Source organism: Apteryx mantelli, chromosome 18, assembly GCF_036417845.1.
Source record: "Apteryx mantelli isolate bAptMan1 chromosome 18, bAptMan1.hap1, whole genome shotgun sequence".
NCBI lineage: Eukaryota > Metazoa > Chordata > Aves > Apterygiformes > Apterygidae > Apteryx > Apteryx mantelli.
In genome coordinates this window covers 7,822,854-8,101,641 of record NC_089995.1, presented here as the reverse complement: position 1 = coordinate 8,101,641, position 278,788 = coordinate 7,822,854, and the positions used below count along the sequence as shown (strand labels likewise).

The window sequence follows — 278,788 nt, the reverse complement described above, 5'->3', positions numbered from 1 at the left end:
CTCCCCGCACCCCAGCTCTTTTTTTCACAAGCGAGCAGCTGCTCTCCGTCATCTGGATTTGGCAGGGCTCCTCTGGAAGCAGAGACTGGCCACCTGGCACTGCCAGGCCCCAGAGCACTTGTCACGAGAGAGCAGGTCTCTGCAGCCTGCATTGGATAGGTGCTGATGGGAATTTTGGGTTCTACACGAATAGGGTGAATTTGAGACCATTCCCAAAGGCTAACTTATGGAATTTCTCTTTCGGCAAGCCTTATCCAGAATTACTGGCCCCCGCTCAGAAGTACCAGCTGTCCGCAGGAGCTGAACATTGCTCATTCCAGAAGCTCAGAAGCAGCACAGACATCACTGTATCACCTGTTCCCATTTACATGAAGGAAACCCAACATCTCATGGATTATTCAGTGTGACTAAACCTCAGGTGGGGAGGAGACAGAGCATGTTTTCTGACACTGACTTGATCTCCCCAGCGAGGGTGACACGCTCTGGTGGCACAGAGGAAAGTGCACTTAGTGCACTTCTGCCCACCCATCGTGATAACCTGGTGCCATCCCATTTAACACATGCAAGCACCAGACCTGTCTTTGCTATTGCAAAATGCAGATTAGAGCCTAGAGTCTCTATAAGAAAAAGTGCGGCTGAATCTGCTATAAACTGGGTGCTGCAGAATGACTGCCTGGAGTTAAAGAACATACTAAAGTGCTTGAGTCCAGCTGCAGAAAGCTAGAAGACAACCAGCCTGGCTGTCTTGGGGTCAGCTATTCCTAGCAGCTGGCTCAACCCCATTTGAACTCTATGGCTATAACAGAACTAAAGTACTCATACTTGCATCTACTGCTTTTGTTTTTATTTCCATGCACAGTAAGCAACATAATGGAAAAATTATAGCCCATAAGAATACCTTTGCTTTTCTCTAGAACAGTTAAATAAGACCATTAAGAGCCTTGCATCTATTGAAAAGTCCTACTAGAGTCACAGGGGAGGCAAGCCAGGCGCTGAGGCAGCCACAGCGCAAGCCAGGCAACATCACCGACAGGGCACGCTCCCACTATGCCAGAGGCCGGTGAGCAGAGCAGGGTGGTGATGGCAGCAAGTCCTGTCCTACCAGCAGCGCAGTGATCATCAGGCAAGGTAACACACCAAATCCCAGCTCAGGGCAGGAACACCAAGCAAGAACAAAGGAAGAAGCCCAGGAGCAGGCACATCTACAACCCAGCTCAGGTAGGGCCCAGGTCCAAGCTTAAATGGAGCCACTGGGCAGGGAGACCCAGGTGAGGCCAGTTAGGGCAGTTAAAGCCTATTAGTGCCCTGACACACAGAGTCTTTATTACTGGTGATGTGTCAAGGATAGCAGAGGTTGTTTGACTATCAGATTACGGATTGAGTTTGCAGGGCTTGCTACTAAAAAAAATACATTTTTTTTTTAAACAGAAATTTGTCTAGTGTTAATAACATTAAATAATAAACAGGGCTTATTTCCTTCATGATAGCTAGCCTGGGCAGGCAGTAAAGCAGAAGGAAGGAATGAACTCGTTACAGAAAACAATGAATCCAGGTCTGAGTTCTGAAAAGTAGGAACATCCGTGAGGAGCATATTACCATATGTTTGACAAGAGATTTCAATAGCACCAATCAAGACATTAGCAGCAGCTATAGGGACAAATCCAAATGCATTAAAGCTGTTAGACAGCTCCTGTCTATGAGTCCTGGCAGCACATTCAATGTGAGGAGCAAGAGACATCTGTGAATTGAAATTTGCTTCCAGGTTCTCAGGCACAGGAGCTACCTAGAAATGCTGAGAGCTGACTTCTGTTTGTTTAAAGCATGCAATGAAAATTTTAAATGAGGAATAGAAATTTGAACTCTATTGTATGCTTTGGTCACCTAGATGCCTCTTATTTCCCTGCGTCAGTTTTGTTCCTCTCCCCACCCCTCTGCCAGCTTCGTCCCCCGCTCCAGACACAGCTCAGGCCCTTTGTGTCTCTGCACAGCTTCTTGCTTCCTCCAAAATCCCAGTGTGAGCCCTATACTTTACTGTAGCCGGATCTTCTTAATGCTCTTTTTGGGCTCTCACACCTCCCTCTTTAACATATCTGTGGTACCAGCTGTGCTCCTGGCACAGCTCTTTGGGGCCTTTCGCTGCACAGGGGCTTGGGCTGAGTGCTCCTAGCAGCGTCCCTCAACATTAGCGTCATCTGCCTCTCATTTGCCTGTTACAACATTTTGCTCTTCAGGGCAGGGACCTGCCTAATCTGTGCGCTGCAGATCACCCTTTGATCACTGGTAGGACCAAAACTTCCTCAACCGAAAACATCTGCCTTAAAGCGAGACAAAACGCGTTGGCAGCTGCAAATCAGATGGCGAGTTAAAGAGCTAATGCCCCCGTCCAGATGCCCGGAGGAAACAGTTTGTTTTGGCTGTGTGTTAAGGGAAGTGAGGATTTGCAGTGAAGCTGGAAACCATTAGTCCCTAACTGTTCTTCTTTGCTGATCAGCATAGACAGAAAAATCCTTGGGAGAAACTTCGAAAGGTGAGGCTAAGCAGGGAGGAAGACTCCTGTGATGTTGTAAATAAGCTAAGAGTGCAACTGAGAGACAGGATAAACTTGAAGATTTGCTCCCCCCAGATTACCTTGTCTGTGGCTGCTCCAGCGAAAGCGGCTAATTGATTGTTTCCGCAGTGAAGCAGGCGCTGATGGACTGAGCTATGGAAAGCTCTGACAGCTTTTCCTGCTGGATCTTCCTCTTCACACTAGCTTATATTTTTGCCTGGAGTCTTAGGTGTCCGGATCAGCCTAGGAAGTAATTTTTACATACAAGGGTGAAAGGATATGCTGCCTTCTCCCCCTTGTGCTCCCCTGCTGCTCTGTGTATGCCTGTTTGCGGATCCAGCCAAACTCCCTCTGTGTTCGTCGCTCTCTCTGCCCTCTCTGCCCACCGCCTGCTCAAAACCAAATCCACATGTTAATTAAACCGGGAGCTCAAAGGCAGTGCAGAGACAAACCCTGCTAGTGGGGCAGTGAGAACACGTCACATGCATAAATCTGCTCCGAGTACATATAGCAACCCTAAGGCAAAGAGTGTTGCCTCCCTCACCGTCCCCTACCAGCCATCCCTTCCCCGGCGCGAAGCTGGTGCTGGACCAGGGCAGTTCCAGTAGTTAGCGGTGCACAAGGTACTCTGGCTCCCGAAAGCAAATGCAAAACTGATGTCCTTGCCCTCCTGGGCTACCTGTTGGCTCTGATTGATTGCCTTTACCAGGTTTGAGCTCATCTTGGTCTTTCTGAGCAGCGTGGAGGGCAGGAGGTGAGATCATGCTGAACATGGATGCCCACGACCGGTGAATAAGCACAGCAGATTGACCTGACACTGCAGCCTCCTGTATTGCGGCATTGCATCAGTGGGGGATGCTACTGAGAGACGCTGACTCACGTGCCCAATTGCACAAAGTACCACAGTTTCACTGGGTTGGTAGTTGTACGCTTTCACAACACTACACATTTTAAATTATTTTTTATTACTTATTATTATTTGTGTTGCGGGAATTTTGAAGGCTGTAAACCCCGAAGAGCCAGGCATGGTGTAAGCACACAGTGAAGGGCTTGCTCTTCCCCAAAGCGCTCACTGTGTTAAGCAGTCTAGACAAAGAACAGACGGCAGCATAATTCTTCTTATACAAGTTAGGGGAAGGAAGACCACATATGGAAAGTCTCTGTAGGAGCTAGGAATTGAATCTAGATTTCCTGCCTTAATCTCAAGACTACCTTCAGCTTTTCACTGATGTTTTGTAAGCATTCGGATCTTCTAGCCTCAGTGAAATTATACTGTCCATGGGAAATACTGCACATTGCAGCCAGAGAGGCTTTTACAGCATCCTTTGCAGGGCTGGAATCCAGGTGAGCCAAGAGTGCCCGGGTTTGGTGCTAGTCCAGCCGACATGCCCTGCTGCAGTTTAGCAGGCCCGTCCCTAAGGACCTAGCCAGAACGCCACGCTGTATTCACAGCATAGTTAAAAATATACTGTTGCAACATGCAGCCATGAGCAAAAGGGAGGAGGAAGCACACTTGCATGGAGAAAATGCTGGTAAGAGCAGGTATTTGCTCATCCACTTCCCTGATTTATCATACACACAGCACCTCCCTAGGGGCTGAGCTATTACGCAGCCCTGCAGGCTGGGAAGTGCTAGGCACAGTGAGGAGAGGAAAAACTTGAGGGAGCTGGGAAAAAGAGGATGGAAGAGAAAAAGCAAGAGAGGCCAAAAATGCTGAACTGGAGGATGTGCAAGGGGCGAAGGAAAGGACTGGGAAGTTAACCAGTCAGAAGGAGTTTTGCAGCCACAGAACTGGGCATGTTCAAGAGAGCTGGAGAGAAATGCAAGGAGAAAGGGACTTGGGACACATCCCGTGGCCAGGAACAAACCTGAGACACTAAGTAGGAGCTCATGTACTTGAACAACCCATCTAGCTCCTCTAAAAAGCTTCACAAGAGAAAAGCCCACCTGGAAGGCAGACCAACGATCATAATCTTCTGTGTACTAAAAGCAGCAGATTGACTGGCCGCAGCTGATGTTGAGGGCTGCCGCTCAGGCAGACGGGTGTCTGTCCTGCATGTGCGGGAAAACGAAGAGGCTGCTTTTGAAAATCTGAACCATGGTGTCTTCATTTAACAGAGCATCCTGTAGAGCAGACATTTTGTGGAAAATATCCTGAGGGCTTGGGAGATGGGGTTTAGCGGGCTGTGGCTGCGTGTCGGTGTGGAACTGTGCAGACAAACTGCTTCCCTCATTCCTTTCATTCATACGCTCATGGCGTTGGCATTGTCACAGGCGGAGGCGATGCTGGGAGTGACAGGTGGGATTTAGTGCATTTGAATTTTAATCAGCAATTATTGTAAAACACAATAACGCTTCAACTGGTGGGTAATTTAGCTCCGATTCCACAAATACAGACTCATCCACTTCAGCTGTAAATTTCCGACCTCTTTCCTCCCAGCTAACTAGCATATAGAAATGCATGAATGATAACCAAGCAAAGTAATGATGGCGGGAGAATTAAGATGGCTCAGAACTATCGAGCCAAATTACTTAGTGATAATATGGCACCTGTCCCAGGTCATGCTTCGAAAGATTCAGGCTTACTCCTCTCACCGACTTGAAAAGGACGGCGACTCCACCCGAGTGCCCTGGGCACGCACATGTGTCTGCGTGTGTGAAAGGGGAGTAAATGGTCAAACGCTGCAGTGCCAGAATCCAGTGCCAGGACTGGGAAGTTGTGTTACCTGTGAGACCGGACGATTTCCCGTGCATTGCTTTACGGACTGCAGAAGGAGTACAGAAGATGATGGGCTTCTCGGCTTTCCAGTGCTAGCTTCTGGGTTGGAAAACATAAACCCAGATTTGACCTGGGGTGCCTTTGTGAGCTGCCTCCACGCGCTGGAGGGTGGTAGCTCGCGGTGCAGAGCCGCTGCAGCCAACACAGGGACGCGTCCCCCAGCAGGGACCCCCCCATGCCCTGCGCAGCCCCGAGATACCGGCTCCAAACGGCCGGGGTAGCAGCGGACCCCTGGTCAGAAGGCCAAGAAGCCCAGCAAATAAGGCCATACGAGCTCTGGGCTGCGGCAACTGGAGTGCTCCTGGCACCTGAGCTAACTGGGAGCTTGTTTTGCTTGGATGGGTCCGCGCTACACTGCAGTCTGCAGCATAAGCCCCCCTTTATAGCAGGTACCTCTAAGCAGCACAGCAAACGGTGGATTTAACATTGGGATTTGGGCCCTTCAGTTGCTGGAATATATAATCTTGTGGACAAAATGTTCCTCACTGCAGCATGTGTCATCTCAGCGTTTCTGCTCCCTCTGCAGGGGCGGCACGTCGGGGTCGCTGATGCTGCCAAAGCCCGTGGCTTTCGGCTAGCGTTGGCTCCTGCACACGTTCTCAGCCCCGGAGGCAACAGGTTTGTGAAATGGCTTTTTTAAACAAGTCTGCTGAGTCTGTAATGAGAAGAGGAGAGAAATAATCCTGTGTGCGACTTCCTACAGATGGGCTTTGGCACTTGTAAAAGTTGCAGCAAATGGATTTGCTCTGGGTCTGGATAGACACTGGCAGTTTTATAGAGCAAGAGGTGATTCAACATAGCACCTGCAGCAAAATTTCATCTTGGAAGAAGAAATTACAGCAAACACTTGAGGACACTCAGCTCTAAATGTGTTACCATCTTGCCCCTGCGCCAGTGGTGAGGCTGATCTCCACGGGCGGCCCAGAAGGGCTTTCGTGTCCTGCAGCACTGGGCAGCTGGGCAAGACCCTAAAAGACAGTGGAGAAAGGCCCAAATGCTTCTCCTCACCTCAAAAGCCAGCTACAGTCTGGTAAAATGTGTTTGTGTTTTTATGGCACTGCCTCGAAGGCTGCTTTTCCCCTTTTTCTTGTTTCCCTTTGCCTTTTCCCCTCCTCCCTCCTCCAGACTGTGATAACCATGTTCCAAAATGGAAAAAAAGATTCACTTGTCTGTAATTACCAAAAGGGCTAAATTTGTTATACATTATGCACATTTTTCACGATGGCAGCACTTTTTGCTGAAGTTGGTGGGGATAATGTTACATAAGAGGCCCTGAACAGATTGTTTACGGAAGACTACACAAGAGAAATAATTGAAGCTGCAATTCAACCTGTATCACTGCAAACTGTTACCGTAGACCAAGTGATAACACAAGTTTTATCATAATACTCCAAGACAGTACATCAACTTCTGACATAACCCATCCTAAAAGCAAAAATAATGTGATATACCTTTCAAAATGCCTTATCTATGTGTGTCATCAACAGACTGCTTTTTCATGTTTTGTAAGTCCTCTCTTAATTCTATAATTATATGAGAGAAAATTAAGGGATTTTTTACTGGGAAGAATATATATCTTCTGAAATTTTAAATTTAAAGAAGCATAATATAAAACTCACTGCAAGCATATCTTGAAAATATATTTTTACAGTGATTGCTTTGAAAGTTTCATAGCTGTTATATTTCTTATCATCTGTCTATAAAGAAACATTGGTTCCTGGTAGTACCACTAAAAATCCAGCTAATGTTTTTATGCTTTTACTGAGATTGTATTTTACACCAAGTACATGAATACATCACTCCACTTCTTATTTTACCAGTCTTAATTTTATTCCCATCTTCACATTTAATTTCAACATTTTTTTATATTTGCAGACTCATCAAATCATTCACCTTTGTCAATCTTTTTGAGAGCATCATCATCAAAATTACTAACGCAATTCGTACTGGGTTTCACACTTTTTGCCAAGGAGAATTTTTCAAGTTCATCTGAATTGCTCCCAGTCTTTAAAATATTAGGCCCGCTCATTCAAATATTCAGTGAAAGTACTGTAAAAACAGTTTACCTTATTTTTTAATTTTGCTGCAAAAATGACTCCCTCACGTTCAAGTTCAACTGTTCAGGCATTTATTGTTATTGTCTGAAAACCTTTCTCTTTTCTACTTCAGTCCTTGACGTTAAAGGATTATGCTTTCTATTTCCCAGACCAGAGCAGTGCTACTTTCAATTTCCTTGATATACCAGAAAACATCTTCAGTTTGCTTTGGACAAAATGGAGTTGCAACAGTGATTCAGGATTGCTGAAAAACTGTTTTAATAAAGTAGGACACTTGTCCTGCGAGGGAGAATATGGTTTGAATGCATCTTAGAGGTCAATAAATCCACTGCTGGCTGGCAGCAGAGATAACTCCCTTGTCTTACAAAAGAACTGCTTACAGTTTATTTCAATAGAATTGTGGAGGATGTAGAAATATGGAAAGAAGGTATTCACCACTGCTCATGTACCAGCACGTAATGCACCAGCTGTTCTTCGGCTCCATTGTGAACTTTGTGGGCAGTAAAAGCCCCATCGCGGAGGTTCGTTTTCAGGTTTTTATTTGGTTTTGTAAACACCTTGTCTGTTCCCTTCCCTCCTGCCTCTCTCAAATTCAGGGCATGCTCATCACCAAAGGAGGCAGCAGTTTTGTTTCTCCAGCAGTGTCTGCCCAAGCTCGTCAGCGCACAGGCAACGTGCTCCTCGGCATGCGTGCCGGCTCAGCGTGGAGATCCAGCGGCTCTAACCCGCTTTTGCTTTTGCAGGAACGAAGCACCCAGTTAAAACTGCTACGCTTCATGATGGGCTGTGGCAGCTCCGACTGACATATTCCCCACGCCGTTCACCCCCGGGAAGTTCTCTGCTTTCCCGGGCCGGCGCACTGCCCGTGCTCCGGTTCGTGCAGTACTCCGGCGTCACCGACCGCTCGTGTTTGGTTTCGTTCGAGCGCGGGCGGGTTCGTTCTCCAGCAGCCTGCCTTGCTGCCGCGGCAGGTCGCCTCCTGGAGCGGCTGCTTGGTTTTGCTTCCCTCGGTCCCCGTCGCTGCCTCCGCCCCGCGTCCGCCCCGCGTCCCTCCGCCTGTGCTGCCGCCGGCTCCGCTCCCCAACCCGGCCGCTTTCCACGGAGCCGCCTGGAGTTGCTGACTGGCCTCTTCTATGCAAGTGTTTGGGGGGAATGAAGGCACAGGAGCACCGCGGCGCGCGGCGGCAGCGGTCTGCGCCTTGGCGCCGTCGGAGGACCTGCCCGGCTCTCCCTCGCGAAGGAGGCGGCGTGGGGCGACCGAGTACCTTCAGGCTGCCTGCTCTCGTCCCATCCCGCTCGTCCCTCCCGGATGCGCGGCGTTACGCCGGCGGTTAGCGCTCCCGCTCTTGCTCTTCCATGTGGCCTCTGCTGTTGACTTTGCTCCAAAAGGCTGAGTTTTTATATCTCTTATTCCCTCATTAAGTCTCTCTGCAAAAGACCATGGAGAGAGAGAGGAAAACCTCTGCAAGGAAAGCAGGTTTTCCTCCCTGGTTTCAGCTAGCCCTCCTTCACCTCCCAGCTCCTGCGCTATCCCCCTCCACGCGCGCGGGGACTCAGAGCTGCGCCGAGGAGGATGCTCCGTGCTGCCGAAGATGGCACTACCCAGCCTGGCTGCCAAGGAGAACAAAACCTGGAAACTGGATCCATCTCCAAAAGACTTCTGATTTTTTAATTCATTTTCTGCTTGATCTCACTATTTTCTGAAATAATTTCAGCAGTGGAAAGTCTTTCCAGAATAGAACAAGGTTTTCTTTCTCCTGAAAGCACTGAAACAAGATGTTTGGATGCTGCCAGATTTTTTTTTATTTGATTTCCTTTCAAAGAAAAATTCCAGTGAAGTGAAGTTAATTTTGTGAAGTATTTTGATTTGGATGGATCCATGCATTCTGGCTGCAATATTTTTCTGGCCATCCCTCGTTCTCAGTTTGGGAAAAGCAAGGGAAAGGCAGAACAGATGTCACACAGTGCCTTGGAGAGCTGCCGACCTGGCACCCGTCTCGCACACTGCCTTGGGGAGTACGGGCACGTCGTGTGAGTGCATCCATGGCTCGGGAAAGGACACAATAACCGGAAGGGAGAGCCATGGAAAACTGGCCTTGCTGCAGGGGAGGAAGCCTGTACTGGGCCAGGACACTGACGACCTGTCTTTGGTACTAGGCTTTTCCGACAACCTCAAGCAGATGTCGGTGGCCCAGTGACCTCCCTGTAAGACAGGGAGTCAGGGAGCACCTCCTCGCTCCGCCGCGTTTGTTTAGACCTCCGGCTTTCTAGGGCAGCAACAGCGTTATGCATTGCTATTTTGAACAGCGCCCTAACCAACGCAGCCCTCATCTAGTTTTCAGGCTCTCTGCTCTATGTAAAGCAAGTAGGAACAATAATTGCCTGGATCCGTGGTTTTTGCTAAGACAGGAGGTGGCAGAAGAATTTAAATGCAGATCCCAGCATCCTGCAGACACAAAAAGAAATCCAGGCTTTGCAAAGTCAAACAGAAGCAGTTTTGTCCTCCTGGGAGCTGCAAAATAGGTTAGGATGCCAAAAATACCCTGCTACTAGTTATAGATGCTCCAGCTCCTTTACTGAGACGTGAAGACTTGAGCTGGGTTTAATGCGAGACGCTTGCTCCTTCTCCGTAGTGTCACCGTGACCTTCGGCAGTTTTCCCACCCCAGCTCCAAGCAATCACAAACGAAGCCATCCTTTCGCTTCGTTCTTCTCCTCTGGCCCCGGTGCCGAGCTGGCTGATGCTGCAGACCCTTCGCGGTGATCTTCTCCCCATTTTGGGAACGGCTTCGTTTCCTCTGCTGCCTGCCTGTGTTTGCTCTCCCCTCGGCGAGTGAGCGGCAGTGTTCATACAAACAGCGCGTTGTAAACAAATCCTGGCAAACGTCCCCCCAGAGCGAACTCATCTGCATCAAAACCGTGTTCCAAAGCCGAACAATCGCTTTGTCGGGGAGCGGAGATGAATTCAGGCTTCCGGTCTGCAGCAGCAGCTGAATAAAATAGGAGCTTCTTACAAGGGGTTTCGGGGCTTGCGATCACTGTTCCTAGTGACTTATCAGGGCACGTGCCGTCACAACCGACTCAGGAAATTTTAACTGTTTCACACAATGCGTCAACAGAGCAACGAACGAGGCCAAATTTCGGAGAGAAAACGCTTGGCCCTCCAAAGAGAGTTAGGGCCCGAGGATTTTTCAAAGGGAAATGATCTCAACCGCAAATAAAGCGGATATATTGCTAACCTAGGGACCGTTCTGCCTGCGAAAGGGAAGGAAGGGAGGCGGTCGTGTGAGCGAAGCCCCGGCGGTGGCCCCGGCAGGGTGGCCCGGGTGCCCCGTGCGCGGGGTCCTGGGGATTTGGGGCGCTGGGCGAGGCGGGGGCCCTGCGCTGGGTTTCTCGGCCGTTTCCAAGCCCGGCACCTGGGCGCCGTGCTCGGCCCACCGGCACATCCCGCCGGCCCCTGCAGGAGCCTGCCCGTGCCCAGCCTGCGCCGAGCAGCGATGCGACCGCCAGGCTGGTCCTTCCCCTCCCCGCGTCTCCCGTTTCAGCCGTTACGTATTTCCAGCGCTCCTTGGCCCGGCGGAGCCGGACGCCGCTCTGATTTTTGGCCCTCTCCGTAGGGCAGCAGACGCCGCGGGAAGCCGTGAGCTGGAGGGAGGCAGGGTTTCGCCTGGGCCAGGGGCGGCTTGGAGGAAAGACCAGGTTTGATCTTCAGGGCTGGGAACAACCCGTCCCCTCCTGCCCGGGCCCTGGGTGGGAGCCTCAGCGGCACCCGACGTCCCTCCACCGCCCCGGAGGGAAAGAGGGGAGGCAGCAAAGGGGTCACTGGCACAAAGAGAGATAAACACAGGATAATCTTTCCGGCAATAATTCGTCGTTTAAAGCCAATGCAAAGAAACAGTTTCCCAGCTAGCACAGCATTAAACAGATGGGCTAAACCACTTCAGTGGCAAGCAGGTGTCTCCGGGCTCAGAAAACCCGTCCGTCCATGGCCGCAGGGCGATTATCCCGGGGGGTCAGGTATTCCCAGGCACGAACAGCCAAATCCCTCGCTGCTGCCGCTGCTTTCGTGGATTCACGTGTTTTGGGTGACGCTGCGTGAAGGGCCGCGCTGTCGCTGGAGGATGCCTGCAGTGGTACAGCCCCTGCCTGAGGAGCAGATGCTCTCCTGGCAAATTGCTCCTGTTCGCAGCATCTCACATTGAGAGAAAAAAACACCAGGCATTTATCCTGCCTTCACCCTGGCCGGCCGGCCGGAGTCCTCAGCTCTGCCCCAGCACGGCCGGGGCTATTGTATTGGTTCAGGCTAAAAGCAAGCAATAACGGTGTCCGTTCCCTGCCGATTTGCATGGTTTGCTTTCGGCAGAGCCCGTGCTTCGCCCAGGCCGTGGGTGGGATGGATGGCGGGATGGATGGGTGGGATGGATGAGCCCCAGCCCAGTGGCCTCTTCTGACCTACTTTACACTCATTACCAAAATCGTCCAGAAGGAAGAAGCTGAGAAAGCAGTGGGTTGGTGCAGAAGTGCTTTATTAGCCTTTTCCAACCCCTCGAACCAGTGTGAGCATAGACTGGACAGGCCCCGTCACTGCAGGCACCCCCGGGACGGGCGCTGCTCCGAGGGGTCCCTTGGGGCGCTGCCTGCCGGGACCCTGCTCCGGGTGCTCGGTCACCCCCGGACTCGCAGCAGAAGACCGCAAGTCGCAAAACACATCGTGACTCAGGAACGCAAGAGGAGGCAGCAGGGACCTCGCCAGGGCGGTGAGGACCGCCGTGCCGGGGCCGCCCGCTCCGCCGGGGGCTCGTGGGCTCGGCGCCGCTGGCGAAGGCGAGAGCGCCCGGCTGCCGCTGCCGCCGCTGCTGAGCTGTCGCTCAAGGCCTCCTTTTGCACAGCTCTGACGTCAGCGGCGTCTGGCAAACTCCGCTGTCAGTCAAAAGCCTTTGAACAAGCAGAGACGGTGACAGCTTGCTGTGCAAAACGCCGGTCCTCACCTGTTCTTTTTTCCCCTTTCGTTTCTTATTTACGCACACGGGTTTGCGTTTTAAATTTCCGGTCCTTTTTTTTATAACATTTTAAGTTGCTTCCTAAGCGAATGAACCTCCCCACGTTTTCCAGTGCGGAGCCTCCCCGCAGCGAGGAAGGGCCCAGGGGGCGGCTGGCGCCGGGGGGCTGCTGCCCCGCTGCCCCCACGAAGCTGCCCGGAGCTGGGGGCGTGGGAGCGGGTGACAAGAGCAGCCCCCCGTCTCTCCGGGGCGGCCGTGCTCAGCGGGTGGCGGGGATCCTGCAAACGCTCTTTGTCCCCCTTCGCCCCGCTCTTCATCCTTCCCTTTTCCCCTTCATCCCAGCAAAGCCGACGGGAGGGAGCGGGGCCATCCGTGGCTTTGGAGATGCTGGGTGGCTCCGGTCTGAGGTTCTGGGAGCAGACAGGGATCGCTAGAGCGCAGGCTCGGAGAGGCAGCGAGCCTCCCCGTCTGCAAGCGCGGTGCTCACGGCAGGGATGCGGCACCGTGGGCGTGCAGCACCCTTCCCTCCTCTGTCCTGGGCCGGGCTGGCTCCCAGGAAGTGAAAATCTGCCTGAACACGTCCCTAAATCCCCCCCGGGCTGCAGGAGGTCACCTTCCCTCATCTACCATGTCCAAGTGCGTAACTGCGATACTGAACAAACAGCTTAAATTTAATCTTCATTTCCTCCCATCTCAAGCGTGGCAAATCAATTCCTGCTTCGGTGCGGGGCTGGGAACACACACCGGTCACATTAACCTCAGAAAGAGCTGAAAAAACACGGGAAACAAACAACATGAGGTTTCACTGCCTATTTTTGCACTTAGTCCTGGCAGAGAGGTCAAACATCACTTTGGTTTAGATGCCGGCAGCACGTGATTCGCAGCTGAGGCCAATCCTTGCGGCTCGCAACGGCACTGCGGGTGCAAAGCTGCGTTCAAGCGAGGTGCTTGGCCAAAGGTAGGAAGGAGGGAGAGTCCTGCTTTCCAAGAAAGGACATCAGCAAATGGGTGGGAAACCAGGTTAGATGCTGGGGGGAAAAGGAAAATTTCAAAGAATTTGCAAGCGATGCTTCACTCCCATGAAACTGCAGCGAGTCCGTACCTGGGGGGCGCATTAGCCCGTCTCATCCTCGGTCAGGCCGGGCGGCTGGAGTCGTTTGTGGCCGCGGTCTTGTGCTGCTGTGGCCCTGCTTGTCCTCTTGCCCATCTAGGGCACAGGGATGGGCCGTGCTCGGGGCAGTGAAAGCACACGGGAAAGGACGCTCTGCGCCACACAGCTGAGCCCAGAGCACACGCAGCTAATGTGCAGACTGGGAGCAAAGCCCCTCTTCCCAGGGGATTGTTACCTGGGGATTACAAACGCTTTCCTGGTGGAAAAGCCTCTTTTAGGGGCACTTTCCTGTTCACCATGCAGCCCGCGTGTTTGGAGCGTGAAAGTCCAGGCGTCGCCTCTCGGGCAGGCATGTCCTGCGGCGCGGACGTCGGGCAGCCAGGCAGCTCCTGGCAGGCGTGCTGGTGGCAACGCAGGTGGCAGGAGGCAGAGAGAGGGGTTCGGTCCCCTCGTTTCACTTCCCACCCGTTTTTCTTCGGCTCATTAATGACCTTTCGTACAGCAGCAGTGATATTAATAGGATGCTGCAATTCCAAATGTCTCCATCTCCCTGCTCCCCCTCTCTCGCCGCTTCCTGGCGTGCTGACAGCTTCCTTCAGATTAATTAAAATGAATAACAAGCTTACACATCTCATCAGGGTAATTCCAAAGCTGAAGTCACCAGCAATCTATCCCCTTGGTCGCTGCAGAGGGTCTCAGGGTAAAACCAGCTTTCTCCATGCTCTTTCTTACCACCGTGGGAATAAAGATGTGCTTTAAAAGTCCATCCTCAGCCAGATATGATGGTGGGTAGGAAATTCTGTACCTCTAAGTGCCACTGGGCCCTGCCGGCTTTGCTTGCCCGCCCTGAGCTGCCCATGCCACGAGCCGCCGCGCTCCCCTGCGAGGTACCGGCTGCTTCAGCCCCGTTAGCCCTGGCCCTGTCCTCCAGCTCCGCTTGGGGCCGTGTCTGCCCCGGCTCCGCCGCGGTACCTTGCTGACTGCCTCTGGCACCCGTTTTGCAGGGTTAAGGAGGGATAATCAGCGTTTGGCACATTGCAGTTTGTCACTAGCCCTTACCTGGAGCTTCCCCCGGAGCCCCTCTGCCTCGGGGGCCGCGGTGCAGCCCCCTGCAAGGCAAACACGCGGCAGCTCTCCTCGCTGCACACGGCTTATTTCAGGCACCAAAATCATTTGCAGAGCGCTCGGGAGCCTCCAAAAGCAGACGCCGCAGGAACGCCGGGGCTTACTGCGCAGCGTGCTGTCGGGCACTGACGTCCCCGCAGCGCGGGATCGGCGGGCTCCCGGCGAGGGGCAGCTCGCCACACGTGCCGCTGACACCCAGCAGCCGGGCCTGTAACGATACCTGTATATAGGCCTGTTACGTACACCTAGCGAGGGTGTCCATCGGCCAGAGAGAGGGGACCAGCACGAGGGGGTCTGGGGGCTCGGGACCCCCCAGGGGAGGGAAATATTCTGCAAATGCATCCCAAGCGCTGGGGTTTGCACGCACAGACACGTGCAGCGGGAAAGTACCTCCACGGCCTTCAACCCTGGGGGTGCCGGGAGGCAGCACGAGCAGCCAGCATGGGCTTTTGAGGAAAAAATAACAGAAAGGGGATGAGAGGGAGCACACACTCTTGTCTCTCCAGAGCTGCAAGGAAGCCCCGGGTCTCTGTCCCCAGCCGCCTCCGGGGCAGGGGGCTGCTCCCCACCTCGCAGAGCATCTTCTGCGCACGAATTAAAAGTGTTAGCCTCAAATCTCCTAATTTGCCCAGAATTTTCTCTTTAATAGCATTCACGGTGGGAGCCATCTGGACGGGGTGCTTTATTAGCTTAGAATAATTTAACTGCTTTGCTAATCTTATCCCATTTCGTAGGGTTCGCTCCAGTTTCCCCGCAGTGCAGCCTGGGATCGCGCTGCCGCCCTCGCTCCCCCGGCTGACGGCCGGCGCGGGGCGCGGGGACGGGGACGGGGACAGGGTGGCCACCGTGGGGTGGGTCCATCCCCCTGGACGCGTGGCGGGAGTGCGGCATGGAGGTTTTCCCCGTTGCCCCCTGCGCCCCGCTCCGGGGCCAGCCGGGGCTTCTCAGCAACGGGATTTAACTCCCTGCAAGAAGAGGGTGAAAAAACCTAGTATATGTGTGTATTTATAACGCTACACCTCTGCATACCCATATGCACGCAGCAATTCTGCACAGATTGCAGGATTAGGGCCACATTCGGCTTGCTTTAATATCTCTCGGTGGGAAGCTGGAGGGTGCCAAATCCACCGGGGGTTCCCACAGGTGAGAGGGGGGACATCAACCCCGACGCGTCCCTGCGACGAGCGGGCACCGCTGCCACGCGCCGTGGGGGCATCGTGGGGGGAGCGAGCAGCCCCGGCGCCGGTGGCCATGCTCGGGGGGCCGCGTCCCACCGCGGGTGCCCTCCTCGCGCACCGGGAGCCGGGCGAGTGAAGCCAGGTCACCGCCTGGGCTGCTGCGCGGCCGCCCCGAACACTGGCCTTGCTGCAAAGCCATAATTGAGCCCTCGTTAGCCGAAACGCTTAAATTGCCCTCTATTGAGAGAAACCAATTTGCCAGCGAATTTCCTTCTGCTCTGCCCCTAGCGCAGCGTGGTCCGGAGGCTGCCGGCTCGGCTCTGCTTCCGCGCTCTCCCTCGCCCTCCGCTCCCCGTCCCTCCGCAGGAACCACGTGAACGAGATCATCTGCTCCCAAATTACTCGCATGGAATTAATCTCCCAGAAACGGCAGTGGAACCGAGTCGGGGTCACTGGGGATGGAGCTGGCACCCCGGTGGGGCAGAAAGCACCGCCGCGGTGGGGAGGGGATGGGCTCGGCCGTGCCGTGCCACCTGGGCAAGGCATGTGCGTGCCGCGGGGAAGGGGCTGCGCGTCCCTTTGATGCGGCTCCAGCGCTCGCTCCAGGCTTTTCCACAAAGCCCAGAGGGCACGGTGGTGGGCAGAGCCGGCTTTGCCTCCCAGGAGGACGGGGAAGCGGAGCGGCGCCCACGGGTGCATGGCTGTCCCGTGCTGCACGCCGCGGCGCTCGTATGGCAGTGCCGGGCACGCGGTGCCGGGCGCGTGGGAGCGAACGCCGAGCCCCGGCGTGGCCTGACGAAACGTCTGGCTGCAGCTTCGTCGGGGCTGTTTCCTGATGGGGAGCCTCGTCCGGCCCTTCCCTCCACCGGAGCCGGCTCTCCACGCGACTGTGATTAAGTTACGGCTAATAGAAGAGCCTGGCTGCCAGAAAACATCACGTTACTTCCGTCTGTCACCCTAAATGAGAAGTGCTCACCCTGCTGAGGGGATGGGGCCTCTGTCAAGCGAGAAACCAGCCCTGAACGAGCTGCAGGTTCCTCTGCCGCAGCCCTGCTGCTGACCACAGTAACCTGCTCCATAGGATTTCTCAGGAAGAGGCCGGGTGCGGATGCAGGGCAGGGGCAGGGCAGGGTGCTGCACGGGGCAGGCAGGAGCACCGGCTGGGGTGGCTTCCTGCGGCGCCCGGCGGAGGATGCCACCAGAGGGACACGGCGTGGGGACAGCAGCTGCCCCAGGGCTGGGACTGGGTATGGAGAGAGGGACCCTGGGGTGTCTTCCCCCCGGAAAGGATGAGTGGGTGAATCTTCACCCACAGGGCAGGGACAGAAACAACCAACAAGGAACAGGAGAAGAGCGTTTGAAGGAGGAATATTTTTTCAAAAGATGCAACTACTGGCTAGCGCTGACCTCATGCTGTATTTTCTCATGAACTAAATCCAGTTTGGGGGTTCTTAGTACTAGACCCAAATCCATGGATTTGCACGATACAAAGGGCTGATTCAGTACAAACCCACTTTACTCATTCCAAATCTTTTTATTTATATATATTTATCTATGGCGAGGTTCTTTTTGCAGTGGTAACTTTGTCCCGGCAGGTTTCGTGCGAGCAGCTCCAAGTTCACACGTATCCTCCTGCAGTCGGCGTAAGGCAGGGAGCCAACACAGCTGCTCCAGGACGTGCTCTGCTAGTTTGTCAGAAAAGGGACATAGTCTGGAGCAATCTGTAGCGGCAGCTGATCACAGCCAAGAGGTGACAAGGAGGGACGAGGAGGTTCTTTCAGATCTCCTCACCTAACATTTAATTCGTATGTCCGCAGTGACCCCAACACTCTCAGCAGGTGCAGCTACCTGGTACCCAGCTCCGGGCAGTGCCGCCTGCTGCCCCAGCTTTCCCCTGTCCTCCCCACCTGCCCCCGCGCTGGTTTTCTCCGCGGGAATCGCGCGCGGGAGGCCCTGGGGACTGTCGCTCTCTGCAGCTCGGTCCCACGTCGTGGGGGGCAGATGCAGCTCTGAACCACCCCGAGGGTCCTTTGCGCCACGTCCCGCCGGATGCGGCCCTTGGGCCCTGGGCTGCATTCTAAAGTCACAGCGAGGTTGCTTCCCAGAGCGAATATTTCTGCGGACGGCTGAGACTGAGATCAGTTGCAAGTAGAGACACGTCGACACCTGGCCACGCACTTCCCAGCAGGCGTGCGTGTGGAAAGGGAGGATGCCTCGAGAGGGTGCGTGTCCGTGAGTGCTTAGGGCTTCTCTCAGTTCCTGGGAATACTAGGGAAATTAGATATTTTTTGCCTCCTTTTGGTGCTTTCTGGAAAATTACATGCCTCAATGAAATGCTCATGTGTGAGCTTTAAGTAGTCAGCAGCCCAGATAAGATCGAAATCCATTTTGTTCGTGTTTTGCCCCTTTCAGAGAATTTGAGCTATTTTTCTGGATTTATGCCCATCATAAAACCAAGAGCCTGTCCCAAAACAGCCACAATAAGGTATGGCTGAAAATATAAAGAATTAATAAAAACTTACACAGTAATTTGGCTCTTAATCCCAAACAAAATCTCTCCCCTCAAATAACTGCAGCCACTGCAAGATTAAATACACCCTACATATTGTTTGTAAGTCTGATACCTTTTATCAAGCTTAGCTGGGTTTTGGGTTCTTAAATCATGGCTCTGTAATTGCAAATCTTATTCAGTTTAGGATGCAAGGAGTTCCCGAGGAAGCTCTTGGAAAAGATTTCCTGGTATCTGACAATATTGCATGACACTGATACATATTTTGAAAGAGTGGGACTGTGACTCTGCTATGCAGTGCTGGGAACGCAAGTCTATGATTTCTAAAAGCAAGTGGTTCATGTTCTTATTTTACCACTGAGCAGCAGGTCTCAGAAAAATCAGGACATCTGCAAACTGTTCTTTAAAAGACTGTTCCTTAAAAGACAGGGAAAATGTTCTTCAGGCCCAGAGGCTTGGGGAAAGGCAGGAATCATCACCCCACTCGCCCTGGGTTTCATTTTCTACCAGTAATTAGCAAAATCCCAATTCACAGTGGATAGCTGAACAGATTTTTATAAGTGTGGGATAGAAGGAAAAACAGACAGTGATGAAAAGAGGCCTGAAACTCAGGAGACCTGGTGCAGCTCCAGACTCTCCCAGATGACCCTCAGCAAGTCCTTTGATCCTTATATCCCCCCCCCAGGAAAGGCAGGCAATTACACTCCCCTTCTCCCCTCCGTCACGCTCAGCCTGCAGCTCCTCGGGGTGACGTGTGCGCTTGGGACGGGGGCGACGACGTTCTGCTTCCAGCCGGAGCCTTGTGAGGACATGCGGGGTCTGCAAGGTGGGACGCTCACGCCGCCCCCCAGCAGCTGGGACCCCTGTTCCCCAGGGTGGGCACCATCTGCCGTAGCTCCACCGGGGAGAAGCCGCGATGCCTGGGCTGGAGGGTCCCTCTGAGCTCTGCACCCATGCTTTGGGGGCTTTCGCAGGCTGGAAAAGCAAAGTGCCCTCGTCCCCCTGCTTGGCACAGGGATGGGAAATGACTGTGACAGGAGCCTTGTGGGTGAAGCTCCATCCCAACCCCTCATCTGGAGCAGGAGATTTTGTGTGCTTCAGAGAGAGGAGGCCTGTAGCAGGGGCTCTTCTCAAAGCAGCTGCTGGAAAGCATCAAGCAGTGAGAAAACACAGTATGGGAAAACATCCCTCCACTTTATTGCACTTTCTTGCTTTGACAAAACCAGGATCCTGTGAATGACTGGTCGCTGCAAAGGACCAGCTACATCGGTTTGGTCCATCCAAAGCACTCCAAAACAACCACTGCCCTGGGTCCTGCAGGAGAAACGCACGGCAAACTGCGCTGCTGTAACTGGCAGGTCTGCTCCGGGCCTCGCACACTCAGCAAAATGTCACAGGCAGGCTATATTTAAGTCCTCAGCTTGAATATCATTGTTGTAACCTCCCATGCTATCTGCCTGGGCAGTGCCATAATTAATGGTGCCCTTGCTCAGACTACAAATGGAACATGTGATGGCTCAGCTAGCTATAAATCACGACAGAGCTCCCATCTGGTCCAAAGTCTATTTATACCTCACTGGCCCCAATTAACTTTGAAAGCTGGGGCTGATGCTTAAGTAGAAAAATTGTTCTTGAAAAGTGTGGTGGGATATGCAGCGATACGAACAGGATGGAAGAGATGCTGGTCACTGCTCATCTGCAGAGAGGGACCTGCATATCCTCGTGCCCCAGAGGCCAAGACACAGCCACCAGACCTGGCTGGGCTTTGAATCAGTTCAGCATCAGCTAGGAGAGCCCACTGAGACACAGAAGTTTGGGGCTGAGGGTTGGTGCCTGGATCCATACATGTCACCTAATGCCGGCCAGCTACACACCTGTGCCAGGCACCACATGCTCCCCACTGCAGTTTCGCTCCTGCACCAAATTTTAGCAGATCCAGGGACACCAAGCAGAAAGATCTCTTTGGAATAGCATCTACGGTGGCATGACCAGGCTGTCATGTGGGGAGGGTCTCTTCCGTGAAGTTTGGTCCACCAGGCTGATTTCCCTTTGTTGTCAGATAATCATACCAGGTCATACACAAGAGGCTGGTGCCCAGGAATGCTCCTAGGTCTGACCTACCTAGTCACGTAACTGCTGCTCTTCCAAAAACCAAACTGCTATCAAGGAGAGAAAGGGGGACTGAAGTGTGGCCTGAGCCAGCCAAAGGAACCCATCACAGTCCTGAGAAAAACAGCACAGCATCACCCTGTGCACATCCAGAGCCCTTAAATATGAACACAAAATCTAGCCAGGAGAGTTTGGCCCCATTTGAAAGAACTCCTCAGCAAAGACTTTAATACTGTCTTTCCAAGAAAGCTAGAAGGTTTCCTGCCTGGTTTAGAGACCGGCAGTGCCACTTTCCTGATGCACACGTCAGCCCAGCATCAAACTGGCATACGTCAGCTACTGAGTTAAAGAGCAGCCTGACCTGGTGCTTGAAAGCCCCGAAGAACTGAAAGAAGGCTGAATTCAGCATGTTGCATTCAGCTCTGAGACGGTCACAGACATGAGGCTGAAACCGATGTGGGACAGTCCCTGCAAGGGCCAAAGGCTGTGACATTATTTTCCCGATGCTGCTCCGGTGACAGTGTGCTCTTAGCACCAGCTCCAGCCTGTGATGCCCTGTTCCATCCCCGAAGCACTTCGTGGTGCATTGCTCCAGCCTGTCTGCCTGCTCCTCACCAGATCCTGCAGCTGATTCGGGCTCCAGTTCTTATGTGCGATTCCAGCAGGATTCAGGTGTGGCTGCACAAACATAACGTGGGACCTGCACAGGCATATAAAACGGCCCATTACAAAGAGACCAGCAGCTCTGGTGGACTCTAGCAACACGGGCTATAGCAGGTCACAGCGCTGAGGGATTGTAGCAAGCACTCAGCCCTGTGAGGAGTAGCTAGGCTACTGCATCCCTTTGGCAGACTCCCCCAGGTAAGCTGAGCTAGTTCCTTCCGAATTTCCTGCTTCTTGGAGAAATTCTAGGGTGCTGCTAAAAAAACAACCTCTTTCAGGGAGGTGTATGTCCTGGCAAAACCGAGGACAGCTGTGAAATACGTAAAGTATGCTCTCATGACACCTCCAGGGCCTGCATGATGAGAGAAAGGCAAGGCACCGGGGCCTGAGCCTGCAGCCTCCCTGGGGTGCTCTGCACGGGGACCCGCTCGCCGCGGAGAGGGAGGGCAGGAGCGTGCCAGGGCGCCCCGTGGAGACGGGGTGCTGTGGCATGCTAGGGAACACGTCTCTCCCTCTATCCGTGCTGGCACATAGCCTCAGCGAGGGGCATGGTGCACCGCTATTGCCTTCCTAAAACGGCGTAAAAGCTTGTGCCTGGTTCTTGGATATCCAGCTCCCCTACTCCTCCCTCCCTCCCTCTTTTCAGCTCTTTTGCTCACGCAGCAGTTTTACTCTTGGAGTCCTGGCTGCATCCCAGCTCAGGTAATTACCCGCTGTCCTCTGATATTTTAACAGGATATTTGTTCTCCTTGATTTCCTGTCCTAAACTCCCGTGCAGTGCTGTGGGCAGCTTGTCACCCCAAGTGAGTTTATTTCTCTGGCAAACGCAGCGATCCCAGTGTGGTGAGCTTCAGGACTAAGTGGGCATTTTGTAAGCACAGGATTAGGTAGACACCTTCCGCGGGGAGCCCCGGTGGGCCATACGCTTGCCCAGGCTGCATGCGCTGCCCCATGCCGGTGGTGTAATGTATGTCTACCCTGCTTTAAAACCCTCCAGCAGATCACAAACAGAGCAGTAGTGTCAAGCCCTTTAGTTGCACTCCAGGAGCTTTGCTGCAGCAGGTTATTCTGAGCCTGGAGTTCATGGCATCCTCTACCTGCCTACAGGCTTGCTCTTCACCACACTACTGGGGCGGGTGTGACCACAGTGCTGCAATTTTCCCATGGCAATGAGAAAGAGCTTTAAGGAGGAAAATGTCCTAATTTTTAATGGACCAGACCCATTCTTGTGCTTTTGGGGCTCCCCGTGAAGAACCTTGACAAAAGTTGGGCAACAGTTGGTTTTTTTCTTTAAAGTTCTCTAGAGAGTCTAATTTGCTGAAGAGTTGCAGCCTTGCAGGGAGAAATAAATAAGTTCTTAGGGAAAAAAGAGGAGTGCAGTTCTGTTTCTAAGGGTAGAGGGGAAAAGTTCCTGGTGGTGGAATTCAACCCTAGATTGCAAAAAACCATCTTTACCTGTGTTACCTGCCCACCACCAAGCGTGTTAGGCTTGCCCTGCCCTCAGACAGGAAGGAGTCTATTTTGCCTGCTGGGCTTGACTTGACAATCCAGCCTCTTGACGAGTCCTGAGGCTCACTTCCCTCTGCTTTGTAGCTTGCACACAAAGCAATGCAATATGTTATCAGCCTCGTGCAGCTGAACTTCAGTCCCAGTTTGCAGAGGGTCGCGCAAGGGACAGTCCTCCAGCTGCCAGCTCCTTCTGTCCAGCCTCTGCTGACTGCAACACTGCTCTAGGGATTGCTGAAGCTGCCACGGTGCTCTCGGGCCACAGCTAGTTACCATAAAACACTAGGGAGTAAGAGGTGCATTATAAAGCCACATTTCCCTTCCTGGGAAGGAACTCACTAGGTGAGCATTTCATAAGACTGGCTTTACTTTTTGCAAAGTCTCTAAATTTGAGAGGGGTGGTAGACAGGTGCCAAGCAGCCCGGGCATCAAGAAAGCTCCCTGGTGCAGACTTGCTGCATGTGCAGCAGCGATAACCCAGAGCCTCTCCTCTCAGCCACTGGTCTCCATCTCTTGAACAGTGGGATAATAATGCTCCAAGAACAGGATTAGGCTGGGCCTGCTATTTTCTCACTCCATTCCCAAGAGGCTTCCTCATCCAGCAGTCTGCAAGCTTTGCTGGCTCACAGCTCCCTGGTGCTCAGGACTGCTTGGAGATATTATTATCCCGAGCGCTGAGGCCAGGGCAGGCAGCATAGATGTCTGTGTCCGATAGCAAGAAGTTTGGGAGAGGGAAGAGATGGGCTGGGGGAGAGCAAAATCAGAGATGTGTAATCCTTAGTGTTCATCAGTAATTGTTTCCTCTTAAAATGGCAAACTCCTCTAGCTCTTGGTGAGTTGCATTGGGCAGTTAAGAAGGCGATAGGATATAAGGATATAAGGAAAATAAAGGCAATCTTATGAAATGCTTACTTAGTGAGCTCCTTCCCAGGAAGGGGTTGGTTTACAGAAAACAAACAAACACCAATTCTGAGTTTCCACATGCGCCCGTGGGAGGGAACAGTGTGTATTTCCTGGCTACGTCGTGAACGCAAAGGCCAAACTCAGCCCTGCAGGCAGTTCAGGAGGGAACCAGGGCTGTCCGGGCCCCCAGGGGATGAGAAGGGTCACAGGGGAGTTGGCAGTGTGGCAGCCCCCTCGCCCGCAGGAGGGTCATGCTCAGCATCTGCTCGAGCCAAGCGAGATGGGATGAGCCGGGGCGGCTGATCTGTGCTTCCCGCAGCGCGTCCATGCTCCGTCGCACTGCCACAGCGAGCGCTCAGTCGTGGTACTGTGAGGACAGCCAGAGCACGGCTCCGGAGAAACTGCCACTGCCAAAATGTGGCTGAGGACTCAGGGGTGATGCCTCATCCGTCTGCTTTGCTGTGGCTAATGCTTAAATGCTGCGATCCGTCTGAGGTACCATCTCCTTCAAGTGATGTGTCATTACCAAAGCAGTCATCCTCCATGTCATTAACAGCAGTGGATTTGGCTGCTGTGATCCCCTGTGTCACTTGCAGATAAAGTCACCTTAAACTAGGGGGCAAATGTCGGTGTGGGGAGAGGCAGCCCCAGCAGTGCCAGCGGCCGGCGGCCGGCGCTGTGAGCCATGGGCGCCAGCAGCCCCTGGGCTCTGCTCCTGCCTCTCCTCCAAGCACCACGGGCATCTCACCCCCGAAGTCTGTTCCTCCTCTGTGTTGGGAGTGCTGTTGCCTGCCTCTCTTTTGGGGAGGTTCCTTCAATCCTCTGGCAGTGAAAAGGCCCCAGAAGAGGAAGAGGCTATGCTCTGCCACGGTGGCGGTTCCCTGGACGCTGAGTGCTGGGGTGCTGTGCAGATTTAGCTGCCCGTGGCTTTAACGGCGAGAGAGACTCCGGGCCCTGCGCTCATAGGATGCTGTGCAGTTCATCTGCCACATTGCACGGACTGCACTTGGTACCCCTGCGTGGGGTGGCATTTGTCACCAGCCTCCTCCTCATCGATCTAATTTACAGCCTCGCATTCAAGCTGTGCCCCGGGCCGGCTGGTGGCAGATGGTACGCATGCAACGGCAAGGCAGTGCCACGTCAGAAGCTCTCTGAGACGCTTGGCCAGGCTTCCAGATAGCAGTGTCCCACCACCCAGGAGTTAGCGTCTCTGTCAAAACCAGCTTGCCATTTCCGAGGAGGAGTCCTCCTCCTGCCGGGCAGAGCTGGGATCGGGGACTTTGCCTTTGGTTCTGGGCTGCCTTCTGCCCAGGCACAGAGGAATCTGTCGCCATGGCAAAAGCCAAGCAATCGAATGGGGAGCAATCGTCTCCCCGTTAGTCTGGATCATCTCCACGCGCTGCATCACACCCTGAAGTGCACTGTATGTTCTCTGTGGCAAGAAATATCTTCTGGATAAAACCCAGCTTGAGCAATTCATAGCTGATAATAGATATGACAAATAATGATGATCACGGGAATGGTGGCATCACAGGTTCTTTGGTGTCTCTTTTGATTTATTTCATTATTTAGATATATATGCAGAGAAGCCTGCAGAGGCACAGCCATATAAAGAAGAAGTAGGCATCAAAGGAATTTATTATGAAGGATGGTAACAACAGCTCTTTGAAGGCTGGAAGAGCGTAACATGCCAGGCAGTCTGAGCTCACCTGCCCAAATAAACCACACTGCACATTACCTTGCTGCCTTCTGTTTATAACAAGTTCTGTGCAACTGCAGTGTAAACTTGTCATTGCTAGGCTTTGGGGGTGTGCTTCCCAGTATTTTTTCCTGATATATTGCACTTATTGCCTGTGTCGAGTTAATGCTATGAATCACGGTGCTGTAAGTGCCCATGGGAGGCTCCTAGGCACCATGAAGGGCTGTCACAGCATTCTCGGATGGAGGCTTAGCTGCCTTCCTACCTACCATGGGTTCGTCTCAGGACTGAGGTGCAAAGTGACAGCTTCGTGGGGTGAATGTGGTTTGCTAGTGCTGCAGCAAGTCTTGTTTTGTGGCTCCTACCATCACAGCAAACCTGCAAAAGAGCAGGACTGTAGCCTGTCCTGCCTCTCTCCCTGCCAGCTCTTGGAGGGTATTAGAGCGTCCAGCTAAAAGCCTGTGTCTGGCAGTCGCGGCGCTGACAGGTCTTTCACTAGCTGACAAGCTCCCAGAACTGCCTGCGCCCTGGGAAGAAGGCTTTAGTCCTCCTCCAGTAGCCTTGGCCACAGAAATGAGCACTCAGTGCACTTTCATTAGGCTAAATGAGAGGAACATTTGAGCGCTGGGCCTATTTGCAGCACAGGCTCCAATCTGGCAGAGATGCAAATGACAAGATTTGACTGAATCCATTTGCCAGGTGGGACGGATCTGATCCCCTGACAGTGGTGCACATTTGCCTCTATTCCTACTCAAAGGTCATTAAATTAAGATTTCATGAGACCCTGCACTGTTATAAATGGTGCTAAACTCATTTCCTTCACTGGGCAGTGATTTATCTTATAGGTTTGATAAAATGACTAAGCAAAAAAATGCCACTAAGTGTCACTGAGTTGTAAGTAAGGTGGAAGGAACAGAAGGATCTGATGGATTTTCCTACCAATGGAAACATTAATAAATGGTTTCTTCCTGATGTTCTCATTAGTCCTCTCTCATTCATCCTCCGGACCTGCTGAGCACCCATTCTGCACCAGAAGAGAAAGCAGCAAATGCTCCCATGTGACCTTCCTGCCTCCAGAGCCCCTCAAGACACCCATTTCTATCTCACCCTGGTTTGTAGCAGATATATCCAAGAGGAAGGAGTCAAAAGTGCTTCAGAGTACTTCAACAATCTGATACATCCACATCCAGCCTTGTGTTCTGAAAGTTTTTATACCTTCTGGGGGTGCCGTTTCTGGCAGGAATGGCCTGGGAGGAGAAAAGTGGTTACACCAGCGTGGCTGGGACACAAGCCTTTCTCTCTCCCCATCCAGCTGTGCGGTGAATAACTTGGAACAAATAATGTCCTAGATTAATTTGCCCTCCTTTCTGTCTGTGAGTAGGTTGCAGACTCCTCTACTTTGTTTTTTCTTTGAATCTATTACAGCATTTTTTTCCTTGAATCCTTACTCTCAGGAAAGAATGACAAAAATTAGCATTGTTGCTGATCATGAATCACATTAAATTGCTTCTATTCCTTTATTGGATATGTTGGCTGATTCCCAGTGTGTGTTAGTGCTCAGAGAGAAGAAATAGCAACTGAATGGCAAGTAAGTTAAGAAGACCAAGGAAAAAGGCAGATCCAGGTATGTAACGTGGCTACAGTCTTCTTAGTTCCCCCAATAATGAGAAGAAAGCACAAAGATCTTTGTGTAGGAAGCAGAACAGTGGGTTTTTGAGGCTCCTGTTGAGTTTCCCCAGACAGGTCCTCTTTTCCACCCAGAAATCTTGCCACAGTGAGAAAAGATGACCACGTTCAATTTCCCATGGTTTCTGAGTGCCTGGAAGCTGCAAGGCACCCCAAATTCTCAACCATGTGCTAGGGACACATTCAAAGCAATCCCAGAGTATATGTGCAGCCCATCTGACAGACCCTGAAAAGGAAGGACCTATTTCACTCCCTCAGTACTGACACTGCCCACCAAAACCGTTTTGCTCCAGTCATATCAGATGTACCATACAATGGCACAGCCCATGTCCAGGAAAAAGATGGAGAAGAGAAATATGGGAGCCCTAACACAGTACTGCCAGCATGGTGAAAGGCTTCATACAAACAGAGATATGGGCTCAAGGCATTATCATCTTGAAGATGGTTCTGAGGAGAAGGGCTAGCTACAAATGAAGGAGGTAGAGGAGATTGAACTGGCCTGGGCTGAGGGAGGCCTTGTGGGTACTGGGACACTAGAGAGGTGTCTGTTTCCAAAGCACTTTTGTGGGAAGGACCCTGACTACTGAAGCTGTTTTCTGTTTCCCTCCTCTTAGTTAGCTATTTGCAACTTTCCTCTGGGCTGCATGTGTGCAGGATCACAAACCAGCACCATCTTTAAACAAAATTCTGATCAATACATTGAAGCAACTAAATAAAAAGAGCATGCACAAAGTGCTATGTACAGCTGTGTATAGAAGCTTGCATCATCACAGCTTGCCCAACAAAGACACCAAATCACAAATAAGGAACAGAAAATGAAAAGCAACTTGACATCACATTTTTATATGGACCACCACAAGCAGGTCACATTGCTGGCTCATGATATACTATCTTGACAGGAGCAGAAGTACTTTTTTCCTTGTCAGGATGCCAAGTGCACTGATAAGCCTTAATGGTCCTGACCTGCCTCACCTGGGGCCCCTACCTACCCCTGTCCACGGCTCAGGACCTCTATTTAAGTTCGGCCCAGGGCCCTTGCTCCCTTCCTGAGTTGTGTTGAGGAGTGCTGCTCCCTAGTTCTGTTACAGCTGTGCCTGGCCACAGGCCCTGTTGATCCAGACTCTGACCTGCAGACTGATTTCCTGGCTTGACCTTGGCCCTGACTTGTCACCATGGACCTGCCTGGCAATCAGCAGACCTGCCCCTGACCTGTGGTGAGACTTCCTGGGTTGGTCTCAGACCTGCCCCATCACCACGAACTTGTCTTGTGATCTGGATTCTTGGTTGAAACTGGTCACCATCTCTGGGCCTGCCTCACTCCTGTGGTGGGATGGGCTCTGCTGACAAGGGGGTCCCCTGTGGCTCCCCATCCCTCAGGCAGAAGCTGACACTTGTGTCCTCTTTCTTTTGCTCTTCCCTACTATCTTCTGAGGTGCCTATAAATGCTAAATGTTGGCTTTTCCACCTCCCTTTGCTTCTCTGTTGTGGTAGTAGTGTTGCTGTAGCCCTACGTTAGCTAATAAATGAGGTACAGGGCAAACTCTTGGATCCAGGGATCCTCCTTCAGAACCCTGTCCCTCCAGGTTCTTGCTTACTTCCTTGCACCATTACAGTTATAACACTGAGACTGCAAGACCTGAAGAAGGGCGTATGTGATCAAAAGCTCATCTTTTTTTTCCCCATCTGTATCAGTTAGTCCACTAAAAGATATTCCCTCTCCTGCACCACAGACTGTCTTTCTTCTGTTTTTTCCAGCTGATGTATTGCATGTTTTAATACAGTACTGGGACATCTAGTGGTTGGTACCACTTACATAGTTTCAGGGCTTACTGCAATTTTGCAGTGCTTCCAGCAAGGCGTCTGGCAGGAAATGGGTTTAAAATAAAAAAGCACACTCTATTCCAGTCCCTGGGGCTACAACTCCATTTGTCGATACATTTATGTTGGTGGAATATTTATGTATGGATTTATGAGGGTTTTGATATCCCTCTGCATCTCAAACTCGCCCAGTTTGGGGAGCTATCACCTGCTATTTTCATTCTGTGATTTCTTTACTGGAGTTGGTTATTTATTGAGTGCTTTTTGTCTTGAGGCATCTGATGTTATCACAGACAATTAGATAATGTTCTGTCAATCCGAAGGTAAATGCATTAATACTTTCCCATGTACTGTCCTGGGCTTTGGCTGATCTGTGAATATTCTATAAGTAAATTGAGTTACAAGTTTTGTATGTATATAAACACTACAGACAATCAAGTCTCCATGATTATTACCAGCAATGTTCCAATGTAATCTTGCTGATAACATTCAGGTGGTCTGGAATCAGCATCATTGACTTATTTCTTGCTCTCTGCCTGGAAAGCAGGACTAACTCTCCTATGCTTTTGGAAGAACAGTGCTCATAATGTCAAGTGATTTCATTAAAAGGTGGGTGTCAAAGATGGCTATTTTGAAAGCTTCTCATGAAGTCAAAGGGCAGTTTGAACTGTTTCTTAAATAGTACAAGTGAATCTGCAAAAAGCTGTCTTACACCAAAGGCAAACCTTGAGCCACCTCAAATGCCCAGCTGTTGCTCTCAGAAACAGGGTGCCATGAAGCAACTTTTGGTCAGTTTTCTTCCATTTGTGCCTAGGATAGAAATATGGCTTATGTTTGAAAGTGGTACGCTGGCTTCTAAGTGCTTTCCATTAGGTAAAACTTGAGTGCTAAAGTGAATATTGGTGGGTTTTTTGTTTTTTTATTTTCTCATTTTGCCAGTTCAGACTGTCTTAGAGTTCAGCAGAGATCACTCTCTGGTAAATACTCACAGGCAGAATTTGAAGTTTCTGTGAAAAGCTCTCCCCATTCTGTGACAAAGTGGATCCACTCTAGTAACATTGAATTTGGTTACTGATGTTTCATGAAGATCGCCAAAATGTCCTTGGTTTGCTCTTTGGAGTGATAGAACCTCCATTATAACAAAGCAGCTTTTTCATGTGGAATAGGTGGCAGGAGCAGAAAGTCTTTCATTTTCAGAAAAACAGCAGGAACAATTCCAAGAAAAGTGCAGTAGCAGAGCAGGTTAGGACTGCTTATAGTTTTATTTTGCAAAAATCTACTTCTGCCATGATGGAACTGAGAGAAGGCTTCATTCAATGCTCTGTGTATCTTATCTGTTTAATCAGTATAATTCAAATACAAGATTTTGCTTTGAGGACCAGAGTTTAAATATAAATTAGAAAGAAAACTTCTAGTTCAATTTGTTTGGGAAAGCTCTAAAAGATTGTCCTAGAAGCTGAATGCACTGAACTGCTGGGAAGGGCTTCTGGGAAGCAGATGCAATTATGAGCACTGGATATAGGAAATAATCCTTAGTGCCAGTGTTGGAAAAAAGCTGAAGTCACAGCTCTCTGTGCTGTGACTTGTTAATCCTTTTATCAGACCTCTGCCATCCTCAGACTTATTCTCCTATTCTGACTGCCAGTATTTTCTTGGAAGCTTTGGACTGTTAAACTATTAATGGTCTAGTGTCAGGTGTTTTATTAAGAAATAGACACCTTGAACCACAAACCAGAATAAAGAACAGAAATCCATTTAGGGCTGTGCTATTCCAAAGCTCTCATCCTGATTTCCTGAAGAAAAATGCAGTCTGAGCTGTTTGCAAGGGGAGGGGGAGCAATGGTCATATCCTTCTGCAATTGCTTCATCACACACAAGAATCAGATTTTTGGACAGAATTGGAAAGAGGGAAACTACTTATTTAGGGATAGATAAAACTCCACCCTATGCTATCAGTTTTCTATTGAAAGTCAGGGTTTGCACAGAATGGAGGCTAAATATTTCATACATAATTAGAAAGAACCTCTTCAGAGCTCTATGTGGCTTGTATAGTTCTTAACTTCAGATTAGTAGGCTTCCAAAAATTTCAGATAGTTTTTTATTTAAAAGCCAAAAAAACCCCCAAAACCTAGGCTGTACTCTGAAGCATGGCCTGGAAATAGATACATATTGCTGTGAGAGAAGCTGCCTTTCTTCAGAGACACTTGGAGAAAACATCATGCCAGGCTCCCTATGCTTCATACCAAAAAAGGAGCTCTACCACTTTGCATTAGGGAAAGATTTCTCATATTTGCTTTAAGGGGCCCAGACTTGTCAAAGCTGATCTCATCAAACCCCAAAGAGATTCATCCTCCTGCCAACTGAGCTTTCTCCTTTGGTTCCCACTACAAGGAAGCCCAACTGACCTGTGCCTGCTGGGAAGTGAAACATTATCAAAAACTTAAGAGACCTAACCCTGATTACAATATAGGGATATAAGTTTTTTGTAGCATATCTTTTTTTATAAATCTTTCTGACAGAAATCATACTTCAAAGATACCTGGAAGGCAGCCACTTGTGAGTGAGCAGGAACTCTGGGGGTCCCAGGCAGCCCAGGCTTGGAATATGCACTGGCTTGAAGATCTGCATGGACTGGTGTTAAATACCAAGATGAAAAATGAAATTGGGAATGGAACAGTACTAGATTTTTCCTAAAGATCAGAGTTCCTCACACAATGAATACTTGCCAAGCAACCTCAAAATATCAAGCCTTCCTTTAGGGCTTATCAGAAACAGCTAATAAATAAAGATCAGGGTTTGGGAAGCTACCTCTTCAACCCTCTTATCCTGCTGCTTTGAAACTGGATTTGCTTAAGGCTGTTCATTTGGTAACTTTGAAAGACTTGCTATTTATTCCTTGGTTTGAATTTTCCTAGGCATTATGTGTGATCAGATGTACACCCCACTCCACAGGTCTTAACCATAAAATTTACAGCATCATGTTCCATTCCATTTATGGCTGCTGCTTGCACTGCTGCTATTTACTGAGCTGAACATAAATTACCTGCATTTAATTCATGGCCTGGAGTTTCAGTGAATTTCCCTAGAAATAGCGTTCTGTTTGGGACAACACTGCCAAAATTGCATTCCTATAGCTGAACTCCTATTTCATCCAAGACACTTATTCTATTTGTATTTCCTGTCATTTTATGTTACTTAGGTCATTATATTCATGCTCTGTTATGTGTTTTTCTGTTGTTTTGCAATTATGCTCTTCACTGTGTTCTCTAAAGTCACCTTTAGACACCTCCAGAATAAAACAGCCATTTGACTTCAGTCCAAATTGCATTTAATAGAAAAACTGTACTAAACCATTTGCATTCCTTGGAAAGGAGAAAGAATTGAAAGATGCCCAAAGTATTATTTAGTCTAGTATCTTGCTGTCCAGATCACACTGATACGGAATCACAAGGAAAACCTGCTCCTCTATGAATTAAATATTGCTTTAGTTGAAGCCAGTAATAATGCTAATATTCTATCCTATGCAAAATGTTTATCCCTGATCCCAGTTTGGGTTCAGTCCATTCAGAAGTACTGTTATCTCCTATATATTCTAGCTATTCTAATTCTAGTATTAACTTCATCACAGCTGGCAATGTCACAGGCAGTTTATGCAGAGAGAAAATAGCAGACAGATGTGAAACGCAAAAATTTCCTTTCAGGTTTTTTCTTTCCTATTGCAGAAATATTCATCTGAAAAAATACTCAGTTTTCCTCTTTTGTTCACTGTTGCTGTTGTACAAGGCTCCTTTCGTATCTCTGTTGTGTACAATTGCAACCAGCACCACCAAGTAATGTGATTCTTAATATACCTGACCAGATTTCTGCTGGACACCTAATCCATCAGTCCCAACAGGGAAGACACAACTGTCTCAAACCATTACATGATGGATCCCAAAGGGAATTAATGTAATACATTATTTAGTGATCTGTGAGATCTAGCTATAGAACAACAGAATTCAGGATGTGTCCAGACTGTAGAGTTCAATAGAAAGAACAAAAGATAGAGGAAGAATGTATAACAGAAGAATCAAGAAGTGAAATATGTTTAGCAGATAATTAAACTTTGAGTAATTTGCTTACAGTGTGAAAGTGCAACTTTTTCCCTTTTCATCCAGTGAAAGGTTGTTGGCTAGCAGGGGAAACAAATTGCAGGGACTGATAATACAGTGCCATCAACTGTTTGTTTCTGGCATCTACATCATCTAAGATCTATTGCTTTCAAAAGAAAAATGACAAAGTGAACATATCGGGATTTTATTTTTGAATGAAAGTTTTAACAGCCAGCAGTGTTTTGGAGATAGCTGTCCCCTTAAGTGGTAGCTTTGAAGTAACAGCAAAGAAAGTTAATTTATATTACTGGAGATTATCTCTCATAATCCAGGTAAAAATGTAAACATTTCCAGTGCAGATATATTTAGATAGAATTGTAAAAGCACTTGTAAATAAAACTAAACCAAAGTAAAGTTACCCCAGATACTCATTTTCATACATTTAAGTTAAACAGAAGAAGGTTTCTTAAAAGAAACCTGTGCAAGTAACCATACTGCTTCCATGGTCTTGCTTATCTTATATGCAGTGCACAGTACCAGGTGGTTAAATGCTATCCGGAGATTCCTAGCCTTGAACCAGGACTAGTTTCGTTTTCTGTTGTTCACCTTGTAAATCCTGGATTATGTCAGTGAACTTCCCCCTTTGCTCTCTAACTTTGTTATGAAGTTAACCCCAATAAATTGCATCCTTCCAAGAGAAGGAATGTGGAGCATCACTCTTACAGATTAAGTGTGTGAATCTGAAAAGGGTTATGGAAGTTCTGGCATTTCACAAATGTCAAGAGCAGCAATAGTTCATGCCCTGATCTTGTGCCCAAGCATGTCTTTAAAGAAATTAGCAAAGCAACTTGGAGAGTGATTTCATAGTGAATTAAGCATTTATCTGCCCACCTCTCCATTAATATGCTTCCCTGACCTATTTTACAATGCCTAGACAGTATCTGTTTGAAGTCAAAACCAACTCTCTTCTAAGAGATAAAAGCTATTGCATGGACCTAAACTGATTTCCTCTGGAAGTATTTTATTAATAATTTTGATGTATGGCTGGTACCTTGGACATTGTTCCTGGAATCGATCATTTTGGCACTGTATAATGTGTGCAGAGTTCCTGCTCCAAAGGGTTTAAAATCTGGTTAATGCCATGAGGTAATGTTGGGCTACAACTTGGCAAGAGGAAGGAATACACAAGATAAATGATTAGATTGGTGGCTAGTTAGAAGGCATACACCAGAAGTCACTCTCCCTGTTTGGAGTTTGCGCTCTCCCTGTTTGGAGTCTTCAAAGATGGGCTTCTGACAGCCCTTGCTCAGCTAGCCACAGGCAGGCAGGGCAGCAGTGAGTGCTGCACTGACTTCGTGCCACATTGGCATGAAGGGAGCGTGACCTGTGAGCCTGCCCTGCTGACTGGGTGTTCCAGCACACTCGGAGCACGTGATGATTGCTGAGGGAGAGCTTCATGGCTTCTCCCTGCTCAAAGGAGAAACCCCAGCCACGCTCAGAGAAACCTTCCGGAGGTAAAGAGCAGCACTGCGGAGCAGTGAAAGCTCACGTCCCTAGAGCCACGTGAACCTGGTACGTGTGGCCTCAATGCAACCCAGAGCCCTCTGCTTGGCCTCTGGTCCCCTCAGGACCTGCCTGTTTGCCTTTGGGGACAGCCCGGAGCCTTCTGATGGCCCACAAAGCCATCTCTTCAGCTTTTCATGAGCCCCAAAGACCTCCATTTGTCATCATGTCTTTTCCCCCCACAAGACCTCTCCTCATCTTTCAGTATCACCCAGAGCCCTCCGTGTGCCTTTTGGGGCACCTAGATGTCCCCATGTGCCTTTCAGTGCATCCCAGGGCCTCCGTGTGCCTTTTGGAGGACCCTGGGGTCCTGCCTTGACCTTGGTGATCCTCCCCAGGAAAAGGGCACTATGGGCCTGGGGACGCGTGGGCCCGTATGGAGTGAGCAGAGCATCGTCCTGGTCAGCAGCGCTCCCTGGACATGTCCGTGACTACTGATTTACAGGCTTGGGTGTTGTGGTTGGTGCTTAGGAAAGGCCAACAGCTCAGCCCTGGCACGGACTTGTCAAGGGCTCGGTTGTTGCTGGTGTTGAACTCTCCTGCAAGGCAAGGGCAGGCCAGGGCCGCAGGCCAGCACCAGGGTGGCCTGGCAGCAGCAGCACGGTGGCACGGGAAAGCGGCAATGCAACAATGCGCAATTGTTGCGGTAGTGCCGATCGCCGGGAGACCGGCTGGGGCGCCCAGAGCTGGGTGCTGCTGGAGCAAGAGGTGCCAGTGGAGGGTCGCAGCTCCAGGAGGGCTCTTGAAAGGAGCCATGGAGCACTCTCTCGCTGCTGGCATCCGAAATATAGATGGACTGCTGAGCGCAAAGGAGAAGAGGGGTGAGGTGTGTACCGGGCAGATGGAGAGGGCTCAGCTTGGGAGCTGGTGACCATGCGGGGCTGCTCTGGGGCACGTGGAAGTGCGGAGGGAAGTGAGAGTGATAGACGTAGGGTGAGGCCGGTGCAGGCCCTCAGGGAGGCCTGTCTCTCTTGCCCACCCTGGATTCCAGCTCGGCAGGCAGGAGGGGTGGTGTGCAAGGAAGTCGAGTTTGGTTTACAGAGATTGGAGCTGTAGGGAAGGAGGCGATGAAGCAGAGAGCTGCTGTGGAATAGGCCACTCTTTGCGCTCTCCCTGTTTGGAGTCTTCAAAGAGCGTTTCTGGCAAGTGCCGTGCGAGAAGGCTCTTGAGAACATGGCCTGAATGCCCATGAATATGTGTCTTTCTAGCTCGGGCGCAGAAGACAGCAACTCGGAGTAGGGTGTACTGAGCTGCTGGACATCCCGCTCGGGGTCAAAATCCCTTTGCTGCCTGGCTCCAACCCTGTCTTCTACCGGACCAAGCTGGGGGAAAAGGTAAAAGCAGTAGAAAGGAGTAGGAAAAGGTCCCTTCTTTTTCATCATCTGCTTGCCCAGGTACACTTGAGCGGCCTAGAGAAGAAATGGGAGGGGTCACCATCACCATCATCATCAGGGAAAGTCAAACTTTCTCCTGCTTTCTTTCTTTGTGTATATGCCAATGCCACGGCCTCTCTGCTAGGGAAACGTATCGAGTATCTTTTTCCTTCCAGGCTTCGATGCATTCTTCCCAGCACAGATACTACTTGGAGGCAAAGTTAGCCAAGGCGTTCCTTAGGACCGCCTAACCCTGAGGAGGCTGTTTACAGTGGCTCAGAGATCTGCTAACTTTGAAACATCAGGATAGAAATTTTTGGTGTGGAAATTTCCTGCATTTCTTCCTGCTTGGCTTGGATGCCTCTTTTGCTTGGGGGGTTTCTCTTGTCTTCTCCCCACCCTGCTCTGGCCCTGCAGTCTGGCTGTGGTATTTTTTGTGACTTCAGAATGATGGGAAAGACTTTTGGAATCAGCTCTTCAAACTCACTTTCTATTTTCACAAGTACGGTTTCGTGGCTCTCCTGATAACAACCTCATTTTGCAATCACAGTGAATTTCCAAAGGAAGGAGACCGCAGGTAGATGCAAAGTTTCTGGTGAGCTCCTTAGAACTGCAACACTGGATGCAGAAAAGGACAAGCAAATTTTAGTGGAGAAATGGGACGTCTTTTCAAAAGGCCCTGTAAATAGCTCCTCGCTTTCATACAGTGACAGTAGGTAACCCCAAGACTGAAGCTGTAGGCCCCAGGCTTTTTGTTGGCTGAAGAGTCTCTAGAGCAGAGAAATCTTTCCTTTGGGTAAAATTCAGAGCTGAGCTAAGTGCCGAGCCAGGAGTTGCTCTAAATCTCAGAGGTCTGAAAAAGCTACCCTGTGGGCTGAGGAAGCTGTGAAGTGTCTTTGTCTCTTTCCTGATCCCTCCTACCCTGCTCATGCTGTGGACGATACATTTTACAGCTTCACCAGCCGTCTGGTTATTTTGCTTTGGGAGATCCATACTGCCGCTTACTGAGCAACGAGTACAACGGTCTACATGACCCGCATTTGCAGGCCTACTACAAACGCAAAGACAACCTCCGGAGACTGAAGAGAGGAGGTTACATCACCAGGGATGGCAAAGTAGGTTGGATATCAGGGTGAGAAGAACAGTTTCCATCAGGCAGGGTTGCCAGAGCGCTTGCTGCAGCCGCCTGTTGTGGGCGGAGGGCGCAGGGCTGCTGTGCTGATTTCCCCGGGGGCAGAAGGAGCCCAAAGCCCACTCCGGGAATTCCCACGCCTGCTCTTCCAAGGCTGTGCCGCGCTGCCTCAGCGCCGACGGAGCAGCGGGCGTGTGGGCTGGCGGCGGAGCGAGGGGCACTGCTCCCCGCTGGCTGGCTGGGCGGGAGCGAAGCCGCCAGCCGCTGGGCAGGGCAGGGTGTGCAGGGGAGCAGCTCCTGCTGGGTAGCGCTGCTTCTGGGAAGGCAGGCTGTGTAGTTGGCGGGACAAGCCTTGGTGATTTCTCTCCACAGGTGGTTTGCACTCTGCGGGAATTCAACGAATACAGGCAGTATCTGACCACGCTCAGGATAGAGGCTGACAAAATGTCCCGGCAAGAACAAGTAAGCAAAGCTCACTGTTCATAGGCATGCTTCATGGTGCTGAGGGTTGGGACTTGACTTGTTTTATCTCAGCAAGGCATGAACTGAAGAAGCAGTGAGGGCTGCGCTCGCGGGCTGGGCGTTCTGGTGTGGAAACAACTGCCTGGGTCCGAGCTGGGGGGGCACGGGGTGGGGACAGGCAGGGAAGTCATCCCTGAGGACCTGGAGTTCTGAGGGAAGCCCTTTTCTCCTCTCCCGGTTCATGGCTGAAGCAGAGCGCTGCTCGGGACCAGCGTGAAGCCTCTGCACGCAGGTGCGTGAGAGCCTTTTGCGGCAAAGGGGAGCTAAAACCTGGCGTCTACTTTCAGAAAATGCTTCGACGACAGCTGGCAAAATTAAAGGATGGCCCTGAATGGCCAGAAGGCATGGACATTTCTCGCCTGCGAGAGCGGCTGCTGTGGGAGCAAAGAGAGAGTTTGAGAGATGGAGAGAGGGAGATGAGGGATAGGTAAGAGACAGGACAAGGTGCTGATTGTGCCTAGAGTGGTGCAATCAGTGTTTGGAGCCTGGCAAAGGCAGCTGGAAGCTGTCCGGGGCACTTGAGCCAGGGACGCCAGAGCACAATGATAGCAGTGGCTGAGCAGAGACTGGCCTGGACAAGACAGCTCCAGGTGCTGTGTTTCAGCCATCTCCATTTGTCTTTAAAGGCTTCTTGCCACGATTGCGCAGAGCATGGAGAAGCTTGAGGCTCCTGAAGAAGAGAAACACCTCCTCCAGCAGGCTGAGCGAGAACAGCAGCAGCAGCTGGGAAAGAAGAGACACCCAGGCACCCAGAACAGCTCAAGTAAGCTAAGACACTGCATTAGAAAGGAATGCATGATAGTAACACAAGTTACACAGTACACGCAGATTTACACAGTCATGCCAATAGTACTCAGTGTGTTTGCTGTCAGCTGTGAAACACATCCCTCGTGCTTGCTGATGACAAAGATCCGTGTAACTCACAGCAGCTCCATCTTCTGTGGGACGTTCATTCAGGCAGACACTCTTCTGAACATTGTTCATGGGCTCTTCCATTTGTGCACTCAGAGCAGGAAACTCTTACTCAGCCCTGTGGCCAGCATACTTTGCCATGGAGAACGTTCACAAACGGGAGTTTTACTTCCTTTCCCCTATAGGAGCTGAACGGACCGGGCAGTCTTCAGTCGCTAGGAAGAAGAAGAGAAGACCTCTGCTTACTCCAGTGGTCTCCCAGGAGGGCTTGGAGGTCATGGCTAGTGCCACGTGCCAAAGCACCTCGTCTCAGGAAAAAGATGCTACTCGGACAGCTGTCGAAGGGAGACCTGTGAGTAGGAGCTGGGTGGATGTGGTGGCCACCTCTCCTGTGTGGCAGTGCGTTGGTGCTCAGGACTCCTGCGAGGGTGCTGCAACACACACAGCCTCTCTCAGCTTGTGACGCGTGGTGGATTGTCAGAGCATCTCCTGAGAAATGCCCCGATGAGCTAGGGGGGGGATCTTCCCAGCCTGGGAGTCTCTGTATTGAACAATTAGGAGGGGCCCGGCCCGGCCGGTCAACAGTCCCCAGGGGACCACTAACTCCCAGTTCAGGGCCTGATTCATCTTTTCGCACGCTGGGAGCCAGGTTGGCTGCAGTACCCTTTGCTTTAGAAAACCTCCTCCGAGTGATTTTTAGAAATGCCAGAAATGTTTGGTTCCTAGCTGCATGAGCCCTCCAACACCTGTATGCCAGGTGGTGTCCCCTGACCAACAGCTTTTCCTTTGGCAAATCCCAGACAGGTCTCTAAGGAACGGTCTCTTTCTGCTTGGACTCAGGCTGTTTCTGGTGTGCGACTACACTTTTTCAAGCCTGACTGCTTGAAACCCATCTAGTGAGCGGTTTAGGAGGAGGGAAAGGAAAACCAGCCAAAGTCAAGGAGCATATTCACTCATCAATTCCTCCCGGTTTCTGTTACAGAAGTCTTTAAATGAAGAACTGCGTAATGAAGCCCAGACTATGCTGCTATGGACTACACTGACAGAAGCCCAGGAGCTAGAAGAGGTGGCTGAGAGCGTGCTCGAGGAAGTGCTGGAGAGGGTGAAAGAGCTGGGTCCGTCAGTCTGCGTTTTAAGGAGGGCTCCCCTGGCAATCGGTGGAAGATTCCTTGGTAGTGCGAGAAGGGCAGAGTCTTCTGAGACACCTGCTCCGGATCTCCAGCAGGAAATTGAAGTGGCAGCCTCAGAGATTGTAGCAACCATTATAGATTCCTTTGGGAAGCATTTGGTATGCAGCACAACAGATCCCTGTGAGCCCAGGCTGTCGGCCAGGTGGAGGCAGCAGCTCGTAGCCAGAGGAGCCAGGCGAGCTGGCAAACCGGGAGAAAGCAGAGCAAGGCAAGCTGAAGTACCAGCGTATGACGAAGCAACTCCTCTGGCTTCTCTGGACAAAATTGCCAAAGATGTTGTTGAGAAGGTTGGATCCACCTTGCAATCGTTTGTAGCTTCTCAATTTGAACGTCACTTCTGGTGTAAATTTTCTGAAATCCTGAAGCTGCCCCTTGAGACTATTTCTAAGAGACAACTGCAGCCATCGCCGACACCTTTGTCAACCCAGGTGTCGAAGGCAGAAGAAGGATCATCCAGAGCATCTGAACATCGGACACCGGAGGCCATAAAGGAAAGAAAGTCACCTATGTTACAAGCGTTCCGCAATGCTTCCGCTGTATCACAGGAGAGTAGCATGCTTGCGAGGGGTAGCATCCCAAATGCAATTTCCAAAGTTCAGCAACTCCATTCAGAATTAGAAGTGTATGCCGAAGTTGTTGTCCATGATGTTCTCGAAACCCTGAAGAAGCAGAAGAACTTAGACAAGGAAACGCATCCAAAGGACAGCTCAGAAGAAAGCCGCGTGGAGAGCGGGCTAGCGGAGTTACTATTGGGTCAGCGCAGTCAACCTCTGACTGACGTTGCTTTAGGAGTGAACTGCGGGAAGCGGTTTGCAAAACGGCCCAGCCCAAGAGGTGGGGATGAGAGCTGTCCGGGACAGGACTTTGAAAGGCCAGGAGGAAAGAGAATTCCTGCGAGAAAATTAGAGAAAAGTCAGCCAAGAACAAAGCTCCCACCTATCAGCCTCCCTGAAATGGTCACGCCTTCAGAGGCAGAAGCACCATTTGAAGAGGGACTGTCCCGTAATCTCCTCCTGTCTGTCCTCCAAGAGTCTGAGCAAGATGCTCAGAGCCCGCCAGAAGGCATTCGGAAGCCTCCTTCGGCACACACATCAAGACTTTATACTCCCGTGTTGGAAACCCTACCTAAACTGAGGCCAGGGAGCGTGCAAGGTGCCTTCCCCTCCGTGGGCCAGCAGTTTTCCAGGCAGCCCGCTCCTCCACCAGCTCCAAAGGCCCCTTCCCAGAGAGGAGCCCAGAGGAGACCCCTGCGTGTAAAGCTTGTGCCAAGCAAGCCAGAGCAATGGGAGTCAGGAGAGAGGGCGTTAGCTGGGCGGCTGGTGGAGGGCGCGCTGAGGAGGTGTGTGGCTCCAGGCTCCAGTTCTTCTTCTGACACCAGCGCTGAGAGCTAACAGTCAGCAAGAAAACTGCGGGAAATGGTCGCCCCACAGAGAATAAAGAGTTTCTTTCCAAGCGCTGCTTTTATGTCCTAGTATTCTTTTGCTGCTCTTGTGATCTACAGTTCATCACAACGGTCAGCAGCAACTACTCCAACAGTTCAACAAGACCTTATGCCTTCCTAGCAAGGCAGAGGAGCGGGAGTTTCTCTTCAACCAGCCTGCCTGAGGGAAGGGCTTCACAGCGCGTTTTCTCGCGTGGACCGGGAAGCCCTGGGCTATCAAGGAGCGTTCAGGGGAGGAGAGGGGATGGCCAGCACTTGCCTTCACATCTGTGTTACTGAGCCTGGTTCGTGCCCCCAGGAGGGGCCCGAGCGCCGCGGGGCTGCCGGGGCCGCGTCCCCCGCGGGAAGGGCTCCGCGCCCCGCCGCTCCGGCTCCCCCACGTCTGCCTCGGGCTCCGGAGGCGGGGGAGCGCGGAGGAGCTCGCAGCAGGCCCGGGCCGTTGTGCAGCGCCGGAGGAGGCGCGGGGCCGCGCCAGGCCCCTCCCGGCCTCTCTTCTCGGGGCTGGGTCGCTTGCCCTTCTTGGGAGGTCCCGGGGGCAGGCGGGGTGGCCAAGGCCGCCCGGCGTTGCCCTTTGCTTGGCTGCGGCCTTGGAGACCTGCAGCAAACGCGCCCGCGCGTAGAAAGCCCTGGTGCAGGAGGCCAGCTGAGCGCCTTAGTTACACCGGGAGCCTGGGGCTATGGTAAAAAAATGGGGCCGCAGGTCTGTGGGCAGCAGCCCTGCCCCGAAAGCCTTCCACGCATGAAAGCGGCGGGCAGGCATTTGGGAGATGTGTACGCAGGTGGAGACGCGGATTTCTCTGCTACCTCAGAGCGTCCCAAGGGCCTCACTTCACTCCTGCAAGAGTTGGGGGGGGGTGGGGGGGGCACAAAAAGTGACACCTGCAGTAAGTAATAGCTTGAAGGCAGGGGAAGCTGTGGGTGTCAGCCCCCTGGCCCAGCCTCTCTGAGCGGGGAGGGGAGCACAGGGCCTAAAAGAGCAGTAGTCAACCTGCGCTTTCGCACCTGGTTAATTAAAGAACTTCTGTCATGAGCTTGGGGAGAGGGAGGACATGCTACAGCACCGGGGGAGTCTCTTGCTCTGTCTGCCATTGCCTTTACCATCCTCAGCCTCGGAGCTGGAATGAATCTCCCTTAGCAAGTGAGTCTTTTAGCACAGTGCCCATGGCCAGCCTGTCGCATGGGGTCACTTGCTAGACAAATTAGACCCGTACAGCGGGTGTCAGTGGGGCGCACGCTTGGAGCTGGAGGAGTTGGCCTGGAGATGGCGTAGCCGTGGCTGGGAAGCGCCGGGCTGGAGCGGGCTGCTGTTGTCCCGGAGAGCGGGTGTCGGGGCAGCGGTGCTGCCAGATGGGGGGCGTTGTGTTCTCTGGCTGGCGGGCGGGCAGGGACTGCACCTTCCCCCAAAGCAGCTTTCTCAACCTGCTGTGCTGCGTGCCTGGACAGCGCCAGCCCTCTGCCTCGAGACTCAAGCTGACAGCAGCTCAGCTAGCGTGCGGTCAAGGCAGTGGCGGTGCTCAGGACAGCCTCTGTGCCCTGCCTGCGGAAGCCGGGGGCAAGCTCTTTGCGGAGCCAAGCCAGCTGGAGCTGCCCCTTCCTCCTATGCCTTTTGTTCTGTCCCAGGGAGAACTTACAAAGGCAACGGCTCCGGCTGCCACTTTGACCCCCTGCCTTGCTAGAGAAATCCCCCTCCCATGCGCATGCTGCCACTTTGTCAGACCTTCCCGTTCACCAGCACCCCGTGTGCATGCGGCGAGTGCTTCTGACAGCCCTTGCTCAGCTAGCCACAGGCAGGCAGGGCAGCAGTGAGTGCTGCACTGACTTCGTGCCACATTGGCATGGAGGGAGCGTGACCTGTGAGCCTGCCCTGCTGACTGGGTGTCCCAGCACACTCGGAGCACGTGATGATTGCTGAGGGAGAGCTTCATGGCTTCTCCCTGCTCAAAGGAGAAACCCCAGCCACGCTCAGAGAAACCTTCCGGAGGTAAAGAGCAGCACTGCGGAGCAGTGAAAGCTCACGTCCCTAGAGCCACGTGAACCTGGTACGTGTGGCCTCAATGCAACCCAGAGCCCTCTGCTTGGCCTCTGGTCCCCTCAGGACCTGCCTGTTTGCCTTTGGGGACAGCCCAGAGCCTTCTGATGGCCCACAAAGCCATCTCTTCAGCTTTTCATGAGCCCCAAAGACCTCCATTTGTCATCATGTCTTTTCCCCCCACAAGACCTCTCCTCATCTTTCAGTATCACCCAGAGCCCTCCGTGTGCCTTTTGGGGCACCTAGATGTCCCCATGTGCCTTTCAGTGCATCCCAGGGCCTCCGTGTGCCTTTTGGAGGACCCTGGGGTCCTGCCTTGACCTTGGTGATCCTCCCCAGGAAAAGGGCACTATGGGCCTGGGGACGCGTGGGCCCATATGGAGTGAGCAGAGCATCGTCCTGGTCAGCAGCGCTCCCTGCACATGTCCGTGACTACTGATTTACAGGCTTGGGTGTTGTGGTTGGTGCTTAGGAAAGGCCAACAGCTCAGCACTGAGGAGGCAGGGAGGGTAACTGTGTTGGAGGGAAAGGCAGCAGAAGAAACAGGCTCACAACTGACAGTGAGACAAAGACAACTGATGATATCAAAGCAGGATCAGAAAACTGGTCCTTCATTTGAAGATGCTTAGCATTTACAGAAATGTTCAAACTGCTTGAATGCTAAATTGAGCCAGTTCTTTGGGCTTTGACCCTTGAAAGCAGGCTAAGGGGCTTCAATGTGGGGAGCACTCAAAGAGGGAGCAGAACTGGTTAGAAGAGTGGGAGAATTTAGGGGTTTGTTCTCCTTTTAGGGGAAGTGGGCTGAGGGAGGACCCCAAACTTTTTCCTTCCATTCTTGCTGAAAAAGTCATTTTACTAAAGGGAAATAGTGTGGCTCCCATATACACGGCTGAATAGTTCAGCAAGTCAGATGTTTGTGGACCATGCCTCAGTCCTGATAAAAGGATCCTCTGTGTCCTTGATAAATGCAACCAGCTGGTTTGTGTCTGTTTGTCACAATGGTACCTGAATGCCTTGAAGATGAGTGTGAAACATGATGTGGTGACTGTGGTTACAGCTATTTATCAATTAAAATACAGTATTTCGCTACATATCTCAGGTTCACTTTCATGCCACAAGAAGCCGGACACCTAAGGGCAGGTACCTTGTGCCATCTGCTGGAAACGAATTAGTATTACTGCTTGCACGGAGAGCAGATTCAGCCTGCCTTGTCTGGCAGCAGGCCACCTTTAATGAGATGATTCCTCTTCTTTTAACTATTATTGATGCCAAGTAAACTTGATATTAGAGAAATATTCTGTTGTCCTTTCTCTGTAATGAAACAGATGCAACAAACAGGAACAAACTGTCCTTGCACATCTCAGCTGTTTGCAGAGAGGTCTCCTCAAATGGTGAAGCGTATTGCATATCCAGGTAACAACACAGGTCTTGCAGTTCTTATAATGAACCGCTTCTCTAATGAGGGGTCTTCATCCTGGCCATGGGCTGTCTGTCCCCCTCCTCAGAGCACAATTGTGTGATTTCTTTCCTTGTGGTTTTACTCACCTGCACCTGCCTGCGACTCACTGAGCACTTCAAGATGTGTGCTTTCAGCTTGGTGGGTCTGCTCTCTGCAGACCAATGACAAGGTTAACTGCTGACCAGCTGTGAAAGCCAACCAGGATTTGTTGTTCTTCACTGCTTATTTCCCTGAAATATGTTGCTTTTGGAAAACTTGAGATTGCAGTGCATTTTCTATTGAAGAGCTAGGCAGGCTGGTTGGTCTGTGTTGAGCTTGTTTATTCATGAATTGAGTCTGTCCCTGAGAGAGGCTGCCATTTTACAAAGTTTTGGATCTCTTGTCTTAGTTCCTTTGAGCCAAGTCAAATCAATCTGTATTTCCTCCTCTGAAGGGTAACACTTAAAGACTTGTTGCTGTTGCAACCTGTTTCAGAGTTAAGGTTTTGCATTTATTCTAGCCATTGCCCTTCTGTGCCTGTAGGAACTGTGGGAAGTATTCCTTATCTCTGCCACTGAATCAGGAATACAGTGATTAGCAAGACCATTTCTCTGTGAGCTTGTCTTTCTTTAGGAACTATAATATTAACAAAGCAGTCTCAGTTTACAACTCTGCAGCCTCTGCCTCAACACGTACCCAAATGCAGGTGCAGTAACATTCTCTGTAAAAGTACACAGCATTAGTTTTAGCTATATATAACTACACTGCTGAACTGCTCTGCTTGGATAATGCAGTGGAAAATACACTTATTAAATTAAAAAAAATACCAGCTAAGAAGGATTATAAGCACTTCAAAAGTGATGATCATAGTTTGAAATTGGAGAAATAATATGGAGGAAATAGGGTGCACTTAGTGGAAGGAAAGCTAATGAACTGAAAGCATGGGCAGGGGAGTGACTGGTTAGACTAGACAGCAAGGTAGCAAGGGTGTGGGAATGGGGGGTGACCAAATGAACAGTGTGAACAATATCCTTCTAGAAACCAAAGAGTATACTGGGATATACTTAAAAGGAGTGTTGCATACAAGACACATGAAGTAATTCTTATCTACTGTCTGGAAGATGGACAGTAAAGAAGAACAAAAGGGCCAAGGCAGAAATGGAAATATGCTGTAAGTAAAAGCATTTTTCAAAAGCTGGTCCACTAATCAGCACTCCTAAGGCCTCAGCAAGAATGCTGTCTAGTATGGAAACCTAGAAAATACGGCCTGTAGAGAAGAAGGGGGGGGGGGGGAACATAAATTTAGTCTAGAGAAGAAAAATGAGAGAATCCATCTAGTTGAATCACTAAGATAACTCACAGGTGCTGATTCATTTCTCTCCTGACTTTTCAAAGTAATTGACCTTTGGACTGAGACTCTTCAAGAAACTCTAATAAAGTCTTTCCACTGCTGAAAAGGAATGTCAGTGATTTTGACAGGACCAGGATTTATCTGACAGTATAAGACAAAATTGGACTCCAGGATATTTCAACTGAATAGACTGCTTTTAGCCCCAATTTTGTTTTGACAAGTGGTGCTGTTACAAACTTGTGAGTTGGGGGGGGGGGGATCAGTATTGACCAGAGACTAAGGATTAATGCTTTACTGTGTGAAATGGAGTTCACAGCTAAAATGAAGAGCTTACATGCTAGACAAGATATGACAGATGCATGATTACCAGTGAGGAACCTCAAAGACACAGAGTTTCAAACTGTAGAATATGTGTGATCTTGACTAGTTATCCCATCAGCAGTGGATGTAGTGGCCCGGTTCCCCTTGCAGGGGGGACGAGGGACACAGCAGGAGCCGTGACACCACCCTCGAGCCCTCCCTGAGCAGTGCGTGCTGAGGGCTGCCGCGGGGCACACAGCAAGCTGCAGCTCTGCTGGCCTGGGTCTCTCTTTACTCAGCTGCTGATGCTGGAGAATGTAACCGTATGTGCGACTCCTGCTCTCTGCCGATTTAGTAGAACCAGCAGGTTCAACAGCCCTGGGGAGGCGGAGGAATAATTATGTGCGCCACCCTCGTCTCCTCCGGCAGCCGCGGTACGCTGGGGCCGCAGACAGGGAGCGTAAGGCTCCCCGGGCAGCGCAGGAGGCCTCGCGGTGCCCGCGCTCTCCCCCTGCCCGCCGGGCACCAGCGCTCTGAGGGGAGGAGGCCGCGCGGGGTGGAGGCAGCTGCGCATGCGGGAGGCGCGCGCCTGCGCAGAGAGTGAGTGCGCACGCGCAGGGCTCCCCCTCCCCTTCGACGCGGGTGCGCCCGGCGTTGCTCTAGCAACCGAGCGCCCGCTCGCGCACGGCGGCCGCCGCCCCGCTGGGCCAATGGGGAGGTGGAGCGGGGAGGGGGAGCCGCTGGCACCCCTCGCCCCGCCTCGCGCCGGAAGGGGCGTGTCGGCGGCGCCGGAAGTGAGAGCCGCAGCGCCGCAGGGTGTGTGTGCGCGCCGTGTGTGCCTGCGCGACGCGGCCGCGCGCTCGGAGTCGCCTCAGCCGCCCGGGAGCCAGGCCGCGGGGCCCGCGCCGCCAGGTGAGGGTCGCGGGGCCGCCGGGGCCTCGCCCGCCGCCGCGGGGGGCCGCCCCGGCCCGGCGGCGCGCTCCCTGGGCCGGGCAGCGCGGGGGGCCTGGCCCGGCCCTGCCCCCACCCCGGCGCGGCGCGGCCCGCGGCGGGGGTCCCGTCGGGCGCGCTGCCGGCGGGGGGCGGCCGCCTCGCCGCCTGCTCCTCCCCGGCCGAGGGGAGCGGAGCGGCGCCGAGTAACGGTGTGACCCTCCCCGGCTGCCGCCGCGGGGCCCGGGCCGGCGGCGCCGCCTCCTCCCCCGCGCCCGGCCCTGCCCCACCCAGCCTGAGTCACTCGCTGCCCGGGGCGCGGCCGCCGCGCGCACCTGTGCGGAGCGGGCGCGCCCGGCCCCTCCGCCGCCGACCGGCGGCTCCCCTGCCCTGCCCCGGCGGCCGGGGAGGGGCGGGAAGGCATCGCCGCCGCGGCCGGTGTCCGAGTCTCTTCCTGGGGCCCCCCCGCAGTCGTGACCCCTACACCCAGGGTTTGGGGGCGGGGTTGCTTCTCGCAGCTTTCACAAAATCAGGAGCTCGGCGCCTGCCCAGAATGATAAGCCTTTTCGGCGTTGAGGGGTAGCTGCTGTTTCTATGACACTTCGTACGAGCCTTCTCATGTAGCACCAGAGGTGATCGTGGAAATGTCTTGAACAATCATGAAGGGAGCAACATAATTTTATTGTTTATTTCCAAATCTTGATTATTTGTATCCGTTTGGGAGTAGAGGTGAGTTTAGGGAAGACTGCAGATGGGGAAGAAGGTTGCTTCAAGCTAGTCTTAACATATAAGAAGACTAGGCGATAATCCAGAACTGACAACCATAGGTTTTATTTGAGGTATGTATAATCTGCAGATATTAATTGGGATGATCAAAATTTGAGTGGCATGCAGTCACTGTTAGCAACTGGGAGCAAAAATGTATCTAATGCAAAGATCATGGTATAAATTGATTGCTTTCAGTTAAATATTTCACATAGCTTTTCTGGTGATGGGGAAACATTACATGTCATGCAGGACTATGAAAGCTAAATTGCTATATACAAAAATCAGAGGGTTTGAGGACATTTGTAAGGCTTATTTGAAACCTCACACATTCACTGCTGCAGGACACTAGTCCGAAAATTTGAATACTTCTTTATTAAAAGAGAAACTTGCTTTTAATTTTAAATGATTTGGAAATGTAAATGAGCCCAGAAAAGAAAAAAGTAAGGATGCTAATGCCTTGTTCACTCTTGATACTAAATGATTGCAAATAAGAAGATGGACTGTGTGTTTATATCTTTAATATTTCCCTTATCAAAATGGTATCAATAAAGTGGTAGGCTCATAGCACAGATGGGCTTAGTGCAGTTTTCTCAGCCTAGTTATGTCAGTACTGTATGTTCTGATCTTTGTTATTCTGATGTTGAGGCTTTTCTTTAAGGAGGCCTTTGCCAGGATGCAGCTTTTTGTGATGCATGTGAACAAACTCAGATGAGGATGAGTTAAGTAAATAATGATTTGAATAACGATGTAAAAAGCTAGTACTTTAATCCATCTGGTATCCTAATCCATCCCAGTAAAACTAAGGCATTACAGTAGTGTGCTTTTTATATGGTCACACTTTTTGCCCCTCCCTGTAATATATATACTCTAAGCTTATTATTAACAAAAATGATTTACCTGTGATATGAATAATTAGCTTGGCATGAATTTTACACCTGGGGCAAGATTTTTTGGGATAACTCACTCTTTCCACCTGGACTCTAGCCAAAAACAATTATGCTGGTTAGAACAAAAAGGTGTAACCATGTAAGTATATTGTACTTTGGAACTGAATGCTTGTCTCCACCTGCCACTCTCCTGCATGGAGTGCCGTAGATACGCAGTAGTGCAGTGCTTTCTGGCCTGCAGGCCCTCTTTTACAGGAAATTAAGAAGAACAAGTCTGCTGTTGCTAGATTTAAGTTGTTCATGCAATATCAGTATCTTTACACATTATCAGTACCTCTGATAGAAGATTCTTAATTGTCTATAAAGATTGAAAACCCTTGAATGTCATTTAGAAAACGTGATGTTGGCCAGCTTTAGGAAGCAGCAAGTAAAGATGGCTGAAGGCGGCTAGAGCAAGTTTAGGCAACGGTTTGTAGAATGCTTGTTAATCTTATCTTAACATTAGCATATAGATTTGGGCTGAAGGCCAGACTATATGGTTAATCAGAAGATGCAGAGGAGGCTAAAGTTATGTGATATTCGGGGAGAATATCACAAGTATGAAGTCATTTTCCTTTTCCCTCATTAAATTTGCAGTAAATTTTACTGATTTTGTTGTTATACCAAATTCTTGACAGTGATAGAGGAGCTATCCACCTTCAGTGTTCAGACATTACTGGACATGTTCATTTTCTGATAAGTTATTTAACAATATGTAGTAGTGTTTGAGGGAATATTCCACATTCATGTGCTTTGGGTGATGCACAGGGTTATTTGCAGTGAGAAAATGAATGAGAATGATGATGTCAGTGAATAACCTATATGTTGTTTCTAGCATTCTCACATCATACTTGAGCCCTAAAATCACAATAGAGAAACACAGCTAATGGAGTGAAAAGCCTAATATTAAGATTAAGCAAAGAAGGTTCCTTGCACTACATTTAAAGAGAGGTGATTCCTTCCTATAAAGAATAGCTACTGGGAGCAATGTCTACTTGATACTGAATACCATTGACATCGTGCACATTCTGCCAACACTGCAGCTCTTGTGTCAGCATGTATGTACCCGAATTATGGGGAAAAGACTTTCCATTTGTTTTAGAAATAGCTTCTACCTATGCCAAAGCTCTTAGTCTTTGTAATTATAGAACTGTGATTTGAAATACCACTTACCTCATGTGAATGTTTAATTTTGGAATGAATTGCCAATGCAGAAATCAAATAAGGTACGTCCACATGTTGTTGATAGATTGAACTATAAATTCTGTTCCAGTCTGCTGCTTTTCCAGTCATAACTTGTATAGACTTGCAAAGTCTGTAACTGAGAAATACGACTGTGTCACGTTTGACCAAATCTGGTTTTACATTAGTCTGTTAATCTGCATCTCTACCTGACTCATTAGTGACCTGTATGTCAATCCAGTAATAGCACTTTCTCACAAAATTTTTACAAAGTGGAAGTGCTTGTCTGATAGCTTCTCATGCTTGCTATAAAGAGAAAAACAATACAAAAAAATCAATGACTTAATTAGCATCAGAAGAACAGGTCATTGAAAGCAGCAGACTTCAGGCCAACGTAGGCTTATTAGTATTGTCTTGCCAGTTCAATACGTTATATAAACCAGATTTTTTTTCAGTATCAGTTTTCATCTGATTTCTGCAGACTTTAAATGCAGTTACATCTGATCGGTTTTGACTCTGTCCTAAACAGCTCGTAAAGATTGGAAGTAATAAAGGCCACCAAGCAGGTGTAGTCACTGCTGAGTAGTAAGAGGTAGTTCTCAAGCTCTTGCAATCTTCTGAAGAGCAGTTGTCTACACGTTTTACTCCTCAACTGTCACTGAGACCTAAGCCTCCAATTCTATGCATTTGTCCTCTCTTGACAATTCTGTGGGCATACTTTGACTTTAGCTGCCGTTTCCAGGATGATCACACCATCCCTTCCTTATTGCTTCTTCCACTGAAAGTAGCAAGGCAGTTATGAACTAATGTGTTCTATGGCTTTTGACATCTACCTCTGATGTTTTTTAATATATATTAGAGCCTTGTCTACATGCTTATGAAGCTCTTTTGGGGGTGGAAAGTAAGCAGTTGTAACTTTTAGTATTGGTATAGACGCTATTCTAAACTTCTAACAGAGGTTGAAAGAGTTGAGGCTGTATGGGAGAGAGGGTTTTTTTTTTTGTTTTTTTTTTTTTTGAGTATGGGAAGTAGGATGATTCAGATTTCTGGCAGCTGAGCGCTATTGGCTGTGAATGCTGGCTAGTGGTTGGCATTTCTTGTTGTAAATAGTGTCCAGCCATTATTTTTCAGGGCTACTAAGGTGTGGTTTGACAGATTCTTAAGAAGACAGAGTCTTAAGAATTTGAAATGTATTAATGCATCTGATATGAGAATCTTCTGCAGAGAATGAACAAGTTTCAGGACTCCTCCATGGCTGCGATTTGCACGCCTTCACTCCTTCCATCTTCCCTCTTTCCCCCTTGCCGACATGGCATGGCTTCATTAGTACTAGAACAGACCATTCCTTTTGGCCTCCTGTTTGTCACCTTTGTGTTTTGCTCCTAGCTGCAGGTAACCCCTATTAGATGGCTTATGTTTGTGGCCTAGGACTATTTTCAGCTCTCAGCTTTGCTTGTTTCAGACTGCGGCACACTGATCCATTGTTAGAATGTGGCTTTCATCGCCGTTATGGGAGAGACCAGTTATAACTGATAGTTGCCTCTTTGCTTTTTCAAACATCACTCCTTTCCTTGTATCTTTTTTTCCTTCTGGCAAACACTTCCCTCTTTTGGAGCTCAAGCCAGAATAGCTCTGCAAAGCTCTTCTCCAAGCTTCTAACAAGGTAAGCAATGGAGAATAAAGTAAGGGTTTTAACAGTGTTCCTTTATGCAGCACCCTGTGAAAAAAAATAATGGTAGGCTTACTGTCAGATGGCAGACATTTTGATGTGGGGCAATGGCTCTTTTTACTGCATTGAAGTTGTGTTGAATACATTGTATTGAATAGCATTTTATGGTTTCATAGCAAGCCTACTAACAGTACAGATATTAAGATGACTTAACTAACCAAATCAGGCTCCTACACACTGTTGGTTTTTTTTTAAATATATGGCAAAAATAAACCAAGTTCTGAGGAACTTACATTTCAGTAATCACTTTGAGTAAAATTTAAGATGTACATAATTGTTAGATTACTGAGGAAAGTTCTTTGAAAAAAAGCACTCTAATGCTTTGTGCTAGTGTTTGGGCTGTGTAGTTGATGTGCTAAACTGGTTTCTAGATTTCAGCTTTTATCCACTAGCTCTTTATGCCCTTGCACTTCCCTCTGATTTCCTTAATTTGTCCTTATATGAACTCATTGACTGCCAGGAACTGACTTGCCTTTAAAGATAAATATGTCACTGAGCTTGATAAAACAAACTCGGCGCCATTTCTAAACTAAACTCTATACTGTTTGTAAACCAAATTCTGCACAGATGACTTGTCTACAGATTAGACCACTATTGGCAAAGTACAGATCAAAGATAATACTGACCTTTCAATGGCAAAATGTAAACTGTATTGGAGCTACATGCCTCTGGACTTCAACAAGCAACCTTTTCTACAAAATAGTTGCATTCCATAGGAGCAAGAGGAGAAGATGGGATGATGGCAATAAAAATGCTTCAAGAAGCTGTGCATGCTATGAGGCAAGCAGAAATGGGGTTTTTTAGATGTCTTGTTATTTAAAGTTGGCTCTTGTAATAAAAAAAGCATTATTCAGGTATAGCTTGTTCATGTTCAGATTATTCTGAGTGGGTAAAGGGATGCAACCACAAACTAGTTCCTAGCACGTAAACTAACTTACTGCTGAGTTAAGGGAATGGTTTACAAGTTTTGATAGATACAATAATTAAAAATGGAATGGTTTCTGTCAGTGGTAAATGGTCTGGTGATGATTTCCTTAGGCCTCTTATATGCTCTTACTATGATATGCTTCAGAATAGGGGGGAAAAAAATTACATCACAAACTCCGCTCATCCCTTTCCATCCTCAGTAACTAATCTTTTTGGTAGTCTGCAGAAGCCGATGATAACACAGCATATCCCTGTGGTAAAACCCTCTTGGGGAAAACAGAGCCAAATTAATCATGCATTACAAGATAACTTGTGATGCTGCTACCCACAATCAGTCTGTCTTGTTGAGGGCTTCAATCTGAAAATCTGTATGTCACCTTTTAATAAGTGCCAGAATCTACTGATTTAAAAGCAGTGTTTGAAATGGAACTGATCTACTGAAGAAATTCACTTACAAGTCTGCCAGCGGACTCTCTCTTTCAGGAGGCTGGTTTTAGTATTACATATCCCATTTGAGTGCCTTATGTGGAGGATGCATTGGGCTAGATCCACAAAGGAGCTTAGAATACAAGGAGGAGTGAGCATGACTTGCACACATGTAGTGGGTGGGACGTTTGGTTGCTGATTCTACTCCAGCAGCTTTGATATGAAATAACATGGTTTGATTTATATTTTTGGTGGTTTTTTTGCTAAAGCAGCTTCAGCTGGAGGGATTTAATATGCCCATCCCAAAATAATCTTGTAGCTGGGGCTCTGTCCTTGGAAGTAGGAAACATCGCTGTGAAACTCTTCATAGACAGGTTCTGCTTGAGGATTTGATGTAGAGGTTTCCCAGCATAATACAATGGCAAGTGTTACTTGCATTAAACCCAAGCTGGGCAATATGTGAGAGACCCTGGCAGTGTTGGCCTGTCAGATTGGGTCCCTTAGAGGAGAGAAACATGGAAACAGCTAGAACAGTGGCTTCCAGTCTGTAGAGAGCTGCAGACCCTTGTCTAATGAGCATAAGCCTATGATAGGTCAGTGGTAAACTTCTTGTTCTTACTGACTTGTTCTTGTTCTCTTAGGAGTTTTCTTTAGGCTGTTAGGTCTCAGGCTGAAAACTTCTGATCTAAAAGTTGAGAATCCTGATTGGGCTTTAGGGAAAATTGCTCAGTACTAACAAGAATGACAGTTCTGGGCCTGTGTGAAAATGGATGTTTACATACTTGGAGAAATTTTACTGATAAATCTGGGGCATCTGGGAGTTTGTGAGGTATTGAGGTCTGCTTCCAGGGCTGAAGACAATGAAACTTGTTTTAGTTCTTCTGTGAACCTGGACCTAGGTGACTGTATTTAGGCTTGCTAGTTCCATGGCAGACTTAACTATCTGTCGGCACTGTCTGGTAGAAGTAAGCAACATTCAGTTCCTTACTGACACATTCTTTGCTAATTTAATTTTTCATTGCTTAAGTTCTTCAGTTATGCTCAGCCAGGAGCCTTGTGGTCATGTGATGTGTTTTTCTTGGCTTCAGTTGCTGAACTGCAGTATCAGAAATGATAAACAAGTTGTTTCCATGTAAGCAATCGGTTTTGTAGTGGTGACTATCATGTCGGCCATCTCCCATTCAGTTTTCATGGATGTCAGTGTTTTTTAAAAGATCTTGGAAACCTGATGGAAACCTGAGGCTGCAGCCATTCTTGATGTGTAGGACTGTCCTTTACATATATGTCAGTATACATGTCCTTTATATATATGTCAATACATGTTTAAAAAAAAATCTGGCAGAACAGTATAAATGTATCGTCCGTGGTTGCCAACAGCCACAGCTTTACTGAGTGGCTTATTTAAATCCAGAGAAACACCTTGTGTAGTGTTTAAAAGCTGTTCAGTGTCAGAAGGAGCTGTCCAGTGCGTCAATGCTCTTAAACTGTTGCTGTTGTAGAATAATGCCAAGGAAAAAAAACAAAAAGCTGTTGGCTTCTAGGTGAGAACACGCAGTGTCTCCCAGGCTTACCATTATGGGCAGGATGGAAAAGGGGAGAGGCCTACATAGGGAACTTATTGATATGCTTGACTTAAGGTCAGTATGAATTTTGTTGCATTTTGAAGAATAACACTTACATGTTGATTGTGCATAACTTCTATGTGTGAATGATTACTTGCAAAACAAATAAATATTAATAAAACAAGTAAATTATTTTACTAGAGTTGATAAACTTCCCACTTATTAGTGACTCTGACTTCTGCTTCACCCTTCAGCATTCACTTCCACGGTATAGACAATCAAGAGACATTTTCTCTGTCCTTCCTCCCTACCGATTACAGGATAGCCATGGATAAAAGTGAGTTGGTACAGAAAGCCAAACTGGCTGAACAGGCCGAGCGTTACGATGACATGGCTGCTGCTATGAAGGCTGTCACTGAGCAAGGACATGAACTGTCCAATGAAGAAAGGAATCTACTGTCAGTTGCCTACAAGAATGTCGTTGGTGCCCGTCGCTCATCCTGGCGTGTAATTTCCAGCATTGAACAGAAAACAGAGAGGAATGAGAAGAAACAGCAGATGGGAAGAGAATATCGTGAGAAAATTGAGGCTGAATTGCAGGATATCTGCAATGATGTTCTGGTAATAATCCAACAGCAAAAATAACAGTAGTTAGTATTGCAGCATTCTTCAGAGAGGCTTAAGGAATCTTATGAGGTCTGTAGACATTGCAACACCTTAGCAGGGAAAGAATTCTGCATAGCCGCATACTTAAGTCCAGGTCTAGTGTGTAATTTATTGGATTCTCACTTGCTACAAAATTGCTTTATTTGTGTTTTTTTCTATTTTAAAGTGCTATGTGGAAGACCCCTAACTACTGGCTAGTGATAATCATGAAAATAAATTTAGAGCATGAGTCCTGCTAAAAAGCCTACCCCTTACTTAAATTCTCTCATTAAGGAATGCTGATGTCCTGAGGCTTGCTTAGACCTTTTTGGAGGTGGAAAAGGTGTATACTTCCTCCTCCAAATCAGTTTCCTTGCTTCTTTCACTTAGAGGTATCCTTTTTACTACTGTTCAGTTTGCGAAAGATTTGCGGTTTGAGAAAGCAAAGGTGCTGTTAGTACTCTCAGCCTTTGCATTTTCTTTTTCTGAATGTACATGTGCTGACTTTGCTGCTGTGCAGAGCTTTTCACCTGGAGTTGCAGATAGAATCATTATGTTGTAGGTAATTTCACTGCTCTCTGCAGAACTTAAATCTGTGGAAGGAACAGTGACGTGACTTGTGTTAATTTGAAGCTGCTGTTCTTGGTTAGCACGCTTGTGTACACAGGTTTCAATCAGTTTGTTTCAAGGAATATCTTTGTAATCGTAAGCCCTGTTAGTTATTTGGTTCTGCAGGAATGAATTGTGGAAAGCCTCAACATAGCAAGGTTTCTGCTTTCCAGGGATTAAGATACAAGTAGCTTCTTTTTTACTGAGTTTCAGTAACAGTAGACAAAATGCTTAACACAGGAGTATGCATAAGTCATTGTTAATGGTTTAACAGTTCATGCTTACAATTGTAATGAAGGCTGTTTCAGACATTTTTATGACTTAAAAAATATTTGATGTTTGCTTTCTCAGGAACTCCTGGATAAATACCTTATTGTCAATGCCACACAGCCAGAAAGCAAGGTCTTCTATTTGAAAATGAAAGGAGATTACTACAGATACCTTTCAGAGGTGGCATCTGGGGACAATAAGCAAAGTAGGTAGAAATCTCTCGTTCTGCTGGGGGATGACCAGAACAAAGTATAAAAATACTTGCTTTTTTTCCCTAGTTTGAAGTATGTTTCTTCTTTCACTGCTGCTCTGTAGTATTAAAGACAGGCACAGGGCCAGTCACTTGTAGAAAACTAGACTTCAGTGAAATTAACAGAAGTGATTGACAGAAGTTCATCAAATCAGCCAAATTCTGCTTGCAGCCTCCAACCTCAGCAACTGTTTTTTAGCATGTTTGAAAGTGTAATATCCTTTTCCTGGTGCATGGAAGAGGAGAATGTGTTTTTTTTTCTGGACCGTGGCTTGCCTCATTGCTATGTCTCCCTGTTTGCTATGCCCTGTTGCTATTGTCTCCTGTTTAAACTATGGCTTTAGCTTACAAGTCTTTGCTATTTGCAAGCTTTCTGCATTCAGAAGTGGCATCTTGAGTTACTGGATCCTAAAGTCATTAATCCTGAACTATTAAAGCAATACTGAACTGTGCCTGACTTCCCAGTAAGTGGTTAATGTGGTTTGTAGCTCACTGCTTCAGTTGGTCATCGCTCTGGAGCTTGTTGTTACCTGTCACTCAGGAAGGAACTGTTGTCTTTCCTCTGAAACCCCAAACTGAAATGTGAAGTTCGTGATCAGAAACTACCCACTAAAAGTTTCCTTCTCAGGAGTGTTTAAATAGGCGGTTTAGATATCTCTTTCCCCGGATGGTTTTGTCTGGGTTTATTCTTCAGAACTACTTCTTGATTAGCTAGGCTGGACGCTTGTGCTTAAGCACAGTAGACTTTGAGTTTGGTAGAGCTTATGTACATTCAGATTGATGGGATTTTATTTTGAATAAATTTCATTTTAAGTGTCTTAAAATTTTGAACTTAATTTCCATAGGTCAAAGCTTTATCCAAACAAAATATTTCTGCCTTAATAGTTCAGCCAGTGGTAGGCTTTTACATTTAAAATCACTGAAGGAAGCTTCTGTGCATATGTAAGTGTGTGAATATCTGGTTGCAGGAATTATTATTTCATAAATAGTCTAGACCAAGAAGATAATAGCTTCACCCTTAAAGTACACTGATGTGCTGTGCATTAATGTGATTACTTCTTGCAGCAACGGTAGCAAACTCTCAGCAAGCTTACCAGGAGGCGTTTGAAATTAGCAAGAAAGAGATGCAACCAACGCACCCTATTCGACTTGGTTTGGCTCTCAATTTCTCTGTCTTCTATTATGAGATACTAAATTCTCCTGAAAAAGCCTGTAATCTGGCAAAGACGGTAAGCACACTCTTCATATTACCAGTCTTGTGGAGGCTAAGGAGATAATTCCATGTATACAATAGCACTTTGAAGATAGGTATGCTTTCTCAAAGTGAAGTTCTTAAAAATGTTGGCATCTTTAGACCGTTGTCATCTTTGTATATTTTCAAGTAAGTCGGTAAAGCTAGCTAAGTTAAATGAATGTTAATTTACTAGTGCAGTTGATCCAGTGAAAGGTGAGAGAAAGTGTCTCTTTGCACATCCATGTAATTCTCTTAGAATGCACTTGTATCAAATTCAAAAACACTTGGATTAATCTAACACTTCTAAAGTGAAATATTTGTTTTAATTTGAATACCTGGCAAATACATTGAGAATCTTCTGTGTGATTAGTCACAGCCTAAAATGTTTGCGTGTGTGTTTGTGTGTCTCCCATCGACCGGAAAGAGCTTGTGTGATTGGTTGTGCCAAACAAATAGCTAGGCATTTTTCTTAGCCTTCTCTCTAAAATACTTGCACTCTCAAATAAGATTAGAGTCTTCTAAATGGAGGGTTTTATATCTGTAAACGTCATCTGGTAGTAACTTGAAAAATACGGCATTAGGTGAATGTTTGTATTCTTCATATATGTATTGATGGTACATTTCAACAAGAAATAATGTTCTGCTATGGAAAATGTTGCTGCTGTTTCTGTGGGGTTTTTGTTTTTTAGTTAATGTGCTTATATCTGTTGAAACCTTGATAATAAAAGGGCACTTATTCATGATTCTTAGCTTTCAGACTTGCAGCATGGACTTCCATGTATAATACATTAATGGGAAGAGTGGCTTTGTTGATCTCTAGTGGAACATACCTGATTTCCTATGCTGCTTCGAAAAGAAATCCAAAAGCTTCCACCTCCATCCTCAAAAAAAAAAAAAAAAAAAAGAAACCTTGTCTCCCATTTTCTTTCCTACTAACTCATATTTGCAAAATACATATATATTTATTTATATATCATTTTAATGATATTTCTGACTTTTCAGTTCTATTTTACTGCCACTTCAAACCACTGAGGCCTTCATTTCTAATGAAAGTACTCCAGGAAAAATACTCTAATATTGTTCTTCTTAAATCTGACTTTGAGCTGTGTGAAGCATTCTCCAGTATGGCAATGAGCATGCTTGCCTCTTCAGTAATTGGTGTTGGCATGGCGGTAAAGTTGTTCTGGACTTTAGTTTGGACCCCCATGAAAACTTCTGTTTTCCCACTGGTTGTCCAGGGGTATGGCGCTCGCTTTGGCTTAAAGTTCTCCTCCTGGTGGAAGAGAAAAATACCAGTAGTTTTCTGGCACTGAATAGTAACGCAGCAAATTTGTAAGATCTATTTAAGATGAAATGAACTGAGAGAGCAGAAAGTGAAAGCCAAGTGCTTTGTCTTGCATATTTTTAGGCATTTGATGAAGCGATAGCAGAGCTGGACACGCTGAATGAAGAGTCCTACAAAGACAGCACTCTCATCATGCAGCTGCTTAGGGACAACCTCACTGTAAGTATCAGAGGGCAAACTGCTGCACTGCGTGCTGTTACTTCTTTAGGCTGCTGGACTCTGCTAAGTGGGACTTAACATCTGAAGATTTATATAGTTCTGTGCAATTAAAAATGTCTTTTCTGAGTCATTAACTGTACTGTCTTAACTGCCTCTGTTAATTGTACTGTTTTTTGTTACTAGGCTAGTTAGACTTGCTTGTTTAAATTAGAAATCACTTGTTAACTGGTGTTCACAGACTCAGCTTTTCAGTAACACAAGGTACGGTTTGTCTGTTTCTCAACAGCCTTTGAGAAAAGGCAACTCTCAACAGCAACTTCTCCTTGCCTTTTACTCGTAATTGTCTACTCGTTTTTGTTTGTTTTTTTTTTAAAAAAGCTGTTAACATCTTTAAAAAGCTGTTTAACAGCTTTACTGTGAAGTTAGGTGAGAAATTTGCACAGCTACTGCTAATTATGCTGTCTTCCCTTTCCTGAAAGTTGTAATAGACCGCGTGCTTTCAGCATAAACATGTGTTTGTATTTTCTTACAGCTATGGACGTCGGAAAACCAGGGAGATGAAGGGGATGCTGGGGAGGGAGAGAACTAATGGCTGTCACGCTTCACTATATGTTCAATGTCACCCTGTATCCTACACATATATCCCTTTGTGCGACAAGCAAAAAGAATAGTACATCGACTTTCACAACCTCAGCGTAGCAAAAACTCTCTGTGGGGTAAAAATGGTTGGTTGGTGTTTTGTGTACTTAAAATGGAGGTTGGTTATTATAATGGCATTCTGACCTTTCCTATTATGAACATTTGCAGTTATGATTACCGTGTTTATATTTTTAACTGAACACTGTGATTATGGGTTTTGTGATTGCCATTGACTTTACAAAACTCTTATTGGTAGAAAAGTAGACATCAATTATGTAACTCTGGCAAGCTTAATTTGGCACTAAAATAGTCGAAGTACAATTCTGTTGTAAAGTTGTACAGAAAGTTATAGAGATTCTATTGTGACACTGGGGCATGGAAGGAAAACAATCCAATGTATGGCATTCCAGTTAGCAACACTGCTATGAATTAGTTTAACAGGCACACTCTGTAGACATTTTTAACCAAGTCTGAGGCACCGCTTTCAGTCAAAAGCTCACTTTGTCAATCTTATCTTTTGGGGGATTGGGTTTATTTTGGGTAGAAGGGTAATGGGGGGAGTTAGCAGCTTGATTTCCAAACTCTTTACACTGGCAGATAACTGGGATTTGACTTTTAAAAGTGGTTTCATGCTCATACAACATGCATGACTAAGCCCCTTCCCACAGCAATAAGTTACCTAATTATACCTTAAATATTCTTCAGTAGTGAGAATTCTTGGTTCACTACCATGGACTTGCAGTAGGAGAAGATTCAATTTTTTGAATGGCCTTATTAGTTTGGATGATACCATAAAATGATATGCCACTTTTGCATTACTTTACTCTTAGGTGAATTGAAATCTCCATGGTAATCCCATTTTGAATTTATCCTGAAAACTTTTTAAATATTCCACTGAGCCATCTTTAAGATTGCTTTATAAAAATTTTTCTCCCATTGAACTCTGTTCATCCTCAACCCTCTCACCTGTTTAAACTTCATTAAAACAATTTTGGACTCCCACATAATGCTTCTTTTATTATTATTATTATGGCTGATGTCAGGATGGGGGGGGTGAGACCTGAGTCTGCTAGTGGACAGGTTTCTTTCTTGGATGTTTGAGAGCTGCCAGTGCTGTTGCAGTCTTTGGCTCTTTCTGTCTGCCACTTACAGGTAGTACCAGAATCTGGCTCAAATATTCAGGATTTCCCATTTATTGTACTGGAATGCAGACCTTATACATTTGTAATGCTTGTAACTTGTAATAGCTGAGCTCCAAATATCCTCACCTGCTTATGTTCTCAAACGTGTCCCATTAAATAAAACCTAAGAAGAGTTGCGTGAATAATGCGGTGGAAAAGATTAGGAATAGTCACCTATCAGTCTCATGGTATCATCCCTCTACCTTAACATTCCACTTAGCTATATAGGATTCATCTGTTTGTCTGTCCATCTGTCTGCTGAAGAGAGAATTTCATGCACTGATTTTAAAACTCCCCTCTACTAGCTGAACAAATTGTGCAGTTAATACTTGGCGCTTGATAAATGCAGTAGTGAATGTGGAACCGAGCCTGTCTGTATATCTGGTAGCTCTTTTCGCTTTGTTTTTACTGACCAGTATTCTGCCTAAAGTTTGCTTCTGTGACGGTTATATTGCCTAGCACACACGTGGTTGTGAGAATAGTATAGCAAAAAGAAATACCTGGTTATTGATGTACTAGATTTGTGTATGTCTTTTAAACAGTTCTAGTTTCACCTTACACAAAATAATCAGGAAAGTGTAAAAGAATTCAAAAGTGAATAATAAAAAAAAATTTTATCAGTTGTTTGTGTCTGTTATCTTTGCCATACTTGTGGCAAAAAAATTGTGGTAGTAGAATCACCACTTCCTTTTATTAAATGCTCAGATCTTGGACTGCTTGAATTGATTCATGGTTTCTAAAAGGTACTAATATTTAATTACTCATTCATTTTTCAGAGAGAGTTTCTCACCCACCCTCCCAAATTTGTAGTAGAGAACACTGGTTCTCTTCATTTCTGTTAGGGTCATGCGTATAAATATATTGTTGTTGCGGGATTTAAAAGAAATGCAACTATAAATATCTTCATTTAACTTGCTATGAGTCATTGCATATCGGAACACACTGCACGTGAACAAGGTCTGTTCCAGTGCTTGCTGCTGTTGGCTAATTACATATAAAGCTTTTTCCTCAGGGAAACTTTTAAATGCACGCTTTTGAATGCAGGCTGAGCTCTTCAGCTGGTAGTGTATAGAAAGCAATATGTGTGTGCAAATGCGTGCTTAAATGCAGGTGGGGGTGTTTTCCTGGAAATACAGTGCTTAAAGAGATGAATAGCAATAGTCAGGGTAGTTGGTATCAGTCATCCTAAAATTGCCAAGCAGGTTGGTTGGGGCCAAAACCAGTGTCCTTTCTGTTCCAAGAGCCTCTTTCACACTTCCAGTGAAATTATACAGAAGTGTGGAAGTGTGCTTTGCAGATAATGCCACTCAGCTGCTTTGCTTGCCTGCTGCAAAGGCAGTATGCTGAAACCTGCCTAACTTGCTGCTGTGATCAAGCACTAATTTGTCCTATACCATGGCTTTAAATGATTGTCTCCATTTATTGGTGCTTTGTCGTTTTCTCCCTTAATAAACATACCTGCTCCTAAATGAGTTTAGTGTACACTAACTCCCAGTCTCTAACTATGCTAATGACATTGTCGGCTCCAAAAAGAATAAATCCCAGGTGCTGCCAGCTGTTCTGGTTCAGCAGAGCACTTGTCCTGCCTCAGTTATTTCAGATAACATCTTCCATCCTTACTTTCTCCTTCGGGGGGAAGAGGATGAGCAGAGGCAGACTGGTCATAGAGGTGATGAGTAAAGGGGATAGGTGTATGGAGATAAAAGGGGGCAGATGAGCAAGCCAAAGAGCAACGTTATCTTAATTCTTCAAGTAACCACTGCATCCCTTTGGGAAAGGGCGGTCCTGCAACGTGGACTGCTTAGTTTACAATGGGCTGACCCAGACCACAGTATGCATCTGGGTGTAATCTATGAGTTTTAACTGATCTAAGTTGGTGCTGCTGCAGCTCCTCATTCCTGGCACTGATGCTCATCTGACCTCTGGGTGAGCCAGTTCAGTGTGTGAAACCACTAGGAAACTTTGTTAAGGTAAGTTTTCCCCTGACTTGCACTTCAGCTGACCCCTGAGGTTGTTAAAGGAGAGCATGGGAACGCCGGGATGAGGCGGAGCTGGGTAACGCTTGAGAAGCTGAGACTCTTCTGAGCTGTGTTGAAGGCCTCCATGGCAGCACAGGAGTTGCCTTTCTTAATGAGATCCAGCAGATCTGCTCAGGGGAATGCAGATATGTGACACATCCTCCTTCACTAGCTTCCCCTCTTAAAAGTGCAGAAGCAGAGGGACCGTGGCCATGAAGAATGGAGTCTGACTGAAGCATAGAGATGCTCACCTCTTAGGCCCCCTAAAGCACTCCCAGCACTGCCCTAGCTTCGTGTGCTTTCTCAGCCAGTTCCAGCTGCACAGCAAGCTTTTTAATGACAAATCACCACCTCTTGTACATATACATTTAGTTCAGCACAGCTGGGGTGTGATCTCTAGATTAAGGTGACCTTACAGCTACAACAGTTGTGTGCAGTCCAGGCAAAAGGTAACGTTAGAGACCATGTTCTGCATGCTGTGGGTCTTTGGTAGGTGTCGAGGGAGTTTGCTGGAGAGTTCAGGAGCCCGTGAGTGTCTAATGCTGAGGGACTTGTAGTTAGCTGTGGATATCTTACCTGCTCCTTGCCTGTATTTCTTAGGCAACTTCTTCAGGGAATTACCTCCGAGAAGGTGCAGGTGCCTTCCTAAAGTATGGGGGCGGGACATGCAGCACTGGCAGAGTGATTGCTCCTCAGTGCTGGGCGGTAAAATGCAACATCATTCCCTTGCTCTTTATTTTAAAACACGTGAGGAAAGCAAACGGCTGCTTTAAGTTCAGCTTCCAGAGGCAGGGAATGCAGCTGCTGCCTCGCCGGGAGCGCGCGGCGCTGCCTACAGGCGCCAGCCAGCTCCGCACCCGGCGGGCTGCGGGCTGCCGGCTTTGCGGGGGCAGCAAGAGGCCGCGCCGCCGCCGCCGCCGCCGCCGCCGCGCGGGGCCAAGCGCCCTTTCCGCCGGTTCCGCGCACGGCGCAGCCGCGCGCCGCGGGCAGCCCGGCGGCTCCGCCCCGCCCCGCCCCGCCCCGGCCGCCGCGCGCAGCCCCGCGGAGGCGGAGGCGGAGGCGGAGGCGGAGGCGGAGGCGGAGGCGGAGGCGGAGGCGGAGGCGGGGGGGGTCGCGGCCCGCCCCCGGCCCGCCCCGGGCCGCCGCGGCAAGAGGCGGCGCTGCCGGCAGCCGGGAGCGGCGCAGCCAGCGGAGCCGCCGCCGGAGCGCTCGGCGTGAGTGCGGGGCCGCGACCGGGACCGGGGCCGCGACCGGGGCTCCTGCCGCCGCCTCGCCGCCCGGAGCAGCACCAGCACCCGCGGTGGCCGCTCCCGGCTGCGGGGCCGGTTGTTTATCCGGCCCGTCCGTGGGACGGGAGAGGCGCGGAAGAGCGGCTGGCCTCCTGCCGCCCCCCGGCGGGTCGGGTCGGGTCGGGTGTCCGGGTGCCCCCCGCTTCGGGCCGGGTCTCCGCTTCCTCCGCGCCCGCGGGTTTCTGCCGCTTCGGGCCAGGCCGCGGCCCAGCCGCGCTCGCTTGCCAGCTCTGCGTCTCGGCGCCGGGTCGGGTTTGTGCTCAGTCCTCCCCGCTCTGCCTTCCTCCTCTCCTGCCTTAATTCCTTGCTCCCTGTCTCCCCAGCCACGGGGAAGAGCTGCGTTTGCTCTCTGAGCCTGCGTTTGTTTTGCTGTCGTTGCTTGTGTGAGGTCCTCGGGAGGTGCTGCCCCGTTGTGTGCAGCGCAGTGCTGTCTCGTGGTGCTGAGCCCCGGAGCCGGGGCACGGCTCTGCCCCCTTCACCCGTGGTTGTCACCTCCCCCGACTGAGGAATCCCTTGGATGCACCTCTGCTATGCACCTGCATTTATTTTGAGTATCAATAGGGCATCTTAACAACTGTGATCTCTTGAGCTTTAAGCTAAGAGCTCCGAAGATTGGCTCATAAACTTCTAGGGTCAGGAACTGCACTTCTGTTTTCCAAACAGTACCTCGTTGTATCCCAGGTGGTGACTGACATCTTCACACACAGTTTTATACCCAATTAATGATAATGAGAGACTGAACACCACTTTACCTGCTTTTTTTGTCCTTGCTAGCAAGTTGAGAAGTTGGGACATGGTCCCTGGGAGGTCCTGGGTGAAGATGTGTGCTATTTGCCTTGTTCTCTACCAGGACAGCTGCAGGGAGCAGGTGCTGGGGCTGGTGGCCACAGCAGTGCGACCAGCAGCAGCGTTGCAGGTTCTAGGGCTGCCCTGGGAAAGTTGGTTCCCTGGTAGGGAACCTCCATTGAATCAAAGCAGATACACGTTCCTCAGATTTGCTCTGCCTGGAGAACAGGCTGGAGGGAAGAATGGTCTAGAAGGGATTAAAATGGAAGTGTGCGGTGGGGAAGGGCTGTTTCCTTCCTAAGGATTGAAGCTCCATTTATTTCTTTAGCTCAGTGCTTGGGTGTTGAAGGGAAGGAGTCAGTGTGTGCAGAGCATGTGTTGTGTCTCTCTGCCGGTCCCCAGGTGTGGGGGGTTTGTGACTTGTGCAAGTCACTCCAGCTTGGCTTTTGCACCAATATTGAAATGTCTCTGAAAAACTTGAACTGTAGTGTCCTTGGTGCGTTCCTGCTCCTGACTTTGGTGGGAAATGCATGGTTTCCATTGCTGTAGTAGGACCAACTCTGGCTTGGGCAGCAGGCAGGGATCTGCTCTAGCAGTCCATGGTCGCTGCAAGCAATACAAAACCCTTGCTCTGCTTGCAGAGGAGACTGCTCTTGCTGCCCCTGAGTAACTGGGTCTGTCTTCCTTCGCAGTTAAGCTTTGTGGTCGACCATGAATGCTAGTGGCCCCGGATATCCGTTAGCCTCTCTCTACGTGGGAGACCTCCACCCGGATGTGACTGAAGCCATGCTCTACGAGAAGTTCTCGCCTGCTGGGCCGATAATGTCCATCAGGGTCTGTCGGGATGTTGCCACGCGCCGATCGCTGGGCTACGCCTACATAAACTTCCAGCAGCCTGCGGATGGTAAGCTCCGTGCAACGCAACCCTGATGGTGATACTTCTTTACAACTTGGGGTTTGGGGTGATGCAAGAGAGGGAAGGGCAGGTGGTGGAAAAACGGGGCTCGGTGATTTCCCTGGTTGCTGATCCTGATGGCTGTTAGCCCTCCTCCAGGGCAGCCCGCTAGCATGCCAGCTTGCAGCCGCAGAGAAGCGAGGCCCCTCTTCTCAACACCACCGCTGGTGGCAGGGGCTGTTCCTAACTGCAGCAATACTGAAGTGAACGGCAGAAAACCTGGAAGCTGTTGTAGTTCAGAGTGAGACAGCAGTAATGGGAAGGTGTGAGCCTAGTTGCCCTGGAGACCAAAATCCATTACTCTGTACAGCACAAATGACTTGGGCAGCTGCCAAACCTGAAACTGCAGTGAAATGAATGAGCCTGTGGGAGTCTGTGCTTTGTCCATCATTACCAAGGAAGATGAAAATGAAAGGGCTGGTGTGGCTGGTGGTGTGGAGGTGGTGACAGCAGACCCCCTGCCTGGCACCGCTGCCAGCGTTTCTGGAACGGGCAGTGCTGGGTTTGTCAAATTGCTTTTCTGCTTTAAGTTAAACTTCTGTCCAGCAGTATCCCAGATTCTTGTGCCTGTCTCAGCTGCTGCAAGATGTGGACAGGGAAGTGTCTGTACTATGTTCCCCTCTCCCCTTACGTTTACTTTTTTGCTGTCAAATGTGCATGTTTCTGCCAGCCGAGCGAGCCCTGGACACCATGAATTTTGAAGTGATCAAAGGCCGGCCCATTCGAATCATGTGGTCCCAGCGAGACCCTGGGCTCAGGAAGTCAGGGGTCGGAAACGTCTTCATCAAGAACCTGGATGACTCCATTGATAACAAAGCCTTGTACGATACCTTCTCAGCATTCGGAAACATCCTGTCTTGCAAGGTAGGTGTGTGGGAGGGTGTGCACTGCAAAAACCAAGACTTTCCTACAGGACTTTCCTAAGTATTTTGGGCAGCATCTTCCGACCGGTTGAAATTTATGTTCTTGTTTCACTTCCTTTAAATTCCCACCCTGTGCCTGAAGAGAAGCCAAAAGTTTCTGTGTTTTATGTGGGAAGGGGCAGCTTTATTTATTTATGCTGGTCCCTGTACAAGAAGGCTGTGGGCCCTTCTGAGCTCTGTGTGTCGATGGCACTCGGGCCTCAGCTAGCCGGAAGCTCTTAGGTACAACATAAAATGCTCCTGCTGCTGGAGGCCGAGGTGCGTGTCCTGGCAGGGCTTCCGGCAAGATGTCAGGGAGACTGACTGCTCCTTGAAAAGGAGGGTGGATTTTCCTGGGACTTGCTCAGGCCCAAGGTGGGGAAAGCCAGTGTGTGTCTCCTTTTCTTTTTATTCTTCCCCTCTCACTCTCTCTGCTCTGCTTTCGTAGGTGGTTTGTGATGAAAACGGATCCCGAGGTTACGGCTTTGTTCACTTTGAGACTCACGAGGCAGCAACTCGAGCCATTGAGACCATGAACGGGATGTTGCTCAACGACCGGAAGGTGTAAGTGGAGGAGGAGTGTCTCCGTGGGTCTGCCCTTGGCGCTGATCTCGCCGGCTCTGGTTGCTTGGCGCGTGCTCAGGGAGCAAACATGTGCCCTGCGAAGGCTGCTGCTGTTCCTGCCTCCTGCTTCTTTCTGTGTCTCATCTCTTCCCTTCCCCCTTTTTGCTTTTCCCTGTTGAGCTGCTTTGGCTCCTGTGCTCTCCTGAGCACTGAGTCATTCATGGTTAACGTTGATGCGAGTGCAATAGCGGTTTGGAGTCCTTCCTGGCTGAGGGGAAGGAATCCGACATGGGGCTGTGTTTTACTGCTGAGGCAGTGTAATCAGCACTGCTTTGCAGGCATTTGTCCTGGTTCTCGGCTTTTGGGGTCAGATAATCTGGGGCAGGAAGAGGTTTTGGTGTTTTTCGGCCCTCTGCTTACACTACATCATCTTCGATTTCGTGGGCTGCTTCTGTAAGTCTCCTCTTCCACAAATGCAAGCAGCTACCAAAGGGACGTGGGGATACCTCGGAGGAAGACACCTTGCACGTGGTGGCATTTCTTTGGGCCCTTTGGGGCCTCCTGAAGGGGGAGAGCCCCCAGCTGTGCCTGGCATGGGACTACTCCCTTTATTAGCACTCTCCCGGTTTCAGTAGTGCCAAGTGGAGTCTGTGTAGGGGGAGCACCCAGGCGAGACCTGCTGGAGCTGCTGGATGCAAAAGACTTGGTGAATTACCAATGACCAAACCACTGCTGAAGGTGACAGGGTCTCTCCTGGCCTGTACCGAGATGGATGCCCTGTGTCTGTCCTCCCTCTGCAGAGGCTGTGGAGGGTTTCATGTTCCTTTGCTTGCTTTCTGCAGATTTGTTGGCCATTTTAAATCCCGCAAAGAGCGCGAGGCGGAGTTTGGGGCTAGGGCAATGGAATTCACCAATGTCTACATCAAAAACTTTGGGGATGACATGGATGACGACAGACTGCGGGAAATATTCTCCAAGTTTGGTGAGTACAGTTGCTGGAGCAAAACATCCTAATGTCTGGTAAGCTGGAGCTGGGGCAACTGCAAAGAAAGACACGGGAGAACGCTTGACTGAATACAGTGCCCCTTCTCTTGCTTATGGGATCTGGTTTGCTTAAACAGCACATAGCCAAAGGACTGCAGTGACTTAAATTGTCAGGATGCTACGTGCCCTTTCCTGCCATGGTGGAGGATAGCTTCTATTGGGTGCCATCCCTAAACAAGTTCTTACCTCATGGGTAAGAAAAGTTTCTTGAAACTTTCTTGAAACCAGACTGCAGTCTGGTCATAGGAGCCCTAGGAATAAAAGCTGTTGAGTCTGAATTTAAAGCAAAAGTTGCTTTTTCAGTTCGAACTTCTAGTGTCTCTTAGGACAGAGTTTAGCATTGTGCCAGCGCACAGACCATGCTGTCCATGCTTGGCTGGTGCTAGCTCGGATGCATTGGGTTTGTATGAAGGTACCCACAAGTTGTGTGTTCGCATATTAAGGACATGAGGCTATCTGAGCTGGTGTGTTGGCCAAAGAAACTGAAATGCCAAAATGTAGTCAGTATTACACAGGCTTCTAGCATTAAAAACAGAGCGCAGGCCTTTCATTTCAGTGTCTCCTGCAAGAGGGTTTCTAAGCGACAGCTGTGTAGTCCCTCCTCAGTTGACCCCACAACTCCTTTTGGGGCCTTGCTGCCCTGCCCTGCCAGCACCTGCAGCTCCCTAAATGCTGCCTTCCTCCTGCTGGTGAGGGGCTGTCTCCACTGCAACACGCAGCCTCCCTCTCCCACATCAGAGCGGAGTATCCATATCCTGCTGGTTATCCTGCTGTTCGGCTGTTCTGTGCCGCCGCAGCCCTCCTCTTTCCTTGCTGGCCTGGCTTCTTGTGATGGCTCTGCTTGTTGCTCCAGCACGGGCTCTGTGTGCCTGCTGCGTCCCCTCAGTGGACACCCTTCTTCAGGCTGATACCTTCTCTTTCTGTTGCAGGAAAGACACTAAGTGTCAAAGTCATGATGGACAACACTGGCCGCTCAAAGGGCTTTGGATTTGTCAACTTTGAGAAGCATGAGGAAGCCCAGAAGGCAAGAGGCTCCTTGCTTTGGAGAGTTGGTCGACAGCTCCTCTGCCTGGCTGTGCTGTCTCAGCAGACCAGTGCCCTGAGCTTGTCACCTGCTAAGATGCCACTGCCCACCAGTGTCCCAGGGTGGAAAGTTCACTGGCTTCTTGCTTGTCTGGGTATCAGTATTGGCAAGGGTGTCTGGATGGCCAGACCCTGCCTGGGCAAGTCCTCGCAGAGGGACGAGTTGCTGCTCTGCAAGAGCAAAGCTGTGGTGGGCCTGGGCCGTGGTGGTGGGTGAAGAGCAGGGCTGGGCCCAATGGCTTCCCTCTGTGCTCAGAGCCGTCTCCTCCGCTGACAGGCTGTGGCTGACATGAACGGGAAGGAGATCAACGGGCGGATGGTGTATGTGGGCCGAGCCCAGAAGCGGCTGGAGCGCCAGAGCGAGCTGAAACGGAAGTTCGAGCAGATCAAGCAGGAGAGAGTGAGCAGGTACCAGGTAAGGGGAGGAGAGCAGAGCTGCTCCATCCTGCAGGTTCCCGCCACAGATGTCTGCTGGGCATTGGTGAATATCTTCAGCTTTGAGACAGTTCAGGGCTGTCCCGAACAGATCTATGTGCTGGGTCATTTATGCAATAAAACAGACTAGTTGGTCTATAGGGAAGCAGTATCGGGAGGAGACCTCTAAACCCAGGATGATGTTGGCAGGCAAACAAGCAGGCCTTCTTTTTTTCCAGAAATTAAAATGTTACTCTGGAAATTAGGAGGCTTCCTGAGGTCCTGGAGCAATTTTATTGCAACAGTCTGAGCCCTATTCACTCAGTGCATCTCGCCTATTAGCAAAGCATGTGTGCAGTCCTGGCTCATCTTCTGCAAGTCAGTGATTCTCTGGAGAGGATGTACTTGTGGGTTGTCCCACCCTCAGGTTAAGCTGCTGAGGGTACATGCATCAGTTTCAAAAGCTGTTGTAAACTTTGGGAGCCTGCTGTACTTCTGGGAGGAACCTAAGCTGCTTTTCTGCCTGTTTGCAGGGGGTCAACTTGTATGTGAAGAACCTGGACGATGGAATAGACGACGAGAGGCTGAGGAAGGAGTTCTCTCCGTATGGCACCATCACCAGCGCGAAGGTGAGAGACCTGGGCTGTCGCTAGGGCTCCTGGGGATTCACTAGCCGTTGTGCTCAGCCCTTCGCGATGCCCTTTAAAAGGGATCAGGATTATCATCCTGCTGAGTTATAATCCCCCACTGATGGTTTGTACCCTGAGCCAAGTACAAAGGATCATGTGTCACTTGTATCCAACTCTGCCTTGAAGTTTATTAATTCACAGAGCCTTTGTAATTTTACTGAGTTATCCCAGCCCTGATGAATTGCAGGATATGGGACCTTAAAGTTGCATCATTCTGAATATTGCACAGCTTCTTGCATAGTTCAGGAGCAAGGTGACATATTTGTACAAATGGAAATGATCCCCAAGCCAGCTGGATCTGGGGAGGGCAGAGTTTACCTGGCTGACAGACTGGCATTTTGGTTTCTGGAACAGTGTAAAAGTGTCAGTCTTGCTACCGAAGTGCTTTTCCTGAAGGCTGTGCGTGTGGGTGCAGAGGAATGGTTTGGCTTTAAGGTCAAATACCTGTCAGCTGTGAGAAACACGTACTGTGTCTGGCCCTCAAGCAGGGTACGGTGCTGCATTGATCCATAACCCTTGCTCCGAAGGCATTAGGTGCTAGAGCATTGCTGGCCTGGGGGTCCGGCAAGGCTTTGGCACAGACCCCTGTGAAAGATCGCAGGTTGCAGATCTTGGGCTGGCCCAGGCTGAAACATCTTCGTTTTAGCAAATGAATGCGTTTCATCTGAACAAATTCTTCCCTCACCCTGGAGAAATCTCAGCAGAGCTGCAGCGCGCGCAGCCCCTGCCAGCCTCACACAGCCAGGCTCGGAGTGAGCTCCAGCCCAGCCCCGTGTCGAGCTGTCCCATCCTGCCTGTGGCAGATGCAATCGGGTGCCTGTCGCTCATGCCCCAGCTTGGAGGTCCTGCCGCCAGCCTGGCGCGGGAGAGCCTGGTGCCCTCTCGTGCTGCAGGCCGTGTGCCGCGCGTCCCCCCTGACCACTCTGTGACTCGCGGATGGCATGTGGTGATCTGTGCACTTAGTTGTGTTGTTCTAATCCAATTTTAGGTGATGACAGAGGGTGGACACAGCAAAGGGTTTGGGTTTGTATGTTTTTCCTCCCCAGAAGAGGCTACCAAAGCCGTGACGGAAATGAATGGACGGATCGTCAGCACTAAGCCTCTCTACGTTGCACTTGCTCAAAGAAAAGAAGAACGGAAAGCAATTCTCACTAACCAGTATATGCAGAGATTAGCCACCATGAGGGCCCTACCTGGCCCTCTCCTTGGCTCCTTCCAACCCCCGGCAGGGTACTTCCTACCCCCCATCCCTCAGGTGAGTCCCTTCTCGCATTCCCAAATGACAGCCTCAGCACGGGCAGCCTCAGCCCTGGCAAATTTGGGTGCCCATGCTGGAGGTGGTGGGCTTGGGCAGAACAGGGTACCCGCACACTGCTCTGAAGTATAACCGTTCCCCATTAGAATTATCCTGGTCCCCTGATGGAGATGTAGGTCCAGTGTCCTCATCTCACCTGGCCTCCTTGATTAACTGACAGCTTCTGGTGTGCCCTGTGCTGCACAGGCTAGTCGCAGGCCAAGTCACGTATGCCATTTTGCACAGGCGTGGAGTGCATGTTGGCTTGGCACAGTCCCAGGCTTTGGAGTAAGCGGCCGGACTTCCAGAAAGGCTGGTGGTTTGTGGGTGGTCTGGGCAATGGTCTGGGCATTTAGTAGCCCACTGCCTGCTTATCATAGGAGGGTGCAGAGAAGTGTGGTAGAAGGGTAGGAGCGTGGGGAAGAAGAGTCCCTAATGAAATTGAGGGAAGGAGAAGGATTATAGAGGTACAAAAGCACACGGGGAGGAGATAAATGGAATCACTGGAGGGAATGAATCCAGGCAGCAGGACTGGAAGCGGATCTTTAAAACACTCCAGCACACTGTAGAGCATGGTCTCGGCTTGCCTGTCTACGTGCGCTGGCTGCTGAGACACTCTGCATTAGATCTGACTTGCCTCTGCTCACAAGTCACCTTGGATAATGTGTTCTCCTTTCATAGCCACAAACCAGAGCTACTTTCTACAGTCCCAGCCCAGTTGTCCCAGTCCGCCCTGCCACTCGTTGGAGTGCGCAGCCCTCCAGGCCTCCTAGTGAGTGAGTCTGTCTCTCCCTGGGTGTGTAGAGCAGAGCTACTCCAGTCTGGTTTCTCTCTGGTTCTCTGGTGCTGGGCTAGTTTAGGGATTGAGGTCTCTAAAAACGGCACAAAATGTGTACCTGTGGGAAACCATTGCCTGGAGAACTGTCAGGTGTCTTGGTGCATGGTCACTGGTGACAGGCATGGGGAGGAAGAGCAGTTTGGGTTGACCCCAGAGACAAGGCAGTCCCACACTTTCCCCAGCCAGTAGATGCTTCCCAGCACGTTTCCTTCCATGCCTCCGCCACAGCAAGCTTTGTTAACTGTGCTCCATCTCTACAGCAGCGTATCCTGCAGCTACCCCGATCCTGAGGGCTGCTGCACCACCCCGGCGCCTGCTGTCCAACATCAGCACCATGAGACAGGCATCCACCCAAGTGCCTCGCGTGCCCCCCCAGGCCCAGAGAGTGGGTGAGTGGAGGAAGGACCTGGCTTGGACTTCGCCATAGCGGATGCATGTTGGCAAGGGTGTTTGCTACAAGCTTGTGTCCGCCTCTGAAGATGGATCGGTTTGTGTGATTGATCGTGGAGGAGTCCAGATGGTGCACTCTGTCATGGGACTGGAGCAGTGGAGCAGTGTCTGTAGTAAATGTGTGCAACTTTGGGGGAAGGTTGTGGTCTTGCAGGTAATGGAGCAGGTCTATGATAAGTAGACTGGTCTTGTTTGATGCTTCTCCTTACGTGCATTGATTAAAGATGATGGTGTAGCCATGGTGGCTTAGACAGTGCTCAGACTAAGGTTGATGCTTCTCCTTACGTGCATTCATTAAAGATGATGGTGTAGCCATGGTGGCTTAGACAGTGCTCAGACTAAGGTTGAGAGAGACAAACTGTGAAAAGACCTCCTGGACTAAAGCAAAGGCTCTTAGCTGCTCTAGCTGAACAGCTGCCAAGGTTGTGAGACTCCAATAAAGCATGTTCATGTTAGAGGTGTTTGGGGCTATGGTCTGAAAAACAGATCTTGCTGACATCTCCCCTGTGCCTTGCTTTGGTGCAGCTGTCCCTGTGTGACCAAGGCACCAAACCAGGAGTGTCCTGTCCATCCTGCCAGCAAGATGTGGCTGTGCTTTCTGCAGGCCCCGGGAGGGGATGTTGACTGAGTTGCTTGAGTGGATACTACATGCAAGACAAGTATACCTTACCCTGAGACCCACAGAAGAACTTCAGTCCCTTGTCTGTCCCATTACTTTTCTGCTGTTCATGTTAGCCTGAGTGACAAGGAGGCTTGCTGAGCCGTGTAGGCCCAGATTGGAGGATGTGTGCAAGTAGGTCACTGCTCTTCCCATCTCCTCTGCAGGCAGGATTTGAGGAGAGGCATAAATAGTGTGGGGTGGAGGCCATGCACATGGTGAGCAGGTAAAAGCCTGAGGTCCCCTGAAAGGTGGGACCATCTGGTAGGACTGCACATCTACTAACAGCCCTCCCATCTTTGTGCGATTTTAGCCCAGCTTCTCTTTTTGGCTTTGACCCTTTTATTGTTGAAGCAGGCAGGGCGGGTACCAGAGAGGGTTTTCTCCTGCCAGGGTCCCTGCAGCCGAGGTGCTGCCAGAGGGAGGGCGATGGGGCTTCCCCTGGTGACTTGGGCACTGCCTGGTTGCAGACTGCGCTGCTTCCCTTGGGAGCTGGGTGGTTTTGTTGCTGTCTTAGATTGAATGTTGCCTGCTGATGTCCCCGATCGTTCCTTCATCTCTCCTTTTGCACCTGTTGCCCCTGTGTTTTTTTTATTTTATTTTTTTCTTTTAACTTCATATCCCCGCGCAAGGAAAGCGAGACTGGGCTGGCAGCAGGGAGAACAGGAGCATTTAGCTGTTGCATCTCAGTCCTCCGTGGGGCACTGGCTTGTTCTTTGGCTGCTGAAGTAGACGGGTGTTTTTCTAGGCAAGATGACAAGGCATAGGTGCCTTTGCCAGCTCTCTCTACTCAAAAGCAAGCAACCCCCAGGATCCAGCGGGCAGGACAGTTCCCCACTTGCCCTGAGGGAGCAGCTTCTGGGCCACTTGGAGCCCCAGCAGGGAGCTTTAGGCCATCTTGCTGAGCGTGTTGCCCTCGTGGCTTTGGCCTGCTAAGTCTTGGTGCAGATGTGTATTTAACTGACCCTTCCTTACGAATGCTCCTGTCTGCATTGCAGCCAACATAGGGACCCAGACAGTCAGTGCTCGAGTGCCCTCCTCGCCCACCCTGCCGCGGGGCGCGCAGCAGTACAAGTACTCCTCGGCCGTGAGGAACATCCAGCCGATGGGGAACGTGACGTCCATGTCAGCTCAGCAGGTAACGGCTTCACGGGCTTTGCCTTAGGTGTAGCTGTCCCCGGAGAGAAATGCTGGCCCCACTCAGGTGAGCGGGATAGACTTCAACCTCCGCCTTGGCCCTAGGGACCCTGCAGCTCTGTTTATCATCGGTGCCATGGGGACTTTCCCCGGGGGCTGCCTGCTTAGCTAGGCTTAAAGATCCAGGTCCTGTAGCTGTGTTGCCATGATGCTTGGCTCCAGCTTTCAGGAAAGCTGGAGTCTGGATACAGAAAGGCAGTGGCAGAGCCTGCATCAGCAGCTCTGAGAGGCAAAATGCCCCATTGCATGTGGGGCCCAGCACCGTTCCTGCAGAGAGCTAGATGCTAGGATAACGCAGCAGCTCTGTCCTGCCTTCCTCTGCCTTTCTGCAATAGATCTCTGCAGCCCTTGTTGCATAGTAACCCCAGTGCATGCCAGCTGGCTTGCACATCGTTTCCAGCCTTTCTGACTGCTGCTGTTCTCCATGGCTTTTATCCAGGTCGGAGAGCCTGCTGTGCACGTTCAGGGGCAGGAGCCACTGACAGCGTCCATGCTTGCAGCAGCCCCTCCTCAGGAGCAGAAGCAAATGATAGGTGGGTGCTGCTGCGCTGCTGGAGGGGGCCCTGGAGTACATCCAGCTGCCTGAGTGGGGCTGTGCATGGCAGGCCTGCGGGACACAGACTTGCAGGCATCAGGGAAAACTGAGCTGCTAGGAGAGGCTGTAAGCCTTTGTAGGACTGCTCTGATACTGTACTGCATTTAAAATCCAGGCTATGAAGGGGGATTTGGGAAAAAGCCAAACAGCTCCCCAGCGGTATTAGCCACCTGGCAGCAAGAACAGTGTCTGCCAAGCTCTGCAGCAGAGGCAGAGCTTTATTCTGCCGGTGGTGCCAGGTGACACAGGAGTATTTGAGATTCTTTGAAACTCTGAGCCATGCTGCATTGCTGCTGTCAGGAGCAGACGAATGGCTTGGTCACGCAGGTGCGGGTCAGCTCGGCTGCCTGTGCCCGATGGAGGCCTCTGCAGCAGTCCTTGGGCTCTGGGTGGTGGCTGCCTTCCTGCTGACGGAGCAGCTGGTGTCTGCGGCGTGGGAGCTGGAGCACTCCCATTGCTGCAGGGAGGTTTCCTTGCTGTCTGTCTTCCTTGGGCACTTGCCCAGGCAAAAAAACATAGCAGGTCATGAACCGGTTCTTCTCTCCCTGGGAAGAAACTGCTCCTGCCAAAATAGGCCCCCTCACGTGCATCCTGGCAGGCAGGCAGGCATGGGCTCCACTCCCACGACAAGCGCCTGCTGCTGTCCGCTTTTACCCAGCAGCTTCCACCTTTGCGGACGCTCTCTGCACCAGGCAAGCTTGAAACACTGGCCGCCTCTGCCCAGGAGAGGCCTGGGAACAGCAGTTTTGTGGGGAAGGAGGAGGCATGTGCTATACTATGCCGGGACACCTTGGCCCTGTGCAAAGCTGCATGTGGTAGGAATCCTGCAGTGACACAACCTGCCTGCTGGAGGCTGAGCTTGCAGGGAGGAGGGCAGTTTGCACGGTCCCTGCCTAGTCCAAGCTGCTGCCTTTCCTCCTCTGCACCCATTTCCTAATATAAATTCCTTTCTCATAAGCATGACCAGTACGTAGGGCTACCTCTCCCACTTGTAAGGGGGTGTATCAGTGGGGCTGGATGCTTTTTGCCTACGAACAGTGCTGCTACAACATGCTGCAGTAAGTTTGCTTGTGAGTTGTGGTTTTTCCCATTCTAAGTTGAAAGGACAGAGCTGGAGTGCTACTGGGAGGGCAGGAGGGCTTGTGTTGGGTTTGGAACTGCTGGACAGCACTTGCGTAGCTACGCTCACTGATGTCCTTGCTGGTGTTTGGAGCAGGTGAGCGCCTCTACCCTCTGATCCACGCGATGCATGCCTCGCTGGCCGGCAAGATCACCGGGATGCTGCTGGAGATAGACAACTCTGAGCTGCTGCTTCTGCTGGAGTCCCCAGATTCCCTGCGCTCCAAGGTAGGAGGCGCTTGGCACCTGAACAAATCACGTCCCAAAGGACGAAGCGGTGCTGTGAGCAGTAAAGAGTGGCTGGGCCAAGGATGTTCATGTCCGTAAAAGGACAGCTACTTGCTCTTTCTAAAGCAAAAGATGAAGAGCAATAATGAACCCAGGTTGATGGCACCACGTGTAAGGGTGCCTGCCCTTCTCCAGCAAAAGGAGACGCTTGGAGCAGCCCTCCGAAAGCCTGGGCCTAGCTCTGAGAGTGGTTGGGAGGTGGGTAGGAATTGAGAGAGGAAGGGTGGGGTGAGCATTGCTTCTTAGATTGAGATAGAGATGCTCTTCTTCCTGAGGAAGAAGACAGGTGAATGCTGCCTCTTTGCAGCATTTCTTCTGTTTACTTCCTATTCCTGGGGAAGAGTTAGCTTCTGGTTCCCATCAAAACATTCACTGTCAATTGATTGCATGTTCTTGTTGCTTCTTGAAGGCAGAATTCACTTTCACCCTTTTGTTGTCATTTTTCAGAAGAGCCTGGGCTTTGCTGGGTGGTGTCAGGCAGCTTCATCTATTAAGAGTTTAATTTCTTTCTGGCTGCTTCCTAGTTCTATAGAAAAAGGAGAAATGCCCCGGCATTTCCTTAGGGAGGAAATGGAAAAGGTCTGTGGGCTAATCCTTCTCCTGGTAGAAGGGGGGGAAAGGCCTGGCAGTTTAGGTAAGTTCCCCACCTCTTGGAAGTGGGGTTTGTGTGAAGGCCACAGCGGGAACCTGCAATGTTGCATTTCTTGTGCAGTGCACCCCTGATGTTAGAGCAGCTAAACTTATTCTCCCAACTTATGCTCTGCTCTGTTAGATCGAGGAAGCTGTTGCTGTTCTCCAAGCACACCAGGCTACTGAGACGTCACACAAGAGCAGCGCTGCAGCGTTCCTGCAGTGACTCGTGGTAGGTGTGGGGAGCCGTACGGGAGCTGCCGTGTGCTCAGGGTGCCTGGTTGCTGGCTCTGGGTTTTGTGTCCAGACCAAGTAAGGCTTGAAGAGCAATATAAGTATTTTTGGCTGTAATATTCCACTTCTTAAGTCATTTAATTAATTCACCCTTCATTTTCCATAATTGTACTGCAAAGACATAGTTCTATAGGAGTTTTTTTTTTCCTTATGTAGACAAGCTGTGAAGCCAGGAAGCAACATAAGGAAAGGATATTGCTTTTCTGTAGGTCTAGTGGGGACTGACATAACTTCTTCTGGGATTTCCCTGTGTTGCTGCAGAATCTTGTCAGTCGGTATCACTGTAAAGGTTGGAGCTCCTCTGTGCGGACTGAATCTGTCCCTCCAGCAGAAGAGTCAGCTCTCCTGATCAATAACAGGCAATTCAAACTTGCTTGCCCCTCTTGAAGATGACATGTTCTTGGTTTGTGATCACAAGGGAACTGTGTTAATCCAAGCGCAGAGCTGACCTGTGAACTTCTGTCTGGGTTAGATTGTTGCTCTAACAGTTGAAAATTGCTTATGTGGGTTCTCTGTGTGTGTGTTTTTTTTTGTGTAGACTTGAGGATTGAGAGAGCCTTGAACACTGCCTTCAAAGGAGAACAGCAGCAGCCTCACCATGTTTGTTGGAATGATGTCCACACTGTTACCCCGGTTTGTCTTCAATGCCCCATCCTATTTTCTTCTGTGTGTGCATTATAAACCTTGCAGAATTGCTCCCTCCCTATGGAAGAATTATGCCTCTGTAAGAACCCCCGAGTTAGTTCTCCTCTTGCCACTGAAAGTAGTCTATGAAATGTAATGTGGAACCCAGCCTGGTTCAGTTGTCCAGGAAATGACAAGTGCTGATGAGTCATCATTTTTAGTGAATTTATTGGGTTCTGTAATTTTATTTGTTCCTGTAGCTGACACTAATAAAGAACTGATACTTCCACCCCCGATGTGTATGGCTCGGTTTCCTTTGCAGAAGACAACTGCTTTGTCTCTGTGTCGTGCAGGTGGAGAGATGAGCTTATGGCAGGCTGCTGCCGTGGCGGTGTCTGGAGTCTGTAACGGTGGCTGGGCTGCAGTCCTGAGAGCTGGCTAGGTGGTGGGAAATGATATGTAGGATTAAATGAACAAGTCACCAAACTAACAGGTTCTCCCAATTTCCTTTAAAAGGCATCATCTTTATGTGGTTTTCTTTTGTAATAGACCTTTTATGCCTGCAGGAGTGTTGAGACCAAGTATCTTCTGGTCACCACACTGTGTGTGTGTGCCTGGGGGGCTCTCTGGTGCGCAAGACCAAGTTTGAGTCTTATTCTGGAGCAGCTGTAAATCAAAAGTTGTTTCTCTTGTGAGTGTTCCCTAACTAGTCACTTCATGAAGTCACTGATGGGCCTCAGTGTTAACTGCATCGCATCCCACTGTGATGTTCTCTGATCACAGGAAGTAGCAAAGATGTTATTACTGTTTTCTGCACTCTCAGTCTCTCCCAGAGCCTGTCACTGTTGTCACCCTGGCCTTAATGCTATGCTCTTCCTATTTAGGAATGGAATTTCAGTCCCTAGAGGTTCCTTGGTACTTGATACTGGTAACATATTGACCTTATTTGACTGCTTCCTTAGCTTATATCTCCACCGGCACAACCTACCTTCTTTCTGTTCAACTTGTGTACCGGTGTTGCTGTCTCACTTGCTCTTCCTTCTGTGCTGTACTCTCACTCCAACTTGCTTCTGATTCATTCCTCCTACCTCTTGCTTTCCTTCCAGCATTTTTAACAGAAGCACACATTTGTTCTTGCATTGTGTATGTTCTGGGACTCCTTCTTGGGGCTGTTCTGCATTTTTTTTTCTTCATTTTTGCCAAATCCTGCTCTGACCTCCTTATAAAATATTTCCTTTCTTCATAAAGGATGCCTCAGCCTGAACTGTGCACTGTTTAGATATCTGCTTACAAACTAGTTAAGATACAGGACCTTGCTCCTAGTTATTTTTCCCAGACTGTAACTGGCTGGAAATTTCTGTGCTTGGTCTCTGGAAGAAAAAAGTGTAATTGGGTATGAGTAATGCATCAGAAGAGCTGGAACAGAATTGTACAGGCAAACTTCATTCTGCTGTTTCCTAGGGTGAGTCTGCAACTCTTCCCCCCCCACCCAGATATAACAGACCAGTCCAGATGTGCCTCTGCCACTACCTACAGTGCTAGATGTCTTGGCTCAGGAAGCCTGAGCAGAGCAGGGGCCAGGGAAGACACAGCAACTGGAATGGTCTAAGAAAGGACACGAACAGATACCTGGCTCTTTAAAATATAAGAAAAGGTAAAGTGGGAGCTTGACTCCTGATGGTGTGAGACCAGGAGGGCACTGGAAAGCTTTGGAGTAGCTTTGTGGTTTTAACTCCTCCTCAGGGAAGTCTGAGGCTTCAGCAAGTCTGGGCAGGAGCAGCAATGCAAACGTTAAGTCTGGAGCGTCTAGTTTGGAATAGCTGCTGTGGACTTGGGAGAGATGAAGGTGCACTCCTGGGGTAAGCACTCTCCAACTGCCCCTGTGCAGAGCAATACCTCTACGGGCGTGGGGAGTGTCCTGCACAGACAGCAGTGCCATTGCTGGAACAGAAGGGAGGATGGGAGCAGAAGTGACCCCTGGCTTGTACTGTATCTTGTTACTATACTTGAGCTGCATCTACCTGTTGGTGTTACCCTTCCCTGGGAAAGGTTTAGAGATAAGACAGAAAAAAGCATTGCTGTGCTTAAAGGAAAAGATGTCATTATGAAGTGTATCTGCCAGTCCTGATAACAGCTGGCCTTTTAACAGGCCTGCTGGTGACTAATTGAAGAGTCACTCTTTCTCCTGTATTCTGAGACCTTCCTTTGCTTATCTGTATACTGCTGACCTGTTCTCCCCAACCCCGAAATCCATCACACTTATTTTGTTAGTATCTTGGGGAAATGCTGGTTGCAGGATCAATGGAGCTTACAGAACTGCAAGTAGAGTGACTGAAGCAATTTGTGTCCCTCTGGGAGATGCTGTTTCAGGCCCTGGCACATCACAGAAGATAGAGTACAGCCCTGGGACCTACAAAAAGCTACTTAGTGTCAGGGTAAAATAAGAATTCTGTCTTATAAGTGTCACTTTAATGGCATTGGAGTGGTGCCTGCTTTCTAAATGGAGTAGCTGCCAGGAACACTGACTGCTAGCAGAAGTGGGTAAGGTGGAAAATACAGATAATTAGACCATGATGTGAGAGACAGGAGCTAGCCCATAGTCTTGACTGTAAGCAGTCAGTTCAGGTTGTGTTGTCCAGAAGCTTTAGTTCTGAGCTATAAGAATTTCCCTTTTATACTAGTTAAAGCACTATATCCATGCCCAGCGTGCAAGGCTGAGAGATGGCTGAGATCCTGTTGTCACTGTCTGACAACTGTCTTTCAAGGAGGGGGACTGTAGAGCAGTGCTCTCACACTCCTCTGACAAAATGGGGACAGTATGAAACATTCCAAGTACAAAATGCAGCTGTAGAGTGAAAATAAACATGACTTTAATGTAAACTGGTTTTAACAGGCCTTAGAATAACTCTAAATATTTCTTAATCTACCACTTTAAATCAGTGCCATCAATACCATATAAAGAAAAAAAAAAAAACCCCAAACGCTATAAACATGCATGGAAGTAATAAGCCAGGCCTTAGGTGGGATGTAACCGCATTCCCTCCTCTTTTTAACACCCTCAGTAGCAAATGATCCAAAAAGGCACAGACAAGCTCAAGTTTCAAAAAAGCTGTAAAATCCCAAAGCAGCTAGAATTTGAAAGAAATAGTGCACAGTGTAACAAGGCAGGTTTAACTTTTGGGGGATTTTTAAGTGTGCAGAATAATTAAAAATAGAGGAAAGCTGCTACTGCAGACTTCTGCCCAGTAACACTAAGAAGCAGAAGCTCAGATAAGGGCCTGTAGGCATCAGCTGGGAGAAGGAACATGCTAGGTACTGGGCAAGTAGCCCGGACTCTGTATTAAGAATGGTGCACAGTGCTATGGCAACTGCAATTGATGTTCCTGCAGCAGTTCTCCAGCTACCTTATTTAAGTAACAGAAAGCAGCACAAATTCAGGAAAACTATAGCTCTTGCTTCCCTCTGTCACCTGAATAAGGACTAACAAAACTCAGTTTGTAGCTCTTCAAGAAGAGAACAGCCACTTCACCCACATCCCAGCCTACATGGAAAGAGTCCCTGAAGCCAGTCTTTACAGGCAAGTTGACTTCAGGGGGAATTCCCTTCAGCTAGGTAAGTCAACCTTTTAATGCCTCTCAGAGAGGGGCATTAAAACTCTGAATAATCTTAGAGGGAAATAATCGTGTGATGCAGACTGTGTGTCTTGACATTCATTGTGCTGGCACAGAACCCGTTACATCTCAGCAGCAGTGGAAGATGATAGATTTCAGTACTGATCCTGCATTAAGATTGGTCCCTGTAACAGTATCAGAAGGGAAAACTTTTCTTTTGCAGTAGAAAACAAAGCTTTTCTTGTTGCTTGATTGCTCTAAGCTCTGTTCAGTTCTTGTAGTAGCCTCAGTGCAGCTGTGTTCTTTGGTTCAGTTTTCAGCAAGCTGTTGATATCAGCAATACTTGACTTGTAATCCTAAAAGCAGAGTAATTTGTAAGCGTTAGCATATTGAAGATGTAGTCTAAGGCTACTGCTGCAGAACTCATATCTACAACACAACTGGGCTTGTGACTCCCTACATAACTTGCTTAAGCACAAACATCAATGTAGCTGTTCTAAAACATGTTTAAATTAAGGCTGAGAAGGCAATTTCATCCCTCAGAAGCAAGTTCTGAGTGCAACGCTAATACAATCAATCTTCTAATACTGCCTAAAGAATTTCTTACCAGACATTACAAGATAAAGCTCAACACAACACCTAGCTGCTTCCAGCATTTCAAGAAACAGGACCTGATGCTGAGAAACTTGGGAGACCCAAACAGTAAGTACTGATGTGAAGGAAAATTCCCCCTCACTACATCCAGCTGTCAGCTACCTGATGGCAAATGTTGCCTAGCAGAGAGACAAGTTCTAAAGGGCATCTCTGGCCATGATCGTGGGTGAGACATTGTTTTGACCATGTATGAACCGGCTCCTATTCCTAGCTTAAAACTGATCCCAAACTCCTGACTTACCTTCAGTTCTTTAAGTGCTTGAGCACGTCTGTAGAATGCCTTAACATTATTAGGCTCTAACCTCAGGGCTTCTGTGCAGTCCTGTACTGCTTCCTTGTATTGCTTCAGAGTAAGGTAACACAGAGCTCTGCAATACAGATACCTGGTTAGAAACCTTTGGCTCACAGGGGCACCCTACAATAATCCCTGCTTTGATTACAGTGCCCCAAACTCATCTTAAGAGGGACTTAGGTATAATCCCTACCCAGTCAGTATAAGAGCTAACAGGATTTGTGGGGGTTTTTTTGTTGTTTTTTTTAAATCAGGGTTCAAAGCAGCATCTACTGCTGCAAAATATATAGTAGTTCTTATCCAACTCCTGGCACAGCACAAAGCTGGACTCAAAAACATTCTTTATCCTGGGAACGGTGTACTACAGGAATCTTGCTTCTTGAGCTCAACGCTTTTTTTCAGTTAAAAAGTGAAAAAAGAAACAGTTTTTCAGTCTGCAAAAAATACTTCAAGAATATTTTAGTGACTGACAGCCTGCACTTTAAGGATGCAATTTTCTAGCTATATCAGTCCAGAATATGCTCTGCTTACTGCAGTTGCCTTAAGTATGCCAGAAGTACTTTGTCTATTCAAAATAACAAAGTCCTGGCAGATATGCATGGGGGGTGGGGGGAGGGGGGAGACACAAAACAAAACCCTTAGCAACCCTAAGCTGAGTGTCTCTGACAAGCGAGTGTTGTAGCGTGACAGTCTCCCAGCATTTTTATGGCATCTGATCAAAGAGAAATGTTGATATGAGCTAAAGGGAAGACTGCACTTAGAGGAACATGCATTTTTCTTATTCATTTGTCTGGGAGCAGACATCAGACAGCTTTGTCAGAAATACCACAATGGCTTTTATATAAAGGGCCAAGAAGTACTTAGCAAAGAGCTGTTCTAGTAGTACCTGTTGGTGTAAGTTGCACATTCCTGTTTGAGCTTTAAACTCTCACTGTACTTCTCAATTGCTTTTTTATGGTTTCCCTTCTTCACAAGTTCATTTCCTTCTTCCTTCAGAGTTCGAGCTCTCCCAGTGCTAGCAGCAGTCTGGTCTGGAAACAGTGTGAAAGAATACAGCACATTATAAAACTGAGAAGAGCTGAGCAGCCTTTTGGAAAGCAAATATACTTATACCAGAGTTGATTCTGGATCCTTTAATCTCTCTGTGCCTCAACCAAAAAGGCTGTGGCAGAACCAGGAACCAAGTCCAGGTTTCTCCAGGCCTCAACCACAGCTGTAGACATGCCAAGCCGGTATGGCAGCTGTCTTGTTCTTCATCACCTCTCTCTGTGCTCCAGCGCTGTGTGCACAGTCCAAGTGATGTGCTCTCACCTGCTTTTCCCAGAGGCACAGTTTCACAAGGACTGGTCAGGCCTCCTGCAGAAGGAACGCTCCACCTCGTCTGGGCAGAAATGGGGACTGTGGGGATTGGTGGGAGCTTCTCGCGCCAGTTCACACCATCCTTCTCCAGGACTTTGGTCATTCTGGAAGAGACAGCTAGGCCACTACTGTGTCTGTTGGTAGAATGGGCCATGCAGTGGCCAGTGGGGAGCTCAGCTTTTTAACCTGCCTCATGTATTGAGGACAGCATCTCTCCACTAACCTCTTTGCATACATCTAAACTAATCTTCTGTCAATGAGATATTAATAAAAGGAGCTTCTCTACCTCAGTGAGGCCAAAAATATCCTAGGATGAGGGCTGGGATGGTCAGGGCTCAGCTGAGCAGAACAGACACGTGTGTGTCATTTCTCAGACTGGCAAATAACAGTGAAGCAGACAGCTCCAGGAAAAGAAAATGGACTTGGCAGCCCATCAGCCCTGCCTGCACAGGGAGGCCTAATGGATAGGATACTGGGGCTTGTAGTTGTTTAAACAGGCATTGGGCAAAGCAAAAACAGTTACAGGGAATTCATTCCGAGCCCTAAACAATGGACCAGGAGCTTGAAAGGAATTAAGTACAATAAAGACATTAGCACATATCACCACACGCAGGAAGCATGACCAAGCCTGAACTTTGCACAAAGCATCAAAGACTTCAGTTATTTTAGTGTGCTCAGGACCCAGCTTGCTCCTGACATCACTGCAGAACAGGGAGAATCAGAAGCAGCTAACTGAACTGCTGTATTCTCAAGGCCTTCCGCCAGAGTGTGCAGTATAGCATTCAGCATTACCTGTTGACTCCATCGTGTGCAGACTGTATGGTGCAGTCGATCTGTAGCACAGTCTTGTAGTCAACGTAGGCCAGCTGGTACCTCTCCAGAGCCTCATAGGCTGCTGCCCGCCTGAGGAGGGGTTTGATTCCAAAAGGGACCAGTTCAAGTGCACTGTGCCCGAGGGGAGAAGCAACACAGGCCTATGAGCCACCCAAACTGCATTCACCAGAGAGGCAGCTTTGGAAAGTCAGGTATCCCCACGTGGGAACTACAGACCTCCGTGTCTTGGGAACCACCTTCTCACAGGCCCAGTCTTGCAAGTACAGAATGGTGAGGTCAGAATGTTTTTTTCATTTCAAATGATATTGTACTGTGAGAATTGATCCTGAAGCAGTGAACTTTTTCCTTCCTGTCTCATTTCCAACATTAATGTAATTACTGGTGACAAGGAGGAAAAAAAACAAATTCCCTCTTCCTGTATAGCAATCATAAATGAAGGCCTGCTTTGGGGGCTATTCTTAAAAACTTAACTTGCATATCAAAGACAAATGGCATTTATTCTACTCCAAACAGACATACTTCAAAATTCCCTCTAGACTTTTTTGAAATGCAATCTTGGTAGGGCTGCACCAGAATCTCCCTCCTATTAACTACAGATAGCTGTTCAGATTTTAAGTCAGCAATCTCCTCTTCACCACTAGCAAATTCTGGCATTTATCCCAAAGGGTAGTCATATCCAGTTCCTGTTTTCAGCACAAGGCTAGGGTTACAAGCAGCATAAGCTGTTTCCAGTTCTGCTGTCCTTCTCATAACCTGTCTCAGACTTGGTATTCTCTGAAGAGCAAGTCATACAGTTAATTATACAGTGCCATTTTCTAATGTGAGTGCCTTGCTATAGATCTGTTTTGGAAAGAGTCACTGGAAACAACAGGCAACCTGAGCTGCCTAGTGCAACCTCCTGTGAAACACCAAGCCAGGTTTAGCACTCGGTTGCACCCACGAAGTCACTCCAGATTTACAGCAGAAGTGCTGGGGACACCATCAGCCCCTGCTTGCTCGCGATAGTGGGACAACAGACAGAAAGCAATGAATACTGAAGCAACGTGTGAGAAGAAGGACCGCTGGCACCCCCCGAGGGGGAACGTATCTGCTCCTATCCTTTCTCACTCAAGGGGCTGCAAGTCCCGAGGACTACTCCGATCAACAGGAGAAAGCGGGGACACGGCCGCACGGCCACTGCTGCTTCCAGGGGTGAGCGAGGGGAGGGCAGATGGGGCAGCCCCGCCACACCGCCCGCTCCCCCAGCCCCTGCCACTGCCCTTACCCGGGGTGGGGGGGTAAGGGGGGAGAACAGCATCAGGCTCCAGGCAGCACAGCCCCCCCCCAGGGGCCCTGCTCACCCCCAACCTCACCACCCTCCCCTCAGAGCTCCCCCCGGGCCTCCCCGACCCCCCCCAGCTCACCACCCTCCCCTCAGTGCCTCCCAGACCCCCCCCCCAGCCTCACCATCCTCTCCTCAGTATTTCCCTCGCAGGGCCTCCCCACCATACCCTCAGAGCCCCCCCACCAGGAACTCCCCGACCCCCCCCACTCACCGCTCTCCCTTCAGTGCCTCTCTGACCCCCCCAGCCTCACCACCCTCCCCCCAGGGCCTCCCCAATTCCCCCTCCCCAGCCTCACCACCCTCCCCACAGGGCCTCCCCAATTCCCCCCCCCCAGCCTCACCACCCTCCCCACAGGGCCTCCCCAATTCCCCCCCCCAGCCTCACCACCCTCCCCACAGGGCCTCCCCAATTCCCCCCCCCAGCCTCACCACCCTTCCCTCAGGGCCTCCCCAATTCCCCCCCCCCAGCCTCACCACCCTCCCCTCAGGGCCTCCCCAATTCCCCCCCCCAGCCTCACCACCCTCCCCACAGGGCCTCCCCAATTCCCCCCCCCAGCCTCACCACCCTTCCCTCAGGGCCTCCCCAATTCCCCCCCCCCAGCCTCACCACCCTCCCCCCAGGGCCTCCCCAATTCCCCCCCCCAGCCTCACCACCCTCCCCCACAGGGCCTCCCCAATTCCCCCCCCCCAGCCTCACCACCCTCCCCACAGGGCCTCCCCAATTCCCCCCCCCAGCCTCACCACCCTCCCCACAGGGCCTCCCCAATTCCCCCCCCCCAGCCTCACCACCCTTCCCTCAGGGCCTCCCCGATCCACCCGCCCCCAGCCTCACCATCCTCTCCTCAATATCCCCCCCAGGGCCTCCCCGACCCCCCCAGCTTCACCGCCCTCCCCTCAAAGGTCTCCCTGACCACCCCCCCCGGCCTCCCCTCAGAGCCCCCCTCCCCCCCGGGCCTCCCCGACCCCCGCAGCCTCCCCGCCCGCCCCTCAGAGCCCCCCCGGGCCGCCCCGCCGCCGCGTACCGCGAGCAGTCGCTCACGCAGAGGCCGCAGGCGCCGTCCTTGAGGTGGCAGGCGGCGCGGTTGGCGAGCAGCACGCTCCTCTCCGCGGCGGCGGCCTCCCCTGCGGGCGGCACACAAGCGGCAGGGGCTCAGGCGGGGCGGCGGCAGCGGGCCCCCCATCGATCCCCCCGGCCGGGACGCGCCGTACCTGCGGCCTCCAGCAGCGCCAGCGCCCGGCTGTAGAGCCCGGCGGCCAGCCCGTACTGCCCGCGCCGGAACTCCTCGTTGCCGGCCCGGCGCAGCGCGCTCACGCTGGGCGCCGCTTCCATGGCGCCGCCCGCGCCCGCCGCTCCGCGCAGGCGCCGCCCGGCTCGGGGGCGGGGCCTCGCCTCGCCCCGCCCCTTCCCGCGCCGCCGGGGCCGGGGCCGGGGGGCGGGGCCGCGGGGCCCTTCCCGCCGGTTTCCGGCGGCGGGCGGAAGCGGCGCGGCGCGGCGCGGCTGGCGGGCGGGCTGTCATGGAGCTCTGAGCGTCCGCGCCGCCGGCCCGCAGCGCCATGGAGACGGTGCAGCTGCGCAACCCGCGCCGGTAAGCGTGTTAGCGCGGCCTCTCCGTGGCGCTCGGTAGCGCGCGGGGCTGGCGTGGCCCGCGGCTGGGCTGAAGGGGGTCGGCGGCGCCGTGCTCCCGCTCCCCCGGCGCGGCGCGGTCCGGCGGGGCTGGGAGGCTCCGGGCCGCCTTGTGGCGCCGTGGGCCCCCCGCGGGCCCTTCCCCGTGACGGGAGCGCGCCCGGGCTGCGGAGGCCCGATGAGACTGAAATACAGAAACTGAAATATCGCTGGCCGCGGCGAGGGCGAAGGGCCAGCGCCGCTCCCGTTACCGTGCCCGGGGGCCGTGCTGTCGCGTGCCGATATGACAACGCGCCGCCACGTAATTGACTCCTTCCTCTCTCGCTTGTTTCCCTGGGTAGTCAGAGCCGGGGCTTCGTGCAGGTGCGGCAGCCGCCCGGTGCCCCGCGTCCCGCCTGCGCCCGGGTCCGGCCGGCGGCTCGGCGGTGTCCCGGGAGCGGAGCTGTGGGCCGCCTGCCTTTGAGTCCAGCGTGCAGCCGAGTAGCTCCGCAGAGGGGTGATTTGGGGACCCGTCAGCGGTTTGGATGAAGTTTCGGTCTGTCAAACGCTATCGGCGGCGTGCAGCTGCGTCGGAGGGCGCGCCTCAGCGGCGAACAAAGGAAGCTGCCCGCTCTCTTCTCGCTGCCAGCGATAGCGGTCGTTTCTGTCAACCAGCAGAACGGCAGCATATCCTCTATTAAAATGAGCGCCTTTATTATGCTGTTGCTTATGCTGGTGTTTAACTAGTGAGTGGTTCACATTGGACTTGAATAGCGATTTAGGCGTGCTTGGTTTTGTTTTGTTGTTATATCTGTGTTGTACAAGCGCACGGTGAAGGTAGAGGGTGTCTTTGATAATGCAGGGTGTGCTAGATGAACAGGATAGCGTGGAGTAATCGCACTCCTGCGTTACAGCAGGCGTGAGGTGTTTTGATGTAAGGGGAAACAGATGTTAAGTTGACTCTTCGAGTCCAGTAATCATGTTTGGATATGTGATAACTGTAGCCTACATTACACAACTAGCATGTTGCCTACTTTTTTTTTTTTTGATAGTTCAGGCCTCATTTTAAACGCAGCACGAAATATCTACCTATTGCATCGCCATTTCTTGGTCCCTTTGGAAATGGCGGCTACTATGGTTGCTTCTTTACGTATATACTTTTTTCCTTTTCTCCTCTTCCCACCCCCTCCTCCCTCCTTGTTTTCATAAGGACAAGTTACATTTTGTTGGTTAATGCTTATCTGTGCAGAGAAGCTAGTGACTACTTTCAGTATTTCGCCACTTCCTGAGTCTGCTTCTTTATAATGTTTCCTTCACGTCAGGAAGCCATTGTATGTACTCCATGCGTGTACTCCTCCTATGTGGCTTTTGTGCATAAACATAACAGCCAGGGATCAGCGAGTGGTTTCTCAATCTAGTTTTGAAGAAACGGGAGAAAAACTACGTATTTAGTGTCAGAACTATTATGTTGGTGTTTGTGATGTTTAACAGTAGCAATAAAAACTTTTGTTAGTTCTTTGCAGTGGCAGGCAACCCTGAGTTAACATTGCTTGAATGTAAGGCTAAAAAGGCCTGGGAAATGTGTCTTAGTTTGTCTTCTGCAAACTTATGTGAGTTGGTTTGAGGTTTTCTTTTGAGAGCTTTTCTTTTTTTTTTTTTTTTTGGTTGTTCATATAAAGGTGATATACCACTTGTTTGTGGACTATTGGATAGTCAGTAAAATGGTTTGTTTTGGGAACTTTTTGTCGTCTCGTCCCCCCTTTTTTTTAATATAGTCAGCAGCTCTGAAGTATGGTATAAACAAACTGAAAAAAAATTGGTTTTCTTGTTGCTTTGTGTATGGAATTTCTCTGAAAGGTGTGTGGGGTTAAAAGGTTAAGTGAAGGATCACAGTGCATAATTTGTACAACTGCATGTTTTTTTCCCTAGGAAGTATTTCAGCTGACTCTTATTAGCATTGAATCTAACAACAGGGATGGAATGAGCAGCGTAAAGATTCTAACAGAGTCAGAACCCAGTTTCCTCCCCGCCCCCCCCCGCCCCCGATACTCTTTTCCTACTATATGTCTTGGCCCACAAAGCCAAGATCTGGATTTCTGATGTTAAAAGTGTACAGGTAAGATTAGTATTGCCTCTTTCCTCCCGACAAACGTATCCCTTGCATACAAAGGAGGGATCTCCCCACAAGGCATCGGAGAAGATCATGTGTCCCCTTTGCATGGCCTTAGTACAAATACTGCCATACAAGATTTTGAGCTCTAGCAGGTACGCTCAATAACTGAAAGACATTGAGGTGCTACTTTGGGTTTTGACCACCAACGTGTAGGTCCTGAGATATATTCTGATATCTTAAAGAACTGACTCTTTGTTTCCACCAAGAGGAGCTGTAGATTTGTGTGCCTGATTAAACTTCATTGTCTATAATTTCCAGTCCTCTTTTGCTATTAGATAATAATATTATTTGGTCTTCTGATCAGGTGAAATAAACTTGCTGCATGTTAAGCCTTTCGTACACTTCAGTGGAATTTTTTATTCTTTTGTTTAAATGGAGTCCAAATTGCCATAAAATTAAATGTTAGAATTTCTGTATTCTTACATATGCAGGCAGCTGAAGAAGTTAGATGAAGACAGTTTGACCAAACAACCTGAAGAAGTTTTTGATGTATTGGAGAAGCTTGGAGAAGGGTATGTGTTCTCTCTTAGTGACTGTTTTCGACGGTCTCTGATTTTTCACTTTTGTAATGATCTTATTACTGCAAAGGTATGCATTAGCATAGTGACCGTTCTTGGTAGGTAATAGAGTAAAGCATTGGTTTTCCAAGACTGAGATGTCTTATGATTCAGCAGTAGAGACTCAAAGCATTATTGAAAAATGGCAAACTAGTTGATAGGGCTGTATGGGAACTCCAGAGGTCTTGTAGAAGACTGCTAACTCTTGGAGAAGGTCCACATGGTGGAATTGAACTTAAATTTCCTTGTGCCACTAGCTAATGCAGAGCAGCTTGGGAGCACTCAGGGAGTGACAGGCTTGACTTAAGTGGTTTGTTTGAAAAACTGAATGAGAAATCTTGCTGGCTGCTGTAAGTAAAGAGGCTGGAAATAATACAGATCACAGCTGACAAGAACGAGTCAACCTCTCTGAGCAGAGCAGTAGCTCTTACTGTTGCCCAGCTAGCACCATATATTGGAAAAAGGGAGAATCATATTTGATGGATTTGTCATGCAAAAGGCCATTCCAAAGCTATGGCCAGTGTAGCGATGGTTGGCTATCTCAGTGTGCTGTTACTTATATTATTATAGTGATTCCAAGCTAGTGGAATGATTATTTAAATTAAATTACAAAATATTTTTAGCAGAAGGGTAATTTAATTTTTTCCCCAACATCTGCACTTGCAGAAAGTAAAGCCACAACATTTAAATTTTTAATTATTGTCCTTCTATTCAATGTTTATTTACTGTTTTGTTTCATAGTTCCTATGGCAGCGTGTTCAAAGCTATTCATAAAGAAACGGGTCAAGTTGTTGCAATTAAACAAGTTCCTGTGGAATCTGACCTGCAGGAGATAATAAAGGAAATATCCATAATGCAGCAATGTGACAGGTAAATGTATGCTTTGAAATTCATCTTCAATATGTAAAGAAAAGTATTGCATGTGATTTGGCGTTTAATCACTTAAAAGCTGTGATGTTGCCTTAAATGTTTTTTAAAAGGCTGGACTTGTACGATCAAGTTACCTCGTATCAACTGAGTCATGTTAACTGACCATTTGGGTAGTCTTAATCCAAGCAAAGGTAAGACAACAAAAATTTAGCTTGCAACAACAGAGCGTTGAGCTGACTAAGTTAAATAACCTTGCACTGGCTGCCAGCAAAGAGCCAAGCGTGTGAGCAGTTACTGCTGTTCTCCTGCTGCATGGTAACTTGTTGAACACTGGTAACTTGATTGTGTGTTAGAACAGCACTTCCCGTGTCCGAAGGGGGTGATGAATTATAAACAAGCTTCAGTATGAACATAGAAAACTGTTAGGAGAGATTTTATTTTTTAAGGGGCATGCAGATGAGAGCCACTAATGCATGACTACTCTTGCATGTGCACAGGCTACCCGCTGTCATCTGCTTGGGTGGCAGAAGTGTCCTTCGCAGAGCCATTTTCTGCCTGCGCAGGTTACAGTGCATTGCAAGCTGTGTGCTGCTCCGACCATGATCGAAATAACTCCTGCCCGCAGCTCTGCGGGCTGATGGGTGGTTCACTTTGCATGTTTCTTATGGGAAAAGATGTTACACTGACCTAGCTAGTGCAGAGCTTGTGGATGCAGAAGACCTCCTGTTAAAGCATGTTAAAGCTATTTTTAAATGAAGGTGATTTGCTAGCGGCTAACAAAATACAACTTTTCAAGAATTTGCTCGTGAAAAATCTTACTGTGTAATTTGGAAAACATTAATAGGTTTTCACTTAAAAGAAATTAGGCCTTACAACATTGATTTTTAAAATGAGTTGTTTCCAGTTGTGAACAGCAGAGGGAGTGAATCACTGGAGAATCATGTTTTCTGTGCAGGTATTAAGGGATACAATGTGGTGTAACTTTTTTTTTTTTTGCTAGTCTTATGTTTTCCTTAAGCTAATGTCCGCTGAATATTTTCTAAAGTGTACTTCTGCTCTTTAGGTTTGTTCCCACAAAATCAGAAAGGTTCTTTCCATTATCTTTTTGCTTTGCCTTTTCCAAAGATGGTTATTCTAATTATGATACACTTTATTAGTTTGTCTGCTTTTTGGGCAGGCAGATAGCTGACTATGAAAGTCTTATGTTAGGTTGTACTGGATTCCTTCTCGTCATCGTGCTTCTTTTTTAAATTGTAGAAACAAGGAGGTGCATGTGGTAATGGGGGAAGATTGATTTTCATGAACGCAGTTGCTATTTTCCAGCAAATCTTTTACGTTACAATGTTTTAATTTTAGTTGCAAAAGCTTTATCAGGCGCTGACATGGCTTCTGCTTGCTGCGGCACTGACCCTGTTGTAATCCAGTTCAGGGAGCTAAACCAGATGAAGGCTAATCACTCCTTATTTTTGCAGGACTTATTTTCAGCTGGTTTAGCTCCCTGAGCTGGCTTATGGGCACCAGTGTTGGGAAGAGGCTCGGCAGGACTACAGTAGCCCTGTGCAAGTTCAGACTGTTTTGGAACACTTTTGGTCAGGGTTTCAGTGTCACTTAGACTCTGAATTTCTAAAATCCGTTTTGGGACTTTGCTTTTGCTTATTCAGTGACGTTGGTCAGTGGTATTTGACCCTTTGCGTTCTTTTTTTCATGTTTCATAGTCCTCACGTGGTGAAATATTATGGCAGCTATTTTAAGAACACAGACCTGTGGATAGTTATGGAATATTGCGGCGCTGGATCAGTGTCTGATATTATTCGATTACGAAATAAAACTGTACGTCCTTCTTCCTTTGAATGCTATAAATGGGCAATATGGGTGTGCAGCAGCTCAAGGAAACTGAGTGGCTTGTGCATTGGTCTTCGGGCATAATTCTCTTGAGGTATTCATTGTCTAACGCTAGCATTGGCTGCAACATGAAATGCAAGTCCTTTGTTCCCCTAAAAATGAGGAAGCCAGTTACATTATCCAAATAACAAAATTTGATCAATTTAATCAGTTGAGCTGATTTTGGATAAGATGATCTGCTAGCTTTCCGGAAAACCTAGATTGATTCTGAATAGCAGCTTCTACTTTGCCTTGCCTTGACTATTGCAGAATAAGAATAGCTAGCTGTGAAAGGGTTATGGCATGTGAAATATGGTGTGCCTGAATATATAATCTGGCTGCAATCTAGTTCTTCTACATAATGCTGCAAGTTGTTAACTGAAAATATATCTAATTTTCCATTAGTCAGTATGGCAATCTTTAGTGAAGGTAATTAAATGGCAATTAGTGAATCTGAGACACACGTACTATTACATGATAGTGTTAGATCTCAGCAACTGATAGGTTGGCTATAACTCTTCTTTTCTTTAGCTCACAGAAGAGGAAATTGCTACAATAGTGCAATCAACACTCAAAGGACTAGAGTACCTGCATTTTATGAGGAAAATACACAGGGACATCAAAGCTGGAAATATATTGCTAAATACAGAAGGACATGCTAAACTTGCAGATTTTGGAGTGGCAGGACAACTTACAGTGAGTAAAAACATGATTTTTGGTTGTGTACATTTCAGTTTCTGTTTTTAACCTACATTTAAGGTTGACCTTAAGGTTAACCTCATTATGCTTCTAGTGACTTTGAACAGTTCAGAACAATTTCTCTTTAGCATTTTACATCAACTTAATGAGATGCTGTAACAGCAACAGATTAGAGCAGCAGGGCTTCCTCTTTGGAAGCACCTATACCTAGACAGTTGCATTTGCTGTTTTCTCCAGGATATTTGAAACTTCTGTAAGCATATTTCAAATACTCTTTGCAGCCCTCCATATCCCAGTCTTGCTGAATCTAATAATGTATGTGTGCAAGTAAGAGATAATTAGGAGCAATAATTCATTAATGAATGCTTGTGTCTAGTGCAGGAAGAAAATAGCTGTTGTGTGGATCTTTATCCTGCTCTCCTTTTTAGGATACCATGGCAAAAAGGAACACAGTTATAGGGACCCCATTTTGGATGGCTCCAGAAGTGATTCAAGAAATTGGGTATAATTGTGTTGCAGACATCTGGTCTCTGGGAATCACTGCAATAGAAATGGCTGAAGGCAAGCCACCATATGCCGATATTCATCCTATGAGGGTGAGAACTGTGGTCTTCTAAAATGTGTTGCTGGCTGGAAGTGATTTGCTGTTATAGCTGGCTGCATAATAGGTTAACATGATGCCGTCTTGCTTTTAATTTAGAGAAAATGATTTCTCGTCTGTCAGTTGTTTGTACTGTTGACTAAATGAAGAAAAAGAGGATCTGCATCATGATCCTCTTCTGTCGAGACATAGCTGAAGCTCCCAGTGTTTGGACATGAAGAGACATGTTTTCATCTGTGTATTTTCTAAAGTGATTTTTTATTTTTTTTGCACACAAACCCAAATTTTAAGGCTTAAAAATAGCAAATTCATTCCTCCTGGGACATATAATGACTTGGAAAGAAGATTAAGCACCTAGCAGGGAAAGTCTGATTTCTTGCTACTTGATCCTCCTGAGCAAATTTATATAAAAAAAATTGTACAAGCTCCTAAGAAGCAGCAGTATCATTGTTTAGTACTCGTATATATTTATGCATATTTATGTTGTGTTATTAGGAGGTTTTAAACCTTATTTGGAAACCTGAAATATTCTTCTGTTTTCAGGCAATTTTCATGATTCCCACCAATCCACCTCCGACGTTTCGGAAACCAGAACTCTGGTCAGATAATTTCACGGACTTTGTAAAACAGTGTCTTGTGAAGAGCCCTGAGCAACGTGCCACTGCCACGCAGCTTCTGCAGGTCTGCCCTTCGTTACGAGACTGTAATTTCAAGGGAGGGCTTCTGGCAGGCCCGCAGTGTAGGCAGTGCTGTGGGGCTGTTGGTTTCACTTCTTGCTGCTCTTGTTGACTGCAGATTTTACCTTTAAATACCTGATTTTAAAAACCTTGCACTCAACTTCGTCTTTTCAGTTCTTCCCTCTGAACAAGGCATGACTCCAGCTTCCTATATCTGTCTTCTGTGGGTTTTCTTTGCACCTTAAAATTCTCATCAGCACTTTGTTTTTGAAAGAGGCATGCTAATGCTTTATGCTAGTCTTGAGTTGGCATAGCCCATCTCGTAGTGACTATAGGGCTCCCTTCTCCCAGCTGACCCTCCTTTGGAAGTTTCTACTCCTGCAGATCTTGAAGCAGTTGTAAGTTACTTCTTGGTGTAGTAATGAAAATCAGTGTTGTCTATAGTGAGGGAAGGCATTTCTGAGTTGAGTGAAAGGCAGAAATGGGAACCACTGTATCTAAGCATAAGCTGTTCCTGCTTGAACCATAAGTCATAGTTTAGAAAGGAGAATCTTTGTATTATTGTTCCACCACAAACAACTCCTCAGTTTGCCTCTGATCTTTACATGTAGTAGCATCACTCACAGAAATTTAAGAGCGGAATTTTCTCAAAGTGCAGAGGACAGCCTGCCTTTTCTCAGATTACTATTATTATTTAAAAAAAAAAGTGTTTTTTTTTTTTTAATTCACTTTCCTATGTTGTCTCGGTGTTTTTACGTCCCATGAGAGGAGCATTTGGGTTTCTGTTATGCTCTCAGGAGCAGTTTTAGAATGTCTCCTAAAACACAAGAAAAGGGGAGGGCAAATGAAAGTCTTGATTAGAGGGGTGTAGGCGTGGTGATAATCTGTGTAACTGGTTCTATACAGCTAGGCTGTTAAGGAAAGAAAGAAAGTTTATGGGAGGGGAGTGAGCCCAGGGTCTCACAGCAGTAATGCCTTTGGAGTGTGATCTTGTTGAGGGAGGGGGGCTATCTCCAGTACTATAGGGGAGGGTTGAATTTCCATTTTTTTTAATAATGTATTTGGTGTTGAGTTAAACCTTAATTTTGATTGGTGATAGGCCGTAGTAACAATGTTTTACTGTTATATCTTGGTTCAGATGCAGTGCTTATTTATTTTTAATATGCTTCTCAGCATCCATTTGTTAAAAGTGCCAAAGGGGTGTCAATTCTGCGAGATTTGATTAATGAAGCAATGGATATCAAGTTAAAACGTCAGGAAGCACAACAGCGTGAACTAGATCAAGATGATGAAGAAAATTCGGTGAGTATTTATAGAAACAATGCAAAATTGCCACAAAGTTTTGTGTGTATACCTAGATATATATAGAAGGGAATTTGTCTTTTGCATACTGTTCTAAAACAGAGTTCACCCATTGTACAAAGTCCAAACTCCTGCTCTGTTCATAAGGCTTAGCTGCTTTATTTATTTTTTTTGGGGGGGGGTGTGTATCATTGTTCTTTGCAATATTTTGTTCAATTACCCTTGGATTTGACTTTTCTTGAGTTTTCTACTTTATGGTTGCTTAACCTGATGCTTGATCCCTGCTTCATCTTTATATTCATGTGAGACAGCATGAATGGCTTACTGGCTTACTGTTTTAGCTCAGAGTATAGCTAAAGACCTGTAACTGAACAGAACTGCATAATTACATATGAAAATGGCTGTTAATTCATTTTCCTAATGGGATTGTATTCCTCATACAGTAATGAGAACTTTTCATTGTAGATTCAGGTCTTAGACTGCTCTCCTAGTATAAAACAATTTCTGTACTGCACTATTATACGAGTATGATGTATTGTTTTGCTATCGTTGTGCTTTAGAACTCCCCTTATAGAAACTTTCTACTACACAGGAGCAAGCAACAGAAATATGAGGTGAGGGCATGTGAAGTGTTCAGGGGATTGCTGTGAATTTAAGTTCTGGGCTCTTTGTTTTAGTGGTTATAGCATGTGAATATGGAAAGCATGCTGAAAGCTGTTTAATTTGAGCCTCTGCCTGTTTCAACCTGAATAAATAAAATGGGCAATAAAAGGCATTGTATAGCACAGTCCTTTTCAGATGTTAGATCTGAATAGCATGTTCCACAGTAAAACACAGATCTGTGCTAAATACATTGTTCATCTAATTTTCCAGTTTAGGACTGCTTATTTATTTGGTGTGGAAGTAATTGTATTGGTCATGTTGCCATGATGTTGACTCTAAGAGTATTATTCCTACCTTCTGTCCTTCGTTTCTAACTGATCTGTGGTCACGTTGCTGAGAGATGGTGTCCCTGTGATGGAGTTGAGTGGTCTTCATTAGTATGTGTGCTTTCCTGAAGCTTCTCTATTCCATACCTGCTAACAGAGAAGTGTTCACAAGCACTTTCCAAGTGCTGTGGCATTTCTGCTATAGTTCTTCCTCGAATGATGTGTAGATTAAGAAAAATAGATGTATTACTTTTTCTCACCCACCGATCTCCACATAAAACATACATTTTCTCCATTAACATCCTATGTAGTTTTTCTTCCTGCTACTGGTTTTAAGGTTTAAGAGGCTGGGAGGTGAATTATATAGGCATCCTTGGCAGAACAAAGAAAATGCATGGAACACCAAAGCGTGGAGAGGTGTACTTCCTCCTGCTAATGTCAGTGAGATATGGAGTATTATAGCTTGATGTGCCAGCCCTGTGTTTTCCCTTTAATACCAATTCCAATGAATAAGTCTATGGTCACATGCAGATTAAAGAACTGGGAACTTCATACTTGCAACAAAACTTGATCTTTTTTAATATTTAGCTCTAAGGTGAGAGGCATAGAAACTCATTTTGCTTGATTTAATAACTCTGCTCTAAACCTAGGAAGTGATTGTTGTTGTGATTAGGTACCAGGCACGTATTTCCAAGAAACTAAGTAAACTGTAGAAACATTGACCTCATTCTTTGTGAAATCTTAGTCACAATAGATACTTCCTGAGGAAAGCATAACTGTCTTTTGGGAAGTTATCCAACCAGGAATTATTTCAGGGGCTTGTGTGGTCATACACACTGTTAATCTCTTGAGCCTTGCCACCAATAATTCAAACTTCCATTTGATTGTCATGTATTAATATTATAGAAGGGTAAGAAACAATTTTAATCTGAAAAAATGACTAGACTTTGTTAATTTCTCTTTAAAGATATGCAAATTCAGTTCATTTTTGCTTCAGTGCTTCTTAAAGGCAGACTTCAAAAACTAGGCTAATGGCTTTTATCTGTCATGCGCCTATGCAGTACAGACTCAGAACTGTTGCTGCCTAATGACTCTCTGTAATGACTCTGCAGTGAATGGTATCATTTTTAGGTTAACTATTGTAATTGGCAATCTTAATAGAAATACTAATGACTGAGTGAGTATTGTAATCTGCTCTTAGGGACAGGTTACCAGATCAGGAATGAGATCTCCATTGTGTTGAGAAGCTTCTGGTGATTTTTATGTCCGTTCCCTTACTTATCATGCTGGCAAAAAAGTGTGAAGACCTTCCATTACCTGTTTGGAGATGACAGGGAGAGAACTAAGTGCATAAAGCAAAATGTTGCAGCTTGTTGGCTTCCATGTATATTTGTAAAACCGTCTGAATTTGTAAGACTTGCTGGTATCCTTGGATATGGCCACTCTTCCTAGGACTTCCACAATCAGTAAAAATGTATTCATGGCATCCTTGCACAGGAAGAAGATGAAACTGATTCAGGTACCATGGTGAGGGCGAGTGGAGATGAAACCGGTACCATAAGAGCCGTCAGTACGCTGAGTGGTGGGGCCAACACTATGATAGAACACGATGGCACCTTGGAATCCCAGCTGGGGACAATGGTGATAAACACGGAAGAGGAAGAGGAAGAGGGCACCATGAAAAGTAAGAAAGCATCTTTAACAAAATTGTTTGGGGGCTAACGTGCGTTAACAGACATGTTATACATTGGAGGGAAGGCAATGATATGTATATTCTAAAAGTTGTAGGGCAAAAGCCTTCAACAGAAGGGAAGTAAATAAATAAAGCTAAAGATGTCTAATTAATAATGAATTGCATGCTGCAAGTTCTTGCTTGTGAAGTTCTTCAGGGCAGCTTGTGTTTTACTGCAGCTACAGCCTAGCTCCAATGCCTTTTGATGATGTGTTGCTCTATGCTATCAACTAATCCCCAACCAGCTTTGATAGTTTTGGTAGCTTATTGTGGTGTCTTTTGGTTGTAGGGAGCTAAAACTTTTAGGCAAATGCCCCCTGGCAGCAGAGAGGAGATGCCATTTTTAGATCCAAGTTTTAACTTAAGCCATCTTTTTTTTTAAGTTTTGTAATTGATACAGCTGATGTGTTGTGCACAATGTATGCAAGTCTCTGCATTGATCAAATATGTTCTGATTCTAGCCTTTTTTTTTTTTTTTGGGGGGGGGGGATGTCATCCAAGAAATGGAGGGGAGGGAATATCTGGCAAGGGATTAATACAAACATTTGTGATGCTTTAGGAGGTGACCAGGCTGGCACCTGAAAACAGCAAGGCAGTTTCAGAACTGATGCATCACACCAAGGGCTGTATTTGTGAAATGGCAAATAATCTTACACGTTTCAACCACAGCAAGGCATGCAGTGATAGGAACTAGCATCTCTCTAGGCTTTATATGCCTTTTATTATGTTGCTTTAATCACTAAAAGCAACTGAATAAACAGTGCATTACAGTTCTGAGACATTCCAGTAGAAATCTATTCTAAAATAGAAAAGCTTACTAAGACTATGGTCTCATTGTAGGAAGTAAGATTTAAAGCGATGTATGTACTTTTGATCCCTGATGGTCTCTGGAAGACCTCACAGCTTGACTTGGAAAAAGGTTAAAAATGTTTCTTTGGTTAAAGAGATGGTGAGGAGAGCCTCATTGGAAAATTATGACTAGAAGAAAAAAGAAATCCTTTTGTCAATTACAGATTCGTAGGGAAATCCATCCCTGCAGAGGTGGTTGTGGATGCCTCAGCTGGCCAGCAGGGCTGTTTGCTCAAGCGCGGAGGAAAGTGCTGAGTGAGGCTTGGCAGTACTAAAACATGACTCTAATAGGCAAAGCTTGTTCTTTCAGCTCTTGTGCACTTCCAAAGTCTTCCTCGGTAATCTGATTTTAAAGCTCTGGCTATTGTGGGAGAGGAAAAACCTCTCTATGAAAACTTGGAAATGTCCTTTTCTCGGGAATTTTTGTGTTGAAAGCTTTTTCCATATAGGGGCCCTCTAGAGCTTGTGGAAAAATACTGTCCCAGTAAAGGAAGAGTGTGAAATTTTACTAGAGCCAGTTTAAAAAGTTCTGCAAACTTTGGCAAACACTAATTCTACACATTTAAAAAATGAAGGAATCAGCCTGTGTAGCAGATTGTGGCAAGAAAGACAGTGGAGTAATGCTGTTGGGTTTACGTTTCAATATTCCACTTTTTGTGGAACAAGATAACTCCAGCAGGGAGAGAAATGGGAAAATCAGGTATGTGTGGACATTTACGGTAACTTAAAAGGTCACCCAGAGAGAGTGGGACATGTTAATAGCCTCGAATAAGTCAAATGAAGCTGCTGTTTCTCTCTGAATAACAAACACTGTTAGGTTTTCATTGCAGATGTGTAGTGTTCCACTTCATAACAGAGGCGTTACGGTCTGTTGTGGTGCTCCTGCACTGGCCACCAAAGGCGCAGAAGTAACTCGCCTCTTCAGTTTATCTTCCTATGTTTAAAAGGTGTTTACCTTCTCCCTGTCTCTACGACTGCTGTTCTTGTAACTCAGAAGCATCTAAGGCTCTCCTCAAAACTCTGTCCATCACAGTTTGTAAGGATACCATTAGTCTTTCTTTTGCAAGGACATACCCAACTCATTTTGAGTAGGATTGGTTGTGAGAATTTTGCAGTTTTTTAATATATTGTATCATTTAACCTCAAGAGGGAGCTCCAGAACAAGCTCTAAGAGATCCAGATCTGTGTGACTGGAGAGTTTTTCTTCAAAAAAAAAAAAAAAAAAAAAAAAGACTTCTGGTTTCTTAGAAACCCGTGTTCTTCCACTGCTGCTGTGTAACGGTAGTGTGAGCCGAGGAGGTGAAGTGCCTGAGCAGTCCTGCATCCTAGAGGAAGCATTTTGAGATCCTGGGTGCAAATGATGTCCAACCCTGGTACCACTTCGTGTTGACAAGTTCAACACAGTTATAGAAGACCTAGTGAAGCCCAACTGCACTCAGCACTTTCTCTGCTGCAAGTTGTGCTTCATTTTAATAACTTGTAACTTGATTCCAAGAAACTTGGTGTTAATGAAAATGACTGTATGAGGTTAAAATTTAACTTTTTTTTACCACCTTATCCCCCCTTCTTACCCAGTAGCGTAATACTGCAGTCCTTGCTGTTGCACGGAGAGGTTCTGCGATTGCTTCTTGGAGGCATGGCCCAGCAGCTGTCTTTTAGCAGCTTGCAAACACCCTTCCTGTGAGCTGCCTGTAGTTCTATATTTTTCAGCTCGTTATTTGCATATTCACGTTCTCTTAACGTTTAGTTAAATTGTTTTAACTGTAAAGCTCATCAGCCTGCTGCAGAACCCTCTGGAACAAGTACTTTTGATAATCTTAAATATAAAGATAATAATGCTATTTGGAAACCACTGCATTTGAAGAAGCTTCATTGATTCATATTTTCAAAGTCTATATTTCACTTGGCAATTTGTGTTATGACTCACAGTAAAACCTGTTTAAGTCAATAAAGAAGTTCTCATTTTTCTTGCATGGCATTACTAGGAGAATTTAGCTTTCCTAGGTGTCTGGGGCTGTTTAACTGAAAGCTTTTTAGCTGATGATCTAGCCCTTCATCCTAATTAAAAAAAAAAAAAAAAAAGTCTCCACAAGTGCTTATGTGACACTGAAATGTGATGTTTTAGACAGGGCTGTCTTATATATCTTTAATCAACAACTTTTCCCAATAGCCCTGAAAGTTTATATTCCATCTGTAATGGAATATAGGACTTCCTAAAGGTGACTTTTGCATAAATCAACTCATGACTTTTCAGGCTCAGATTACAAGTTTTCTTTAAATCCAGTATTTTACATTGTAGCGGAAGTTTTGTTAGTCTTGCAGTCAATCAAGCTGTAATTCTATTTGCTTAAATTCTTTCATTTGCTTGTCTGTTTGTTTGCTTTACTTGACCCCCAATACAAATATTCAGGCAGCATTTAAAAATGTCACCGTGGCATTCAGTTGTGCATTTTGAAAGCACTCAAGTGATTGCCTGAAACTACAGATACTAAATTGCATAGTGACACAATTTACTTATAAATCGATTGCTAACAGATTACATATGGATTTCAGTTTAACTATTCCAGGAAAACTTCAGAAGTAGCTGAAGGACTATGGATGAACAATTGTTTGTAATAACAGACATTTTCACTGTGCTTGGGAACTGGAATAATGTTCAGACTGTGAATATGTCTGAAATCATCTTTTTTTTCTTCTTCTTTTAATTATTCGATGCAAGAATATATAGTGCTGAGAAACACTGCAGCATTTTGGTTTTACTCTATTTTGCTTTTTCTACTTTTTTATTTGCTGTAAGTATTTAGATGATGGAAACTTGATATGAGTTTGTCTCAGATTTAAAGAGTGGAACATAATTTTATAATATAACAGATAAATATATTGCCTTCCTTTGCCTGAAATATGATCAGATCCAAGTGAAATAGGATCTACTTTTCCTAGTACTTGAATCTGTCCTATTTTCTGCGTTAAAGTGCCTCTTGCTTGTTTAGGCACCGAATAAAACAATACCGGAGAGTGTAGAACTGGAACAATGATGTGAGTTGTGCCATCTGTTTCTTGGGTCTGGATGAATGAGGGATTTGAAGAGCGGGAGAAAAACTGGAGTTTTTGTTAATGTGGCGCACGTTCAGCAGAACATCTAGTGCAGAGAGATACCAGAAGCTGAAATAATGCTGTCGCCTCTACTTTGGTAATGTAATGTGCAGGTGAAAATTCTTAGTAGTTTGTGAATGATTAAAATGGGAATTTCTAATAGTTTAGGGGTGGTTTGGGTTTTTGTTTTGCTTTTACCGTGCCCAGGCTGGTGAAAGTTGTTGTATCCTCTTAAAAAGATATTTTCTCTTTAAAGGGAGGTGTGTTGTTGGTTGTTTTTTTTCTTTTTTTTCAGTGAATTAAGTGTGGTGAGATACAAACTTGGCAATTTCCTATTAGAAAAATTATTCAGAATAAGCTCTGTAGTCTTGGTGACTTTATGTGAGACATCCAGTGGATGAAACTTCAACACGAGAAATGCTACTGCCAGGATGCAGGAAACTTTTTTCCCACTAGTTAACCTGTAATTTTTCATGTAGAGCAATGACTGTAAAAACAGTAACTTGAAATGAACAGCAGAATGACTATGGATGGCTCGGAAAGCATTTAGAAGGTATGTGTGATTGGATTAATGTTATAAATGAATAAATATTACTGATCTGTAGCTGAGGTAGCTATAGGTGGTTTAATATCAGTAGTTGTTCAAAGTTGTGTAGTTGTGTATTATCCAAACAGAGAAGACCACTGTAGAGAATAGCTCCACATTTTGTCAACAATTTATGTCAGGTGTATGTCAAAGATACTGGCTGTGTTTTTTCTCTATTTTTCTTCTTAGATGGTAACTCTTGATAGCAGCCTCTCGCTACTTAGTGTTATTAATGTATAGTGCTACAGCTTTGTGTTTGAAATAAATTGGTCAATTTAGGCATAATTAGACCATAAAACAGCTAGTATTATGCATTTAAATAACATACTGGTTTTAGAAACCCCTATATTGATTAAATTCTTCTGTAACTGTAAGGAGTATTATACTTCCACTCTTGAGGTGTCAAGAATATAAATGTTCTCAGATAAGTCTTCAAGCTGTGTTATTTTTTGACTTTCATCTTAATAGCAGGCTTGCTGGCAAACTTGACATGAACAGCAGCCAGCCCAGTTTGTTCATCAAGAATATCAAGTAGTGTGGATCTAAGGACAGTATTTTTGATCAACGGGAGGAGTTGTATGTGCTGTCATTTTGTTGTAATGCCAAGAAAGTGCCATGTGGTGGTGGGCTGTTTTTTTGTTTTGTTTTTTGAATAGCGGTACATGAGGAAGTTTGTTTCAGGAGACTCAACTGAGACATAGAGTAGTGAAGCACTTTTATTAGGTGCATCTCTGTCCCAAAATACTGCAAATTGCATGTGCAGACAAATGATGACCTACCTGTCTCTTCCAAGAATGAACTTGCTTCCTACTGGATCGAAATAAACCATGGAGAAAGCTTTCCATGTGAGCAGAAATGATCCCTCTCTAAAATCTTAAATTTCTTAATTTCTTGAAGTATAGAAACAAATTGTTTTACCAGCAGTTTTTCAAGCTTCAGGGGAAAAAACCTGCATTGCCATGTTGTTTTCTGGCCTCTCTGGATAAGCAGTTGATTTTCCAGGTTATGAACCGGCGAGGGTGTTGGCAGATGCTTCTTGGCTATAAGCTGTTTGGGAGCCTCAGCTGTTGCCCACAGGGTGCTGGACCTGCAGGTTGCAGCCCTGTCAGTGAGGTTGTTTCTTGTTAAGATAAATCAGAACCTGAGCTAGATGATGCAGGGTATGAAATGTCATTCACCTTGGTGCACCTTCACATCTCACTACTTATGTCACTTCGCATAGTTGCTGGAGTAAATTAGTAATTAAAGCAAATGAGGTGAAAGACATAGGCATCTGTTGAAAATCTGTGGTGGAGGAAGAAAGCTTCTGTGTGTTTATGATCTTTTCTGAGTTCTTATGTTTTAAAAAAACCATGAGGTATCCAAAGGGCGGGTCATCTGGTCTTAGATGGCTTTTGTTAAACTTTCTCCTCCTTTAGAAAGAATCCTCAATTATATATACCACAGCTTTGGGTAACTGTTGGTACCTTAAGTGACTCTGATGCTTTATATTCATTACAAGAGATTAGTTAAGATGCCCAGGATTGATTTTGAACATTTAGGAGCTCCCTCTTAATAGTACGGCCTGTCAGGCATGTTCTGCTTCACTTTGGTTTGAGACAGGCCATGATTATGGGAAGACTTGTCCTCATAAGCTTCCATAGGTATGAAGTGTTGTGTGGTCTGCACTTAATGTGGGGAAATTTCAGCTTATGTTGCCATGGGATGAATTCATTAATGATGGAGCACTTTTTGCTCTGGTTGAATAAGTTGGCATCTCTTTGCTCTGCTGTATAAAATGACTCAGTCCTGTTAAAACTGTACAAATTACATTGTCCAGCTGCTAAATTTCATATGTAATTCTCTGAGAAGTAGCCTGAAGCAAATATAACTACAGCTCCATTTGAAATTTTAATATTAATGAGGTGTTGCTTGCACATAATCATCAGGCACTGTTCTGTGCATCCTAAATCTCTGAGTAGCTTAAGCCTTAAAGTTACATAACTCAAAGTAAAGCCGACAGAAAGAAGCTTGCTAAGATTGTTGGGGACTGAGCCTGAAGTCAGTGAAAGATCTATGCTTGTTTAGACCAACCAAATGAAGGGTGAGTGTGGCCATGAAAACTCTAAGTAAATGGGCAAGGAGGGAGGGTAAGCATTAGAGAGGATAATGGTTTGCGTAACTAAAAGCTGAGGCTTGCCCAAGATCAAGTGCATACGCACTGGCTACCAATAAACTCTAGACTGGGAATTAGGAGGTTTGTAGCTGTAGCAGAACAGCAAGCCTGCCAACAGCAAGGACAAAAAGAAACAGTTGCTTCACAATAGATGTTGTTCCCCCTGTGAAAGGGGCTATATGATCTTGTATGTGATAGCAGGAGACTGAGCGCGTTGTCCCAGGGGATCCTTTCTGGCCTTATGTCAGACAAAAGGCAGCGATAGCTCCGCTTTCTTTAAAGCGAACTTGAGTGGTCTTTGCCTCTCTGCAGAGCTCAGTTCTGAGCTCCTGCCCGCAGGGGTGCGGGTTCCCGAGCTTTGCTGAGGGTCTTGGGGATACTTTCCTAGCACAAGTCAGTCAATTCCAAAATTTTTGGTTTTGTTGCTCCTGACACGCCGTTCACAGAAATGCAAGTATTCTGCAAAGCAAAGGACAATTGCCTTTTTAAAGATTGCAGCCTCCTATAATCTTGAAAAATATGTTGTGAGTACAAAGTATCTCATTTCTTTAATATTGCTAGTATAGTAATCCATCACTTAATGGCAGCTGATTAAATTATATTCTTTGTAGATGAATGTGCCTCTTATCAAACTGGTATGGCTGCAGGTTCTTAAAATCTGCGGTTAGTTCCAGTAGTAGTTCAAAACACGCTTGCAGTGAGGTGTTCCTGATTGTTCCCAGCCACAATTTTAGCTCCAATTTTTTTTTGAGAGAAGGGAAGAAATCTCTTTCCCTGGCTTCAGGAACAGGTCTTTTAAGTAATACTGTATTAACTTAGACTGACTTGAATAAAGAAAACACAAAAGGCGTTCCTGAGGTTATGTATATCTCTCATGACAAGCTTTGTGACTCTGGAATTCACCCTAGATATGTAATAGCAATTACTTTGAAAAGGAAAGCGTAACAAAACGAGGATTTTTCTGCTGCTGTCAAGGCTGAGTAGAGAAGAATAATTTTAGAGAAAGCTGAAATTCTAGTTTCATTACTCAGCAATCTTATTCACATAGATAGAAGGACATTGCAAATCCCACTTCCTTGTTGAAAGTTTCCTTTGAAGCTGGTGAGCTTCTGAAAATCTTCAATTGTGAAAGCTAATTTGACAAAATCAACAAAATGATTGCTTTGATTTCTGGGACTCGATTACACGGAATGATCTGGTCTCACTGATACTCTTTACTGCTGCAAAAAGTAAATCCTTTACTGGTTTAATTGACTGTGCTGTTTCTCCTTCTCTATTATTCCACTTTCTCTGCAGCATCGCATGGAAATACCAATGTCGTCTTTTCATGGTTGTTTACACCTTCTCTGTCATTTCTTGTTCGGTATAAGCGGTCTGTTTGCTGCAATCAGCCAGTAAGACTGACCTCTTTCATTCCTTCAGGTATCCAGACAGGTGACACATTTGGGAAGGAGGACATCCTTGAAAAAAATCTGTAAAATCACATTGTTATTTTCGTTTGGGTGCACTCCTTAAAACTTGCCCCTGCTGTGGCTTAACAGAGGAAAGGACTTTGTTTGCTGAGGGCACCGGCTGTTTGCTGATGCTGGCTCACTGGCTTCCTCAAGTGTCCTGCCTGTATCTTGTGGTTTGTCTAGGCTGTTTGGAGTGAGGGCTGTCCCACCTGGCCTGGTACCGCATACAGCTGGACTTCACTTTCCTGTGCTGAAAGGGCAGTGCAAGTAACAATACTGAAATCAATAATAAACTTAGCATGATACTCTTTTTAAAAAGTAGCGTATCAAAGTATAAGGGGAGGTTTATCGCTAACATTTTATTACATTCTCCACCCTTGGACCCACCTGTTCCTGTTTTCACAAAACTGATGTTTTTCACAGATTTTTCTAAACAAGAATTTATACCAGGCAACACTTGAGAGCTTTTTGCAAAGGGCTTCTGTTCTTTATCGTAAGACAGGCCGAACGGAAAGGGGGCTCCGAGCACCTACGGCTCTGCCTGAATAGCCTGAATCTGTAGTTCTGCAGTCACCTGGACTGGCTCCAGCAGAGCTGTGGTGCTCCATTTGTGTAATTAATACAGCTCTCAGAAGGATGACTGCATATTTAAATGGTAGACCATTAATGGCTCCAGGGAGCTCTCACAGCTCATCTCTATAGGCAACTCTTTAGGTTCCAAAATAAATGCATGGAGAAGCCTTTCTTGTCACCACAGGGTGACCTTCTAATAAAAGGCTCTTCTCTCCCACAGTTGCGATCTCACATTCTGTCAAAGATTCGTATTTTAGTCTAACCCTATAAAACTAGGGAATTAAATGCTTTTTGGCACAGACACATTTAGTGTGGTGTCATCTTTCAGCAGCATGTGATGCTGCAAATAGCAATGGTCGATTTTGTCTTCAGCTGCCTGTTATCGAAATCTTAGATATAGTGCTGTGATCCTTGTATTGAATTAATAGCAGATCATCTTTGGAAAGCTGGCACTGTTTTAAGTGCTGAGATTGGCAAAAAGGAATCCAGTCCTGCTAGGATGATGCTAGCTGAGCTGGTGTAACGTCTTGCAGTTTCCAGGAGCGTTTTTGTCAGTCCTGCCGCATACGGACCCTGAGCGAGATCACAACAGCAATTAAAATTTCCATCATCCTGGAACGGTATTCTGAATAGTTCTCATTTTATACTATCTTTCTCCCTTCATTCTTTGTCAGTTGGTAAATCTGTATTTTAATCAGTTTTTGAAAAATTATTGAATAAATAAAAATGTGACATTAGATGTTGACCTGCAGAAATGTACTAAAATTGATGACAGTTATTCATCATAGATGACTGCATGCATTTACTACGGTGACTTGAAGGTTAGTGGTGTCTGACCCGGCACATGAATTGCAGAACAGCTTAGGCTGGAAGGAGCTTCTGGAGGTCTCCGAGTCCAGTGCCCTGTCCAAGACAGGCCAAGTTGGAGACTAGGTCAGGTTGCCGAGGGCCTCATGCGGTCGCTCTAGGCTCCTCTTCCATTGCGTAACCGTCCTCGTTGTGAAAACTTTGTTCCTTGGGTTTGGTCGAAATTTCCTTGCTGCAATTCGTGCCCACCCCCCGCTTCCGCTGTGTGCGTCCGTCCGGGGAGCCGGGCTGCTCCGTCCCCTCTCTGGCCGCAGCTGCTCCCCTCCTGGCCGTCTCCCCGGCACGTGAACCCAGCGCCTCGGACGTCATACGCTCCGGCCCCATGCGTGTCGGAGCAGCCTTTTGCTGCGTTCACTCCAGCTTTTCAGCCTCTCGTATTGGTGGGGCTGAAAATCGGGCACCGTGTCCCAAATGCAGCCTTGCGGTTATAAACACCAGCACTTCATTTGCTACACTTTTGGCCTGTTTCTGTTTCATTTCTGTGTGAAAGCAGAAGTTGATTCAATAAAGCTTATTTTTGAATGTGCCCTTTTCTTGATCCTGTGAAGCTGCAACAGGTTGTTTAGTAGATGGGACTAGGTATATTTATAAATATTGCAGTTGTTGGTAAAATAGGAGACATGGGGAAACGAGGATGATTGCTTTAAGTGACTTTCTGAATTAGTCTCTGGTGTGAGTGAGTGGTCTTGAAGAAAATGAGTAATCCAGTGTCACCTGAGTGAAACCCTTTTAAATGCTCCTGGGCAAACAGTTATTTTCAAATAATATAGTGCAAGCTTTCTTCAGATGTGTTTTTTTATTTTTTCCCCTGAATTATTTGAGACCTAGGCTAGTTTGCAATAAGCCATGTATAGATTAGCATATGTAGATATGTATTCATCTTTTTTTACAAAATTTTTCTCTTAAACACTGCTGTGGTTGGCCGTAACATTAATAACCCTACCTCCTGCTTCAGTCTGAACTGCAACAGAATGCAAGTGGTATATTTACTTCATTCTAAATAAATGTTTTATCACTTAGCAGTAATTGGATTGCTATTGTATTTCAGTAATTATTCCCAATAGCAAATCTGTGCTCCACTTCGCAGACATGTTTCCTGACTGACCTTCATGCAGTCTGTCTGACGATGTCTTTCTTGATCTAATTCTGTACAATGATTTTTTTTTTTTCTTCTTTTAAGGGAACTACTGCCAGAGGTAGAATAATTTGTCTTTGCTCCTACTGTTGTCATGGTGCAGAGTATAAGCACTTCAGTTCATGCTTGAGCTTGTAGCCAGCCCTGGGAAGGCAGTATGATACGGTGCTTTTTTAAGATTGCTCTTGACATTTCAGACCATATAAAACCACATTTCCCCCAGTGTCAGAAACCAAGTATCTTGCCAAGATATCTTAGACTTTGTGAAAATTTGTTCGTGTTTAACTTGTCTGTAGACAAATAACTTTTTAAAGTATCTCATAGCTCACCTGGGAATTCAAACACTTGTCTAATGATCAGAGAGAATCTGCCAGTGGCGTTCTGGAGCACTCGATGGCAGTTGTATGTTTAAGAATATTATTCTGTGTTTAAGTCTTAATGGGTTCCAGAGTAACTAGTACTTTTGCAAGAGGAAGGCTCTGCTGAACTTCTTAGTCTTTGTGAGAACTATCTTGCAAATTTAGTACAACCTTTGGGACGAGAGTCTCTGCCTTATGGAGACCTAGCAAACGATTCAAAGGACAGTCCGAGTGTGTGTGTGTGTGTGTGTGTGTGTGTGTTGAGTTGGTTGCCTGCCTCCTTTGACAGTTTAGCTTTATTTCAACTGTATGGCACTTGACAGTGAACTTATTTCCCTAGTCCAGAATTAGGCATATGTTTGGCTATTTGAATGCTATTTTATATTAATACTAGGACAACGCTTGTGTGAAGTTGACTTCCTGGTGAGTGCTGGTATCCTCATGGAAGCACCCCCCCACACCCACTTTCTAGGAATTATGGTCTCTGCATTGACTAACGCATATGTTTTAAGTGCCAATGTATAAATAAAGCTGTTTAGTTTTGGAAACTTGCATATTTTGTAATGCATGCAACCCGTCTGGTAGGAAAGAACAGTTCCTCCAGTGGGTAGCAGCTTGCTTGCAGCATTCAGTGCACGAAGCTTGGTTACCTGGGGCACGCTTTGGTGGACTGATTGCAGGTCTAGGGGCCAAGGTCTCCAGAATTGCAATCACTTGTGTGGTGAACTTTGAGCTTCCCTTCCCGTCTCCTCACTTTGCAGTCAGGAATAGTTTTATATTTGAAAAGCTGCTGCAAAATACTACTTTAGCAGTACTACGTGATTTAGTGTACTAAAAGGATAAAATCACTGGGCATGATATAAAGCAGTATAATCAAAAGTGCATTTTTTCAAGAATGACTGTTTTTTTTTAATATATATATTTTCAGGGAGGGATGAAACGATGCAGCCAGCCAAACCGTCATTCCTTGAATATTTTGAGCAGAAGGAGAAGGAGAATCAAATCAATAGCTTTGGGAAGAATGTATCTGGCCAGACGAAAAATTCATCTGATTGGAAAGTACCACAGGATGGAGACTACGAATTTGTAAGTCTATACTTTGAAATTCAATCAATGTGACAATCTTTAAGAGTTTTAGTCAGAGCTGCTTTAAGATTATTTCTTATTTTGACAGACTAATGGAAACTCGAGATTCTAACTGCTAATGCATTTGGATGGGGCATTTTGAAAAACTCATTTTCTTTAGTTATTTCTGGGTTATCGTAATTAGCCATTATCTGTATACTTTTCTTGTAAAAATCCTGAGGACACTGCGGAGAAGCTTTGTTGCTCTATTTTCTTGTTACACATTTAAAATCAAAAACAGAATTCCAGATGGCAGTTGGAAAATGCTAATCTTTAATGTGGAGTGTTTGACAAAAAACAGTGTTACAACCATTGAATTTTCTTGGGTTTTTTTCTAGAGCTTCAGCACCAGGGTTTATGTTACTGTGTGAATACTGAGCTTTTCTTCATGCCTTTTTCAAATCTTCAGTTCAGTCTTTTTAACTAAGGTTCATGTGTTCAGAATTTTCAGGCAGTTTCTGAAGTCAGAAGAGATCACAGGTTCTATGTTTGATTAATTATAAATTTTATGATTTAAATCTTTTTGTGGGGAGGGAAGACCTCTGACTTGAGTTCGAAATGCCAGAAGATGCAAGCTCTGTTCAACACTCTTTCCCTCTGCTGCTTTTTCTGTCAATGATACTTCAGTGCAAGCACTTCTTGCGTTAAGTGCGTTGTACACCATTATGGTGTTTGTTCGTGTTACCCATGATTCGGGTTGTCAAGTTGCGTTCATTAGCTGGTGAGATTGACCCCACCTTCATAAAGCAGTGCAGAGAGCAGAATCCCTCTGCTAGTCACGACACAAGGCTGCAGAGGAGATGCTTTGCTCTGAGCTTGGAATAATAGCTGGAGCCTTTCATTCCGCCTGTACAGATTGTGTCGACTATTACTGTTACATAAATTTTGTAGTCTTTGTTGCTACATTTCAGAGTTTCCTATTTAGACTGAAAAGGATAACTAGCTGAGAGGACCTGCTGCTCGTTCTTTCTTGTAGTCCAATGCTACATTTAGCCTGAGGACTTCAAGTCACTGCATAAATATGTTTTGCTAAAATAGCCACACTATTCCAGTCCCAGTCAGATGCCCAGTTTATTTTGTTTATCCTGAATACATGCTATAACTTAATTTAATGATAAATAATTATTTTTCAATGTGTCATATTTCCCAGGAAAGAGAGGCTGCTTTGGAGTGTCTGAGAGATCTTCTGTGGTCTGCAGAAGATGGCACATGGGGAAATTTGCAGTAATTATATTTCTTTCTAATTGGTTCATATCAAGCTCAGCTATTACCCTTATTTCCACTGAATAGGATGTACTCCACCCAGCATACGGTGAGCTGGAGGTGCAGGCTACGCCCAGTGAGTGGCATATGCAGTTCAAATGACAGAAGGAAAAGTTCGTGCCATTCTAGCAAACAGAACCTACAAGTATTTTTAGATTGTGCAAAGCAACTGTTTGACACACATGTGACCTTGTTTACTGATTTCCATTAGTACTGAAATATTGCCGTGTGCATAGATTACCAGTGTGCTGGAAGCAGTGAAAGCAAGGAATAATAGCTAGCAATAAATTGGGCTTTGGGTCACCTTCATGTAGTAATTTGTAGAAATTTCACTTCTCAGCTGTGTATACTTCTCTAGTTCAACCATGAATATACCAGCCTGTCTTGCATGTAAATTCTGTAATAGAGCTGACTTATCACCTGTCAGAGAGCTGACTTATCACCTAATCGCATTCTTTTTTGTAGCATAGGAAAAATACTAGAAAGCAACTTTAATGAATACACAAGGATATTTGTACAGTCCTTAACTGAGGGTTAGTAACAGTAACTTCATGCTGTGTGACCTATTTGAAGACTTAAAATTGGATATTTTTCCTGTTTGACTAAGAATGGATCAGAATAAATTTGATGGCTAGCCACAGGTAAAAGTCATGTTTATTAATGCCTAGTAATTGAAAGCGTCAATTCAATAAACCATGTGGAATAAGGAAAAAAATACATTCATTAGTTGTATCAAGTACATCTGTCCTAGACTTGACTACAATTATAACTTATTTCTGCATTTTCAGAATAGATAGGTTTGAGCAGGCTTTGCCTACTATTCTATATTCCTCTCCTCCTATGTGACAAGCACCTGGAGTCTCCCGTCTTCCAAAAAAGAAAAGGGGGGGGGGGCGCGACAATATTAAATTACAAAAGATTTTTGCTCTTTACCCCTGTGGCAAAACCATTTGACCTTTTCTTGACTAAAATTATTCCTTTGAAGCAGGCAAATAAGAAGCTATTTATATTGCAATGGCAATGACATATTAGATAAGGGTTTTTTCTAGCTGTTCTAGGCAAGATACCAAGTCAGTCGCATCCACTGCAGAGCAGAAAACCCAAAGATCCTGCTATAAAAGGTGGTGAACTCCATTCCTCCAAAATGTGATGCTCTAGCTATGCTCTGGTTGTGGTCTGAGATGGCATAAACTTGGTGTTTTGACAGCCATCTAAGTCAGAGGCAGGAGTTATTATTAACTGATTAGTCAATGCTTGATGGTATTAATGTTTATCTCCACACATGTTTCAGCAAGGATCTCTAAAGATTTAAGCCCTGCTTGATTACAAGGTGTTCTTTTTTTCCAAGAACATTATGATTTATTTAACATGAAAAGAATACCAGATTATGAGCAATAATTCTTGTTATAAGGAGGAATGTAACAAACTTTAATATGAAAATGCTGCAGGGGTAGTACGCTAATGGGCAGGATGTATTGTATGTAGAATTTGTAATTGCTGTAATCAGATCTCAAAATTTTTGTAGTTGAATTTAATTTTGCCAGTCAACATTAGTCACATACTGTTGCACAGACTTAATAATGCTAGAAGATTTATTTAGACAATGTTTTACATTTTTTCATTTTAATCTTTCAGTAGTACTGTAATATACAGCAAAATTAGTTTTGCAATGTTTCCTGCTCTCTTAAACACAAACAAACCCATTCTTTATTGCTATTTTTAAAAGCCTTTAATTGCTCTGAGCAGGTGGTAGTCTAATATCGTTTGTGGCTATACTGGGATCACTTTTTTTTTTTTTTTTTTTCCCTTTCCCCCTCCATTCAGGCTCTGCTTGAAAGGCCTTCAGTCTGGCCAAACTTTGGATCATCCAGTCATGAATGTTATGTATTATATCACTAATCATTTTATTGAAAGCCTGTTTTGTTAGCAAATTACCAGGTTCCAGCAGTTCATGCTTTATGGTAGCTATTACAATACTGAAAGCTTTTCAGTTCCATTTCATGAATTTGGTTTCACTGGGGAAAATGGGTGGCAGTTTGTGCTCTCCTGTCAACCTTGAATTTTGACATCACGATGTAACTTTTGGTGGTTTTTTTAATACCTGTATTGTTGAGCTCAGATTTTGCTGTAACTCTAATTCATAGGTTTTTTTCTTATCTTATCTTTTTTTATATCTTTCTTAAATCTGTCCTAATAAAGTATCCTAATGGGTTTCTTGGAGGTAGGTAGAATAGCACCAGAACTCTTAACAGTCACCAGATCAAGACTGCTGCATGACATCAAGTCTCTCTGCAGGTTTTGCACCCCAGGCAAGGAGTCAAAGTTGTTTTCTCCAAATAGTATAATAACCTCAGTCTTGGAGATGTAAGTTAGTCTGATAGCATATTCCTACCCCTCTCTCAGATCTCCATGACATGTTGCATAGCATTTTTTTATTTGGTTACAGGACTTTATAGCTTCCTTCCATTCCTGGCCTGTGTGAGAGAGCCTGTCAAGAGTTTAATTGGTACAGTCACTTTATGTTGCGTTTAGCTGCTGTTGCTACCATTGCTTCACAGGAAGGAAACCAGGTGATGGATGAATTTTTGAGGAAAAGCATTGCCGTTCACCTGCTGGACCTCCATGGAGAAGTGCAACCATCAGCACTCATTTTCTGCACTGGTAATCTGTGTACTGCTGCTGCAGCTCTGGGAAGGAAGCTGCTATTTGGAAACAATATTTATGTCTCTCCTCTTAAAGTATCCTTCTTCCTTTGGGAAGACCTTGATTTGCCAGCTTCTGCTAAGTCTTGGTTAATCAGACCTTTCCTCTCCCTAAATTATCAGAAATTGATAGGTTTTTTTCCTTCTCACTCCTTGACTTAAGAGGATCTGCCTTGACAGGCTGACTCACTGAAGCAGAAAAGCTTTGGAGCAACATTTTTTCCTTGCAAAAATAAAAATGATAAACCTACTGTATATCCTTGAGACTGTCAGGGTTTGCAGAAGTAGCAGGTGTAGAGAAGACGTGACAAATGCCTCAGCTTCTTGTGGAAGAACTGTGAAAGACAGCTGTTGTAATGGCCTCTGCTCACATGTTCACTGTGCTTCAGATCTTGTTGTTTCCATGCAGTGACTCCTGTTCTCTATAGTAGTTCATCTTTAGCTCCCTTTGAGAAGTGTCTTGTTGACTATTGATGGAATTTGCTTTGGACAGGAAAGATTGGTGTGATTTTCCCCAGTCCCAAAATAGGCTTTATCATTTCTCCATGCAGTGTCGTCTTCTGTTTCTCTATTGCTAGAGGAGGAAGACTGTCCTGCAAACAACAGGACTGTTGTTTCTGAAATTTTTGCAGTGCAAAAGTAGGAAAGATGAGCAGATGATGTTAATCGCCTCTAATGGGGAGGAGCAATCCCAGATGATGATCAGCTGCCACTTTTCTCAGGGCTGCACAAGCAGAGCCCTCATGCACAAGCAGCAGCTCCCGTCTCTATCTTACCATCTGCTAGACAGAGGAGGGTGGAGAAGGGCCTTTGCAAAGTCCCAGGAGGTGGAGCAAGGTCTGGGTTTGAACCCACAGCTCCAAATCTCTTCCTAGTAAACAGTTGTCTAGTCCAACTGCTTGGGCCACAGTTTGCTGTCAGCCTCTGACTTTTCCATGGTTTGTGCTCCATTAGCAATATTTCACTCATTTGGTAATAAAGATTCTTTGCTGTAGACCTCTTACTATGGTTTTACTTGTTTAGGAACTCTTGCTGTAAGCAGTGTCCCTCTTTCTTAGACTGCGTCCTGACAGCTGCTACTTCGAGCAGGAGGTTGTAGAAGCTGGACAAATCACCAAGCCAGTGGTAGAGAGGAATGAGCAGTAGAAATACATTTCACACTTTGGATTTTAATTTGTTCAGATAACAGATAAAGCAGTAGTAAGGACAAGGTTGGGGAAATACATGTTTTTAATAACATGCTGCTTTTTAAAAAGATGTTCAGGTCTCCTGGAGTTTTGAGTTCTTCTCACTATATGAGTTGGTATCACAACTGCAGCCTCTTTTAAAAGACTTTGAAGGCATGTGTGTTGGTATAAGGCTGTTTCCATAAGGTAATAGTAACAATTTTCTTAGGTTTAGAAGGCATCATGTCCATTTATATTTACCTGATAGAAACTATAAGTGTGTGTGTGATGCATGCAGGCACATATATGTTTGTAAGCTGGTTCTAGTCCAGAGCTTTTAACAGGTATTGCTTAGATCTTGCTTTTCTACAGGTATAATGTAAAATAAAGCAAACCACCTTCTTACTTGAATGGCAGTGTAATTCTTCCTACTGAAGCAGTACATGAAGAAAAACGCAGTTTTCTGTTTATTGAGATGTCTTATTGCACTGCTCAAATCTGTGACAGATTGATTTTTTTAACACCCTCATTTCTGTGCTTTTACTTAGTAGTTTGAAACACTAAACTGGAAACAAAGATACTAAAAAAAAAAAAAAAATTCTGGCATCTTTACCAGCAGAGAAGGAAAGCATGTTAGTTTAGTAGTGTCTTCAGCATGTTCAGGTGGGCAAATGGCTGCTGGTTTGTGATGAAGTCATGAATGTGAATGCTTTTCCTGCTAGTTCAGAAGAATTAGTTAATGCTGTGATAGGAAGAGCTTGAGGTTCTTACTGAGAAGTTTATAGAAAATCTAATTCTTACAGAGCAAGCCAAATCACATTATGGTCGTGTTGTATTTTTGGGTCTGGCAACAGATAGCAACCTGACAATGTCTGCAGATCAGAGCCCTCTATTTATGCATTTCGGGCGTGATCCAGGCACTAGAATTCTAACCACGATGGGTGACTGCAGCCTGGAGTCCGGCCCCGAGAAGCCCAGGGACAGGCAAACCGGAGCCCTGTGCTCTGCTCAGCCCTGGTGTGCATCCACCACAGTTGCAGGGGATGCCTGACTGCGCAGTGCTACGCTGCGGGCATTGCCCTGCTGCTGCCCCTGTGCACCTCTACAGTTCGCAGTTAAAAAGGGAGATCCCTTAGCGTGATATACCTGCTCGGTGCTCAGGACTGTGGTGAGGAATGGCTGTGTGCTGGAGCCATCTGTTTCTTTCATTGGAGGTGATTTATAGGGAGGAACTGTTAGAGGGCAAGTGATTTATTGCTTATCAATAACTGTAAACATGCTCTGCTTTACAATGACCAGAGTCTCTAATGTGTTGTATTCTGTCGGGGAAGGTGTCATTTGTCTTGCAAACAGTGTGTTGTCTGCCCGTACCTGGAACATTCCCTGTCTTTGGTTTCTCTGAACACTTATTTGGATAGCATTTATTAGCAGTCTAATACTGATGCTTTATGGCTTTACTGCCTTCTGTCTGTCCTTCTAAAAGTTCAATTGATTAAAAGCTTGGGAGTATTTCCTCTACATTTGCAGGCTTTGAAGACAACAGTAACCTAAATTACCGGCTCTCACTTTGTTGGAACTGGTCTCTGGGTCTTTTCTAGAAGTAGGAAAAAAACATACTGAGGGTACATGGGTAAGGCAGGCGCTGGAAGGGAAGTTATATTACATGGGTAAGCTGCCATTGTGTGACTTTTCATAGTTTATCACTTCCTAATGTTTCCTGCCTCTAACGTGATCCTCTGAGTTCTAACTCCTTTGTACTTGCCTCTCTCTCTGAAGCAGTTTGATGAAGGTGTCAGGTGCAGGCCCCTAAACTAATCTTGTTCTTCCTTTCCCCCATCCTGATTACGCAAGTGAATAATCTGAGCCTTTTTACTAAAGCACCAGAAAGTCTATGCACTTGGGCAGGAGCAAAAAAAAAAAAAAAATCTATATATAGAGTGTACATATTTGCAGGTCATTTAAATGTGATGTACTTGAAAGTTCTATTGAATTATTATGGAAGAGTTCAATATATTCTTTCTCTTCTCAGAAAGCAAGTTTCTCCGACTCTTGTGCAATGAACAAAGATGGGTTGTTCCACAAAATCTTCTGAATATCTATAGATTTGTTTAGAATAGAAAGAAAGTTCCATTAAGTTTTTTTGTTTGTTTTTTTGTTTAAAGAACACTTAATTTTTTCAAGGTTAGACCAAACACTTTGGGTGAATCTACAGGGATTTCTCCATCCACAAGTTTTTCCTCTTCATCTATCATGTATTCCCCTTTTCCCCAGCAGTGGCTGGAATAAAAATTACCTCTCAGGCACTGATTTCTTCAAACAGTCTTACTCTGATCATAAAGTGAGCTTATTTGATAGAGCATTCATCAATTTTAGAGACAAAGACAGATCTGGGGTGAGTGATAGATGTTCCTATCTAGGTCCTATATAACTTTGGCTGATTCCCAGCTGGGAAACAAGCACACTTTAGATATTTGTTCATGCTGTGCTGAATCTAAAATGATGGGAAAATGTTATCAATGTCAACAACATAACTTTATTAAAAGGACCAGACTTTAAAAAATATGTATATATTTTCTGAAAACAGAAGGCAGTCTAGAAGAGACTGCTAGTAACTTCCAGAACTGAAATCGTACCCCAATGGTATCTTCTGCTAATTGAAGAAGATGTTGCAGTAAAGCATATTACCTAGATGTAATCTCCACTGTGAAGTACGATTTATAAAAAGAGACAGGTTTCTGTTATGTTTTATTCATTGGTCTTAAATGTCACCTGCCTTGATTCATAACACTGTCCCTTAAATGATTTCCTTTTTTTTCTTCAGCCATCTGCCAAGAGTTTATAAAGCGCTGCTAATTGTTTGTGCTTCTTTTAAGTGTTGTCTTTTCAACATGTTTAGTATGTTCTTCCCAGCAAATACTTTTAACTGGTGACATTTTTATTAAGGAAAAATGGTTCATTTTGTCATCTTGTAATCAAACATGCAGACATTTTAAAAATAAGCCTTGGAACAGCTTGTTTATCTTTTATTGTTTGTTAAGTGGTCTTGAATGTTTTGTAACATTGGCGTGGGGAAGGCGCTTTTTGAACCTTACCGCAAACCTCATCAAATTCATGGCTGCTTCAAACCACTGATCTGATTTACGGCAAGCTCCATATACGTAGGTTTTATAAAGCTTCTTAAATTCCCCTTTTAACTGGAGGGGTGAGGGTGGGGGAAACACATTTGGATTTAAAATTTGTCAGGAATATTTAAAATAGAATAAGATAGTTCAATAACTTTATTCTTATAATATCTGCTGTGGAAGAGAATAGCTTTCTGCTCTTTTCCATTTTAAAACAGGGTCATTGTTCGCCACCTGCTTTCACTTTGTTACGTACATTGATCGCAAAGCACTTACTGCTACAGCTTGCTGTCAAATTCTCGTTTTTGCTATGTTTCTGTATATAGCAGGCCTTCTGTGACATAAGGCTTTTAAATGAAACTTGCAGCGAGTGGGAAGTAAAGTGAGTTGCTGTTGTTTGTGTGGAATTGCTTAGGTCATAGCCCTTAATGGAAACAGAAGTAATGTAACCCCAAATCAACATTATATAAAAGTATTTAGACTTGTAAATCCAACATCCTGGACTATCTTTGAGTCCCCTTTCCTAGCTGCAGCATTTAATCGGCTGAGACGAGGACTGAAAGTTTTGTGGATGAAACAAGAGCAGTTAAGGCAGAACAGTATTTCAGCCGGGGTCTTTGATCGCTGGATTTGCCTCACCACCGCCGTGAGTTTAAGGTCACACTGCAACGTGCCGTTCTGCTCTCGGAAGAAGAAGAGGAATTAATAACTGAAGGTGTGAAGTTGGAAACATCTTTGAGCATGCTGAATTCTTTAGGAAACCTGTTTGAGCCGTGTTACGCCTTGAGATCAGTGTTCCCAAGGCTGGGTGTGTTCTTGGCACAGTATCTCCCTTAAAGGAGGAACAGTGCTGCTCAGAGGAGATATATTTGAAATGCTTCTAAAATCTTCTTGCAGCTCATCTGTCAGCACTGATGTTTGTAAAGAGTAATGTAGCTTAGCAAGACAAGCTTGCCTAGGCTCCTTCTTGTCTGCAGCAAAAAGGGCTCCTTTTGGGGACCCTTTGCAGCAGAAGCCTAATATAGCTGTTCTGGATTGCCTCTTGGAGGATTGCGTCTCTGGACCGTAAAAGAAAAGCCTAGGGATGAACGCTAGATTTAGCCTCTGTGAATGCTTTCCAATGGCCACGGCCAAGTGCCTGAAACTCTGTACTGTGGAGGAGCAAAGTTATCTCAGCTCGCACTTCTGGACCTGGTGTGCTTGCCTTTTCTTGTACCGCTTTAAAACCTACAGAAAAATCCCAAAGTTGCTCATTCCCAGTGTTATTTGGTGTGTGTAATTACTGGGTCTCTCCCCATTTACCTCACCGGAGGACCAGATTCCTTCTTGGTTTGTGCCTTGCCGTAGCGCAGTTCAGTGGAAGGGTCATTATAAATAGATGCCCAGGTAATAGCAAACACTTGGGAAAACCTTGCATAGCCGGGCATGCAGGTTAATGTGACATGGATCTTGTGGAGACTGTTCACTAGGGGACAGTACTGAAAAAATGTTTGTCTCAGAGATATCAAAGATGGGTTTGTGTTTTAACCAAGGCAGCCTCTTCTGTGTTCGTGCAGCTATTGATTTTTAAAATGCCCTTGAAATGTATGTACTCCATCTTTCCTCACAGAGTCTTGAATTCTCTCTCAATATTTCTTACATTCAAATTGCTAGATCTTGTTTCCTTTCCTTTGGTGAAGGAAGGGAGGCAGAACGGTGTTTTGTGACCAGCCTCCCTTTTGGGCACACGAGGTGGTGGAGTGATGTGGTCTCCCTGGGGAGAGAGAAGGAAAAAAGAAAAGGAAAAAAAAGCTTTTAAGCAGTTCTCTCAAAGTAGGAAATAAATCAGGAGACTGAGACTTAACCTTTCTTCCACAACTGTTTTAAATTTAATACTTTTAAGTGCTAAGACAACTTTAAACAACTCAGCCTATTTATAATGGCTATATACCGTGGATAATTTAGTGTTAAACCTTTGAAGATAAGGCTGAGACTGCTTAAGTCTTCATTGTGCATTACAGTTTTAAGTATGTGAAGTCTTCAGATAGATTAATGATGCTAATATAGTAACTTAATATATTGCTTTTTACTAAGACAGATTGATTATTTCTGGAAAAGTGGAGAATTACAACCTGGCGGTACATAGAGCTATTTGACTTGTTCTTGTGTCTTTCCCTTTTTTCCTTAGTAATTTTTTAATGTTTTTCTGGCTTCCAGTAACAGATATCTCACTCCCTGGTGTTAACAAAGGCTGTATTTGCTCACTGATTTAGTGCTAATACTAACTGGTTACTGCTTCAGTTAGGTTTATCCTTCATAGTAATAGTACACTGAGGGATTTGAGCAATACTGCACTGAAGGAGCAATTCTTACTTTAGGTATTAAATGAGAGCTGGAGTAGAGATTTTCTTTTGTGTAATCTTGATTTAGTGGGATTTCCTTCTCTTCCCCTTCTCTTTTCTATGTTCCTTTTTTTTTTTTTTTTTTAATGTCAGTGAAAAACCCAGCTGTCCTTGCCCCTTACCGCTGAGTGCAGAGGTGACCCATGTGCTGCAGTGGGAGCTGGAAGTGGGGGGCCAAGCTGCAGACCGAAGAGCAGTGGCTCTTCTGGGTTAATAGTCACAAGAATTGTCCCTAGAGTTGAATCTTCTGGGATAAGTAATCCTCAGTAAATAAACTAATAGTTAATAATTAAGGGAACAGAGCCCCTAGGGGTAAGGGAGAAAAGTTGAAGACAGACCCAAGTACCCTTCCGAAAAAAACTTTGTTAAACCTCTCAGATTTCTAGTAAATTTTATTTGGTTTAAAGGAGTCAGCATTTTCTGACAGGTCGCTTTTCTTAAAAAAAGAAAAAAAAAAAACTTGGCCAGCTGCATACTACTGCTAGCAGGATCTTCAGAGCCAGTAAAATGTTTTATTTTAGCATGTCCAGAGGTATTTTGGTGCTCTTACTTAAGAAAATTAAAGCATAATCACTTAGAGAAGAAAAAATTCTGTTGTGTTTTTTTTCTTAGTCCAATCTCTGGCAAACAAATGCCAGAGAAATAAAACTTTTTTTTTTTCCTTGTCCAGACAGGCTGACCTTTAGCATGGTTTCTAATTCAGTTACTGAAAAGAAGCAGTGAAATAACTTGTCTTTGTGGTTACAGGATTAGTCAGCCACTTTCTAAGTCCCTAAAGGATTTTAAGGTTTGGACTCTTAAGTGCAGCACTGCAGAATAAAACTGACACAATTTATTATTTCCTTTGTTTAGATTAAATGTGCAGTACTTGAGATGTTTTCAGAAATGTATAAGGTTATTCATGCTGATAAAAACTAAAAATGGAAATTTAATCTTGGAGCTCAGAAGATTAAAATGCATTGCTCTTTTTAAAAACTTTTTTTATCACCAGTCATATCGATGAGTAGTGCTTTGGATGGGTTTTCTTCCTTAATATAATTTCTGAACATTACTGACGGTCATAACAGTATGCCGAGGTGATATGGTTGTGCTGGCAGTAACACCGAAACTTTCTCAAGCCTTTTAGGGATTATAATCAGGAATGACAAAGTGCAGTTCTTGGCTCGGAGCGAGTCAGGGATGCCAACAGTACTGATGCAGACTGTGGTGTTGCCACAGTCATGCAATCTTCTCTGCTCGCTGGATAACTCCTTTGTATAAGCACTGTATAGCTGTGTTGCAGTAGCCAGCGAGCTTTACATTCGCTATAATCCTCTGAAAAGTGGTTTGTGTGTTTGGAATTTTCTGATATCTCACTGCCAGCAAAGATGTCTCCTAGCTCTACAGTCCCTCAAGGAAATGGGGGGAAAAACCTCCAAACTGGAGAGGGGAAGAATGAGAAAGCAAAGGAAAGATGCCTCTTAGCTGTTGAACAAACAGTTGTGTATCTAAAGCCTGCATGCATCTGTCTCTTCAGTAGCTAATTCCTATTGCCATTATCAAAAATAGTCTTGAAGAAGGTCCTTGCTGAACCAGCAGGATCAAAGGTTGTAGATAGTTGAATAATAAAATGATCCCAGTTCATGCTATGGAATACAACAATCCTGAGCATGGAGTGGCACTTAACACCCTGTCTCCCTTCTAGACCCTTCAGATCATCCGGAATCAGAAAGTCAAGTATCAGCATAGTGACAACCGAGGAACGATAGGTGACCGGAGTAGTGTGTAACTTCCCAGTGAGGAAGTCTCAGGTATTATAGGCCTCCGTAGGATAGCAAAATAAGGGTGAGCACCTTGAACAGAGAGTGGCAGCTTCCCCAGAAGCCTGTCAGACCATGGTAATGTGGTGGCTTCAGAGAAGCCTTCCTAAGAGAGCAAGATGCTAAGCTGAAAAGAGAGGCCTTGCAGGAGTCTTCCCTGCAGATACAAGACAGAGGGAATTTCCCAGTTTATAAGCAGTCTTCACAGTGTGATGTGGCAGGGAGCAGGGCAGGAAGGAGATGGCACACCTTGCCTTCCAGTAATTCTGTAGGAATGTAACAGATACACTGGCCTTGGATCATACACCTTTATTTTAATTAACCAATGCTCCATTAAAAATAACTAGAATCCTTATTGTTATTATGTCGGTAAATTGTTTCACTTTCAGTAGCCGTAAAACTCCACATATCACAAGTAAGATAGAACTAGCTTAAACACATCATTTGAGAAGACCTGTGTTTTGTTGCTGTGATTGTACTCATTTAACTGTTTCAGCCAGTTGATGGGCTCTGACTTAAGTCAACTTGGCCTCTAAAGCACATTATGATCTACTGAAATTTGAGTGTTACTTGTGTTGTGGGAAGTCATCTGCTGTCCAGATAAGGTGGCCTGAAACCACTGTCTACAGATGTGTACAGATCACACCTCGCCCCACTCCCTTTCTTCGTGAAATTCTAGCTGCAGTGCTGTTTAACTTGTGCTGGATGCTGCAGCCCGTGATGTGTTTTGCCAGCACATTGCCTAAATAATTAAGATGCATTAAAAGCAGAAGCTCATGCTGCTGAGACTTATTTTTCAAATCCTTTGAAAAATTAATACTGTATTTTTAATCTTGCATGAAATCCCACAGTGTGTGCATTTTATCCACTGCCTTCATAACAGTGAGAAACTTCACTGACATGCTAATGCTTAAAGCAGGGGGGAAATCAAGATAGATAATGTTTGTTTAGGCACTGGGATTTGTTCTGATTTACTGTAGCCTCTTTAAAAACATGGCTTCTTGACAGGTTTGTGAAGTTATGGGGACCTGAGAATCATGATGAAAAGCGTGCAGTCAGTGTCTATAGGTAAGCCTACAAATTCTTAGGTTTTTGTGTCCCTTGCATTGGACAACTTACAGTCAATAAATAGTTAATGCCTGCTCTTATGTTACATCAAGGCTTCCTTGTGCTAGAAACATAAATGAGAACATGACACTTAATTTTTAGATCAGTGATTGAAAATACGCCAAGTGATATCGAGCCAGCATTTCAGGAAAAATGCTACAAAAAGAAGGCATGCTATTGCAACACCAATTTATATCACCATTTTCAAGACATAAATTGTGGAACACTGCTTAGCATGAGAAATCATCCCCAGCATTTAATTTTGGGCAGAGAAATTTGATTTTTGGTGGTTTAAAAAACAGGTGCATAGTACTATTCAGTGATCTGTTTTCTAGGAGTGTTTGATATGAGCATTTAATTGATACCATGTTTAAACAGCCTTCTAAGTTACAGAAGGCTAATTCCAGAATAATCAAAGTTCTTACAGTTGTTACAGCTCACATTCATGAATCCTTGAGATTTGATACCTCTCCTTAACTTGTGCTCTTCTGCAGTCCCCATGCATGCTGCAGGCTGAATTGCGCTCCAAGGTGGTTGCTACAAATAGTCCCAGCAAGTAGCTGGTGATTGCATCCAAAAAATAAAACTCTGGTTTGAGGAGGTGATAGAGGAAGAGTTGAAAAGTTAAGGTAGATATGCATCAAAATGATTTGCATGATCCTGAAAAGGCAGTTTAAGTGTTGCTGTAATTTTATCAGAAGGAAAGCATCTTGGTAGCCTTGCTGACAGCTCTCTGGGAGCAAGGTCAAGTGGAACAAAAGTCTAATTAGTCTCTTCCATGAAGAGTCTCCTTTCCCAAAGGACATCTAAACACTTAATACACTGTTTCACTGTTTGTAGGATTATTCTTTTTTTAACTGATCTCTGGCATGTGGCCACTACTGCTGTTGAATGCGATACCTTTATGATCAATAGCCTCATGTGAGGGGCTCAGATGTTCTTCCATACAATTATAATCTTGGTTGGTTGGTTGGGGTGTGTGGTTTGGGGGGTTTTTTTGTTTGGTTTGTTTTTCGTTTGTTTCTTTTCCCCCTCCAAAATAGCCTGTTTTTGAAGACCTCAAACTTGATATAAAACCTAAGTAACGTACATATCAAAGTGTCAGTCTCGATGAATGGATTTCCGTGTCCATCTGCAGCATGCTTTGCATGTAGTGTGTGTTTTTTGTCACGAGGGACAGTGTGGGAGTGAGTCTGGCTGAGTACTTCAGGTATCTAATTGGAGCTGCGATTTCAAGTATGCTTGTTAGGAGCCTGACTTCTCTCTGCAGCTGGTAAGGTAGAGACCCCCAGAGTTATGATTCAGAGCACTAGGTTAGATGTTTCTCTTCTCAGGTGAGCTAAGAAATGTGTGCTGTCTCCTATCCCATGCAGTCATGTTACGTGTCTTCTGTTCTTCCTTGCTCCCTTTTCCTTCCCAGGCTTCCTGCTCGATAATTTCGCTGTAGTCTAGTACAAGCAGTTCTTAAGCGGCTTGATGTTGTCAGCGTGGCCATTGTTCTTGTTTGCCTCTGGTCTAATTTTCAGGGTGTCCAGTTTTTGATTACTTGGTCTTGATTTCCAGCTCCTCTGAAAATTGGAACCTTGCTTATATATAACTATTATGGCACCCAAAAGCAGGAGCAAACAAAATCATTAGATGCTCTGTGTTCTCGTCAGAGGAGCTAATTCCATGTTCCTTATGTGTGTGCATGTGCATGTGCTGTGTTTTTTTTCTGTGTCTGTTTCTATAAAACCTATTTTAATCTGAAAGTTTGTTTTAATTCTGAGGTCTGTTATTTTGTGGTAATATTTTTCATTATCTCTAGCAGCAAATTCCTTTTTGGCATTTAATATTTGGCATAGCTTGGATAACTTTGGTTGGATAAAAACCCTTCTCAAACCACGTCTACATTTCTCCTGACAAAATACACGCAAACAAATAATGAGTTGTGCTCCCTGCTAATTTGATCCACGATGTTTCAGGTTTCTCTGGAGTGCTTTGACCAGTGACTGGGCAGTCAAGAATTGTTAAATTTCAAAGTGAAAATAGGCAGAAAAAGAAGATAGCAATAAAAAGTCTAGCCTTTTAGCCTAGAGAAGAGAAGGCTGAGAGGAGATCTTATCAACGTGTACAAGTATCTGAAGGGAGGGTGTCGAGAGGATGGGACCAGACTCTTTTCAGTGGTGCCCAGTGACAGGACGCGAGGCAACGGGCACAAACTGAAACACAGACAATTCCATCTGAACATGCGGAAAAACTTTTTCACTGTGAGGGTGACAGAGCACTGGAACAGGTTGCCCAGAGAGGTGGTGGAGTCTCCTTCTCTGGAGATATTCAAAATGTGCCTGGATGCAATCCTGTGCAATGTGCTGTAGGTGACCCTGCTTGAGCAGGGGGGTTGGACTAGATGATCTCCAGAGGTCCCTTCCAACCTCAACCATTCTGTGATTCTGTAAAACAGACGATGAATTTGTTTTCTCTTTGGTTTCCATCTAGCTCATATCTTTTCCATTAACAATTTATTTCCCTGTGTAGTGTGGGAAGCTGCAATTTTATTACTTCTGCATTTTAGACTTCAGACTCCCACTGCCCCTTATGAAGTGCTAATTGCTAAAGCCAGTTTTTCTAAAGGCTATTTAAAGCTTCAAAGTTTGACATGAAGTATGTTGACCAGTAAACGCCATCTGTAATATTAGGGCAAAAGGCAGACTGATTACTGCAGCTGGGTGTTTCCTTTCTAAAAAGTCACAGGCTATTGGTGGTAAAGCCAGGAGGATATTCAGAAGATGCTCTGTGTGAGCGTGTGTCTGTGTGAGCAGTCAGTCTCCCAGAAATTAAGATAGCACTCAAGGGCTAAGGAAGGACAGAAAAGATCTTCCTAATTTTTTAGGAATCAATGACTGTTCTTTTAGAAATGCTTCTGGCTTTAACAAAAAATAAGGTGAGTTACATAGGTGGAACTGGCCCAAACTGTTCACATACTGTTTAAGAAAACTGATTAAAAACAAAAAAAAAAAGTTCTGTCTTAAAAGTCTTATGCTTTAACTTAAAGTTTGTTTTGTGATTGTTTTTCTGAATCAATTTGCTGTAGTACTGAGAACTGAAAGAATCTTCATCTTACAAAACGGTTCCAATACTGCAGCTAGGAGGAAAATAACCCTATCTCCACTTTGTCCTATAGATATTGATTTTGTTCCAGGAATCAGGATCTCTCTGCCAATTTGAATCAGAATGACAGAAGAGCTGCGTTGTCTCCCTGGTGATGGAGGGTTTCATGTACAACACAAACTTCATGACTTTTAAGAGAATGTTTAAAAACAAAGCCCAGCTTGCACGAAACATGGCAAAGATGCAAAGGAAAGGCTTTGCCCTAAATCTAGGGATCAGGTTCAGTGTCAGCAAGTAAAAAAATGTTGTAGGAAGAATGTATTTTTCACCTGCCCTAAGAAGTATTTTGTGACCCTCATGCAGCTGGCCTGACCTCAGCTGAAAAGCTGGAGTGAGTTACTGCTCTGTAGGAACCATTTGTTGGGGAGAAATGTGTGCAAGCTGCTGGGAAACGGCTCATTCCTATATGATGCTTATAATCCATGTAGCAAAAGGATTCTGTTAGCAATGTATTTTGAAGAGGAACAAATAAGAGCTATAGCTGAAGTAACTCAGGTATTACTGAAGGACACAGAGCATCCTGCGTTTATGTCACTGGTTCAGACTGGTGCAAATCAGTGGTGGCCTTGTGCCGTTGAAGGACTGTTGAGGGGCTGTATGCAATAAGCCAGGTCTCTAACGGATATGGGATGAATGGTGTCAGCAGCGGCTCTCTCTCCTTTCTCATGTAAGTGAGAGCCGCCTTCCTGCATCCCTTGGGAGACAGAAAGAAACTTCCCATCTAGATCAAGCTATGGATCCTGCTGTAGGAAAACAGGGCATGGGTGCTCTGCTGCTGTGTGGCCCGTGGTTACGGATCCCGTTTCGGGCTCAAACCATTTTCACTGTTTTTCCTTGGTCACTGGGAAGGGGCTAAGCTAATTCTCTAGGCTTTGTGTTTTACAGTAAACCCTGTGTGAAATATAAATCTGGCATAGTCTGTTAGAAATATTGCAGCAATTATTAGACTGGTTTTAGCTGAAGACAGAATTGCATAGGTATAAATTGCAGATTGGTGCCCTTGGATATCTAATCTGTGGCTGTGTCTAACATGTCTGCTGAGTGCCTTTATTTATTCTCTTTTAGCTGCTTAGTTTCATTTACATTCAGTAGAATATCATGTTGCAGTGACACTTTACCTGACTGTAACAAATGCAAATGGCTTCTTCCCTATTTTTAAAATGCTGATTTGAGGGGACGGTAACTCAGAGAAGCAGTTTGCTGAGGCAGACGTTGTACAGCAAGGTAGTTACCCGCAAGTCTGTCCAAGATGCTTGGAAAAGGGTGCAATGGATAGCCTGAGAGTCTTCTCCTCAGTGGAAGAAATCTTATATCAAATGATCTGTTCCTGATTTGTCCATCATTACTGTGTCTGCATGGAAAGGCTGTAGGTTATGTCCTTCTGAAGGACATAATTATAGTATACAGTATAGTAAAGCAAGTTCTTGCTAATGGTGATGTCTGTGGCCTGAGGAACAGAGGCACACACAGACATGGGTGAGAGGCTTTCAGGTGAACAGTTGCACCTCTGACCAGTTCATCTGCAGTTGGGCATTATCGCAGGGGGTTAAAAACTTTCTCAGTATCTTGGGGGGGGAAAGTACCTGTTAATCAAATAGTTAAAAATTTGTTTTCTGCACATGTAACCTTGCTTCTACACTTTCACTGCTCTGCCACCTTTCCCTGTTGATACATCTATTTGACCAATCTTAGAACAAGTATTTTCTGTCAGTCTTTACATTTGAAATGAGACCCTTTCCTTTGAAAGGTTGTAAAAGCTGTTTGGTCACTGTGGACGGGCAAAAATAGGTGATAACTTTGTATAAGGACTCTTAGATTTCTTTCAACAGAAGAATTGTTGAGAAGTGAGGAAGGAGATGGGACTTAGCCCCACGGCTAAAACGAGCTCTAATTGCAGCTTTCCAGCTCCAAGACTTTACCCTCAGTATCTGTCTGTCATGAGATGCTCTGTCCTTGTCCTTCTTTTCTTATTTTGCTTCTGGCATTTCTCTAAGAGAATAATGTCAGTATCTCAGGAGTCTAACACTGCAGAGACAGATCTGCTCGAGTTTAAAAACCTCATTTGTAGGAGAAAATCCATCTGTGGTATTAGCTTATAGTGAAGTGCCACCCAGCAAAATGGAATGGAGGCTGTTAGGTTTTAAAGCAGAGTTTTTTATTTTTGTTTTTCCTTCAAAGCAGTGTGTGTCAGGCGGAAGGACAAACTGAGTAGCAGCACAACCCATGCCTCCAGGGTTGGTATTGCCTTGGGGCTGAGGCACGGTGAGAACGGAGGGCTCGAAATCCCTGCTTTCCCTTTCCCGTGCCTCTCTGCGGGCACTTCGTTCTCACTCAGCAGCACTTGGGCTCCTGTCAGTCTCGTGTCGGCTCATTTGTGGTGAGCAGTCACGTTCTGAACCTTTTACTGGTGTTGCCCTTTGGCTTCTCTGCCTCTGTAGGAACAGTGTAGCATTCACAATCACGCTGACATTATTCCAGATGAAAACTTGTCATTAGATCATCCTTATCGACACACAGTGTTATGTGTAGGATGTGTTCCTGTGCTCTTAAATTGTTGCATTGTATCAGCTTCCCTCTCTTCCTTCTGCCACCATCCCCTTTTCGTTTAACCCACCAGGAGTCTCCTTAAGTAGCTATTTTGTTCTGCATCACACGTGTCCAGGTAACCCACTTCCATGTTTGTTCTTATTACTGTGTACCTATATGCTTTTGCCCACTCCAGACTTAGCTGTACTATAAGCATTTCCATACTGTTAGCCATCTTTCCTGAGAAATGCAGAATTCCAAGAATTGTCAAAACTATGCATCCTTCAGCAAGCCGTTGCTTACAGCTAGCATAAAGGCTTTTCATGCATCATCAGTATTCATGCAGAATGTCCCATGACACTAGTGTTTTTAAGAACTCTAAGAGGGCAGGTCTTCTGCTGCTTCACTAATGCATCTTCTAGCCCGCCCTTGCAGTGCTTTCTTGTCATGGCAATCCCACATCTCCTTCCTTGGGTTGCACCAAGCGCCCTTGCTGGGAGGGCCGGGCCTGGGTTGCTGGCCGTCACCAAGTGGTTTGTGCTCCTGCTTGGCAAACCGGTCAAAAGAGCTTAAAACTGTGAGAGCTCTGCGTCTTCTTGGTTCCTAGGGGTGGTGCCAGTCCTGATGACCTGCCTAAAACATTGACGATTATTATCTTGTGTCAGAAAAGAGCAGTTTAGGAAGGAGGGTCTTTGCCCATGTCCTGGGCCTGTTACATCAAAAGACTTGAGAGGGCCTGAAATTCACCACGTTTCTCCGGTTCTGTAGAAACCTTCATTTTAAATCTGGTCTACCCTCCGATCCCCTGACTCTGGCAGTTTGTTTCTGACCGTGAGCAGCACCAAGCTGAGTGGCATGGCAGGCAGTGCTCAAAAGGCATCCGTGGAAGTTTGCAGCCCCGAGACAATTTCTGACTTGTAATAGTTGGCTTAAGCCATAAGTGGGATATTTTAGATCCATTCTAAAGCTCTTTTTTAGTGTTCTAACGCTGTGTGTTTTGTGGGGAGCTGACAGCCATTTGAAGATTTGATCTGATATAGCCATTTAATATAATTGCTCAGTACTTAAATTAATATTTTCCTCTTTTTTTGCATTTTTATTTGACTGCTCTGTTCTCTTGACTCTGAGGAAGTGGAATGTTGAATAATTACCTGTTCCATAATAAATTAGTGTGAAAAGGCAACGAGTACCATGCATCTGCTTAAACTGCTGTCCGATAAAGTTGCATTAATGTATATAAATAATATATATTTTTGCAGAGGAAGTGCTTTGTCTTTCTAATGAACAGTTGGCTGATTGGAGAGGCAGAAAGATGTATACCCTTGCTAAAAAGGCTTTGTTTCGCTTATGCCTAGATTATTGGAGTAGATTGATGATGCCATAGCTGTGACTAGGAAATACCTTATTTTGCAGAGTATGCTAAAGAATTTTGAAAGACCTTGTGCTGAGTCAACCAACAGATGACTTTGTGGTTTGGCAGCTGATCTCTCTGCCACCTCAGGAAGAAGGATCAGCATTTTCTGTAATATTTTTGAATGTTTCAAGGACTGATACAAACCATACAGTTGCCATTAGACAGCCGATTATTGAATTATTCCCTTGTAATAGGAAACAAGCGTTTCACTGTATGTGTTTTGGCTGGAAAATGACTCAAGGAATAACAGTGATTGCTGACTAATTAGCAATTAAATCAGGGCAGCAGTGTTGCTTGCATTTATCTGGAGTAGAGATAAGTCATTCAATTAGGACGTTTATTGAAGCTCTAAAAATTAATGCTCCTCTGTACACACACACAAAAAAAATTATTTTGCATGTTCGTTCTTTCCACAGCAGGTGGTTACTGAAAGCAGGTGGTACAAACAGTCATTCCCATTTTGTAAAACAGTGTTACTAGCGTGTTTTGTGGGAGTCTCCTGGTCAGGGAGAGGAAATGGACCTGGTGCTAAGGTGAATATTTGAAGCACTCATAGCTTCCATATTCTTTAGCATTATCCTGAAATCTTGTCTGTTCCACGGGTTATAATATTGTGTAAAGGACATAGCTATGGACAATCCAGACTGTGCCCAGCCAAAATTGGCACATCTCATTAACAGGGTAAAGCTCTCCTGTGCCAGTCCTCAGCAAGCTGGCAAGCTCAGGAGAACCAATTAAACAGAGGGCAGGCAGACAGGGAATTCAGTGAAGGAACGCTTGTCCAGACCAGCCCGACATCTTCATGTGTACAGTGAAATACAAATTGTACCTGCATATTATATCAGTATGAGGCTGACCCAGGGCGTCCTGCTGTGGGTGTTCTTGGGAATTCTAACTTAGCAGAGAAGTCTGTGAATTCCTCAGCATGGTTGAGGTTCAGCCTGATTGCATATAAATGCCTTCTTTCCCCCCCCCCCCCCAAATGTAACTTTTGTCAGTGGTTATTTTCTCTTCCTGTTTTCTTCTGTCTCCTTTTGTCAAGCAGAAGGAAGTTTAGTTGTAAGAAAAGGGGAGGGGGGAGAGAACTTTGTTTCTGTTCCATTGCAATACAATATTTCCGTTCTAAACCTGCAAAATGAAGTGTTAGAAAAAACAAACCAACTCAGTGGGGGAAACGCTCACTGGTTGTTATACACACTCACTCTAACTAAACAGAGAATGAACTTTATCTGTAAAATGAGTAAAAGCAGTCCAGTATCCTGAAAATCATGAGTCTCATCAGCAGAAGAGTCCAGCAGCCTGGAGCAGAACTGACCCACCTTTTCCTACTGGAAAATGTGTTGTGACTGTCAGCTTCCTCTGCTCTAATGGACAGCAAAATCCCCGCAGATCCGTGGATGGTTTCTGTACTGATGCCAATGTCTATTCTTCTTTCATCTCCCTGCTAGCTAAAGACATGGAGTGTAGATGAACTTCAGAGGAGGCTCTCGGCACTTGATCCCATGATGGAGCAGGAGATTGAAGAAATCCGCCAGAAGTATCAGTCAAAGCGGCAGCCAATCCTCGATGCCATTGAAGCCAAGAAACGGCGGCAGCAGAACTTTTGAGAGCTGTCGGTAGAACCTTCTTCCAACCTTAAACAATCAGCTCCTTGCTTTTATGACTACTAAACAGATTGATTTCTATTGAAATATGCTAGCAAAATAGAGGGCAATACTTCTGCTCATTTATTTTTCCATAGCACCTTTGTGAACTCAGGAATGCCATTGAGTGGAAAATCCTGACGGTATATTTTATGTTAGACAAATATTTAAAACATTGTTTTGAAGGAGTTTTGTTACTGTTTTTAGGTGGATTGTTTTTAAAACAGAGGAACAGCTAGGAATAGACTAATGAAAGTTGGCTCACTCTCTTTTCCACAGAACTTTTAGTAGTCCATTTTCTTTGTTTTAAGTTAATATGAATTGTGATATTTAATGGCTTCATCTCTTGTGGATTTTGTTTTAGTTTTTTTGAGAATGCACAGACTCAATTTCAAGCTGTTAACTCTGTCTTTCTACTGTTAAGGTACTGATAAGTTTTAGGTCACTGAAGAGAGTAGGTGAGAACATGTACAAACTGTTCCAGCCTTTTGAAAGGAACATAAATCTTTTGTTTTTTGGTTAAAGCCTGTAATAAGCCCCATGCCTTACACCATGTGCTTTAAGCGAGTATGATTTCTTCAAGACCTCAGTTTTGTCCTTTTTTTTTTGTGTACTTTATAAATTAATACTAGCAGATAAAGTATGTTGTGCTTCCATCAGAAATTATATTCTGTAATTTAAAATTCACATTTACTTAAAACCAAAAGCCAATTGGTGGTCTGACCTAATACAAAGCAGAGTCCTTGCCATCTGTCTCTTTGGAAATGTCCTTCAGTGAGACCCTGCTGACGGTGGAGTACTGGAAGAAGTATTACAGTGTTACAAGGGATGGAAGTTCTGTGACTCTCTCAGGAATTAGGTACTTCTGCTCTGTGTGCGAGAGGACTTAAAAACATCTCCACAGTTAGTGAAATAGTTTGCAGGCTTCATCATTTCAAATTTACTTCATTAGGTGCTTGAATAAAAACTTAATTTCACAATCCTTCACATTTCGACAAGGTTTAGCACATCAGAAAAGTTAAACTGAAAAGAAACATTTCTTAAGTCAACAAAGGTGTGCGTTATGGGGTGGAGTGAAGGTGGAGTTGATCTGGATGAGAAGTCAGCTGCCATCCCATCATCACCTGCTAGCATAGTGAAATTCAGCCTCTTCCAGTTTCTCTGGATGCTCCCTGTGTTCTTTCTTTATAAAACTCCCTGCCTTTTCTGCCCCATACAGCTGAAATGATGAAAATGCCCATGAGTTTACAGCTGGTGTGAGGCTGGTGCAGTTAACTCACATGGGCAGAATGGAGAGCAAAACAGAAGAAGCAAAGAAGTGAGCTGAGTTACAGGGCGGAGCGACCAAATGATGCCTCAGCTCGATGGGCTGCAACAGCAGCATTACATAACATCGAGCTGGAATTTTAGATGTACCTAGCGCATGATGAAATGTTTGGCGAGAGCAAATACTGCTACCGCTTTATTTTCATTTTGCTCTGATCGAGGGAACAGTTTCCGTGTCGTTTTTCTGAAATGGGCCTCGGTATGTCAGCCAGATAATTAAACTAAATAGCCATGTCTCCTGAATCAAATGGTGCTAGAGAGGAAAAGGGATCATTTCATGCCTCTGTAGGCTCTTGACTACTATTAACAGGTATACTCCACTGATGTGAAAGGAACCAAGCCATTTTTACCCCCTCTGAGGATCTGATTGCATGAATTTGTCTCTGATATGCAGTGCTAACACAGCTGTTTCATAGATCAGCAAACCAGCTGTCCCTAAGAGAAAAGGGAGGCAGCAAGCAGTGTATCTAGGGTACTGAGGTAAGAATACATCCTGGGATAATCAGCTGTTTGATAGCCTCAAGTATTGGGAGGGTTTTAGAAGCACTTGCTGTCACAATGCAAGCCAAGTAATTAAAGCCCTCATTGTTGTTAGTAGACTAAAATCCCTTAGCTATGAGAGTCCAGCAGCTACGTGCGCTGTGAAGTCTAGCGAAGTGCTGTATGAGCAGCAGGGCACGTACAGTACTTGTTTGGAATCTGTGCAATATGTTTGGCCCTAAACATTTGTTTATAATGAGCAATATTTCTGAAAGTCCTTTGCATCAAAGAAACTCGCAGAACTTAGGAAGGAGTTTTCAAGTATGGGATCATGGATTAATCACTTGGATGGATCTCACCCAACCTGGCTTTGGCTGGAGGCGAAGCTGGGTCCTGCTCCAGCTTTCCGTGCTCTGGAGTGCAGCACTGTTTGATGGCGAGATTTGTGGTGGCTGGCAGGGGGCTAGTCAGCTAATGCCAGGCCAGGTGAGTCTCAGCCTTTAGAGTGAACATGTTTTTGTACCCCCAGTGTGATAGATGTACACAGATGTGACATAGCAAACTGTGTGCACTGCTTGCACATAATGTGGATCAAGCAGATTCTGCCAGGAGTAGTTTTACCTCTGCACTGTGTAGGTAACTTTGTAGTGATCAGAGGGCATTAGAAAACCCAAGTTTTGTAAAACACCACAGGGTGGTGTACATTTCTGGAATATGCAACCTGTGACTGCTGTAACTGAATGTAAGCACTGTTGAAATACTCTGCTTTGTTGAAATGATTGTCTTAAAATATAGCAAATGAACCAAAATAAGTTAAACTGGTCCAATGGCTTATTTGTCTTTGAACCTTTCTTAAAGACTTGCAATAGTTGAGACTTGATGAGATTTGTTGCACTCATAGCTCTGATGCAGAGGAATCTTTTCTCCTTCACTGACTTTCAATCTCAATGAGAGAAAATGATTCTTTTTTTGGTCCCTTTGTAGACTATCTGGGAGCGTAGTACCTGCTCACTCCTCAGAGTCCTCTAGGCTAAGACCAAGGCTCTTTGGACTAAGTTTTTAAACAGAACGCTTGTTTAATTATGAAGCTGCATTCATGTGCTCCTTGAGTCCATCTGCATTGCTGAAAGTGTTCTGGACAAACCATTATCTTTGCTTCTATAACCCAGAGATACTGATGATGTCAGTCATGTGAGACTTAATAATGTGAAGTTTGTAGCTTTAACTTTTTTGTATCAAAGAAATTAGCAACACTGGCATAAAGTGCTGACTTGAAAAGCTGTTTTGTAAGATCTGGCTGTTTGTATATAATAGTGTTGGTCATTAGTTTGTATATGTATGAAATAGTAACTTTTATTGCATTCCTCTGAGTTTGTTGCAGGAGATTAATTCTCAAATATCTTGCCTTATTTGTTCAAAAGGGCAAATAAACTGTCCTTACTGAAAGCATCAGTGTCATGACTAATATTTATGTATGAAATTTATGTATGGTATATTATTGCTCATCAGGACAACTTTTAACAGGGGGACCTTATAATCAACTAGTGTTATGCAAGATGCCGGAAGAACATACAAGCATTAATAAACACAAGCAGTAAAAATGGGAAGAAAAGTTTCAAAATATGTTTTTCAACAGGAAATTCTTTAGCCTTAAAGCATTACTAATCCTACACCTCAAGGAGAGGTGCGTAGTTCCTGTTTCAGGTCAGGGGCATGTCTACATGTTGCCAGTTCTGTGGCAATTCAGAAACATGAGGTGGAAGTTTGGGATATTTTCCCCACAGCGACAAGTGTTGGCAGCTCTTCCTAGGAGCGGCGATAGTGCAGGAGGCTCCCTTGCTCCAAGAGGTGCTCTGGCAGGTGGGGACAGTGAACTTTGCTGTAGATACTTGCTCTCCCTGCTCTGTAACTTCACACTGCAGGAAATTTGTGAGCCTGCAATCGGTTTTGGGATTAGGTACTCATCAGTTTATCCACCTTCCCACACACAACAGGTGAGGCTGGAGTCTGTCTCTACTAATTCTGGCTGACTTGCTGCACTTTTAGTTTCCTAGCTCAGAGGAACACAAAGCTGACAGCGAGTGGGTGCTGCCTTCCAACGGTGAACTGTTGGCTTCTACGTGGTTTCCCTGAGCAGTTGCTAAATCTGTCCCGAAGGCATGACTAACCAAAGCAGAGACAGAATTCATTCAGGAGTCAGCCTTGGTTAGCAATCCTAGAAGAAACAAAATAAGATCTGAGCTTTTAAATGCTAAGAACAGTGTGGAATTCAGAGAGGGAGACTACGGGCGTTTCTAGTAAACGGGAAAGCCCGGAGCATGTACCTTTCTCCGCAACATTACCAGGAAATGGTGAAATGCTGGCATGCAGAGCTGTACTGCTGCTGCAGTAGCACTGCATTGTCACCAGTGAACTGCTCATGTGTGCTTGCTTCATGCTAGGAGCAGTGCACATGCTGCAGAAATACTAATTGCATATAAATAACTAAAAGTCAACAGCTGACAAGTAGCCATGATTTGGGGCTAACATTTAGCCAGGCTTTTCCACCATGATTTTTTGACTCAAGTGGAGAGGAAAAAAAAAAAAAAATCACCTATCCAAGATGACCTAGCACCGGTACTTTCTTCGTCCTCCTCCCACAGTAGCTGCCAGTACTGAGGCACAAGTATTGCTGTGCAGATGTCCTTTATGCCCAGCCACTTTCTCACACCCTCATTTTGTCCCATTTCCTCCTGTCTGCAGGCCAAAAGAGCCTGAGCAGGCGCTTAGATAAATGCTTTGGGTGTTGGCTGACAGCCCTGACTTGAGAGTTGACAATTTTTCTTTGCATCAATCACTCTGGCAAAATTTAAGAGAGTCAAACCAGGAAACACCCATCAGCTATTTCCAGACTGAAAGTGACTTAATTGCCCTTTAATTTAAGAGTCCAGGAAGGCAGCCAAATTGTCTAAAAACTTTAATGCAATTTAAGTCCATCTATGAAGCACAGTCTGTTCTGCTCCCCTCTAGGCTGTTGCTATTAAAATCAATACAGCACTGGGACTGAAGGGAGCCCAGAGTCCCCGAGTCCTGCTCAGGGTGGTCACAGCAGCAGAGCAGCACTCTCCTAACCCCACCTTTGCATAACCACCGGATGGCTGAGCTGCAGGATGGCCGTTCCTCACCGCCGAGAAGCTCACAAGCTCTCAATGACTTGTACCATTGCTCACTGACTGTAAGAGGGGAGGATCCGGGAACAAAGTCACAGGCTAGCTTTTCCCCTCTGCTGCTCTCACAGGATTCACGGTCTGGTTGTGAATTTCTGTCCCCAGCTGTCCTTGCATCACTGGTGCTATGCTTACCTGCACACCTGATCTGTATTTTTTCATATAAAGTGAATGACATTTCCAAAAGTATTTTGTGACCTGTGTTGACACATTTGGTTAACTTAGTTCCATCTCTTCAAGACAGTCCCTTTAGCTATTACAAATTGTTAGAAGGAAAACCTTGAACTTAAGTGTTTCTTACAGCTAAGTTAATGGCTATCGTTCAGATAATGGCTAATGTGAACCCATGAAAACATGCAGACCCCAGGGCTTTCTTAATGCCAGGAGAAGGGACAAAAGTGTTTTTACAATGTAAAAATTCTTGAACTGTGGCACTGTATCTTTATTGGTCTCCATACATAGTTTAAATACAGGAATTACAAGCATCACCAATTTAATATTTACACGCTCAAGCAGCCAGCTCTGACTTTTGTCTCCCTAAATTCCAGTGAAATCAGCAGGCCTGCAAAAGTCTACAGATAGCACAGATACCAAAACCAATGCCAATGAGGAGTCCTTCATTCCTACAGGTCAAGTCCTTTAAGATCTCTCAGTTTTCCAATAACCAACTGAGTGCACAGACCTGATTTCACTACTCAGAGTAGTCAAATATCCAAGAGCCAGCAAAGGAAAAAAGTTTTAGACAAAAGTAATATAGTTTACTTTGTCTCTTTAAGTAAAGTTGTCTAATTCTCAGCTGCATGAAATAGCTTAATAAGGTCACTCCTTAATCATTATCCCCTGGAGGCAAAATAGTCACTCTTTCATCAATCATTTTTTGAGTGTGGAGAGCAGCTTTTGTAGAAATAACCTGATAAAGTGTTTAATTGATTTACCCACTATACCAAAGGAAAACACAATCACTCTCAGGAAAACTGATTAGGGATTAGCAAAAGAACACGTATTTCTTACTTGCCTTACAAACAGTAAGTCAGACCAGTCCTGGCAACCCATCCATGCACAGAAGAGTCTTGGGAACGCAAGCGTGGGATGTGATCGCCCACTTCTTTGGTGTTGGGCACCCAGACCTTCCTGCACTGATTTCTCCTCTGCAGAGCTCCAGTGCTGCTAGATATATCTGCATGGTAGTGGGAGGATTTTCCTAGTGCAGTTAATCATAGCAATACAAATCCTAATGTCTTGACAGAGAGCAGAAGGCTAAAAAAAGAAAACATCCTTCACAGTTTTCCCAAACCTCCACCTAGAGTTCTTCACAAACCAAGCCCCTCTCAAAGCCAGCAGTGGTTTGGAGCAGCTACAGAAGCTCTCTCAAGACATATTAGCTTTCTTTTAACCCTGAAGTTAGGGCAGATTTTTGCTTAGGAAGACTAGCACAGAATGAATTTTTTTAATGAACAAACTCTCAAAGGAATAAGGATTAATCTCTATTTTTAATCTTCCCCCTTCTATTGCATTTAGCTAAGGAATGCATGACACAGTGAAAGCAGCAGTAAGTCTTTCCCTCCCTACCTGAATCCCCTGCAGAGAAGCAGCCTCAAGACCAAAACCCTCATCTCAGAGAGCACTTACACTACCAGGAATTAGCTCAGCCTTTCATACCACCTTCAGGAAAGAGGATAAACCCCAAACAGCATCAGAGCACAAATTAGACCCCCTGAAACATAGAAAGAGTCTTACTTGCTGAAGAGCAACCACCCCCTTTAAGTAGCTGGCAGCAGGAAGGTGAGCTGGGGAGACACTTCCTATAAGAGGGGGAGCCCCTAAGAGAGAAAGCTGATGGGGGGCTTGCTTGGATTAGCTGTAAGTGCTGCTCTGCATCATGGCTGGCTGGTTAACTGCAGCTCCTGGAGGGCTAGAAGCACCTTGTAGCTGCAGGGTTATTTCTTTAGGCAGCCTGGTGCTACATGAGGCTTTCCTTAGGGCTCTTCTAAGCCTACTTACAAAAAGGGCTACTGAAATTTCTGACCAAGTTTAAAAGCCATGTTAGCCAGAGGCAGGCTGTGATAACATGGTTGAGCTGGTGATAGCTCCCATCACAGCTGATTGCTTGCTGGGAGCTGGTCTGAGTTTGCCTTCATAGCAAGGAAAGCAGCTGCAGCTGATTAGGGCCATGAAGCCAAGGAGGTGTTCTCCATGCTAGGACAGGGGGGTTGAACAGAGCTGCAGTGTCTGAGCAGCTGCTGACCTGCACAAGCTAGTCTGAATTTGGCCAGGTGGGCCTCAGCCCTCCTGGCTTTAATGTGTAAAACTAATGAAAGCAGCTGGGAAGCTCTGCCAGCAGGGATAAATGGGGGCATCTGGGGGTCCAGCTGCTTTTTGGTCTCTTGCCTTGTGAGGACTGAGCAGATCTTAGCTAGTGGGATCCCTCTGGGGAAGGAGAGCACTGCCTGGGTGTCCTGTCCCTGTAGCATCTGTGCCTCCTGGCCTTGCTGCAGGTCCACTGTGCGTCCACTTGCAAAGCTGCTGCCTGCAGGGATCTGGTTTGTTTACTCTGGAGCCTTTCACAGTGGAGGCTGGGATGTCTCCCAGCTCTGCCGATGGAGCTGTCCGCGTGGAGCGGGGAGACCTAAGCCACGGCAATGCCCAGGAACACCATCAGCAGGCAGGTTGGTGGCCCCTGTGCTCCCTGTGAGCCTGCTCCTCCTTGCTGCTGCACTTGTGCTGCAGCTGGGACTGCTGCTGCTCATCCTCCATGGTGGGCACATGCATCCATGTGGCTTCTGCTGCTCAAGCTAGCAGCTACTGTTGAGCTATTTCAGATATTTTCTCCATCCATCCCTCTGCCTCCCCAACCCCCTTGCAACCTGTAATGCACCCGTTCTGCCCCAAGACAGGGCACAGGGAGATTCCCATTTAACAGACTGGAAGCTGAGTTCAGTAGGGCTAAATGCCTTTCTCAAGGGCAGAGTGAGCGTTGAAGATGGCAAGGCAGGGAAAGGATCCAGGGTTCCCACGCTGGAAAATCCCTCCTTCCATTCACTGGGTCAGTGTGCTGCCAGGGACTGGCTCTTCCCAGGTCTCCAGAGCTGTGATGTGCAATATCTCCCCTTCTAGGGAGCAAGGAAGGGCCTGTCCTGCCTCTGCCTGCTAGTGAGAGCTGAAGGTGCCAGGTCTTTCATGGAGCAGGCGATGGGCAGCTTTCAACCCCAGGTGCACGAGACCAGCATCTGCTGGTGGCTCTTCTCGCGCTGCTTCCCTCTTTGAGGGTTGGTCTTTCATACACAATGGGTCCGTGGGCTTGCTCTCTCCTCCTTGTTGCTAATTTATGGCAGGCTGTTAACTCCTGGTCTGCTACCCTTGCTAATAGTCACAGTGGTGAGCAGAGCGGCTGGGAACACAGACGGGAACATGTGTGCGTCCTACAGGCATCTGTTGACGCTTAAGGAGGTTGTTTAACCAAGTTGGGCAAAACCACTGACACTTGCGATCCTTTTCCTTTTTTGCAATCGTTAATTGCGATCCTTTTCTCTCCCTCTGAAAGCTGCTGTGCACGTGGCTGCCTCGCACCGCGATGCCTGGCAGTGTGTGCTCCTCTCGCAGGGCCCTGGCGCTCTGACTCGTTCTTGCGCAGCCCCAGGGCGCTCAGTTCGGTAGGCCAACTGGGAGAATGGGGGATCCTGGATCTCCAGCTAGTGAAACGCCACCTTTTCAGGCATGTGGACGAGCTCTTATCCCCCATTCAGGAGCTTTCTATGTGAACTCTGTTTTGCACCATAGCTGTGAAATCTGGACCCAGGTGCTGACTCATGGGGAATCGCCATCTTTCGGCAGCCCCCCAGTACAATCCATGCAGTGACATCCCATGTGAAGCTGCCTCCCACCTTGGGTACCAGAAATAGCATCTTTCCAGCCCGCTTGTGGGAGCCAAGCAGGGTGGGAGGTAGTCACCCCAACAGGCACAACCCCCTCCCCGGCCGTCCTCTGCGGGCACGGCAGAGCAGGGTGAACCTGCCGTTTCTGGGCTTCCACGCTGCCGCATCACCTCCAAGGGGAATGAAGTGAGTGATCATGGTCTCCAGAGCCCGATCGCCCCCCTGCACGGTGCACCCACACTCCTGCTTTCCGAACAGCTGCCTCCCACCCAGAGGGGCTCAGCCCAGATACAGTGACCTGTTGCAGGAATCACTGTGCAAAGAGCCAGCCTGCTCCTGGCTGTAAGGGACTGTCTTTACTAACCTATTGACCCTGCCCCAAACCAGCCGACTCGCTGTACGAACACAGACACTCCAAGCTGCTGTGAAACAGAAAAACAGCTTCCAAAGTGGGTCACTGAGATCTTTAATAAAATATACAGTATGCATCCCATGCATAGATAGAAAATTAATTTACATGCTCTTTTAATTCTTTGCATAATACTTTTAATTAATACATGTAATTTAGTTTTCACATTTTAATACATTTTGCTACTGGAATATTTATGGAGAGAAGGGGAACCTCCTTCCTTTATTCAAGTAACAGTGCAGCCGGAGCTGGTCCAGCGCAGATGATGAGAGCTCGCCGGTCACGACTCGCAGTAAGAATGAGTGCAGGTTGGACCACAAAACGTCAATACTGGAAGACTCAATGACGCTAGGAGTGTGAGCACCGTCCCATCGCACACTGCTGTTCCCTGGGGACCTTCTCCCTGTGTCGTACTTGGGTTCAAAATGCTGGGCCTGCATAGCTGTTGGCTTGTTGTCTTTTCCTCCCCATGGCCAGCAGATTGCTACGGGCAGAGCCCTCTGACTCGCCGACCGCTGCAGCCCCACGCTGTGCCCAGGCAGGCAGCCAGGACAGCCGGATGCAAACACAACGGTCCAGGTGGCTGTGGCCATCTTGTAGCCGTCAAAATATTTTCAAGCTCATTAAGTAATTGCGGGGTGCACATTTGTTCTGCTAAAACCAGGTATCACTTGATGTATTTCTCTGTGCACAGAGAGAACCAGGGATCAAGGAGAAGCTCCATAAGGGAATGAACACGGTGCTGGGAGCAGCTCTGAATGTGCTCAGCCTGGCCACGGATCCAGCTGGGAACGGGCAGCCAGATGCTGCCCAGGAGCCCTGGCTCTCCAGGCCCTGGCTGCCGTCTGAAGGGCATGGGGTGACCTCCCTACCCCGCCGCAAGATGCTCAGGCCTTACGGTGCCAGGACCCACAGTGCGGTCGGCGCTGGGGGAGCAAAGTGCTCTGCGGGCAGAGCTGCCCCCCCTGCCCTGCCCCGCTCTCCAGCAGATGCAGTGCAGGTCAGTGTCGGGGTTTCGGTAGGGACCGTGCAGGCACGGCGTTTCCTCTCTTGCAGAAGGAGGACGCACAGCTCGGCACCCAAAGGGTGGGATAAACATGCTGGCCTGCCACGAGGCCGGGCAGCGGGGCCTCCCCGCCTCCTTGAAGTGCTTCGGCCCTGCTTGGCCCCAAGGCAGAAAGACATGAGCCAGCAGAGCAAACCTGGGCTGGGGTCTGCAGCAAGGGGGACCAGGGCGCACGCCAAATCCGGCTGGGTTTGTTCGCTGGGCATAACTCGCTGGCACAGGGCAGTGGCAGAGGCAGTTCCTCTGTGCCCAGCAGTGTCCCTGCCGTGTCTGCTCCCTGACTGTCCTTTGCGGGGACTTGGTACCTCCTCTGCGGCGACATGGGACGGAGCTGCTCTGCTGCACTTTGAGGGGCAGAGAGAAGCTGCCCCTCTGAAACGATCGGTGCCCCCTCGGCTCAGTGCCCGAGGAGGCACTGCTGGGGGTCCCGTGGGGCGACGGGCTGTAGGAAGAGCCCCAGCAGGGCTGGCTGAGCCCTGCTTCCCACCCCTCCGGTCTCCAGCCTTGATCCCCTTCGGCTGCTCCTGCCTCAAAGGACAGCAGCCCTTTCGCCTGGCCATCACCAGGAGAGGTTGGTGGCCCATTCACACTGACGGGATCTGGTTCCCTGGCTGTGCTGCACACCCCAGCATGGGGTGACCTGCCAACCCATGAGCGTGCTGCTGGCCTGGGCGTCCCGCGCTGTCTCAGGAGGGGGATGGATGGGACCAGGGACTCCCTGCCCTCTGTGCAGACACCCGCATCTCCTACGACTTGAGAGGCTCAGCACAACCTTCACGTACAGATCCTGGAGCCCAGGCCAGCAGCCCCGGCTGCTCTGCGCTGTTCCCAGCCCCTTGCCGCAGGGTATGGGGAAGGGGGACAGGAAGGGAGCGGTTGAAACCCAGCTCTTTTGATAAAGGCTCTTGCAGTGGAGAAACCAAACAGCTGTTGGCCCATGCCGACCGCAACAGCCAGGCCTGATCCTGCTGGCTGGCACCCACCAGGGGAGGGACAAGAGGGTGATGCCAGGGATGGGTGGGCAGAGGATGAGGTGGAGGGTCCTGCACCAGTGTCAGCAAGGACGGGCTCAATACACTGACTAGGGGAGGTCAGGTCTAGTCAATCCTGCTGCAGGGGATGAGGAAAGTGGGATTTGCCCTAGTTGGACACCACATCTCATCCCTTACAACCTCATTTTCTACCTTCCCCTTTTTCCCATTGCCTGCTGGGGAGCTAAACCATCTGAGGCCTTTGCCAGCTGAGGGCTTGAGGGTAGGAAGAGGTTGAGACTAGAGTTTATACCAAGCTGGCTCAAGATCTGCAAGGGCAGCCAGAGTGGTTTGAGGGATTGTCTCACCCTTACTGCTTTGGAAACCTCCATTGCCAACAGGCTGCTGCACGGACTTCATGCCTTTGAGGAGGACTGAGTGAGAGGAGTTTTTTAACCTTACTCTAGATGATACAAAACTTTCAGGGTAGAGGAAAATCACCCTTCACTCAGCCAGGGTAGTGCCTGATCTGGAGGCACTGGGGCCTTGTTCAAAGACTCCTTGCGTCTGTATTTCTTTTTTTCTCACTCACTCCTTTTCTGCCTCCAAGGCAGTGAGTATGTCTTGTGCCCTGGCCTCAGTTTGCAGGTCCCGGGGGAGCATGGTCAGCATGGCCCTCACTGGCGAAAGGCTGAGCGATGTCCAAACAGACACAGTTGCTGCTTCCCACCTCCCTGGGTGTTGGAAACAGCTGGTGCCTGATGGACATCTCCTTTGACCCCTTCCGTCCTTTGCATGGGGGGTGGATTAAGCCAGATACGGTGTAGTGGGCTAAGGAGGCAAGACAGCTAGTTGGAGAACCTGGCCACCACAGGTCCACTTTTGTGTTAGCTGATGGCTTCTTGGTGCTGTCCTTGTGCAACAGCAGTGTCGTGTACAAGCGCTGCCGGGGCTTCAGCTCTTGCTGCACTCACAGTGAGCAAGCTGTTATGAAAGAAAGGTCATACCATGTGAACCAAGTCCTCTGCACCTCCCGGCGCCATGGTGCTGCCGTCAGCTCCGGCTCCGGGGTTCAAGGAGCGGGGAGGATGCCCTTCGTCAGACCATGGCGGTCTGGGCTGCCTCTGCCCAGGGAGGTTTCGCTCAGGGCCTCTGAGTCTTGGTTCTGGCTGGAGGAGTTCTCCAGGTCCTCAGGATCTTTCTTCTCGCTGTTCCTCACGGCAGCCTCCAGGGCCTTCTGCTTGCGGTAGAAGTGGGAAAACTTGTTGAAGATGATGGTGATGGGCAATGCCACAACCAGGATCCCACCCAAAATGCAGCCTGAAGCTGCCAGCTTGCCAGCCACAGTGACGGGCACCACGTCGCCGTATCCCACGGTCGTCATGCTGACCGTCCCCCACCACCAGCAGGCCGGGATAGTGTCGAAGCCGACGTCTTCCTCCTTCTCTGCTGTGTAGGCCACGCCGGAGAAGACGGACACCCCCACAGCCAAGTAGAGCAGCAGGATCCCCACTTCCCTGTAGCTGTGCTGAAAGGCAAAGCAGAGGGACGGTCATCTGGAGCCAATGTGCCACCGTTGGGGCCAGGAAACCAGGCTGCCACAGCACAAATGTAAAGCAGCCCTCCCTACACGTGGTACCTCGATGGTCCCTTGTGCCTTTACCCAGCTCTGCCCCAAGATCTCCTAGAAACATGGTGCACAGTCTGTTCCCTCTTACCCAGCCCAGCATCCTGCAGCACCATCACGCTCCTGTCTGTCCTGGGACAGAAGGGGGAATTTGAGGGGAGACGCAGAGCTGGCTTGAGCAGGGAGTTTGGCTGCAGAAGGCTGGGGGTCGTTGTAGATGTCTACAGAAAGCAGTGCTGTGTCCCCAGCCAGCTCCTGAGCCGGTGCTGCTCTCCCCTCCGCTGAGAGGGCCCCAGGCTGTCCCGTCACCCAGGGTGCCGAGGCGCACTGCTTTGGGGGTCTCCCTGGGCCTCTGCACCCCAGTGGCACCAGCGACCGCTGCTGCAGCGTGTGCCTGTCTGCCGCGTGCAGCAGCTTCTTGTGTCCGGCACCCGCAGAGCAGCACGGAGCTGGGAGGTGGCCTCGTGTCGACCCCATGCCCAGCCTTGCCTAGCTCACATTCGACGGAGCCGCACGCCTCCCAGGGCGTCCCTGGTGAGGGCCACGAGCGATCGCCCCCCGCAGATCGATACCTGCCACTCGTCCGCCGCACGGCGGGGAACGCGTGCTCGGGAGAGCTGGGCGCGAAGGAGGCGATGTCCCCGGTGTTGGAGGAGGAGGAGGATGGGCAGAGCCTTCATCGGAGAAGTTTTGTGGCCCTCGGGCGCCGGGCTGCGACCCATGCTCGTCGCGCCCTCGCGCAGGCTGTCCCCAGCCCTGCCGGCACACGTGGCGTGGGGCGCACGGTCGCGCTGCTCTGGTGCTCCCCCTGCTCCCCGCTGCCGTCGTGCGAATGCAGCCGCCGCGTTGAGCCGCCCGCACAGCGGGAATTGCCGGGCTTTGGGAACCACCGCAGGCGTGGGGTGGTCACGGCGGGGGACGCGCAGCCCCGGTGCAGCGGCGGGGAGGAGAGCGCAGCGGGACGGAGGAGCGTCTCCCCCGGCTGAGCCGCGTCCACGCGCTGCGGGCACTGCTGGCGGTGCCCCCCAGCACCCGGCGGCAGGTGGCTGGGACACGGCTGGCGCTGCCCACGGGCTCCAAACCCTCACGGGCTCTGCGCTGGCGGCCCAGCGACCCGGCGGGCTGTCACGCCACGGGGACGCCCCTGCAGCGGTGGCACTGCCGCTTGGCCACCTGGCAGGGGCAACCCATCAGATGGGGAGAGCAGCCCCAACCACACGTGTGGGGCACGGGCCACCGGGCAGCTGCCGGTTCGTGGGCAGGGAGTACGCGTCAGAGTGGAAGGGACAGCGGTGCAGCGGTAACACCTGGAAGTCAAACCGCAGAGCGGCGCAGGGGGCGAGACACCCGGATCGGAGCGAGAGCAGGACCGAGATGGGGCCAGGCGGAGCAGCGGGGGGACGCCTCTGCGGATGGACCCTCGTGCTGACCCGGCGGACACGGGGTGATCGGCGTGCTGCGCGTGACCCCCACCTGGAGCACGTGGGACGGCCCCGGCAATCGGCCTTTCCCTGTCACCTCCTCCTAGCAGCCGTTTCTCCACCCTCTTTACGTGGCCTGCAAGGAAGAGACAGTCCCGGGAGGGGAAGGAGCCCTGGGCTTCCCAGCAAAGCTTCCCAGCGCGAGCGCCTTTCCCCTGGCCTCCAACACTGCCGCTAACCTGATCTTGGCTAATAACGTTTAGACACATTTTCCTTTTATCTTGGCAGGTCCCCAGGAACCATCTAATAGGCAGCCTCTAAGTGAAGTGATTTGTATTTTCTCGAGCCACCAGCGATGTGCGAGCAGGGAGAGGATGTGCGTCCTTGCTGGAGGCTCAGCTCAAGCTGTAACCTGTGTTTTAGCCCAAAGTCCCCTGCTGTCCCCACAAGGCCCTGGCTTGCTTGGCTGAGGGTTGCTCAGCTCAGCTCTCGCGAAGGCTTTGCCCAAGCTGAGCTGTGCTGCTCCGCGGGGAAGGCAGCCAAGCGCCCAGGTCCCTCCCATACTGGGACACCATCTACTAGTCCCCATAGCCAGGGTCCATCTAACCCTGACCCCCCCAGGGTCCTGCCTTAGCAGGTCCCCCAGTTTGGCTGCAGGTGCTGGAGGACTCCGAGCAGCTCAGAGCTAAGGAGATCCCAGCACCGCTGTGTGTCCAGGGGCCCTGGATGGGTTTGCTGCTTCACACGGGAGGGCAGGGAGACGTGTCCTTTGCTGGAGAGCTGGGCTGCTGGCACAGCCCCATGCCTGCTGTCCTGCCGTCCTGCTGTCCTGCCCTCTGCCCTGCCCTGGCCAGGAGCCGGCTGGGTGCTGAGTCTGCAACCAGCAGCCCCCCGTCCTTCACCTCGGGGCCCATGGGTGCAGGAGCAGCCAAGCCAGCTGCAGTGGTTTCTGCTGCCAGCCCCTTTCCCAGCTCGCGGCATGCTGGGGTGCGGCAGCCATGGCCCACTGATGGCCTCACCCCATGGGGATGAGCACCGCGGCAGGAAACCCCCTGAGCTGGGCCAGATCCTCTGCAGATCACTTTGAATGCGGCCCCCTGCTCTCCTCCGTACACGGGATGCTCTTCAGACAAGCTCTTTTCCTGGCTCTGCACAGCCCCCTCGCCGTGCCTTCAGTGCCCTTTTTCTGTAGCTTTTAATTGCTGGCATTTCTTTGTCAGCACTAGAAGGAGGCTGAGCACACACGTATAGCTGGGGTTATCTGTCCACCAGGCTGGTCGAGGCTATCTTCCCTTGCAGGGAGACAGGAGGAAGCACAGTTCACCCCCACCCGCTCCCAAATTCAAGATTTCCTTTTCCTACTCAGCTGTGTGCCAGGGAGAGATGCTGTTGTGGCCCCAGCTCAAATGTCTCCCAAATGCACAGAGCAGGTCTAGCAACAGCGCAACAACAACAACACCATGCGATTCACCCCAGCCAGTCGCCCAAGGAGCCCCAGAGCATGTCCCCAGGGCATCAATCCCACTGCATGCCAGTGGCAATCCCATATACATCTCCTAATCTGAGCCTCACAGGAAAAGGCTTGGGTAAACTCTCAATTCCTTGCGTCTGATGCAGGAAACTGCCAGCCAGAAATGCTTGTTGTCTCTCCCCTGACGTTCCCTGTCCTGCAAGTGTCTTTGCTCCGGGAACTCGGAGGGTGCTGATCCCAGACGGGCCCTTTCCTGGCCACCTCCCCTCCTGTTGCTCATCCTGGCTACGGGCTGCCGCTCTCCCGCATTGCGGCAACACACCGCAGCTGGGCTGGGGCTGCACAAGCCCTCCCGGCCCCTCGTGCCCGTCTGCCCAGGCCCAGCTCGACTCGGGAGGCGCCAGCCGGGCAGCGGATTCCCCCCAGACCAGTGCCACCACCTGCACCCTGATGAGCTCCGCGAGAGATCACCAGTGGGCGGCCGAGGAAGGACAAACTGATCGATCCACAACGAACGATGAGCGAGTGGGGACTGGTTCCTGGGGGAAGAGGTTTTTTTTCTTACGGAAACTTCTGTTTCTGAGATAATTGCATTTCCCTTCAGGTTTTGTTGCTTCTCCATGGGAGACTCAGAGCAAAACACACTGTTCAGCCTCAGAGCTAACCTGAATCGAAGCAGCCCCGGCCATCAAATCAGTCTGAAATGCTTTGTTTTGGGACCCGTTAAACAGCTTGGGGTGGCTGAGCTGCAGCTGGGTCTCAGCACCCCATCTCCACTGGGTGCTACAGGCCCTGGGCTTACGGCCATGCACCCGTCCCACCGAGCCCAAATCCAAGGGGATCTGGGAACCCAAACACCATGGGAGAGGGAGCCCGGGTGAGCTACGAGACACCCAAACTGCACCTGCCATGTGGATCTGGCAGAGGCTGCAGCGGGACAGACAAATGTCTAAACACGCTGTGAAGCTCCTTTAAGAGTCTGTGTCTCCTCTGTTTTCAAACTGAAATATTTTTGTTGAAATTTTCCTTCTGATATTTTTCATTTTTGAGCAAAATATAAGCACATGTCGAATGACTGGGGGGAAAAAACTTGTGGGCAAATGGGGCAGGCAGCAGGTGAAGCTGGGAAGGTGATTGATGGAGGACAAGTTGGGACTGGTCAGACCATCATAGGCCAGCTTTGGCGATGGGGCCAAAATCAGCACCCAGATCCTGTCCCTTCCACGTGTCCTGCAAGATATGTGCCAAGAGCTCTGCAGTGCAGCAGAGATGGAGATGGGTTAAAATCAAAATGATACTGAAATGATGAATGAACTGGTGATTTCTGAGCCCAGAAATGTTCAGAGAGACAGAGACATGGGGGAGGCAGGGAGGAGGGCTGTGAAGCCAAAGGAGATGACAGGATAGACCCTGAAGGAGAAGCCCTGCCCTGCTGAATGCCCCGGAGGCCAGCTGCTGTCTTGAAAGGCGATTAGCTCTACCATACTGTCTGGGACTGATGGTAACCATCTGGTGTTGTATCACGGGAAGAGGAACCAGGCTGGACAGGTAGGAGCACTGAGCAGAGGGAGCTGGGGTTTCATCTAGCCAAGTGTTTGCTGGCTATGTCCTTCCTGTTGGCCTTCTTGGAGGGTATCTCCCAGGATTTGTCCCATATGGGGCTGGGAGCAGAGTTACAGGCAACCACCAAGTGAACCCTACCTGAAAGCATGCTCTTAAAGCCTCGCACACTGAGAGGAGCATCTACCACAGCCCAGCGGGGACTGCAAGCCCCCACATTTTCTAGCAAGTTCAGACTAACCACCAGCAAGTGCTAAAGGAATCCCAGTGCTGCTGATCTGGCGTGAGCCAGCGTGTCAGGTTTTCCACCCGGGAATGGTCCTGTTGCAGTTCAGTTATTTTTTGATTGTCGCAATGGAATTTCTTGGATGTTTTTGTGCAGTGATCTGCTGACTTGTGCTTCATGTTTTGGGGTGAGGAAATCAGAGCTCTGATTTCAGTCTCCTAATAGCCAAGGAATGCTTTATGGGAGACCATATAATGACTAAACGAAATAACATTTGAGAAAATCAAACAGCAAAAGATGTGGGGAAAAGAACTTCCGTGGTCAAGACAAGAAATAAAGAAGGTGGATTTGCAGCAGGGAGCAAGAAATAATACCCTTCTCCTCCACCGTCACCAGTGGCCGCAAATGCCCTATAGCAAATCCAAGTGAGGTCCTCAAGGAGGACAGACAGCTCAAAGTCACTGAGTTTCAAGTATGTATCAGCTGGCCATAAAAGACTTGCTCCTGGCTGGAGCTTAACAAGCACGTCCATAGGTCCCAGACTGGGAGCAGCAGAGCCAGATAACCTTATGCATTTTTAAAGAGTATCCGTTATGTCCCTGGGACGTGTTGGAGGGTGAAGGGGAGGGGGAAGTCAAGCCGTTCGATAGCTCCTGCTGCTCTGATTTACAAACAGGGGCAGGGGCAGGGCTCGCGGCACACGAGAGGCTCCAGGAATCTCCTGGCTGATCTTCAGACACTGGCTGCTGCCTATTTGCAGCCATTTATCCTCAAAATGTGTGGTTTTCTCATTGATCCAGAGGTAGGCAGCCACAGTTCTGGTTCGGGTGGGCACATTGGCTCAGCAAGCAGCCGTCTGCAGGGCAGTGACCCAAGCCAAGGACAGGCTCCTGTGAAACAGCCACCCCAATGCTGGCCCAGCACTTGGGGCTCCCTCCTACACAAGGTCTAGGGCTGCTTTGCAGCCTCCCAGTCAATAAGAGCCTTCAAGTTAGGGATTTTGATAGGTCATGCACGGGCTCCTTCCCCCCCCTGTGGAGTGTGCCAGACTTTTTCCTCCAATACAACAGAAGAAAAATGCAATGAAGGGGCCCAGTTTGAGCCCTAGGGTGCTGGCCAGAGATAACAGAGTGGGGACCAAGCTTGGAGATGGCAGGCAGACCCCAGTCTGGGGTGGCCGGTGCTGATGCAGCAAAGGCAGGGTGGCGTATCTGCTGTCTGGGGACATGCAGCTCTGGCTCTGCCGATTTATTTGTGTATTTAGGCCTCTACGGGAGCAAATAGTAACTTCTGTAGATCTCTGTTGGGGCCTAAATTACTCAATGCTTTACACCTATTGCCTGCTGGTGGGAAACAGGCATCAAACCTGTATCTGGGAAGTATAATAGCTATAACAGATGTCAGTGCACAGCAGGGAGGAAGAAGAGAGAGCAGCGCTGCACCGGCAGCCCCGCGAGGCTGGGAGCTGGAGCAGGAGCTGAGGTAGAAGAGCACCAGCGGGTGTCCAGGAAGCAATGCGGCTGGATGTGGTTTGCAACAAATCTATCCCCAAGGCTGCTTGTCCCCTGACAAGACTCTCATCAAATTAAATAGACCCTAGATCAAGCCCCAGGCAACTGGAAGACCATTCAGAGTTTACGATGCACAAATGGCAGAAATCCCTCTGCTAGCATCTTCGTGGCAGAATGATTACTCCACTTGCCACAGACCTCGCTCCCACTTCCTGCCTGTTAACAGGCTTTATTCCTCCACTGCTGCTTTATGCGCTTGCAGTAGGAAGTAAATTATGATTAACAAGATGTTGTAATTTATGAGCCCAGTAAATCACAATGCCAAGCTGCTGCGTCAGGTTTGTGTCTTCGCTCATCCCCATTTACAGCTGGCTCTGGAGTCCCCGAGAAGCGGCGCTTTCTATCACGTCACTGGGTGAATCAGCAGCTCAGCAAAGGGCAGAGCCAGGACACTTCTGGGTCCCCAGATCTCATCTGCTGCTTAATAACTTGCAAATGAGCCCATCAGTCCCTGCCCTGCTGCAGTGTGTCATCCACACTTAAATGGAGCACTGAAAGGGTTCAGGGAGCCTTTCCCACATGTACAATTTTATTTAAATTCTGCAAGCAGTTTTACATGGGTCTGTCATTTGCTAAATGCTCTTCCAAGGTGGATTTTCAGAAAGAAATAGGATGCAGGTAGGACTTCAGGCTTCTTTCTTTTCAAACAATACTCCCTGGCCCATGCTTGTAGCAGGCTTTGAGGATTTGGGGAGCTTTCCCACCTTTTCTAATGCCCTATGGGACTTCCAGGATAAGTGCTGGCCTGAGCTGGTCCTGCTTCACAGCAGAAGTCAGTAGAAGACCTTTCCTGCTGCCTGTCCTCCCCCAGCCGTACCCACAGGTTGTCCCAGTGGCTCACCTATGAGAGCTGCTCTAGCTCTGGCAATCAAGTCCTGCCAACCCCAGAACACCCCTTGCTGTCTTGAGCACTGTGCTGCAGCAGCATTGCCAGCTGTGGCTGGACCCACTTCCAGCCAGTGAAGATCCTTCACCCTTCCTGTAGGAGCAGCATCAGGCTGCGAAGCTGGCCTGTGCTGTGCCAGGCACTGAGCTGGCATGGGGAAAGTGTCCTTTTGGTTTAATTTCAAGCTCTGTTATGAAGATTGCTTTCCTCAGCTAGACCTGAAAGAAGGCGTACTGTTTGTTTGAAAGGGGAGGTATTTTGCATGAGCAGTGTTTGAAAATCAGTCTTCTGCCTTGAAAGTGGGGATCTGAGAGGAGTAACACAAGGGAGGGGATGAGTTTGCCCTGGTGATTTCCTCCCAGGCCAGCAGTGCTGCAAGCCAGCCCTGCTTGTGGCAGGGGCGTAAGGAGCAGGCAGGAACATGTGTTGCTCTGCAGCTGCTTGCCAGGCTCAAGGAGTTGCCTTAAGATTTCTCTGGACATGGTCGCCAAGAACAAGCGACAATTAAGGGCTGAATTTAAATGGTCTCTCTATCAAGATGTATATTCTGTGTGAGTGCAGTAAGATGTGGAAGTGAGGGAACAGTTTCATCCCCCCAGCTCTCCCCAGATACGTTAGTTCAGGTGCACATCACCTTCGACACAAAGGGGATGGAGAAGGGAACGACAGCATGAGAAAGCCGACAGCAGCCTGGTGCAGGGCACCACAGTCTGGCCCACGCTGGGGGCAGAACTGAAGTGAAGGTAGTTTGGGTCACAGCACCCAGGATGGCAAGTATTTCACAATAGCTTCACACTTTGGCTGTTGTCACAGCTGCTTTTCTTGGTCTGTCCCTGGAGGCTGAGATTGCTGGGCTGGGGAGGTGCTCGGGAGAGACGCAGTTTTGGTGCAAGACATGGAGGACTGAGGACCTCTTCTCACCAAACCTGCATGGGTGCCATCTCCTTGGTCCTTCATAGGGATCCTGGCACTGTCTCAGCATCTCCTCCTTTCGAGGACAGCATGGAGCTGGGAGCCAGCCCCCCCCCCCCCCCCCCGAGCCCTGCACACTGCATTTTCCCCAGGCTTTGCTAGGGGCATGCACCCTGCCTTGATCCAGTTGTCCCAGGCCCTGCTGTAGCAGGCCTGCTGCTAATCCCTTCCTTTTCTCTTGCCGCACTGCCCATGACCATGTGCCAGTCCCAACCTCATCCTATACCGGAGCCTCTGAGTGTCTGAGCTCCGCTGAGCCTGGATATCCATGTCTCCCCAGATGAGCAGACACCAAAGGTTGATGCTGGCCTTAGGCCAGCTAGCAGCATGCTCCTAGGAAGACTCCCCCTTCTCCAGATGGACTAGAGACAGGAGCAAGTGAACCTGGGGAGGCTGGTGGCCTCTGTGGCACACACCATGGTGTTGGCATGCTAAGCGCCTGCTGGCTAGCTTGGTCCCTGCTTAGCAGGTAGCTCGCAGTCCAGATAGTCACTGACCCATTTCTGGTGGGAAATCACCATCCACTCTGTGCACCACTGAGTCCATTCCAACACTGTGCCACAGCACCAGCATATCGTGGTGGGGAAGGGGTGCTTGATTCCGTGGCAGCACAAGTCCTGTATGAGGCAAGTCTACAAGCAGTGGTGAGAATTCCTGTTTGCTCTGAGTCTGGGCATAAAGAAGGCCAGTGCAGTACTCCTCATGCTAGCTTGGCTTAGCACACACAAACGATCAGCCCAGCCCAGCCCACCACCCCCAGCAAGCTCACCAGACACCACCCAGAGCTTGTGACTCAGTGGCAATGGATATCTCCATGTCCCCCTGCCATCCCAGAGGTCACTTTCTTGCCCAGACACTAAAGGAGTAGATAAGGAGATAGAGAGCTAGTTTACCTTCAAGGTGGCCCCCAGCGACCTCAGTCCAGTGGAGTGCCGAGCCAGCTTCAGCACCCGGAATATCCGCATGAGCCGAAACACCTGCACAACCTTGCCCAGGTTGCCCAGCTCCGAGTCGCTGCCCACGGTCACATCCACCAAGAGAGTGAAGTAGAACGGCAGCACTGAGACAATGTCAATCAGGTTCAGTGGGTGCTTGAAGAACTTCCTGGGGTTGGGTGAGAGCAGGAGGCGGGAAGACACTTCAAATGTGAACCAGGAGATGCAGAAGTACTCCAGTTTGTGCAGGATGGGTTCATCTAGCACATTGCCATTCTCGTCCACGTCCTGGTACTCAGGCATGCTGTGGATGCACATGGTCGCTATGGAAACCAGCACCACGCTGATGGACACGAAGCTGAAGAGTTTGCTGGGGATGGAGTAGCCCGGGTTCTCCATGGTGAGCCAAAGGCGTTTGCGCATGTTGCCACAGCGCAGCGTGCTGTAGCGCAGCAGGTCATGGTTGATATCGGATATCTCATCAGGAGAGGTGTCCACGCTGCTGACCTCACTCTCCTCGTCCCAGTTGTGGTGCCGGCTTTCCAGCTTGCGCTCGTGGTAGCGGTAGCTGCAGCAGGAATCCAGGAAGAACTCGTTGATGCCCCAGTACTCGATCTCCTGGCAGAAGGAGAAGACGCAGAGCTCCTCCATGACGTGCAGCTTCCCCGTCTGGTAGAAGTGGAGCACATAGAGGAAGAAGCCCGGGTTTCGGTCAAAGTAGAACTCCCTGGCACTCACATCGTAGTCATCGCAGAGCTGCAGGATGGACTCCTCCGAGTCACAGGAGAGCAAGCGCCCCAGACGGGTGTCGGGGAACTTGGAGAGGGCGCTGGAGCTGAGCCTTCTTCTCAGACCCCCCACGTTGATGTTGATAACGTCCTCCTCAAAGTCGGGACCCCAGTAATTTAAGGTCTTGTTGACCATGATCAGCAGAGCGGGTGCTGGTTCCACCTGCAGACAACACACAGCAGAGCTGGAGGGCCTCACACCTCTGGCGCTCCCCTCGCACTGGCCACGGCCACGCTGCTGGGGAAAGCCAGGGCCAAAAGCACCCAGGGGAAGGGAGGGGATTTTGTTTGCATTTTGAAAAGTGAGGACTGGGGAGAGGGGAGGGGAGAGAAGCAGCTGTGGGTGTTTTGTTCTTTGTTGCAGAAAGAAAAAAAAAACAGAAAGATTTTTACAGGTCAAAGTTTTCCCTGCCTTTTTTAACTCCTAAAGTTTCTTCTTTTGCAGACCACTAATGGATTAAGAACGACCATTTACTGCACCTCCAGCATCTTATCTACAGGGCTCTCCTTGTCTGAGCACATAATTAGTCACTGGAGAGAGGATTTATCTCCTAAAGAACCTCCCCCGTGGAACAAATAGATCCTGTGCTGCCCAGTGCTTGTCAAATCTGCCACAGAGCTTCATAGACTACCTACCTACACTGCTAATTAGACCTGGTGAAAAAGTCCTAGATGGTACCATGTACCCACTAGCAACGGCAGTTTTGCCAAATCAAAGTGTTTTCACAGAAGGTGTCAGTTTTAGGGAGAATTTCAGAGGAAGAAGTGTCAAAACACTTCATCTGGCTGCTTTGTTTCATCTTGTGTGTTCTATCATGTAAAATATTAAAATTATTTTTACAATATTGAAGCATAACAAAAACATGATTCAGAATCATTGATGACTGAATTAAAAAATTGTATGTTAGTAGGGAAGAAAAAAATTAAGGTTTTGATTTCTCGCCTGTTTCAGGATTGTAAAAGTATCAGGACGCTGGAGTTTTCCGTGCAGCACAAATTCCATTTTCCAGTGCAAAATAACCATAGCATCCAACAAAGTACTCACACACCTTAAAGCACATTTATCCATCTCAACAGGAGATTTAAAATAAAAAGGCAAATACTCCATTTGGGATCTTCTATCAGACTTCTTTACCTACTGTATTTGTTACAATGGCATTACTTCAAGCTACGCGGGCCCGTTTTCAGACGGGTGCAGAGGTGCCCGGTGCTGTGCGTGTTCGCAGGGAAACGCAGAAGCCCAGTGCCGCGCACCCACGGGGAGCCGGGCACCCACGAGCGATTCCCGATGATTTTCGGTAGCGGCAAGCGTGCTCCCTCGGGAAGCGCTGGGTGCCCCCGTAGCTGTCCCCGGCCCCGGGGCGCCCTTTGTCATCGGAAGAGGCACTGGATTGCTCTCCCAGTTCAGGAATTACATTTTTCCCCTGTGCATCAGCTACTTTGGAAAAAAAAAAAAACCACGCTATTTACATTGCTTTCACTTGCTCCTGAGCTCTACTGGTGCTTCCAGAGTCGCTGTTATTAATGACACGACTTCTGCACACGCTGAGCTTTTGCTTTAGTGGTTATTAAGGCATCTGTGCCCTCCAGACTAGTCGCTCTCCGTTCCCAAAGGCTTCCCTCGGTGGTTTTAATGAGCCGGCTTCTTATTAGAGAAACCCTTCACCTCTCCGGCTTGTGTCACCTGCTGAAGTTTTCCAGCTTTCAGGCGACAGAGGCAGCAGGAACAGGGAGAAAAGGCTGCAGTAACCACAGTGGCGGTGCCGAGGTCGTGTCCGACACTAGCGTCCGAGGCCGGCCCCAGCCCCAGCGCCACGGACCGACTCCCCCCGCGCACCCTGTCGCTCGGAAGACCCCCAATTCCCCTGGGCACCCGTTGCTCCCGGCTCCGCCGCTCTGGGGAGCAGGACCCCTGACGGGGTTTCTGGGGCAAACACTGAAGCGGGAAGGGGTCTGTGTGTTTCCGCGTGGTCTGCGAGATGCAGCACACAAGGTTTCTCAGACCGGCAGGGACCGGGGGCCACCTTCACCCGTAAACCAGCGCAGAGCTTGGGAGGCGCGGGCAGCGGGGCCGTGGCTGGAAACAAACCCCAGAGGTCTGTTTTTAAGCTGAGCGGGGCTGCGGGTGCAGCGAATGCCAGACTTGTGAGAAATAGCCTGGCAAAGGCATCTGCTAACTCCACCGCATCTCGGAGCCAGGGCTCCTTAAAGGAACAGGCTTTGCGCCGCAGAGCGAGCGAGCCTGTTCCCCTTGCACCGTGTCTGGAGGAGGGACCGGTCTTGTGACAAGCCTCCGAGCTGAGGGACTCATTGTCTCGCCTTTCAAAAGGAAGAAAAAAGGCTCAACTTTTTTAATGCTTAAGACAAAAGCATAGGAGCAAAGGCGGGGTAAGCACTCCTTTTCAGGGATAAATCGGAATTTCTGTGACAGATTATCTTCTCCAGGGAAGACATCCACACAGCCCATCTGTGGGGTTGGGATGACTAATCCAGGTTCCTTCCAGAAGGAGCTTGTGCGTTCGTGTGCCAAACACACCCGGGGCGCGTGGGGGGTGCGTGGGGGATCCCGCACGGCCTGTCGCATCGATCCCGAGCCTTTGCTGCACAAGAGCAGAGCACGGGGAGGCCGGGCAAAATGTCCCCAAAAAACACGCGGACGACTTTGGGGAGCCGGGGCTGGGGCACAGCGCAAGCCGGGCGGTTACGGGGGCCACGCTGGCGAGGCAGGGACAGAGCCCAAAGCAATGCCACCGCTCAGCACCTTCCCCTCGCACCCCTCTCCTGCATCGCGGGGGTGCCATGCGTCCCCCTGACCGCCGGGAGAGAGCCGGCTCCTACCTGTCTCCCACGGGAGACGCACAGTGGGTGTTAGGAATGTGCAAGCCTTTGTGCTGCCGGGAAATCCCTCCTTCCTGCACAGAAAGCGGAGGGAGGAGAAGGGTTGCGAACTGTCTGAGATTCTCCGTTCTGATGCTCGTTTTTGAATAGGGCAAATTATTTCTGCCCACATATAGCTTTCATCTGGAAATCTAAAGCAACAATTAATAGTTTGATAGCTCTTTTTTGACTGCTCATGTCATGAATAGCTAAGCTCACCTTTAAAACAAAACCGAGGTGTGAACTATTACCTGGCATGATCTCCGCTGTTGGATTATCAAAGCATGCCCCTGACTTACATTTGCAGGAATATCTGCTGCAAAACAGAAGCTTACTCTGGGAAGGCTGAGATTTTTTAAAAAGCACAATGGACAGAGAATACAAATATGTCTGTCTGGAGCAATGTGAATTTGCAAAATTTCCCTTTAGTTTAAAAAAAAAAAATCCTTCCTTTAATCACCAAAACCTTGGAATTCTTGGTTTCCTTTAGTCACCAAAAATCTCCATAAAATATTGGGGAGAAAAAAAACCCAGATAATGCTAGTCTGATGAATTTTGATATATATTATAAGCTGTTTTAAGGAAACACCCATCTGAATTACACAAGTTCAATGTGAACCGGGTGTTGGGCTTTCAAAGGAATATGCATCTTGTGGAGAAAAAAAATCTCTGATCTATGCATCTGTGACAGTAAAAAAAATATAAAAATGGATCAAGCATATCTGTAAGAAATGCTAGAAGAGTTTCCCTTGACAACGTATTTTTTTCTTAAAGGCTTTCAAATGGAAGTTATGTATATTTATTCTAACTGGCAGAGGGGACCCAAGGGAGTAGGAAGGAAGATGCTAATAGACATTCAAGTGCGGATGCAGCAAGTGCAGGGAGTAATGCACACAGGGGCTTTTCCAATCAGGTACAATGGAGTTAGATTAACAGTCCAAATAAAAAGCCCTGTACTTACAGCTCAGCAAGGTTTCCCAGCCGGGAGTCGTGTGACTTCTCTCAAAGGAGCCTTTAGAAACGGGGAGGGAAGGAGGAAACCCTTCCTCCTTTGCCTGTAGCCCCCTGTTGCACTGGGACTGTGGCCCTGCATGTTCCAGGCATGCAGGGGTGGTGGTTGCAACCTGCTGGAGAAAGTCCTGCCTGCGGTGCCCACGGGACTGCGGTGGGGACGAGGGTCCCCCGCTGGGTGCCAGGGAGGGGGAGAGGGGCTGCCTGATGTCCCAGCTCACGCAGGGGGTGGCGTCCCCGTCAGCCATGCGCTGGGGCAGCTGGAGCAGGGCTGGGGAGATGCTTGCTTTGCTGTCATACAAAAGTGCCACTGCAGAGTCGCATGGCTGAGTCGCAGAGGATGTTCAGCACCAAGCCCTTTTGGGGGGATGGGGGGGATTTCCCTGGTGGGAAGCATGGAAGGGGTCTTCCTGCTGCTAGCCGTTCTCTGCAGCCAGAGCATCGCTGCTGCCATACGCAGAGAGGCCCACCAGTGCCCAGGGCTGGGCAGGCGGAGGACTGAGGGGTCCCTGCTCCCTCCGGGGTGCAGGCTGGGGGTGCTGCCAGCTGCTCGGGGGTCTGCTCCAAGCAGGCAGCCCAGCAAATGCAGCGGATGATGCCCTGCCCTGTGCCAGCCTCCTGCTCCCAGGTCCACGCAGTGGGTGCACAGCCCTCCGGAGGGGACCCCCGGCCCCTGCCCTGCGCTCGGGGGCTCCCGGGGGGTCAGCCCCGCGGGGAGAAGACCTGGGCAGAGAGGGGATTCCTACGCCTGCCTGCAGAGAGGCCGGCAGGAGCATCCCTGGTGCCCGTTCAGCCCGGGCTGCTGCTGCCCCAGCCGCTGCTCATCCCAGCATGCTGCTGCTCCGGGTCCCTGCTCACCCTGGGGTGCTGCTGCCTCGGGTGCCTGCCGCGCCCCGGGCTGCCGGTGCCCCTGTGCTCCGGGATGCTGGTCCCTGCGGCGTCCCGGGATGCTGCTACCCCGGTCCCTGCTGCGCCCAGGGGTGCCGGTGCCCCGGTGCTCCGGCATGCCGGTGCCCCAGTCCCTGCCGCGCCCCGGGATGCCGGTGCCCCGGTGCTCCGGGATGCCGGTCCCTGCGACGCCCCGGGATGCTGCTGCCCCGATCCCCGCCGCGCCCCGGGATGCCGGTCCCCGCAGCGCCCGGGGATGCCGCCGCCCCGGCGCCCCGGTGCCCCGGTGCCGCCGCCCGGTGCCCGCCGCCCCGCGCCGCCGCTCACCTGCCTCGGCGCCGCCCCCGCCGCAGCGTGCGCGCCCGGCGCGGAGCCGCGGAGCCCTGCGGGGCCGGCGGCGGCGGCGGCGGCACCGGCTCGGCGCTCCCGCCCCGCCGCCAGCCCCGGGGAAGGGCGGCCGGGGCGGCCCGAGGGGCGGCGGGGAGGCCGGGCCGGGGCCGGGGCCGGGGCCGGGGCCGGGGCCGGGGGGGCCCGGGCGGGGCGGCGCTGCCGGCTGCCCGGCTGCCCGGGGCGCAGTGGCTCGGCGGGGCCGCGGCAGCGCGCCCTCCTCCCGCCCTCCCTCTTGCCGGCGCTTATTCCTGTGCGCTGTGCAGGAGGTGAAACTCCTTCCCGTCTGCCAGGAAACCCGAAGTTCTGCCTGAGCCGTGTCCACAGGGGACGCAACACGAGGAGCAATTTTTGGCCGGACGGGCTCGCAAATTGGCACAGCTCTGGTGCGAGGTGGGTGGTTTCCTGGCCCGGGGGCTGCCTGCAGCGAAGGCAGGGCTGCGGTGGCCCGCGGGGCTGAGAACAGGGCTGGCAGCTGGACCTGCAGGGCAGACCTGGGTGAACCGACGCCGCTACGCCTCCCCTGTCGCCTTACCTGCTCGAAGCGCCCTTTGCAGCTGGCAGCGTTTGCGGGACGGCTGGCGGGAGAAGCAGCGGCGGGGGCAAGGGGAGGGCGCAGGCTGCTCCTTGCCCGGCACTGGCCTCCCCAGCTTGGCGGCGAGGCTGCGAGAGCGATGCGCAGGCTCCCGGAGCTGCGCAGGACACGGGACGCGGGGCGCGTTGCCCTCCGGGGCAGCAGGACCTCACTCTGTGCATTCAGGCCGAGCGGGACCCCAGCGCTGGCCCAGCCCCGGGCCGTGCGAGCAATGCGCCGCTGCCCTTGTGGTCGCCATCTGTGCAGCCCAGCTCCATCTTCCTCCTCGGGACGGGGCGTTCATAAGGCAGCGGGGCAGAGCCCGGGCGCAGGGCGTCCCTGGCCCCGTGAGCTCCCTGCTGCTGCCTTACGGGCTCGTTGGGAGACGAGTGATGGCAGAGAGTCCCGGGCATGGCATGCGCTGCATTTCAGGTCACTAGGTTGCCGCTGCCACTCAGGGCCCTCCCTGCACGGCACGGGGACCGTCGCAAGCACACAAACTCTGCCAGAAGTCAGGTAGCAGCGTAGAGAGGCGGCGAAGGGAAAATCTGAGCCTGTCCCTGGGCGCAGGCCGGAGCTGCGTGTCCGTGCAGCAACGGCTCAGCACGCCGGCAGCCGGCACAGAGCAGCTGTGCCAGACAGGCGGCTTGCGCACGGCGAGACTTCACACCGGGTGCCAGATTTTATCCGTCGGCTTCATTATTGCAGCGTGAGCGGCTGGTCCCTGCAGGCGCTCGCCCTGCTCCTAGGTTGCGCGCAGCCTTCTCAGAGCTCGTTTTGGGGGAGAGCATCCTCTCGCTTCCCTGCTCGCCCGCCTCCCGCTGGTCGGTGCCGGTGCCAGCCCCATCTCGCTCGCTGCTGCGGGGGGATCGGCGTGTTTCATGTGTGTGATGTGTCAGACTGCGTGTGCCGGGTGCTTGTTTACCCAGGCAGGAGACCACGGAGGGAGGGAGGGGGGAGGGAAGCCTTGGAGAGGCCTCAGAAAAAGAAAACAAACCAACAGGAGAAAAAAAAAAAAGCCAACTGAGGGAAATTCCTCTGTTCTGTGATATGAAGCAAAAAGCTTTTATTTTTATGGCAATTAGGGATGGCTGAGCATCCCTGGAAACTGCAAGATAAACAGACCCAGCTTTGTGTGATCTGAGCACTTTGCATCAGAGACGCGACTGCACAGCTCCCCGCCGGTGCTGAGCCCCAGCAGCATGAGGCCGGGGTGGGAGCAGGGCTGGCTCCCAAATGTTCGCTGTCTGCCACTGACATGCTGTGATCAGGGCGCGAATCCTTTTGCCTTCTGAAAATATTTCTCAGACAGCCATTTTACTGGGCAGGAGGCTTGCCCTGGTTTGTAGGAGCTCTGAGGGCACCCTCTCCATCGAACACTTTGCTTTCGGCTCTTTGCAGTGGGAAGCGTGGCCAGGAGTGTTGGGAATTTCCATGGAGAGCAGGATTTCACCCTGACCCGCTGCCCATCAGGCCTCCTGTCTGCCATGGCTCATCCTTGGGTTGGGTTGTTCTCCCCCCGGGAAAGGAGGTGGGGGTCCATGCAGGAAAGTTCCTGCAGGATCCTTGCACCCCCCTGTATTTCCCTGCTGCACCGCAAAGCCCTGCCTGGACATGACTGCAGGAGAGGAAAGTTCATCCTCTGGGCTACGGAGGCTTCGCGCCAGCTTGTGCTGGGATCACCAGCATCCTCCAAGAGGGGACTTGGCTGCAGCACAAGTGGTGCCTGGAGTGAATTTCCCCTTTGCTGCACAATTTCAAGATGCAAAAAGATTGATTCACCCTTTAGCCAACCAGAGCTTTTTGGCCTGACTTCTCATTTACACCCAAACGCCGTGGCGGGGGAGGGAGACTCCCACTTCAAGGCTGTTTCATGGCAGAGTGTGGTGCAAGGGCCGTGGACCACGCTCGGCCGCGGAGGATGCTGCTCGGCCTGGGCCGGCTCCGCGCATCGAGCCTGACTTCTGAGCTAACTCGCAGTGATGGGGAGAGGGAAACAGGCAGAAAAATCAGGTCAGCTGGAAACGCCTCGCCATCTCGTCCTTTCATGTCTTCCCCTCTTCTTCGGTCCTCGCGGAAGGCATGTCTCCTCCTCCCAAAGCCCGCGGGGGATTATGTCGATAACCACATGGCAGATCCTCCGCGCAGAGACGAGGGAAGAACCTCTCGCCACGCGCTCCTCGGCAGCCTGGAAGCGAATCGCAGAGGCAGGGTGAGTCTGAAGCCAGCAGCCATTTCAGTAATGCAGTGAGTCATCCGAAAGGCGCTCGGCTTGTGTCAGCTCTGTTCCCTTTTTCTTTGGGCTTTTTTTTTTTTTTAATAGCTGATGGAGCAATAAATTAAAAAATAGGGAAAAGATATAAATGAATATAGCATGTCGACAGAGCTCCTTTAATTAAAAGAGAAATCTTAAAGCACTTTTCAGACCCTCGGACATCTGTTGTGAAAGGCCAGAGCCACTGGGTATCTACCACATGGGAGGTCAGGAGAGAGAACAGCGAGCAATAACGTACTTGGAAATGCAGGAGGATCTGGGAAGCAGACTGCAAATGGTATTTGATTAATGCTGGGGGCATGAACACAAAGCATTTAAAAATATTCCTTTCCAGAGGGAAAGAACTAAATTAGGGCAGAAGCAAAAGCCTGTTCTTGTGTTTGTCAGCAGTGAAGACATTTGGGTTTTCCTTAATACTCTTATTTTCCCCACCCCCGGGTGTATTTGCCTCCCCGGGCTTCTCGTGAGCTCCAAAAGGCAAGTTGCTCCAGTGAGAGGATACATTTAGGGCTTCTCCTTCCCGGGCCACCTGCTGTCCCCATGCAGCGCTGCTCTGCGAGGCATCCTCCAAAGCCTGCACCACCGCGGGCAGTGCCAGCTGCCGGGACCACAAGTCAGGGCGCCGCGTGCTTGACTGCGCCTGGAGAAACCCTGGGGACCAGCTGCACAGCCAGCACCGGCCCCCAGCTCCCGGCGGGGGTCTGGTCCATGCATCCCCTCTCCGCCATCACGGAGCATCGTGCCCTGCAGTCCTCCCCCAACTACGGGACACCAGCACGGACGTGGCAGCTGGTCTCAACAGGGACTTGAGCCCTGATGTGGACCCCCTTGCTGGGTCCTCGCCCTCCTGCCTGGCTGCCTCTTAGGCCGTTTGCGGGGCACTGCTGCCGGGATGCTGAAGCGGACGGGATCTCGGTCTGCTCAGCAGGTAGCTGGGGAGATTATTTGACCAACCTCCATGAAACTTGAGGCTGCCCCAAAACTGTGCCTGAGCCCATCAATGCAGCCATCAGCTTCCAGCCTCCCGCCTCCCACAGCTGAGTCCCTGCGTGGCCGTTCATCTGTGGTGGGCACAGGACATGCTTTTGGGGTATTACCTGGAAGCTGCCCATAGCTCTAACAGCCAGAGACGTCTTTGGCTTGGAGTTTTCCTGAGAGATTAATGAAAACGCCTTGAACTTGCTGGGGATCTTGGCTCACAGTTCAGCTCAGAAGCTATAACAAGAAACACGAGAAAATTTGGAGAGTCTTAACACAGCGGTGGCTGTTTTTTATAGACATGGGGAACCTCTGGAGAAGGAATAGGGACGTATTGCTGTATTAAGGTGTAGTAAGCTGCCCAGTCATTTCTGAGCACTGATTCATTACCTGGAGAGCTTCTACATACCTGGAGGACATGCATTGCCTTTGCGGTCCAGGCGTGCGTTGCCTTCATCCTCGTGTTTTCCAGCGACTTGCAGTCTCCCGCGTGCTGCATCCCCTCCATCTGCTCGGTCCCTGCCCCAGGTGGGACAGGGCTCTGCTTCACGGCCCTCTGACACTCAGGACACATCTGCAGTGGCAAATTCAACAAAGCCAAGGTGGTTCCCAGGCTGCATCGTTAAACTGCTGGAGCAGTCCGGGGCAGGGACTCGCTGCGGGGCGCGGGGCCCTCCCCAGACCATTCCCGGCGGGGCTGGGAGCTGCCGCGGGCCAGCGACTGTTTCCAGAGGCAGGCGACGTGGGGCCATGCTGCTTGATGCAGAGTTTAGTGGTGAGGACTCGGCCGTTCCCTGTCATCTGCCTTTGGTGCCAGAGCGGTCCCAGGCGCATTTAATTTACTAGTATAGACATAGCCGCAGGGACTAATCAGCTTACCCAAGCTCACACAAGCAGCCTGTCTCCTGAATCTGGCTTCCTACCCCAGCACAGGCTCACTGCTTGCTTTCTCCTATAGGGGAGAAATAGGTTAAGATGGAGGCAGAAATTTTATCGTTATTAAATCTTACGATATTGCAGTCAAATCATCTGAGTAACGAAGAGCGCAGTCTAGCCTTTGACTCTGCCCAGACTCTTAAAGTGCAGACACCTACTCTGCACTTTTCCTTTTATAACCATGCACATCCGTGCTAATGTCACTGGAGGGAGCGTGTGGAGGTCCCGAACCAGTGGTCGGACCTCTGCCGGTCACAGCCAGGTGACGGGTCCAAGGTGCCCTACCCTGATTTGAGGAGACGAGTTAGAAATCAACCTCTCCATGCAATAAAGGCATTGGGATAAAGGGAGATGCAGTTTCTCAGAGGCAGTTTGTCCTGCAAATACCTTGGCACTGTAACAAATATGGACGAAGCTACCTGAGCAGGCATCGGAAGAGGCTGGGGTGGCAAAACCTGCCCTGGGATTTCCCTCTCCCCACCCAAGCTGGGGAGCGAGGGTGGCCCTTTGGGTTTGGGCCCCTTCAGTCACAGCCTCGCGGCAATGACCCAGCTGGAAATTTCAAGCCAGAACTATTAATTGCTAATGAATTGTCATTGATCTTGTTACTTCGCAAGTGGAAATGGCCCGGTGATTTGACATTCTCAGTGAGCTCCTATCTTCTGCTCCCGGTCTGCCTCCAATTAACTTTGTGCTGGGCTCTGTTTGAATACAGAATCAAGTACTGCCGGGCGATGAGTGGAGCCCAGGGCACAGGCTGAGGGGGAGGCTCGCTCCGCTCCTCCCCAAGGGGCCTGTCGGGTGCGAGCCCTGCGGGAGTTTTTGGCGGAGCTGGGGCTGCCGTTCCCTGTGGCAGAGGATCCTCAGGTCTTGAGGCTCATAGGGACACTGAGGGACCCCCTATTGGCCCCTGCATCCACCAGACCTCGCCTTGGCTGAGTGATCTGCGTGGGGAGGACCGTGGCCGTCCTTCGAGCCCAGCAGGACGTTTGGCCATGGCTGTCCTTTGAGCCCAATGTCCCCAACACTGTCCTCTCCTCTTCTCCCGCGCTTCCCACCACCGAGCTGGCTGCAGGTGGCAGAACAACAGAGAGAGCTCGTCAAAGACCACACTTCTGCTAATTTCTATTTTTTCCCCTCACTGTTGGCCTCCCTTGTCCCCAAGGGCTCGCCTCCCACCTGCAGGCAGTTGCCCGTGCCTGTCCGCCCACATTTGGGTGATCTGTCAGACCCGATCCATCCGGGAATTACCCTTGGCTTTCTTGCTCCCTAGGAGGAACCAAAGCAGGGCCAGTGGCTGCAAAAATTCCTGGGGCAGCCTGAAACGAGCCTGTCCTGTCCCTGTCCCTGCCCTCCCCAGGGCAGCTGCCCCAGTGTGCCATGTCCCTTCTGCTCCTTCCCTCCTTGCACCAGGGCAGCTTCCCCGTTAGCACCAACCGATCCAGCTCCCCTGCCTTCTGCAAAAAAAACATTTTCCCATGGAGTATTCCCCCTTGGTGGGGTGTCTTGGGGCCACGAGGCTTTGCAGCAGCCAAGTGTGACCTGCCGGCATGGCAGGAGCTCGGAGAGCAGCCAGCTCCCCCCATCTCTGTACTTCCCAGGGGTCTCTCCCTGGGCAGGAAGGCAGCTGCCACAGCACGCCTGTGCCTAGCAGGGAAGGGGCTGGAGCCTGAAAGGGGGATGAGGCCCTCGGGAAGGGCTGCAGAGCTGTGCCCCATGCAAAGTTATTACAGTAAATGGTACCGTTGCAGGGGAAACGCGTGCTGGGGGGACCGCGGGCCTGAAAGACCGATGCGGCCAAGGTCTGGTTGGTTTTTCCAAAGGGTTTTGCCTCCACTGCAACTGTGCACCTGTGCATCCATGACTCCCTGCCATAGCTGTCCCTGCTGACGCCCCATCCCCTGGCTCAGCGCTGCCTGCCACCCCAAGGCAGCTCGCACCAGGGTCCCGCTGCAGGTCTCTGGTCACTCGGGGGCTCAGACTGCAGCATCTCTGGAAGCTGACGTGGCCACGACAAACGACGGGCCAGGCTGTGGCTTTGCTGCTCCGCGCGGTGATAGCGGCCAGGGCGAGGGACACCTGCAGCTGCGCGGCTGGACGTGGCGGGGAAACGTGCGGACGTGCTGACCTCAGAGCTGCGGTGGTGAGTCATGGAGCCCACACTGGTGGTGGACCTGCTCACCAGAGGTGCCCTTAGCAGAGGATGAGCTCTGCCGTGATTCAGGGCTTGGTGACTCACTCCCTGCACCGGGAAGGCTGCAGAACTGCGGCTGACTGAAGCAGGGACGTTTAACAGCTTTTAAACCTTCTTTTTGATATGCCTCTGCTGCTGGATGGAGAACCATTGGTGTTTCCATTTCAAAGCCCAGAACTTGCCATGCCAGCTGGGGATTTTTCCTTGCTGAACAGTTGGCTGGGCTGCTTGTTGCATATGTTGTAGTTTTATTTCTTTACCAGGAGTCTTTATTCTGAACAAGCAGCAAAGCAGCGGCAGGGGATGCTGAGACGGACCTAAAGGTGAGAGATCAGTGACTGAGCCTGGCTGCTCATGTCAGGCCCAGACACTTGCTTGTGCCCAAGCTGGCAACCCCTGGACCTCTTCATTGCCTTCTTCCACCAGAATCACTATGCTGAGGGCGGCCCTCCCTCTGCTTGACGTGGGGGGTCCAAGGCTGGTACTCAGGTACAAGGAGGTGACACATCCGCTTACCTCCTTTCTGAAGTCCTGGAGCAAAGGAAGAGGCATTTGCGTCCTAAGAAAATAGCTAGTTTTGGACAGTGCATGCTGGGACAGACTGGGGCATCTAGGTAGAAGTCCAGTTTGCCCAGCCCCTGGAAGGAACCTCACAATGGCATTTCAGAGCAACATTTTTCTCTTTTTAGTGGTCACATTGCACAGAGCCAAGAAGTCATTAGATGAGTCCCAGGCTGGCACCCGTTGGCCCAGCGCAGTGCCGGAGATCAGGGCTAATGTGAAAAGCAGTCGTGCATTTCTGAGGATGCTCAGAACAGCAGTGCAAGCTGCCCCGGGCTTATTAATATGATCGAGTCACAGGAACTCCTGAAGCAGAAAGGTATTTGGGCAACGGCCCATTGCCTGCATTTGGGCTCTGCTCAGCTGGGCTCTGATTGTGTTGGGACCGGGGGCATTTCTCTGATTTGCACCATATCTCTGATTGTTGCTTTGTAGGTCCAAACCTCACCTCTCCATTCATCTGTCTGTGAGAGAATATAATACAATAGTCTGTAATGCGGTTCTGCTTTTGCCCATCTCTCCCTGATTAATGTGAATCCCAGCTTCATGAATCATTCATGAAGCTTTATTTAGTATAATGATTTCTGACATCCAGTGCCTGGGAATAGCATTTTGGGACAGACCGTTTGCGACCAGCGAACTCCAGAAATAATGAGGTGACGTTTATCCCATCGGAACCAGGAACACGCAGAATGGGAGGGAGATGGGTGAAGTGGGCATGCCTCCTTTGGAGGGAATCACAGGTTGCTCTCTAATTACCCAAATGTGTAAAGCTAAATATTGACATAGCTTTGTGGTTCCCTGTGTCTTGCCATCACATTGCATGTTATTAACCTACATAATTGACAGGGAAAAGAGCATCTGTGTGCGCTTTGGCACAGCTAGGTCTGAAGAGAAAGGATTCCCCCACTGTGATACAGCTGGCACTAACGGGGAACGGATGCCTGCTGAGAAGGGTGTTACCCAAAGGAATGGGAAACGACTTCCCCTCTGCAGGTGGGTCCAGGGACTGGAAAGATCCAGTCTCCTCTGTCCTGACTGCTGTCCTCCTACAGATAAAGCCCTCCTTCCTCTCCTGAAGGTGTTTGCTGCAGTGTGGCACTGGGCTCAGCTGGAAAGGTCTCTGTGCAGGTGAGCTGTGCTGTTTGTGGGGTGGGCAGGTACCCTGGTGCCTGTGCGTGTGATTTGCAGGTGATGGTCAGTTTATGACCTGACCTTGCGTGGAGGATGCGCCTGGATTGTGAGTGGAGACCTTTGTTGGAATTTGGTGCGTGAACAGAGGATGTTGCAAGGCACAAACCTATGGGAGGTGTTTTACTTGCTTCTAACGCTTTCCCTTCTGCAAACTGTTTGATGTGAGAGCATTCAAGTGGTTTGCAAGCCTTTGCCAAAGCTGTTATTTGCATAAGGTCTGAGACGCCTGGTTGCTTGGCTGAACAAGCACATCAGCCTGTCTGAGGGGCTGGGAGTCTGACTCTGGAGCTGAGTGGGGGGAGGCCAGGAGGCAGGGAGGGACCCCGGGCCAAGAGCAGGCAACCTACCCTCGCCAGAACCCCCAGCTTGAGTGCCCTCATCTCCCACATCAGCTCTGATGCAGAGGTTTTCCTTTTTTTGGGGGGGGGGGGTCCTGGGCTCAGGTATCTGCATTTCCCCCCCCATCCCCCCTGCAGTTTGAATTTTGCTGTGTGAAAAACATAAAGCCTGGAAGGGGCTGAGCACAGAGCGACTGGAGAGCTCAGCACTGCCTTCCACAAATAAGCTATCACATCAGTGGTCTGGGCAAATAAAATCCCCAGCCAGTGGGGAAAAAATGGCCAGCCAAAACAGCCCTACCGGGGAGAGTCCCCTGTGTGGCAGGGTGGCTCAGTGGAGCTTGTTGCGCTTACTCCAGTGTCAAGTGCTATTTCAATATCTTGGTGTCTAGGCTCTTCCAGCGCACTTGGTGTCTTCTTTGTTTCTGGGCATCTCTTGCAGCAGTTCAAGAGCTGCTATTCCCACCCTGCAGAAACAATGAGAAAATTGAACCCAGTCCATTTCCAGCACAGGGAGGAAAGGAAATGAAGGGGCTAGCAAGGTGGCAAGGGTGGGTTGGAGGAAGAGCAGGGGAAAGAGGTGTGAATGCTGCTGTTTCCCACCTGGTGGGATAACGCTGTCTTGCCCTCTCTCACAGCACCCCAAAATCTCTGGCAATGCCGTGGTGGGAGGGTTGAGGCTACTTTGCTTAGCAGCGCTCTGACTTCCCTCTCTGCGGCTGCTGCTGCTGCTTCCTAGACCCTGTCTGTAGCCCCAGCTTGGGCATCCAGCTTCTTGCCAGCACCAAATCCCTTGTACCCCAGCAGTCTGTGCCTGCCTGGTTCATGCTGCTGCCTGTGGCCTTGGTCCTGGGCCAGGGGAAGGAGGTTTCCATCCTCTCTTCCTGAGAAAAGGGATTGCTGGCATGCAGGGGTCTCACCTGCTTGGAGGTGCTGTATAAGGTTTGTAACCTTATACAGTGTTGTTGTCTGTGTCTGGTGGGGGAACGTGTGCGCACTTCTCTCTGGGACCCCCCCAGTGTACTTTGAATCTGCTGCCCGGACGAGTCTGGCTGTATGCAACGGGCTGAGCTGGCAAGTCCCCACCAGGGCTGTGCCACAGGGACTGGGGCAGCAGGGAGGCAAGTGCTGCTTCAGGGCAAGGCTCACCCTTATTAGACCTCAGAGAAGCCCCACTGGTGCTCAGCCTGATCCCAGGGCTCCCTGGGAACCCCATGCTTTCAGTTCCCCAGCTCAGGAAGTCCTGCCAGGTCTCCAGGCTTCCTTGGTGTACCGCCCTGTGTTGCTCCAGCAGATAACAATCCATGAGGATTCCTGGTGGGATTAAGGGGGGAGATGGAGCCAAGACACGCAGCTGAGCGAGGCACAGCTCTGCCTCCTCTTGGCACGCGTGTGGCTGTCACCGGACATGTGGAGCCAGTTCTGTGCCAGACCTAAGGGCTTTGTCATGAGCTGTTTCTGAGACCTGGCAGCACTTCAGACAGGAGGCTAAGCATGGTGGATTACTCCAGCGATGCCCCGCAGAGCATCCTTGGGGACAGCCCTGTCCCCTGCCAGTCCTGCTGCTATGGGCTCTCTGCCATGCATGGGGATGTGGTGTGCAGCTGGGGTGATGTGCCAGAGCCAGGCCAAAGGAACAGCTCCCGCCACGGCTGTCTCCAAGGCTTCCTGCTGCTTTGGCCCAGACCCTTCCTCCTGTCGCCAGCCCTGGCGTTCCTTGTCATTCCAGCAGGAGAAGTGCCTCCACCTCCGCCTTCCAGCGCTGGCTGGAGCTGGTGCTGCATGTTTCTCCCCAGCAGTGTCCTGGCTGCATTTGGGGAGGATGGGTGATGGCTTTGCACATGCCATTCTCATATGGGAGAACTAGACTATTCAGCACACTGCCTCTGTGGGCAGAAGCAGCTCCCTTTGCCTCCACCACGCTGAGTGCGTACAGTGGAAAACTCTCTGTCCACCTCTAGGCTCTCCTGTGCCAGCACAGAGGGCAGCAGGCAGAGCACCAGCAAGGTTACCGTCACAGCCTGCAAGGGAAGCAGACTCTGGAGAAGGGAAAAAGGCATCCCTGAGTCCAAAAGCAAGAAAAGGCTAGAGAGCCTCAGCTGGTGAAAGACAGCTCTGGTCTGGCTGTGAGCACCCTCTTCCTGCAGCTGGGATGTGACTTGTTTGGGTGAGGAGTCAGGTTTTTATAAACCATCCCACATAAGGAAGTGCAGGATGAATTCATACACACATTGACCTTCAGCAGAGACAATGGTTTTTTTCTACAGGGGTATATTTATTTTATGATGAGGCCAGAGCAATGTTGTTTCCTTTTCCCTTCTGAAATATTGCAGCTTCTCCGCGTGGAGGAGAGCAGGGCTGTGCTTAGCACCACAGCCAAGGGATCAGGACTCTGGGCTTGGCAGAACCGCTGCCAAGTGGATCTGCTCAGCCTGGGATTTTTGCCTTCTCTTCTGGATTTGATGTGACTGCTGCATCCTACTGGGACAACGGATTCCCACTCCTGGGCCAGGCTGGTTAAATAACCCTCCTTCTTCAAAGATTTTGAAACCTGCAGTAATTCTTATTAGAATGGTTTGAATCATCTCTTGAAAAGGTCTCACATCACTCTTGTGCACTGAACTGTTCTGTATTCAGGCCCTGATCACCTAGTCTCCTGAGCGAAGATAAAGTACGCAGGGAGAAGGCTCCAAGAAAACGTTATAAAGATGATCAGGTGTGTGGGGGAAGTGCTGCAGGTGAGACCCCATTTCTCCATCCTTTGCCCCACCTCTGTCTCTTGGAGTGGACCAAAGTGTGTTTCTCCATATGGAGCAAGGTTTCCTCTGTGATGCTGATGTCTTGCCCTCACAGAGGGGCAGAGCACAAAGCTGGGCTTAGTTCCCTCCATGCTTGCTGTGCTGCAGGCAGCTCTGGACAAGTTAAATCTCTTCTCAAACCTCTCTGTCCCTGTGAGGTCATCTCTGGCCTGGGTTGGAAATTGGTTCGCCATGCTAGGGGAACTCTGAGCTCACCAGAGGCCCTGCAGCACTTGCCCGGTGTTACGGTGTGTTTGTGTCATGCTGGGCTCTGCCCTGCGGTAGCGAGACATGGAGGTGCCTCCCCAGGAGGAGCTGGAGCCGGAGGCCATTGGATATTTCCTTTGACATCCCACCTAGTGTCAGTCCAAGAGGGACTGGCCTCAAAAACTCCTGTCTTGAGGGGAAAATGGAATAAGCTGAACCTACTATGTGCATGCAACGAAACACCAAAAGGAGCATAAAGAATCTCTGCTCCGCAACAGCGACATTGCTGTGACATGCCGCGATGGGCATTTGCTGCCCAAGAGCTAGGTCCTGGAGTGCAGCCTTCAGCCATGTTCCAGCTCCAGACCCTATGGTCTTGTCCCAGGAAAAGTTCACACGCTCTGAGCTGTAAGTCCTGGAGTGTGATCAGTCCCCAGGCAGATGAAACAAACCTTTCTGTTTCTCTGTTGTGCTAACCCTAGGGAAGCAGATGATGTGAGAAGGACCAGCATGGAAGTGTCACACATCTGGCACAGGACTCTCCTCTTTTCCTGCTGTCTCCCTGCCATGTGCCTGGGAAGCAGAGAGGAGTTCCCTTCTCCACCAGCAACCCAGATCCAAAGGATTTTCAGTCAAAACACGCTGCCAGGAAGTCCATTACAGTTATGGTGATTACCTCCCTGGGCCCGTGGGAGCATTGCCCTGCTCTTCTGCACTGGAGGCAAAAGTCCAGATGGGTGTTAGCTGCATGTGAGGAAACAAGTGAGTCTCATCTGCTGTGACCTGAGCTGCAGTGACAGGCTGGATGTTGCTGAAGACCTACTGGATGGTGGCAGGGAACCTGCCCCTGGGGACATGAGGGAAGATTTGTCAAGGCAGCCCCAGATGGGTATATATGGCCAGTGCAATACACATCTGCCATGGGCAAAGCTGGGCCTGTCTCAGGGCAGGAGGAAGGACTTCCGAAGCCCTCTCCAGGCCTTCTCACTGAGGTCTCAAGGCCTCAGACAGCAATTTGCAGAATGAAGTCTTCCTGTGCTGTTGCCTTGCCCTTGTCTCCACAAAGGAGCTGCTGCACTGGACACAGCCATCATCTGGCTGGGCTGTTTGGTGCCTTCAGTGCTACCCACTGAGACATGCCCCATGCCTGGAGTTCTGTGCATAATCAACCCAATTAGCAATTTAATCTTGTTAACAAACCAGGATAATTGCAGCATTATCAAATCAACCAGCAGAATGGAAATGCCTGCTTGATAGCTGATAATAGCTTGCCCGGATGGGGGAGGCAATGCTGTGATCTGTGACTGATTGGTGGGACGTGTAAGCATGCTTGTCAGCCCTCAGCCTCCCTGTGAGCCAGGGCTGCTTCAGCAGGGGCATGGCCAGAGGGAGCATGCAGACCCTGGGAGCTGCTGTGTAATGGCTCGCCCACTGTGAGTCCCAAGGCTGTATTTTGCGTAGTGCTTCTCAGGGAGTTTTGATGTGAAGAGACATTCCCATGGTTGGTCACTGCAGTGCTCAAAGTGACACTAACTGCACACTTGAACTTGGCAGACCAGCTCCCAGCCCCAGGTTCTTCTGGTTTTCCCTGCTAGCTCACCTGGCATTTTCTTCCTCCACTGGCACTATATGGTGCTATCAAGTTACCTCAGCCTTTTTTTGACTAAGCCAAGCAGAGAGGTGGTCTTTCACTTCTCTTGGTCACTGAATAGCTTCTGTGTGTTTCTGCTCCCTCTCTCCTGTTCCTCCAGCCTGGGGTGACCACGCAAGATGCTGCTCAGGCAGGCTGGCTCTCCCCTGCTTCTGGCAGGGAGGTTTCAGCATCTGCCTTGGACCAGGTGAGATGTCCTTCCTCCCCCTGCAGGCATAGGTTTTATCCTGCTGCATCTCTGGAAGGTTTAAATATCTGACCAGTTTCTGCTAAAATGCAGATAGCCTCCATCATGCAGGATGGTGGGGTCCATCAGATCAGTCTTTATGTAACAACATCTTTCACCAGCTGTCTTTTGGTTAGACAGGCTGTTCCTGTGGGATTCCCCACTTCACAGGGGATACAATATTTTTGCAGAATAGTTGCGTTTGGAAGGGACCTCTGGAGATCATCTAGTCCAACCGCCCTGCTCAAGCAAGGTCACCCAGAGCATGTTGCACAGGATCGTATCCATTCAGGTTTTGAATATCTCCAGAGAAGGAGACTCCACAACCTCTTTAGACAACCTGTTCCAGTGCTTTGTTACCCTCACAGTGAAGAAGTTTTTCCTGATATTCAGATGGAACTTCCTGTGTTTCAGTTTGTGCCTGTTGCTTCTCGTCCTGTTGCTGGGCACCACTGAAAAGAGTCTGGCTCCATCCTCTTGGCATCCTCCCTTATATTTATAAAGATTGATAAGATCCCCTCAGCCTTCTCTTCTCTAGGCTGAACAGGCCCAGCTCTCCCAGCCTTTCCCCATAGGGGAGATGCTCCAGTCCCCTAATCATCTTCATAGCCCTTCGCTGGACTTGCTCCAGTAGTGCCACATCCCTCTTGTACTGGGGAGCCCAGAACTGGACACAGGACTCCAGATGTGGCCTCACCAGGGCTGAGGAGAGGGGGAGGATCACCTCCCTTGACCTTCTGGCAATGCTCTTCCTATTGCACCCCAGGATACCATTGGCCTTCTTGGCCACAAGGGCACATTGCTGCCTCATGCTTAACTTGGTGTCCACCAGCACTCCCAGGTCCTTCTCCGCAGAGCTGCTTTCCAGCAGGTCAACCCCCAACCTGTACTGGTGCATGGGGTTATTCCTCCCCAGGTGCAGGACCCTGCACTTGCCTTTGTTGAACTTCATGAGGTTCCTCTCTGCCCAGCTCTCCAGCCTGTCCAGGTCTCTCTGAATGGCAGCACAGCCTTCCGGGGTATCAGCCACTCCTTCCGGTTTCATATCATCAGCAGACTTGCTGAGGGTGCACTCTGTCCCTTCATCCGGGTCATTGATGAAGAAGTTGAACAAGACTGGACCCAGTACTGACCCCTGGGGGACACCGCTAGCTGCAAGCCTCCAACTAGACTTTGTGCCACTGACTGCAACCCTCTGAGCTCTGCCATTCAGCTAGTTCTCAATCCACCTCACGCTTACCTATGAGGATGCTATGGGAGACAGTGTCAAAAGCCTTGCTGAAGTCAAGGTAGACAACATCCACTGCTCTCCCCTCATCTACCCAGACAGTCATTCCATCATAGAATGCTATCAGATTGGCTAAGCATGATTTCCCTTTGGTGAAGCCATGCTGACTACTCCTGATCACCTTCTTTTCCTCCACATGCTTGGAGATGACAGCCAGGATGAGCTGCTCCATCACCTTTCCAGGGGTAGAGGTGACGCTGACTGGTGTGTAGTTTTCTGGGTCCTCCTTCTTGACCTTTTTAAAGACTGGAGTGACACTGGCTTTCTTCCAGTCCTCAGGCACCTCTCCTGTTCTCCATGACCTTTCAAAGATGATGGAGAGTGGCCTAGCAATAACATTTCACTCATGCAATTTGTAGGCATTGCAGAACTATGCAGAAAGGGCTTGGTTTATCACCAAAATGGGAAAGACAGTGGAGCAACAGCTCTGTGCAGTATCTTCGAGTGAGGGACACAACAGGTTTCTTTCCCTCTTGGGGACAGGAGCCAACTGACCATGAGAGCTTCCAAACCTGGTGATGGTCCTTGCTGTGTCGCTGCTCCCTGAGGGAGCCTGGCTCCCACCTGTGATGTCCAACACATGGCTCAGCATGGTGCAACACACAGGCACGGGGTGAGACAGTTGGGCTCTCACCCCAGCAGCACCAAGCTGATATTGCTGTTGGATAAGCAATCAACTCCCTATCTCCTGCAGCTCAGGGGTCCCTCTCGCAGCCCTCTACCCCATCCTGGTGGGTGGGCAGGGCCACCAGCCAGTCTCTCTGCAGGATTTCTTGGTCTGGGCTGGGAGGAGGTGGAAGGGGCTTGGTGTCAGGCCCCTTGTGAAGTCCAGGTCTTCCCTGCATGTCACCCAGTGAGGTGGGCCTTGCCAAGAGCTACAAATCAAAGAAGACGGAAATGGCTGAGGAAAGATTCCTCCCCAGCAAGCCACCCAAATGCTCATTTTCCCTGGTTATCCAAAGATCACTAGTTTTCCTCTCTGCTCTCCCCATAGTTTTTGCCCATGGGCCAGACCCCTCTCCCACCCTGGGCTGGGTTTGCCTCACTGCTTAGTGGAGAATACGGCAAAGGGACATGCAAAGCCAGCATCAACCTGCAAGCTGCAGAGTGCAGTCGGGAGACTGGCAAGGGGCTGTAGCAGGCACAGTCTGCTGTATGTCAGTGCAGCCAAGGTGCTGGTGCACCCCTCCAGCATGCTGCTGCAGTGCCTGGCTCTGCTGGCACGCTGGGGAGGTGCCAGAGCAGGTCCCTCAGGAGGGATACGTTTCCTCCAGCTGCTCTCTCAGCACTTCCTGAATCCTTGGCCCTGGCAATTGGCAATACAAGAGTTACAAGAACTCCCCAGAAGACCTGTGTTGCTGTCCCCTGGGCAGCGCTTGAGTTTTTCCAGGCAACTCCCTTTGGCTGAAGTTTTCCCACCAGCTCAGGCTCAATAAATGGCAAGGGGCTCATCCCTGCTTGATGTTTGGATCTGTGTAACCCCCTTCTCTGCCCTCCAAATGGATCACGAATTTGGTACCTGCAGGGAGACTGGCAATGGCTCTGCCTCTTGCACCTCTCTGGGCAGGAGGATCCATCCTGCTTCATGTCTCCTGCAGCTCTGCCCCGCTAGGGGTGTGCCCCCATGGGGACACGCTGCTCTCCAAGACCTGTCGCAGGCTGCCAGGAAAGTCTCCCAAAGTGTCCTGTGGCATTTTACTCTATCCCCTTCTGATTGCCCTCTCCTCTTGGGGTTTCAGTGCCTCTGGACAGGCTTCCTCCCCAGATGCATCCCCTAACCACACTCCAGGTCTGTAGACAAACTCATTTTGGTCTCTCTTCCTCAGGCAGAAATTTTGGGGAGTGAGCAGAAATGGTTAAGCATGATGTGCCCAGGGTGGATCTGGGAGAGAGGCAAGGAGAGGGTGAGGAGGCAGAGGCCAGGGAAAGAGGAGGTGGAGGAAAGGAGTCACACGTCACGTAATCCTGGGACAAGCTCCTTTATTAGTTATACCAGCAGTGAGGGAGCCAAGGGAGAAGGCATGGGGGTGAGAAGGCAGTGCACAGCAGCTGGCAGTGAGGCAGTCCACGAGCCAAGACGGACGCAGAGTGCAGCAGAGTGTGGGCTAGCGCTGTCCCTGTCCTCCTGGGACCTGGCATGGGGCAGGGCGATCCTTAGCAGATGTCTGTGTGGCCAGCCGGTGACAGATGTAGCACAGGGATGCTGCAACACCCTCAGCCCATCCTGGGAGCTGGAGCTCACACTGAGGAAAGGGAGAGAAAACAGTGGTTTGGGTCTGGTGCCCACAGCAACCCCAACCCAGGAATTTGGTTAAATGGAAGGGCTCTGGAAGCTGGACGCAGATCTGCCCAGAGCCAGGTCACCCGAGCTGTTCCCATCCATCCCCCCGGTACCGTGGAAGATCGGAAAGACAGGCGGGCGAGAGATGCATTTTTTCCCACAGAAGGTGTTGCAGCATTTCTTGGGCCGTGAGCACTGCCAGTCGAAGAAGCACTGGTTCGGGGGGTTGACCATCGCACAGGTAAACCGGACAGGTGGGCAGGACCAGGCGCTGCCTGCAAGAGGAAGGGGCTGTTTGCTCCAGGCTGACTGCATCTGAGGGACCCCAGGGAAACGTGCTGTAGCTAATGCGTCCATCCTCTGCTCTGCTCTGCTCTCATCTCCTCCTGCACTCCTCTCCTCTCCTCCTGCACTTCTGGACCGGGAGCCATCCCCTTTTAATCACATCTGGTGGAAGCATGTGAAGGAGCTACCCCTCCACAGCCACTGGCTCTGTGCAGCCCCCCGGCCCCTGCGCCCAAGCCCAGCGTGAGGCGACGGCTCCCTGCACCCGCAGCAGGGCCAGCACCCGGCAGTGCCCAGCGCCAGGCTCCAGCAGGAGTGGGTGGCTGCTAGGGCAATGCTCGCTGCTGGGAGGGAAGGTCAGCCTTGTGGAGAGGTGGGAATCCCTGTCCCCCAGGGCAGGCTGTGCTGGTCCCTCCATCTTTCCTACGGCTTTGTCTGATTCACAGTGAAATGTTCACGGGATCCAGGGTTTGAGGTTCTCCAGAGGTTCACCTTGAAACACCCCTTCCACCATTTCTCCCTTACCTTTCTTGCCATGTGTGACACCTATGCTGCATCCTCTCCTCCCATGGCTTTTACATCTATAAGCATCTATCAGCCTGACTACAGTCTGTGAGTGCAGCTCCTTCCCTTACCCCTCTGGCCTTTTGGGCTTTTCCTTCCTGCACCTTAGTCAAGGAGATATCATACCTGCTGGCAGCTCTGTCCAGAGGATGAGCATCCCCACGAATAGGAGGGCAGCCACAGACTTCATGTTGTTGTGTTCCCTGTCAGGTCCGAGTGTGAAGAGCTGGGGGGATGCTGACATTTAAACTCTTTTGGGAAGGATGGGGGGTGGGGAAGAGGGCTGGACGAATGCCAATGTTTATACCTTTTTCTTCTGCCGTTGCATGTGTCTTCCGGGAGCTTTTTGCACAAGACAAGCATGAGATTGTTCAATTGCTCAGAAAGAGAAATTATCTCATTGCACAACCGCCCTGTGTAGCCATGGCTGGGGAGGTGAGGGTCAAGCCAAGGAGAGCTGATCTAGGGCACTTTCCCCTGAGCAGAAAGGCAGAGATGGGGCTCCTATCTCACCGGCAGGCGCGTTTGTCCAAGGGAGGTGTCACAGTGACCCTGCTGTGGTCCCCTTTGGGGTCTGCTACTCAGGCTTCCCTCAGTTCCCTGGTCCCAACTGCATCTGCAGACCAAACCTGCAGCGCATTCCATACTGGTGCCAATCCAGTGCATCGGGCTGCCTGCGCCTCCCTGGGCACAACCCAGCCCTCTGTCGTGGAGGGTTTCCCAGAGGACACTGGCCCATCAGAAGGGAAATAGCTCGTGCGAACTCACAGTGGCGTAAGCTGACATGGGAAAGTAACATTGCAGCAGCCAAGGGTGAAATCTTTCCTGAGCTTTGAGAGGGTCACTCGAACCCAAGAGTCTTCTGTGGGTGGCTGGTGCCACGTGGGAAGTAGCTCTGTGCTGGAAGAAAGCTGCTGGACCCACCAGCATAGGAGCTTTACCTCTGTCACCAAACATCTCCAGTTACACAGGGACAGCGCAACCGAGCCCTAACTCCTGATATCAGTGGTGTTGGGATTAGGGGCTCTAGTCCTCGCTTACACAGCAAAGACCTCAGCAGCCGTTCAGGCCTCCACCTTCCCTTCCCTCACGGAGAGTTTGTCCCCCCTCCAGGCAAAGCTGTTTTCTTTAGAGGCTCTTGGGCAATGGGAAATTACTCCATTTCCCACCAATGGGTCAATGTCTCGCTTGTCTGGTGTAACAGGTTCCCAAAATCCCTTCCTTGGGATTTCTGGTACGGGTAGAAACTACAGCTGTGTGGGGAAACAGACGCAGGGAATGTCCCGGGGGAGAAATGCACGGCACAGCCCAACGCCCGGGACCTCGGTTTTGCCAGGTGCTCCTGTCCTGGGCAGCCCCGATTTCACAGCCGGGCAGAGGAGGCCCAGCAGAGCCGGCGCCGCGGGGCAAGGCCGGCCGCCTTGCCGGGGCTCGGCTTGCCCTGCTCCCGGGCTCCCCAGCCCCCAGCAGAGCCGGCGCCGCTCCCAGGAGCTCCCGCACGCTTCTGTCGCCGGCACTGCTGCTGTCCCGCGCTCACTGTGTCACGCTTCCTTTACCATGTCTTGACACTGACGTATTAACAGGACTTTAAGCCCATGGAGTTCCTGGATATTGGTTAATAATTGTCCAGTTTCCCCAAAGATACTGTGGCTGCCTTTTTTTTTTTTTTTTTGTTAAGTCGTTTATTAAATAGCCAGGAGAGTATTTAGCCAACACAAATAGGCTTTCTCCACCTCGCACTGATAATTTAGCACTTTTAACAAGGAATACAAGCATCAGATTAATTTTTAAGCAACCTTTTTGAGGTCAGTTGCTCCTGGGGTGAGGCAGGACAATATTATGCTCTCAGCTGTTTCCAGGGTCTGGTCCAATGTCATCCAATGTTGCCGGCACAGTTTCCCAATGCTGAGGCCCAACAAACTCATAGCAAAATCATTTCTACTGCAAGCAAATCATTTTCTGGCCTTGCCCCGGGAGAAGGAGGACCCAGGCGGGACCCCACAGGTGGTAACATTTGGAGATCCAGCTCTGAGGCCAAACCCACCCCTAGGGAGATTTGAGATGGGGATGTCCTATGTCCTGTTGGTATTGTTTTGTCTCTGGGAAAGGGGTTTTAAACATCTGAGTCTGCAATGCTTAAGCTGGCTGTTTAGATTCACGAATCTCTAGGGGTGTTGGGAAAATTGTCCCTCCATGTGTTTCATTGGAAAATGATTGACTAACTGAAAATCAAAGAGCTTGGCTGCTTATTGCAGCTCCTGAAGTCCAGGGGGAAAATGCCATTTTGAACATTGATTTTTGGCAAGGAGCAAAGCTTACATTCAACTGCAAAAAAAGCTAGAGGGGGAAAAAAAAAATCCCTCAGGGGTTTTTGACAGTGCTTTCTCCATGGCAAGTTCTGCCATAGGGAAAAAGTATAAAATCTGAGTGCAAACTCCCACAGAATAACCCAGATGATGCATTTCTGGCCACAGATTTGCTGCCTGGACCTTTTGCAGAGCCCGCGTTGCACCCTGCTTTGGGAGAAGCACTTTTCCCGTGTATGCCGCATTCCTGCGTGTGCAGGGCCAGGGTCCTGCAAGGGTGTCCCCATCACCCACCACGCTTTCCTGCGTGAAAAGCACCTCGCAAGCCTCCTGCCAAGGCAGCAGGCCCCGTGCTGTGCAATGCCGGGGATGTTGCCGGCCGACGCTGCAATTTCCTGGCCAGGGCAGCGCTCCGGTTTGTTCCTCCTCGGGGACGGTTGGAGGAAGGCCAGCTGCCCCGGCTCGCCTTGGGTTGCAGCTGTGTCCCAGGAAAGCCTGGCTGCGCTCCTGCTGCAGTTGGTCCCCCGGGTGAAAAATCCTTCCTGGAGCTGTGCAAAGTGCCTTGGCCCCCTCGGACTTGGCAGCGCGGTGATGCTGCAACGGGGTACGAACACAGCCACCGTCTTCCTCTGCCCCCTGCACACGGCGCTTCTTGCGGAGGGCGGAGAGGGCGACCTGGGGAGGGCTGGATCGCTGGCTCCTTCAAGGAGATCCCGCTGGGACATCTCGCTTTTTCTCAGCCTCCTGGAGGCGCAGAGATGGTTTGTGCGGCCGTCAGCTTGCGCCTTGCTCCCTCCTGGCTGGATCAGCCCCAGAGTGCCGGGGTTTCGGTGGCCCAGGCAGGTCAGGGTCCCTACCCAGCGGCCAGCAGTGTCCCAGGTGTCTCCGCGGGGTTGCAGGAGGCCACGAGCAGCCCAATGGTCCTGCAAGCCGCAGGTCTTCCTGCTACCCAGGACCCCAGGGACCCATCCCATGGTGGCAGGGTCGGTCACAACATTATCAGGATGCAGCAAGCCCCCAAGCGACAGCTTGTGCCCCTGCAAACCAGCCCGCGTCCCCTTCGCACACCAGCTCTGGGCCATGCAGCCGCTTCTCCTGAAGCCCAAGCTCGGGCTGTCCTTGTCCTGCTGCCGTGCCCGGCTGCCACCGCTGCCCAGGGTGCCACTCTAATTAGTGCTGGTGTCTGGTGCCACCTAGTGAAGAGCTGTTAATGAGGCCTCGCAGGCCAGCACGGTGCTTGCCCTGCTCCCAGGGAAGCCCCACACCCCGGCGTCCCGGAGCTCCGGCCTCTCCCTGCCCGGAGGACGCTTCCCCTGAGAGCCGCCCTCGGCCCGCACTGCTCCTGCCTGACCAGTGTCCCTTGTCCGCAGCAGGTTACGTGACATCCCCGCCTCTACGCTGAGCACTTTGCACTTGTCCTTATTCAATGTCAGCATGCTGATCTTGGACCAGCTCGCCCCTTTGCCAAGGTCACCCTGAGCCCTTCCCTGCTCTCCTCACCTGATGGCTTCTGCACATTTTGTTTGTGGTCCCTTTATCCCAGCAGTGACGCCATTTGTATAAATATTACAGCTTGTGCCCCTGCAATAATTATTATGTGTATTATATAAATATTATAAACATAATATATAATAATATATAATTACATATAATCATATTATATATTATATTGCATATATTCTATTTTTATATATATTATGTATTTATAAAATAATAATAATATATAATAATGTTATAACTATTATAAATATTGTATGAATATTACAGCTTGTGCCCCTGTAAATAAATATTACAGAAGCTCCATATGGGACCCTACTCAAAATGCTCTTACAGGCTGACCGCAAACTATTGATACATACTTTCATGGAGAGGGTTGCAAGTTTTCTGGGGTTTTGTTTTGTTTTTTTAATCAGTTACAAGCCTTACATCATAGATTTTATTGAGCCAACATTCCAAAGATATTGTCTTATAAAAAGGTGTGAGAGTGACAAAATACTTTCAAAAGTCAAGCCATACAGACACGTGGGCAGTGAGGCCATGGGGTTGATGGGGGGGCACTGGGGCTGACAGGCGGGCTGTGGGGCAGATGGATGGGCTATAGGGCTGGTGGGAGGGCTGCGAGTTTGATGACTGGGCTTTGGGGCTGATGGGTGGGCTGTAGGGCTGACAGGTGGGCTCCAAGGTTGATGTGTCACGCTGTGGGGCTGAGGAGTAGGTTGTGGGGCTGATTGATAGATAGGCTGTGGGACTGATGGGTGGGCTGCGAGTTTGATGGGTGGGCTGATGGGTGGGTTGTGGGGCTGATAGGTGGGCTCCAAGGTTGACAGACAGGTTTGGGGACTACAGAGTGGGCTATCAGGCTCATGGATGGGCTATGGAGCTGATGAGTGGGCTGTAGGGCTGACAGGCGGGCTCCAGGGTTGATGGGTCAGGCTGTGGGGCTGATGCATGAGCCGTGGAGCTGAGTGGGGGGCTGTGGGGCTGATGGGTGGGCTGTAGGGCTGATGGGCGGACTTTAGGGCTGATGGGCAGGCTGTAGGGCTGACAGGTGGGCTCCGGGGTTGATGGGTCAGGCTATGCGGCTGATGGATGGACTGTGGGGTTGACTAGTGGGCTGTGGGGCTGATGGGTAGGTTGTGGGGCTGACAGATGGGTAGTGAGGCTGATGGGAGGGCTCCGAGCCTGGCAGATGGGTTGCAGGCTGACGGGGGGGCTGTGGGGCTGACAGACGGGCTGTGGGTATGACGGATGGGCCGTGGGGCTGATGGAGGGGCCGTGGGGCGCCTTGCAAGGAAACCAGGTTTTTCCTTGCCGCTTAGGAGAGGTTGCTGTCGGGGATCCTCATCACCGCAGCCGGAGCGCACAAGCCGCAGCAGCACGGGGAAGCCGGCGGCCCCCCGGCCCAGGCGCCTGCCCCACTCGGCTGTTTATTTAAGCCAGGGCCAGCTCGCTCCTCGCTCCGCCTGGCCCCCCCCTGCGGGGGCGACCGCTGCCCACAACAGCCCCCTCTGTCCTGCCCCCCCCCCCCCCCCCCGCTGGAGCCCCCGCTCTGCGCCGGCGGGGCCCCCTCGGTGCCGTGCGCGGCAAAGCCGGGCGCTGCCGCACCCCGGCGCCCTGTGCGGGGGCAGAGCCCATGGGGATGCTGCTGCCTCGGCGCTCAGCCCCACTGCTGACCCCAGCTCCCCTTGGCGCCGCCTCGGCTGGGACGTCACGCCATCGGCCACCAAGCATGTGACATGTGCAGGACATGCACTAACACCCCCCCCCCCAAGTCTTCTCTCACCTCTGACCCTAACCCTAAGCATGGGCTGACCTCAGAGCAGGCCCCCCAGCATTGCCCATGACCCGGGAGTCACAGACAGCTCCCATCCCTTGGACTGCGACACCAGGGACAAGTCCCCTTGCTTGGCCTGGAGGGGAAACATCTCGCGGTGCTCCCCAAGCACCAAGGCCACGCTCCCCCAGTATCCCTTGGCATCCTCGCACATCCTCGCCTCCCTCCCGCAGAGCCGCTCTGGGCTGGGACACAGCGTTGCCCAAACAGCCCGGGGCAACGTGGACACTGTCTCTGCTCCCAGCTTGGAAACGGGGGGGGTGGGGAGGGGTGGTCTCGAACACGGGGCATGACAACATTGGGGTCCCAAGCACGAGCAGCTGCCAAGGCACCTGGCTGCCTGCCGGGCTCAGCAGGCCCCGAATGGGTGGCTGCAGCATGAATTGGGGGGGGGCCCGAGGAGGGGAAGGCGGTTTTATGCCCCATTCGACGCCTCACCTGTGAAAACAGGGATTGCTCGCAGGGGCCGGGGAAATCGCTCTTTCCAGAGGGCGGGCGGCTCACAAGCGCCCACTCATCAGCGCGCTCAAACAGCCCGCTTGTTCGCTCTGCGCTGGAGGGAGAAAACCGAGAATTATTGCTTGGGGGGGGGGGGAGGTCCTCCTCCCTCCTTGGAAATGCCCTTGGGAAGAGAATAGGATAAATTTTGCAGCTAGTTTCCAGCTGCCCTGTGTGATCAGCCCTGGCGCTGACACACATGAGCCAGGCATGCTCACAGACCTCCATCCAGGCATGCCTTCCCTTTCCTTGCTGTGGTTCCTGCTCTCCAGCAGGGCTGTTGGATAGCCATTGCCTTCCCTTCGGCATTTCAGCTGCACAGGAGTGAGCTGTTCGCAGTGGGGATGCGAGGCGACAGGGCTGTGCTTTAGGGCTGTGGCATTGCCACGGCAGCGCTGAGCAGCAGGCAGCCCGGCTTTCCGCATGCAAGGCAGGTTTCCAGCCTTTTTAGGTTGCTCTGGCAGTAGGAAAGGCAAAGACATGGACCACGGCCTCCCATCCCAGGGCATCTCTGCTGTCCCAGATCACAGCATGGTAAGGTCACAACTAACACTGCAAGAGGAGATGCCAGGTGAGAATGACTGCAGTCAGCTGGGGCATCGTATTGTCCCTTATTGCTTTCTGCTTCCCCAATTTCCATGTTCCTTCCGAAACCCAGGTCCTTTCTGCACCAAACCACCTAACCACCCTGGAACGATTGCAGGCTGTCAGCACTTCCCAGGCGTGCCTGGGGAAGAAAACTTCCCAGCCAACAGCCTCGTACTGCAAAACACGCTTAGATCACGCAAACCTGACAGCAAAGCCCTGGGTTGCACCTTGTGCAGAGGTAATGGCCAGTGCGTCATTTGCCAGCCTTGCAAACGGATTTAACGAGGCTACCGAAGACCCTCCTCCGTGCTGCCGGGAATGCGAACCCTGCTCACAAGTGTTCAAAACCCCACACTGAACTAGGGAAAAACCACTTTCAATTTAATGCGGAAAAAGCTAAGCCTCTCCTCGTAAAGCAAATATCGGAATGCTTTTCAATTCCTCTCCTCCTGGAGCAGCCCAAGCAAGCCCCCAAACCCCTGCCCAGGAGCTGCTTTTAGCCTTCTGCTCCGCCTCTCCAAATCTCAGCCTCATGCACACAAAACCTCTCCCATCCCAGCTCTCACCGCCGAGGGCAAGAGTCCTGCAGATGCAAATTGCTTCTGGAAGCAGGAGCAGCAGGATGTGGCCCACAGCCCCCGCTGAAAGCAGTAAAGAGCTGGGTTTTGAGTTTTGGGCCCTTGCCGAGCCCTAGCCCTGGATCTGCCGGCAGCCCGGTCCCGGGACCGTTCCAGGAGCAACGGCGCCGCTCAGCCCTGCTGCCTTGTCCTCACTTCCCGGAGGGAGGAACGGCGAGCAAGGCCACCGCGCCCCCCGAAAGCCCCTCTTCTTCCCTAGCCGCCACCCTCTGCCTGCGCCGGGGGGACAGAAATCAGCGGAGAATCAGGGAAGGGGCCGGGATGTGGGACACAGGGGTTACCCGGGGGGCTCCTGCGATCAAAACCAAAGCAACCGTTTCATCATGCACCTCTAGGGAAAGCATTCCCAGCTGCCTCCGCATCCCGCCCTGGGAAAGCATCCTGCACCACACCGCGCAGGCAGCAAAGGGCTCTCCTGCCCCGAGCAGGGTCTTGGGACCAGGCTCAGGTTCCCTGCGGGCGCAAACAGGCCCAGCACCGCCCGTCCAGCACCTTTGCTCCATCCAGGCGAGCCCGGCTCTGCAACGCGCTCAGGGCGCTCCGAGCAAGGCTTTTCCCAAAGCGGCCGGAGCCCGCAGGCAGTGCGGCCGTGTGAAAGCCAGAGGCACCCGCTCTGATGGGGAGACACCCCCATTGCCCCTGCGGTCGAATGAAAAGGAGAGAAGTGTCATAGAAATCTTCCATGTTTTTATTGTCAGGATAGAAATTTATATATAAAAGAAGTGTTTAAAAATAGTACTACCCTGCTCTCAAAATGAAATATATATACACACACACAGATATTTATAGAGAGAATTATTATTATTTTGCTATTTGATAAAAATCAAACGGGATAACGACTGATTCTGATACAATTCTGCCAAAATGAGGGCGAAGGGCAGTTCCGCGGGGACCCTGCGCCCTGCCGGGGGCACGTCAGGGCTGTGCTCTCCCTTCCCTCGCTCCGAAGGGCGCGGGGACGAGCCGCACAGCGGGAGCCAGGCTTCCCGCGGGGCTCCAGGCTCCCCCGTCTCACGGCTTCGCAGCAGACGTGGAGACAGCAGAAACTCCCCGGGCGCGCTCACCGTGTTTCTCCTCTTGCAAAGCAGCCGGAGGAGCTGCGCGGGGGCCTCTGCAGTGAGGCTGGGGCCAGCAGCAGCTGGTCCATCCCAGCCGCTCTAGGAAATGGCCGTGCATCACATCTCCTCTCCGAAGGCCCAAACTGACCACGCAGTCACATCCCACCTCATCCCAAACGCCAGCTTGGAGGAACAAGGTAACAGCAAAGGCTGAACCCATTTGCTTTGCAACAGGGGGGTTTGGCTGAGTTCTTTTTTGACTTTTGTTTTTTTGTTTTTTTAAACACGCTCTGAGTCCCCCTCGGGATTTTGTGATACAAGAACAAATAACGACGGTTTACAATAATCTAGCAATAGCAATGTCACATGGCTACCATACTTCTCCGTGCTCCTGTCTGAGCACTCCTGGCCTTCTGCAAGGATCAATTCTTGTTGGCAATCTGCTTTTCCAAGTCTTCGAGTCTGGCCGTCATCTGAGCAAGTGAGCGTGCTAAGGAAACCGGCGCGAGCCAGGAGAGGCCGGTGAGCCACGTATGAGGGCTGGGCCCCAAACGAGAGCAGACTGAGCCTTACTCAAGTCTGCTTGCGCCCAGGGAGAGCCTCACCTTGGTGTGCCACGAGACCTCAGGTGGGACTTGGCTTCCACGCCGGGATATCAGACACCGCAGCACTGCTTTTTGCTTTCCTTCAAAAAGCCTAAATTCTCCCCGATCCCATTTATCCTTTTGTCTGACCCCTAGGAGCTGTGTGCTGCCTTCTGGCTAGACAGAGCTCTGCCAGCACCGTTAGCAAGGACAGACTGCACTGATCACATCTGTTTCCTATCCGCTGCCACCCCCGCACCTCCCAAACCATGGATCCGGACTCAGCCCGCCCAGCTACGATGAGCCGGTCTGTCCCGCAGGCTGTCCTGCACGCGGCAGAGCCTGCTGCGAGCTCGGGCATCACCCCAAAGGATATTTTTCTCGGTCAGGCTCTGCAGGATGGCGACGGTGTTTGTCTGGAACTGCACCAGCGCCTCGCACTCGCACGGGCTGCGGATCTCCATCTCCCCTTTGCCCTCCTCTGAAACCGCGGGAGTTCGGGTGTTGTCAGAGGCACGTTCCCCACGGCCAGCGCCCCAGCGTCCCGGGCAGCCCTGCGCCAGGCTCTCCCCCCCCCGCCCCACGCAGGGCACCCGGCTCTTTCCCATTTTCCCCTCTTTTTCCAGTATTACTAAATGGCTTGTGTTCCTCAGGCTGGATCCCTGCTTATCTAACAAAATCCCAGTGAGCTCATCTCCAGCACCAACCCACAGTGAGCAAGTCCCCACGTGGACATCCCCCCTCTAAATCCATTTGCCGCAGGCTGCAGGGACGCAGAGCATCCCGACAGTCCCAGGAGCTGCTGAGCACATCGCACTGACGTGCCTGTCCTCCCGGCCACTGCGGTCTGTAACAGGTCCCAGCAATTCCCCGGGGTGCCCTCACCACCGGCTGGGTGCTGCAAGGGCTGTCACAGAGCAGGAGTGGGTGCCGAGCAGCCTGTGAAACGCTGTCTTCATAGCGCTTTGAGGAAAGGCAGCGCTGGGCTTCGGTTTGCCTTAAACCCGGGAAGCAGGGCAGCTCAGAGCTAGGTTAGCAAGGGTGGGACACTGAGCTGGGGCCTGGAGCCTCACTGGAGCCCCATCGGATGCTGAGGACATTGCAGCGCCAGCTGTGCCATGCTGCTCATCCTCCCCAGGGCAGCAAGGGAGGCCACCCAGAGTAACCTGGTCGGTCCTTTCTCACCTGCCGGCAGCGGAAGGGCAGGTCTGGACGAGGAGATAAGCCATCCTTGGGGATGTGCCAATATCCCTTAACACGGTGTGACCCCAGACCCTGCCCTTGCAATGGCACCAGGAGCTGCTGCTCGCACACCATCCCTTTCGCGTTAAACATGCCCTGGCTCTACCTTCTCCTCTTTCAAATCCCTCCGAGATCCACCTCTCTCTGTGTCCACAACAGCCTTAAGGATCCAGAGAGAGAAACACTAGGACAACACCAGCCCAGCTGCAAACGTGACCGCTGTCTGATGGCCCCCACTGTTGACACATCACGCATCTTCATGGCTTGTAAGCAAAGGGTGGCCTAATGGTCAGAGCCTGAGTCTCTGGTTTGGCAGCCAGTGCTGGACTCCTTGCTCTGCCACAGATGTCCTGCATGTCCTTGGCTGAGTTCTCTAGTCTCAGGGTTAGTGGCACTGACTGTCCCTAGGAGACTACTGTGACAGTAAGAATATTAATGGATGTGACACAGGCTGGTTACAACCATCCGAACTACCCAGGACATCCTGCCAGGGGGAGGAGGTCTTATTTCATCTTGGGGCTGAGCTGGCCTGGTGCAACTGGGGATGGGGGCCACGGAACTGGCCTGCACCCACCTGGGCAGATGTTCAGCTTGAAGTTCTCCACAAGATGGGTCATGGTGGTGAAGTCTGCTGAGTAGGAGAAGTGCTGCTCCACCGGCTCGGAGGCAATTGCTCTTAGCTCCTCTTCCACAGCCTTGCCAACACCAACGGCGAACATGACGATTCCTGTGCGGGAGGATGGGACGGTTCCTCAGTACCGTGCACAGTGCAGACCCGCTGGCCCCAGCCCCAAGCAGTCCCATGCCAGCCAGAGGGAGCAACGCGGAGCGGCTCTTGTGAGGGATGTGGGGTTCCCAGGGGTGCTCAGCCCCGGGGCGTCCCCCTTAGCGTGACAGGGTTTCGGGGAGGAAGCAGTTTCCTCAGCCCTCTGCCCCCCGTACCTGATTCCTTTGCTCTCCTGGCCCATTCAGAGATATCGTCCTGGGAGCGCCCATCTGTGAAGACCAGCCCAATTCTGGGCACGTTGTGGGAGAGAGGCCTGGCGCCTTCCAGCTCGGAGAAGCTGTGCTCCACCATGTGCTTGAGGGCGAGGCCTGTCATGGTGCCTTTCTCCATATACTCCACGTTCATCACTGCCTTCTTGATCTCGTCCGCCGTTGCGTACTTGTTGAGGGGGAACTCGGTGCGCACGCGGCTGGAGTACTGCACCAGCCCCACCCGGGTGCCGTGAGGGGACACGTCCAGCAGATCCACGATGCGGTTGACAAACTGCTTCACCAGCTCGAAGTTCTGGGGCCGGACGCTCTTGGAGCCGTCGATCACCATGACCAGGTCGACGTGCCCAGCCCCACACTCTGCAGGCGCAGGAGGAAAGTGAGAAGGGCCCAGCCCAGCTGCGGCCCAGGGGACACTGCCGAGGGCACGGGTGGACAGGGCTGGGGCAGACCTGCTGGGCTTCAGGCCACTGTGTGGATGTGTCCCCTGGATTTGCTGCTAGGCTGAAGCTGGGAATCAGGACAGAGCGTGTCTAGACATCTCAGCCTGAAGACTTCCACTCCCACCCCAGCATCCCCTGAAAGTCTCTCCCCTAGGTCTCTCTTGTCCTGAAACTTTCCCCAAAACTCCCATTACATCTGGGCCACGTCTCTAAGGACATGAGCCCTCACCTGTCCATGCAGTGCCCCTTACAGCCCCCATCCAGCAGCCGGGGCTCTCCACCAAGCCCAGCAGGCTCTCTGCCCTCTCTTCAACACAGCTCAGATTCCCACTTAGATCCACAGTCTAGTTCCCAGTTCAGCCCTGCCTCTGCTGGGTGCCCAAGAGCCGTGTACCGAGTCCCGGACATCGAGGGTGCCACACACTGCATCCCTGTACTCACTGTTACACGTCTTCCCGTCAGCCTGGAGCTGCTGTCCCTCGGGGCAAACGCAGCGGTAAGAGCCCTCAGCGCTCACGCACTTAAACTCACAGCCATGATCCACCCCATTGCAGAGGTCGGTGGCTGAAATAACAAGCCAAAGGCACACGGTTATCTTCATCCGAGCAGCACAGCCTGGGAACAGCCTGCAGAAACCTCTCCCTCCCAGGGACCCTGGCAAGGCTGGGAAGACGGCTGGCGTCACAGAGGGCAGTCAGCGCTCCTCTTCTCCAGGACAGGGGCTGTCCTGATCCACGGACAACCCTTGCTCAGCTCCCTGGAGAACAGCTGTGGAGGTCAGGTCCCAGCACCCCGGATTAGGGGAGTGGGAAGGCTCAACCCTCGGGGTCCAGCTGGAGGAAGAGCATCCTGCAACACCTCTAATGTGTGCCAGCCCTCTCCCCCTTCACTGGGGTGCCAGGAGGACATAAACATATCTGCTGCATGCTGCAGCCTGCGCTTGCAGGGCTCTCCAGACCCGTGACGCTGAGATGGGACTCACCCTTGCATGACTTGCTGTCAGCCTGAAGTGTGAAGCCGCTGCGGCAGCGGCAGTAGTGCCCGTTGGGGACGCTCACGCACTCGTGCTGGCAGCTGTGGTTTCCAAAGCTGCAGTAATCGATCACTGGCGGGAGAAGAAGACACGTGGGCAGGCCTGGCAGGGGCTGCTCTGTGCCCTGAGCCCCACAGGCTCTGCCATCACTGGTGGACTAGCCATTGTGTGGGGTCGGAGCGCCCAGGAGCAGGACTCGTGCACACTCCTAGCACTGCACTAAAACCAAGAGAGCTCCTAGCCCTTGCTTTCGGCATGACCGAGGGCAGGGGAAGGTCTTAAAGGCAGAAAGGGAAGGGTTGATTTATTGAGAGATGAGCGAAACAGAGGAAGAGCAAGAAGCAGATGAAGAAGGAAGGGAAGAAGCAGCAGGAAGGGAGGCAGCCACCTACTCGTGCAGGTCTTCTTGTCCTGGTTGAGGTAGTAACCTGCGCGGCAGCGGCACGAGTAGGACCCATGAGCGCTGACGCACTGGTGCTCACAGCCGTGCTTTCCATCCGCACACGCATCGATGGCTGCAGGGGGAAGCAGACACCCCGTCAGGCTCCCTGCTTGGCCCCCTGGCACCGCTGGCCCCAGAGGAGGCACGTGTGCCGTCGGCACCTGGGGCAAGCCTGTCCCCCGGGGCAGCCGGAGCAAGGACTGCTCCAGACAGTCCCAGGGAGCTCCCCTATGCACAGCACCACGAGACGAAAAGGAAAAGTCCCGGGAACAGTGGCCAGTGCCAACCAATACAGCTTTGCACACAAAATATGGGGCCAAAACATGGTGCACTTCAGTGGCTGGAACATTTGTTCTCCAGTACACAGTGCCAGGAGTAACGTCACATCACGGACAGCGTTTTGTGTCCACGTGAGCCCCAAGTGTCCCAGCACAGAGAAGCGACCAGGATTTAGCAGTGCAGTAGTCTAGTCTGTAGGCCTTTCCTACTGCTGTCAGCAGAGGTTCCCGTGGTACAGTTGAGCCAGCAGGCAAAAAGCACAAACTCATTAGCACAGAGCACTGTTTCAGCAATTACACAAATGGGAGGCTGTGACACCCAGTGAATAGAGCACCTCAGCTTGTCACTGGCATTACGAGGTCTTTGCTGTATTCCAGCTTCCCTACACACGACCTGTAACTGCAAGTCCTCTATGGGAGTTAGAATAAAAAAGGGTTTTTACGGGAGCACGTCTTTCCGTCCACGTCGAGCCTGTACCCCGGGTTGCATTCACAGTAGAAAGAGCCGGGGATGCTCACGCAGCTGTGCTGGCAGCCGTGGTCCCGCTCCACGCACATGTCCGCCCCTGGAAGACAGAAGGGCATTACAGCGGTTCGCGGGCATGCCGGATGCGTGAGGGACCCCAGCGCCCGAGCGCGCCCTGTCCCTGCAGGCAAAGCATCCAGGCCCCGCGGAGCGGTCGCTGCAAGCTGCACACCCTGGGGCCTGCCAGCCCCGAACGCTCACGCACCCATTTCCCGTGCATGGACACAGACAGCTCTTGCACGCCGCGCAGGGCCTCAGCTTTCGCACGTAGCCAAGCACTAAATCAGCGCTCAATATTGATACCGTTAATAGCTTGAGCTGAACAAGCGACTGCTTGAGCCCAGCTGGAGGGTGCTGTTCTCCAGCCCCAGAGGAGCCCTGCAGAGGCTGGGAGCATTTGTGCCCCTCTGTGCAGAGAGGGGACTGCAGATTTGGCTGGAAAACGAATGCTAAGGCAGGCAGGCACCAGCACGGCACGGCAAGCAAAGGCGTACGGCCCGCAAGCGTATCAGGGCTCCGGGAGGCCTCTGGAGCGATATCGCCCAACATTGCTGTGTCGGTGCAGCCCTCCAGGCTCGGGCGTCCCCTGGCAGTACCGGTGCCACTCCGGGAAGGAAACGCTGCCTGAGGGACGCTGGCAGTGGCCTTCTGCCCTTTAACGGAAACTAGAGTTGGTGAGCAAGCTCTTGCCAACCAGCTGCAGCGCGAGGCATCTGGCAAAGCCCGTCAGCACAGGGGCTGCAGCCAGGCCCCAGCGTGTGAGACTACCAAACCGCACCAGCGCGATGCGGCTACGGGGCAAACCGGCCTCTCCGCTTCCAGGCAAGACCAGCCGGATACTGCAGAGCAGCGATACGCAGCCAGGATTTTATTCAATACAAATGTGCATGGGAAACACGCAGGCAGCAGATGTCATGCACGTGTCCGCGGAGGAGGAGACCCTGTGAGAGCCATGCCGAAACACATCCGCAGCTCTGGGATGGGTCATCTGCCCCATCGCATCCAGGGAAACCAGTTCCCCCTCTCCGCTATTTAGTCCTCCCATTACTGCTACTGCTATGTCCTAGCTCAGGGCAGAGCTACGGGGCACAGGCAAAGAAAAGCACTTGCTAGCAATATTTTTGCAGCTTGCTTTATCTCACCCACGCAAAGGAAAGGTGACCAAAGGAAAGATTGCCTGTCAAGGCACCGCATCGGGGAGCCGGCTACTCGCCGGGGCACTGATGTCCCAGCGCTTCCCCTTTGCACTGCTCTTGGCGAGGGCAGAGTGGCTCCTGGCACCTCTCTCACTGCTGGGGAGCTTTGGTGGAGCCAGCGCAGTCTGCTGGGCTTGTGGCCAGGCCTCTGCGGGTCACACAGATGGGGCTATGTCATGCAACCAGGGGCCTGACCTGCGGCTCCCACCTGGTGCACCTCAGCCTGCGCTCGCAGCCTCTCCCCCTCCCCACCGCAGTCGCCAGCGCCCTGCTCACACTATGGGAAAGCCCCCAATTCTCCCTCAAGAGGCTTCTCCAGAGCTCATGCTGGAGGAACCTGCTTGGATGCAACCACAAATACCCATCTAAAAGTCACCTTTTGGCCCAGTTTCTGTGCCAGGCTCAGAGGCAAGGAGTAGGCACAGCGAGCGCCCCGTACCACCTCCCCGCGGCCATGCTGGACTTCTCTTACCACAGAGCTTGTCCTGGAACTGCTTGCCAAACTGCTGGATGAGCTCAAACGACTCCACCAGGAAGACGTGCTCCTCCAGCGGTGGTGAGGCCATGGCTCGCAGCGAGTTCATGTCTGCCCGCTGGATGCCCACGGCGTATATCTCAATGCCAGCAGCGCGGGCCTGGGCGGCCACTTCACTGACGCGGTCCTGGGGCCGTCCGTCCGTCACGATGACGGCGATCCGGGGGATCTTCTTGTGCGGTGGACGTGCACCCTCCTGCGTGGTGAAAGCCACGTTCATGGTGTACTGGATGGCCAGTCCTGTCATGGTGCCCTGGGCCAGCGGCACGATGTTGTTGATGGCCTTCTCCATGTCTGCCCGCTTGAAGAAGGTCTTGAGGGAGAAGATATTCTGCACCTGGCTGGAGTACTGGATCACCCCCACCCGCGTGGCGTTGGGGCCCACGTCCAGGCTGCTGATGATATCGATCATGAACCGCCGCATGGTCTCGAATTCAAAGGGGCGCACGCTGCGGGAACTGTCGATCACGAACACGATGTCCAGGGGGCCCGTCTTGCACTTCAGGGCTGGAAGGGGAGCACAGAGATGGTTTAACCCCATGGCCGGCCGGTGCCCTGCAGGGAGCAGGGCTGGGAGCAGAGCCATCAGGCAGCTTTAGGGCTGCTCCGAGGGCTGCAAGGGGGGATGGAGAGGACAGGCTTGGGCAGCCCCCACACCGGCACCTTCCCACTGCCGAATGAACCCAAGGCAGGTGCCTGGCAGAGCAGGAGGAGGACCCGGCCCTGGGGGCATGCAGAAGAGACATGTCCTGGCTGTGGGGCTATAGGGGAATGGCACTGTCCCCTCCTCCCCTATATCGTCCTGGCAGCTAGATCCAACTCCTGCTTCCTGCATTTTTGTCCCTCTCCAGCTGCCGACGGCCTCAGGCTGTGCCCAGCCTCCGAGCTGCTTGGCGAGAGCCTCTCGCTGCCCTGCTCTGCCCCGAGGGGCTGCGGAAACACCTCTGTCTGCCAGGATCTGCCCTGGCAAGATGGGTTTAGGCAGTGGTGTTTCCACCTCTGGAGCATCGAAATATAAAACAGCCTGGTGCCCTGTGCCGTCCTCTGCAAACATGCTCCAGAGAGAGCTCCCAGCCTCTGTGCTTTACGGGCTCCTGGGCCTGCAGGAGCCAAGCAGAAAAATGAAAGTGTGGGCAATTCTTGTATTCCTCCTGCAACTCCAGCCTCACCTGGTTTTTACTCCGTTTTGCCCGCTTCTGTGTGAAAGCGGAGCCTTTTCTTTAACGACACAGTGAAAAGCACTGCTAAGGGCGTGCACATCGAGAGGATTTAGCCAAAGAGCTTCTCTTTGATACCTGAATGTAACTCCCAGCGCGAACCAGGAGACTGTTAGCAAGTGAAATGCCAATAAATATATTTTGCTTGGCTTATCTGTACCCAAGCCTGGGAGAACTTGGCCCTAACGGTAAGCAGACACTTCAGGTCCCCACGGGATGATGTCCAGAAAGGGCTTTAATCGCGATTGCTCCAGAATGCCCAGAGGTCTCTGAGGCAAAGCTGGCTCCTTTCTCCATTCGGTGCCGCCACCAAGAGTGGGCATTGGGTCTCCCCACCTCAAACAGCATGCTGTTCTCCAAGGGTTTTATTGCCCCACTTCTTTCTCTCCACCAAACAATTCCCACTCAAATCCCACTGCCTTGGCCTGGGCTCACCTGCAGGTTTTGGTCTGGCTTCCAGCATTGTTAGGACCAGCAGGAAGAGAGAAGCAATAGGTAGGAGCTTCATCGTTGCTATCCAAGACCACACAGCTTCTGGGACTTGGGGAACTCACTATGGGGAGAAGACAACACGAAATCAGTGCTGAAGGCAGCCACTGCCTGCAAGCACTCATCTACGGCATCAGCACATCTCCCCACACCAACCCAGGTGGGATATCTTCAGCAGGTGCCCATGGGAATCGAAACACGTGTGCCAGTCTTTGGAAAGAAGGCTTTGACCTTCTGATTGAAGGAGTGGAAATGGGGGGAACAAGACAGCAAACTGCTTCTTCCCTGAGAAAGAGCCCAATGAGGAACTTTCCCATGGGGGACTCGAGTCCCCCGGGGCTCAGACTCTCACTCGCAGCTCCTCCAGGCGAAAACACGCACGTGGTGCACCCAGGCAGTGCCAAAAACCTCGGGCAACAATAGCAGTTGTTGCAGATCAGTTCCCCAAACTTCTCTGCACCCACGTGAGACTTTTCCCGCTTGAGGACTGGCAGTCTCAGCGCAGCTAAATTTCATTAGAGAAGCAATGGTTTGCCAAGCAAAAAAAAGCTGTCTGATTTTCTGCTCTGGGTGGAGCTGGCCAGCAGACAAACCTTATTTTCACTTGCAAACCAGGCAGATCTGATGTCCAGCCAAACACTTTTTAACTGGCTGCACGGCTGCTCTCTTCAGCCAGAAGAAAAGCGGGAAATCTGCACCCGGGAATGTGGAGCGATGGCTCTCCCGACACTCCCTCCTCACGGCAGACTGCAGGGATGCCAGCAGTGTGCTGGGTAGAGAAGCCCCCAAATTAACACCAGCAAAGACAAAAGCTACTCAGAAGTCCCTATAAGTCACTGGCAAAAAACATTTTTCCAAGGAGTTCCATAAATTTAATCTCTGTTTTTTTCCAAACTACCTTCGGAGAGCAGAAGGCAAAAGCCTCCACAAGCACAAGGCACACAACCGTGCCTGTGCAGATGTGTTTGCCCACGTTCCCAGGTCCTTGGCCAGGGATATGCCTCAGCACATGCCAGTCTGGTGCTCTCACTTCTTCAGGGGAAGCATTACCTTGAGCAAACCCACCAGTCTTCACCAGTGTTTTGCAGCGCTCTCCTTCTCGGTGGCTTTTCTGAAGTGTGCTCTGTACCTGGACGATTATTTCATGTGTGTGACGTGGGTGCCCAAATTTTGCGGGTAAGTTTTTTAGACTGGTTATCCAAAACCTCAGCATGCCACTTCTCTCCCTCTCTGCCCATCTCTGTTTTCCTGCCTTGGCTTTTGCTGCCCTGGCCTGGCTCCTGGAGGGACATGCACTTATTGGGGTGGGGGGAGAAGGGGGGAAGTGTTATAACACAAGCACAGGCCGGGTGCCAACACTCCTGCAACATCCGAGCCTAGTAAAAGAAGTGAGAAACAATACAAGTTGCTAAACAATAAGGCCTTGGTATGATGAGAGCAAAATCAGGAGTCGTTATCTAGGTACCGCCGGAATAATCTGATCCACCACGAAACTCAAACCCAGCCCTAGCCCCACTCCTCGTACCGCTCAAGAGAGCTCTGTGCTCCGGCCTCGTCGAGAGCCCGCTGGGGCAGGGGCAGGGGACACGACCACCCTGTTCCCAAAGACCCCGGGGCAGCTCAGGTCCGGCAGGCCCGGAAAGGCCCTTCCAGGCGCGAGGTGCAGTGCAGCCCCCCACTGAGGACGCGGCCAGGGCCAGGGCTGGGGATCGTGGTAGCCCAGAGAGCACCCGCGGCACCCAGGACGTGGCTAGGGAGGGAGAGCAGGAGGCAGCTCTGGGGAAACATAACCTGAGGGGATAAAACAGAGATGCAAGGACACCGTTCCCAATGCAAAGGAAGGACTGCGAGCCTGGCAGCACCCTCCGGCTCCGCTCTGCTCACATTCAGGATAAATCGCTTGTTAAGCGATCACTCTCAGAGGGGGATACTCGGGTTAAACTGGCATCTTGCACCCCTAAGAAACGGTCTCCAGAGACACTGATCTGCGTGCAAGTCTGGTGTTAAACTACTTGGGAATAGATTGCTTCCCTGCAGTCAAAGGAGACGATCTCTACGGGAAGGAAAAGGGACGACTCAGCATCACAGCGGCTGGAGTCGGGCTATAGCCGTCCTCACCCTTCAGGAGAAAAACCCACTGCAAACGCCCAGGGACGTGAGGAGAGACAGCTCCGTCACTGCCCGTGAGCAGGGATCTGCCTGGCTCGCGTCTGCCTGCCGCTCGTGGCATCGCTGGAGCAGGACCCTGCACCCTGCCACCACGCTGGGCCGGCTCCGCAGCTCCCGTTCCCATTGGAAACCTCGGATGCTGCAGGGTAAATTCCACAGTTAACACGGCTTCCCCCAGGAGACCCACAGCACCATGCCCGGGAACAGATACTAGAGCACTGCTTTTAAAGAGCACATTGGAAATTTGTTTTATCAGTAGTTATCAGCCAATGTTTATTTAGCCCCGTGAGGTCTCAGTTATAATTCATCACCAGGGTTTCCATTTAATTGCCAAGTGATAATGTGCAGCCCTGAACATAATGTATTTGATAGCAGGGATGCTGATAAGAGATTTCACAGCTGCATCTTAAAATTGTCTCTAGATTCAGTGTTCGCACCTGAAAAGTGACACTGAAGAACTCAGATGGACAGAAAGCCAGAAAAGGGCTACAAGAAGGAACTGGGGTCCAGAATATCAATACCAAAGTGTGAGACTTACTATCTATCTTTATTTTAGTCAACAGGAGGTTAAAAACTGACTTGCACCCAGTCACGTAGCTATCTCCGTGGGAAAGGTTTCTGACAGCAGAAATCCAGCAGGAAAAGTCCAAACCAAACCCAGCAGTTGCAGCTGAAGCCAGACAAACGCGGCGTGCAGACGAGATGCGGCGTCCTGCCCGGGCCAGCACCCAGCCCTGCCTGCCCGGGCCCCACGGAGCCGCGCATTGCCGGGGGGCAGCGAAGGGCGAGGAGCCGCTGGAAGGAGCCCTGCCGCGGCAGGGAGCAGGAGCCGGGCAGCGCTGCGCCGGCGAAGGGGCCCGGAGGATTGCTCCAGCCTTTCAGAAACGAGGGGACGTGCAGCACCAAGCCCCTCGATCACGGCGTCGCTCTGTGGCCTGCCGTCTCCAGCACCGCCTGGGGCACTTGGGTGCCTTCGCCCTCACAGCAGCACCACGCGCAAAGGGAGAAGCAAAGAGCCCCCTCCCCTTGCCCAGTTTGCTTTCCCCATTTTTTTTCAGCAGATTTTTTTTTCAGCGATCCTGTTTTTGGGAGAAAGCACTCACTAACCACTAAATATTTTGGGGGCAGTCATGCCATCTCTAACGTTTCTGCAGATCTCTGCTCTCCAAGTCTCGCTGCAATAGCAGGCTGGCATGGAGCCTGCATCTCACAGCATCCAGATAGCTTCAAAGCCAGCCCAGAGAGAGGAATGAGCTCTCAGGCCAGGAGCCAAGGAGGAGAAAACCAGTTCATGACTGATCTATTTTTAACAGCATCTGACTTTTGGAAGAAGCTTTCGCACTCCAAGGCTGACGGGAGCAACGTTGCCCAGATAGGGTATGGCACAGTGGCTCCATCTCACACACAGCACCAGTCCTTGCAGCAGAGACCTGGCTAGGACATTGCCCTGGCTCCGAGAGGGTGTTTCTGTGGCAATCCCCAAATCATAACGCCCAGCAGCAGAGCCATGGGGGACATGGAAGAGAAGGTGACTGGATGGAGACCTCAAGCCCAGTGAGAGGCTGAAGGCCAGGTCATCTCTTCCTCCATCCCCTGCTAGGTGGCTTCCACCGGGGCTGCTCCTGGCCCCCAGTAGTGCGAGGCAGCCCCTGCTCCCTCCCCTTGCCGCGCGCCGGAGGGAGGTGGGTGGGAAGCGAACGGCTGGCAGGCAGGTGCTGCAGCGCAAGGCAAACACAGCGCCGGCTCAAACGCCGGGAGACCTTGAGATAAAGCCGAGCTATAAAGCAGGAGAGGTTCAGCTGGGGCGAGCGCTGCCGGCAGGGCCGGGGGAGCCGCCGCAGCTGCAGCGACGGGCCGAGGGCTCCGGCCAGCCCCTTAGCAGGCGAGAGGGGGTCCCAGCTCGGAGGGGGTCCCAGCTCGGAGGGACACCTCGGACCATTTCCTGACCTTTCTAAGCAACACAGGGGAAAGGCAGTTTGTTGCTCTTCACTGCTGAAGGTGGTTAATACTTGATGCAAAGAGGGTGACGAAGGAAGAGCCACAACTAAGGGACAGAAGGGTCAGCAATGACCCCACACACCTCTCAGCTCCCCCAGTGATCTTGGACAAGGAGGACTCAGAGATGAATCTCCAAAGGCAAGCGGGTAAGTCGGCATGCCTTCCCCGGGCACCGGTGCCTCCTTCCCCCCGCGCATCCCCCCAGGGCTGCCCCCCGGCTTGCTTGCCTCCCTCTCTGCTCTTCCGAATGTCTGTCTGTCTGGATTCTCTGCCAAGTGCTGAGTCTCAGAAAAAACACCTACTTTGGGTTTCAGCACAGCCTCCTTGGCAATTCTCTCCTGGCTACAGGTTAATAGAAATGTTCTGAATATTCCTCTTCTGACTCAGCCGCGCAGGTCAGGGACCTGGGAGCATCTCCTCCTAGAGACAACCCAAAACAGCAGTGCCTGGCAGGGAGCAGGGGACAGGGCTTGCCACAAAGGGATGCACATCTACTGTGTTCTCCTTGCTCTTACACGGTTTGAGGGGTTTATATATTGAATGAGGGAGGGGATGAAGCAGATGGAGAAAGAGAAGGGGCAAAGGCTCAGGAGATGGCAGTGCATTCACAGACCTAGCAAATGCCCCGACTGTAGTGTCATGAGGAGAAAAGCAGACTTCAGATCATGGCTATGGAATCAGAGCCAGGTCTCGGATGCAACCTGGTTCGAGATCCTGTACAGCTGGGTACCTCAGCCTTTAGCCAAGATTTTTGTTTAAGGCAAGAAAAAGCCTGACTTCAGCCATTTGCCTGCAATTTGCAAACCTTGAGCACATTGGAGGAGCAATAGCGCCGGCTTCTTGAACACGCAAGAAGCCAGGACAAGGACTCGCTGCGCGTTGCAGGGAGCACGACACAGCCAGCACGCCTCTGACCGATCGCACTGCTAATCCAACAGGGCCCGGCTGCGCCAGGCTTGCAGAGCACGAGCAGACCGGGAGCACCGCCACGTGTGGCGTGCTCGAGCACGGGAGGAGGCGGGCGGCAGCGCGCACAGCAAGCTGCCCTGCACGGGGGATGCTGGGGCACCCTGCACCACGGGCCGGCATGGCAGGGGCACGCGGCACTGATGCAGCAAGTGGTACGAGCTAATAGCACATATTTCTGCCCTGGACATCTCGGCCAGCAATAGAGCAGCCCTAGACACGCTATTCCTGTGACTCACACAGCCCGTCCGTCTCTGCACACCCTGCTTTGCTCTACACCAGACTGCAGGGCTTTTCTTTGCAGAGGGCCAACCAGGCAGTTTTGGCAGGCCATAACGTAACTCCCACCTGAGTGCTATTCAATAGCAATGCCAAAAAGCCCTGAAACGGACTCGAGGGCCTGGACACAGACTCCCCTGCTCAGAACCTATCTCAGGCTCAAAACCTGCCCAGACAGCAGTAGCAGGACAGCAAGACCTGGCCTCAGGCTGGAGGACAGGGAGGCACATTTGCATCTGTCCTTGGTGAGACAGCAAGCGATCCTTCAGGTCCATGCCCAGGAGAGAAACAGACTTCCCAAAAAGCACATATAGGACCAAGAAAGGACGACAGAAGTGTGAGCTACTCCAGCCCTGTGGGCAAGGATCAGAGCTGACGGAAAGATTCAGGCAAATTATGCCTACCTGGAGGCATCTGCTGATGTCAGGTTTTGCTGTGGAAACCCCAGGAGACCTCTGCCACATTGCCCAGACATTTGGAAGATGCTCAGCTTGAGAGCTGTGTGAATGGCCTAGGGTTGCCCCAGAGCTGGGATCCACCCTCTCTTTGAGCACTTCCCAAAGGTTGCTTTCTCTTCCTCGCTGGAATTAAGTCCAATTTCAAGGGGAATTGTGTTTCTCAGCTTCTTTCTGGGAATAGTAATACCTGTCCTCTTCTAGAGCTTGTTACCTGTAAAGCAGCGTCAGCCTCCCCATTTCCCAGCAGGGGAAACTGAGGCACAAAGGCAAAGCCAGGAACTAAGGTGCACTAAGTCCACCTCAGGCTCTCATAGACCAGCCAGCTGCAGCCTGAGAGATGCCAGGCTTGTACCCTGCTCCCTGGGCAGGGGACGTTACCCCCACACTTGCCTCATGCTACAGTGAAATAGTTGCTGGAGGGCCAGAGGGGTTCAGGAGTGAGCCACAACTGTCTTTATCAGTGTCATTTTCCAGCCATTTCTGGAGCCGTTTATTCCCCCAAGGAGAAGCAAAACTAAGCATTTCCACAGCACCTTCTCCCACCTGGCAGCCCAGCTCCGCACAGACTCACAGCTGCAAACGCTATTGCTTTGGGCACATCCCCCGTCCCACCATCTTCAACAAGCCTAGCACATCTCCGGCAGCCTGCGGCTACCTTGTGCCCTGGATTCTGGACGAGCAGCGCCGGTGCTTGTGCAGGACTCCCTCCACGGCTGCTGGGCCTCTCCAACCCCGTTTCAGAGCCGCTCATACTGAAGCCCAGCCCTGGAGCACCGCTCCCTGCAGACGAACCTGGCATGCAGATGCCCATGTCACCAAGCTTGAAGGGGAGAAGGAGAAGAAAAGGCAAATGAAGAGCCGGAGCTGCCCTCGCGCAGCAGAGCCTGCCCAGCTTTCGCATGCCTGTCTCCCTGCAAGACAAGGTGGGCAAACGTCCCCCCCGGCGCAGGGGCTGCCTCCCCCCATTGCCGAATCCTCCCTTCCCAAGCCTCTGCAAACAACTTGGACGCAAAGCTCCCAGCTCCTGTTTGGCCCCAGCTGCGCACCCTCAGGGAAGCGCTGGGATCCATCCCTAGCGGGGCTCTTGCATCCACTGTGGGTAGCAGCGTATCACATGCTGTCTCTGTCAAACATGGGGGCTGTCAGTCCTCACAGCATCCCTCGCCACCCCCCCCCCCCATGCTTTAACTGAACTGATTTTAACCAAATCTGACGCCTCCTCCCTCCTGCTAGTCAGAGTCTCCAGGGCATCCCAGACCATGGGCGTAGAGCTCCCAGGGGTGCAATCCAGACTAACCGTCCTGCTGTGCCTCTGCTGCCCACAAACACCAAATCCACCCACGGGAGCATGCTCAGGACCATTTTACAGGCAGCACTGACACTGCACTTGATCGAGCTCCGGTGTCTCAAGGCTGGTCCTCCAGATCCACTGGGTGACAAGCTGCAGATCATGAGAGCGAGGACAATTGTGCAGTTTTTGGAGCAAGAAAGCTTCAGCGAGCGCAAGCAAGCATGCAAGACCAGAGAAATGGTGTGAGCTTCCAGCCCGAGGGCAAGGCAGAGGATAAAACGATCCCCCTCCCCTTTCTTTAAGGGCTCGTCTTGGTTCTTCCAAAACACACGTGTGGGAGAACAAGAGCAGACTATTTCCAGGACATCACAGTACTCTCCGATTACAACTCCACGGTAGCTTTTCTGGGCCAAGTGCCACCTGGAAAGACACTCTGTTTAAAGCAAAGGCTGTATTTCTCAAACAGCACATAAGGGCTTCAAACCCAACAGGAGCAAGTCAGCAGGAGTACTGTAACAGGAAAACTTTGCTGGATGCTAAAGGGACTTTTTGCTTCTCCTCCTGCTCCTCTGCAAAAGGCCAGTTCCCCGTTTTATGCAGCTCATTCTGGTGCTCACTATGATTAGCATTTTCCTGCACAGCACAGGTTGCCTGAGCAGGGAGGATGGTAGGAAAAGAGGTTTCTGTTCATTTTCAGGGTGAATGACAAAAGTCTGTCTCATGGCATATTCTAAACGGACTTAGCGTTGGTCCTGTCCTAACAGGCATATACAATGAGATGACATAGGAAATCCTCTTGGAAGGGAAATGCTAGGTGTAATGATAGAGCATTCCCTTTTAGATGTTTTCCATGATAGTAGTTGAGGTCTTTGCCTCTGATCTATTCCTAAAAATATTTCTCAGTGCTCTGCAACTCAGCTAGGACAAAAGCCTCTTGTCTAGCCTGCCTCTACACTAAAACAGACTGTACCTGGGCTACCACAGCAACAGCTGATAAGAATAAATTCCCCAAACACTTGCGAATTACAAGGTGGTAAAGATATAGTGAAGAAGAAAATATCAGATGGTCAAGTAATGCCTGCATGTCAAGAGATTGTCCCTATATGAGAAGGGCTGGTGGCATCACTCTTCCTCTTCCTCTTCTCCATCCCAATGGAGACCTTATGCTGCACCTTCTCCCTAAACTACAGAAGAGGCAAACTGAGCCCTGATTTCACCTGCTCTTGCCAGGTCTGGGTTGTTGGGGCAGAAAGGACTAAGTGGAGAGGGAGAAACATGGTTGTTCTGGGAGAGCATCAGGAATTCCAGCAGGAAGTTAAGAGAGTTTGTGGATTTTCTTTAAGCTCAAACACAGCATTATCCAGTTGCTGACTTCAGTTAGGCTCCCTGGCTGTTTCTAGCAATAACTTCTATTGACATGGGGTATATCCAAGAACACACTTACTGTACTGTCAAGTGCTCCCTGAACATCCCAATAGGCCATTGACGGACCCTTTGCAAATGCTGAGGGGATGGCGAGCACCAACCTCGCCCCAGGAGCACCTTCTGCACGTCTGAGACTTCCCTGGGAGGTTCCATGTGCGAGCCCCGGAAAAGAAGGCATCCAAAACCCAAACTGGTAAAAAAAAAAAAAAAGAAAAAAAGAAAAAGAAAAACCACCACACACACACACCCACACACCACAAAGAGGAAACGTGACCCCACATGAAATTCTGACACAAGTGTGGTTTTCACTCCAAACTGGAGCAACAAGTTGGGAATTTCTAAACTTATCACAGGGAGGGAAAGTTATATCAGAAGCATCAAAATATTTTGCTGGTGTAACATCACATCATGTCATTTCTATGCTGTTAGAACTTTTTGTTTTGATAATGTCAAAATAAAGAGAACAGAACAAAATCTAACATAAGCACTAATGTGCCATAAGAAAGGGTAAAAAGAGAAGAAATTAGATAAGAAGTCAAATGAAACAACCTTATCTTAGTAAAGCAGCTTTCCTGAATGAAATTAAAATTTTCAAAAAATTTGATCTCAGTGCCTTCTATCCAATATTTTAACAAAACTGGGTGACTCTTGCGATACTCTTGCATTTTGACGAAAAGTGATCAACAGGAGAAGGAATCCACCTTATTGACTCTCTTCAAAAAACAAATGCTCATCTACAAAGGAGCCCATGGAGGAGAGCTGGACTGGGCCAAGAGACTCCAAGTTTTGGAGGAAGAGAGCTCTGGGCCATCCAGAAGCTGAGACAGCAATCCATGGCCCAAGTTCTTGTTCTGGGAGGAAGGTGCTGGAATGCATTTTTGCCCCCCCAGAAATATGCACGTTTAGCCGCAAAGGAACGGGAAATGGCCCAGATCAGTTCCTAGGTTGGTGCAGAGTTTGTCTGCTGAGCTGCTGATGCAGCAGAGCCAGTATCTCTAAGAAGCAATGGGATTGATAGTCACTTGCAGGACATCTTTCTCCTGAATTCACTTGAGCCAATATCCCCAGCTGACCTCAAGCACAACCACAGAGAGCGCCTGCTAATTTAGCCTCACGATCATAGATTTGCTGCCTGACCTCCTTCTCCAAATCTTTATATCATATTTCTCACTCAGCAGACGTGACTCAAAGTGTTGGCATAAGGAAATATGCCAGGAGAATATTCTTGTGCCTCCCCCCTTTATCCTACCCATCCTGCTAGGAGTATAATTGAAATAGCAGGAAATGAGGAGCACTTGGCTGCTGCAGAAAAGCACGCAGAAACTTTGCAGCCCACTTCAAGGCAAAAAACAGACTGAATTCTTTTTCTAGATACTTTTCAGATGGAGAATCCCAAAGGCAGCAAGGGAAACGGTTCTCACATAACCAGAATGTAGGTGTGACAGTCACCAGTTTCTAGCAGTGTCTAAGACTAAAGGCTCCCCACATTTTGGGTCTGCTTATCTGTGACTGCTGGTCTTGAAGGCTCCACTACAACCTTCTGTTAACAGCACCACAGGAGAGCTGCTGTCTCAGGGAGCAGGATGCTCTCAGCCCACAGGAGATGGGCCACAGAAAGAACTTTTATCAGTGTCGCAGCAGATGGACCTTGCTTCTGAGCGTGCTGAAGAGCATGTGTCTTGGGGAACCTCGCACCTCAACATCAAGACGTCACCCTGGCCTCTTCAGCACACAGATGGATGCCCCATGGAAACCTCCTGCTGCAGTCTCTCCAGGGCCTCAAAGCAGCACTTGAGGCCCATAGTTGAGGACCACTTGACCTGAACATCGTGCATATGTGAAATTAGCCCTTTTTAGTCAATCTGTGTAAGTAGCTGAACTCATCTAATTCTGTTGCGTTCACTGAGTCCTTGTCAAAGCCACCTACAAGCTCTTTGCTTCCAGGAGAAATCAGGGAATAGTCTGAGGTTGTTTCATTGAGTCTTTTAGGCCCCATGAGGCTCTTCAAGAAGAGTCCTTCAAGAAGAGTCCTACAGTGCAGGATGAAGAATCAGAAGCCAAGAGAATCAAAGCCACTTGCTCAAGACCACAGGAAGCCTGTGGCAGAGCTGGGACCTGAGCTGGTTTCCCATCTGCATCTCAGGAGGAGGCCATGGAGCTACCTAGCTGGGAGGAAATAAGGCATTTCAGACGGCACAGGGAATCCACGGGCTTGCTTTAGAGCACCGTCAACCTGGGCAGGGGTCAGCCGTTCTCGTCCTGGCATCTGTCTCAGCAACCGACATGAGAGGTTCAGCAGGGAGAACAAAATGGAGGAACAGAAGTGAGATTTCTGCCTGACACTTGAAGGCAGACTAATGTTTTGTGTCGTTCTGTTCCTGGCTGGTACTGTTAAAACTAAAGCAAAATGCTGTGAAAAGAAGAGGAGGGAAAAAAAGAACAAGGGGGATGTTTAATGTGACACTGTGGGGAAGCCATCCAAGTGCAGCTCCAAGTGTAGGAGTTGTGAATATCCAAAGGCAGGATTTTTTCCTTTTTTAGTTTGTGGACCCCTGATAATTTTCCAGCTGAGACAGACTCCTGTGTAGGGGGTTAGTTCTGCTGACAATAGATCTGCCTCTGTTGATTCCTGCTGTAGACCATGGACTCCTAGGGGTCCACAGACTACAGACTGAAGACTCTCATCCCTGTATCTAGGCAGTCAATGAGCAAAGCAGCATGACACAGGCAAATGATGGGAAGGCTGAAGTTGAGAGAGAAACCAAGTTACTGCCACCTCTCTGCAATGGACCAGAGCTGGTCCTGATAGATTTTCCTCTGATGTGCACCAGAGGGACCACATTCATGTATGCAAACAAGGACTTGCAAGGCGAGGAAGAAGTTTGGGCAGAAGAACAACATGGGCAAAGACAGAATTTTGCTGGGGAAGAAGGATCCTGCCTCCAGCTAAAAACACTGGGAAGGACGGAGCCACCCAAGAACCAGAAAAGTTTCACGCATGGGACCAGACGCGGCAGCCGGGAGGGTACTCCATGGGGAAACACTGCCACAGCTGTGCAACAGTTTCTGCAAAACCTCCCGAGCACACGCCTATACCCTTCTCCTTAAGGGAGCTATTTTTAAATGCTCTTCATTCAGCCAAGACGGGAGGGGGAACAGAACCCTTCTAACTGCTGAAAGTGTTACTCGATACTTAAAGCTATGCCTGTGCTGCCAGGATCTATAGCGGGGCAGTTCTTGCCAGCCCGCAGCATGCAACAAAAAGCGCAAATTCCGGGTTCCCGCGCCTGACCTCTCAATGAAGCCCTTGTGGCAGCTCTGACTACAGGCTGCTCGAGCTCCATTAAAGTGAATTGAACCCAAGTGATCAATTTGCTACTGTTCGGACCCAAAGTGGTGAAAACACAATTACTCTAATGACTAGTCTTAGGAGCTGAGGAGCCTCACGGCATGGCTGGAGGAGACACGTGCATGACATCTGGCACAAAAGGGACTGTTTCTTTGGCAATAGCTCATTTTTAATAAGTTGCTCTATAAGCACAACTCAATCACTTTTTTGTTGCATTTTCTTTTCTAGGTCCCATTTACTCACTCACAGCAGAGTTCATCTGTAATTCACATGTGTATTAGATACACACTACTTATCTCTCTCTCCACATGTTTCAGCCCTATTCATCAAGCATTAGTAAAAGGCATTTTATGAGCACTGATTTTTAACAAGGCAGGCACACTGTTCGGAAAGCTAACAAAGGGGCCCCTATTGGAAACTTTAAAAGTGTTTAAACGAAAGCTTCTCTTGAAAACCTTTAACCCCTACTGCCAACCTCACAGGAAATACTGTGTTATGAGCAATCAGAGCACAAACATCTTCTGCAACCGCAAATTGCCTACAATAAGCTGCCTTGTTGGCTGTGTTCTTTCTGTTTGCTACTGTCTCCAGTAAAGGTAACTCCCAAGCCCATCTCGCACTAATCTCATAAATGCTTTTTAATTCTTCAAAAAAATGCAGCTTCCACAAAAATGAACAACAGCTTTTTTCACTTGGATGCAGCAATACCCCGTCTGCTTAGATGTAAAGTGTCATTTTACTATAAATACCAAGATCTCTTGCATGCCTTCCAGATGGGAATTTGTATTTCAGATGAGGCCAAATTTCTCCCTGGAGTTAACTCTGTTGTTCATATTGCCATGTCCTGGTGGCAAGTATCATATCATAGCAGAGATCCAAAAGCAAGTCCTCCTGCCAGCCAGCAGAACGAGGGGAAAAAACCCAGTGGAGCACATACCATCACAGCATATATCTGCTTAACTCCACTTAATTCGGATGACTGTGTGTTAACACAAATATAATGAGCGCAGAATAATCTGATTTTTCTAAACAAGTTTTCCACATAATATTGCTTGTGCCAAATGTGCCCAAAGCTAATTTCTCCTGTGAAATGATCAGGATTATAAGCCAAAGGTGGGTGATTGCTTATGCAAACATATTTATGAGTATGCACAGACCCAGTTTTCCAGGACTGCAGAAATGGTGCATAATAGACTTAAGGCACACATCTAAGCTTATCTTCTTGCACAATCATATTGCTCAGTATGCTTCACCTGGGTGCATCAGACCCTGTTCTCCTCTGCTAAAACAGGTCCTCAATTATATCAGTAGAAACTTGCCCGAAAGCTAAGCAAAAAGTGAGCATGCAGGTTGCAAAATGAGCCACCCCGACAGCTGGGAAGAGTTTGCATCCTCCACATAGGTGCAACTTTCTCCCGCAGGGCAACATGCCTGCTTATTTCCACCAAAAGCACAGGCCCCAGGCCAGCGTGCTGGGGCGGGAGGGCAAACGGTGGCCCCGCAACACCGGTCCGACGGGGGGAGCACATCGACGGGAAGCTTTAGGAAGGCTCCAGCCCGCACCTTTGGGGCAAAACCCTGCATCAAAAGCTCCGCTTTCCCCTCTCTGCCTTCGCTTTCTATTCCTTCGGGGGGGGGGGGGGGGGGGAACCTCACCTCGCTCCCCACCGGGAATGCTGCGCGGGCCGGCCCCGCTGCCGGGGGGCGGCGAGTCCCGCCGCGGTGCTCGGCGCTGCGCGCCGGCGTCCCGGCGGCAGCGGCGGGCTCGGGCTCGGGCTCCCCTCACCTCCCTCCCTTCCCCGCCAGGTGCGGCAGCGCCCGCGGAGCCCCTCACTCACCCGGGCCGCCCGCGGAGCCGGTCCCCGCCGCGCTGCTGGGCCAGGTACGGCGGGCGCGGGGCGGTGCGCGGGCGCGGTGCTGCTCGGCGGCGGCGCTGCTCGACGGCGCGGCCCGGCGCGGCATTTAACGGGGCGGCGGGAGGCGGGAGGGAAGGAGGGCGGCGGGGCGGGCACCACCTCCGCGCCCGCGGCGCCGCCGGGCTCGAACCCGCGGCCGCGGGGAGGGGCGGCCCGGGCGGGGGCAGCGGCCGGGCGCCCTCGGCCTCCCCCGCGGGGCCCGCGGCCGCGCCGGGGCCCCCGGGGGCGCGGGGGAGCCGCGTGCAGGTGGAAGTTGCACCCGTGGGAGGCGCCGGTCGGAGGCAAGCTTAGCACAGAGGTTGTTCGCAGCTTGAACAGCCAGGGAGAGGCTTTTTCTTTCTTTCTTTCTTTTTCTTTTTCTTTTTCTTTTTCTTTTTCCCCCTCCCCCTTCTGCTGCGGGGGGAGTGCATTTGGGACCCCGGTAACTCACAGTCCTGGAAAAGACAGTCTAAGCTCATAGCATCCTTCGGTTTGAGCGACAATGGTCCGGGAGCTTAGGAAACCTGCAGGTTGTGGTTACGGAGTAGGAAAGTGTGTTTGAATCAGTTGCAGTGCAGGGCCCTGAGGCCTTCGGAGCCTCCGGTCTAGCTTCCAGCAGGGAGGCCAGCGGCTGTGCCCTGCGGGAGCCATGGGCGTCATCAGCAGCGACTCGCAGCCCTTCCCTGCCTCGCACCTCCTCGCAGCGCTTACATGAACGTACCGGTGGCAGGAAGGACTCGTCTGCTTTAATAACTCTTTCCTCCCACTTTGCACTAACATAAATGACTCCATGAGGAACACAAAAAGGGAGATTACAGTACACCCCACGCATTATTTGCATTTGTCTAGCAGACAAGACAGTACTGTGTTACCCAGCTTTTCTGAAAGCCTCGGTGCTGCTGGGGCGGTCGAATGGCAGCAGGGACCATCCCCTGGGCCAAGCAGCCCCAGCCGGCCGGCCAGCGTTCCCCCGCAGGGCTCAGAGGGGCACATTTTTCGCACTTCCTGTTCTAGTCTGGTGTTTGCTGTTGGTGTGGTCAATAAATCCCCCAAGCTCAGCAAAGGCTGAATTTCACTTGTGTGTGCAGTGACAAAAATATAGGATTTATAAATACCCATGCATATACAAGAGCTTGTGGGTTGGGTTGGTCTGGATTAAAGGAGGTATTGAAAAATCAGGGAAGCCAGGAACTGCAGGCTTCGCATTTCTGTCATTTCTAATGGCTTTTCCTTTTGCATAAACATTGCATTGACTCCATACCCAGGAGCACTGCAGGCATTTACTCCCCTGCACAGTACAAAATATAACTCAGACCTCTAAAATGGGTATTCTTTATTAGGACGTTCGGTTTCCTTAACCACAGGGAAGAACAATTGCACTCCGTGACAGCAAGTCTCCAGCAAGCTGCGGGGCAGCTGGGCTCAGAAGGCAAAACAGCAGCTCCTTTGGTGGGGAGAAGTGAAAAATAACATCTCTGCACTTGAATTCAGTGCTAACTGCACTTGATGACGGTGTTAGCGTGAGGTCAAGTTACTCCCACAAACAATGGTTTGAAGACCCAGTCCCTAAACAATAGCCGAGAGGATCATATTGTGATCTCCTGAGCCAGGTACTTTGATTCCGAGGGGACCAAGAAAGCTGGATCGCTTCCTTTGTGAACTGAGCCGGTTTGTGTCAGCACCGGCCTTGCAGCCACTGCTGGAAAGCCGTGCAGAAGGCGGCACGCTTCCGTCGGTGCCTGGAAAACGCTTTTTCTGCTCTTGTGATCACTTGGGGTGGGGGGGAGGCAAACCCTGCTGCTGTGCCCTCGCGGGGGGAAGGTGATGTGGGACCAGGCGAGCGTACATCCTTCCCAGCGCCCCGCGAGCGTGCCTGGGTCAGTGGGGATGCACAACCGGGTGGCAGGGGATGGGGAAGCCGCAGGAGCGCAGCTGGGGAAGGCTGAGCTGAAAAGGCACCTTTGTTGCGTTCCCCTTTTTTAGTATATAGAGGAGTGGTGCCTGTGATAGGGCAGGTAACACAAGAAGCCGGCCTGAGCAGGAAGCGTGGGAAGCTCAGGGCTGCAGCGAGCTGTGCGGCAGGAGGCACACAGCGACGCACAGTGTTACCTAACCCCGTGGGGACGGAGGAGAAGGCAGAATGCGTTCCCCCGCCGGACGTGGGACAAAGCGGTGATTGATACGGCCGCACGGAGCAGCTCGCACTTGCTGCTTCGAAGATGATGGCTCGTTTTCAGCTTCGCTGGGAAACGTCAGCTCTCCTAAAAGCAGCAATGTGGCTGCCGGCTCTCACCCCACCACGGCCTGTCAGCCCCCGTGCGGGTTCCCCGAGTTCCCATATAAAACAGTCTTCCCTTGATGATGCGGTCAAACCTTGTGTCTCCTGCAAAAAGCAGACAGGGCACAGCTTTTCCTCGATCTCGCAGCAGCGGGCTGCTTTTGCAGCCCTTCAGCAGCCTGGAGTGCCAGCGCGTGGCCTCCGCGAGCCTGGTACCCGCAGGAGGGACGTGCGGGCGCGCGGTGAGCATGGCCATGGGTGCTCGGGACACATCCACCCAGGACCGCGTAGGAGTCGCTGCTTCGGATCTGCTGCATTGCCCATGAACGAAGGCCCTGCGCAGCAATACGGCCAAGGCTGGTGAACACCCGCGGGGGCCCTGGGTCTGGGTGCTGAAAATACCGTAGCAAAAGGCAGGAAAAGCCCTCAGCGGCAAACACTGCCAGCCTAAGGAGGGAGAAACGGCTTGCAGAAATCAGCTAAGCAGAGAGGTCATGGCCCGCAGAGCTGAGGGAGGCGATGCCTCCCCACCCCTCGCTCACTCGCTTTGCTTCCACATAATACCGAACTTTGTGCAAAAGCATTTGATTCCCAGCTGAGAATTCAGCCCCTGAAAAGGAGGCTTTTAGCCCGAGCTCGGAGAGCCTGGCCCTGCAGTGCTGCTAACACGACACTGAACTAACACTGCACTACAATCAAAGCATTTTAATAATTTAATATAATAAATGTCAGAAGGAGTGAATAATTCCCTGTAACTCCGAACAGCCTGTAGGTGCCAGAAAGAGCCAAGTAGGTATATTGAGCTCCTTTAGCAATAGCCCATTGACTTTCTGAAGGTAAATTTAAACCAGATGACGGATGCTGGGTGGTCGCCTCCGTGGTCAGAATGGTGAGCACTGTTCAGAAGTGCGTCACTGAGACAATTTAGCCCCAAATTAGGAAAGTAATGGCTGCAGAGAAAGGACAGGGGGAAAAAAAAAAACAAAAACCCAAGTTTCTAAGTAGTCATTACAGTTAATCCAGCCAGACATCAAATCCAAAGAACTAGGGTCTGCTTACCTGCTTTTGGCATGCACAGTCCCACTTTAAGTAGTAAATAGCATGTGCAGAATTACTCCAGAAGGCTCTTTAATAAGCTCTGCGCAGGAACCCATGTGCCCCTGGTATTACGTATGGCTGATAGGGAGCAGTGATACCTGCACAAGCCCGGCCCTGCCCTGAGCCAGCGTAGCGGGAGGGTCTGCGGAGCAGACGTTGCTGCTGGCCATGCTGTCGGCACACGTCTTAATCCGCAGGTTTTGGCTGTTTGCACCTGAACACCCCATGCGCTGCCTCGCCTGGGTACAAGCCTCTTCCTTACCCTGCCGTTGCAACGGGTAAAGTCGACTGGTAGCAGCTTTGGCTGGCAGAGCGGCTGCCTGTACGTACCTGGTCCTTGCGTGGCCATCGGCCGGCAACGGGCGTCCTCCCAGAAAAGCTGAAGAGTCTCCTAGCAGGCTCCAGGCCTCTCCCAGCTCCCCTGGCTGCCGCCTCCACGGTACCTGTCTCCGCATGCCGGCCGGCCAGGAGGAGACCAGCAGCTCCGCAGGGAGCATGCCGCCCGGACGACCCCAAGCCACACGGATAGGCGCTGGAGAGTGCTTCGGGGCTGGCGGACAACACGAATCCATTGCTGAGCTCTCCCTTAGGGCCATGCTCGCTGGACGGAGCACATGTCCCTGCAGCTGAGAGGTAACAAGGACCTGAAGATATGCTCCTCATTTTGCGCTGAATGCTGAAAGATGAGAACCACCAGGAAAAAAGTCAGGCCTTAGCCTGGTTCTGCGCTGCGCTATGCTTACTGTCGCTGACAAAATGAGGGTGAAATGCTGCTGCATGGAGCCAGCAATGATTTATTCTTGTTTTTCACTGTGTTGTATTAGCATAAAAGAACAAACAAAGTCAGGCCAATGAACAACCTTTTCTTTGGTCCACATCAATATGTATCCAGATCACGATCAGAAATGGTTCCATCAAAAAAGACTTTTGCATATAGATTCACAGATCCTTTTCTTAGATGAAAAGTAACAAAGGCCAATCAAAGCTCACATTGCAATATTGTGTGGCAGCAGGTAGTGAGATGGACTGGATATTGCTGTTATGGAAAAGGATTAGATAGATAGCTTTCCTACTGGATATCTTTGGCTGTGCAAGGGTATAAACCATTAAGTAGACAGTTAAGCCTGGAATTAAGCTTTTCAGCAAGATGAAGTAACTGGTACTGCCTCAGTAGTGCGCCAGTGGGAAACCAGGTGGTAGAACCTCACCTTCAGTGTGCTTGTGGTGCTCCATCAAGATGGAAAGCAGGCGTCTCCCTGCCCCACGATGATGGGTTGGAGGGAACAGATCCAGCCTCAGCACAGGAGCTTTCCAGGGTGATCCAAGGAGCACCTCGGGCAGAACGGCGCTGCCTGCCGGTGGCGACTGAGCTGCACGGTGGGGGGGAGCTGCTGTATGGACAGCCGGTGTGCAGGGCTGTCGCCTGGGGCTGGGCACAGTTGCAATTCATGCTCTGCAGGTCATAGTCTCCAGTCAGGAATGGGCTTGCTATCACCATAAAACATCAATTTCTCAGATGCAGAGCAGCAGGTAACGCTATGGGTGACACTGGCACCAGCTGTAAATCTGATTTTGGTGGCGGTCTGTTGATTTATGCTTGCCGGTGATCTAACACATCTGGGATAAAGCATGGAGAACAAGGAGGGCAGGAGATCTAAGTTGCCATCTAATAACTGAACAGAGCAGTGGTGGGAAAATCCATGGAGTGCAAAGGAGCTGATCCTGGTGGGACTGCCTGCCAACGGAGGAGGCACTGGGTCAATACTTGCCTGCACGCGAGACGTGTTTGTCTTCCATGTACAAACAGGAGAGCATCGGCGCCGTTCACGAGGCAACAAGGCTTAAGTGAAGGGATGCAAGTTGGAGGCTAATCGTAACACAGTTAGGAGAAGCTGCAAAGGGCATGGCCTTTTTGAAATGCCTCTGTTGCACTGAGAAGAGCAAAACTGACAGGCGAACTCCCTTAAAAGGCTGCTTGGTTGACAGTGGTTGCTGCTTCTCTTCCTGGGCTTTGAGGTGGCTTGTGATGTGGGGAGCTCACCACACACTGCCTTGGGGTGCTGGGCAGGACTAGATCTAACACTCCTCGTGTGTCTGATCTTTTATGCCCTCAGTTACTCTCAGCTTGTAGCTAGGGCGATGCATGTTTAGGAGTTAGCAAGACTGTTTTTAATGGGGATGTCTGTGGGGCTGAAAGCCCCGTCCTCACAGCTTCTCCTCCTCAGGGCACCCCTTGCCCTTTTCTCCTGGTGTCTCAGCAGTGCGTTTGCAGCTGTGACTTGGTGTTTCACAGCCTTCACCCACACATGTTACATGGGGAAGATGCAGGCATGTTTTTAAAGGAAAGCTCTCCTCCTTTTCACAGCCATGAAACTCAAAGGCTGGGGAGGTGAGGAGCAGCTCTGTGCACCGGGAAGCCACTTGGGAGCTTTCATGGTGAACAAGCCGCATCTTTGACTGCCGCTGTTTGTCTCTGATGTGAGACCATCATTTTGCAGAGAGCAGAAGGTCATGAGTGACCCCAGCAGATTGGGGAGAGTCAAGAGACACAGCCCGAAACAAGTTTTCATATGGCTCTCTCCTGAGGAAACCAGAACTGGTTTGCCTGATACCTATCCTGATGTGCCCCAAAACATCCCCGTTGCACACGAAGCAGAAATGGAGAGCCCCAATACCAACAGGCACAAACATCCCTTTGGAGCAAGGCAAGGAAGTTTAGCGCGTGGAATAAATGAGCTCAGGTTTAAGTCATGCTTTTTTCATAACCAGCCGAACTGGGTCCTGTTGGTAGGAGCAATTGCTACGGACTGTACCCAGCTGCGCTGCCATGTGCCAAACCTCAGCGGATGCACTGAGGGGCTCCTGTCCTGGCAGCTCTCCCTTTCCTCTCCTCTAGTGTCTTCTCGTTCAGCCAGAGGCACTCTGTGGGCTAAGGGGGCTTTCAGTAGGGCATGAGCTGATGTTCTTCAGAAGGGTGGTCTCACCTCCTGGGAAAGCAAGTCAACACCAGAAGAGGTCTCCCTAGTAAATCCCCTCAGCTCTCCCCTGTGGTCTCCTTGCTCTGACACAAGTGTCCCATGTGGCAGAGCAGGGCAGCAGGGGCGACTGGGACCCCCCTCATCTCTCCCCAGCCTGTCGGCGCACAACCTGTGAGGTTAGCAGAGGTACGAGCTGGATGCCCGGTGCGCGGGAACTCCTTCCAGCCAAAACAGAAAGAGTGAGCAAAACCACACAGTTTTTAGGTCTCAGGGAGAAAAATGCAGCTATTTCCACCCAACAACTATTGCAGAAACAAAATAGCAACTTTTGTTTGCATGGCAGCTCCCTAACTGCGCTCACTGCTCAGCAGCATCGGTTTCCCGATTCCTCAAAAAGGCAGAAACACATCAGGTGACTCCATCAGGTGAAGAAGCACATTAATGCTCAGTTAAAGCACTGCCACCACCACATGGGACTGGAAGTCCTAGAAAGGAGCATTTCAGAGCTATAAACATAGTCTCCTGTATGTGTCTGATCAAAAGCTGATGAAGCAGCTTATTCAGTTATCCAAATATGATTTTTTTTTTTAAACAACAGCCCTGGTCTTACAGCAGCTGAGATGCTCTCTGATCTCCAGTGCTTTCCAACAGAAACGCTGGCTCCTCTTGTCCTTGCTCGTGCCATTGGGCTGGACACTGGATGGATGATCTCCGAAACAACAGCTCCCCACGGAGACTAGTGACCCAAGAGTGGACGCAAGTGGTGCGAAAGGGCTTGTCTCAAAATGACCTTAAAATTTTTCTGGGCATTATTCTATATCTAGCTGCATGATGCAATGAGCAGAGAGAGACTAGGCAACGTCCAGACTGCTGCTGCTCTGCTCACTGCAGGACTATTACGTTATCAAGGCGTGGAGCCCAGGTCTGGTGTTACTAGCGCTATGGGATCGCTGTTTTTTAGATCCAACCCGTACCAAACTGACCTGCTTCGGGACGGCGTGCGTAGGTACCTGCAGCTGCCGGCAGACCAGACGGTACTGATACTGCATGCAAAAGTTGCACAAAAGTCATATGGCAATGAAAAAAGGTAGGAGATCTCTCCAGCTTCTTAGATAGCTCTGTATTTAGAAGGCCACTTCCAAAAGCAATTACCTAAAGCTCAGTTTTCACCTCACTTGATTTCTCTAATCTAATCTGATGAGGCAAATAACATAACCCCTTTCCATCCACTCATGACCTCTTTGCATCCCAATCTGTCTTTCAGTCTTCACGAATCTAATAACATATGAAGGCATATAAACTCTCCCCTGCGTTGATCTGAGTCAGACTTTACTAGTGGTTAGGTTCCTCCCTTAAAGTACTAAAGATTAGAGAGAAGATGAAGTAAAAGAAGGAAAGAAACTATTCAAATCTTACCCCTTAAGAATGGAATTAGGAAGGTTCTGAAGAGGAAAGGCTAGTGTTACTAGTGCTCTGGAAATCTCGTCTTAAAATCTGATTGATAGACCACATCACTGACTGGGACATTTCCCTCAGTGTCCAGGGTCTCCAAAAAGCTGCTGTTTTTGAAAATACTTCCCATACTGCAAGAACACCTTGAGGTTCTTCTGGTCAATTCAAAGCTCCAAAATTGCTATTCCTGGGCAGTGACGTCAGACCATGCCACTGCAATATAATTAATCCTCCATTAACCTTTGTGATAAAAATAACCCTCTGTTATTGCTGAGTGGGGAGAAGTTATAAGGAGACAAGCTCTACCTCTAAAGTTTAACTGCATCCAGATGCAAACACCCCCAGAAAGACAGCACTGAGCTGGCTACAGTATATCTACAAAATCCATATCCACATCCAGCTTCCCTCCTGGTATGGCTGGGCAGTAGGCAAAGATTTTATTTCAGACCCAGTCTCCCAGCCAGGAGGCTCTTGTCTCAGTGACCTGAGCTGGGGAGGGAAGGCACCGTGTCCCCAAGCCTAGGAAAGAGCCCCTTCCCCTGCTTCAGGTACAGCTCAGAGGATGAGCATGGGAAAGGGATGCCAAGTCTGAAGAAGAAGAGCAAACCAGCACAGAGCTCCTAGGTTGAAGTTTAAAGGCACTGCTGCTGGTTCTCCTTCATGGTGGGGGTCAGGGTCCCGTACCATAGATGACGTGCTTAAATAACCCCCTATCGCAGGACTTTAGGGCCCAGAAATATCAAACCACCCTGCAGGGGTGTTTCCAGTGCTAGCATTTTACATAGCATCACTAGAGGATGAATTTGCACCATTCACATGAATGCAAAGACAGTGGAAACCCAAATAAAACACAGGAAAATATGTTTCCAAAACGTTGGATATAGATTTATTTGCATTGGGCTCCGAAGCTGGCTGTGAATGTGGCCTCTGTTCCCAACCTGCCGAAGGCGCCGCATTCCAGGCTAGCACAGTCGCCGGGGCTGGTTCCCGTGCCCGTGGGAGGGAGGGGGGGGAGGCCCTCGCCGCCGCTTGGGGCCGCATGCAGCAGAGCAGGGCAGCCCTCAGGGGCCCCCCATAGATGTGGCAGCTGCCCGCAGATGCCTGTGCCAGGGGCCGGGGGCCGTGGCCGGAGGAATCGCACCTCTCCGGCTCTGTAGAGGTGCCAGGAGCAGCTGTGCTGCAGCGCGGGGTGCAGAGGCTGAAAACGCTGCCCCAGCAAAGCGTAATTGCTGCGGGCTGCCCCGTCCTGCCGCCGCTCGGGCTGGCAGCAGCTGCCCGGCCCGGCCGGTGCTCCGGCCACCAGAGCTTCCCCAGCTGCCTTAGTGCCATTTAAATAGTTGCTGCTGGCTGGGCTGATATTTTGCTCCCCCAGCCCGTCCCCCCGGGGCCACGTACCTGGGAGGGGGCGGCTTTGCTCCAGGTGAAGGTCTCCGGTCTCAGCACCGCTGTGCAATCGCCCCCAAGCTGCCCCTCTCTGTTGACTGCCTTCTCTGGGCTTGTAAGTACAGTCGCAAAATATCCTCGTGTCTTTCCAGGTTTTTCTGCCCTCCACCTTGTGTTTATCTGACCGGGCCAGGGTGGAAGTTAAAGCAGGAGCAGATCAAAGGTAAGCGCTTGGTGGCAGCCCCGGGCCACCTCCTCTGTGCCGCGGAGAACTGATCTCATCTCTGCAAAGGAGAAAGTTATGCAGTTATCCTGTTTCTTTTCTTTTTTTAATCCCCACGTTCGCCCCGCTCCTGCAGCCAGGGACCTGGGAGAGGCCGGTTCCCGGGTGTGCGGCTACATGGGGCTGGACAGCATGGGCAGCAGCCTCACGGAGACGCAGAAACTCAGCTTCGAGGAGCAGCCGGACTCGAAGGTAAGCCACCCCGCGGGCCCCGCGCTCACCCCGGGCTGGCGTTTCCCTTGCCCTCACCCGCAGCCGCGGGGGGCCGGAGGCCGATGAGCCCTCGGCAGCACCCGCCTTCCCGCTGCGCCGGTGTCTGATGGTGGGTCATGGTGCATCTTCAGCAACAGCTCTTAGGAGAGGTGCTGTGTTTTGGGGGCTCGGTGCTGGTGTGGGGAGGGTCAGAAGACAGCACCTACCCGGTGCTGCCAGCAGGGATGCGGGGCAGGACGGCCACCGCTGCTCCAGGGCGCCCGCCGGCCTCCCCTGGCTGGTGCAGCCCCCAGCCAGCCCCACTGCGGCTGGCTCTCGGGTGCTCGAGGACGGTCACCCCGGTGGGGACACCCCCGGCTAACGGCCGCCCCGCTGCCTGGGGGCTCTCAGCCTCGCTGCGATGTGCAGGCAATTCCCAGTGTCCCAAGGACCTGCTGGGGGGTGGCGTACCTTGGCTAACGCTTGGCCTGACTCTACAGACCCTGAGGACGTTCCTGTCTCCGCTGCGGTTACCGGCTGCAGGGCCCCCGCCCCGGGTTGGCTCTGCCCCGCGGTGGCTCTGCCCCAGCATCCTACTGCCCGCGGGCAGCCGCAGCCGCGCGGGGCGCACACGGACGGGAGCACGCATCAGCTCCGCTTGCTCCAAGCCACTGGAATATTGGCTGCTGCCCCCCAGCAGCTCCATGCCAGAAGATGCTCTTGCTCCCCACCGTCATCCTCGGGATGTTGCGTTTCTTCCCCTGCACAAATCACTCTTGCCGCTCGCTCTCCCGTCCTTTCGTGGCGCGCGCGGCAGCCAGAGCAGCCAGCCAAGCTCCCCGCGCTCGCAAAGAAGCCTGTCTTTCTTCGACACCATCTTTTAAGGTCTGCAGCCCTGGCGTGGGCGAGCTGCCAAGAATTACACAGCTTCCTCAGCCCGTTATATTCTCCCCGTGAACCGCAGTGCTGCTTATCGCAAAATGAAAGCCGGTCTTTCAGTTGCAGATAAACAGCTAAAGAAAACACCAATCGATCCTGAACTCCAAGAGCGTGAGCAGAGATTTGGCGTCTTTTGATAGGGGGAAGAAAAGAAAAAAAGCGTTATCGCGGGTCTCCGAGGAACGCGGGGTGCGAGCCGGGCCGGCAGCGCTACAGAAAGGCCCCTTGTTCGCAGCGCTTTAGTTACCGCTAAAGCGGCCCGTCAGCCCCGACGGAGAGCCAGCGTGGCTGCGAAGCCGTAGACCCAGGGCGCCGTCTCATGTTCCGTGGGATAAATCACGTGCGAACACTCAGTTCCATTAGGAATTCTCTGCCCCCAGTGTAAATAAAGCCTCGGCCGATCCGCAGCGCTTCCTCGCACCTGTAATAACATCTCCAGCCGGTTCCCCCTTTAAATGAACCCGGGGCTTTTTGAATGAGGGCCATTATGTCCTCGCGGGACGGCGCTGCCCGGCAGGCGAGGTGCCGGCGGCGGTCCCGCTGCTGCCGGCGGCTCCGCGCTGGCACCGCCGGCCCCCAGGGATGCGAGCGAACCCCCCGCGCCGCGCGGGGCGGCCGGGCTGGCGGGGAGGAAGGTGAAGGCTCGCAGGTGAAAGCTGAAGGCTTTCGTCGGCTGGCCCCTGCGCGCTGGGTACGGCCTGGGGCAAGGCGAGCACCTGCTCTGGGCTCGCGGGAGCAGCTCGTCTCACCCGGCCTCAGCGAAGGGCGATTGCAGGAGAGGTGATCCCGGCCGGGCTCGGCGGCCTCCCTCCCCGGCGCCTCTCTGCCGCAGGGCTTCAGCTGCGCCAAAGCGCTCTACATCTCGGACGCGGACAAGCGCAAGCATTTCCGCCTGGTCCTGAAGCTCTTCTTCAGCAACGGGCAGGAGATCGGCACCTTCCACAGCAAGCTCATCAAAGTCATCTCCAAGCCCTCGCAGAAGAAGCAGTCGCTGAAGAACACGGACCGTGCGTAGGGGCGGCCGGGCACGTGGGGCGCTGGGAGGGAGCCACGTACCCCTCCCCGGGCGCCCGCCTCCACGGTGGGGGAAAGCACGCGCAAACCTGGGGTGGGACGCTCGCTGAGCCGGGCTGGAGCAGGCAGGCCACATCCAAAACCCATTGGTGTCCTCCCAAGAAAGGACATATCTGGGTGCGCTGGTGTCTCTTTTCCGAAGGCTCGCCCACCGTGATGGATAGTGCCCTGATGCCAGTGCACTCCCTGTTCCGCAGGCTTCACTTCCAGCTTTGCAAAGAAGCCCAGCTTGGCTGGCTCTTACACAAACAGAAAGCCGGCAGGGAAATGCTAGTGCTTTTGGTGGCGATTACACCCATAACCGTGACTTCTCCTCTACGGGCTCAACCAAAACAGCAGTAGTTCAAGCCACATGCAGCCCTGGCAAGCGCTAAGCCAGCCCTCTTCCCGCCCGCAGTGTGCATTTCCTCGGGCTCCAAAGTCTCGCTCTTCAACCGCCTGCGCTCCCAGACCATCAGCACCCGCTATCTCTCCGTCGAGGGGGGAGCCTTCATCGCCAGCGCCAGGCAGTGGGCAGCCTTCACCCTCCACCTGGGTAAGGAGCCTCACGGGGCCGCTCAGCGCCAGCCCCGTGCCCAGAGCCGCCCTCCCGGCGGCTTAGTGCCAGGCTGCGGCGCCGGCCCGGCGCACCGGGCTGAGCTGGCTTGGGTGGGTCGGAAAGCCAAGCTGCACCTCTCTACAGCCCCGGCTCTCCCACCTGCAAAGCCAGCTCTTTGGGGGTCGGGAATCAGCCTGGGAAGGAAGGAACTTGGGCTCAGAGCTCACCTCTGCCAAGGATTCCTGGTGTGACCTTGGTCATGTCCCCTGGCCGCACTGTCTCACCTGTAAAACGGAGAGAAGAGCAGGGCTGGAGATGGAAATGCCCGTTAATGGTGAGCCCAGCCAAGAAGGGCTGGTGGTACAGCAGGGCTGTCCTTGGCCCCATCGGTTCCCATGCAGGGCCTGGGTTCCCCTCCCTGAACGGCAGAGCTCTGCCCAGGCCCAGCAGCGGGGGCCTTCCCGGTGCCTCCTCCCTCCTGAGCCGGGCTGAAGAAGCGGGAGGGGAACGTGCTGAGAACAGACATGGCTCTGCCAGGTCACTCTGCTCCTTCCTCCCTTGCAGCCGCCGCAGTGCTCTCTGGAGCCGATGCTTTAAGGGTCGGGATCATGCCCCGAGAGCACCCAGGCCGTGAGCGGGGCAGCAAGAGCGCTGCCGCTCTGCAGGCTCGTGCATCCAAGTTAGGTACTTGCCTGGAAGAGGCCAGATCCCAGCAGCCTCCCTCCCAACGCTGCTGCCAGAGGTGTCCCTGCGAGCTCCCAAATCCCAGTCCTGCTCCCGTGCTGGCCCCTGGGCGAGCAATGCTCCCTCCAGACGCGAGCGCCACATCTGCAGAGCTGGAGAGCATTGGGCAAGAGAGTGCCAGGAGCACGTTCAGACCCGGCTCCTCTTCCGAGGAGGCAGCGTGGGGTGACCGGCTCCCGGGGGCTCCGACGGTAACGCTGCCTCTCTCCTTCCGGCGAAGCCGACGAGCACTGCGCCCGGAGCGAGTTCCCGCTGAGGGAGGGGTACATCCGCTACGGCTCGGTGGTCCAGCTCATCTGCACGGCTACCGGTGTCACCCTGCCTCCCCTGGTAAGTCCCCTCGCCGCCGGGGCTCGGCACGGCACCGCGGGCGCCGCTCCCGGGTTTCCCCGGAGCCAGGGAGCTCTGCAAGGGGCAGTGAGACTTTCATCCCTCTGCGTCCCTGCTCCTTGGCTTCCCCACCGTTCCCGAGGGGATTTCCAGCCCGTACGGGCGCAGCGCGGTGGGGCAGCCTCGCCGGCGGAGGAGGCAGGCCGGGTGCCGTCGCGGCTGAGCCGGCCGCCTGCCGCCCGGCAGATCATCCGGAAGGTCACCAAGCAGTGCGCCATGCTGGACGTGGACGAGCCCATCTCCCAGCTCCACAAGTGCGCCTTCCAGCTGCACGGCAGCGACCGCATGTACCTCTGCCTCTCCACGGAGAAAGTGATCCAGTTCCAGGTACCGCGGCGCGAGGGGCGCGAGCCCGAGCTCCCCGAGCTCCCCCGCTGCTTGCTGGGAGCGCGTTTCTGAAGGGGAGAGGTCTCCAGTAAGGAGGACTGGCCTCCAAATTAAGCTAAGAGTAGCTGCAGACCTCCACCAGCCTGCACCCTAGCTGCTTCTGGGGGGACCTCGCCGCCGGGGAGCACCGAGGCCTTTGCGAAGGCGTCTCGATCCCCAGCTGGAGACGCAGAGGCACAGAGTTATGCCGAAACGCAGGCGCCGGGGCAGAGCCCGGGCGTCCGGGCTGCCAGTGCTCTGCCGTCCCTGCTGCGACCCGTCTGGGGCTGTGACCCTCCCTGCAGGCCTCTCCCTGCCCGAAGGAAGCGAACCGGGAGCTGCTGAACGACGGCTCCTGCTGGACCATCATCGGCACGGAGACGGTGGAGTACACCTTCAGCGAGAGCCTGGCCTGCGCCCGTGAGCCCGCGAGCCCTGTGCCGCTCATCACCGCCCTGCAGGTAGGCAGGGGCCGCGGCCGGGCCGGGCCCGGGGGCATCCCGGCTTCCCCGAGCACGGCAGAGCAGCCGGCGGGAGCGGGAGGCCGGCGCGAGCAGCCCCCGTAACGCCCGGCTCACTGCAGCTGACGGGCGGAGGGGACGTGGCCATGCTGGAGGTGCAGGGCGAGTATTTCCACGCGCACCTGAAGGTCTGGTTCGGAGACGTGGAAGCAGAGACCATGTACAGGTACAGCGGTAACGCCGCCGGGAAGCAGCCCCTGAACAAGAGCCGGGTTTGAGCACGGGCCGGGGGCGGCAGCGCGTGCGGGCTGCGCTGGGCGGCTCTCGGAGCCGCGTTACTGCTGCTCTTTAAGGGGAGGCTGGTGCTGCCCGTGCTGCAGGATCAAGCAAGGTCATTGCAGAGAAAGACAGGATCGATTTTGGCTAGTGTCTGCCTTGCGGCCAGTTCGGGGTTGCTCCTGGGGTCGGTGCTGGCAGGCACTGCTCCTGGTGGGGACAGGCTCTCCAGCTAGCTGCGGTCTGCGATAGCAGTGGGTGGAGGAGGCAGAGGGACCTCAGAGGGTGTAAAATCCAGCAGAGAAGAACAAAACACCAGGGAGAAGTGGGGAGATCGGCCAGAGGCTTCCCAAGCCCCAAAGCCAAGCTTCAGGTGATGCACCAGACCTCGCTGCCGTGTGCGGGGGCTGCACAGGGGCTCTTCCTGTCTTAACGCTCATTTTCCTCCTCTTTGCTGTTCCCAGGAGCCCCAAGTCCCTGGTGTGCGTTGTCCCCGATGTCTCTGCCTTTGGCAGCGACTGGAGGTGGCTGCGATATCCCATCACTGTCCCGCTCCTGCTGATCAGGGATGATGGGCTCATCTACTCCAGCTCATTCACATTCACCTACACCCCGGAGCAGAGCTTCCTCCCGGGGCAGCCGGTCCTCTCAGACGTCCCGCAGGACTCGGACAAATTACTTGACAGTATCCACCAGGAGTTCACCAGGACCAACTTCCACCTCTTCATGCAGAGCTAGCAAGCTGGTGCCCCTGGCCGCCAGCACTGGGCAGCCTGCGGGAAGCGGAGAGGATCCCTGCGGGATGCTCAGCAGGCTCCAGGTGGTCCCTGCCGAAGGTCCTCGCTGTCCATCAGCTGCCCACTGTGTTATTTTGATTTGCTAATCGTCTCTTTTAATGACAGCACCTCTCCCTGGTGAAATCTCTCAGGGGAGCATCAATAAACCATACTTCAAGGTCTCTTAACTGATTCAAGTGCTTCTTTACTAGTCTTCAAGATTTGCCTTCTGTGCTGGCACACAGTGTCTCAGCTCTTGAGGTCCTTGGTCCATATATTCAAAGTCCAGGAGGGACAGAGAAGATGAACGAATGCGACTGCAAGTGCTGTTGATCTATACCAGGAATCCCTGCGTCACTTCTCGGCTTTTCGGTAATGAGGAGCTGATTTCCAGCAGCCAAACACCCAGCACCAGAGGGGGTTTGTTTTTTTTAGGAGGCCCAAATGGGGTTACTTCTAAAGGAAAATGAGAGCAAGAAAGAAACTTCAGTGTGAAACCTGGCCCATTCCTAGCTCTCGTGGCTCTGCTGACCTCAGTTGCACACACACACACACACGCTCTGCAACGCCTGCATCAGTATCAAACTGCTGGTTTAAAGGTGCCGTAAAAAGAAACCAGGTTTCCTGGAGCTGAACCCGAGCGCTGTGCAAAGTGGGTCTTGCAGATTTATATAGCATGTTCAGCTCTCCGTGGTGTCAAAAGGCCCATAGTGTACCTTGAAAACAGGCTGTTCTGGCAGTTGCGAGGTCGATTTAGACACAACCTAGGTGCCAAAACCACAGAAATTTTTAACGTATGCTGAGCTCCCAGCGGCGGGGGGGAACACGGTGCCCCGCGCCCTCCGCACCCCCGCGGTCCCGGAGCGGCCTTCCTCGCACCTCCGCTCCCAGCTCCCGCCTGCGTGTCGGACGGCAGCGCTCGGTCCCCAGGGCTCGGTCCCAGGGCTTCGCCAGTAGACAGCCGCTCCCTCAGCTCCACCGAGAGACGGGAGACTGGGCGCCTCCTTCCCAAACCCGGCACCCGCCGCGCAGGGCTGAGGGTTTTGGCCGAGGTGAGGGCACAACATCCCCGTGCGCCCGGGGGCTGCTGGTGGGAAAAGGCCCGCAGAATACGGTAGTAAATGCGGCGACCACAGGCCAGTCCAGGAAAGCCCCAGAGGAAAGAGAAAGGTTAATCGGACCTTCCACACGGAGACCCACAGGGAGGCTTCAAGCGGAAGAAAACCCCTGGAGCGGCATTAAGACCCGGCTCCATGCATTAGGTGCTCTCAGCAGCTGTTAGAAAACCCTGCCGCTCTCGCTGCAGGCAAATGCTATAGTGTTCTATATAGGTGCTGTGCCTGTGCCGGCTGCTGGACGGCAGAGGCCAGAGCCTGCGGGGCGCAGACAGCATATTTGCACGGATCCACATGCACACGCAGCCACCTCGCATGCCAGGGCAAAGTCTGCTCCCGCACACGGGGCAGCAGGGGCTTTCAGGGCGCTCCCGGCGCTTGGGACACCCCGTCAGCCCGGGCTCGCGCCAGGTCACCGTCCCCTACACTTGGCTGCCGGCAAATCCAGCTCAGCCCCGGCGTAACTGAGAATCAGGCATGAGAAAATTCCTTAACTGACGAGCAGGCAACAAAACGCCCGAACCTCCCTTCGAGGCCTGTGCATAATTTCCATCTTGGAATGGAAAGGGCCCTCTGCTATATTTAGCAGCAGCCCGGTCCCAAAGGGCAGGAGCAGCGGTTCTCATCGACTTCAAGGGCTTCCAACAAGCCCCCGTTGTTTTGTTTACGTGCTGCCGGAGAGGCCAGGAAGCGCCAAGTGACTCACTTAAAGCCTGATGGGCTAAGCAAACACGTGCAGTAATGCAAGCCGCCCGGGGCGCGGGGAGGCGCGGCGGGGGCGCGCGGCGGGACCCCGAGGGGTGCTGCGGCAGGGGCGCCCCTCTCCCCCACCCTCCCGCTTTTGCTTTTCGCACCAGGGCCCGCAAACGTAAACGCGGGGTTTTGCAGCTCTCGCAGGAGCCGCGGGGAGCATATGCTTGGCGTCTCAGCAGAGGAGCCGGTAGCATCGTCAGAGCCGTTTATTTGCATAATCGCTGATTAACACAAGTGTCTCGGCCCGGCGCCAGCCATCCAGCCGTAAATTCTCACTCCCGAGCTGCAAAGCAGCAGCGCCTGGCTCCCGCCGGAGAACGAAATAACCCCGCGAGCGTTCGGGAACGCGAACGTGGGGCGTCCCACCGGCCCTCCCGCGCTTGCCGCTGCGGCGCCTGCTCCCCCGCGGCAGCTGCCCCGTGCACGCACACCCCTCCACGTGCAGGGCGCGCGAGCACGGTCCGGTGTTAAAGCATCAGGAGCACCTTAAATGTCAGCAGCAAAGGCCAGCGCTCTTTCCCTGTGCATCGCTTTTCTGTGCTTTTGAGTTACGTGTTGAGCTTTGCCCTGTCCCCAAGCAGGCTAGGAACGCGGGTTTAAAAGGAAGTGTGAAAAAGCCTTCGCAGCACTCCAGGAGCTGGGGATTTAGGAAAAGCGTCAAATGCCTTAGGGATGCTCGTGTCGACATTCCCTGCGGGCTGCCACGGTGTTGCTCCCTTCCTCCCACCCAGCCCCACCGCTTACCTGCCTCGAGCGTGACGGGGGGACGGCGAGCGATGGATGACTGCAGATTTAGGGAGCAGGTCCCTGCAGATCGGACGACAATTCCGGAGGGGGATAACGGGCACCGAGCCTGGTTGGAGCCAGCGGCATGGTGGTTGCGAGCAGCGCAGCCCCGAGTGACTGCTCGCCCAAGGTGCAGGAATGAGCCACTTCCAGCTCCTGGAGGTGAACATGCCCTCAAAAACATCAAGAAGAAAATAAAATCCTGGCTTCCCCTTCCCCTAATCAATGTCTCAGACAAATGTGAAGCCTGGTCATGGTCCTTCCCCCTTTCGGCCCACTTCGCCTCCGTAAAAGGGGCAGAGGGAGAGAGGAAACCCACCAGGCCTTTAGAGCGTGGATGAATCTGTACAGGCTTCAAGAAAGCAAGCCGGGGGGGATCCGTGCAGGAAACATTTCAGATGAGGAAAGCACGGCACCCTCCGGGGACGGGCTCTCCCCTGCAGCCCAGGCAGGGCCGGGACCCCCGCGCGGCGCGACCCCTCCGAGGGACCCTGCAGCCGGCGCCTGCCCTGCCCCGGCGCTCGGGGACAGATCTGGCACCAGCCGCACGCCTCGAAGGCGCAGTTCGGCACAACGGCTGCTGCCATCTAGTGAAGCCAGGCGAGAGCATCCCTGCCCGCTGAGCACGGCCACGCTCGTCACACCGCCCGGGGCCGCACGGCGCAGAGCGGCTTTGGCAGCCCGCGAGCCTGCTGGGGGAAAACCGCCCCGAGGTGCCAGGCATCGCCTGGGCATCCCCGGGTGTCACCGGGGAAAGTTTCTGTGCAGCCCAGTGGGCAGAGCAGCATCCCCGCCTCCCTCCCTCTCCCGGGCTGGGGATACGCAGATTGATGCCGAGCGGCCTGGGCTGCGGTCCCGGCGGATGCTCTGGGGCAGCCCCGGCAAAAGGCTGCCAGGGCCATGGGCCTCTGCGGCCAGGGTGGCTCACTCTGCCCCGCGTCTCCGGCGCTGCCCACGGGAGCTAGCAAGGTGGGGCAAAAGCGAAGGGAAAAACCCCTTTCTTGCAAACTTTGTGCTCCTGGGGCTGATGCACAGGCCTCGAGGGCTGCGCTGCATCCCCAGGGCTAGCGGGTTTCAGCCAAAAAGGCTGAACCAAGGGGCTGATTTCAATCAGCATCACGAGCCAAAAAAGTCCCCCTCCACACTGGCCCCAGATCTACCCCATGGCCCCCACAGGGTCCCGTTAACCCGAGTGTCCCCCTCCACGGTGCCCTCGCCCCAGCCCGGCAGAGCAGTGTGCGGCTTTGAGCAGCACCTGGAAAACTGGTGCTGACTTTACCCTTTTTTCATCAGGGCTATAAATAACTCAACTGGGCAGCAGGATGCAAAACTTTGCCAGGGCCAAAATAAGCTGAATTTGGTTGCTGAGGAATTAGAGTCACCTGCTCGAGAGAGTCCAGGCGCTTTGGGAACTGCCCAGGCTCAGACACCAAGCGCATTAAGGTCGGCGAGAGCTGGAGACACCCGCGAGGGCTGCACGACCGCAGGGGCGCGATGCCAGGCGCGGGTGCTCCTAGTGCCCATCCTGGGACAGACTATCTAGGAGCAGAGATCGCCCCGCACTGTGCCTGCGGCTCCAGCACTCGGTCCTTCCGATGCAGCCAAAAATCCTGCAGAAAACGAAGGGGGGTTGGCGGTGCTTTTGTAAAGCAAGAAAAACAGGCTTAAAACAAGCTCGTTCCTGGCAAGCTCCAGACTCCCCGTACCCCTGCGAGGGAGGGACCCTGGGGACCGCTGCTTGCTGCCACGGGGGCCGCAGTGGGGGCTCAGCTGCAGCGATGGGGCAGGTGTGAGACGCAGGCTTGCCGGAGCCAGGCCGGTGCTGCAACGCTGCCCGGAGTGCAGGGTGGGAGCCAGGCTGCAGCGGAGCAACGCGGGGAGCCCACAGTACGCTTAATCCCTGCTTCAAAAGAAACAAGCTTCGTTTTCTCAGGGAGAAAACTAGGGAGGGAAAGCGGATTTTTAAACAGCTTAGACAAACAAGCGGGCGTGAAAAATACAGGCTTATTTTCCGTCCACGGTTGCTGCAATTACGCATGCAAACAAGGCAGGCAATTAGAGCCTAGGCGTGGTTAGGATGGGAACGAGAAAGAAATTACGGGGTTCCAGCTCCCTCCCCGCGAGCCTGGCAAGGACACGGCGTCTGCTGAGCCACCGGGCGCCAGCGTCGGGAGCAGGCCCAGCTGCAGCAGCCTCCGAGCAGCACCCCTGCCCCAGGGCCTCGGCGCGAGGTCCCACCCCGCGCGGGAAGGACCAACCGCTGGGCAACCGGGACCGAAGAGCGGGATGTGGCTGAGGACACCGGTGTCCCCCTGCCGCGTGGGGTCTCCTGGGATGGGAGGTCCTTCCCGGCACCACGGGTCGCGGTGCTCGCCGAGCCCTGCCACGCACCCTCCGGCTGCGCCCTTCCGGGGGAGCGCGGGGACGGCAGGGACGGGGTGCAGACGGGCATGGCGCGGCGCCAGCACCGCCAGCTCCCCGGGGAGGCTGAGTGGGAAACTCGGCTCCAAAGAAGAAAGAAAGAGGGAACGAAATCCCAAGCTTTGATGTGCGGAGCCAAGCTCGGTGGCATGCAGAACTGTTCCCCAAGAGGGAAGGGGGCCTGGGAAGCTCCCTGGGGAGCAGGACCGGGAGCGCAGCGAGGCTGCCTGAGCTGGTGCCACGCCGCTCCCGCCACCCTCCCACACCACCGGCACCGCGCTCCTCCAGCACGGAGCCAGGGTGCAGGAGGTGCCCAGGGAGAAGGGCTCATCCCATGGCACCATGGGCACGGGGAGGATGCTTGGCACCTGCGCCGCATCCAGAGATGGTAACGGCAGCTGAATTTCCCTGCACGGAAACGCCGAAAGCCTCGCACCTTCCTCGGCATCGAGGCCGACGCTGTCACTGCCGATGCTCTGGGGTGGACCAGAGACCTCGGGAGGTGTCTTCTTCCCCGTATCCCTCCGGCGCCTGCTTCCTCGTGTGCTGCTGGTGGCCACGAGCAGGATGGCTCAGCCATGCCAGCCTGGGCGGCTGCTGGGAAGTGAAGGTGCAGGATAGGCGATGCCAGGAGCATCCTTTCCGCTGGGATTTATGGGGCTGGATATTTGGCTCTGGGCAGGGCAACAGGGTCACAGGGAGCTGCAATCACCTAAATGGCACCCAGGGAAGCCGCTAAGGGCTGGGGAATCCCTTGGGAATGCCCCGGCAGGCCTGTAGGGTTGCTTCAGGGTAAAAGCGGGATAGGTGGGAGATAAAGCGAGGCTCCAGCGCTAGCGAGAGCGCTCTGAGGGGCCTCTCGTTTAGAGGAGCAGCCCTGACCCCCGCCGAGACTCCCCGCAGCCACGGCGGCACCGACCGCCCTCGCCGGGGAGCCCTTGGGATGGAGGCAGCCTCTGGGGCCGGAGCAGGACGCGATGAGCTGCCGGACTGGGGGAGCAGCACGGGGGCTGCAGACCCTTGCCCACTCGCCTCGCCCAGCTGCCGGGTCCCTGCCGCTGGGGGCTCGCCCGCCCGGCTGAGCGCCACGTGGGATGCCTGCCGCGGCCCTCCCCGTCCTGCCCCCAGGCCTCGGAGCAGCCCCTCGCGCCCGGCCGAGAAGCGGCGCCCGCGGGACAGGGACCCCACGGGGCTGCTGCGCCCTCCCGCCGCCGGGGCTGAAGGGCTCTTTGTCGCCGGGTGCAATTCCACCCGGCAGGGAAATAGGAACGTGCCGACAGCTCCGCGCCAGATGCTCGTGAGAGCGGTCGCGGCACTTGGGCGAACAGCGGGGTCCTTGTTCCCCCCGCGCAGGCGCTCGCCGGTGGCTCGAAACCAGGCCTTTCCCCTCGGCAATGTCAACGTTGGGAGAGCGTCCCGAGCCCGCCTCCCGCTCCGAGGGCAGGGCCCGGGGGTGCGGAAGAGAATCGGACCTGCAGCTGCGGCAGACGGCTTCCCGGCAGCAAACCGGGCCTGGGGGGTGCAGCTGGGTGCGAGGTCCTTCGCTGCTCGCTCTCGAGCTGCCCCCTCCCCAAGAGGAGCGGCAGAGCGCTCACCTCGCCGCACCGTTTCTCTCCAAAGCAAGGCCCCGGGCACGAGGCTCCGCCGCGGCTTCTCCCCCGGGAGGGGAGGCCGGCGCTGCCCGGGCGCCTTTCCGCCTGCACCGGGGATAAGGGGCCAGGGATAAGGGGCCGGGGCAGCCTGCCCATCGCGCTGCCTCCTGCCGGCTACCTTCAGACACGCACAGCCACAAACTCTCGCTCTGCGTTTAGGCCAGCCCTGCTGGAGGATGCACATGAACGCACGAGAGCGAAAGCCACAGATGCCTGTCGAGAGCGAGAGGTATCGATGGCGCTCGGCAGGGATCCATATCTTCAGCTACCGATACCTACGGAGACCTAGTGCCATCAATCCCTAGGAGTAGGTATGGAAAGGGACGGGCCTTGGTGCCTCTCGAGATCGAGAGGGAGCGATGCATACCGAGGGGCATGGCTAGCTGTGGATGTCGTGCCCAAGCAATACGGATGGAAATCAACACTCATCGAGGCCTGCCGCTATCAAAAACGGTCAATGTCGATAGGCAGCGATGCCTCCCGAGAGCAGCATCGGCCCCAGAGCAAAGGCTGTGCACGCCTGTTGAGAGGAGCGGTTTTGGGCCCTATCGATAGGGATTGATATTGATATCGAACCCTATCGATAGGTGTGGAATTCAACAGGCATCGCTGCCGCTCCGCATTGAGATGGATCCATGTCGATAGCGTTCGATGCCTACCCAGGGCAAAATTGGCCCTGGTGCTCCAGTTTCCTAGTGAGCCCAGGAAAAATCTAAGGAGAAAGGCCTCGGATCACCTTTGCTAAGGACGGACTAGCAAGAGAAACCTGCAACAAGCCCAGCAGCCGCGCGGCGCCCGTGCACCCGGCCGTGCCTGCCACGCAGAGCAGTGCCCGGGCTCAGCCGCCCCCCACACCCCAGTCACCCGGTCCCACTGGTCGGGGTCAGCACGGCCAGGTGCTCAGCACCTCCACGCGTCCGGCCGCCCTGCGCCTGCCGGGGGCCTGGCTGGCTCCAGCACATCCTCGGCAGCGCCGGGCTCAGCCCTCGCAGGTCCGGGCTTGCCGCTGGCCGCCCGAGCGGCAGACACAGCGGCACAGAGCAGCGGCTGGCCCCGGGGCACCCACCAGTGAGGCCAGCGCCCCTCCGGCCCCCGCAGCCGGTGGTGGCTGGTGAGGCACAGGATGGGTGTGCAAGCACGCGCCCTGCGCAGGATGGCACCCAGCGGTTCCTCCCACGGACCAGACTGGTCATCACTGCAAAACCAGTCTCCTGAGTACGTCTAGATGGATGTGGGGGGCTTCCGCCAGGGATCTCAAACGCTCTCCCAAAGGGTGTGTGGTCCCGCTCTGTCAGGCCGGGGGCTGGGGGGCAGCGGGAGGGCGGCCCAGGCCCTGCAGGGCTGCAGAGGAAGGTGCCTCTGGCCCCATCACGCTTTGCACAGCCACGGACAGATTTTCCAGCGTGCTCCACAGCTCCTAAAGCAGCCGTGATTCAAAGCACCGGGGTGGGCTGGCTGCCACGACGCACCTCGCCAGGTCCCCTGCAGTGGGACCTCATTTCCCTCCCATCTCCCGCCCACAGGCTGCTCCCAGCGGAGCCTGGCCACGGTGAGGCCTTCTGCAACCTACAGGGCCATTGGTCAGGTCGGCACCACCACCCTGCAGCGGCTCATCCATCGCCAGCACTCGCAGCCGCCCGGCTACGTCCATCCCCCGCCTGCACCCGCTCCGGCACCCTTGTGCAGCCCTGGCACTAGCCCCGCGCGAGACCGAGCATCCCCAGCCTGGTAGCGCTTTGAGGACAAGGCGGGAGCTCATGGGATTGCGACGGACACGCAGGCGTTGCCTCCCCAGGTTGCTCCCCTGAGGTCAAGCTCTGCTTATTCTCCCTGAATTGATCAGACTTGCTTCCAAGGAGGTAACCCAACACTAAAACTCAGCATGATCTCAGTACAGATGCATCTTTAAAGCTTTTTCCACCCACACTTTTCCCAAGCCACTGATATTTTAACAAGCCAGCAGGAGAAGTCCCTGCCCCTTCTGGGTGTTTCCCTCGAACAAGGCAGCCCAGTGTGAAACCCACTCCTGCTTCTCCCCGGAGCACCAGCTCGCAGCCCGGACACTTTCCCACCCTCCCACCTTGGAGCCGCCGCTGGACCTCACCGCTCGCGGGTTCACTGCCAGGGCTGCTCGCAGCCTTGTCGAACGCGGCTGCTCCCTCAGGGCATGGAGGCGTCTCTGCGTGGGGATGCGGGACCTGCGGCACCCTCTGCTCCGCCGGGCAGAGGGGAAGGAAGGGCCCATCCCCCGGGCATCCAGGCCGGACAGCGATGCCCCGAGTCCAGCGGGGCTCTCGCAGCATGGGTCGCTGTACGAGTGTGCTCTGACCATCTCAGAGATACAAAACTAGAGTGAATGCTCAAAGTGCTGGGTCAGATAGGTCCTATAGGGAAGGAGCAGCCCTTCCCATTCAGTTAATCCCTCTTCCTGGCTCAGCATTGACCTCAAACTCTTGGGACAGAGCCCCGAGTTGTGAAATATGCAGCCTGCATTCGTGTGTGGGAAAAGCAAGGTCTTCATCCTGCTGGGGTTGGCTCCTTGCTCGGCCCCTGCTTGTGAAGGCTGAGCACCTCGGGCTATGTGTGCTCCCTGGCCTCCCCCCTTTCACCATGTGCCCCTGACTGGGGGGAGCGAGGCCCATGAGCTTCTTTGCCCAGGTAAAGCTCTGCTAATGGTTATTCCTCTTCCCTGGATCCTTCCCATAATGAACATAAACGCAGGCACCAAAGCTGGAGAGCAGCCTAAGATCTCCCTCCCTCTTCAATATTGAGGAGCTCATTGCACCTCCAGATGAAAAGCTGTTTCCTTTCCCTCATTTCTGTCCAGGGCTCAAAGGCTTTATCCAGACTGAGGTTCTTGTAACACGCAGCACTGACCAAAAAAATAATAAAAAAAATCCCTTACCAGCTGCTGGGGTTTCGTAACAGCATTAACGCGATTGCAATTACCAGTGCTGCGTCCGAGGTCGCTGCTTGCTGCGTAACTCCCATTGCAGGTGGGGTGTCCCGGCCGCTCCCCGCCTGCCTGCCGCCTCCACGCAGGCCCGTGATGAGCAGCGACGCCAAGGAATAACCCAGCCGGTGGCGGCTGCGAGGGAGCGAGGCGGCAGCCTGCCTCGAACCGCCCTGGCACGGCACGGCCCGGCACGGCCCGGCGCTGCGCCCTCGCCGCGGGAGCTGCGCCCCGGGACCGCGGCGCCGGCGGGCAGCGGGCAGCGGAGGCCGAGGGCAACGGTGCAGGCAGGAGGGCGACGGGGCGAGCGCCCGCTCGGGCCGGGCGAGGAGGCTGCGGGGTGCTGGGCCTGCCAGGAGGGGTTTGCCCAGGAGATGGCAGCAGACACCAAGCGAGCGGGGAGGAAAAGGGCCTTGGAGAGCTGCGCCGGGATGCGCTGGTGCCCCCGCGGTCTGCGGCGCGCAGCTGGGACCGCCGGAGCCCTGTGCACGGCAGCCCACCCCTCCTGCCTGGCACCCACCTGCAAACGCGCCTCCCGCCCCCAGCCGCCCTGCTGGGGCTTTTCTCCGGGCTCAGGGTCTCTCGGGTTCGCCCTCGCTCTCCTCCCGGGCCAGCTCTTATGAGGGAACCAGGGTCAGACCCAAAATGCAACGGACCCAGGCCCCACATCCAGCCCCCCATCCCAGCTTCCCAGCTCACATCTACCTCCGGCAGGAGCAGGCTTTCCGAAGCAGAGCTGCGGATCTGCCAGTCTCGGAGAGCAACCAGGGCAAGATGCTTCACGCTGAGGTGTTTCTAAGGGTGGCATTGCCAGACCCCTAAACAGGGTCTAAAGACACAGGCAACACAGGGTCTGTCAACAGGCCAGGGAGCACATACACAAACGCCGTCTCACCACTCCAGAAAACATCCGCTGCTGAACTCCAGTCCTCTGGGCCACGGTCCCAGTGTGGACCCTGGGGAGCCCTGCCCAAGAGGTGGGTGCCTGAGCATGATGGAGAAGGAGCAGGGCCCTGGGCACCTCGCTGGGGACAGACCCAGGTCCGCAAAGGGCAGCGCCTGGACTGACCCCGAGAGAGCACAAAACGCAGCCAACGCGCTCCAGCCCAGCAGGGCAGCAGATGAGCTCAGATGAGCTTCCAGCTACCAACGTGGCTCAGGGACGCGACTTCCCCTCCCAGTAAACAGACTCCTTCCACCAACACGGTCGCACATCTTTTCCGGTGGCCCGGACACAGACCTTCCCGGCGACCCATCTCCACACCCCTCTTGCGGGCTTGGCAACAGGCCTGGCCCGGCACGCAGCACGGCACGTACCCAGCTCTGCGCCTCGCCCTGGGAAACACGTGGGCCAGCTTTGGTTACATGCCTGTAAACTCCACCTCAACCCCCCCTGAAAACCACTAAGTAACCGGGATCAGTAACGTTACACTTCCCAACTCCTCCAGCTCGTGGCCTCCTGGGGCCACGTGTCTCAACGACATCAGTACCCAGGAGGGTTTAAGCTATTTTCAAGCCAGGCAAAGCAGGACCTCTGGGTTTTGCTTTTAAAACCAGAGCAGCGCTAGGAGGAAAAACAACCAAGTGACATCTCATGGATCAGAGCTGAAGAGCAAGGCTCTGCAAGGTGTTAGTATGAGTTGCCCTTCAGCTAACACCAGATACAGCCAGCATGGCCACACGGCAATCCTGGAGAGCAGGAAGGCTGACTGAAGGGCAATAACTACAAATCTCGTCCCAGGAACCGACATCCTGCGAGCGCGGGAAGGCAGCCAGGCCTGTGCTCCTGGGATCTGCAGAGTACCATCCAGATTGCTGTGCAAAAACAAGGCTTTTGCGCTGAGGGTGTTTTGGGAAAGTACATGCAATTCTTGCAGTTAAGAGATGAAGCCCAGGCCAAAAAACAAAGCAAAACACAAAACAAAGAAACAAAAACTCACAACAAACATACTTTTTTCCAAGAAGCAAGTCCAAGAACCTGTCACAACCATAGTGAGGCACATGAACTTGAGCATACATGACTGATTTACCGACACAAACAGCAACTCGAGAGAGCTCGGCTGCTACATTACTCAGAACCAGAAGCAGATTGCTTGGGTGAGCTCCGAGAGCACAGCTGCCATGGATCAGGACAAGGAGCAGAAAAGGTATTTGCTACTCCCTCACCCTGAAGGGAGTCCCTGTGTACAAGTTTGGGTTTGTTTCCTCCATCTCCAATAATCCTAAGCACCCACAGTCGGAGTTCCCACTAGAGAAAAGGGAATTAGACTTTCTCAAGCACGATAATCCATTTAAATACAGCACTTCTGAGGAGACTCAGCACTTCTCCAAGTGAGCGGCCTGCAGCCCTCCTTCTCCCTTGTGCCCAGTGGACAGAGATTAGTCCCCTCCCTCGAGGGTGCCGAGCCATCAGAGCAGAGGGGCTCAGAGCCACACACCCTGGAAGAAGCTGCTGCTCCCCCATGTCTTGCTTACGGCAGAGCTGCTTTAGTTTGGAGTGGCAGGAAGTCACCTGCAGCCTTGCTCCCAGGGCAGCTGATCCCTGGGGAGCTGGAACAGCTCTGCCCCCGCTTGAAGGCTGGTATCAGTTAAGCAGGGTTGGTTTGAAACTTGGTCAAGCAAGACTCCATACACATAGCTCCCTTATGTCTGAGGGCATGGGGACATGCTGTTGGCATCAGGAGATATGCACAAGCCCATCTCTACCTCCCTCTGTCCCTTCTGGCTGCATGGGGACAGTGCTCTCAAAGTCCCACCACAAACCTAATCAACAGAGCAGCAGAGAAGGGATGGACTCACCTCCCAGTGCCATGCTGGATCTGCTTTACTTACCTGGAAGAGCTTCAGTACTGGGTAGCTCTAGAAACCAGGTGATGCTGGTCCTACAGAAGCCATTTGTGTGTCAGACACCAAAGATAGCTTGGAAGCAGCTGACAAAGCCCCTTTGAGCCGCAAGCCACCACCAAGCCAGTTCCCAGCATGCCTTCCCCTTTGGTAAGCCAAGAAGTTACAAAAACATGGGCTCCTTGTTACCCAGGTCCCAAAGGTAATCTCAGATCAGAAAGAGTCAAAAAAGCCAATTTTAGAAAGAACCAGTTTATTTGAGCAAAAATATAAATTGGTAACAGTGGAAAATCCCCAAGAGCAATTACACAAGAGAATCTAAACATCCAGAGACGCAGACACTGCTCCGGCCTTCCTGGTAGTGCTGACCATAGGCAGTAAAAGTTCTCCCAGCCTATAGTGAACTCTGAACAGCTTTTTTTTTTTTTTTTTTTTTAAAAAAAAAAAACAGTGTCCCAGAGCCTGTAGCTTCCAGGAACAAGCTTGTACTGGAAGCAAGTAAGGGAGTCAACCTGGAGGAAGAGCCTTGGGACAAGTCCCCTTGCACTGATGACCCAGTACATCACTCCCCTGATATCCCCACTTCATGAGCCGAGAACTGACAGCACCAGAATTTCTTTGTTCTATTGCCTCTAAAAATTTGGTCCCCAAGCCTACAACACAGTCTCTGTAAGAAGGCCTGAGGAGTTGCTGAGGTTCTTTTAAACAATCTTCACAACCCTCTGGTTTTGTACTGCCTACAAGATCACTCAAATTGAAGACCTCACACCCAGCTTGTGTCCTAACACACTAGCAACTGCAATAGGACAAGACTTGCACAAAATAGTTCTGTAACTCTTTCCTGAAACAGAGACCTAGGACACGCACGTTACCCTTCACTCTAGGAGCATTTTGGGGAATTGGTCTAACTCTCAACAGAGGTAGGAGCTAATAACATGACACGTTAAAGGCCCGCTGCAGGAGGTTCAGAGCTAGCAGTGTGCGAAAGCTCGGAGTTCCCGCATGGGAGATACCACCCAGGCGGACTTCCAGCTACAAAAGCCAGCCTTCTGCAAGAGGCAGGGTCTCAGCGCAGCACCACAGGGGACTCCGCAGTTCAGGCATTCCCCAAGACAGAGTTTTCCCTCCTCCGTGCTGCAAGCTGCCAGCACTTGCTTCAAAGGGATGAAGCAACCCCAGAAAGAAGACGGGGGCCTGAGCTCCACCAGAGGAGCGGATCTGACACGTCACCTACTGCAGCCTGCTTCCAGGGCACAGCAGCGAGCCGAATAGCACTGCCTCGGGCCCCGGCTGGGGCGCTACAGGCCCCCAGGGCTCGGTGGCCACGAGCCAGGACCCAGCTGCCTTCACTGGCACAAGACCGCTTGCACTCTAGACAAGACACCGGACAAACAACGGCACAAGCTAGATCAAACCTCTCACACACGGTAAGGCTGCTGAAGAATTAACTCCAGCCTTTTCACTCTTAACTGTATTTTCAGTAAAATATATAGCTCTATAGGACTGATTATAATATATTACAGACTAAAAATACTCTTGTCTTTTCCCTACTTCAATCATATTATGAATCCAATTTTGCATACAGATTAATTCTAGGAGTTATTGCCTTGAATTTATAATTAAAATTCACAGAATAAAGCTTAAATAGTTTCCACAGAGACTCATTATATTAGTGTTTTACATAAAAAGGATAAAAGTTACCCAATGAGAAGAGCAGCCATTTCAGAAACTATAAATAATTCTATTAAAAAAAAAAAGAAAAAAAAAATCAAATCCAAAAATAATTATGGGAAAACCAAAAATATCTTTATCCTCTACAGTAGCTGCGAAAGAACTAAAGAAACCTGTAATACACTGTAGCTAGCGCTGCTTCAGTTCAGAAATGAATCATATAAAACACGTATCTAGAGAAATACCCAGCCAAAGGAAACACAAAGGGATTGAAAAAATAAATCTGAGGAAATTAAAAAAGTAGATTTTTTTTTTATTTCAAAACAATTTCTACAAACTTTATATAAACATTAGGCTATTTTCTTTAAAATTTTGTTATAAAAATCCTACAAACAATCCTAAAAAGCTAAGAGACCGAAGGCAAGGAAAGGGTGTTGTCACAGCCAAACAAAACGGACTGTCCTGATTTCACGGACTAGTGACCCTTGCCTGGGGCCAACAGGAAGAGACAGAAGTCTCCTGGGGAAAATATTCCCACAGGCCCTTTATGGCATTCAGGGGTTTTGAGCCCTAAGGGCCCTATACTCCCTGATAGGGCAACATTATCTGTAGTGTAAGAGATTCATAAATAGTTCTCCACAAAAATGCTTCACATCAACAGCCTGCTGCAAGACGTCTATTAGCAAGGTTTATAAAACAAAAAGCCATCTTCTATAGAAGAAGCCAATCTGAGCACTGCATACTGGATGCAAACACATGGTGTTTGCTTCCATACAGTCTGTTTTGTGTTTATATACCCTCTACCAAACCAAGCAGAAAATTTGGCATTTTTATTATTTTTACACTAGCTTTAGAAAAAATACACTGGTTTTTTTTTCAGACTCTTTGTATTTCATTGGGCCCTTGATAGCTGAGCAGGATGGGAAGGGTCATGTAGAAAGTTTTTTCTCCTCAAAGTTGCTTTGAAATTCAATCCAAAAAGAACATTTGTTCAGCATGTCTCATCTGAGGGCACACTGCTTCCATACAGTCTGTTTGTCTCTTGATGGGCACAAGGTGCTGTTGAGCTTTAAGCATAGAATTCATTTGTAGGGGCTTTCTTGTAGATTGGTTTCTTCCCAAGATCGTAACTGCCTTCATCCTTTTTCTTCATACGATAGACTAAGAGGAGGATCAGGAAGACAGCGAACAGGAGGCCCACCGCCCCTCCTGCAATGAGAGCTGCGAAAAAGAGCACGGATTAAGTATCAACTCCAGGAAAACGATTTGAACCCTTTGTTAACCAGCTGTGCAAGCACACTGTGGGGACTCTATGCTCCAATTAAACAGCAATATCTCCCCCAAAGCAAAAAAAAAAAAAACCTCTTCTCCTCATACACTGAGACGGCCACAACGCTTGGATCAAGTTTATCTTTTGCTGTGACACCTATACATTGCACTAAATTGGCTTTTCTTTTCTAGCTGGCTTCAAAAGCCACTCTTCCAGTCAGTCATCCAGTTGCAAGAATGGCTGCGCATTGGCAAAACGGCTGAGGTTTGCACTAGGAACATTAGACTAAGCACGTGATGAAGTTTCCATTGGGAAAGATCTGTCCCAAGTGCTGAGGGGTAGCCAGTCACTTGGTTTTGCTCTACACAGAGCTACTTAGATTCATGTCAGTTGACAAGGTGCTCAAACCCTTATAGGAGTCATTTGTTTCCTGGCAAGCAAGGTGCTTGCTCGGAAAAGGCAAGACTTGGGCAGCAGGAAAAGGAAAAATGCCTGTATTTGATTTAAAAGTTCATGATGTCATTGACTTGTGGCTAGATAAGTCTCCAGTTGAGGTAGGCTAGGTGCAGAGCAGCACAGGAGCTGTCACAGGACTTGCTTAAGCCAACAGCCAGATGGCCGGCTCAAAAACAAGTTGATCCCTCACCCCACCAATTCAAGCAGCGTGCTTCTTTGCCATTTAAGGACCGGAAGGTAGAAGTGACCCTGCTACAGGCAGTCACAGAGGTAATGCATCTCACTCCCCTTGTCAGAAGGAAACTGGCCCCCAAAGAAAGAGAGAAGAATACAAGCCCTTTTGATTTACAGCATTAACTATTTATCACTAGAGTTCAAGGACAAGGTGGAGTATTACCTGTAAGCACTTCTGTTCTTTCAAAGATGCTGCTGTTGGCTGTGCTTGCCATGGAGATCTTGTTGGACAGGTTCTCTTCGACAGCTGAGGCTTTGTCTGGAATAATTTCATTGTCCACCATCGTGTTTTTGTTCTCACCTTCTATCTTTCTCTCCGTATCTCCAGGGATATAGTTGTCAGCTATCTAAAGAGTATAGACAAGCCACACCCGTCAGTAAGCAGCACCCAGCCTACCTACAATTGAAAGCAGGAGGGTGTGCAGGGGAAAGAAAGTTTGCTTAGTGCATTATGAGTACACTGTTCTTGCACACATAGATAGTGCAGGCTTCATCTTGAAGCCACGTCTTGCAGGGAGAAGGCTATTCAGAAAGCTTCAAAGACAGGTCAGGGTGGCTATGCGCTGTTTAAGAAAGGCAAAGGCAATACCTACCACAGGACTATCCATGGTGGTTGAAGACATGGCATCTTCAGAGTCTGTGTAGTCTGCAGAGAGGAAAAAAAAAAAAAGAGGACAATTTCCCTTTAATTACAGGCCATCCTTCCAGAACTCTGATGCTTCCAGCAATACCAGCACCTGCAATCAAACTAGGACTCTTGTTCTATCCTGACTACAGTTCCCCGTTATCTACTAGTACTTTCACCACTTAATGACTTCGATTGCACAAGACCACGAGATGTAATCTCAAGACCAACAATTCCTCCATGGGAGAGATATTCAGCCATATCCATTGGCCCCTGCTGCAGATTATCAGGAGCTGCTCTGCAAAGCAGGTCTGGTATAGCATGCTAAGCTAATGTCAGTGGAGGGCAATGCTCCTACCACCCATCCCTGAAGGCTGGTTTGCTAACCCTCTAGCTACCAGATCTGCCCGAACATGCCAGGTACTAGTTTCAGCACTTCTTTTCCTTTAGAGGACAAATCTTCACATAAAGGGGACATGGAACTGCTGAAACAGGTTTGGGCAGGGAGCTTTGCACGTCACAGAGTTCACTTGAACATCAGCTAGTCCTTTGCCTTATTTGGCCTCAGCTACAACACTAACTTTAAGACTTTTAACACTGCCTCAAGTTTAGAACTTATTTTTTTCAAGTCTCTCAGAAGTTTTTTGGAGTTCAACAGGAAAAAGATCCAGCCAGTGCAATGCCTTTTCACTTGCAGTAAAACGATGAGTAAGATGCAGTAAGATGAGCTTGGCTTGACTCCATCTGTCCTCACTGAGTGATTCAACATCATGGTACAACCACTCTCACTGTTCTCCTCTGCAAGTGCCTAGGATCTACATGGCTTCCTCACCTTCGCCTGACACACTGTAGTTCCCATTGGAGCTCTGGCTGTGCCCTTAATCCATCATTCGTAACTGCTGGCGCTGGGAAGTGTTGTGCAGCACGAACTGAGGGAGAGCCATTTTCCCCCCTTACCTCCAGAACCAGATGCCTCGTATCCATCCAACCCATCAGAAGTTAAGTGAGGCTTGAATTCACCAATGTCTTCATCATCTGGCAAGTCTCCAGAGGCAGGGTAGTCAAACCATCTGGCATCCATGGTCTCAGTTTCCCTCACCTGAAAATGTGGGGGAGAAGTGTTAACAAGCAACTACTCAAGACAGTTTCACAAAAGGTCAGGAGTTCAGACACTGTGCTGAGCACATCATTCTCAACACGAGAACATTAAATGCTGAATTTCCCCTCTGCCTAGAGCATTATCTTCATTGGCCTGGAAATAGCTGAATTCCCCTAAAATTTCTCAGAACAGAAACGGGATCCTGTCCGGGAAGGGAATTTCCTGAGGGCAGCAGATTCAAGCGGTTCACTTCAGCAATCATGGGGTGAAACCATCACAACAGGATCTTGGTCAGGAGTTTGTAGCAAAAGCCTTTGGAAGAGCAACACCTACAGACTGTCATAAAGGCGGATTTGGAAGGACTTGCTATACCCAGAGAATGAGCCTGTCACTTATAGCAGGAAAGATCAGATTATTGCATAGCACTGGAACTTCAGGTCAAGGCAATTTGTTGCTTCCTGTACTGAGAACAAACCTACTTTATCACCCAAGGGTTAAAAACCAGTCTGTCAGTTCAACTGAATTGCACTGCAATATAGTATGACGTTCAAGAACATTTGCTATCAGTATTGATTTGCCTGAAGGAAGAACTTCCCCTGCTTCACCTCCTGAAACTCATGTAAACAAACAAGTCTGTAGCTTGAAAATGAAGTCCATGATACTGGGGTCAGACGCACGTTAGCAAAACAGCAGCACAGGAAAGGCACTCTGCTGAGCTCGCAAAGAAGCAAGGCCAGAAGAGCCAGCTGTTTTGCCATGATGGCAATTTATTCACCAGAACTCATTTGCACTTGGGCCTTTGAGGAGCCACAGGACCACACCTCCTGCCCTTGCCAAGATTATGCAACACCCCACAACCATTTCTCCAAACCCTGTAACCCTCAGGCCAGCCCTCGTGAGGGTACCACAGATCTGAGCTCACAGGTTGCCCAACACAAACCCACAGATTCCAGTAGCTCTGGCTACTTCTAATTCCAGAGCCATGAAGTCATCTGCTTGGTAGGGGACTTAACCCCTTCCCTAAGGCCAGACATGCAATGCAGACAGATGGGTCCTACTGCCAGGGGCTGGGCTAGGTTTCCAAATTCTTCCATGCTGTCCCCAGAACTGCTCCATCCACCCTGGAAATACTGGGAATGCAGACCTGTTTTTTCTCCCCCCATTTCCTGGCCCTTTGATTTAAGTCCTGAAGGTTTATCTACCTATCAAATTGTTCTTAAACAGGCACAAGAGAACACATACCTTTATTCCACAGCTCTGTTCGTATAGGAGCGCTCTCAGCTGTGCAGGTTAACCATGAAAGTAATTACTATTTTACCAGGGTGGAAGAGCACGGTGTTGTAGAGACAATTAAAACCGGGACTGGCCATCTCAGCCCTGATGCCTGCTGCTTTATCAGAGTACGAGGTGATGCGGGGCAGCTCCAAAGGCTCAGAGCAGTTTTGCTGCTAGCCTGGTCAGGCGTGGCCCGTTGTACAGCCCAGCAGTGAGACAGGCTGATGAATTATATCAGCTATTGATCTTCCAAGTGATAGCTAGCAATCAGCCACAAGCCGTGTGTGTCAGCTTCCTCCTCCCACGGTCCCAGCCCTGCTTCTAGTCTAGATTTCCCTACCTATTAGGATACTGGTTTTGCCACAAACAAGTGCCTTGTGGCCAGAGCAAGATGCTTCTCCTTATATCCCAGATTTTGCATAAGGAACAGTGGCTACTGCATGTGCTTTTCATTAGTTTATTCAGGCATCTTTGGTTTCCCCAGCAACTCTGCTGGAGGACAACAAAATGAATAGCCTAGAGGGCATGAAGAGCTGAGGCCAGCTCTCCTTCTAGACCCTGTGTCTCCACTCTGCCCGAATCTGGCACTAGGTGATGGGAAGAGGGTTGGGGAGGAAGGACAGCTGGAAAGAAACCCCCTCCCAGCCTGGAACTAGGCATTCCTAACATTACGGATCACTTGCTCCAAGGCAAATTCATCTCAAGACATCTGAAGCCCAGCCAAAACCAAACATGCAACAGAAACTGCTGCCAGAATGCAGTTGCTGTTCCCATTACTGCTTGTGGCTGTTTCATCAAGGAGCAGGAGGAGACCAATTCCAGTTTGCCACAGGCCACGCTCCAGCAGCCCTGCTTCACCAAGCTAGGACGCTGTGGGGCCAGGGACCATGTCCGCAGCAGATCTGTATAGTCAGGCTGCTGTGCCAGGGCAGAAAAATGCTGGCAAGAGTGCTGTGCTCAGCCGCACCCCTGTGCCAGCTCACTCCGCACTTTGCTATGAATCATGGCCAGCTAATGTCCTAAGGAGGGAGGCTCAAGAAAACCCGCATTTAGGCCACCAAGTGGCTGGACAGCAGGCTGGCCTTATCGGATCAGCCCAGGCATGAGCAAAACCATGGCAGACAGCCACGATGATTACTACATACTGTGGAATGCACCAGGTTTGGCTATCAGAAAGCCCTATTTAAATCAGGACAGACAATGTTTACAAGCCAGGGGACATAACAAGGAAATTACTGACTCACAACCATAAATAAGATTATATGGGAGCGTTCCCTGAACTCACTCTTCATCATTCTCTTGAGCAAAGACGGGGGAGTTCCTAGAAGCCACGGGAGCTTCTCAAACTGTACAGAATGTTTTTCTTGTGGGCAGTGAGCCTCATTTTACCAATTTATTCAGCAGCTTCTCCCTGAATCACAGGGAAGCTAGAGGGCTGCTGGACGTCTCAGCATTTATCCTCTAGTTTTTGAGACATGACCTCCTAGGGAGCAAGCTCCCCCTGGGAGCTGGGGGCAAAGGCAGCGGTGGAGCACTCTGCCCAGGAAGAGTTAACACCGGAGGGCCGGCATCCGGCGGGCAGCTCTGGAGCAGACACATTCCTCGCATACACACCTGCGAGAAGGTACACGGGCAGTTCAGAGACAAAGCAAAGGCTCAAGGCTTGCTAAGCACCACATAAAAAGCTTCCCAGAGAATTGCTCAGAAACAGCATCCCTTTCCAAGGGGGAAGATCCACTCTCCCCCACAACCCAGGTCCGCAGGATCCCTTGAAAGGCCCATGGAAGGGTGCCCACGCTTCCTCTCAGCTGGCGGGCTGTGGCCACAAGGAAAGAGCCAAGAGGCTGCAGCAGAACAACATTCAGCTCTTGCCAAGTCATCTTTGGCCACATTCAGCTTAACACCTTCGGCAACTGCCAGCTGGAGAAGGGCATCAGCACTGCTCGGAGCCTGTTTTCTACCACCTGTTAGCCCAGGGCTGGAGCCAGGCCAGGAACTTGCTGGGGAGAGCTGGACCGGACGGCTGCGCAGCCCCACCTTGCCCCGGCAGCTGAAGTCGAGCCCTACTATTAATACGCTCCTCTCCAGGAGCGGTCTTCACAGAAATCTGCCATTTCTGCAGAAGTCTAGTTCCAGGATTTCTTCCTAATGTTAAGCAGATTTTATCCCCAGTAAGCACCAAGGGGGATTAACCAACATGCTAGGGGACAGAGCAGGAGCTTTTCCTGCCTGCCAGCAGCAAAAAATAAAAGCTCATTCCCTGCCAGGCAGCGAGCACATCAGGCACATGAGCACTAAGCGTCATTCCCGGAAAAGCTGGGCACAGAAGTCTCAAGTTTGAGCCCGAGAGAGGCTGCGCTACTGCATGAAGTCAGACGTGGTTTGCTCTGCTCCTGCAGCACTTCTGTAGTGACTGCACAGAGATCACCCCCCTCGCACTCCAGGCACGAGCTTGCAGGGCTGCTGGGCTCAATCCCTAGCCTGCCCCACTCCACCTCATGTTCCTGGACCTTTCCTCACAGGCAGCTCACCACCATCCTCTTCTCGAAGCAGGGACATTTACTGTGGCACTAAGCAAAATCTGTCCAGTGTGAATTTCCCCAGACGCTGGCTAGTTCTGGGAAGTAGTAAATCCAGGCAGCTCACTGCCCCAGCCCACATATCTTCACCAAAAATAAAAATAAATAAAAATAAAAATAAAAAAGATGTTTTGGGGAAGGGACAGAGTTTTCCAGACATGGAATTGGCTTCTAGGGCTGGCCACTGTCTCTGATCAAACACACCAGTGTTTGAGTTCATTAAATGCTTCTTTCTTCAAAGAAGCAAGCTGATAGCAAGCAAGCTGCAAAGGGAGTCGGGTCTGCGGGGCCTCGGGCAGCTGAAGCGCAGGGAGCCCTTTATCTAGTTTACAACTCTGTAATGGAGACCAAGCGCTCGCTTCAGTGTCTCCCTTCCCAGCACTGTGTACACAAGTCTGGGAGTAAACAGGAGCAAGGTGAAAGTCAACCTTTCCCAGACAAAAGAGCACGGAGCGGGGCCAAGCTGGGAGGTGGCAGAAGGGGAAGAAGTGGCAGAAGTGCAGGCCTGTTAACTCCTTGCAGCCTGCAGGGACAGGCAAACGCTTCTGCCAGGTGCTCTGTACTAAAGGACAGTTGGACTGATCGTTTTTGTTTCACTTCACCCTACCAGGGTTTAAGAACAGGATCTCAGGCTACCAAATAAATCCATGACATGAACCTCAGGTGTACTGAGGAACGCTCTACAATCAGGACTAGGTCTCTAGCCAAGGAGATCCACAGAAAATGCCCTGTGTTGAAAGGAGATGACCACACAAAAACAGGCACGGGGGCGTGCGCACTGTCTGCTAAGGGTGTGCAGACAGAGCTTTTCCCCATCCCCGTCCATAAGGAGTTTACTGGACACCGGGGTGTGATTCGGCCAGTTTGGTGCTCGCATGCAGCCATCAGGACTACGCTGGGTACTGGTCTGGGTGCTCGTTTGAGCCGTGTTCAGAATGGGCCAAGCTGGAACGATATTACACAGAGCATCCTTCCCAGACCTGTGGTGCAGCAGGCAGGTGCCACCTCACGTCCCTGCACCACCCTGCGCACCCGGACCAACCTGAGAAGAACGGGCTCCTGGACAGCGCAAGCGGCTGCCTGCACGGCTCAGCCCCGGAGCGCTCCCACAAGCCGTCCCGCCTCACGGAGCAAGGAGCGCCGAGTTCAGCTTTCCAACGCGGGGATGCGACGCGCAGCAGGAGGGCAAACACGGCCCCCTCCGCAGGGCTCTTCACGCAAGCTCCCTGCCCACCTCAGGGCTGACATTTTGCTGCTGGACCCAAGCGGCCAGAGCACCCCAACGCCCACCCGACTGCTGAATTCGCACTGGGGGAGTCCCACTGTAACGCCCGTGGGGCCGGCCAAGGCTTGACACGCCAAACGAACCCCTAGGCGTCAATTATAAGAGAACTAGGTGCCATCGCACACGCTGAGAGAAGTTTGGCTAAGAAGAGAAACGCTGTAAAGCAGCAGGCCTGGGACAGGGGATTTCCATACGGTTCTCACTCCGAGCTCTTACAGGAGCACACAAACCAGAAAGGTTTTCAAGCTTACGCAAAGCATGCAAGGGGGCAGGAATTAAGAGTAGAGCTCACCCTCTCTAAGCACAGGCATAGTCAAGGCGGCCGTTCAAAACGAGCAAAGCCTAGGAAGCAGGTAACACTGGAAGCGGTGGCTCGGACCGGAGCCACGCAGCTCAATAAAGCTCCTCTCCAAGGGAGGGGGGCGCGCAGCCAGATAACAGGCAAAGACAGCTCTATCTTCCCATCTCAATAAGCATTAAAAGTAAAGTTATTAGAAGTGACATGAGCTTCCAGCAGCAGCAACTCCTGCCAGGTTAGCAAGGGAAGGGACTATTCTTCCCCTCAGAAACAACCCTTCACTCCCTTCCCTCCGCTCCCTCCACGCTCCAGCTCAGAGCAGGGGGCAAACGTCACTTTTGTCCTCAGAGCAAAGCAAATACCATTATTTCAGTCCAGGTCACACCTAATTCCTTCACACATCAGCCACAGTTAACAAATCCACTGGTGCCAACTCCTTGCGCCCATGTTTTGAGGGGTACCGGTTTACCTCTAGTTCCTGGTCAATCCGTCCCACAATTCGCAGCACACGTGGCCTGCAGTGGCTTGCGTGCCAAAGGAGAGAGGTTAATCAGCTTGCAGGCACGCATGTGTGCTTTGCCGCACGACAGGCTCGTCCCGAGGCTTCCAGACACGGGGAAATGCTATCGCGCCTTTGCTCCACAATGCTTTTCACGAGGTCCTGGAGCAGGACGGCAGGCACAGCGGCCTTTGGGCAAAGGCAGCCTTGCTGCCTACAGGTGCACTCTCATCACAATGAGCTGTAAAGACAAATCCACCACGTCTGAGGACTAAGGGGAAGTTAAAGACAGAAGCACAGACCAGTGCTTGTAAGCAGCTCCTGGCTGGCAGCGGTCGGGACTGGCCCTGCATCTCCAGCACCCCAGGACAAGTCATTGCACAACACCTTTTGCATTTGTGCCTTGTATTAAATAAGAAAGCATTGCCTGGTAATACAGGCAAGGAGTCAGGCCTTGTTTAATAAGGCAGGGCGAGAGGAACATGCAGGCTGACAAACTGCCCAGCTGGTGACAGTGTCGCTCACTCAAGGTCATTTAAGAGAAGCATCCCCAGAGACCCTGTCCAAGCAGGTATCTGTCTCCCTGCAGCCACACAACCAGTCTTGTGTGCTCAAGTTCAGCAGATCACGTGCTCACACCGGATTCACAGCAGCTCCACAGGGGCCGGTAGGGTAACACACGTCCGGCACCAACGCAAAGGCTCAGCCTCCGTTACTCCGCCACCCCCGTGCTCCTGCTGCAATTCTTTAAGTGCCGTCACAGCAAACGGCTCCCCTGGGGCTCACGCGGCAGCGGAGCCATGATCCCCGCGACGACGACACCGTAATCCGGGGCTCCGGAGACGGAGCTGCTATGCCGGGTGCCTCCCTCGCAGCAGGGACGGATTCGCCCGGGCTCTGTGAGCACCGGGGAGCTGGCTCCAAATAGGCTTCCAGGCACTTATGCGCTAGAGTCAAACTCCAGCTAGCTTTTAGCTGGCGTGCGCGTGCTTACAGGCTCTCTTCAGGCCACGCTGCACACTGGTGCCTTTCAGGCCCTGCCGCAGAAGCAAACAGGAGGAGGACGGATAGATTACAGAGGAACGAACTCATGTTTACCTGCTCTTGCCCGATTACCAACCAGGAGCAAAGCCATAAAGATCAAGCCCTCTGCCAGCCAGGCACATGCTGGGATCTGTTTACAGCAGTGGTGGCAAAATAGCCGCTCTAAATCCTCAGTGCCCAGCTCCAGAGACCTCCAGAGCCACACGCCGCGGTGAGTGGGCAGGAGAGGACCTCTCCCCCCTCCAGGCAGGCCAGCTAGCGCTCAGCAGGCAGTTGCAGATGGCTGCGTGTCAATCACTTGCCCTGAAGCAAGCAAAGATAAGGGTTTGGAAGAACACTGAAGGAGGGGAAAGCAGGCTCTCATGTGACTTGAGTAGGAAAACAACTGTGACAGAGCCACTTCCATCTCCTGAAAGGCTCTTCTAGTCCTGCGCAGGAATTCGTACCTGGTTCACGAAGAGATTTCAATACCAGTTACAAACCCAGTCAGAGCTATTTCGTTTCCTTCGCTACCTAGGGCTGAATTCAGAGGCAGAACAAATCTGTTGTGCCAGGATCCAACCAAGGTTAAAAAGGGGATTCAGTTTTTAGACTCATGACTCACTCCGAGGTGCCCTGCTCTAAGCTAAGGGGCTCCCATCATATCCCTGCCTGAGGGAAAAAGGGATATCGAGGCCCCAGCAAGGCAGCTTTTCATCAAGGATGACTTCTCATGCTGATACCTCAGGCTTGGGATATTTATTATATCATGTTTCCCCCTCACCCCTGGGAGAGGTCTGCCCTTGCTGCCCTTTCCTGGAATACAGCTACACCCCAGTATTTCCCCCGACACGCACACTAGCAGAATTTCTACTTGGCAAGAAACGCGTGACATGCATTTTTGGAATCTTTAGTCTCCTTCATGCCAGAGCGTTAGCAAGATTAGGGCAGGCAGACAGCCGACTTCAAAGGCAGCTCGAGCAGGAGCGCGGTGCCTTTCCTAGCCGCTCACCATGCAGCTAATCTCAGCTTGTTTGTACAGTCAAGATTCCCAATACTGCACCTTACAAGTGCTCCCATTCCCACAATCCATTTTAATCTAATCAGAAGTAGTAGCCCAGAGATTTAGGCTTAGCCCATGCTCTTAAGTTCTGCCAGCACAGTTATGCCGTTTAGAGCTTTGCTCCGCTGGCAAAGCTACCAGCAAGCCCTGGGGCAGAGGAAGCTATCAGCAGGAAAGCACTCAAGATGGAATAGCTGTGCCACTCCACTATCAAGCGCTACCCGTGTAAGCATTTATCTGAACAAACATTTCAACGGCGGGGTCTTCCTAGTTAGCTACAGCAGCAGAGGCTAAACTTCTTTAATATATAAAAAATAAAATAAAAAAAAAAGAGAGAGAGAGAGAGAGATTCCTGACTTTTGCAGAGGCTGCCTTGGCTTAGGCCCAGAAAGCAGACACCAGTCTGCACTACTCCAGATAGAGCAGCTGTATTACGGGAGATCTGTCTGCTCCCAGGAGCTTCTCCTCTCTTCAAGAGCTCCCGATTCCAGGCCCTGATTTTTCCCCCCCGGAGAAAGGGGTAGGCAACTGGCAGCAGTTTTCCAGCACTCCCTGTCCACTTTACTCCTTGCTTGGCTCTGGAAATCCCGCGCTCAGCTGGCCAAGCAAGTCATTTAGTAACCAACATGCAGTACCAGCTCCTCGTACTCAGCCTCAGGAAATTTAGAATTAGCGCCAAGAACAGCCCTCACATAAACAGTCTCCTGCAAGATCCTGGCTCCAGAGCCTGCTCCGGTGCACGCTGCGGATCTGCAATAAATATTTATCTCACTGGGGAACAGAGTCTTCCAAGCAAAAGCTTGACATCAGGAAGGGCCATGTTTCCAGTCAGAGAAGAGGGGGAGAGACAGCTAGGAACTTCCATGTTTTTAAGGGGGACACCAGCCCCCAGATGAAGCCTCTGCCCCCTTCCCAGCACCACGCCGGCCGGGATCGGCCCTCCACCAGTTCAGCGCAGCAGCGTCCCGTCTCGCCAGGCGCACTCCTTCCAGCCGCCCTCCCCTCCGAGCGGGCACCTCGCCCTCAGCAGCGGCCAAAATCCTGGCACCCGTCGAGATTTCTGGCCAACTGGGGGATCCGGGCTATTGCGCTGCAAGTCCAAGGCAGGCGCTTTTACGGCGCCGTAATGAATGCATGTTAACACTTCTTTTTATTGCTATAGTTTTACTGTAATGGCAGCTAAAGGGCAGGCGGCAGCGTTGGCCTCCCAGCAAGGTAAACAAGGCAAGGCCACGGCTTTGTCTTCGGGGTTTTACAGCAGACAGCTAGCGCGGTTTTAGTTATACAGTGGGCGAGACACCTTTTCCCCCTCAGCAGTTAAGACAGAGCCAGAAAAACATCAGAGGGCAGAAAGGCTTCCCAAGGAAGGCTCTGTTTTCGCCGAGCAAATGCAGTTTGTTTAAGCAAGAAGAAACCTTGTTTTTGCTACATGAGACTGGCTGTTTGGGTAACAGTATTATGGGCCCAGCAGTCTCCTTCCCAGCCCAAGGAGCGTCTCACCCAGATTTTAATTAGCCGCTTTGATTTTTAAGTTATTCCACTAATTTGTCTAACAAGAACCACTCAGTGTTTTATAAGCAGAGTCTCAGCCTAAAGGGTAAAACCGACGAGAGGCTGCGCTCTGCGTTTCCAGCAAAAATAAGACTTTTACAAGAAGTGCCAGGCAGCCTTTAGAAATTGAGAGGGACAGAGCTATTTCTTGTGTGCTTCCCCCTCCTACGCTGACATTTTGTCTAAATTCAGGACTAAGTATTTAACCTCATCCTTGAGACTTTCCATCAGTTTGGCTTGCTTTGAGTGTTCTCAGTCACTTTAGATGATACCGCTTCTTTCTTCTTTCCCCCATGCAACTCATTTCCAGCTGCATCAGCCTGAAGAACACAGCAAACGTAGCTGCTGAAGCAAGTTAGTTGCTGCTCCAGACAAGGCCATTTTCTGATCTATTTTTGCCAACGCCAGCTCAGCTACTGGTAGCAATAAGATGTCAGAAACCAATAACTTTTCACCCACCAAGTCTTATAGACCCAGTCCAAGGCAGATTAGACGAGAGGCAGCAGTTAAGATATTTGGCTCTACTGAGGACAGCACAGACCATCTGCCAAGCAGCACCAGTGCTGCGTTCACCCTGTTCCTTCCCCCTTGTGAATGGTGTCAAGGAAGTTTGAGTCACTGCAGAGCCCTTACTCAGATGGTGACAACTCCTACAGAAGAGCAGGGAGCTGCTGAGCCGCGCGGCTGCCAGAAACCTTGAGTCAGAGCACAACGGGGAAGAAGCGGAGATGACGGCGACGCACCGGAGACCTGAGCAGGGGCAGCAGCGTTCACCGGACAGCCGTTCAGCAGGACGCAGGCACCCGCGCAGGGCCAAAGAAAACTAGAAGGCTGAACTAGTCCAAGAGTGCAGCCTTAACCATTGGTTAATATAGGACCTTTTATAGCCTCTTGGTGCAGTAGCTTATTACGAGTTAAACTCTTCAACTAGGCTGCCCTGTCTATTCAGAGCCACCAAGCCCAGTCTCATCACAACAGTCTCATTCTAGCGCAAATCATTTGAATCCTTAATCTAAAGGGTTTGCATTCCACCGCGTCTCAGACAAACAGCCACACATGCTCCGACAGCAGCCCGGAGGTCAGGCATACACGCGGCTTGTCCACACCACTTCTGTAGCGCTTTAACTACATCAGCTTCCAGTTTGAGGCTGCAAAAGCAGCACAGCCCTTCTGTTGTTTGGGCATAAAGGAACAAGCTGTACTGCGCGGAGAGGGGAAGTGTGCAGCTGTAAGGATCTGGGAGCAGTCTGGAGAGCATAAATGTTAACTCAAGAGCAAAGAAGTGTTTTGAAGGATGCTCCATTTTGTCTAGCAGAAGTGATAGCAGGGGAATGCTGAGGCACGAGCGAGCCACAATAACTTAATCAAGTAATCTTTGAGTCAACTTCAGAGAAGTCACTTATTCTGCAGGCATTAGAATCACAGGATCGTGCTTCCTTTATAGGGAGAGTCATTATCCAGATACCAAACTAAAAAAAGAGTCCAGATGGTGCTTTTGAAGACAGCAAAGCCCAGCAATTCTCCCATTTGAGGGAGAACAACTTAATACGCCCAAAATGTGACACAACCTATTGAGAACTTACAGCCAGCCAAGTGGATTCAAGTGGTCAGCACATTTTCAACAGAGTATTCGCCAGCAACAGGAGTCTGAAGTATAAAGGGGAAGGAAAAATAAATGCAAGAATTGTGCTGAAGTTTACACCCTGAGCAGCCAGCCAGACTCCTGCTCTGTGGCTGTGAAAGTCAAGGGAGCAGCCCTCAGCTTTGCGGTGGAAGTAGGACACAAACCTATCAAGAAGGCAGTCAGCCACTACAGAATACCCAGGCAAGGTCACATCAGGCTCCACTTCAAGCATTTGGAGAGGAGCAGTGAACGGTCTCCCCACCCCAACTGTTCAGACAGCCCAAGGCAATAGTAAAGCCATTAACACAGGTTGGAGGGGAGGAGGAAAAAAGGTAAACAGAAAACAAACAAACAAACAACTTTTCCACAGCTGTTGGGCTGGGTACAGGTCTTTGCAGGACCTGGACGTGCCAGAGCCTTGGGACACAACAGCAGGAGGGGCAGGAAAGAATGTGGTCATGTTGGAAGAACAAACTTTTAACAGCCTAGAGTGAACAAGTCTGGTATCAAGAGTCTGAAAAATACCAAGTTTAGCTCCGATTTCCCTTCTACATAAGCCATTCAGTGCACTCTGAGCCACACGAAAGTGCTCTCCAGCATGGGAGCCGAGAGCTGAGCATCAGCGGAGGTTCCCTGACAGTGCCCAAAGCACGGCGCAGGGGGCAACCACTTCACCAGCGGGGGCACTTCGCTTTCTAGAGTGCCCAAAGTGCTGGGCTGCACCTTTGAACTCCCACCTCACGGGCTGCACATGCAGTTCAACCCGTTACAAGGGGCTAGACAGGCTCTTTCTTTCCACACGTTACGGGGGTTTCACCCCTGACCGCCAGCTCTGGACTCGGCTATCAAGCCACGGGCTCCTTCCCCCTCTTTTAGGGCTAAGCGACATTGCAACAGTTCGTTTTTCTGTGTTTTTAGGGAGGCCCAAGCAAAAGCTAGGATTTGTTCTGCATGTTCAGCTGCCCCGTGGGCTTGCCAAGCCAGAAGGTAAAATAAAGTAAAACATGCAGATAGCAATGTCTTGATTTGATTGGGAGGGACAGATGAGAAACTGGGCAAAGAGCAGAAAGAACAGGCCTCGGGGATCAATGGCAGTAGGACAAGCCAAACCGGTTTTAACATTAATAATGCTGCACTACTTTCCAAACACAGCTATCATCAACAAGACACCAGCTTTGCCAATCACGAGGCCTCCAAGCACAATTGCTTCAAACCAACACACGCAGAGCCCACAAACAGCACTAAGCCGCCCCCCTCGCCCTGATCAATCCTCAGCCAGCAACTTCTGGGGTGGATTTCTGCTCGCCTCCACTGCTGGGATGCAGAAGGGTGATACAATGCTGCATGGAGACTTTCTGCGCTTACTTCGAGGCACAAAAGCAGGACTGCTGTGTCAAACCTGCAGCACCCGTGCCCATAACAACACTGCTAAGATCCTGCTGAGCTCAGGCCAGTCACAGCCCCACTGCAGCTGGGACTAACACCAGGAGCAGCCTAAGCTGGCAGCAGGCAGATAAGATATCTGTGCTGTGTGGAAATTCCTCTTGCTTGCCTCCCGCGCTGCCAGAGGCCAACTAGAGGCTGCCAGCACAGGGGTGGCTTGAAGACGCTACTCTGCCCATGCAAGGCAGAGGCAGCAGCACACCTCAGGCATCACCGGCATCAAATCCTCGCTGAACCCCACTGATCCCATGTTTTAGCTGAACTGGTGGCTTTCAGCTCTTCCCCATCTGCAGGTCCCGAAAGCATCTTTCAGAGGCACCATGTACTCGCACAGCGCAAGCAGACGAGAGCCCCTCCTGCACAGCCTTTGCCTCCTAAAGTTCTCCGTCCCAGGACTTCAGGCTTCAGCTTTAGCCTCCCCCCGCCACGCTGCATTAAGATGATGTTCTCGCACCAAGTTACTACGCTGTCGTAACACAACCCACCCACAGGCTAAGCACAAACGTCACACTTCGACACTTCAGTAACACTCCCCACCCTCTTACACATCGAGGATTGCTTCACGTGGAGAAATCCCATCTACACCAGAAAGGCACACAAGGGGGAAAGGAGCCAAGGCATTTTTGTTTGTACAGGCTCGGGGAAATATTCGAGCGCAGAATCACTCTCAAAAGCCATGCTCTTACATAAGCGCAAGAAATACAATCCCCGTCTTGTTAAGAAACAGCTACCTGTCTTCACCCTTCCCGCACAGAAGAACTAAGAGCCCCATGCTGTGCAGCCCTGCACGTTTTGGCAGTGCTACTAAGGAAAAAAAAAAACAAAAAAAAAACGGGCGGAGTGCCAGCCAAGCTCTCCCAATACTGTGTCATCCTCAATCTCCTCCTCAACAGCCTGTAACCCAAACAATCTGTTTGGATAAGGCTTTTCGGTAGTTCAGGATTGCAGCACGAGCATACAGTCCATCTCACTTGGCTTAGCTGATGCTGACAAATAGGCCATACGAGCTCTATATAAGGATTTACAGACCACATCTGTTCAAAATTTGTCGTCTTTGCAGAAATCCGATGCTCGCAGGCCATTCAATTCCCCAGGGACACCAAGTTGCATTTCATACCAAACATGGTCAATGCAACTTCCAGATGCCTTCTGCCCCAAAGGTTTGCCCTGCTAGTTGGGCCAGTTCCTGAACGAGCCATTCACATGCTGAACAGCGGGGATAAAGACACTAGATTAGAGCAAGGTGGATTTGGGCTGGTTGGTCTTAACCGAGAGTAACTGCCCATCCCGACAGATGCTCTCTGTGGAAGAATTTTCCACTACATGGCCAGCAACCCCCCTAAGCCAGGGTCCTTATTAGAGAGCAGCAACAGTGCTGCGCAGCAGAAACCCAGCAGCAGAGCATAAGCACTTCTGATCTGCCAGCCCAGCCTTCAGTCCAGAATGAAGTGATGTGGATGATTAAACCTAGTTCTGAGGTTCTCTGATCTCTTGCAATTATCTTAATCTCAGCAGCCCTTTCAGACTAGGAGAGGAATCTGACCCAGCGGCACCATCAGCAAGACGGGCACACACATCGCAAGAAGGCAGAATCCTGCAATCTCTGCTTCACCAGCAAAAGCTCCACATATGCCCAGCTCGAAGCAGCCAGGCTCTTTCACTTCATTATTGTTAAGGGATTCTTAAACCCTTCCCGGTAACACATCATTTTTCACTCCCCTTTGCAAGTGAGGAAGGTTTAATACACTTAAAGATACAAGGTACCAGCTCAATCAAGTTCGGATAAGACTGTGAAGCATATCCAGAAGCTGAAATGCACTACATGCATCTAACCCATCACAAATTCACAATAAAAAAGGGATTAAAGGACTTAATTCTGTAAGCAGCAGTCGGAGATCAAAGCTGCAATGGAGAACAGTTCATTTCTATCATATTCCCATCTACATTGTACTGCCCTACTCTAATTCCGCCAGGCTCGATACAGAAAAACAAGAAGAGGCTTCCCAGTGTGTAAGGGGTGAAGAAGGCACGTGAGGAGCAGCACAAGATATGGGGGCAGCCAGTTACTGGGCAAGAGGTCCACACGAGGCACGACGAGGCCAGGACAACACTTCTCTGGCATCTAATAGAGGAAGCGGCGTGAAAGCCAGGAAGGAGGCAGGGGAACCAGAAGAAGGAATGGGAACTTTCTCACTGCCATGTAACCCGTTTTGCGCCCCCTTCCCAGGAAAAGGGCTGGAGCGCGCAAGTGCCCGGGCGCTGCGTCAGACGCAGCCCGCGGAGGCGAGCGCGGAGGAGCCCGCTCGGGGCGCGCAGCGGTGGGCGCGGGCACCCACGACGCGGGGGTCGGAGCCCTCTGCCAGCGCGCCCCGCCGCAGCGGTAGCCGCCGGCCCCCGGCGAGCGGAGCCTGCCCGAGCGGCTGCCCTTCCGCCAAGGGCATCGGGCCGGGCGCACGGGGGCAGGCTCGAAAGCGGCCCCCCGGGCAGCACCGAGCGCGCCCCGCGGGGCGAGGGGCGGCCCCGCCGCCTCCCCAGGGCCGGCTGCGGCGGCACCGGCGGCGCCCGGGGCAGCGGCTCCTGCCCGGCCCGGCCCGACCCGCAACCCCGCGGCGCTGCGGCCGGGCGGCGACCCCCGGGCGGGCGGGCGGGCAGCAGCGCTCAGTACTCACCGACTCGGCGGCGGCGGCGGCCAGGAGGAGGCCGAGCAGGAGGGCGGCGCGGGGCAGCGGCATGGCCGGGCGGGCAGGCGGAGCGGAGCGGAGCTGAGCACGGCGCGGGACACGGCACGACGCGGCGCTGCCTCCCGCCGCCCCGGCTCTTATAGCGGCGGCGCGGCCCCGGGGCGGAGCGCCGCCGCCACCGCCCGCCCCGCCGGGGAAGCCCGGCCCGGCCCCGGCGCCCCCGCGCTCCCAGCCACCAGCCCCCGCGGCCCGGCCCCGCGACCGCCGCGGGGCTCCGCCCGGCAGCCAGGACGGATGGACGGACGCACGGACGGAGCCCGGCAGGCAGCGGAGCCGCGGGCGCGGCCCGTGTCGCGGCGCTTGAGCGAGGCGCGATGAGCGCACGGGGCTTCAGCAACGTTGCCGACGTCATTTGTGTTTTTTAATCGTTGCAGCGTGGGCAGTAAAACCGACGTAGGGCCGCGGTCCTGCTCTGAGCCGGGGAGATGCAGAGCCGCTTCCCACGGCTTTTCCCCCCTTTGTAGGCAGTGTTGCAACCATCGCTGATTTACCGGGGGAAGGGGGAAAGGGAAAGGGAAGGGAAAGGGGGAGCAGGGAAAGGGAACGGTCATATCAGTTTTCACAGCATTCCACAAGTGACAGTAAGTTTTACATTTACCTAAAACCGGAGGTGGCTTTCTGTTTGACTCTCCGGGTGTCACCACTGTGGTTATTGCACAGGGAATTACATCACCCAGTTCTTGTACAAAACGAAAACCCAAACTGCTCAGTCTGTTTTCTCTGTAAGTGGCAAGTGCAAAAAATAGATAAAAAAGGGGAAAAGAAAGCCAACAGCACAATTCAGCTGTTTCAGTTTCTCTCACTAATAACTTTGTCTGATTATGAGAATTTGTTTGTGTCTATTGAAAGCATCCCTTTCAGCCCCCTCCACTCTCATCATGTTAGTTTGCATTTGGACTCTATTTTGCAGAGAATCAATAATTTCCTTCATGGGGAAGCAAGGCACAGACTAGAAAGCAGTATGTGCCATGAACCCATCCTCCAGTTATGGGTGCAAACTGTGCTAGAGCTGGTTCTCAGCCTGCTCCAGCCCTACAAAGCTATCCCAAGAGACCTCGGAGCATCCCCTGTCGCCCCTTGACATGATAACCCTCAACTACGAAAACCTCCAAGGTGAGGTGGCCTTCCCAGCTGCCTGTTCCTTTGGGAAGAAATGGGTACAGAGGGTGTGAGCTGAGTTGCAGAGGTCTCCTCAGTGTTTGTTAGGACCGTGCCTACACACACGACTTTGCTGCATGCCAGGAAATTCTCCTGGCAGCACCATGGAGCTGGCTGGCTTCATACGAACTAAGAGGGAACATTGCTCTGAGTTTAAAAAAAGCCTGAAAACAGTGTACATTATGGGTAGGAACCTGGAGGATATCAGGATGGAGGCTGTGACGGAGTCTCCTGTGGGACTTGAACCTCTGTGCTCTGGACAGTGATGTATTACTAAACCTCTAGTTCACCTCAGCACCCAAGGTGACCAAGGCCCCGAGGCAGGGATCTGTGTTGTGGGCTGGATTACTACCCTTCCTTACTACCTTTGCTTCACCACACGGAGAGTAGCTAATGAAAAAGTCACTTCTTTTGTGGCCCAGGAGTCCAACTGTAGTGAGTCTCCAGCTCTGGACACCCAACAGAGGTGGGCAGCAGAAGAAGGAGAGGAGGAAGAGCGCATGGGCTGGGTTGAATGGGCAAAGACTGGATCACTCCACGATGGCATCTACCAGACAGGAGACAGCCTCAGCAGCATACGGGGCCTGGAAGCAGAAGCATTTGCTCCTCCCTGACCCGCACTGCCCACACAAACATGGGCTGTTTGAGCGACAAGGTCCTGTGCCAGGCAGCACTACAGCCACAAACTACATCCCAACCTGGGCCATTACCACCCCATACTGACACATCCAATTGCTTCAAGTAGCGTATGCGCACCCTCAAGCGAAGACTCTCCAACAGGCACCTATATTTGAGTGTGCACATGGCCATGACCCCTCTTTATTCCTTCCAGGTAAAGCAGCCACCAGAGCACCCAAGGACACCTTGATACCTTCAAAATGGGGCTGCTTGTATTGTGGCTATAAACACTGCTAACTTCCCCAGTTCTCCTCCTGGTCGTGATATTCCCCAGCACACACCCTTCCACCAAAAAGATCCCTCTGTAAGGCACAGGACACCATCTTCCCTCCTACGAGAAGCCCACAAGAACTTCTGATCACTGTCAGCTTCCCTGCTTTGACAGAATGGCCAGTCTGCCCACTTGACCCAGAGACCACAGCCCCCTAGTAGTCAGACTTGCAGGCACAATCCTTCCAACAAACCAAGAGAAATCTTTGGCTTCTGCTTAGCTGGAAACAGAAGAGAAAATTAAACTCAACCCTAATGTATTTTCCAACCTTGAGAACAAATTTACATAACCTTACCAATGACATTTTCAAAATGCATTCTGTAGATCCACTTCCCTGCCACACGCACACAGCCTTTCTGTGACAGTATCTCAGAAGAAACCATATGAGAGGAAACGCAGCCACAAAGATTGTAACTTGCTTCTATAAACCCATGATATAAAATAGCTTGCTTCATTTTGACCTTCGATTGCCCCCTATCAAAATGTTGACATTCTGCTCTGGAACAATGCAGAAAAATCACGGATACAGGACACTCACCGAGAGTGACAGGACAAATTGGCCCAGAAAGAATGAACGTGCAACTGAAATGTATTTTACTGAAACCTTACTAGAAGTGAGACAAGTGGGAGAAAAAGTTTCATTTTGAGGCTCAAACTTGTTCTGCACTGTGAACTCTTACATTTTAGGTGCACCAGTTTCCTTCTCCATTTAAAATTAGTTGGCAGAGAAATAAAAAAGTTAATGTGGGCTGGCCACCATTGTTCCTAACCCTATGTTCAATGCTGAACAGTTAACTAACTCCTACATCAAAAATAAAAATAAACATCTGCCAATTCCACGTATGTAACACAAACATGCTGGAAGAAGAATGGAGTGCCCAAGTGCAATTCATTTGGAGCGTGAGGGGAATCACATTTTTATATGACATGTAAAGAAACGTCTGGATTATCCTGACAGGGCCATGTCTAGAGCCCTTTTAGACAATTTAGATCATAAATACTATTGTACTGGCCAGGAAAAGAGGTTTTTCAGCCAAGCTCAGCACAGTTCCTACAGCCACATTTGAAATGAGTTCAGAGCAGGATTTACAAGCACTAAGAAACCTTAATTAGCTTTTCAAAAAATCTCAACTCCCAAAGTCCATTCAGCATGCTGAGCTCTTTGGAAAGACACATCCACACGCTGCATGGGTCTTTAACACGGAGTTATTCTGAAAATATATAATCTCAGCCTTACTCTCCCTTAAGCAAAGATCACCTTGGCACAAACCCTACCTGCCTGGCAAGGGGGAGACAAATTCCAGCAAAGGTCAGTTCAGACAGCAATGTCCTTTGTACATCAACTGGTAAAATATGGATCACAAAAAGAAATAGCTTCCTGTTTTAGGCAATGATTCCTCAGGAGGAAAAACAATGCTATCCTATATAGCCATTTCTTATGGAAAGAATCCCTGGCTAAATAGGGCATTCTTATTCCATACCCCTGATAAAGAAGTGACCGCGATAGCTGCATGTGATCTGGGTACATTCTCAGGGCATCTGATATGTCCTGGGCACATTGCCATTTCTTCTCCCACCTGCTGCTCTTCATGACACGCAGGTGTCACGCACAAAACACAAAATCGTCAGCTGGTTAGAAAAAGAATGCTCTAATCAGAGGCCAGGAGAACAAAACTGAGCGTTGCCTTCAAAAGCGTAATCTTTGTGCTTGGATATCCTTTTCTCCGTTAAGACGTCTTCCCTCCACAGCTACCTCCGTCTTTCATTTGAACTAAGAGGAAGAAAAGGAGAATTAAAAATGCGCTGTTTATTTCCCCCAAAATGTTTGCTTTCCAGATCCATTTTAAACACCTCCTAGGAAGGCGGCCCACAGAGAGAAGGGGTGTGAGGCTAGGCTCCCCTTGGTGAGAAAATCCTCTCTTTCAAGAGGAGGACACAGCCCCCTGAAAAGGGGCAGCTTTGGAGCAGAGGAAGAGCTGAATTCAGGAGTGCACACAAAGAAACATGAACATGCAACATGCCATCACTAAGTCAGCCAGGAAATGAGCTCACACTTGTGAATTGGGCTGCAGCTGACTCCCAGGACGCTGCTCACAGACGTCTTTGTGCCACATCTCTTCACTGTGTCAATACAGTTACGCTCCCAGAACGGGGCAGGAGGCAGTCTGAACTCATACATGTCTGACGTGACTGCTGCCAGGCTGATTCCTTCAATTATGGGGCAGCAACCAAGCAGGGAGGAGTCTCAAATTTGGAAGGAATTCAAGTCAGCACCTCCCAAAACACCAGCTGGTGTTCTGTGATCCCACGGATGACTGGATACATCAGAAATATTGTTGCTGATGACTCTGGCTGTGGAAAGATACCCACCAGTTATACCAGCAGTCCTAAAGGGGCTTCTGTTGCACTAGCTCAGAGTTTCGGTTTACTGTGATTAAATAACCAAAATTTTGCAGGGAAAGGGAAGTCTGTTCTGCAAAGGTTGAAAAGGAAACAGAGAATTGAAAATTAACTATCTAAGAGGTGGCTTGCATGTCTCCGAGAGGTGAGCACAGCAGATCTCAGGAAAGGAAACCAGTTTCTGCCAACAATTAAAGAGGAAGTGTTGAGTCTCAGAATTTACGCTCAGCAATATGCGGGCAGCAGACTGCCTTGATAGGACCTGGGATTTCCCCCGTGATCATTTTTGCACTCACTAAGATTGATAAGCTCCTTCAGAGAGAAATTCTCTGACGGCCTGAGTCAAACTCACAGTTTTGGCCCACCTCCAGTGGGCAGCCTCTGCTTGCACAATCCTTTCTAGGAGCAACAAGTCCGGGAATAGGGAGGAAAACATGCTGAACAAGCACCAGCAGTGACATTCATAGAATGAGGAAGAAAAGACAAGCAGCAAAGCTACACATGGAACTTCCCATACAGGGAAATGGAAAAAACGTCATAAGAGTGTCAGAGATCATAATCTGAGTTCCCATAGCCAAAAATATTCCACACCCACGTGACTGATGTTCTTCTACCATCTCCCATAAATGCTGGATTCCTCTCTTGCCCTCCTTCCCCCTTTTCCTTCAGAAAAGAGCTCTGTGGCAACTCCTCACTTCTCCTTCCATCCAGAGCAGCCTGGCTTTCCTTCCCTCCTCTTACCAGCTGAGGATTTATCCCCAGAACTCTCCTTTGTCCCTTGGGGACAAAGCCCAGTCTTGGGGATTTTTGCATTCACTTAGTGACAATTCTCACAACTGAAGCCAAGCTAGCAGGGAATCTTATTTAGGCCACTAAACGGAGCTTCAGCCAAAACCGGATCACAAAGGGGGCACGGCAGAGAGTGAGGGACTCTGGCACCCAGCCACTTCATGAGGCATAAAGAGAGAAACCACCACACATCCGAAGAAACTTTCTCCCCAAGACCCCTGAGCCCGAAACCAGACCAGCCCTGCAACAGAAAGGGGCTGTAAGAGCATATCAGGACTCATAACAAAATCTTGGTGCCCTGTGGCCTAAAGCTAAAAGTCTAAATAAGAACAGCTAGGCAACAGCCACAATGAGGCTCAGAACCTCCGGGAATTGGACTGGAGATGACAGGAAATATTCCTAGATAATCATTCCTTGTGTGTTCAGTACCTGTGTCTTTTTAACAAGGTCCATTCAACCAAATTACTTAATTCATTGAAATAAACCCGGATCAGCACCATGCAGGAAAAGGAAAAACCACTGAGCTGCTGTCTGCCAACCAGACAGAAAGAACAGATGAAATTTGCTGCTGAACTTTGCATGTAAACTAAAGCAACTGTTTACTCCAGCCTCCTAGGAAAACCCTGCTTCTTTGCACATACACTGCACCCGCCCTTTTTGCACTCAGCCCAAGGTTCACATTCTGTGCTCAAATCCTTGCTGAATGCCCACTTCTGCTGCTCTGCCTATGGTAAAATCCACCTGGCGTGTACCGTCTAGTCCTGGATGCTGCCAAGCGCTGCCTTGACCTACTTGCGCATCAGACCCTTTCCTCCTCATTCCTTTCAGCTTTTCTGTGCAAGTTCACTGCACGCCGTTCTGGAGCAGGCACCACGCTTTATTTTTGTTTAGGAAAGGCCTGGCCCTTCTGGACTGCTAGCAGCAACAAATAACTCTGAGGTCTCAGGAAGCCGCAAACCACGGCTATGAACTGAGCGTCCATGCAACGTTGCACAGCGAGTCCGAGGCGCGGTCCGGAGGGACGCGTTCAGCACCGGCGCCTCGCCGCGGGCCCAGCGCGCCCGGCCGCCAGCCCGAGAGCAGCAGCGACCGCTGCTTACCTGCCCGGCGGCCTCGGCGCGGGAGGCAGCGGCGAGCCAGGGTTAGCGGCCGCGGGGCTCGTGCCTCCGCCCCAGGGGGAAGATGGGGAGCAACAAACCGGCCCCGCGGCAGGGCCTGGCGGAGGCCTCACCGGGGGCGGGGGCAGCCCCCGAACAGGCCGCTCCAGGCAGGGCACCCCGGTGTCAGCCACCCTCCCCCCAGCTCCGCAGCCAGGGCCCGGCCGCCCGCTGGAGCCCGGCACAAAAAAGCGGGATTTCACGTGAAAACGCGGCCTCGCCGGCGCCCGGGGCCGGGTCAGCGAGCGGGGGTCAGAGGTCGCGACCCGCCCCCCCCCGCCACCGCCCTCCTCCGCGCCAGGGGGCGCGCGGCTCCCCTCTCCCCCCCCCGGCACGTCACTTCCGGCGGGAGGCGGCGCTCTAGGCGGCGGGGCGCGCTAGGCGGCCGGCGGGGCATGGCGGCGCAGTTCCGCAGCTACGTGTGGGACCCGGCGCTGATCGTGGCGCAGATGGTGCTGCTGCAGGCCGGCTACTACAGCTCCCTGGGGCTCTGGCTCGCCCTGCTCGGCGCCCTGGGCCGCACCGCGCCCTCCCTCCACCAGGTCTTCAGCGACGAGGTGAGGGCTGCTCCGCGGCGGGGCCAGGCCGGGCCGCGGCGCCCCCAGCCCGGGCGTCGGGCCTGCTCGCCGCTGCCCTGCCTCCCGGCGCAGCCCCCCCCCCCCCCATGGGGACCCCGTATATAGGGGCACGTGCTGTAGAGACACGGTCCCCCTTGCATAGGCCTTTCCCCGTGTAGCGACAAACCCATGTCGGTTCTTCCCCTCCCTCCGTCTAGGTACCGCTCTGGTATAGACAGACGTTTCCCCCTTCCCCTGGGTACAGGTGCCTCCCAGGATAAAAACAGATCTGGTCATATAGGTACCCGCCACTATGGAGACAGACCCCATCCTGCCTGTGAACAGGTGGTACTCCCTCATGTAGAGAGGGTCCTTCCCTGTGTAGGTGTCACCCCCCCCCCATAGGTACACTCAAGTACAAAGACAGACCCCCTCCTCGTATAAATAACCCCCCCATATGGAGACGGACCCCCACTTGTATAGCTGGAGCCCCAGTATAGAAACAGACCCGTCCCTTTTGTGTAGGTATCTCCAGGTATAGAGGCAGACCCCCCTGAAGGACCACTGCAAGTGCTGAAGCTCTTCTGATGGCTTATAAAGAAGTGCAAGGCTGCCCTGATGTGGCTGGGCCATGGGACAAGCTTGACTTACTATGGGCTGTGGTTTGTGCTGCTGTCTCTTACTGATAATCCTGTGCAGATTTTAGGCTTCTCGACCCCACCTGGGAGGCTCTCCATGATGGCTTTTATCCTCAACGCACTCACCTGGTAAGTCAGCGACTGCTTGGAGCTCTCACAGTGATCCTCTGTTTCTAACGGTTCCCATGTCTTGTATTTGATCTTTCTTAACATTAAACTTAACTAGAATGACATGATAATAAGTAGTAGCATGACCTACGATCATTCTCAAAACATACCTGAAAGCGCTGTGCCTGGTTTAGCCTGTCTACCGAGGTCAGATTATTTCTTGCCCCTCCTGCCTGGAGAGGAGGACAGTCAGGAATTGTTGACTCTGAAGGCGACTTTTTGCATCTTGTCTTAAATCGTTTGACTTCACTGCCTCAGCTGGGGATGAGATCTACTTTTGAGAGATTTTACTTAAAGTTGGAAATAATAAATCTATAAACAGTAATGTAATTAGCCCCTGCCAATGGGCAAAGATTACTGGGAGACATAGGGCAGAGAGCCCAGCAGGAATTTTTAAACTAAAAGCTCATTTTCCTGCCATCATATAATTAAAAAGCTGTAAGCCATTTAAATCTTGCTGCAGTGGCTGTGAGCAAGGTCAGAAGCAGCCTGTGCTTAGAACATTTAATAAGTTTTAAAATAGCTAAATAATCAGCAACGACAACTCCTGATAGCTATTGCTGTATCCCCTTTTCCACAGGCACCGAGCAGTTTATTTGTTAACCTCTTGTCTTTGTTTTGTAGTGCTTTGGGCTTGCTGTACTTCATCCGACGAGGAAAGCAGTGCCTGGATTTCACAGTCACGGTTCACTTCTTCCATCTTCTAGGCTGCTGGATTTACAACTCACACTTCCCCACAACTCTAACGTGGTGGCTAGTGCACATCGTGTGCACAGCGCTCATGGCTGTGATCGGAGAGTACCTCTGCATGAGGATAGAACTGAAAGAAATCCCCTTGAATTCTGCTCCCAAGTCCAATGTATAGACTTGCTCTGGCAAAAACAAGCTGCATTAAGTCATTGTTTCCAGCACAAGTGCATCTAATGCCTGAAAATCATCACTGAAGAAGCACAGCAGGTCTGTTTAGACTTTTTTTAGACCTTGGTGACTGCATGAGTGTGAACATCTCTGCTGTCATCATCAGACAACGGGGGGAGGGGGAGCAGATGTTTATTTTATTAACACAAAGCATTTAACATGACTGCATTGCAAGTGTGCTCTGAAACTCTTCGCTCATGACTGTTAAAAGCCAGGTAGCAAAACTTGATGCACGAGAAGCATCTGGAATTTAGGAAATATGCGAGGTCCATGTTGCCAGAGCTGGGGTAATGCAATGGTCAGCTCTTCCTGCAGCAACTGGCACAGCGAGCAGCAGGGCTGGGAGCTGCTGCTTCCAGTTTGTAACCTGTTTGTTCTTCAGTTGTGCTTTGGTTGGGGGGAAAAAATAAAATAAAAATCAGGGAAGTGAATAGATGGAGGAGAAAGAAAATACTTGTACTTATCTGAATCACCAGCTGAGACCCTAAATAACCTATAATTGTAGATGGATTTGGTTGCTGTTTTCATGTTTAATACATAGAGATGTCAGGCAGCAGTTTGCTGAAGAAACCTTTTGTAATAATAAAATATGTTACTGTGAGTGTGTTACAATCCTCCTGAGAAGCTGAGCACTTCAAGAAATACCACGAATGTCTGTATCGTGGCAATGGAGAAAGATGCAGCCAGAGAGGAACACACGGCTGTAGGATGCCTGCTCTCTAGGGTACATAAAGCTTCCTACAGTAGATATTTCATAACTCTACTCTGAAATCAAGACAGAGTGCTATTTTGGAAAACTTGACAGCATAACTTCCACTTTGGGAAGAGCATCAGCAATCCCGGGGCTGTAACTGTTCAGTCCTCAGCTGGAAGTGTCTTGGAGAAGCCTTCAAAGGTTTTATAGAACCACTTTGCTCTTCCCCCTGGCCTGGGTCTTCCTGTCAGGCTTCAAAGTGTAGTAACAGCTCTGGTCTGGAAGAGGTGATGCTTAATTAGCTGAGAGAGTCCTGCTTGTTCCTCAAAATGATAGCGTAGTGCTCTTGTTTAGAGGCCTTCAAGGAAGCCTTCCCTGTCATCAGGGGCAGACAGCAACGCTACCGACGAAAGGGTAAGACCAGATAGTTCTTCCAGATCCCGCAGCCCAAGCAAGCGGACTTGCTTCCTGTGTCGTTTCCTCTGAGGGATGTCCGGTCTGAACAAGGGCAAAGGGAGCTTTAAACGCCCATTTTGTCCTATGCAGCATCTTGCTGCTGTAACTTTCCTTTGTATATTAATATCTGTAAATGTTAATTTGCATAAATTACTTGCTAATTTAGTTTGTTGAGAACTGGTGAGATGATTTGAGATGCAGAATTTGATAAACTCTTTGAAGTTGCTCTTTTGACTTTTGTTACTGGGGGGAACTGTATTTGAAATGCTGCTTTCTTCTTCAGAGACTGCAAATTCAGGCAGGGCAAAATCCCGATGTTTTGGACCGCTGGCAGGCATACTGCAGAGAAGACAGGAGTGCTGGTTATATTTTTTTAGGCCAAACTCTTTACATTCTCCTGTGAGATTTCACTGTGACCTCTTCCTGACAAAACCCCTTTAAGCCTCGTTGTAGTTCCTTCATGGGTACCGCAACAGTCTTTTTCAAAGGGAAGAGCTCATGCAAGTTTTTCTGGGCAGGAGCCGAAGCTTGCTGGAGGGCCACACAGGTCATTTCCTAGTGCTTCCCCTCTAACACTGCTCTGCATCCAGCAAGAGAATTCATCCCTCCTGTTCTGCCTCATTCAAAAATCAAAATCTGCTTCTTCCTCATATCTAAGGATACTCATATTTCTTTCACACATGTCCAGCCTAGATAAAGCGGTGTTTGGTCTTCCAGTAGGTGCCAGTATCTCCTTTAAAAAGAGACGTTCACAACTGGGATCAGTGTGCACAGCAGAGGGCAGGCTCTGCCTTGGGGCTGGCAAATGCTGGCTTGGAATCAGTCGTATTTTAAGACTGTTTCAGGACCATTTTGTGCTCTTCTGCTTTTTGTTGCTGTTACTGAGAAGAAACATCCAAGTTGCAGCACAGGGAGAATTTGCAGGACAATTCAAGGATTAATAATACCCTATGGTTTCTTTCAGTGTTACCTCCCGTGTTTTTTAGGGGTGATCTTAAAGGTTGAAATAGAAGACTGATTACAGTGAATACAGGGGAGAAGCAAGCCACATTAGTCCCGTTTGTTAAAGGAGAACGGACATCTGATCCCAGAGGTGCTGTGAGACCATACTAGTAGCACAAGTAGCAACTAGAGTTGCTATCTTTGTTCCCATATAAGAATGGGGATTAAAAAAAAAAAAAAAATCTTTGAACAGAACATTTACCCCCTTACCTTCTGGATGCACAGAATACACTTTAACTGCTTCAGCAGCCACCCTTGCCAGGGGGAGGTATGTGAAGTTCAGCTTCAGCTTTGTATCTGTAGAAATTCAGGTAGAACAAGGCCACAAGAAGCATCCGTGACAAATCTGGATTTAACACTGAAGCTGTGGGAGATCTAGCAAGCTGCACTGCATTAGCATGAGATGTACTGTAGGATTAGAAACGCTTTCTTAAAGTCTGCTGACTTTGCCTTTGAGGGCTGAATCTATATACTGCCTTTTTTTTTTTTTTTTTTTTTTTAAAAGGGAATCGACTATAATTGTCCTAGTCATATGGAAAGTTCTGCTAGAAATCAAATACCAAGTCAGGAACCTCTGAAACTCACCACTTTCATATTGAAACCTAATTTTTACTTGCATGCTTTCAGTCAGATTTTAGCAGCACCATTGGCTTTAGAAACTGCTGCTGCTCCATACCTGAACAGTAGCAGATGGTCTTTGTTTCTTAATGAATCCTCATTTTTTTCCTGTGCAGTAGAGTCAAGAGAATTGCTTCCAGGAAGATTTTTTCCAACACCTGCTCTTCATAGAGGCAGTGGTAGCATCAGCTAACCTTTCTCATCCAAAGTTTTGCAGGGAGGCTTCTCAGGGATATCCGATTGCTGAGGTCCTACACTCCCCTTCCCCAAAGCTGTTTAAAAGTACAAAATTTTAACAGAGAGAAAGATGCCAAATTCAGAGCCAAGCTAAAAAAGGCAAGTTTGGGGGGGCTTGTGCTTGCTTGTTTTTCCAAAGGCATTAAACACCTACTAAACAAAGAACAGTTGTAGGATTTGGATACAAAAGAATCCAGCCTTGGTTGTGTGTGATACCCACCTACTTCAGCTTTCCCCAGCTACAGACCACAGGCAGCGGCTGAGATAACAAGGGTGGGGAGAACAGGATCAGGCAACATTGCTGTGCATCAGCATCAAATCACTCTGTTGTTGGAGCAGGATAGGAAGAAAAAACAAAACAGCTGAGTGGTTCAATCCAGGTTCTGCAGTGCTCTGAGTAACCCTTTCTCCACCACTTACTGTCAGGCTTCGTGCCAGAGATGCCGAGTACATAAATAACACTTCGTCATCTGTAGAAAGCCTGGGTGCCTTGCATCGGAGTGAAGTGCTGCCTGAACACCAGCTGCTCCTCCCTGACTTTTTCATATTTCTTGTAACATGCCTCAATTCATTCGTTCCCTCCTGCTGCTGCAGGAGTTGAGTGGTAAGTGATAGGGAAGGTAAGAGGAAAAGCATGAGACTACCAAAGGAGAGGAACATGATTATCATTTAAAAGACACCAACAGCACTGTTTTGCTATAGGAGAAGCTGGCCCACGCGCCTGTAATGCATCCAGCGGGATCTCTGGTTTGGTGATGCTGTTTCAGACCCTCAAGGTTGACTCACTGCTAGTTGTATTTAGTGCTGTGCCCAGTCTTCATGTAGGCAGTGCTCAACCCCCCAGTACAAGGTCCTAGTTCACCATTTCTCAGGACCATGAGAAGAAATCATGAGCTTACAGGGGTCTGCGTGACTCTGCTGTACATTGATGTTAGCTGCTGCTACCCTCTGCCAAAAACAAAGCAAGTGTCCTGATAAACAGCCATACAATCTGCAATATTGGCCAGCGATGCGTGCCAGATTTAGGCAAGTCAGATTAGGAGCATCTGTTCTTCCTGTTTCTTCTGTTTTTTCATTTTCTGAAGTACTACATTAGTTAAACATGGAAATTTCAGATCCGACACTGAAGTCGCAGCCTTGTCCCGTGAGTAGAACATGGAATTCACTACCACATCCAACCGTTGAGCCCTAATTTATAGCATGATAAAAAACCCAGCTCCTTCCCCATTTGAGAGTTGCAATACCTAATGGGGAACGCACTGGAAGTGGTACAAACCCCCAGCAGGACGCACTGTACTTCTCTTAGCAAAACATTCGCTTGACACCCTTGCAGGAGCAGGTTACGGGCCTACGCTGGTTCATCTTGGCACCTATGGCCCTGCTCAGCAAGGCAGGGCCTAGAGGTTCAGTAACGCCCTTGAAGTAACTGCCTTGTACTGCCCAATGACACTGATGATTTTTCCCAGTGTACCCAGAAATCACTTGCAAGGATCTCTATTGCAAGTATTGTTACGCTTGTGCTGAAGCTGTAAAACCAACAGTGCTCTGAGCTGCAAAGGAAGACGTGAAGAGCCGGTGCTATCAAACAAGAGGCAGGACAAATGATTTCTACCTTGACACATGTAGGCTCTACAACAAGTTTTAATACTCTGGAATTACACAGTCACCCACAGAGCTGCTTACAGGTACCTTGGGGAAAAGCTTTAAAACAAAGAGTTACTGTAAATCCTTCTTTTTTGTGCTAACTTGACACTCCCTCTCTCCCCTAATATTTTTGTCTTCTGTTTCCTTAGAAGAGGGATTTACACATAACACAAGAGTTACTCAGGAATCCAGATAAATGCTAGAGAAGAAGTCATGCACCTGCGATTATTCTTCAGTGGGGGTTTTCACCATATCCGTAAAGGAAAAATGTCTGTACCCAACCAGTAAGGACTCCTTTCCGCCTCTGACAAGATACACACCTTCCCTTGCACCTCACAGGTACCAGCGGTAAGAACTCCCATCTTGTTTTTAGTGCCCAAATCAAACACCTGGAGACTTGATCTGGTGGAAACAGGCAGCTCAGTAAAGAAGCTTCCTTCCAATATGCATAGAAGAGTGCAAAAGAGTCCAGTGTTCAGGTCTGATTTCCCATTCCCCCCCCCCCAAATCCTCTGCCCCACATTACAGCCCCCAAATTCTCCAGAGCTGTGCCTGCACCTTGAGGCAGAAGGGGACAAGCATTATCCCAAATTATGGAGAAACAGCAAAACCCAGGAGATCCTGCCGAGTTCTTCCGAGTTTCATAGGCACAGGACAACAGAGCCAAGCGTTCACCAGGCACTGTACACCATATTCCTCAAAGGTTTAGAAACATGAACGCGTGATCAGAAAGGCGTCGTGACGCATGCCGCCGCCACCTCTTGGTTGTGATGCTTACAGAGCTGCTGTTTATAAGTTCAGCCAAGTGAGCATGAGCGGGATCCTGAGGATGGAAGCGTTTGGAACGTGTGTCCAGGCAAAGCTCTGGGCTGTGCCGGGGCTGCAGAGCTCAAACAAGCTGCCTGGAAATTTGATCTTTCGAGACTCCCTTTTCAGCATCTCCCAGACGGCCGCTGCTTCCTTCTGGCACTCCCAGAGCGCTGCCAGGGCGCACGCGTGAAATTCATCCCAGTACCTGCAGCCGGGAGAGACATCGCACCCCTTAGGCCATTCACGGTAACACGACACGAAGGCACTGGGGGAGCCTTCCTGGCCCTTTCCAGCTGCGCCAACCTTGGCATTTTGTGCCAGGTGTCTGGCCATGGGTACAAGGTGGCAGACGAGAGTGTGGCCTTTGGCCAAGTTTTCTCCTTCCCTGCTCTCCTGTCACTCATCCCCTCAGTGGTCTCTTAGAGCATCTTGGTTAAAACTCCAAACCTTAAAATACACTGAAATGATTTGACAGTTTTTTTTTATTATTATTATTTTCAGGGAGTCAAAAAAATCTATTATTTTTCATCAAGAAATGTATCCCTTCAGTACTCAGGCCTCCGAGTATCTAGAACAGGCTGGGAACAACAGCTCAGCACGCTTCATCGATACGCTTTCTGCGAGCGGAGTCAAGGGCAAAGCACAAGCGCAAAGCAAGGAGAAGGACAACGGTGCCTGCAAACTCCCGCAGTTTTATAACCAAGATGTCTGGAGAGGCTGGGGGAGTTTTTCCGCATGTTCTCATGAGCCAAATCTCCATTTGTCTGCTGGGTGTTATCCCGCCTGAGTAGAAGCGGTGAAATAGAAACAGGCTCTTAGGGAGCGTGTGAAACAATGACAAAATAAAGCAAAGATACCACTGGGGTCCTCCAGAAACAAGCAGGGAAGGTGGTAACTGAGGACAGCCTTGTCTGTGTCCCCTGCAACCAGCAAGCTGATTCCCCCCCCCCAGAACCAGAAAGGTAAAAATCCCTGCAGACACAAGGCTGAAAACTGCAGGCTCTGAGAAGACCTTCCTACAAAGGGCACATTAGATGCTGCCCACCTTGTCTGTCACCCTCAGGCCAGGGCCATGCGGGACTGACCCCATGCCAAAAAAGGAGAAAAAAGGTTTTATGCAGATAGGTTGTGCTTTTAGCCATGTATCCAGACCCGTCACAGTTTTATCCCTTCCCTGAACTTTCTTACCTTTGATAAACCAGCGAGTTGACTTGGAAGCTGGTTTTGAGCAGTTTCAAGCATGTTCCCTGGTCAGAGGTCCTTGCTGAGGACCTAGGTGCCAGGATGAGCAAGGGCAGCTGCAGAGGGCTGGCAGCGTGGCCGCCCCTGCAGCGCGGCCCTGGCACAGCTCCGGTCCCCAGGATGCCCAGGCCACCACGTTGCTGAGGGACAGGGAGACTCCAGCGGCCCAGGAACGGACCAGGTGGAACTATGTCCACCACCACCCTGCTCCTGTCCACCCGCCAGTCCTGTCTGAGCCAGCCACATCCGCTGCAGAGCAGTGCTTTCTCCCTCACCCTGCGGGCACACGAGAGCTGTGCTCACGTCATTGCTGTGCAGAGCGGCAGCAAGCGACGGCCCTGAGAAGAGGCACCTCTGCCTTATTCGTTTGCCTGCAAAACATCTCAAGATCCTGCAGCATCAGACTCAGTATCAGGCTACGCCAAAGGCTGCAGCAGTTACTGCACTGGAGTGGGGAGGCAGCATGCACACGCCAGCACGTCCGTCTGTCCCCACAGGGCTGAATTCACAGGTAAGGTCTCTCATACTCTGTAGGTAAAAACCCACAAAATAAAACAGCGAGAGTGTAAGTGTCCTGGAGAGCAAAGGCCGCGGCCCGTTCTCTCCTCTGGAGCGGCAGGCCAGGTAGCTCCCAGATCGAGTTTGTTGGCGAAGGAAGTCGTGACCAGTGTGAATCTTTAGCATCTGCAGTCAAAACTTCAGTGCCGCTTTGCTGGCAGGGTTAGCACAGTTTGAAGTTGTGGTTTCTCTCCAAAATGGTTATTTCACCTAAGGGATAGGTAAGGCCCTCAGCCGAGCTTGCTGCTCTCCTTCCCCCATGACTTCTTTCAAAGAGAGCATCTTTCCATCGGCGAGAGCCGAGCAAAAGCATTTGGTATTGCAGCTCCTTCCGAGCGCAGCAGGGCAGCCCGGCGCGGAGCACTGCTCAGCAGCGCACGTCCCGGCACCCTCCGCCCCAGCCTGCGGCCGGTGCTCACGCCAAGCCCCAGGGGCAAGCGCCAGCCCTGAGCACCACCTCCCCGGGGTCCTGGCCAGCAGTCCCCAGCCTTCACCAGCCCACGGGCAACAGCACCGAGCGACTCGCACCCCGAGACAGCGCCCCGCCGTCGCCTGCACCTCACCTTTACCATCCCGTGGGAGGAGCGGCTCCAGGCCATCATCTACCTGGAAGCCACGGGCTGGGCACCTGCACAGCCAACTGAAGAGCAACTATTCTGCCGCCTAACCGGGTCCCCTCCGCGAGGGACACCAGCACACGTCCAAGCACAGACCCCACTCGTGGGAAGGGGCAGCTTATTTTTGCCCAGCGCCCTGGGCTGGACACGCGCACCCTCGTCCAGAAGCCCGGACGGCAGCAGTGCCCTTATTTAGTTTTCCCACCGGGGCTCGCGCCAGCTGTGCGAGCTCATTAAACAGAGGCACCGCGGCAGAATAAATGTCCCGAGATAACGAGAAAAGCCGGTGCCAGCCAAGGTGAGCCCCGTGCTCGCTCCAGCGCTGCCATCGCCGCTCGCGGCCGGCGGGAGGGAGCGTCTCTGCCAGGTGAGGGTTAAAGCCGGCTGTGCCTTCAGGCGGAGGCTGCTTTGGGAAGGTGGAAGGGGGGATGACACCGTTAGTGCCGGCTCTGCGTTCAGCCGGGATGGCGAGTCCCACGACAACGTTCACCCTCCATCCGTTCAGCTCCCCTCGAGCAGCCTGTCGAGGGTGGCTCGGGGCAAAGCCGCGCACCGAACCCAAGAGACCAGCGCTGCCGTTTCGCGGCGGGCTCTGGTGCGAGGCCGCAGCCGTTCCGACGTCCGCGCGTGGCGCTGGGCTGTGTTCCTGCTCCTGGCCCGGAGAGTGGGGCACAGGCAGGCATCGCGCGGAGCAGCATCCGCAGCGGAGGAGGGCAACCATTAGAGGCCAGTAATTTGGAAATATTTCCCAGCAGGAACCCGGGACATCCTTGCCCTTTTCCTCCAGCTACAGCAAGCCTTGCACAGGCGCCCGCTCACCAGGCCTGGCAGCAGGAGCCAGCCTGCCCCGGCAGCGCCCGGAGCCGCCGGCGAGGACTCCTCGCTTTCCTCGGCCGTGTCAGCGCCCCGGAGCCCGTAGGAAAGCCAGCATTCCCCGTTTCGTTCAGCCCGGGGCTGCGAGCCGCGGCGGGAGGAGTCGCCCCTGCAGCAAACCAGTGCGCGCCCCGGTTGCCCATCTGCTCGCTTTCCAACGGCGAGCAGCCCCGTGTTCAAACACACATACTGCGGCCTGAAACGGAGCAGCTCCGTGGAAAGGCGTCCATGTCACGGAGGTGAATACCCTTCCCGACAGCACCGCTCCCATTTTGGCCCGGCCTCCTGACGCGTCCCAGGGAGGCTTTTCACCCTAAGCTAGTTAGGCCCATGCAGAAGGGGATGAGAGCAAGTGCAACCTGCTGCCACGAACGTGTTTTCTGGCAGGGAAATGCACTGGCAAAAAAAACCCAAAATCACAGTTTTGGGGTAATTCTGTTTTCTTTTTGAGCAAAACAGTTCTGCTGAAGTTTTTCCATGTCTAGCAGGAAACAAAGTGAGATATTTTGGCTGGGGCAGGTGGGACCATGGGGACTCCAGCCTGGCTCTCGTCTCGGGACAGCCCAGCGCCAGCTCTCTGCCCCGGGGGCCACAGAACCAGCTCCGCAGCCCAGTTTGCTTGGGCTCCACCTGCCTCCAGCTGGCCGTTGCCACATGGGGCCAGATCCAGCCCCGACAGATGCTGGCCAGCAGTGCCACCACCGCTGAGCGGGTCCCAGTGCCTTCACCCCACCATGTCAGGGTGACACCTTCCTTCTCCCGGCTGGTGTCAGTCGGTGTCCCCCCAGCCCCAATGCTCCCTGCTGCCCTCTCGGGACACCTGCTGCAAACTCACAACGTACCAAGGCGCCAATTCAAGCCTGAACCCGGAGGGGTTTTGGTAGGAGAGCAGAGGGGGGGCTTGTTTTCAGGCTGCAATATCAACCAGGGACAGGCTGCAACCAAACTCGCATCCGCCTGCAAGGCCACGAGGCCCCGGGTTCCCCGCTCTGCAAGGCGCCCCCGTCTCACCACCCTGCCGGGGGACCGGCCCCGTGGGCAGGATGCACGCGGGGGCCGCACTCACCTGCAGATGCGGCGCAATCCCTGCGGCTCAACACTGTCCGTCGCTTCGTACGTGGCCATGTTTTCCCCCAGCTTTAAGACGCAATCGGAGAAGCCTTGGTAAAC

At 50.7% G+C, this 278,788-nt stretch overlaps 9 protein-coding genes and 2 long non-coding RNA genes across 15 annotated transcripts; 5 read left to right on the top strand and 6 right to left on the bottom strand.

Moving 5' to 3' along the window:
- Positions 1-46,865: 46,865 nt before the first annotated feature.
- YWHAB (tyrosine 3-monooxygenase/tryptophan 5-monooxygenase activation protein beta) lies at positions 46,866-61,434 on the top strand. Of its 2 annotated transcripts, none has more exons than XM_067308006.1 (6): positions 46,866-46,944; positions 54,803-55,103; positions 56,088-56,211; positions 57,322-57,485; positions 58,899-58,994; positions 59,527-61,434. In XM_067308006.1, exons 2-6 carry the CDS (start codon positions 54,810-54,812, stop codon positions 59,581-59,583), a joined length of 735 nt encoding a protein of 244 aa, XP_067164107.1. In that variant the 5' UTR covers positions 46,866-46,944; positions 54,803-54,809; the 3' UTR covers positions 59,584-61,434. The 2 variants fall into 2 exon arrangements, with proteins under 2 accessions (XP_067164107.1, XP_067164106.1); XM_067308005.1 differs by lacking the exon at positions 46,866-46,944 and adding an exon at positions 51,877-52,347.
- Positions 61,435-64,002: 2,568 nt separating this feature from the next.
- PABPC1L (poly(A) binding protein cytoplasmic 1 like) lies at positions 64,003-78,834 on the top strand. Its single transcript, XM_067307723.1, has 16 exons — positions 64,003-64,046; positions 65,600-65,811; positions 66,533-66,726; positions 67,213-67,328; positions 68,171-68,310; positions 69,302-69,396; positions 69,733-69,870; positions 70,403-70,498; positions 71,547-71,813; positions 72,534-72,624; positions 72,951-73,079; positions 74,797-74,936; positions 75,435-75,528; positions 76,807-76,937; positions 77,770-77,859; positions 78,460-78,834. Exons 2-15 carry the CDS (start codon positions 65,619-65,621, stop codon positions 77,851-77,853), a joined length of 1,908 nt encoding a protein of 635 aa, XP_067163824.1. The 5' UTR covers positions 64,003-64,046; positions 65,600-65,618; the 3' UTR covers positions 77,854-77,859; positions 78,460-78,834.
- Positions 78,835-81,393: 2,559 nt separating this feature from the next.
- Positions 81,394-87,951, bottom strand: TOMM34 (translocase of outer mitochondrial membrane 34). 2 transcript variants are annotated; one of them, XM_067307739.1, is made up of 7 exons: positions 87,829-87,951; positions 87,642-87,741; positions 85,254-85,406; positions 84,414-84,595; positions 83,989-84,133; positions 83,052-83,178; positions 81,394-82,512 (listed from the first exon to the last, which is right to left on the bottom strand). In XM_067307739.1, the coding sequence occupies exons 1-7, from the start codon at positions 87,947-87,949 to the stop codon at positions 82,414-82,416; spliced, it is 927 nt and encodes a 308-aa protein (XP_067163840.1). In that variant the 5' UTR covers positions 87,950-87,951; the 3' UTR covers positions 81,394-82,413. The 2 variants fall into 2 exon arrangements, with proteins under 2 accessions (XP_067163840.1, XP_067163841.1); XM_067307740.1 differs by having other exon boundaries at positions 84,414-84,565.
- A 154-nt stretch (positions 87,952-88,105) lies between these two features.
- STK4 (serine/threonine kinase 4) lies at positions 88,106-136,697 on the top strand. 3 transcript variants are annotated; one of them, XM_067307510.1, is made up of 12 exons: positions 88,106-88,205; positions 90,827-90,907; positions 91,694-91,822; positions 93,538-93,652; positions 94,235-94,399; positions 94,831-94,998; positions 95,547-95,684; positions 96,854-96,982; positions 99,409-99,595; positions 111,643-111,800; positions 112,990-113,063; positions 133,918-133,987. In XM_067307510.1, exons 1-12 carry the CDS (start codon positions 88,174-88,176, stop codon positions 133,919-133,921), a joined length of 1,380 nt encoding a protein of 459 aa, XP_067163611.1. In that variant the 5' UTR covers positions 88,106-88,173; the 3' UTR covers positions 133,922-133,987. The 3 variants fall into 3 exon arrangements, with proteins under 3 accessions (XP_067163611.1, XP_067163610.1, XP_067163609.1); XM_067307509.1 differs by lacking the exon at positions 133,918-133,987 and adding an exon at positions 115,661-115,734; XM_067307508.1 differs by lacking the exon at positions 112,990-113,063 and having other exon boundaries at positions 133,918-136,697.
- Positions 136,698-143,459: 6,762 nt separating this feature from the next.
- On the bottom strand, positions 143,460-157,056 carry KCNS1 (potassium voltage-gated channel modifier subfamily S member 1). Its single transcript, XM_013961841.2, has 2 exons — positions 156,070-157,056; positions 143,460-146,970 (listed from the first exon to the last, which is right to left on the bottom strand). The coding sequence occupies exons 1-2, from the start codon at positions 157,033-157,035 to the stop codon at positions 146,515-146,517; spliced, it is 1,422 nt and encodes a 473-aa protein (XP_013817295.1). The 5' UTR covers positions 157,036-157,056; the 3' UTR covers positions 143,460-146,514.
- A 22,189-nt stretch (positions 157,057-179,245) lies between these two features.
- Positions 179,246-180,635, bottom strand: LOC106500134 (uncharacterized). The gene is made up of 3 exons (XR_010886020.1): positions 180,539-180,635; positions 179,677-179,838; positions 179,246-179,525 (listed from the first exon to the last, which is right to left on the bottom strand). It is a non-coding gene; the product is annotated as an uncharacterized lncRNA (long non-coding RNA).
- A 7,811-nt stretch (positions 180,636-188,446) lies between these two features.
- Positions 188,447-211,671, bottom strand: MATN4 (matrilin 4). The gene is made up of 11 exons (XM_067307878.1): positions 211,589-211,671; positions 197,762-197,879; positions 196,047-196,616; positions 194,296-194,418; positions 193,525-193,647; positions 193,082-193,204; positions 192,541-192,663; positions 191,603-192,016; positions 191,235-191,387; positions 189,795-189,899; positions 188,447-189,315 (listed from the first exon to the last, which is right to left on the bottom strand). The coding sequence occupies exons 2-11, from the start codon at positions 197,832-197,834 to the stop codon at positions 189,257-189,259; spliced, it is 1,866 nt and encodes a 621-aa protein (XP_067163979.1). The 5' UTR covers positions 197,835-197,879; positions 211,589-211,671; the 3' UTR covers positions 188,447-189,256.
- RBPJL (recombination signal binding protein for immunoglobulin kappa J region like) lies at positions 197,882-226,963 on the top strand. Its single transcript, XM_067307964.1, has 12 exons — positions 197,882-197,975; positions 211,557-211,632; positions 218,961-219,086; positions 220,987-221,057; positions 221,194-221,309; positions 223,081-223,255; positions 223,720-223,857; positions 224,825-224,934; positions 225,181-225,321; positions 225,666-225,821; positions 225,944-226,047; positions 226,562-226,963. The coding sequence occupies exons 1-12, from the start codon at positions 197,882-197,884 to the stop codon at positions 226,833-226,835; spliced, it is 1,581 nt and encodes a 526-aa protein (XP_067164065.1). The 3' UTR covers positions 226,836-226,963.
- A 12,670-nt stretch (positions 226,964-239,633) lies between these two features.
- SDC4 (syndecan 4) lies at positions 239,634-260,187 on the bottom strand. Its single transcript, XM_067307713.1, has 5 exons — positions 260,062-260,187; positions 244,611-244,752; positions 243,622-243,674; positions 243,192-243,375; positions 239,634-242,289 (listed from the first exon to the last, which is right to left on the bottom strand). The coding sequence occupies exons 1-5, from the start codon at positions 260,122-260,124 to the stop codon at positions 242,138-242,140; spliced, it is 594 nt and encodes a 197-aa protein (XP_067163814.1). The 5' UTR covers positions 260,125-260,187; the 3' UTR covers positions 239,634-242,137.
- Positions 260,188-262,777: 2,590 nt separating this feature from the next.
- LOC136993612 (uncharacterized) lies at positions 262,778-266,824 on the bottom strand. The gene is made up of 3 exons (XR_010886007.1): positions 266,530-266,824; positions 264,293-264,592; positions 262,778-264,011 (listed from the first exon to the last, which is right to left on the bottom strand). It is a non-coding gene; the product is annotated as an uncharacterized lncRNA (long non-coding RNA).
- Positions 266,825-266,964: 140 nt separating this feature from the next.
- SYS1 (SYS1 golgi trafficking protein) lies at positions 266,965-270,242 on the top strand. The gene is made up of 3 exons (XM_067307524.1): positions 266,965-267,143; positions 267,843-267,910; positions 268,574-270,242. Exons 1-3 carry the CDS (start codon positions 266,982-266,984, stop codon positions 268,812-268,814), a joined length of 471 nt encoding a protein of 156 aa, XP_067163625.1. The 5' UTR covers positions 266,965-266,981; the 3' UTR covers positions 268,815-270,242.
- The last annotated feature ends 8,546 nt before the right edge of the window (positions 270,243-278,788 follow it).

Coding starts and splice junctions, on each gene's coding strand:
- PABPC1L (XM_067307723.1), top strand. CDS start 65,619: ATGAATGCTAGTGGCCCCGGATATCCGTTAGCCTCTCTCTACGTGGGA. Junction 67,329..68,170: donor TTGCTCAACGACCGGAAGGT/GTAAGTGGAGGA, acceptor TGCTTTCTGCAG/ATTTGTTGGCCATTTTAAAT. Junction 70,499..71,546: donor GCACCATCACCAGCGCGAAG/GTGAGAGACCTG, acceptor ATCCAATTTTAG/GTGATGACAGAGGGTGGACA.
- TOMM34 (XM_067307739.1), bottom strand. CDS start 87,949: ATGGAAGCGGCGCCCAGCGTGAGCGCGCTGCGCCGGGCCGGCAACGAG. Junction 84,596..85,253: donor GCACACGATGGAGTCAACAG/GTAATGCTGAAT, acceptor TTCTACCAACAG/ACACAGTAGTGGCCTAGCTG. Junction 82,513..83,051: donor AAGCACTTAAAGAACTGAAG/GTAAGTCAGGAG, acceptor CTCTGCTTTTAG/GATTACAAGTCAAGTATTGC.
- KCNS1 (XM_013961841.2), bottom strand. CDS start 157,035: ATGGTCAACAAGACCTTAAATTACTGGGGTCCCGACTTTGAGGAGGAC. Junction 146,971..156,069: donor CGCTGGGGGCCACCTTGAAG/GTAAACTAGCTC, acceptor TTTGCCTTTCAG/CACAGCTACAGGGAAGTGGG.
- MATN4 (XM_067307878.1), bottom strand. CDS start 197,834: ATGAAGCTCCTACCTATTGCTTCTCTCTTCCTGCTGGTCCTAACAATG. Junction 193,648..194,295: donor GGACGGAAAGACGTGCTCCC/GTAAAAACCCTT, acceptor TTCCCCCTGCAG/CCATCGATGCGTGTGCGGAT. Junction 189,316..189,794: donor GCAGAGCCTGACCGAGAAAA/ATATCCTTTGGG, acceptor TAGCACGCTCAC/TTGCTCAGATGACGGCCAGA.
- STK4 (XM_067307508.1), top strand. CDS start 88,174: ATGGAGACGGTGCAGCTGCGCAACCCGCGCCG. Junction 90,908..91,693: donor TTGGAGAAGCTTGGAGAAGG/GTATGTGTTCTC, acceptor TTTGTTTCATAG/TTCCTATGGCAGCGTGTTCA. Junction 95,685..96,853: donor CTGCCACGCAGCTTCTGCAG/GTCTGCCCTTCG, acceptor TATGCTTCTCAG/CATCCATTTGTTAAAAGTGC.
- RBPJL (XM_067307964.1), top strand. CDS start 197,882: ATGGGGAGAAGACAACACGAAATCAGTGCTGAAGGCAGCCACTGCCTG. Junction 221,058..221,193: donor AAAGCAGGAGCAGATCAAAG/GTAAGCGCTTGG, acceptor CCGCTCCTGCAG/CCAGGGACCTGGGAGAGGCC. Junction 225,822..225,943: donor CGCTCATCACCGCCCTGCAG/GTAGGCAGGGGC, acceptor GGCTCACTGCAG/CTGACGGGCGGAGGGGACGT.
- YWHAB (XM_067308005.1), top strand. CDS start 52,304: ATGATGGCAATAAAAATGCTTCAAGAAGCTGTGCATGCTATGAG. Junction 52,348..54,802: donor GAAGCTGTGCATGCTATGAG/GCAAGCAGAAAT, acceptor TACCGATTACAG/GATAGCCATGGATAAAAGTG. Junction 56,212..57,321: donor ATCTGGGGACAATAAGCAAA/GTAGGTAGAAAT, acceptor TACTTCTTGCAG/CAACGGTAGCAAACTCTCAG.
- SDC4 (XM_067307713.1), bottom strand. CDS start 260,124: ATGCCGCTGCCCCGCGCCGCCCTCCTGCTCGGCCTCCTCCTGGCCGCC. Junction 243,675..244,610: donor CGAGGCATCTGGTTCTGGAG/GTAAGGGGGGAA, acceptor TCCTCTCTGCAG/ACTACACAGACTCTGAAGAT. Junction 243,376..243,621: donor CCACCATGGATAGTCCTGTG/GTAGGTATTGCC, acceptor TATACTCTTTAG/ATAGCTGACAACTATATCCC.
- SYS1 (XM_067307524.1), top strand. CDS start 266,982: ATGGCGGCGCAGTTCCGCAGCTACGTGTGGGACCCGGCGCTGATCGTG. Junction 267,144..267,842: donor ACCAGGTCTTCAGCGACGAG/GTGAGGGCTGCT, acceptor AATCCTGTGCAG/ATTTTAGGCTTCTCGACCCC. Junction 267,911..268,573: donor ATCCTCAACGCACTCACCTG/GTAAGTCAGCGA, acceptor TTTGTTTTGTAG/TGCTTTGGGCTTGCTGTACT.